This window comes from Hibiscus syriacus, unplaced genomic scaffold (assembly GCF_006381635.1).
Source record: "Hibiscus syriacus cultivar Baekdansim isolate YM2019G1 unplaced genomic scaffold, ASM638163v2 tig00110929_pilon, whole genome shotgun sequence".
NCBI classification, from domain to species: Eukaryota; Viridiplantae; Streptophyta; class Magnoliopsida; order Malvales; family Malvaceae; genus Hibiscus; species Hibiscus syriacus.
Window position 1 is genome coordinate 163,948 of NW_024062916.1, and position 288,358 is coordinate 452,305.

The window sequence follows — 288,358 nt, forward strand, 5'->3', positions numbered from 1 at the left end:
CAAATCCAGTATTTCATGAACGGACTAAGCACATTGACATAGATTGCCATTTTGTTAGAGAAAAGATACAAGAAGGTCTGATCAAAGCTGAGTACGTATCATCTGCAGAACAGCTTGCTGATATTTTAACTAAAGCACTTGGGATACAACAACACAACTATTTGGTGGGCAAGTTGGGGATGAAAAATGTTTTAATCCCTCAACTTGAGGGGGAGTGTAGAATACAGTTGTAGCTGATTATTTCTGTTTGTACAGTTAGAGAAATTAGTTAATTTGTTTTGGTTAGTTACAAGTTAGTTAGATGCCTAGTTATTGTATAAATACACTCGCTATATTATTTTATACTACACAGAAATAAAAGAGAACTTTCCAGTATCCTTGAATTAGTGTTTTAACAGAAACTCACTGTTCCCACACTCTCCCTGGGAAAAGACGAGGTATAATAGTTTCCTTCGTTTTCTTGAGATGAGTTTTAGTGATGGTTCGAGTTTTAAATATGGGGTTCTTTTTTAAATTTAGAAAAATGGAGCTTTTGCGAGTTCACCAAGGTCGACTCTGACTAGTCTCGGGAGCTGGTCATCTTCAAGCAACAACAGCCATAAAATCAAAGGTATGAAGCACTTGGTACCTTCAGAAACTTGTGTGCTTGTTGGTGCTGGCAACAAAGTGATAAGTTTTGGGAAAGAAAATAACACAGGTGAAATTCATCTGAGCCAGAAATGCAATGGAAAAGGCAAGGCTGAAGGCATGGTTGCAGGTAGAAAAGGGCCAAACCAGAGTGTATCTGCAAAGGGTGGCAAAACTTAACCGAGTACTCGGGTAACCGGGTATCCGGAAAAATCAGTTTTTGTGACCCGGACCGGACCTAGAAAGTGTTGGGTCGGGCCGACCGGGTATTTTTTTTTTAGAAAATTATTCGGGGGTTTTTTATCCGGATCGATGGGTCGACGGGTCGGATAATTTTACACACCCCTAATAGATAATTCACATGTTTTACTCTAGCATTAAAGATATATTTTAATGGACAATAAGATTAATTTTAGTAATATTAATTTTTTTTTTTTGAATTGTAAGAAGGTCTAAACCATTGAATTAAGAAATCATAGATCTATGTCTTAAATCTCTAACAACTAAGTCCTAAATCTCTTATAAAGGAGCATTATAGATGGCTGTATGAAAGTGTTGAGAGTATGTCGGTTTGCTCATTTCATCAGCTACCATATTACTTTCACGCCGAATTTATTGTATTTTCGTTATTCAATATCTTTATCTTAATCAAAGTATTGTCCGGATAAGAAAAAGAGAACTACTACCGATTTTTGGATCTTCTATCAGTTGTGTAACTTAGACATTATCGATTTAAACCTATAAATATTCAAAATTAAGCTCATGTAATTTGTTAATAAAATTGACTATCACGTAAATACAATAATAATTAAAGTTGATAAAAAATCTTACAAACTTAAATATCTAATTAAAAAATAAAATAAAGGCATAATCTATTTTCTTAGAACGAAGAAAGTATTTAAAATCCTTAAACCGAAAGAATATCAATGATTAACCAATGTATATGATATAAAATTCAAATCTTAATGATACTTACTTAATACACTTCACAATTATTAGGTTACATTTAACAACGAACACAAAACAAATACATGAAAGGTCAAAAACTTATCTTCTTCTATTCTTAATTAATTAATTAGTGATATCTAATTTATTGATTGTCTAATTCAAATTAACTTTTACAGAAATTTATTATGGGAGCAACACTTCAAATCCAATTTATTTTATTTACAATTATTAAAATTCGAACATCTGACCTCAATTATAAAATTTAATATCTCGGCTCACTAAATGAACTTATTATTTCTTCCTACCTCTTTGATTACAGTGTCTGTATCTGAAAACGGACACCATTTTCTTTTAGACGTCCACCATGATACAAAACCTTGCCCCACCAGGCCACTACCACCACTGCCAAGAATCCTATATCTCTTTAATTTTGTTAGAGTGTCAAATCTAAATACGCATGCAATGAAAGGATATCTCATTGTTAAAAGAAAATTGACTACCCCCACCCCCAAAAAAAAACCCACTGTTTTGAAACCTACGTACGAAACAAATTTCAAGAACATCATTACGTCTTGTTTGATTACTTGAGGTAAGCTTTCAAACCACGAATGTTGTGGCTTGCAGCGGGGAATCCAGAAATATGGTTAGGAGTGAGTGTCAAATAATTGTGGTAATCAACATCATATAGATATCAATGGGTACGCATCTTTCAATCTTTAATTGATTTCAAATAATTGAAGTCTTGTTTTCATTAAATTTCTAATGTGTTTTCATTGTTGCATGTATTTCAGTCTGTTTTAATTCATATTTAATATTTTTTTCCTCTTCTGCCGCTTAAATTTTTAATTGTTTTTCAAATTGAATTAATTGACAAAAAGTAAGGCATTTTTAATATTTTTTTTACAATTTTTCATATTTTTATATATTTTTATATCTTTCATAACTTTTGATAATTTAACATATTATATTTTATACTTTTCAATTATTATGATTTTAAAATATATTTATATATTATTATTTTTTACACAATATAAAAAAATAGTTGATGTCAAAATTGATAAAAATATAAAATAGTTGATGCCAATTTAATGAGTATATTATTTTAAAAAAATTGATTTAATTTGACAAAAAAGTGTGGATTAAAAAGAGATAAAAATAATAAGTTCAAGATTTTTTTAAAATAAAATTTGAGAGTAAAAATGTTATTAATGTTGTGAGATTATTGAATCTAATAGTAAGAATAAGAGAGACCAAAAAAAAACTATTTGAGAGTATTTGGTGTTAGGAATTTAACTAATATCATATCAACATAAAATAACACACGTGTAAGAGATAAAATTTAAAGTGGTTCTGTCTTATTTTTATAGATGAGAAAAATAATAATTCATTATAAACGCAAAGATCGTGAATGATACAAATATATAACATCACATGTATATTGAAAGCTGATATCTATATCAAAACTCAGAGTATTCTAAATCATTCTTCTATTATCCCTACAAAATGTTTATAATGTAAACTTAAAAAATTACATACACTACAAAAAGATTATATATCTCTAAAACAATTCTCTCTAATTATTCTAAAAAGCTAAGACATACTCTTATTTATAAAACCAAATACTTTGTTACAAAGAATTTTTATTATTTTTTTTAACTATTTAGTATTATTCTAATAAAATAATTATTTAACAGTGTAATATTATTTTAGTAACACAATTTATTAATGTAAATTTTAAATATATTTATAATTTATTATTGAAATATCTCAATATTAATATTTTAATAATAACTATGGCTTGTAATTTATAAATGTGAATAGTAAATGTTTTATAATATAATTTCTAAATATTCTCTATAGTATATTTTAAATGTTTTATAACGTGAATCTCATTCTAAATTAGTTCTTAATTTTTTTAAAAAATTCTAATTTCTTCCTTAAACTATGACATTCTTTCTAAATTGATCCTCAAACTTTTGAATCTTCCAATTTCATCCCCAAATTCATCTAAATATGTAATTAGTTTAAATCATAGTTTAACCTAAATTTTATTTATTTCAAACATATAATAATATAACTTAGCCTAACAATTTTATTAACAATGTATGTGATTAGTGTATATGTATAGTTTAGGATGAAATTGGAATGTTCAAAAAGTTTGGGGACCAATTTATAATGAAAGTCATAGTTTGGGGTTGAAATTAAAATATTCAAATGTTTGAGGACTAATTTAAAATGATATTCATAATTTAGGGATGAAATTAAAATATTTTTATGAATCAATTTAAAATGATCGAGGACATGTGATGGAAAAAGGTTTTTGAGTTTGTTTTTTGCGAAATAAACGACTGAGCTAAATGGACCTGTTTGGATGGGCTAAAATTCTTTGAGGCTAATCCCATCAGGCATTCAACATGTCGTGTCTTCAACGTTCACTTTTCTATGTTGTATCATTCAAGCCCAGCCAAGGCAATAATATGCATTATTTTTCATTTATGTGATTTAGTTTGACCCAATATTTTTCATTTTTGCGGTAAACCATTAGTCATTAAAATTTAAGAAGTTCTAATTTTGCTTTTAAACTTTTTAAATCGGGTTTTTTTTATCACTATGACGTTCAATTGTTAGCGACTGGATGACATGGTCGTTATCTTTCTTATATTTCTAGAAAATCGTCAACTCTTTCGACCATCATCGTCGATTAATCGATGTCAGTAGTCACACATAAAAAGATTGGTACGGACATGTTCACATCTCACTCATATTTTTCTCCTAGAATTGATTTCTCAGGGAACACATTCAAAATTGGTTAACATTCTTCTAAAGGTTCAACCTTTTAATGTTTTGATCTCCTCCAAATGTCATATGATGAGATTAGTTTCGAGATGTATTGTTTGTCTTCTCAAAAGAATGCTTCTCGTTGTCTTCTTAAACCTTTCTTAGATCTAAGAAAGTCCCTAAAAGAGTAGATTTTTGTGTTTTAATTTTATGATTTTCAAAAAAAATTAAAAAAAATCTAAACTGATAAAGTAATAGTATATTATAAATCGAGTTCGTCGGTGTCTAATATAACCATAAAAGATACAAAGAATAACAGTTTTATCATGTTTAAATTTCCATTCACTATTCAACTTAAGTATACTTAGCATGTATACATATCTTATAATTAAGAAACACATGAGTACATGACAAATTATCATAATAAGCATACACATCATATCAATTCAATACCATCTCATAGCAACCTTATATCATAATTAAGTTCACCATAAGCTTATCATACAAGTATAATTTCCATCCCAACTTTTTCTCTAATTGAGCTATACATGATTTAACCTTAGACATCAACATGTCATTAAAATTAAATAAAATTAATAAATCTGACACTAGATCGACAACGTATACACTCGCCGAAGTCTGAGACTATGGAACATCCCAAATCACCCCATCAACCTCGACAATTTGGACTTTCCTTTTTGATTGAATTTACTTCAATTAAATCCTTATCTAGAAATTTCATATCATACCATTATCAATACATACCAATTTCAAACATATAAATAAAACTTTGAATTTGACATGAAACCCTAAACTAATAGGGTTTAGGGATTTACCATGAGCATATCTAAAAATCATGATAAATTCACTAATAGTTATCTAAACATATGGAATTTATATATAAACTTGAAAATGGTATAAGAGACTCTAACTTAAACCCTTTTTTATATAAAAAAAAGGGTTTTGAAAGCAAATTGCACTAACTTGAAGTACGATTAATTTACCTATCAAATTGAAGCTTTGAGTGAGCTCTTTATAACTTCAAGCTTGGATTTTCAATTGGGTGATTAAAGCTCAATCGGTTTTGGCTAATAAATCTCCTAGAAAGCTTGCAAAAGGGACGGCACTGGAGATTGGAGAAGCGCCATGAAAGAAGAAAAGTAATTCTATTCTCTCTCACGAAACCCTTCAAATTAGCAATGCAAAGACTACACTTTCATTTCCTTTACAATTTGGCCCCTTCTTCATAATTTCTCAATGATAACAATTTATTCCTTTATCACACTTAATCTTGATTCTTTAATTTTAAGACATTCAAACTTAATACAAATCTAATATAAAAATTTCAAAATAATATCAGAAAAATATATTTTAATTGTCGAAAGTCGATAAATTCTAAACCAATTTTAGGAATATTACAAAAATTTATTTATTTGACAGTCATGTAAGATGAAGATGCGTTTTATTTAAAAAAAAATTAAATACACTTTTAACATAGAACATCTATTATACATGTAACATAAAAATAATACCCAAAAATTAATAAAAATGAATATTAAAATAATATTTTTGGAGGATGATATTTGAATAAAATGTCTCAAGAAGTTTATGATCACATCACTTTATGTCTCGTAACTCTAATGCCAAGTCTTAAAGTTGGTCAAATCAAATCTCTATAAATATAATCCCTTATCACCTTGGAGAAACAACACTAATGCATCAATTTTCTGTCAAATTGTCTTACAGAAACCTATATTATTTTTAGTGACAAAAAAAATGTAGGCGAAAAGTTTAGACTCCCAAAATAAAATAAAATTGTAACGTTAGGTATGAATTTAAAATAAAAATAATTGAATGGGCAAAATAAAAACTAAATAAAAGTAGGCGACCAAATAAATAATTTACCCTAAAACCTTGACCTTTTTTTTAACGTCGTTATATTCAGTTGTCGGCCTAATATTATATTTTTCTTGAATTTTCAGGTGATATGATTTATTTTAATAAATCATATTAGAATTTTGAGTAAAAATTTTTAGTACTTAAACTATTATTTTTATTCTGTTTTAATATCTAAATTTATTTTTTTTTAAAATCATACTTAATATTTAGTTTAAATTTAATTTTTGGTGCTCATCGTTAAAAAATTAATGGTGATGTTGAAGTGTCACCCTAAGGTGATGCCACATCAACATTAAAAAAATAAAGATATCACATTAGTAGTTATGTATATTTTTAATGGCATGGTATTAAATTGAAATCTAAAATAAATAATAGTCATGATTTAAAAAAAGTAAAATTTATGTATCAAAACGAAATAAAAATAATAATTTAAATATTAAATATGTAGTTTATCCTAAAATTTTTAGACTATATCCTAACCAAACTGAGTCTAGCCCACCTTCAATTTTTTGACTGAGTTGTGAATGACCAAGTATAGTTAACCGTTTCAATAGGGTCAAGTCTAGGTAGCCAATGAGAACAAAGCTGAAGTAAGAGTGTGAGACAGACAGGGTTGACCCGAGCATGCTGTTCCCTGCCGTGTGAAATTTTCATCGTTCATTAATTCTTGGGATTGAACCCAATTTTGTTTGTCATTACAATGTTTTCAAAACTTTGATTATGAACAAGTAACAAGAATAAAAATATATTTTTATAATGAGTATGCGTCTGTATGGTTACAAGTTTATAGTTGATACATTCTTTCTTTTTAGATTGCAAATTTAATATTTATTAGAAATAAAAAATCTCTTTTCAATATATAAGATGAAATCACATAAATTTACGTAATTTTGTTTTTGAAAAAAATGATTATTGATCATAGAATACTTTTCTCCCTAAATAATATTTTAAGCCTTTTACTTATTTTTTAACCCAATATATACCCTTCATTTAGGTTAAAAATAAATAAATGGTTAAATCCATCACAATAATTGCTTAATTAACATTAATACGTAAAGTTCTATATGGTATTTAGGATGAGATGAAGTAGGTCTAAATAAATTTTTTAGTAATCCAAGGCAAGTACCAAACATTATTTGTTCAAAAATAATTCTCAGTCATATGATATTAAACGTTTACACATCTAGTATTTATAGTGCTCGAACCTAAGAACTTAAAAAACATTAACAATTCATTTATCACCGAAATTTAATTCCTGCATGTCTAAATAAACTAAATCATCATAACCAGTATGATTTGATTAAGCCGAACATGAGTTTCCATTCTAATAACATGTGTATATAAAGAAAACAACATTCTCTTATTATTTGAATGAAGATCTCATTCATTCTTTTATGTTAGTCGATTGTTAAATATTAGGCTAAAGTAACTATGTAATTATTTGCAGGTTAGCACCTACACTTTTTGTGTTCACAGTATTTTCGAAATTTGATATCTTCGATACAAATGAATGAGACATACAACTTTGTGATATGTAAATCGTATAACATACGACTAAGCATACAATAGATTCAAAATTTTATTGAAAAAATAACTTTAGTGACCGAAAATGTTTTATAATATACGATTTTAATTAATTTTTTTTTGGATTTACAAAAATAACCAACAAAATCGCTACGCGAACTCCAATTTCACAACTCGAACATGGAAATTTTCGCAACGCGAATTTCGTTTTCACAACGCTAATTACCGACATAGGTAAACACAACTATTCACAACTAAATTACCGATACAGGTAAATACGGTAGAAAAAATCCGGTCAAAAATCCGAATTCGACAATTTGAAAACTGAGTTGCGAATTTGGCAAATTCATGTTACGAAATGTAAAATCACGCCTCTTAAAGAAAAAATCATTTCGATAGTTCGTTTGTTTGGTTAAAGTTAAACGAACGAACGAACATGAATATACCCTCGTTCGTGTTTGTTTTGTTCAATTCTATTGAAAACATTTTTGTGTTTCGATATAACAAATTAGTTTAAATGAATTTTAAGATTTTACAAATGATTTTCTAAGTATATTCGATTCAATTAATCGAATATCAAATTATTACTCCAAGTCTTTTAAGATCAATTTCAAACCTTACTAAATGTGTAAAATTGTGTTTTATACTTAATATATTTTTGAAACAATTTTCACAAAGTATTTTGAACCCAAATCAAGCCTACAATCAATTTTTAAGAGTGATGCACCGATGCACCAATCCATGTATCAATGCACCATGAATTAAATTGAACATCGAATACATTTCATGCATCGATGCACATACCATGCACCGATGCACTGAGGATTTTATGAAAACATCGAATGCATTTGATGCATCGATGCACCAGCCATCCATCGATGCACTCTGGCTATTTTAAAACATCGAATGCACTTGATGCATCGATGCACTCTTAGTGCACCGATGCACTGAGAGTCCAACGGTCAAAATATTTGAATTTTACACTGATGCACCGATGCACCTAGGGTATGCATCGATGCGCTGACGCTCCCAACTGCTTTAATTAATTATTTTCACACTTAAACGACTCTATTGACTCCACTAATCATCCCCAACGTTCAGAATCATTTGAAGGTGTATTTAAACAAGCTTAGAAGCCATTGATCAACAACAAGAAACAACAAGCAACTAGAATCAAGAGAGAATCAAAGAGAAAGCATCAAACTCGTTGTTTGAGCAATTCAAGCCTATTTTTCATTCAATATTCATTTTGCTTTCAAGAACACTTCTTGTACTCAATCGTATTCATTTTTTAGTGTTCTTTTCTTTGTTCTAGAATTGTGCAAACAATCTACCTTGTGAGGATTTCCTTGTAAGTTTGAAAATTTGTAATCTTCTCTTTGAGAAAGAGTGTTATCAAGAATTGGGGTATATTCTTGAGGGAGTTGTAAGGTTATCTCTTTGGCCTCAAAAGAAAGAACAAATTAGTGAATTTGTTGGAAAATCCTTAGTGTGGATAGCTAAGGTAGTGGACGTAGACTTTGGTTGAGAAAATCGAAATACTCTAAATCGCTGTGCAATTACTTTCAATTTTCTGCAAAAGCTTCCACCAAAATTTTAATTGCCAATTCACCCCCTCTTGGCCGATTCTGTCGATCGATTAACTCAATAATTGATATCAGAGCCTCACTCATTTGAAGGTTTAATCGCCTCTTGAGTCGATTCGGGAAGAGTTACATCGATAATCAAGTCATCAATGGCCTCCACTTCAAACGTCGACTCCGGTCTCGATTCGATGCCTGTCAACAAGCCTCATTTCTTCAATGGAGCTAACCATGCCTATTGGAAGAATATGATGATATATTTCATTCAAGCAAGTGACATGGGAGCATGGAATGTTGTAGAAGATGGATATATCAAACCTCTCACTCATCCAAGATTGTGGAGTGAAGGAGAGACAAGAATGTTCCAGCTCAACTCCAAAGCCATCCATATCATATTTTTTTCTCTTAGACCAGATGAATATGGAAGAGTTTCATCTTGTACAACCGCCAAAGAAATATGGGATAAACTACAAGTCACTTATGAAGGCACTGACGAGGTAAAAGAATCTAAAATAAATCTTCTAACACATAGCTATGAAAATTTCAGGATGAAACCAAATGAAGATATCAAAGCTATGACGAATAGATTCTCAACGATTGTCAATGGTCTCAAATCATATGGAGAGATCATTCCAAACGAGAAGCTTGTGAGGAAGTTAGTTTACTTACTTCCAAAATCATGGCAATCCAAGAAGACGACAATCATCAAGGCTAAGAACCTAAAATCCTTAACTCTTGAAGAGCTAATCAGTTCCCTCCTCACTCATGAAATGATGCTTGAAGGTGAGGTGGACCTCGATAAGATTAAAGAGACACCAAAGGAGAAGGAGAAGAAGAAAAACATTGGAGTTGCTCTCAAATCCATAAAAGATGAGAGTGATTTGGATGAAGATGACGATGACGATGACGATGAGATGGCATTGTTTGTCAAACGGTTCAGAAAAATGATGAGACCTTACCGAGGAAGAAAATCTAAACGAAATGAAGGCATCAAAAATAAACCAAAAGAGAAGGACCCAATCATTTGCTATGAATGCAAAAAGCCCGGGCATGTCAAATATGATTGCCCACAATTGAAGAAGAAGGGTCAATCAAAGAATAAACACAAGGCTCATGTTGCTACATGGAGCGATGAAGAAGGTTCCGATGAAGAGGAACAAGAAGTAGCAAACTTGTGTTTGATGGTATTCGGGGAAGATTCTAAGGTAACCTCTAACTCATCTGAATTAGATGATTTGTCGTATGATGAGTTATTAGAGGAATATAATGGGTTGGCTTCAGATTATGATAAATTGTTTTTAAAGTAAAATCAAAGATCAACAATGATCTTCAAAGTAAAATCAAAGATTTGCAAATCAAACTAGAAGAGTTTGAAAAGGAAAATTCGGATTAGAAAAATTTACTTTCAAAGGTTAATGATGATCATCAAAAGAAAATTGATGATATTAAAGCTTATTTTGATAAAGTTGGAACAAAACGTTTTGAAAAATGAGAAAATTCAAAAACCAACTTTGTTAGAAAAAGTTTTAAAAACTACAATTATAGAGGTCCCCGAATAACCTCTAATGGAAAAATCGTTAGAAGTATATGGGTTCCTAAAGAACTCATTACTACTAAAGTTAAATATATCCTACACAAATGGATACCTAAGGGGACTAGGATTTTGGAAACTAATAAATATGGACCCAAAAGAATTTGGGTACCAAAAATCAAAAATTAATCTATGTTTGTAGGAAAAGGAGCATTGCTATAAGGCACGATAAACAAATTCAAATTCATGGTACTTTGATAGTGGATGCTCGAGACATATGACCGGTGACAAGATGAGTCAAAAGGTCACATTGAAGGTATATGTACTATAGGCAATACCTCTTCCATACAAATTAAGAATGTTTTATATGTGAATGGATTAAAGCATAATCATTTGAGTATTAGTCAATTTTGTGATAAAGGATTCAATGTCATATTTGAAACTAATGGTTGTAAAGTTATTGACATTGCATCTAATCGGATTATGCTTGTTGGTCATAGAATATGAAACATTTACATGGTGCATTTAGATTCTATTAATGTGACTAATTTATGCCTAGTTGCAAAAGATGAGCATTATAGTTGGTTATGACATAGGAGACTAGGACATGCTAGCATGAGTGTTTTGCAACGGTTAATTCAATGAGACTTAGTAAGAGGGCTGCCTAAACTGAAATTTGAAAATGATAAAATCTGTGATGCTTGTGCTAAAGGAAAATAAAAGCGAGTTTCTTTTAAATCCATTAATGACGTATCACCTAGTAGAGTATTACAATTGATCCATTTAGATCTTTTTAGGCCATCTAGAACTACTAGCTTCGGTGGAAAACAATATGCATTTATCTTGGTAGATGACTATTCTAGATATACTTGGGTTCTATTTTAAGTACTAAAGATTAGGAGTGATCATGGAACTGAATTTGAATATCTTGGATTTACTGATTTTTGTAATTCTAATGGTATTAGCCATAATTTTTCAGCACCTAAAACCCCTCAACAAACTGGAGTTGTTGAGAGGAAAATCAAACTTTAGAAGAAATGGCTAGAACCATGCTTTGTGAAAACAATTTGCCAAAATATTTTTGGGCGGAAGCCACAAATTCCGCTTGTTATGTTATAAATCGAGTAATGATTAGGCCTATTTTAAAGAAAACTCCATATGAACTTTTCAAAAATAAAAAACCTAACATTAGCTATTTTCATCCTTTTGGATGCAAGTGTTTTGTTTTAAACAACGGTAAAGACAATCTTGGCAAATTTGATGCTAAAAGTGATGAAGGAATTTTTCTGGGTTATTCCTTAAATTCTAAAGCTTATCGAGTATTTAATTAAAGAACTTTGGTGGTAGAAGAGTCTATACATGTTGTTTTCGATGATAATCTCCTTTCGATGAAGGATTCTTGTGTGAATGATGATGTAGGTGTTATAAATACAAATAAGTTAGACATGACGTTGGAGAACCCATCATCAAAGGAAGAAGAACGAAAAATGAGGAAACAAAAAATGAGGAACTCATTATCCTCTCGAGAATCCAACCATTGAGAAAGGGAAGTCTCTTACCCAAGGGAATGCAACTATGTCAAGGATATAACGTTAGACATGACGTTGGAGAACCATCATCAAAGGAAGAAACGAAAAATGAGGAAACAAAAAATGAGGAAACTCATTATCCTCTCGAGAATCCAACCATTGAAGAAAGGGAAGTCTCTTACCCAAGGGAATGCAACTATGTCAAGGATTGTGAGATTATAGGTGATCCATCCAAAGGGGTAACAACTCGATCCTCTCTTAGAAATATTTGTAATTATGTGGCATTTATGTCATGCATAGAGCCTAAGAATATTAAAGAAGCATTAAAAGATGAACATTGTATTATGGCTATGCAAGAAGAGTTAAATCAATTTGAGAGGAGTAAAGTACGAACATTAGTTGAAAGGCCTAGTAAATGCTATACTCAAGAAGAAGGCATATATTATGATGTAACATACGCTCCCGTAGCAGGATGGAAGCAATTAGAATGTTATTAGCATTTGCAGTTTTTATGAATTTAAATTATCAAAGGATGTTAAAAGTGCATTTTTAAATAGTTTTATAAAAGAAGAAGTGTATGTGGAACAACCTCTAGGTTTTGAAGATTCAAAATTTCCAGACCATGTTCTTAAATTGACAAAAGCGCTTTATGATTTAAAACAAGCTCCTAGAGCTTGATATGAAAGATTGTCAAATTTTTTAATTGAAAAAGGTTTTTCAAAAGGGAAGGTTGACACTACATTGTTTTTAAAGCATAAAGGTAAAGATTTATTAGTAGTTCAAATTTATGTTGATGATATAATATTTGGTTCTACTAATGATGTTCTTTGCCAAGAATTTTCTAAGCTAATGCAAAGTGAATTTGAGATGAGCATGATGGGGGAGCTCTCATTTTTCTTGGGACTCCAAATCAAGCAAAGAAAAGATGGCATCTTCATCAATCAAGCTAAATATGTCAAAGATATGCTCAAGAAGTTTGGACTGGAAAATGGGAAACCTCATGACACTCCAGTGAGCTCATCAACAAAGCTTGACTTAGATGAAGGAGGTAAATGTGTGAGGTAAATGTGTGGATGTTAAATTTTATAGGTCAATGATTGGTTATTTTCTTTATCTAACTGCAAGTAGACCGGACATTATGTTTAGTGTTTGCCTATGTGCTAGATTTCAATCATGCCCTAAGGAATCACATTTACTAGATGTTAAGAGGATCTTTAGATACCTTAAGGACACTCCTAGTTTAGGACTTTGGTATCCTAGAGACTTTAGCTTTAGCTTGCATGCCTTCTCCGATGCGGATTATGGAGGATGCAAATTAGATAGGAAAAGCACCTCCGACACTTGCCAATTCCTTGGAAATATGTTGATTTCTTGGTTTTCAAAGAAACAAAATTGTGTTGCATTATCTACCACTGAAGCGGAATACATTTCAGCTGGTAGTTGTTGTGCACAAGTTTTATGGATGAAACAACAACTTTTTGATTATGGAATTAAAGTAAGTACCATTCCTATCAATTGTGACAATACTAGTGCTATTTGTCTCACTAAAAATCTCATCCAACACTCTAGAACTAAGCATATTGAAATAAGACATCACTTCATTAGAGACAATGTCACTAAGGAAAATGTAGTTCTAGAATTTGTTGATAATTTGCATCAATTAGCGGATATCTTTACAAAACCTTTAGACAAGGAAAGATTTTGGACACTTAGGAGAGAATTAGGTTTAACTGACCTATCTTCACTTAGTGTTTAAAATAATTTTAGCACTTTTAAGAATAAATGAAAAATGCTTATAATAGTTGCATTTATTGCTATTAGTTAGGGGGAGTTTATGTTATTTGGTGAAAATTAATTTTATGTTCAAATGTTGTTTAAAGAGTAATTTGATTGATTGAACATGATTAATTTTCAATATATGAGTTGCCAATACCACTAGAGCTAATTAATTTAGCATTTTAAGTATTTAAAATGGATATTTGATATTTTTGTGCTTCATGCATCGATACACTTAACAGTGCATCGATACATCCCTTTGAATGTGCATTGATTCATCATGTTGATGCACCAATGCACGCCTTGAATGTGCATCGATGCATTCGTTGGGTTTTAGGTATTAAAACCCTATTTTCTCATTCTTTCAAATGTCTAAACCTCAAAACACCCTGTCGTTCGTCCCTCTTTCACTCAAAAATCTCCTTTTGCTTAAAATCAATGAAATATTATTGGAATCTTCAAGTTTTTCAACTCCTAATCCTGCATTTATCATCAAATCGTGCAAAACAACATCACATTCCTCTCAAATCCAAAATTTTCAAGGTAATATTTCAAAAACCCTATTTTATTGATTTTTGATCTTAAGACTAGTTTTAATTAGTTATAGGATGAACATTATATCGGGCATTGATAGTGTGATGATTACAAACTAGTTTTTACAACTAATTTCATCAAAAACTCACAAAATTTCAATGAATTTGTGAATTTTCGAAATAAAAAAAAATCGAAAAATCTAAATTTAATTTCTAAATTTGATGTTTTTGATTTAATTATGTTAATTTCATGAAAAACTATACATATTATAATTTTCAAACGTTGTTTTCTAATTAGTTTTTCAAAAACTATGCCCATTAGAATTTGGTTTAGAGAACCTTGAATTATTGCGGACTCAATTGAGTTTTGGGATTGATTAAATTGCATACATGTGTTTCAATTTGTAGGTTATATTTCTTATTCTGATTCCTAAACCATGTCTAATCCCAAACGCCCTACAACTTCGTCGAGTCATTCTCGTTCAAACCAACCTCCTAATCATGTTCCTCAACCTCCTAATAGCCTATTAGGATCTTGCTTTAACATGCCTGAGCGTCGTAGAGATGAATTGTACTCTAGGTACAGAAATTCTTTCCAAACTTATAGAATCCGTGAAGAGCGTATTCCTTCGCTTCAAGCCATGGTTGGTATTGACTTCGAATACCTTCCGATTCTTAAAGCTTGGAAGTTTGATAAATTGTTTTAGCTTAAACCTATCGTCTATTAACAATTGGTCCGCATTTTCTATTCCAATGCGGTGTGTATTCAAAATGAAACTCAATATGGAACTATAGCCATTAGATCCTATCTTTTAGGCCAATATATTAATATTGACCCCGAGACTATAGCTTTCTGATTTGGGTTAGATGGTAGTGGTATATATAATGAGAGTGAAAATGTGAAATATCCCTATATTCCAAACTCCAGTGTTAGTACTCTATGATCTCATCATGATCGTTTTCTCTATTTGATGATCTCTTGGTGGTTTAGACCATCCGGAGGTAGGTACTCCACACTTCGTGCTAGGGATTTATGGTGGTGTATTGTATTAAAAATAAAATCAAAATAAATCTGCCCACATTATATTCAGTCAACTAGTGGACATCATAAACATTGTTCCTTCAAATATGTTGAAACATTGATTTATGGATGTCTTCTTAGTAACCTCTTTATCAAACTTGGTCTAGACGTCTCTCTCGACAATCCTATCCCTCCAAAATCAAATCAATCTTACTTCCTTGAAGAAAGCGGATTGGAAGCAAGATGAGGAAACCGGTCTTTGGGTATTTCGACCCAGTAAGCAAACTCCGGGAGCTAGCTCTTCACGAGCTTCTCCTAACTCTTCTCGTGCTCCTCCTCCTCTACGACACCGGCTGCTGACGATGATCTTGAGTTTCATCAACTTATGCAAGATATCGACGATCATGTTCCAGACGATGAGCCTGCAACCGGAACCGACACGACAAGAAGATCAAATGTCACTATATTTTCGATCCTTCTTGGAGTCGTTTGCCTCCATGGAGTCTCAGATTACTGAGTTTCAACGGGAGATGCGTGAACGTATGGACGCTCACTCTTGAAGTTCGAGCTCATTATCCTCCTCTCCCGACCCTCTTATGGATTAGACTTTTTTCATGGAGTTGTTTGTTTTGGATTGTTTAATGTTTGAATTTGTTATGATTTGAATGATTGGATTTTGAACTTAATTATATATATTTGGTTTTGGTTGAATTTTCTTATTTTTTGCATCATTAGATATATATGACCAATTATGTCATTTCACATTACTTATGAATATTGTTTATGGAAACTAATGGCTAATCTCTCTTTTGATTGTGATCTTAGCAGCTTAAGCTATATATATCAATTGGCTATGATTTTCAATAACTTGTTTAAAACGTTTTTGAGTCTTTTTTATTTAATAAAAAGAGGGAGAAATGTTAAGGTGTGGTTGAAATGTTTTTAAAGGGGAGAAGTGTTTTAGTAAGAGGGAGTAGTAATTTCAAACTTGATTTCTCAAAGAAAATCTTAAATAATACAAATGTTTTGTTATATCAAAAAGGGGGTGATTGTTGAAAACATTTTTGTGTTTCGATATAACAAATTAGTTTAAATGAATTTTAAGATTTTACAAATGATTTTCTAAGTATATTCGATTCAATTAATCGAATATCAATTATTACTCCAAGTCTTTTAAGATCAATTTCAAACCTTACTAAATGTGTAAAATTATGTTTATACTTAATATATTTTTGAAACAATTTTCACAAGTATTTTGAACCAAAATCAAGCCTAAAATCAATTTTTCAGAGTGATGCACCGATGCACCAATCCATGCATCGACGCACCATGAATTAAATTGAACATCGAATGCATTTCATGCATCGATGCACATACCATGCACTGATGCACTGAGGATTTTATGAAAACATCGATTGCATTTGATGCATCGATGCACCAGCCATGCATCGATGCACTCTGGCTATTTTGAAACATCGAATGCACTTGATGCATCGATGCACTCTTAGTGAACCGATGCACTGAGAGTTCAACGGTCAAAATATTTGAATTTTACACTGATGCACCGATGCACCTATGGTATGCATCGATGCACTGACGCTCCCAACTGCTTTAATTAATTGTTTTCACACTTAAACGACTCTATTGACTCCACTAATCATCCCCAACATTCAGAATCATTTGAAGGTGTATTTAAACAAGCTTAAAAGCCATTGATCAACAACAAGAAACAACAAGCAACTAGAATCAAGAGAGAATCAAAGAGAAAGCATCAAACTCATTGTTTGAGCAATTCAAGCCTATTTTTTATTCAATATTCATTTTGCTTTCAAGAACATTTCTTGTACTCAATCGTATTCATTTCTTAGTGTTCTTTTCTTTGTTCTAGAATTGTGCAAACAATCTACATTGTGAGGATTTCCTTGTAAGTTTGCAAATTTGTAATCTTCTCTTTGAGAAAGAGTGTTCTCAAGAATTGAGGTATATTCTTGAGGGAGTTGTAAGGTTATCTCTTTGGCCTCAAAAGAAAGAACAAATTAGTGAATTTGTTGGAAAATCCTTAGTGTAGATAGCTAAGGTAGTGGACGTAGACTTTGGTTGAGAATGTCGAACCACTCTAAATCGCTGTGCAATTACTTTTAATTTTCTGCAAAAGCTTCTACCAAAATTTTAATTACAAATTCACCCCCTCTTGGCCGATTCCGTCGATCGATTAACTCAACAAATTCATTTACAGGCATATGTTTAGCTGAGTGATTCATATGTGGACTTAGCAACTGGGATGTCCCAGGTTGAAAACCACTCCAGTGCATTTTATATCCTTTAAATTTTTTCTTTAAGAGGCGAGATTTTACATTTCGCAACACAAATTTTTCAAATTCGTAATTCAGTTTTCAAATTGTCGAATTCAGATTTTTTACCAGATTTTTTCTACCGTTTTTACCTATATCGGTAATTGAGTTGCGAAATTGGTGAATTCGATTTGCGAAATTCGCGTTGTGAATAGTTGTGTTTACCTATATCGGTAATTAGTGTTGCGAAAATTTCCATGTTCGAGTTGTGAAATTCAAATTCGCGTTGCGAATTTAGAAACTGTGTTGCGAAATAGGAGTTCGCGTTGCGAATTTGTTGGTTATTTTTGCAAATCCAAAAAAAAGTTTGTTAAAATCGTATATTATAGAGAAAATAACTTCAGTGACCGAAAATGCTTTATAATATACGATTTTAACCAATTTTTTTTGGATTTGCAAAAATAACCAACAAAATCGCAACACGAACTCCAATTTCGCAACACAGTTTCCAAATTCGCAACGCGAATTTCGCAGCTAAATTACCGATGTAGGTAAACACGGTAGAAAAAATCTGGTCAAAAATCCGAATTCGCCAATTTGAAAACTGAGTTGCGAATTTGACAAATTCGTGTTGCGAAATGTAAAATCTCGCCTCATAAAGAAAAAATCATTTCGACAGTTTGTTTGTTTGGTTAAAGTTAAACGAAAGAACGAACATGAACATACCCTCGTTCGTATTTGTTCAATTCATTTACAGGCGTAGGTTTAGCAGAGTGATTCATACATGGACTTAGCAACTGGGATGTCCCCGGTTGAAAACCACTCCAGTGCATTTTATGTCCTTTAATTTTTTCTTTAAGAGGCGAGATTTTACATTTCGCAACACGAATTTGCCAAATTCGCAACTCAGTTCTCAAATTGTCGAATTCGGTTTTTTTACTGGATTTTTTCTACCGTTTTTACATATATCGGTAATTGAGTTGCGAATTTGGCGAATTCGATTTACGAAATTTGCGTTGCGAAAATTTCCATGTTCGCGTTGCGAATTTGTTGGTTATTTTTGCAAATCCAAATTTTTTTTGTTAAAATCGTATATTATAAGAAATTTTCGGTCACTGAAGTTGTTTTCTCTTTATCTCATAACAAAGTGATATGTAAATCGTAAAACATCCTGTAATATTAAAAACGTGCAATCTATAATATGGTGTGACACTTTTTGTATTAATTGATTTGATTTCATGTTTAGTGAATTATATTATATCTTTAGAGATATTTTTTGAAAATAATATTTTTATTTATGATTTATATAGAGTCTCATATCTCCTTAATGGTTACAATCTCACGATTTATGATTTATATAGAGTCTCATATCTCCTTAATGGTTACAATCTCACGATTAGATCTCTAATAGTTATATGTGATTTATCAAAATCAAACATGTTCCAATATCTGTAAATAATCATCTTGTTTTAATTATTCTACAAATAATCATCAATATTATAAATCTGACACCAATTGTCATATAATCAGAGCGTTTATACATCGAGGAAAGGTTGAAAGAGTGGACTTTCTTTCTTTAATTCAGTTCTCTTACCTACATTGTTTATCTTCTTTTATTTTCATTCTCTCTCCTCACACGGATCACCCTCAACTTACTATCGAATCTCCATTAATTATAATTCTCCGTTCAAATTAAAAGTGATAAACAATCAACAATAAACGAAATAAACTTACTCCCCGTCAACAATTTCTTTCTCATCTTAGATTTAATGAAGTCCATGATACCAATATCATTGAATACATCTAGAGTACAAAATATCATTTTTTTTAATTTTAAATAATGATGTGATATAATTTTAAAATCTTATATTATTATCTAAAAGTTTAATTTAATTTTCATGATCAAATTAAAAAAATTATCAAATTTAAAATTACCACAATCGACTAAAAACAGATAAATAGTAAAACTTCTAGAAATATAATAAATATACATACTATTTTGATAGATAATTAATAGAAATGAAATTATTAAGTGAATTTTACTCTAAAAAATTACCATTGCACTGGATAATTTGGACAAATTAGGAATCCTATGGAACAATAGCTTTTCTTTCTTTCTTTCTTTTTATTTTATTTTCTCATTTCATTAATCACAGGTTAAATTACACGCTTACTTACTAAATTTTACTTTATTTTCTATTTCACTCATCGTATTTTTAATTTTTTTAATTTGCCCACTAAATTTTATACGTTTAATTTTTTTGTCACTCGACCGTTTTCTCAATAATATCTGTATGATGTGGAATTATTTAATATTAAAAGGCCACATCAGAATGATTATATTAGATTTTCAATAAATAATAAAATAATTTCGTTTGACTCAATATAAATATTTGAGGATCAAAATCCCTAACCCTAAAATTATACCGTGAAAAGGATAAAAGGCTGAAGAAGGAGACGGAATTATAGCTTCACCCTCTCACTGGCTGACGGTGACTCATCGATGACCTCACTTGTGGGATGAGTAATGCGAACCGTGGCTCCCGCTCCTCCTCTTTTTCTTCTTTCCTTTCTCCATTACTACATTGTCTCGTAATTTGGTGCTTTTGAATTCAACATGCATTTCTAATGCAAACAATGAATGCCCTTATAAATTGCTGCGGTGATTGTTGCATTGTTTCTAATGCAAATAATTTAGGAGCCATGAAGAGCCACCGGCCGGCGGTGAAAGGTGAGAGTAGGGTGGGGGCCACGTAGATTTTCCAGCGTGGAACCGGGGTTTGGCCGATTCTTCCACATGTATAATAAACAACGTCAAAAGAATAATTTAAAATAAAAAAGTCTTAATTAGTTAATGTATGAAGAAACTTAATTTATTTTATTTAAAGATAAATATACGGTGGCCGTTGTTTATAAACGAGGTTATTGCAATCATTTCCTTCCATTTTTTAAGCTTCTTTGTCACTCTCCCATCACTCTCTCTCTACCGTTCTGTTCTTATCTCCTTTTTTTTCTTCATTAAATTGGTCCGTTCAATATATCGCTGGAACTTCATCTCCGTTAGACGAGCTGCCAACATTCCGGAGATCTTCCTTTTACGACGGCTCTTTTCGAATTTTCGATTGATTATTGGTTATAAAAAGCCAATCATTTCCCGAAAATTGAAAAAAAAAAGAAAAAAAGAAGAATCTTATGGGAATCACCATTCTCCCTTCTATAATCTGAAATTATACACATCTTTCCTTATCCAATTTTGAATTTAGATTCTTAGGGGCAATTATGCCATGCATTCCGATCTATTGAAACCTCAAAATCACCGTTGTCGACTTCCTGATCCCTGGCTCCGTTAGTCAACCTAATCCTTGTTATGTTTTTTATTTTTTGGGGGGGAAGATGTTGAAGAAAATTATCAAAAGGAGCAAGAAGCATTCCAAATCGGATTCAACGTTAACGGAAGCTGGGTCCCGTCCACCAGGTTCCGGTACTATCGTGTCGGATCCAAACCCGAATGTGGTCGTCAACCACGCTTCCCGTCCCGGGCAGGGCGCACCGAGCACTAATTCCAGCAGCCCTGTGGTCCCACTCCCACCCCCGATGACCACCGTCGAACCCTTGCCGTTATTACGAGACGCCCCTGTTTCGGAGAGACAAAACCTATTCTTGCGAAAATTACAGATTTGCTGTTTCCAATTCGATTTCGTAGATGTCTTAAAATCGGCCCGTGAAAAAGAAATCAAACGGCAAACGTTGCTGGAACTTGTCGATTTTATTCAATCAGGATCTAGCAAAATCACTGAGATATGCCAGGAAGAGATGATTAAAATGGTTGGAATCAACATTTTCCGGCCCCTCCCTCCAGCGTCTCATGAAAGTACGGGGCAAGTAGCCTCGGATCCTGAAGAAGAGGATCACTATTTGGATCCCTCGTGGCCACATTTACAGATTGTATATGAGCTTCTTTTGAGATATGTTGTGTCTTCTGCTACGGATACTAAGGTTGCAAAGAAATACATTGATCATTCGTTCGTTTTGAAGTTGCTTGATTTGTTTGATTCGGAGGATATCAGGGAAAGAGAGTTTTTGAAGACAATTCTTCATAGGATTTATGGTAAATTCATGGTCCATCGACCCTTCATTAGGAAGGCCATAAATAATATTTTCTATAGGTTTATATATGAAACAGAGAGGCACTATGGGATCGGGGAGCTTTTGGAGATTCTAGGGAGTATTATTAATGGTTTCGCAGTGCCTATGAAGGAGGAGCATAAGTTGTTCCTTGTGAGAGCGTTGATTCCTTTGCATAAGCTGAAACATGTTGCCGTGTACCATCAGCAGTTGTCTTATTGTATTACACAATTTGTCGAGAAGGACTATAAGCTGGCTGATATAGTTATAAGAGGGTTGTTGAAGTATTGGCCTTTGACTAATTGTCAGAAGGAAGTTCTCTTCCTCGGGGAACTTGAGGAAGTACTTGAAGCAACACAGTCTGCAGAGTTCCAACGATGTATGGTTCCTCTTTTCAGACAGATTGCACGTTGCCTCAATAGCTTACATTTCCAGGTAACTTTTAAGGGCTTTTATTTTATCATTTGAATACTTCACTGAGTTTGGAAATTTCAATAGCTTGAGTTGTCAATCACCGTTAGGAACCAATGTCATTTTGAATCGTCGAATCTTGAATTGTTACTAGGACGTGATTATAAATCTTATGAACTTTAATGCCTTTTTATTTTGAATATGTCACTCTGACTATGCTAATTCCAATAGCTCTAGTAGTCGATCACCTTTAGGAATCAGTAGTATTCTTAATTGTGGAAAGTTGAATTGTTGCTAGGATGTGAAGATAAATCATATGAACATTTAAGGGCTTTTGTCTTTTGGATATGTCACTTTGAGTATGCTAATTCGAATGGCTTGAGCAGTCGATCACCTTCAGGAACCACTGGTATTCTGAATTGTGGAATGTGTGCTAGATGTGAAGTTAAATCATATGATAGTAATTAATTTTGATGCCAAGTTGTGAGCTTATGATATTTCTCCTTTATAAATTTATGGTCCTCCGATGTAATTTCTTGTAATTCTGAATGTTGAATGGATAATGATTCATGAAGCATAACCTTTGGCTTTTGATGCTGCTGCAATGTGATGGATATACCTTTTTTCTCATTTCTGATTTGTTTTTGGAAAGTTGTGATAAGTGTTGCATAGTTTTGAGCATTATATTTGCTTCCGGCTGGCTTCATTCTTTCCGTATCCAGAAGAAATAACTGTAGAGTTGGTCAATTCCCAATTCACTAAGCTATTCTCTACTTTATCCCACAGTGTAGTTTATCTGTGTTTGTTTGAGTGTGCTGCTGTTTCCTGGTTATATGTTGGTTGGGACTATCAAACGTCGATTATTTCTTCTGTGTAATGTCTTGCATTGTTGATTTTCTATAATTGTCCTCTTTGTTTGTAGATAATGTTTTATTTCTATGCGAACAGTTATTGTTAGAGCTTATGAATAGATATACGATATCTAAATGTCAACTTGTAATTGTTTAGAAGTTCTTTCTGTTGTTTCATTTTAGGTGCGTTCTTTCATTTTCTTGTATAGCTGCTCCTCGTGTCATATTTTCCCCAAACTGGAATACACTTCCTTCTCAAAAGATGTTCAATTTAAGCGTTCATTTTAAGCACATATGTCGGTTTAGAGATATACCACTTATTGCTTGTTTCCATAGATTGCTTTACAATCCTTGCCCATAAATTCTAGATATTGTGTCCTCATCACGACTCTATTATAAATCTTCAGTCTGGTGTTCCTTTATTGATTTATTGCGCTACATCTTTTTGCTTATTCATTTTTCCTTCATATTATATTTGATAAGGGGAAAAGAAAGGAAAAACTACTTTCTTTCCATCTTTTCCTTTGGTAGGAGGGAGTAGAAAGGGAAGGAAAATGGTAGATATGTACCTTAATCTTCAAATCCGATCCTTCAATTTAAATGAACAATTTTATTTAAACTTTGCTCCTTACCTCTTCCTTTCCTTATATTTTCCACCCTTGATTTCAAACTCAGTGATAGAAAGATAATTTTCCTTCATCTCCATTTTTTTTTCTTTCATCACCCATTTGCCTTCACTTTATCTTCCTTCCTATCATACACAGTGTTAAGTCTTGTAGATCACATTTTGCCTCGAATACCATATGGTTGGATAGTTCTTAACTGATCTTGTTTAGCTAAGTTTCACCTGTGATGGATCTCCTTTTGTCAATGAGGATTGGGTTAAAATATGCCATATGGTTGGATAGTTCAAAATTGGTCTTGCTATAATTTTGGACTTGTTTTTGTTCGCTTTATTAATAAGCTTTCTATTGTGCTGCTTACAATTTAGAATTGTTGGAGGGAACCGTTTATAAGTATTTTCTTTAGAACTTGCTTTGGATAGTTGTAGTAAGATAGAACTTTCTTCAGAATTCTTACTAAGACCCTGTTGTGTTGCAGGTTGCAGAGAGAGCTCTTTTCTTATGGAATAATGAACACATTGTGAGCTTAATTTCCCTGAACTGTCAGGTGATATTACCAGTCATATTTGAGGCATTGGAGAGGAATACCCAAACTCATTGGAATCAGGCAGTTCATGGGTTGACTGTGAATGTGCAGAAGGTGCTCATGGAAATGGATGTTGAGTTGTTCAATGAGTGTCAGAGAGAGTTTGCAGAGAAAGAAGCCAGAGCGCAAGAGGTTTAAGAGCAAAGAGAAATGACATGGAAAAAACTGGCTGATGTGGCAGCGAAGAGAGGATGACGCGACATGAGAACAGTCTAACTATTACTGTTAGTTTGTTCGACATAGAAGTGATTCGTTTTCCTTTCTCCATTTTGGTGGTGTTCTTTTTCTTTTGCACCCTAAAGTTTCTTCTTTTCAATTTTTTTTTTTGTAGTTGTCAATCTGATCAATGAAGATACATTTAAAATGCATGGAATTTGTTAGTATCATGCTGAAGATTATGAATGATCTGTGAGGAACGACTTGTATTACATGGAATTTTCATTCTTTAAGATAAAGTTAGGACCAAATTATTGGAATTCAGGTATTTGGGATTGTTACTGAAAACTGACAGACAGATACTCGACTTAGATGTAACTGTTGTGTATGTTGTATATGTTTGAATTTGGTATGTTTAAATTTTCAAAAGACTTTTATATAACTAGAAAATCTTTGGAGGATTATATCTTATATACATGTTCAAAAATTTGTTGCAAACAAGTACTTAAAGAAAGAAAAAAATGAGAGTTGGTGTAATATTATGTAGGAACTGTTAATGTTATCGTTTAGGAGATCGGTTGGATGGAAGCTGAGATGTTGTTCTTGATTATTTTTTTTATGTATTATGGTATATTCATTTTACATAATGTTAGAAAGATGTCATCAAGTCGACAGAAGCATGCAATCAAAATTCAATTATGGAACTCAAAATTTCACACGACTTTTGGATTTGTAAAGCAAAACATGTTCCGCATTCTGTTATTTCATCTTTAGTATTGTCTTCTTGTTTTTATGGCTTTTTTAGATTGTTTTTATGTTTTCTTCGCCCCTTAAAAGTGATACGAATTTCAAGTTGGCTATTGCTATTGTTATTATTCTTTTTTAAGGTAAGTTGGCTATTTTATCGTTAAAAAAGAAAAGTGGATGTAATTTTTTTAATTTCCTTTTATTAAAACTAGAATACCTTTAAATTTGAGAATTGGTATACATGTATGGCGTTTTGTAAGATAAAATATCCCTTTAATTTATATATCAATTTCGCTACTTAACTTTACTAAAATTTTGACATTAATTTTATTACTAGACCATTAAATAATTAATGAGTTAGTCGTTATTCATTACAAAAACCAATCATTGTCTGTCACCGATCGTTGTTTATTGACATTTTATCTTTTTCTTTTCTTTTCAAATTAATTTTTTTTATAAAATCCACTCAAAATTGATGAAAAATCTGTCTAAAACCTGTTTTTTTATTCATAAATAGGACATTGATCAAAGGCATAGCTAGCTTGAGCCAGAAAAACAAATTAAAACCAGTAGGTGGAGTGGGCAACAATAAAATCGTTTTCGTTGGGGAAGAAAGAGATGAGTTAGTATTGGTTTACTTATCTTTACTTTACTGGAGTGGAATGTGTTTGTAGATGCAGTTTCTAAAGTGGTTTACTCGAAAAGCAACACACTACAACCACTACTACCCAACCTCCCCCATTACCACTACTACATCAACTCAATAAACCAACCATTGAGTTACAACCAGTCTTTTAAGATTGGATTTCTCTCCCTGCTTCATTATATACTTGCACTAAGAAGAATATAGTATTTTAGTTGGAAGTCGGAAAATGTAGTATTTTATTAGTTCAAGAATAGAATATTCGTACTCTGTTATATTGAGATTTTTTAATTTATGATAATTACAAGGTAATATATATTCAGATTTTTTTTTTATTGGTAATGTACACACACCCTGTAAACACAACTGCTTAAACCTTAATTTTCTAAGAAGAAAGAGTCTCTTTTACTACTGAAGCCACTTAATAAATTCTCGTAAAATTATTTATACTAAATAATATTTAAAAAATTTAGAATTAAAATTCTAATATTTGTAATCTCTTTATCTCGTCATTATCGAGCAGCAACCACTTTTATATCAAAGAGATATAATTGAAAAGGAATTGGTTTCTTATGCTTCATGTGACTCACTAATTGTACACCGGAGACATCCAACTCAACCATAAAATGATGTATTAGATAAGTAGGCAGAGAGAGGACAAGAAGAACGGTCCAAAACTTAACAAAATCAACATTATGTTAAAAATAAAATACGAATTAAAAAAATTTAGAAATTAAAGTATGTCTTATGGAGCTTTGGAGTGTCTTAGATTCACATTCCATGAAATTCCCCTTGACGAAGGAGCCCTTATTAGTGCTGCACCACTATCAATAATTCTCTTCAAAATTATTGTCTTAAAGATAACATTATTATTAAAAATAATCACGAATATTAAATATAAATCATAAAAAAACAGAAAAATTACTAAAAACAGAAAATTACTCATTAAAACCTAATAAAATAAAACAAAAATGATCTTTTAAAGAAAAAAAAAATGAACATTTCATATTTTTAAATATATATTTGTTGATATGATATTTGGATTCTAAAAATTGGAAGTGGTTTATGTAACATCATGAAAATTGGTTTAGAATTTTTTTGACGTTCGTTGATCAAATTCTTTTTAAGGATTAAATTATTAAATTGAATCTTTGAAATATGAATATGGTAAATGTAAATTAGTTTGAATTGAATATGATTTGATTTGAAATTTGAATAAGGGTTAAAATGTACTAAAAAGAGAGTTTGATAGATAAAGTATAAAGATTAAAGTTGGTGTGGTAGAGTGCAAACAAGGGGGGGGGGATGAAAGGACACTTCCCATGAGTATTCCATTTATCTTAGTTGATGAATAAGCATGCTAGGTGCCATACCTTATAATTTAATCATAAAATTATTTTTCCTTTAAGTACTAATTAAAAAATAAAAATAGAAGGATTTTTTCATCAAAATATCACAGCAAGAGAGAGAGAATGAGAGGTCATTTTCAACCTTGAAAAACAAACTCTACCGATGAAGTTCCATAAAACCCTAAACCTTTCATTTAGGGATTAAATCAATATAATAATCCAAACCTCAAATTAAATATATATTTGAAAAGTTTTCATCCTAGATTTTCATTTGATATCTTTTGTTCTTTGATCTGAAAAAGATGATCTGAAATCTTAGAATTGAAATTAATAATTCAAGTGGTTTAGGGGTTTATAATACTAATTTGAAACATATCACTGGAAAGCTCAAGTCATTCCCTATCATTTACTATTGTTTATTTTCGTCATCTAAGTTGTGCAAGTGACACCTCAAACTTGACTCCATTTAGGGGTTCATGATGATTTTAGACTTTATGTTAAATATAACATTGGATGATGATCATATCTTTGAACATGTGTTGATCTTTTGTTAGATAAGGATAGTTTGATGAAAACCCTGAATTAAGAAGAAAAAACTAAACTCTTAGGGAATTTGGTGATACAAGATTCTTTGCAATCTTGGATTAGGTTCCCCTGTCAGGTGTCCACAAGAATTTATGACTGATATCAGTTGGTTCAGTTCTATGGAGCTTATGGATGGCGAGAAATCAAGTTGTTTTCAATGAAAAAACTAATAGCTTAAAGGATCTTATTTTCTTCTCTAAGCTTCGTGCTCTCTTTTGGGTCAAAGCAACAAAAGATGAATGGTTATCTAATCTTGATGAGTGGTGGGATAACCCGAGATGTGGTATGGACACTAGAACGAATCAATGCCTTATTTCATCAGATTGGTCACCTCCGGAGGCTGATTTTTTGAAATTCAATGTGGATTGAGCTGCAAAAGAAGGAGAAACGAGCTATGGTGGTGTTCTACGAACGAAGGGAAGAAGTTATAAGAGCAGTGCTCTCTGGTCTAGTGGAGGGACTAGGGGTGGATTATGATGAGGTTGTAGCTTAGATTAGGTAAGCATAATCAAATGTTGAGCAAAAAAAAAAAATCTTAGATTAGGAAAGCATAATCACAATCAAGTTTATTTGTGCATCGCATATGTTTATGATTTGATTGTATAGACACATTTGAACGTGTACTTATCCCAGATATTCAAATGTATGGATTTGAGGGGTTATACTTTTAAAAATGAATAAAAAACGAAGTCCAAAAAGATAAAGGGCCGGGGGGAACAGAGAAAGCAAAGAACAAATTTATAGAGAAGAAATTCCATTTGGTTTTAAATAAATAAATAAAGGGTGTGATCTGAGATACTTTACTTTAGGTCATTAGCTATGTATATACACACAGTGGTGATGGTGGCGTTTGCTCTAACGTGAGTCTCACAATCCCACAATAATTCCTCACGTCAAGAATCTCCCTTCAGCTCCATCCCCGTCCTTGGGTTTTCCTCCACAACTATTATTTCTTACATAAAATGTTGCTGTTTGGTCGGTTCATGCTCCCAGGTTGCTTGCTTGACTCTAACAAATGCCAACTGCTCTTCTGCATTAATTTATTTGTTCCTTATCTGTTCTACAATTATATTTATGTATATTTCATTTTGAATTCAATATGCGCAATAATCATATACAAATATAATCCAGCTTAACAGTTAACACTATATAGATTTAGTATTAACAAATAAATGAATGCATAATGCATGATGGTTTTTTTTTTACAAAATACTTGGTTCATATATGTTGCTAAAGTCAACTGGTTTGTTTTAGACAAATGAGACGTGCAATTCACACTGTATTATTGTATTATCAAAATAAATCTCATTCTCTACACTAAACTCCACAGCTATTTTTTTAAAAATAATAATATAAATTATATATAAATAAAATTTATAATAATATATTCACATATAACAAGATGTTATTAGTTTGAGTCTCTCCAAAGTGAATTTCAATTTCTTAATAATATATATGTATAAACCATGATCGACTAAATAATTATGAAGAAACTCGAACATGTGTCTACATGTTATTTTGGTGCAGCATGTGTCTAGATGGCAAGGCTTTACCCGCCCTAAATGACTGGGGTATAAAAAAAAGACTAGGAAATTCATCAAATTATTGGCTCAAATATAACCGACATGATTTGGGGTTGTCCATCCAGAAAAGCAAACCCTAATTTATTAATTCACAATTGTACATGAAGCTGCTTGATTAAGTGGCTTAAAATACCCTAACTAGTGCAAACCCTATATAATTAACAAAACTTTTATTATTTCACAAATAATAATCAGCTGAACTATAATTAAGTTCGACAGTAAAAACGTTTTTAATGTTTTTTAATTTCAATAATAGATTATTTTAACCATAAATTTGCTTTTTTTTAGAAACAATTATGATATTTATCCTAAATATTATTCGTCATCGTGCTAATACAAGGAGAGCCTTATTTCCATAGAGTTACTTGCTAATGTTGGTAAAATTTATTAACCTATTTGTTACCTAATGAATAATTTGAAGAGGGATTAGTATGTTTGTATTTGCTTACTAATATGGACGGATGCGAGATTTTATGTTAATGCTACGAATTTAAAGGGTGTAAAAATATAAAATTCTATAGACATAAAATTAGATCATCAATAAAAAATACAAAGAAAATAATTAAACTACAATGAAATTTAAAAATTTGTAGGAGGTGCGACGCAACACTAACATTCCCTCGATCCATACGAAGATAGTATCATTACATAATTAACTAACAAATTGATTAGTATTAGTTAAATTTAGTTAAAGGAGGGGTTTATTATTCCCAAAAGTGACAGGAAATCAACCATTAAAAAATGGCTAGTTTGGGCAGATGTTAGCAACCTCTAAAAAAAGTGTGTATGCAGTGTTAAAAAAACCAGATTACTAAAAGTATGAAGAGATGAAAAGAGCTAACAGAAATCTAAGTTTGATCCAAGGAAGAAAAAAGGTGGAGAGGCGCAAATTGTGTGGTTCGAGTCTTGCAAACCAATTCTCCATGTAGGAATCGTTGGGAAAAAGTAATGGGTTTGCTTCAAAACCAACCGAATCTCACTCGCCTTCTCATACTCCCCATTGCATCTTCTCTTTCCTCCCTCTCTCTATATATGTGATTTGTAGCTTTTAGGGTTTGGAACATAATATACTTTCAAACCAAATTCCTGGGAGTGCTTTCAATCTCTCATCATTTCTGAATTCTGATACAAACCCTTTAACTGAAACCACCGTATCTAATTGCTTTCATCACCCTATATTGGATTAGAGATGATGATGATGGAGGGTCAGGAGGAAGCTGTTGTTTGCAACGATCAGTTGCAGATTATCAAAGGGAAACGTAGTAAGCGCCCAAGGCAGCTCTCTCCTCTGAGTTTGGCGATGGATTCGAGCCCCACGATGACAGCGACGTCTTCTAGTGGAGGAGAGAGTGGAAGAAACGGTGATGATTGGAGGGGGTTTGTTTCTCCAGCTACATCTGTTGAGTTAGCAGAAAGCACCGAGGAAGACGAAGACATGGCTAATTGTTTGATACTTTTGGCTCGTGGTCAAACGATAAAATCGACACCCCAACCAGTTTCTATGGTGACAACGAGCAAGACGGTGATCGGGATAGATGTTCACCGCTGCAAGACGTGTAATCGGTGTTTCAGTTCATTCCAGGCACTCGGCGGACACAGAGCAAGCCACAAGAAACCCAGGGTTGTTAACAATGAAGAGAACAATAAAGGGATGATGTTTGTGAGTGAGGATGTTCATCAGCCGTTCAATAACATGAACACAACGCTTTCACTTCTGATAACGAATAAGCCTGTTTTAGGCCATAACAGTAAACCCAAAGTTCACGAGTGTTCAATGTGTGGCGCCGAGTTTTCATCCGGACAAGCTCTGGGGGGCCATATGAGGAGGCATAGGACAATAAATAATGTTCCGATAACGACTCCGACGGCAACGAAAACAAGTATCGGAACAAGGATTCTGAGGCCTGAATCAGAAGATAAGTCCAACAAATCAACAACTGTTCTGCAATTGGATCTTAACCTTCCAGCACCAGAAGATGATCTCCAAAGGGAAACCAAACTCCCATTAGCTTCCAAGCAGGAAAAGCTACTGCTCTTTTCGGCTTCTTCTTTGGTTGATTGCCATTACTAGAAATGCAAACTCCATCTTTTTAATCAAAGTTGTATTATTAACATGCATTATTTTCTCATTGAAATACCATCCATAATTGTTCATTAATTCTTTGAATTTAACTTGTTCCATGTCAGTCAAAATAAAAAAAATTCTTAATTTGTTAAAAGTATGTTGACTTTTTGTTTTCCTTTTCATGGTAACATCTGATCCGTATAAAGATATCTAATTTTCACTTATTTCTTTTAGCCATGAGTTTGCCACCACCAATTCCACAACCGAAAGTGGTGGATTAGGTTATCTTGTTTGGTTTGCAGGAAAGCTAAACTTCCATATGTGTCTTTTATCTTTTATCATTAACATGGCACAAGTTACACTACACTACTTACTCTCACACTTGTCTTTAGAATCATAGTTAATCTAATGACCCATGTGAAAACAGGTTGGCCACTTAATTTAGCTTATTCATTAGGCAATGCTTAATTCAGCATCTAACTTTTAATTAAGAACCTCTTCATGCTGTGTTGTCAGCACTGCTTTAATAATTAGAAGGTTGAGAAAGCCAACCATGATTGCATTAATGACAATAGTTTGAGATTGGACAAAAGGATTTTCACTGCAAAAAAAGTGCCTTTATCTCTCAGTCTTATCAAATGAATAAATAAATAAATAAACAAGCATATAAGAAGTCCATGAATAAGAACAAAAGGGACAAGAAACTCTTACAAATATACCAAGTTTTTCCTTTTTGTCTTGGTCCAACTTCCATGCAAATAGCAACCCTCTATTGAAATGGGGCTAAAGGACATATTTGGTGGGCGTTGAGAAGCCACGCCATGTCACCCACTTTGCTTCGAGTCATTCAAATCCACGAGAAAAAGAAAAGGTATCATTTCATTTGACATTGCCATATGTATGGTGGTATCACTGACATTAAAGCAAACAAAAAGGCCAATCCCAATCCTAAACTATTTCATATTCACTGCTTTACAAATTAGATTGACTTAATGTGTTTGATGGTTGTTGAAGGCCAAAAAGGCAGTCCAGGCCAGTGGCCACTCAATTAATAAGAGGAGCATATACAAAGTGTAGGCTTTGAAGTGATGTGACAGGCATGCAAAGATCAGTCATCCAGGTATATTATGCCTGCTGCTTGAATAAAGCAGAAAAGGCTTGAATCAGTGAATCTTCACCCACACAATGTTCCAGTCCACTCCCACCAAGTTGGCCCATGGCAGGGATTTAAACAGTGGTATGTTATCGGAACAGTAGCGTTATACAACGGTTTTAGTACCATTTGAAATCATCGTTGCATGATCATAATACCCACAATGATTACAATATCATTCACTATGTCTATAAATGTAATAAACACAACGCAACAAAAAAATGCGATCGCAACCGTAATTTAAATCCCTGCCTACGGAGCAAGCACCAGCAGTGTCAATGCCAATATAGTTGGGAAATTTTTAGGAATCATTTTCTATGGTTTGCTGCTCAAACATGCCCGCCATGGCTCCATAGAAATGAGCAGTGTGGGGCGGAGAGTTATTTTATGCTTTGTTCCTACAAACTAAAAGAAAGACGACGAAATCTAATGCATTATGCAGATATATAAACTCCTTTGTGATAATATTCTTTGATGTTCTCTTTGTGGTTTGTAACTCAAGTTTTCATGCATAATTTGTATTTCTTTTTCAAAGTTTAATTCCTTTCGTTTTCTAATTCAATTGTTATGATTACAAAGGTAAATAATTGTTATCTTCATAAAATAGTATAAATCATTTAAATCTAAACATAAACTCGATTAATTCGATGGATTAAACATCAGTCCAATAATATCAATATGAAAACTAAGATCTAAAATAGCCCACTTATATTGTTGGCCCAATAATACCAGTCACAGCCTGGAACGTCAAATCGCCATTTTTAGATCAATAGTTCAGTGTGCAACCCCCCCGATTTAAAACCCTAACGAAGAAGAGAAAGGCAAAGGAAGAATACCTAGAACCATGGATAGAGAATGGGGCTCCAAACCCGGTTCTGGAGGTGCCGCCTCCGCCCAAACGGAAGCCATGGACCGCCGTGAGCGGCTCCGTCGACTCGCTCTTGAAACCATCGATCTCGCCAAAGATCCCTATTTCATGCGCAATCACCTAGGAAGGTAATAAATTAAATATCAAAATTTCCCTCTTTTCTCCTTACAAGTTCGATTCTTTTTGGGAGTAAAAGGGCTTTATTCTTTTGGGTAGTTACGAGTGTAAGCTTTGTTTGACGCTACACAACAATGAAGGGAACTACTTGGCACATACGCAAGGAAAACGGCACCAGACCAATTTAGCTAAGAGAGCGGCGCGTGAGGCTAAGGACGCTCCGGCTCAGCCTCAACCTCACAAGCGTAAAGTTTCTGTTCGTAAAACAGGCACGTATCTTTCTATATCCCCTTGTTCCTTTATGCAGTTTCTTTTTGTTAGTTTTAGTAAATTTTTAATAGAAACTTAGTGTCATGGACAACTTAATTTTTTGCATTAAGATTCTAATGATGTGTAGTGTGTACTAGTAGCAGTTGAAGGGTTGCTTTTTTAGGCTAATATGAAATGATTATGCAGAAAAGGATTAAATCGCTTATTTAAGGCCCTGAAAATGTTTTTTTATAATGAAATTGAAGTTTAAACCATGTTTTGATTCACCTAACAATTACATTTTGTTTTATTTAATGTTTGGAACCGTGTCTAGTTGTATTGGATGTATGGTTTGATTTCTGAGGGAACATACGACAATTTTTTTTTATAGAAGTTGGAGGTCTCATTAAAAACTCCCTTCGTATTCGTTCACATACTAAATGTATGTTAACGAACATTGGAAGGAATAAAAGAGTACCTCAAATTTTATTGATAAAATACCCGATACAAAAGACACCACGGAATATCCTCTCATGGTGTTGTACACCATTACAACAAACACCTTAACCTCATATAACCTCATCCAAAGCCACAGTCTAAACACCTTACTTCTAATTACACCACCAACAGTAGGAATAAAACAGCGCAACAGAACATAATACAAATTAAAAGCAACACCTACAACCATATAGACTAAAACAACCACAATTGAAGAGACAAGATCTAATGAGACTCGTCTTCTTTAGGAGCCCAAGAGTTTGGTTTGAATGAAGGCTCTATCTCATGCACTATGACCTTGAAGAAGTTGTCACCAACCTTCAATTCCACCATCGCATCAATTCTCGCATCAGCCTTTGTAAGGACTTGAATTTTTGCCCGATCAAAGGATGATGGAGACTGACAACTTTCGTTGATAGCTAGTAATAAACCCCAATTATCATCAATGTTCTTGAAAGTATCCTAATTCCATGTGTGAAAAGGAACACCCTCACAAACTAACCATACTCGACGACACTCCATTACCAAACTCTCTGACCAAGCTTCGTCTATGGAGAACCACTCTGCGAGAATCTTTGATTTATCGTTCTTCACACTTCTCAAGGAAGCATTGTATTCGAAAATCATTAAAATCGCATTACCTGCAGCTCTCATTAAGGTGAAGCCAGTGAGGCCCTTCGTTTGCATTTGTCTGGCGAGATGACCAATTTTGACAAAGTCCTTGCACCACCCCACTAGACAATTGCTCAACACCTAAAGTTTTTCTTCATCTATAACACCTTCAACTTTAAAATGATTCTTCTTCGAAACATCCTCCGTCCCGAACTTGCGAAGAACACCTGTCGAGGACTTTCTCCAATAGGAATGTCGAGGTTTGAATTTAGCGAAAGAAACACCAATTTTTCTGCCGTCGATATGAGAGCCATTCATTTTTGAGATCGCTCTCCTAGCTTCTTCGATTGACGCGAAGCGAATAAAACCAAAGCGAACTCCTTTTGAGTTTCTTTTATTTGGGATAAAAGCATCAAGTACATGACCGTGGGAGCAAAATAAAGCTCCAAGCCTCTTCCAATGAATCTTCTCGGGTAAATTTTCAACAAATATCGTGTAGCAGCCATACTTGTCATTATTGTACCCTTTTGTGGTGGACTCCTTGGTTCCCTCGTGGACACCATCTGCTGCAGATTTTTCATCGCAACACCCATTTTTACCAGTCACATGAAGACTAGGAGATGCTACATAAGCTGAATTTGGCATTGGCAGAACAGGAGGAACATGATCACATCCATACTTGTCTAAAGCATCAGAAGCTGTAACTATTATTCTTTTAACAACAAGATTCTTCCTTGCCATCTCAACGTGCAAAAGGGTCTTCAACTTATCATCAAAAACCATTTTATGAAGTGCATCCTTGGCAGCAACTACAAAATCTGCACTTGAGAAGAGAGCGAAACCCTTAGGCTTTTATCCCTTGAAGCTCACTTGCAAAGCTTCAAAACCTGGAAGCCATCTCAGTAGATTTTGCAGCTCTCTCTCTTTGACATCTTCAGGCAGACCCATAATGAATATCGTACGAACCTCGTCATGATGAGAAGGGTGAGATTGCAGAGAAGGCGCGGCTGCAGAGGGTAGGGGAACTTGGACCGGAGGTCCCTGCTGATGACAAGGTTGGATTCCAGCAACCGACATTAGAGGAAAACTCAGTGACCTGACGTAAAATCCCTGTCGCGCGCCCAATGATGGTAAATGCTGTAACTCGTCGGCGAAGAAGAGGAGGGTGGAAGGGATGAAGCGAGTCGAATAGAAAGGTCTTGAACTTTAGAGAAGGTGGAATAGCGTATTCTTCCTTCAACGAATCTCTCAGACTTAATCTGGATCGTGAAAACAGTGACTACCGGTGAGGAATAGAAGGGCAGAAGTGATGGAAAGAGTCCGACAGGCAGATCTTGGTCCTGAGTGAAGGAGGAACTACGAGTTGACCTTCAACAAAACCCTCAGAGATGAAAAATATCGGGAGAACAGCTTGGCAGAACCATGACTTGTTCTGCTTTGTCGAACCGGTCAAAGGCAGACTCACGGGGAATGGCAACAAGTCTGAACGCTAGGATAGAAAGGATTAGATCGCGAGTGTACGACGAGCCCCGAGGTATGACGGTGAACTGACGACGGCCGGCGGCTAAAATCAGAGAAGAACGGCTATTAGATCTGCGCCGAATGAATGACTTACTCGAAAATCTAATCTAAAAAATGAAATCAGAGTGAGGAGACGTTCTTCCTGAAGAAAAGTGGCGGAGAACGGACGACAGAGTGTGGCGGCGGCCGGCGGCCGGCGAACTGCAGACGGCGGATGTCGGACGGCAGACGGCGGTGGGCGGCGATGGTAAAGATGAGCTGAGATGAAGAATGAAAATAAAAGTCACTAGGTTTGAAATTCAAAAAATTTTAAAATGCAAACCTTGATAGTTTGGACATACGACAATTAACGTATCTGTTCGTTGAATCTCTTTATTTGTTTCTCAATTTATGATGAAAGTTTGCTCATTTGTTATTGTGTAGTCAAAATTGGTAGGCCGGGGTATCGTGTGACAAAGCAATATGATCCGGAGACAAAGCAGAGATCTCTTCTCTTCCAGGTGCAACAACAGCAATTAAATTGCATTATGAAATTATTTGTTTTGTTCCTTATATTTATTTATGGAAAATTATTGTTTGGTGTTTCATGTAGATTGAATATCCTGAAATAGAAGACAATGCAAAGCCAAGGCACCGTGTTATGTCGTCCTATGAGCAGGTTTGGCACTATATTTTCATTTCGCTTTTGACTTCATAGGCTTATATTGATTGCTTACCCCAATTCCTCCTCTAATTTACAATTGCACTTAAAATCGTTCAGATTTTCATGCTGCTCCACTTTTATATATGCAATTTATGTCCATTACAAGAAATAAAACCTGAACTTCACAATGTCCCAAAGCTAGAATTTAGAACTCTATTCAATCACGGGCTCTTCTCATAAGCAAACTTTAATATGCCCGTGTATGTTCATTTTTCATGGATGCAGAGAGTGCAACCATTTGATAGGAGATATCAGTATCTCCTGTTTGCTGCAGAACCGTATGAGATCATAGCTTTCAAGGTAATTCAATGATAGCATTTTCCGTTCTGTTGATTCATTTGAATTATTATAGCACTTACCATTCTGTTAACATTTGTGCTTATATATTTGATATACCTTTACAGGTCCCTAGCACTGAGATCGATAAATCCACTCCTAAGTTCTTCTCACATTGGGATCCCGACTCAAAGATGTTCACGGTTTGTTTGTTTGTTTAACATAAGCTTTCCTGCTTCATATGTTTCTCTCTCTATCCTCTACTTGCCTCTGTTGACATTAAATGAGGACTATCCATGAAGCTCAATTAACCGACTAAAAGCTCCCTTGGGCAGGGTTAATAGTTTCTATTTTTGCATGCATATATCAATTTGTTTTCAAAATTTTTGTAGACAGTCTCTTAACTGTGTTTTTTGGCTATTATAAAAATGCAGTTGCAAGTATACTTTAAAACCAAGCCATTAGAGGTGAATAAACCTCCACCTCCTCCTGCAGCCAACGATACTACAGCTCCAGGTGCTCCACAGAGGCCTTTGCCGCCACCACCTCATGCTTCAGCACCACCACCTCCTCCACCTCAAGGGCTGCCGAACCCTCCTAGAGGCCCTCCACCTCCTGGCTCATTACCGCCACCACCTCCTTCCATGGGAAATGGTCCTAGGCCTATGCCTCCTGGTGGCAATCCTATGGCCCCACCACCACCTCCAGGGGGTAGCGGGACTATGGGAAATTTCACTCCTAGACCTCTACCCAACCCTGCACAAGGTTTTCCTGGTCATCAGATGCAGGGACAGGGTATGCACCCTCCACCTAATATGGGACAGTAGTTCACCTGGCGTCCAGTGTCCTCATATGTCATATTTGAATCATTTTTGGTCAGATCAAACCTTGGAATTTTATTACCCGAGCAAAAAAAGTCTTAAAATGTATGTATGGTATGTTTTGTGCTACTTGGATTTTGCATGTTACCATCATTTGACCAATAATTCACCGATTACATTAAGCCAAAGCCAATATAAAGTTTGTTCATGGCTAGGTTTAAACCTTTCAATTCAAAAATAGTATTAAGCATTTGATCGAACAGTAAATGAGCTAAGGAGAAGTATGAGTAGGAAGAAAATTGATTATACCATACATATCAATACTTTTTTAGGAAGGTAAGATTTTATTTAGTTAAAACAATATTTCTTTTCCCTAATAAAGTCTCTTGATGAGTGTTGATAATTTTTTTTTATTAATCTTAAGTAGAATGTAGTATTTGTTCAAAGATACTTAATTTTTAACCTTTTGATATTGAATATAAATATTCAGTATTCTTCAAATCTGAAACTTTAAAGAATAGTGACAATTCTTTTATCTTGATAACAAATCCTCTACCATCAAGCTAGTGAAGCAATCCTTACTCGTAGAACTTAAGACATTATTAAATTAACCTAAGCTCCCATTTAACGTCGGGTTCGTGCATATGGTTCAACAGTCCTAGAGCACTCATCGATTTGATTAGCCTTCGATGATTTATTTATTCTTCGTTTTCCTCGATGATGATTTCAGACAATCATCGACTTTACAAACATAATCAAGCAAAATCATATAATAACTAAAACTACCAATATGATCAAATTCTGTTATTGGCCTCGAATTCTGAATTCTCATTTTTTTTTTTGTGGAAAACCTCGATGAAAAAAAAAGCGCTGATTCTTTTGAATTTAAGATAAGAAGATCTAAAACATTATTACGATTTAATTAATCAAATGAAAAGAATTAGAATCCTTAAAAGTTTGTAGGGTTAGAAAACCTAATTCAAGATTTGTTTGCGAAAGATTAAAAGTAGTGAATGTTTTAAATTCTAATTTATGAAATTTAAAACAAATTTTAAAACTTTAAATCGGTCTAAAAATCATTAAAAGCCAATAAATTACATGGACCCCAAATCAAGATTCATTATTAAAATAGGGGGAAAATAAAAGAACAATCAAGGGTTTGTTTTTATAGAAGAAATCATGTACTTTAACTAGAAATAGATAAAATAAAATCAAAATATATTTCTCCAAAAAAGAGAACTTATTTATTATTCTTGATGTATATCTTGAAGATTTCAGCTGCTATTATATTTTCTTGATGAATATAAACGAATTTTGTATTTAGATTTCTTGGGGTGGTTAGGATTTGAAAGAAATGGAGAAGCAAAAGAAAATTTAATGAAGTTTGGGAGGAGGCTGCCTGTTGAGTTTCCTTGCCCAGGTAAACCATGCATTTCAATATATATATATTTTAAAACTACCTTTTAATGATTGTGATTTTCTCCTTTTTATAATTTGATCCTTTTCAACAATTTAAGGCCTTTTTGTAATCATTTTATGAAATTCATAATCCAAGGACTGGCCAATTATTACCTTCTAGATTTTAAGCTCGCACTTTTCAAATTTTATGAAAAACTTCTAATTCTAACTCGATTCGACTATCCAAGACTATTAACTCGGTTTTGAGATGTGACAACTTTTAAAGTAATTAGCAAATCGAGGTTACAATTGGTTACCAAAAAAACCCTAAATATTCTAGCCCTGCAAATCGCATCCACCCAGATCAAACATTTTTTATATTTTCCAATATTTTTTGCCCCAAAAAAATAAAAAATAAGAACTCTTGTAAAACTCATTGTTAGAGTATTGACAACCCCCAAACTCAAAAGGCAAATTCTAGGATTGTTAATGTTACATAAAATTTTACAGAACTCAGAACATTAAAACAATGACTGAACCCAACTTAAATTACATTTCACAGGAAACCCCACCACACATCAGCAAATCAGAACACCTCTTTGGAACACTTAAACATTGACCTAGCCGTATATAACCGAACTTGCTTAGTTTATTTCGATCTAAGATGGGCATGGCTCAAAGTACATACGGACACAATGATCTGACTCAATCCTGGTAAGTGCATAGACTAAGAATTATGATCGATCAAGTCGAGCTGCTCTCCAGGAAATTGAATTAGTTGATTTAAGTAATAAGCCGAAAGCTGAAGAGCTTCTAGCTCTAACAACCGCATCTGCTGACCGACTCATCTTGCCAACCAGCATTCCGAACACCTAAATCATGGTAAACATTTTTCAATTATGTGTTTCCTAGAACTGTAATGATAGTAACAATTTTTTGGCAGGAATATTTCAGAATTGTAACCTGTGCATAATAAAGAGCCAAAATGTTCTGATCATCCGAAAGCGAGAGTATGCTACTGGAAACATAAATAGCATTTGCTTGGATTATTGGCCATGGTGCATCAAAAGCCTGCATTATCAAGAACTAAGTATATTCCAGTTTCGACGATTATGCCATTTGGCTAAAAGCAAGCACGTAAGCTAGCAACTGAAGTATACAATATAGTTGAGAAAAATTCACACGCTCAAATTTAGATTGTAAGACTTTTAAAGAACAATTTAATTGCACTGTACCAGTCAAGGAATTATCCAGTGACTAATATTTTATATAATAAGTACGTAGTTCTATCAAGTGAAGCGCAAACCTGTATGGTTGATACCATGTAAGTATCAACTCTGGAGGGAAGATACTGCACAAACTGCCTCGTAAAATCTCTTACAAAGTCCTCGTAATCACTTCTGAAAGGAGGCAAGATATCTCTCAAAATAATGAAATAAGAAAGACAGTTGTATGTTACGTTGTTTCATGAGTCATTATTGAATACCGATGGTCGGAGTTAATACTATGTGAGTTGAATAAAGCCAGCAACCCTTCTATCTCCATTAAAAGTGCAAACCGCTTGAGTGTGTTCTATTTAAATAATAAATAAAAAGAAAAATATTATTTAAAAGAAGCATTATTAATAAACTAAATGCACAAAGGGGCATTGAAGATAATCACTTACACGGCAGGCATGTCTAACAGCAAGGTCATCATCATGTAGGTGCAGGATCAAGCGTGGGAGTGTAGCATGAATCTGCAAATGGTGATTAACATTTGATTAGACTGAGATGTTAAATTATGCAAAAACTCTTTCATTTTCTACTCGTGTTCAATGTACCAAACGAAGTAGTCAAGTAGGTAAATTGAAATAAAAGTATAACATGAAAATGTAATAGAAAGATTTAGAGAAAAAGAAGTGTGTTTTACTATCTCTGAATTCTCATTCGTAAAAAACTTACAGAAAATAGCCCGATTAAAAAGAAGAGTGTTTACTTAGGAGTTCTACTTATTAAACTACTTAATGGATGTCTAACTTATCTCCCAAGTAAATAAACATAAAATACACGTCAGAACTAATCTAGTACTCGGTTACATTCTACAATAATATGGCTGGAGCCTTTTGACATGTACTAATAAGCATAACAAGCATTTATTGAGTCAGATGGTTGGGCAGATGAGACTAGGTTACTTGACATGGTCTTACACTGACATTGGAACAGTTATATGATCTCTGATGAATGTGAGACACAGAGTAGATCAAGAAAGATTCAAGACATTCTTCTAAAAAAGTGATTTTATGACCTTTTCAATAAGTTTGAAAATACATTTCGCAGAGGAAGATCAATAAATAGGACATTTATTTAGTTGAAATGAAACAGAGTCAACTACCTGCTCAAGAAAAGCATCTTTATGTGCCCCAATTCCATAGTTGCTAAGTGCTCCAAATGCTGCAAATGCATCAGCCCGCATCTTTGCATTCATAGACATCTGTATAAAAGATGAAAAGCATTGGCCATCCATAACCAGATGCAGCTTAATACCAAGAGGAAATTAACAACTGGAATAGCTATGCATGCACGAGCGTTGATTGCAACTTTTAACAATAGTGGAGATTAACTAAGATTGATGCAAGAACGAGTATCCCAAGAATAACCAATAATCAGCTAAACAAAAATTCCAGGACAAGGGTATCATATCTTACGATAGTAAGAACCTTAGCAGTCAAATTACAACAATTCTTATTATATGGACCTAAACCCGAGAGAATTGTCTCAGTGGGTATACTTGTAGGATATAGTCGTGTGCTTTGTATTTAGTATTTTACTTTGTATTAAACTTGTATTTTAGACTTATCTAAGTAGAAGATACGATGGTTATTTTTAGATAAAAAAGTAAACACCTAACAGGACTCTTAGGTTGTAAATCCTAGTAGGACTACTGCTGTAACTCATCCAAGTAGTTTTTCTCTGCTATTCCTCTTTATTTTTTTTTTTTGATAGGAAAAGAGGAGAGAGTTTGCTAGAAGAGAGTTTGCTAGAAGAAATAATCTAATATATTTCTGGACCAGGACAGACTGGGCTTAGCTACAAATTCAACATCTGTGAGCCAGCTCTACTGCTATGAGGCCTAATAAGTTGCCTACAACAGCAAAAGGGCCAAGATTATGGGGACTAGAATGGTGTTGGTTAGGTCTAGTTTGGAGCGAGTTTACTTATATTCAAGAGTAACTAGATTTGTATGTTGTAATAACAGGAATATGAACTCCTAATAACCTTTAAGCACTCTCGAGTATTGATCTAAAAGAAGAATTAACGCCATCCCGTTTACATTTTCCATCAATGTCAAATCTTTGAAATCATGAATTAATCATTATGCTAATGAACTTTCCCATCAGATTGAACCCTAGAAATTTAAGGGTCCATGAAAGATTTTACATAAAATATTAACATCAACATCTTTGCCATCCAACATGCAAGGTTCCCAGCTTGGAACAGATGAGAAGGGAAAAGATACAACAAACACCAAATATGGAAGGGTTGTTGCATTAGTTTGGTTCAAGGTTAAATCATAACAGTAACATACAATTGTATTTGTAATGAATAATACAGAACAGCAAATTTATTTAAAAAGGGAGTTATTGGCAGTTCATTTTAATATCTATTACCCTAATCTCTCACTAACATGTAACCAAGCAAGGTAAATTCAGTCGCCTATTGTAAAGTGATTCAAAAATCTAATGTCTAATTAACTCGGCCATAAAAAATATTGTAAATAGCAAGGGAATGCACCTGTAGATTGCGAAGCCGTACGGACAAATTAAGTAAAATGGGTTCAACGGCATCTTTGGGTGATGTCTCAAGAATCTACAAAATTTATATTTTTTTGATAAGATCTACAAAATATATATATATATATAGAAATTCAAATAAATTTATAGTGGAGTATAAAAGGCAAATTGAAAGATTAAAAAATTATCAGGTGTGAAACTGCAGTTAATTACCATCAGTAGACATGAAACTGCAGTTAATTGCACTGATTCATCCAAATCATCAAGCAGTGCTAATATTACACCCAGTACTTGAGTTGTATACTGATAGATATGAACAGATGGTATCTGCCATGGAGCCAAAAAAAGAAACCCACACTTTCAAATGCATTAAATGAAGTGAAATAATGCAACCATACAAGCATTAAACTTGCAGCAGAAATTATGAAAGAAGCCAATGTGTGCAACTGCAATTGGTTATAGCCAGGGACAGACCGAGGGGGATGCGGTCACACCCCCAGGAATTTTCAAATTCCTACATAGTTTAGGTATTTTCTTTATATTTTCTATTCATGATTTAATTTCGCACCCCCTGGAATTTTGTAATTTTGCACCCCCTAAATTTCTAATATAACTTCCTAAGTTCGCACCCCCTGAAATAAAATCCTGCGTACGTCCCGGGTTATAGCAAACTTCAAATCTAAATGAGCGTTCCTATCAATACCTTCACCAATCCTCTTAGGCAAAGGCATCTAACTGTTGGAGATTCATCTGAGACATGTCTGCACAACACTTCCACCATCTCCTCCAATATAGAGCTAAACCCGTTACTGCATAATTGGAATTAGCACAAACAATTCTTATCAAGAAAAAGTAATGACAATAACGATGCCAAACACCATTCTGATAGCAATAACAATAAGAAGTAAAATGGTACAAGTAGAAAATAGCAAGAACTTTCATAGGTAGACCAAACGTTTATACCTGTAGTGAACAAACTCTGATAATGCAGCAGCTGCAGCTTCCCGTTGAAAATTTTCTCGAAGGTTCAATGATTTTGTGAAAATCTTACATATATTCTGAACCTGTAGAGTTGGTTACAAAGTTGGAAAATCTTTTACCTTTCAGCATTCTACCAGCATCTGTCAATTAGGTGTCATAAAGAGAAAATATCAACTGGCCCGTATTACCTCTTTTGGTCTCTTCATAGAAATGCATCCAGCTAAATCTCCAATAAGATTAATCCACTTTTCCTTTTCATTTTGCTCACTATCTCTAGCCAAAATCTGAAGACAATATTTAGTTTTGCTTTAACTTTATACTAATATGGGATATCTTTTCCATTGTTAAAGCACTACCAGTTATTATTATTCAATAGTTATTACCTTTCCCATTTCAAGGTCTCCAACACATTCACAAAAGGCCTGAAATGCATTTAAAAGTGCACTGCAGTAGAGAATGTAAATGATTTATTTTTTAATAGAACAATAGATAACAGATATATTTTTCGAAAATAATATGCATATAAATATATAGGACTCTCACCGTAGTGGTTCATGCTGACCAGAGCTAGCTAGACCGTGACAATTTCCAAATTGCAGTATAAGTGCAGCAAGAACTGAAGAGTATCTCTGTTCAACAGCCCTCTTTCCAACTTTACCACCACCTCTGCAATCAAGACAAATCAACATCAAACTCAGGAGACCATAAAAGTAAGAAAAAATCCAATGAATACAATTGATCAATATACCTGAAGAAGGCAGTGAGAGCAAAAATAGCAGCTTGCAGAATTTCATCTACTAACTGAGTTTCAGAAACAAGACTAGGGTTTTCTCCTTTTCCTGGATCACTTTTAGAGACAATAGTCTGATTAAGGACAGAGATCAGATGCTCCAAGAACGGGACTGACAGCACCATATGTTGCGAAAATGCCTGTTCAAATTAATAAGTCAAAAACTGAAGCAATCAAATGATAGTAAGGTAAAAAAAGTAACAAAATAGAGTACGGAACATACGATAGTGAAATACATATTTGCACAGATGATAACTCACCTCATGGATTGAAAAGTGTTACAGATTTGTAGGGTAAATCCTAGGAACTAAAAGATTGAATTATTGTAATTATTAATTAATATAGGATATATAATACTCTTTCATCAATAATATTTGAGGCACTCTTTTCCTCCTTCCGCTGATTAAGGAATTCCACTAGGCGTTCCGCTAATCATGAAGGGAGTTTTTAACGAGGCCTCCTCTTCTTATCAAAAAAACAAAAAAATTAATATAGGATATTCTGTTACCTATTATAGGATTTCTACACTTGTATATATACCCATATAGTTGATGAATAATACACACAAAAAAGCATTCTCTCTTTCTGGAATTCTACATGGTATTAGATGCTCTAACTTCTAAGGGTCTGTTTGTTTGGGGGGAAATAATTTACGGAAATTGTTTTCCCCGTTTTCCCGTGTTTGGTTTAAGGAAAAATGGTTGATCAAAGGAAAATGACCTTTTTTTTCTTCTGTAAATCAACAATTTCCGGAACATGGTGTTTTACGTCGAAATTTTTAGTGAACAGTCTCAGTCGACTTGCCTCTGTTTTCCACTGCGCATACCTGTTTTGGGTTGAAATTAGGGATGGGCATGGGACCCGAACCCGACCCGACCCAATTGGCAGGCTGCTCATCAGAGAGTGGCAGTTAGAGAGGAATTGATAAAGCGAGGAGTTTCAGGGATTGAAGACTCGTTATGTCCTTTGTGTGGTAAGTGTGTGGAGTCAGTTTCTCACCTATTTGTTCATTGTGAGGTTGTTAGAAGCCTGTGGTATAGATTCTTGTCATCTTGGAATGTATCTTTTGTGCCACCTCAAACTTTGTTGGATTTCATAATCGTTTGGAATGATTTAATCCCGAAATCCACCATTTGGAAGTTCATCCCTAGGACGGTGCTTTGGACGGTTTGGAAGTGTAGAAATGATATTATTTTTGGGAAAGGAAAGGTGGACGGCCCGTTATTGTTCTTCCTTGTTCGTTTTAGAATTGCATCATGGTTTGTCGCGAGATTCAATGATGTGCAGATTAATTTTGATTCTCTAGTGGGTGATATTAAAATAGCTGATTTGGGGGTAAGAAGGAAGAAGGTTTCTATTTCTTCCTCGTGTTGGACTGCTCTTCCCTTAGGTTACGTTAAATTAAATGTTGATGGTGCGATGTTTAAGGAGTGGGATAAAGGAGGCATTGGTGGATTGTTAAGGGATGCTCAAGGGTTGCAGCAGGGTTCGTTTTCCAAAAGGATTGGGGGGGGTCCTCCTATTCTTTCAGAGCTATTGGCTATAAAAAGAGGGCTGATGTATATTGAGGAGAAATCTTTGGTTTCATTTCCAAGGGTCATCTTGGAATCAGATTCCCTTAATGCACTGAAATGGATTAAAAATCCGGGTGTATGTACTCCTATGTTCCAGCCTTTGGTGAAAGACATTGCTGCATTAGTGGAGAGTAGAGGGGTAATTGTTAGGCATATTTTGAGAGTTGCTAATTGTGAAGCGGATAAACTAGCTAAAGAAGGAATAGGATGAATATTAGATTATTGACTAGGTTGCACAATTATTGAGTTGGTTATTTATGTTGTGTTTGGTTTTTAAGTTTTATGTTGTAACATAACTTCTTAGGATGGATATGTATTATTCTGGTATTAATGAATTTTTAGGCACTCTTTTCCTCCTTTCTATGCCCTTCATGTTATTGTTGTAACATGGAGGTTAAGAAGGGGGTTTTTAACGAGGCCTATCCAATTTCTATCAAAAAAAAAATGTCACTAAATTTAATTCCAATCTTTGTGAATTTCTGGCATTGGACTCCAGGATGGTGATTGGCAGTGCTGAGCTCTGTGGTGGACTCTACCTATTTGAAGGGAAACCTCCTCCTAAAAAACATGTACACTCAACTTGTGCTTCTCTGTTTGTTTCTATATCCCCTATTACTTCAAAGTTTCTTTCCAATGATATTATGTAATAGCATTTTAGGCTAAGACGTCCCAATTTCTCTCATCTTGCAAAATTGTTTTCCAGTTTATCCATTAATAAAAGGCATAATGGCTTTTAAACTTAGAGAGAGAATCTCCTCATTCTCTCTAAAAATCAGGTGTTTTAGATAAGTTTTTCTATTTTCATTCCTTATCATTTCTCTTAATGGCGAGTAAGGTGAGAGTTCCGGTTGGGAAAAAACTGTCACTGTGATCATTTTCAACATTCCAGAGAGTTTTCATTACAAAGGTCTTTGGTTATTTTTCGATAAATATGGCGAGGTGGTGGATTCTTTCATCCCCGATAAAAGAAGCAAGGGAGGAAGTAGGTTTGGTTTTGTTCGTTTCACCAGACTAGAGGACGCGAGGAAGGCTATCAACTGTGTTGATAGATCTTGGATTCAAGGCAACAAAACTACAGTATTCATGGCGAGATATCTTCCTCGTGATGTTTTCTGGAGGAAGAAGTTCTCTGGTCCTTATTCAGTCGAGGGAAACAATGTAAGGAAGGATGTTAGTCACACGGTGGCTCCCATTGTTGGTTCTGTTGACGACAGTAAATTCTCAACTCTCAAAGACAGCTTGTTAGGATGGTGCATAATTTTTATTAAGTGGGTAGAGTCGTCTTCTTTTGAAGAGGCAGTCGTATCCCCGTTATCCAAGGTGAGGGAGCTCGTTGGTGCCTTTCCAGTTAAGTTTCCTGAGCTGGAAGAGGGTTCTGAAGAAGCTGGAAGATCCATTCACTCTTCGGAGGTGCAGTCGGCCGTAAGGTTTTCTGAGAATGAAGACAATTTTTTCTGCTGTTTGGGGACTAGTGCTAGAGGCAGCCTCCTGTCGGGTGAGGGTGTGGAGGACAGGAACATAGGAGAGGCTTTGATGATGGGTCCGAGGAGCGACGTTGGGGGTCAGAGGATGGTTCTTTCCCAAATGGAGGGAGTGGGGGAACACAAGACATTGCTGGTGCATGCGGAGAGAGAAGCAGTGGATGTCTTGAAGGACACTTGTTTGCCTACACGTGGTTTAGTGGAGAGTAAGGATTTTTTAATTAATTCTCCCATCCAGGATGGTCTCTTAGTGTCAAAGGAATTGGAAGATGTGAGCCTAAAGGATAAAGTGGATCTGTTGGTTCACGTGGAGAGGGATAATGAAGTTGCCTTTAGGAAAAATAGTGAGTTTGCATGTGCTTTTGTAGGCTCAAAGGATTATTTTAATGATTTCCCCATGTTGGATGGTCGGGTTGAGATTAGGGAGGTGGAGGAAGGGATTCACGAGGGTTGTTCTTACAACTACGCATTCGTAAATCCAAAGGGTATCGCAAGGCAGTACATGAGACCTAAGGTGGGTTCTGGCAACAAATTTAGATCTAAACAACTTTTTCAAGGGAATTTTACAGCTCCTAAAAGAAAGTATAGGGGTTCCCGAAGCAAGAGCCATCAGAGTAAGGTGCATTGGGAGGAAGAGGTGTCTGTTTTTTATGGCAGATTCACTTATGAATCTGATTTTCCAGCATTGGGGCAATCTCAACAGAAGGATACGTTCAATTCCTTGCCTTTTGGGAAAGATTTGGGTTGAGAGTCTAATGGCGCAATAGTGTATCTATTGTCGGAAAACGATGGCGGGGGAAGGAGTAGAAGGTTCAGGTGATCTATACCATGCTTTTTGTCTGGAGCTGGAAGTTCGGACGGTCTTTAGCCAACAAGACGTGGTGATGTGGTGGAAAGGCGGCTATATGCGTGTTTTTTTTTTGTTTTCTTATCATGTGAAAGCTCCGTGGCCTTTGAGTTAGAAGTTGGCTTTTATGGTTTTAGTCAGCTGTCACCCTTGGCTTTTTTCTGGTTGTTTTGTTTGATTGAGTGTCTATCGGGCCTCGTTTAGGTTTTTTGTTTGGCTAGTCTTTTTTAGGCTGTTGTTGTTGCTTTGTTGGATTAGGCTGGTTCTGGTAGGATTGTTGGTGGTTGTTTTTGGTGTTGTTCATATTGGGGGTGGCTCCTTGGTTGTATCGTGTTCTTTGTATGGTTAATAAAATCTTAAGGCACTCTTTTCCTCCTTCCGCTGATTAAGGAGCTTCTCTATAAGCTCCTTTAATCATGAAGGAGGTTTTTAACGAGGCCTGCAATTCCTATCAAAAAATAAATAAAAGGCATAATGCCAAAAAATGCCTTCAACGTTCGACTGAATAGATCACTTTGGCTCCTATTATTTTTTTTAGGGAGCACTTTGACTGCCAACGTTTTATTTTGGGACAAAAAAAACCCTTTCATGGAGGAAAACTATTACTCAACAAAAGGTCAATGCCCGGAGATTACTAAGGGTTAGGGGTGAACTTGACATTAGGGATGAATTTTGACATTATGCCTTAAATTGATTCCTAGTAGGACACTAAGTAAGAATTGTATTCCTATTGTATCTTCCTTGTAAATCTGCCTATATAAAGCCTAACCTATGTAATAGTTTTCTAAGAGAGAAAATACAGAGAATTCAATTTCTTCTCTATTCCAAAACCCCTCTTCTTTATTCTACACCTTTATATATATATATCAAGTTACGCTACTAGCTCATCACAACACTGGAACAAGACCTAGAACATATGTTGTCCATTTCTAGGAGAAACCCAGATAATAAAGGGATAATTTATCAATCAATATGAACAGGGACTCACATGGAATGCATCTTGCATTGGCCAGCCACCACGTAGCCTAGATATATCTTTTGTGACAATATCCCTAGCAGCGGCAGTCAATACTTCATTGAAAACAACTTTTGTATTTGTGTTCTCAGATAAAGAGGATATCTAATGGTACTTAAGGATACACAGTGTCGCCAAAAAAATTTGAAAAGAAACTCAGTTTATTCTGCAGGCAACAACAATCATCAAACGGGAGAAGTTAACATCAGTGAGGTTTGTAAAGTAAACCAAAAAAGAAAGTACAAAAAGATACAGCTCCGAGGACTTCTAAACGTAATTGCTTCTCGGTAACATGCCCAGCAGCTGACAGCAAAGATTGAGCAGTCCTGCAGAGAGATTTGATCAACCAAACTTCAAAAGACAAGTACCCTCTTCATCATAAGAGCAAACAATTAATGAGCTAATTAAAGGTGCATTTCCTTGTTTAATGAAAGGAAATAAAACCTTGAAATATTAGTTCCACTCAGCTCAGCCCCTCTTTTCGTCACAAACTCAATAACAGCTAGGATAGCCCCTTCAGCTGACTGCTTGATCCTGTCACAAATTGCTGGTGTGCAACCATGCAGGGTGTCTACAAGCTGAAAGCAATAATCAAGAATAACTGCTACTGTTTAGTTTGAAAGCATTTAAATTTGAGACAAGCAAACAGAAGGATAAATCTCACCTCATCCTTTGTCAAAAGAATACAGACAGAAGCAACAATTCTGTTAAAAACCTCTGAGGGGTCAATTGAAGAATCCTGAAAACACACACAAAATTAAGAATATAGTGTCAAAGATTCAACTTTCTGTATGTTCAAGGGGATATGTTGGAAGAAATAAAGAATTAACTTTATTTAGGACAGTTCCTCGAAATAAACATACACTTCTTAAAATGGCTATTACGTCCTCAAGGGAAGATAAAGCACCATAGCATGACTCAATATCACCATCAACACTAGTACCAAGAGGCTTTGGAAGAGAAAGAGAGATGCTGAACAGTTGATCAAGGATCTAGTCAGAGAAAAACAAAGTATTAAAATCCTTTTCAATTTTGTTTTCTTTTAGTATAAATTAAATGCCAACAAGCCGTGTACAGGTTTGATACAAATTAAATAATTTTACCAGGACTAGAAATTTCATCTTTAAATGAAACCAAGTCTTTCCCTATACAAGTATAATACCTGAGCAGAAATTTTTCTAACTTCAGAATCAGTGTCTGCACATCGTGGAAGATACATTATAACTCTATCTCCCAAAGACAGAGCTTCACGACTTGGCGACACAAATGCCGCTGGAAGATAAAGTAAAAAATTCAATGTTAGAAAAAGCCATGAAATATTTGAAAACTACCATACATGACTGACTTACATGGTAAGTTGGAAAAGTTTCCATGTAGAGTACGGTCAATTTGCTTGCTGTGCGTGCAACTCCCACGACAGCCTAACGCACAAATAGCCACTAACGCAGAGCATCCGAAACTTGACAAGCATCTCATATACTGCAAGACAACCTCTTCTTCTTTGATAATCCACATATGAAGAAACATATTGATCAATTTGTCTTAACATGTGCAATAGCTGCTCTGCTCGGCTTCTTCCGTCCTCTCCACTAATTGTTTCACATGTTGCCAGTTAGAATATCCGTGAATAATAAATCAATTCATACAAGGATATAGAAATTTATAAACTAGGAGATAAATTAAAATTTTAGCAGATGGCCTCTGTTCCTAACAACATCAACAATCAAATTGCTTTTTGACATTGCAGAGTAGATTATGTAAATCTGTTAGGATCTTTGTAAAGATATTTTGTTAGGATCCCAAACTCTAAGGGATTATAATTAGTCATGGGATCAATCTCTTACCTAATTTAGAAGCTTCCTAAGATAAGACAATATTTTGTATATTTAAATGTACGAGTCTCCTACACAAAATAAGAAGATTTTGCTCTGATTTTGACATGGTATCAGAGCTAGTTATGCTCATTCTATGACGTGTTAATCCCTGTCTCGTAAATATTTTTCTTCCTTGAAACCCTTCCCTTGAGTGTGTTCTGTTAACCCAACAAACAAATGGGTGAAGTAGCCGATACCAGCAGCACTGAAGCCCTGCAAGAAGCTACAACAAATGAAGGGAGTCATGAAGAACAATCTGTTGAATTCAACAGGGAAGAAGTAGAAAAGTTGAAAAATCTACTGGAATCCTTAGAAAAACTTTCCTCTACAGGTACATGCAATTTGGTCTTCTTAGGTATATCATCTTCCTTTTCTCAGGATTCTAATGTCTTGGAGTCTTCCACCCACATACCTACTCAAGGTTCTTGGGTGATTGACTCAGGAGCAACAAATCATATGACTAATTCCTCCCTCAGATTTCTTACCTACACACCCTGTCCTAGTAACAAAAAAAATCACAATTGCAGATGGTACAATGATAATTGTTGCTGACCAAGGAGATATTGCAATTAGTAAAACACTAGTACTTAAAAATGTCCTACATGTACCAAAGTTATTTACTAATCTCATATCTATCCAAAAACTCATCAAAGATACTAATTGCAGTGTTTTGTTTCATCCTACACAATGCGTTTTTTAGGAGCAAGAAACAAAGAGGATGATTGGGCGTGCTAGAGAAGTCAACGACCTATACTACCTTGAAGACCATAGTGAACCAGTTAGAATCTTGAATACCCAACCATTGTCTCTTTTATCTGAATCTACAACCCATAAAGACCAAATCTAGTTACACCATTTTCTCCTTGGTCACCCACCTTTTAAAGTTTTGAAGATTATGTTTCCCTTTTTATTTAAATACTTAAATATTGAAGAGTTCCATTGTGAAGTGTGTGAACTTGCAAAACAAAAACGTTCTATATTTCCAGCAAGAAATAAAAAGACCACCAATCCTTTTTGTCCTTTTAATCTCATTCATAGTGATGTTTGGGGGCCTTAAACTATTCCTAATATAACTGGGGCTAGATGGTTTGTGTCATTTATAGATGATTGTACTCGGGTTACATGGATTTTCCTACTAAAACAAAAATCAAATGTTACCACTACTTTTAAAACCTTTTACACCATGATCAAAACTCAGTTTGGGGCTGAAATAAAGAGTCAGATCAGACAATGCCAAGGACTACTTTTTTTTTTTGATAAAAGTTAGAGGTCTCATTAAAAACTCCCTTCATATTCGTTCCCATACTAAAAGTATGTTAACGAACATTGGAAGAAAGAAAAGAGTACCTCATATTTTATTAATAATAATACCCGATACAAAAGACACCACGGAATATCCTCTCATGGTGATATACCCAATTACAACAAACACCTAAACCTCAAATACCCTCATCAAAAGCCACAATCAAATCGCCATACTTCTAATTACACCACCAGCAGTAGGACTAAAACAACGCCACAAAACATAATACAAATAAAAGCAACACCTACAATCATATAGACTAAAACAAAACCACGAATGAAGAGACAAGATCTAAAGAGACTCGTCTTCTTTAGGAGCCCAAGAATTCGGTTTGAATGAAGGCTCTATCTCATGCACCATGACCTTGAAGAAGTTGTCACCAACCTTCAATTCAACCATCGCATCAATTCTCGCATCAGCCTTTGTGAGGACTTGAATTTTTGCCCGATCACAGGATGATGGAGACTGACAACTTTCGTCGATAGCTAGTAAAAGACCCCACTTATCATTAATGTTCTTGAAAGTATCCCAATTCCATGTGTGAAAAGGAACACCCTCGCAAACTAACCATACTCGACGACACTCCATTACCAAACTCTCTGACCAAACTTCGACAATGGAGAACCACTCTGCGAGAATCTTTGATTTGTCGTTTTTCACACTTCTCAATGAAGCATTATCTTCGAAAATCATTAAAATTGCATTTCCAGCAGCTCTCATTAAGGTGAAGCCAGTGAGGCCATTCGCTTGCATTTGTCTAGCGAGATGACCAATTTTGACAAAATCCTTACACCACCCCACTAGACAATTGCTCAACACCTGAAGTTTTTCTTCATCTATAACACCTTCAACTTTATAATGATTCTTCCTGGAATCATCTTCCATCCCGGACTTGTGAAGAACATTTGTCGAAGACTTTCTCCAATAGGAATTTCGAGGTTTGAATTTAGCGAAAGAAACACCAATTTTGCTACCGTCGATACTAGATCCATTCATTTTTGAGATCGTTCTCCTTGCTTCTTCGAACGATGCGAAGCGAATAAAACCAAAACGATATCCTTTTAAATTCCTTTTATTAGGAATAAAAGCATCAAGTACCCGACCATGAGAGCAAAATAAAGATCCAAACCTCTTCCAATAGATCTTCTCTGGTAAATGTTCAACAAACAACGTGAAACATCCAGACTTGTCAACACTGCCCCCCTTTGTGATTGACTCCCTGGATCCTTCTTGTACACCATTAACAACAGATTTACCATCACAACACACCGCTTTAACAGGCACTTGAACACTAGGAGATGCTACAAAAGCTGGAATTGGCAATGGCAGAACTGCAAAATTTACAGTTGAGAAGAGAGCGAAGCCCTTGGGGCTTATCTCCCTTGAAGCTCAAATGCGAATCTTTAAAACCCGGAAGCCATCTCAGAAAATTCTGCATCTCTCTCTCTCTTTGATATCTTCAGGCAGACCCATAATGAAGATAGTTCGAACCTCATCATGATGAGAAGGGTTAGATGACAGAGAATGCGCTGCTGCAGTGGTTGGAGGAACTTGAACCGAAGGACTCTGCTGGAGAGAAAGGAGGACTCCAGCACCCAGCATGTGATAAAGATTGTTGAAATGAAAAACCCAGATATTTGACGAACTAATCTGGACGCACGCCCTGCGAAGGAGAAGCGACGGATGGCTACGAAAACCAGTGAAAACAGAGAAAAGATCTATAAACAAGATAGAAGCAGGAGCTTCTGTCTTTTAATACATCCGGCTAGAAGTAAACTGAGTCTACGTATTACCCCTGGAAAAAAAGTTCTAGAACAAGAGCTCAAATCTTCAACAGCAGTGACGGAAGAAATCCACCAAAAGAGTCGAACAGAAAGATAGAAGTAGCGAGCGCCTGATCTTGCCGAAACTGCTCAGTGCAAAATAATGGAGAGATGCAACTAATCTCGACACTAAGTAAATGGGTATTGATCGCAAAAAGGCTCTGAACACGGTGGAGATGCGAAGTCCAGTGAACGTGCAACGGATGGAGGCGAAAACGGCCGTGAGCGGCTTGTAGATCAGCGTCAAATAAGAGTCTTACTCGGAAAAACAAGCCCAGAAAAAGAAACACCTTGAGCCGACGAATTACCCAGTAAAAAACGGCTTCAAAACGGAGGTCGGAGTGTGGCGGATCTCCCTACTTTCTAGGGAAAGGTATCATACATGAATCCTCCTGTGTAAATACCCTCCAACAGAATGGTGTAGTAGAAAGGAAGAATGGCCATCTCCTTGCCACAACAAGAGCCCTTCTATTTCAAAACAAAGTCCTTAACAGTATTGGGGAGAGGCTGTGTTAACTGCCACTTACATGATAAACAAACTACCCACTAAAATCCTTGAATCCCAATGTCCCCTTCAGGTCCTCACAAAATTCTTTCCAAATTTCAGTCCATCTCTTAACCTAAAAACTAGAATATTTGGGTGTGTTGCTTTTGTTCATATACATTCTCAAGGTAGGGGTAAGCTTGATCCAAGAGCATTAAAATGCATATTTATTGGTTACTAAAATGCTACAGATGCTATCATCCACCTACAAGGAAATACTACACCTCTACTGATGTTACTTTTGTTGGGAAAAAAAGTTATTTTATTGTTCCTTATCTTCAGGGGGAGATATCATTTAGGGAAGATAAGGATGCAATTTTTTTTGCTTCAACCTCTCATTGATTTTCCTACATCCATACATTCTGAAAAAATCCAGCAAACACAACCCATTCCTACTCCAACTTCTCCACAACTAGAACCTAATATACCACATCCAAACATTATGGATGCTACTCCCCTACAGACCTATTCAAGGAGGAAAAAACCTATGCAGATTCAATCATCCCCTTCTCCTGCTCCTATACAATCTGAGGTACATTCTAAAACTCATTCTGATAAAAATTATACTGAAAATTTTATGTCTACCTCTGATTTTGAATTTCCTATTGCTATTAGAAAAGGAAAAAGAACCTATACTACAAAACATCCTTCCTACTTGTTTGTGACCTATAAAAACTTATTCCCAAATCACAAAGCCTTTTTCACCAGCCTAAACACCATCACCATTCCTAAGACTGTATCCGAGGCATTAGAGAATGAGAACTCGAAAAAGGCTATGAAAGATGAAATGGAAGCATTAGAAAAGAATAAAACATGGGACTTAGTGAAGCTGCCAGAAGGGAAGAAAATAGTGGGATGCAGATGGGTGTTCACAGTCAAGTATAACTCGGATGGCTCTTTAGAAAGGTACAAAGCAAGGTTGGCGGCAAAATGGGTACTCTCAAACCTATGGGATAGACTACCTTGAGACATTTGCCCTTGTTGCAAAGATGAACACAGTAAGAGTTCTACTGTCCCTAGCAACTATTCAAGGATGGACTTTGCAACAGTTTGACATTAAAAATGCCTTCTTACATGGAGATCTTGAAGGGAAGTATACATGGATATACCACCTGGATTTGGGCTGAATACTGGACAAGCAATTTGCAGACTGAAGAAGGCTCTATATAGACTGAAACAGTCTCCAAGAGCTTGGTTTGGGAGGTTCACCAACGTGATGTTGAGAGAAGGTTTTAAACATTCTCCTTCAGGGGGAATGATTGCACTTTTGGTATATGTAGATGATGTAATTGTTACAGGAAACGATTCTGAAGGAATTGGAAACCTAAAGAAGTGTCTTATAAAAAAGTTCAAAGCGAAGGAACTTGGAAGATTAAAATACTTCCTTGGTATTGAAGTGGCACACTCATAGCAGGGGATTTTTATATCTCAACAGAAGTACACTCTGGACTTGTTGAAGGAGATTGGAAAATTTGGATGTAGACCATCAGAAACTCCAATAGAAGTCAATCACAAGCTTGGAGACTCGAGAGATGATGATGTTGTTGTTGATAGAAGTTTGTTTCAGAGACTTGTGGGACGACTTATTTATTTGTCGCACACCAGACCTGACATAGCATATGTTGTTGGAGTTGCGAGTCAGTTTATGCACCATCCTAAGGAATCACACCTAAGGGCTGTGACTCAAATTTTGCAATACTTAAAGGGCACACCAGGCTAAGGAATTCTATTTAAAAGAGGGAGAAATTCGACTCTATAAGCATACACTGATGCGGATTATGTAGGGTCCATAGCTGACAGGAGGTCAACCTTAGGGTATTGCACTTTCTTTGAAGGAAACTTAGTTACTTGGAGGAGCAAAAAACAAAATGTTGTGGCTAGATCTAATGCAGATGCTGAATTTCAAACTATGGCATTGGGAATTTGTGAGTTATTATGGTTGAGATTATTTTAGAGGATTTGAAGGTCAAATGGGATGGACCAATGAAGCTATATTGTGATAACAAGTCAGCAATTAATATTGCGCATAATCCAATTCAACATGACAGAACAAAACATGTTGAAGTGGATAGACACTTCATAAAGGAAAAACTTGATAGTGGCCTGATCTATACTCCCTATGTGACCACTGGAGATCAAGTTGCAGATATACTTATCAAGGGATTACCTGGTAAGTATTTTCAGAAGTTAATAGGCAAGCTGGAATGGAAGACATCCATGCCCCAGCTTGAGGGGGAGTGTCAGAGATTAGATTCCAAAACTAAGTAGATTATATAAATCTGTTAGGATCTTTGTAAAGATATTTTGTTAGGATCCAACTCTAAGGGATTATAATTAGTCCTAGGATCAATCTTTTACCTAGTTTAGAAGCTGGGAATGGTTGAGGTTGCTTAAGTGTCTCGAAGGAAGCTTGAGCTTTGGTCTGTTACCAGTTTTTGAAGGAGTTTTAATTGATTGGATTGTGTTGCTTCTCCAAATATGTAGGTTGTTCGCCTCTTGGAGTCGGTTGAGTTTTTTTTTCTCACTTTAATGGATTTGAGTGTTGCTTTCGGTTATTTTGGTTTTTAGTGATGCAAGGCTCGGGATAGGAGTGAGTTGGTATTGGAAAGGGTTTTCCTTGTTTTATTTGGCTGTTTGAGGGGGGTTTCTTAGAGGTTTTTTTTGTTTTTCTTGATTTCGTATCTGTATCTGTTTGGTGTGTTCTTTCCTCTATGGTGTACTGGTTTGATTATCTAATAAATCACGAGGTACTCTTTTCCTCCTTCCAATTTTCGTTGACATACGGTTTAGTATGTCAATGATTATGAAGGGGGTTTTTAACAGGCCTCCAATTCTTATCAAAAAAATATATATGTCAATATTTTGTATATTTAAATGTATGAGTCTCCTACACAAAATAAGAAGATTTTACTCTAATTTTGACACAGTCAACCATAGGTGCTAACCAGCAGGAAGCTCTACAATAGTGGAACAAGTTAGCAAAGTAGCTAAGTTAATATAGAAGCTAATAAGGCTTTTCTTTCATGTCTCAACTATAAGTGGTCAGTTCTCCTTCTACCCTTGGAACCCCCCTACGTACATTATTGAGGCAGGAGTAAAACAAATTCCATTAAAATGATTCTCTGTTACTGGAGACAAACTTATGTTCTAAGCACATGATCATAGGATTGCAGTCGAATTGATTTTTTCATCACTGAAATCCCTTTGATGATTAAAGAAAACTTTAATCTTTCAAAAGGAAAATTTGATATCCTTTCTTCAGTAAAGGAAACTTGGATACACATGTAACAACATGCAACAACAATTATACCAGAGGTTTCTAGTGTGAATAAAAAAGTAGGTCGAGTTTCCAGATATAAACAATTAAATCTCTGTGGAAACGTAAAACCACAATGACTTTACCCTTCAGGTCATCATCAAACCAAATGGAAACACAAAGGATTCACATAAAACACAAGTTAAAATATGCCTTGTATGCTTATCAGTCATGGTATTTATTTTCTGTGTTCGATATATATGTGTGTGTGTGTGTGTTATTTAAGTAGTCTAGGAGCACCAATATCATCTACACTACCAACATGACTTGATTAACTTCCAGAAATCAAGTAGGATATCATAGATCGAAGAAAAATTCTACAAATACATGATAAATCTTACACAACTATTACAAGAAAATAGCTTAAACCATATCTTGGTAATACCTTGTGAGAAGAATGGCACATAGGAGAGTGATAAGGTTATCAATAAGGGGATTGATAACATCAATCGGATCATTTGGTAAAGAAAAGAAACCCAAGGTGGCCTGTGCAAATATTTCCAAACATATTCATGATCCGAGTAAGCAAACTACGGAACACAATTTACATTGTTACTGAGATTAACAAAAAGATAAACTCAAAGCATGTACCTTCATAACATGATTTCTTGTTTCAATTGTCAACTTTGGCTCCACTGAAACCAAGGTGGTACAGGCATTCAAAGCAAGCGCCTACAGAAGAATTCGTAGCAGAAAAAAGGTCAGATATCCACAATACCAGCGTACTTAATAGAAAATAAATGACTCATCACAATGTCAATTGAGGCAATAAACAATAATTATGACTCATAACAATATCAGTCGAGGTAATAGACAACAAGCACCACTACATTATACTACAATCATTGAAAGCAATAAAAATACCTGGGTGCGCAGAAGTTCAAGACTGGAATCAGCAAAATCATCAGTTTCATCTCGACCCATTAAAGTTAAGATATAGTCAAGCAACTGGTCTCTTCTTTTCAGTGGAAATGGTGCACCGTTTTCAGCAGCATTAATGACAGCACGACCTGTATGAACAGTGAGTTATATCACCATTACAAATTTAAATGTCAGAACTATTCCAACATATGAACTTTTTTTTTTGATAGAAGTAGGAGGTCTCATTAAAAACCCCTTCATAGTTATCCCTTACCAAGAGGAAAGGGACAATTAGCGGAAGGAGGAAAAGAGTACATCATTTTATTGAAATTTCATAATTACATAGGAAAACCTTTACATAACATCTGGAATGTTGTCCTCAAAAGATTCAGGAACAACCTATAAAACAGCTAACAATTAGCCGATCCCTTCTTTAGCTAACTTATCAGCCTCCCAATTACAACCCCTAGGAATTAACTTTACTATCAATGCCCTAGACAATACGTAAGACTCAATCTCCTTAATTAAATTACTAAAGAACACAGGGGCAAGACATGATGACTGGTTCCATTTCACGGCTGATTTGCAGTCACTTTCCAGAATCAACCTGCCTTTATAAGACCAGATTGAGGAATAGAAAATTTCAGTAGCTTTTCTAATAGCCTTCAACTCTGCTAATGGGGGAGGACCAGGTCCAACATTCTCTGAAAACGTCGCTAGAACGAAGCCATCTGAATTTCTAAGAATGCCCCCCTATGCCACCAGCCATACTCCAACATATGAACTACAACAGGTGAATACGTTTCCTAGCAGTTTTATTTGTCCATTTCATCCAAAGCTATAATCATTACATAATATCTTCTCCAACCTTTTCTTCTTTCTTGAATCATCAAGCAAAAGTATAGAAAACAAGCTCGTAGGACCTTCCTTCTACCATTAATAAAAGTACATTTCTATTATACAGTCCAAGCGCTGCTCAACCTAAGATCTTAATTCTTATGGACACTAATTTACTCCAGGTTCTAAACTTTCTAGTAAAATAGTATTTCAACAAACCTAGTAAATCAATAGCAGTAATAACAGCCTGCTTTGCTGTAGGGTGACGTACGTGAAGAAGCTTTGAAAGCATGTTAGTACCCTGCAAGGATGAGAACTATTAATCACCTTATATAGCATATAAAATGATAGCACAACTGGAAACACAAAGAAAACTGTTGTAATTTGTAATGACATAATACAACTTCAACAAGCAATAATGCAGATAGTTATAACACAATGAAAATCACAATTCAGTGAAAATTGTAGAATTGTATCAGGGAGAGACACTTATGGGATAAATTCAGTAGCCACAATAAATTAAGGGTTTTCAAATATGCAGCTTGAAAGCTAACAAATATGAAAGAGTTAATGCATTATTAATAAAGGAGGCTAAACATCTAAAAATGATTGACATATTCATATATAGAATTCAGACAATTCTAAGGAGGCCAAAAGAAAAGTTTCCTTACAACAAGGGCATCTATTCTAGCCTCAATAACCATCGATGGAGCATATCTTGCAGCATATCCATACATCAGAGCTAAAGCAGCATGTACATCATCAGATTCTTCTGTTCTGTAACTTTCAGAGAATAAAGCTAAAAACCTGCAGTTGATAAACCTCAGAGTTAAGATCAAAGTATTTTAAAATGTGCAAAACCTTAAAAATAAAAAGAACAAGAAAATTAATGGAAGTTGAGAATCTGCTTATAAAGATTGAAAAAAAAATCAATTTACAAAATGATACAACTGAAAATAAAAGTAGTGAAAAAGAAGTGTTGCTTTGAGTTTTCAGTTTCTGAACATGAAAAGGATCATATATATAAGGTAAACAAATAAAATAACCAAAGCATATTTTAAAGATAAAGTGCATGAACTGTTCTGTTAGGTCCTACATATAAGCCAAACATCACAAAAACAGTTTAGCAAATGGAAGGTGGACGTAAGCACCAAACCTTTGGAATATGCTTTGACCAACATTATCTAGAATGTTTTTCAGCTTATCCAACACTGTGTCCAAATGGGATGCTGCAACCTGAAAGCATCAAAATTATAACAACAGAATTGTGAAAAGAAAATTTATTAAAAGAAAAAGCTGCACGTCTACCAATCCCATGGCTTTGGCTAAACCAAGCCGGTTGGTCGGAATAGTAATATTAGCTTGCTTGTACATCCAGTCAATCTTTCCGCGAACATAAGCCCTATCATTAACTTTCTGAAGAAGAATACCAAGGCATCTGTGAAGTAGATAGATTGCAAAAAAAAAAAAAAAAAAGAGTGGATTCAAATTTTGCCCAAGCTTTGATTCAACAAAAAAGAAAGGGGGTGAACTTTGAGGAGTCCATACAAAATTAATAATGTCAGAAAAGATCAGATAATGGCAAATTTTAAGTGGAAGGTGATTGTCAGTTGCTAGTTATTGAAATATCTAGAACTTTAGTCAGAGAGAGAGAAAAATCTACAGCTCATGATCAATACTGAAATAATTTAACATTTTGTGTTTTTACTTAAAGTGCCATACTTGTAAAAATATAACAAATTATTTCCCTCCTCTAACCAAACAAGGTAATACACCCTTCCTTTTCATTCTTTCTTCTCGTCAAGAAACCCCCGATAATATAGAATAATACCCTCTCTTCTACTTTTCCACTGTAACCTCTCTTCTCCTCTCCCTCAATTTTTGTGAATTCAGAAAAGCAAAATTCAAATTAATACCGATGAAGGAGTGCTGAATGTTCATCATCAGGCGTATAAAGTGTGTATTGCTTGGTAAAAGCATTTCCCAAAGAAATCACCCAATCAGTGTCTTGAATCACGTCCAAAGATTCTGCAAGAAACTGCAACCCAAGAATAATGAGATATTTCTAATGGCAAGCAGTACAGGAGGAACTATTAGTTTTCAACGGTCTGGTGGTGTTATATTGCAATCAGGAGTAAATTTCATTTCTCATGCTTTCTCTTGATCCATTATAAAACATGCATTTGGCATCAATAAGTACATAAGGATAGAACTATACTAATGAACTTGAAGCAACAATGTTCATTTCCTGCTTCTCTTTTACATATGAAAAAGTGTGTGACCAAATATAGAGTAAATTTAATTTTCCAATGTCAAAAATAAAGTTCTCTATAGGACATGTCCAATATGACCAAGCTATAGAAATTTATGTAAGGAGTATTTAAATGAATGATTTATTAGTTAGAAGCCTTACATTGATTATCATGTCATCCCAGGTCTCCTGATAGGAAGGATCCAGCTTTAGATCTTCTGGGTCACTAACATAGGCCTTCATTTTAGGAATCTAAAACTTCCCAAAGACAAAAATCAATTAGATACTTGGGCATGCTTGCAATTGTTTAACTAGGAAACATGCATTTGGCATTTCCGGATAATATGATAGTATTATAATATTAGATTTTTTTTTATAAAAGTTGGAGGTCTCGTTAAAAACTCCCTTTGTATTCTTCCACATACTAAGAAGTATGTTGAAGAACAATGGAAGGAAGAAAAGAGTACCTCATATTTTATTAAATATAATACCCATTACATGTGAAAACACCGAATACCCACATACGGGGATATACACCATTACAAAAACCATATCACCTAAAAATCTACCATCCTCAACCACAAAGCCCCAAAGACAATAATCCTATTTCTAAAATACACAAGACATTGCTGGTGCATGCGGAGAGAGAAGCAGTGGATGTCTTTAAGGACACTTGTTTGCCTGCACGTGGTTTTGTGGAGAGTAAGGATTTTTTAATTAATTCTCCCATACAGGATGGTCTCTTAGTGTCAAAGGAATTGGAAGATGTGAGCCTAAAGGATAAAGTGGATCTGTTGGTTCACGTGGAGAGGGATAATGAAGTTGCCTTTAGGAAAAATAGTGAGTATGCATGTGCTTTTGTAGGCTCAATGGATTATTTTAATGATTTCCCCATGTTGGATGGTCGGGTTGAGATACGGGAGGTGGAGGAAGGGATTCACGAGGGCTGTTCTTACAACTACGCTTTCGTAAATCCAAAGGGTATCGCAAGGCAGTACATGAGACCTAAGGTGGGTTCTGGCAACAAATTTAGATCTAAACAATTTTTTCAAGGGAATTTTACAGCTCCTAAAAGAAAGTATAGGGGTTACCGAAGCAAGAGCCATCAGAGTAAGGTGCATTGGGAGGAAGAGGTGTCTGTTTTTTATGGCAGATTCACTTATGAATCTGATTTTCCAGCATTGGGGCAGTCTCAACAGAAGGATACGTTCAATTCCTTGTCTTTTGGGAAAGATTTGGGTTGTGAGTCTAATGGCGCAGTAGTGTATCTATTGTCGGAAGACGATGGCGGGGGAAGGAGTAGAAGGTTCAGGTGATCTACACCATGCTTTTTGTCTGGAGATGGAAGTTCAGATGGTCTTTAGCCAACAAGACGTGGTGATGTGGTGGAAAGGCGGCCATATGCGTGTTTTTTTTGTTTTCTTTTCATGTGAAAGCTCCGTGGCCTTTGAGTTAAAAGTTGGCTTTTATGGTTTTAGTCAGATGTCACCCTTGGCTTTTTTCTGGTTGTTTTGTTTGATTGAGTGTCTATCGGGCCTCGTTTAGGTTTTTTGTTTGGCCAGTCTTTTTTAGGCTGTTGTTGTTGCTTTGTTGGATTAGGCTGGTTCTGGTAGGATTGTTGGTGGTTGTTTTTGGTGTTTTGTTCATATTGGGGGTGGCTCCCTGGTTGTATCGTGTTCTTTCTATGGTTAATAAAATCTTAAGGCACTCTTTTCCTCCTTCCGCTGATTAAGAAGCTTCTCTATAAGCTCCTTTAATCATGAAGGAGGTTTTTAACGAGGCCTGCAATTCCTATAAAAAAAATACACCTCAAACAAAATGAAGAAACCAATGCAAAAGATCATAGCATAACAGAAAACCAACACTGTCAACAATGAAAACTGAACGAAACGCCTCTGCATAGAGCTCTAGAACAATTACGATCCAATTGAAGGAACCAGTTCTAACGAATCATCGCGAACTTCAGGGACCCAAGAATTTGGTTTGAAGGAAGGATCAATTTCATGCACCCTGATTCTGAAGGAATTAGGACTGACCTTCAACTCCAACGATTCATCAATTCTCACCTGAGACTTTGTGAGTAATTGAATTTTAGCCCGATTAATATTAGATAAATGTTTATTGGATTTTTTAAAACTGTTGTAGATAGGTGTTTTGTTGTTAGTGGACAGTTTACTACATAAATCTTTGCATATCAGATAGGTTATTTAAATTTTAGAATACTATATAAACTTATAAAGATAAGATAAGATTTAGATTGTGGATATATGACCTGTAAAATACTGTATTCAAATTAGATAAATGTTTTCTGAACTACTGAAGATAAGTGTTTTGTTGTTAATGGACTGCTTATTATATAAATATTTGTATATCAGTTAGGTTATTTAAATTTTAGAATACTAGATAAAGATAAGATTATTTAGTGTGATAAAATTTAGATTTGTTTATATAGGATCTGAAAAATACTGTATTCAGATTATCATTCTTTGAATAATAATTCCAGAAAATCAGTTTTTCACAGGAATCAATAAGTACACAAGGGATAGAAGGATACAGGATGAACTTGAAGCAACAAAGCATCGATCTAACTAATGAATGAGCATTTTACAGAATAATATACTCTTTTAATCTGTATATATTTAATATGCTGAACAATACGTTGATACATTTTAGAGCTTTTATAAGCTTTCAAGATAAATAAAATCAATTTAACTAGCAACAAATAAATGGAATTGTCACCCTATTTAAGTGATTAAGTTTTAGTTGCTGTCAAATATTTAACAGTTTAATTACTCACATATGAGTCATTTTCAGAGATCTATCCCTTTCTCCGAATTAATTTCTGAAAAACATTTCATGCACTGTTATAGTTTTAGTTCTTCTAGAAAGAAATAAAATTTCAACTCAAACATAAACTATACTCTAACCCACTTCTGATAAATAGGGGTCTACCTCATCTTGCCAAAACAAGTTGATGTTCCTTGGAAACAGAGGTGCCAAATAACAGAGAACCTGTAAACAGTTAAAAAGTTAAACCGAATACAGAACTACTATTGGCCTAAGAATGCTAGTCCGTCCAATTGGAACAAGCATAGTATACCTCTAAAACAAAATCAAAATGAACACCAGTTGCACAGTTTTAATTTCAGCCACACAAACACGCCAAAAATAAATAAAATAAGAACCATTTAAATTTCCATGCATTGAGCTTTACATTGCTCAAACCCAATCCCATCCATGTATACTTGTCTAGAAAGACAGTTCCAAAGACAGCCCACACAAGTAATATAAAAAACTTGAGGTACGAGAAAATAGTTCCATATTTTTCAAATTTCTTTAACCTGTCATGTCCTATAAGTAATATAAGCTACTTAAAGTATCATATATGCTTACCGTCAGAATCTGAGTTGCCTGGTTCTCCCTCGCTAAAGGATTGTGCAAAAGAACCATCAAGCGAGCAAACAGCTCCTGAATTTTAATTAGGATGGTAGAGCTTTAGTTTCATATTGTTAATGGTGTTTGCCTAATATATATAGTAGATAACAACGCAATCTTATAAGACATTATATGGATAAGCGTAATTACCTCAGGATTAGGAACCTCGGTACGATCTTTAAAGTCATCAAACATGTTATTGTTATAAGAAGATCTATGTCTGCATAATTCTGCAATGCATCTGCACACCTGAGTGGCAGCATAAACAAAAACAGATTAAAAATCAATAAATTCAATGCATTATAACATAGGAGGTGATTGTAACATGCACAGAACAAGCATAAAATGAGGAAACAAGAAAATAAAGTGTTACTGTAAGCAAAACAAAACATGGGGATGTACTGTAAGAAAAAGAAAAAAAATTGAGGACTTGAAATTATATAAGATGTATCTCACCAAGGCAACTGCACCAGTATAAGCCCGAGGAATAATCATCTTCAATAGGAAAGGCCAAAGAACATGCTGCATAAAAACTAGATATCAATTAAAGATAGTTTGTTGCAGTTAACTACTGCACTTTGTCCATAAGAATTGTCATTAGATGTTTAATGATTGAAGAAGAGGGAACTGTATACCTCCATTTCAGGAATTGTGATAGTTAGAAGAAGAAGACCTTTTTCACATATTGCTCGTAATTCAATTGGACAAACTGATCCAACCTTCACATGAGAAAACAACAACACGATAAATAACATTATGACAAGTACATTATCACACTTACATAATCCTGGTAATGTCTAAAAGTAAAATATGGCAACTGATGGTCAAATTCATCGTTTGAGTAACACCCAAGCACTGTAGCTGGTTCAACAAATATCATTTATGATTATATGAACTTGCTGCACTTCACAAGATGTTCATGTAATTTATTATCATTATTGTATTATCTTTCCTTCAATTTCATAATATCATTTAAATTGTTCCATTTTTATCAAATAAAATAAAATAAAATAAAATTAGAACAACATTAGACACACTGAATTTTCAGCTTTGTAAAGTAAAACTTCAAATTTGTTTTACTATAGTGAATAGAGCAGGACCCACAACTTACCTGGGAGCTTTCGAGATCAATTCTATCGTGTTCCAATAAAGCACAATGGCGTACAAGATATTCGACAAACAACTCTGCGGTTTGCCCAACCAAGTAACAATGTGAAGTCATCACCACGATTAACTACCATGAAAGCAACAGGATGGGGAAAAAAAGTAAGATTAGGACCATATATCTTGTTTAATAGCATGAAGAACTATAAGCTATAAAACTACTAACAACACACCTCGGAGAGAGCCTTTCGGATGACTAAACTTTGCTCCTCTAGCAAGGACTTCACAGCATCCACTAGTAAAGGCCTCTTATTGTGCCAAGCTTCAGATGACCTTAATGGAATTGCAAACAAGTCATGAAACGTAAGAAAAATAGACAAAATTGCGAGACAAAAGAAAGAAATAAACCTTGGCAAAAGATGCTTCAAAACACAGAGTGCGCCAAAAGTTAAAGGCTCTTCCTTCAATCTACATTTCTGGCAGTAAGAGGGGATAATGTTATAGCTATCCCCGCAATTTGGAAAAACAAAACTAGATCCTTTAACTTAGCTAACAATGAAATACAAACAGCAAAATCATTGATACCATATCAACACGAAATGCCACTTTCCAGACCAAAAATTAAGCACTTTCCCAGATATATATTTACTCACATTCAGAAGAAAGGAAAATAAATCCTCAGGGTATATAGAGCCAACAGTCAAAAAGCAGCGTTGTACTTCATTGTATGTCTGCAACACAGTATAAACTTTAGATATGGAAAAAGAAATGGAAATTAATATCAAGTAGAAGAAATGAAACTCATTGTGTTCAAGAAATAAGCATCAATAGCAGCAAAAGGTAGCCTTGTAGTGATTAATAACCTTCAGTCCGACAGAAAAATCTGAATGCTCTTTGCTGTCATTCTTCATGCAGATGACAGGGAGGAGTGTTGATAATATAACTGTGAGTTCCTGCAATGGACAACACAAAAAATATCCCCGCAATAGAGCGTTACTTGGGAAGTGGGTTTGGAAGTTTGCGAATGAGAAAGATTCACAGTGGAAGAAAATGATATGTTGCAAGTACAATATTAGTAACTTATCTCTATCAATTAATAAGGCTACAAATCCTCAAGATTCATGGATATGGAGAGGAATTCGGAATAATTATGAGAAGGATGATATAGGGAATTGTTTGAGGTCAAATTCAAAGATTCAAGTGGGGAATGGTAGATCAATTGAATTCTGGAATGATGTTTGGGTTAATAATTTTACTTTAAAAGAACAATTCCCTAGGATTTATGCTTTATCGATTAAAAAAAGGGGATTAGTTGTGGACTTTGGCTGTCATGAAAACAATTGTTGGGTTTGGAATATCCGATTAAGGAGGAATTTATGCGACTGGGAATTGGAGCAATGGATTTCTCTAATGACTTTGATTGATAATATTGTTTTGATTGATTCAGTTGAAGATTTTTTATCTTGGTCAGGGAATGGAGATGGTTTGTTCTCAGTGACGGCATGCAGATCAACACTTACACGTAGTAGGTCTGGTGGGAATTTTCAGTGGAATAAATGGGTTTGGACGGGATTGGCTCCTCCGAAAGTTGAAACGTTTTTATAGCAACTATCTCATAAAAAATTAGCTGTTAGAGTGGAGTTGCAGAAAAGAGGAGTTACCATGGAAGATTTATTATGTCTGCTATGCAAAAAGGAGGAAGAAACAATTCAACATCTTTTCATTCTATGTCCTGTTGCCTGGGAGTTATGGAATAGGTTCATCGTGTTATGGGATATGTCTACTGTTCTGCCCAAAGATCCTATGTCTTTACTTTGTTCCTGGTCTGTTTTAATGGTTTCTTCTTCTATTTGGAAATTTATCTCGGGTGTTGTTTAGTGGTCTCTATGGAAGGCTAGGAATTTAGTGGTTTTCGAAAACTGAAGTTTTGAGAGCTCTATATTGTTCTTCATATGCATATTCAGGCTGGCAAAATGGTTTTTAGCCAAATTTCCTAAGGCTAATATCCAGGTTGATTTATTAGTAGGTGATCCTCGGCTTGCAGACAGACCAACAGTTATTTCTCACAAGAGGAAGATCGATCAGTGCTAGTTTCCACCTCCTGATTTTTATAAATCCAATGTGCATGGGGTGGTTAGAGGCGATGGCTTACAGGGTGGTATTGGAGGTGTACTGAAAGATTCGAAAGGCTCTATCTTGATTTCTTTTTCTAAGGCTGTGGGACCAGGCCCTCCTTTGCTTGCCGAGTTGAAAGCTATTCAGGAAGGCATGGATTTGTTTCTTAATTCGGGTTAGGTGTTGATGGGTAGACTTATTCTAGAGAGTGATTGTAAAACAGCAGTGGATTGGATTTTGAGGCCTTTTTTTTTTTTGATAGGAATTGCAGGCCTCGTTAAAAACCTCCTTCATGATTAAAAGAGCTTATAGAGAAGTTCCTTAATCAGCGGAAGGAGGAAAAGAGTGCCTTAAGATTTTATTAACCATAGAAAGAACACGATACAACCAGGGAGCCACCCCCAATATGAACAAAACACCAAAAACAACCACCAACAATCCTACCAGAACCAGCCTAATCCAACAAAGCAACAACAACAGCCTAAAAAAGACTGGCCAAACAAAAAACCTAAACGAGGCCCGATAGACACTCAATCAAACAAAACAACCAGAAAAAAGCCAAGGGTGACAGCTGACTAAAACCATAAAAGCCAACTTCTAACTCAAAGGCCACGGAGCTTTCACATGAAAAGAAAACAAAAAAAAACACGCATATGGCCGCCTTTCCACCACATCACCACGTCTTGTTGGCTAAAGACCAACCGAACTTCCAGCTCCAGACAAAAAGCATGGTGTAGATCACCTGAACCTTCTACTCCTTCCCCCGCCATCGTCTTTCGACAATAGATACACTACTGCACCATTAGACTCACAACCCAAATCTTTCCCAAAAGGCAAGGAATTGAACGTATCCTTCTGTTGAGACTGCCCCAATGCTGGAAAATCAGATTCATAAGTGAATCTGCCATCAAAAACAGACACCTCTTCCTCCCAATGCACCTTACTCTGATGGCTCTTGCTTCGGGAACCCCTATACTTTCTTTTAGGAGCTGTAAAATTCCCTTGAAAAAATTGTTTAGATCTAAATTTGTTGCCAGAACCCACCTTAGGTCTCATGTACTGCCTTGCGATACCCTTTGGATTTACGAAAGCGTAGTTGTAAAAACAGCCCTCGTGAATCCCTTCCTCCACCTCCCTTATCTCAACCCGACCATCCAACATGGGGAAATCATTAAAATAATCCTTTGAGCCTACAAAAGCACATGCAGACTCACTATTTTTCCTAAAGGCAACTTCATTATCCCTCTCCACGTGAACCAACAGATCCACTTTATCCTTTAGGCTCACATCTTCCAATTCCTTTGACACTAAGAGACCATCATGTATGGGAGAATTAATTAAAAAATCCTTACTCTCCACAAAACCACGTGCAGGCAAACAAGTGTCCTTAAAGACATCCACTGCTTCTCTCTCCGCATGCACCAGCAATGTCTTGTGTTCCCCCACTCCCTCCATTTGGGAAAGAACCATCCTCTGACCCCCAACGTCGCTCCTCGGACCCATCATCAAAGCCTCTCCTATGTTCCTGTCCTCCACACCCTCACCCGACAGGATGCTGCCTCTAGCACTAGTCCCCAAACAGCAGAAAAAAATTTCTTCATTCTCAGAACACCTCACGGCCGACTGCACCTCCGAAGAGTGAATGGAACTTCCAGCTTCTTCAGAACCCTCTTCCAGCTCAGGAAACTTAACTGGAAAAGCACCAACGAGCTCCCTCACCTTGGATAACGGGGATACGACTACCTCTTCAAAAGAAGACGACTCTACCCACTTAATAAAAATTCTGCACCATCCTAACAAGCTGTCATTGAGAGTTGAGAATTTACTGTCGTCAACAGAACCAGCAATGGGAGCCACCATGTGACTAACATCCTTCCTTACATTGTTTCCCTCGACTGAATAAGGACCAGAGAACTTCTTCCTCCAGAAAACATCACAAGGAAGATATCTCGCCATGAATACTCTAATTTTGTTGCCTTGAATCCAAGATCTATCAACACAGTTGATAGCCTTCCTCGCATCCTCCAGTCTGGTGAAACGAACAAAACCAAACCTACTTCCTCCCTTGCTTCTTTTATTGGGGATGAAAGAATCCACCACCTCGCCATATTTATCGAAAAATAACCAAAGACCTTTGTAATGAAAACTCTCTGGAATGTTGAAAATGATCACAGTGACACAGTTTTTCCCAACCGGAACTCTCACCTTACTCGCCATTAAGAGAAATGATAAGGAATGAAAATAGAAAAACTTATCTAAAACACCTGATTTTGAGGCCTTTTGATGCCCCATCGTTTTGTTGTTCCTTGGTTGGGGAAATAGGGGATTTAATTTCGGCTAAGGACATTTTGGTTAGGCTGATCCCTAGGGCTTGTAATTGGGAGGCTGATAAGTTAGCAAAGGAGGGGATTGGTTGAACGTTCTTTTAGTGTTTTTATGGTTATATTTAGTCTCTTATTTCGGGTGATGTTGTATTTAAAGTCTTATGTAATTTTGGGTTATTAATATATTGAGGTACTCTTTTCCTTCTTCTGCTAATTGTCTCTTCTTAAGAGGCAATTATGAGGGAGGTTTTTAATGAGACCTCCTATTCCTATCAAAAATAAATAAAAACACCTTGGAGGTTGACGATTTAAATCTGTAATTTTTTAAACTGTCGGAAGCACACTGTGTCGCACTTGAGAGGCCATTTTCAGAGGAAGTATGGGAAGTAATTGCTCGTTCGGATAATAATAAAGCTATCGGTCCAGATGGTCTAAACTTAGGGTTCTTTAAGAAATTCTGGACTGTTTTGAAAGATGATGTGATGTTGTTTTTTAAGGATTTTCATGTAGGGAAGGAGTGGGACTCGGAGGTTAATTTTTCTTTCATTTCCCTTATTCCCAAGAAGACTAATCCGGAAGGGTTGGAAGATTTCAAACCAATCAGCTTGGTTGGAGGGTTATATAAAATTCTGTCAAAAGTCTTAGCTAGGAGGTTGAGTTTGTGCATTAATGAGATTATGAGCCTGTCACAATTTGCGTTTATTCCGGGGAGGAACATTTTGGATTGCTCGTTTATTGCAAATGAAGGAATTGACTTCTGGAGGAAGAAAGGGTTGAAGGGAGTAGTCTTTAAGGTGGATTTCAAGAGAGCCTATGATTCGATTGATTGGTTAATTCTGATAAGTGGTGTTCTTGGATGTATCAGTGTAAGTCAACAGTCTCCATTTCGGTTTTAGTCAATGGGTCACCTACAGAGAAATTTCACACAGCGAGAGGTTTAAGACAGGAAATTTACGGGCTTAAATCTTTCATGTTTCACCTACTTGGGCTAATGAAATTGGCTGCTCAGTGGGATATCTCCCATCAGAGTATTTAGGCTTACCTTTGGGAAACGAGAAATTCGGTTGCTATGTGGGAGCCAATAGTGAAGAGATTTCATAATAAGTTGAGTAGTTGGATGTCAAACTCCTTGTCGCTAGCAGGAAGGGTGGTGTTGGTCAAATCGATATTGTGCTCTCTCCCCATTTATTTTCTTTTCTTCTTTCGAATTCCAGGTTCTGTGTTACAGAAATTAAATTCGATCATGGCTTCATTTCTATGGGGGGTTTTATAGATAAAAAAAGTATCCATTGGGTGAATTGGAATACGGTCAATAAGCCAAAAAGGTTGGGGGTCTAGGGGTCCCGAATTTATTACTTTTGAACAGAGTTCTTTTAGGGAAATGGGTATGGAAGTTTGCTTCAGAAAAGGGGTCTTGGTGGAAGAGGGTGGTGTGTTGTGTGAATAATTTGGATCCGAATTCCATAATGTTCGAGAATTCTTGGTCAGCTTGTGCTTCTTGGATTTGGAGAGGAGTGGTGAAAAACTTCTTTTCTATTGATGGGTTTGGGGATTGTCTTAGAAATAATTTGCGGTTGAAAGCTGGGAATGGTCAATATGTGGAGTTCTGGAATGATGTATGGTTAGGAGATGTCCCTTTTAAAGACCAATTCCCTAGACTCTATGCTCTATCGAAGAATAAATTGGGTAAAGTGATAGAGTTTAGGGTGAACAATGAGTTCGGCTGGGTGTGGGATGTTCAAATGAGAAGAAATCTGGTGGATTGGGAGGTTGAACAATGGCTACAGTTGATTTCTCTGTTGAACAATATCTCCCTGTCTGTTTGTAAGGAAGACTGTTGGTTATGGTTAGGGAATGGAGAGGGTTGTTTTTCAACCAAATCTTGTATCAAGATTTTCTTTGATCAAGAAGGTATTGAGGAGACACATGATACTTGGGAAAGACACATGGTTAGGAAAGTTGGATGTGGTGAGGCTGTTCTTTATTGTTCGTTTTAGAATAGCTTCTTGGTTTGTTGCTAGTTTCCACGATGTGCATATCCCATTAGACTCCCTTGTGGGTGACTTAAAACTTGTTGATTCCGTGGTTAGACAGGAAAAGGGTTGCTCTCAACCAATTCGTTGGGTTCCTCCTCCGGACGGGTTCATAAAGCTTAATGTTGATAGAGCGATGGTGAAAGGCTGGGATAAAGGAGGTATAGATGGTCTGATTAGGGACAGTTGTGGTGTATTGCTTTAGTGGTTCTCAAAAAGAATAGGGGGTGGTCCTCCTATCCTGGCTGAATTACTGGCGATAAAGAGGGGGTTGTGTCTTCTGGTTGAATCTGGTTCTGCTCTTAATCAGAGAATTATTCTTGAATCGGATTCAAGCAATGCTCTGAAGTGGATCAATAATCCGGGGTTATGTACCCCTTTGTTCCAACCCTTGGTGAAGGATATTATTTCTATTATGGCAGGGATGGATATTTATTTAAGGCAGATCATGAGGGCTGCAAACTGGGAAGCTGACAAATTAGCTAAAGATGGGATAGGCTAATTATTTGCCTGGTGTTGACTGTTTTGAGGTGTAGGGATTGTTTCCACTTATGTTGGGAATTGTGTTTTCAGTCCTATTGTGTTTTCTGTCTTATATTACTTCAGCTAGGGTGTTTAGGCAGGAGGTTAGGGTTTTGGTTTTACTGTTGCAGTTTGTTTTTTGTGTTTAAATCTTATGTAAAACAGTATAATATTTGGAGTTGGTTTACGTTATGATTCAGAGTAATAAAATTCAGAGGTGTTGTAACATCCTCAATACCGGGTTAGTGACTAAATTATAAAGTCTCATAATTTGGTGATTTAAAATAGAATGATTGAATAGTATAAAGATTTATTTGTAAATTATTGTATGAAATTGAATTGAAAGGAAGGAATAGAAGGGCAAAGAGGTCATTTACAAGGAAATAAGAAAAGAAGGGTTATATATGTATCCACGTGGGTTGAAGAGGGGAGAACACAAAGGCTTCCAGAGTTCTTTTCTTCTTCTTTCTTCCTTGTACGTGTAAAGCAAAACAAAGGTGAGTTTTCTGATTATTGAGTTTCTTGTTAAATTTAAGATTGAGTTTTGATTATTAGATGATAACTAAGCTTAAGGAAAGCTTAGGTTATCTTAAAATCAAAGGATGATGGAGTTTGAAGAGATTAAAGATTAGAGGTTCTTGAATGAAATCTTGGAATAGAGTTCATATCTAGAATTGGAAGTTAAATTTGACTTGTCATCAATCTAGTTAAGACATATTAAGGGTTAGAAGTGGAATTAAATTATGTTGCAAAGTTGGTATAATTCTTGGATTTCACAAGGAGGATAGGATTCTGAGGTTTAAGATGAAATAAATGAGTATAGATTGGTTTAAGTATGTATACTGGAGTTAAGAATATAAAAGAGGATGAAATATGAAAGATTTAAGCTGAAATGGATAAGTTTTCGGGTTCAAGAAATGAATTCTGGGCAGAGTGCATCGGTGCACATTCAACGTGGATCGATGCATCAAGAGAAAATCCTAGAATTTGTTAAAGGTGCATCGATGCACATGGAGTGTATCGATGCACTCATTTAAAATAAATGGACATCGAATGTCATTAGTGCATCGATGCATAAGGAGTGCATCGATGAACTTGCTTAAAATACAAACATCGAATAGGATTTATGCACCGATACATGGGTAGTGCATCGATGCACCCGTCAAGGGATGCATCGATACATGACGTAGTGCATCGATGCATACCTTCAGTAAGAGATGGAAATAGCTTTCTTTTAGTTTAAGGATTAATAGTTTGGAATAGATCAATTCGTATGCTGATAAGTATCAATGTATTACTATGTAGATTTAGAGCGTAATCTTATTCCAGAACAATCAAAGGATTAGAATCGAATCAAAGCAAGGCTAAGGTGAGTGCATTTTATAGTTAAAGTGTATAGAGACAAGACTTGTGATAAGTCTATCTCTGATAGTTGAATTAATGATTCTATACCCATGTATATGCATACATATACTATTGTAATAGTGATTGCATGCATAATTCATTATATGTTCATATGACATTGAATGAACGAATATCATTGCTAGAGAATATAATCCAGGTATGTGAAATAATGGAAAAGATTATGGGTTTATATGAAAAGTGATGAAAGAGATATGAAATGAGAAATGTATTCATATTAAAGCCCATGTTATATGATACGAGAGCTACAGGTATAGTTGGCATGCCAAGAGTCGAGGGTATATAAATCCTTCGGGACGTATCCAGTGATCTTTCGGGACGTATCCAGTGGTCCTTCGGGATATAGTGGTCCTTCGGGACAAATACTGAACAAATGTTCAGTGCCTCATGAGGGAATTTATTGAGTTGTGGTGACAGCATTAGTGCACAACCTCAATGTACTCAAATACCTCTGTTCTCAATAATGTACATGGGCAATTGAAAGATAAATTAAGGTGAAAGTGATACAAAAAGATAATTTCATATGTACATGATATGATTATATCGGTTATAGTGAAATATATACATGCATATTGAAATGTCATGATCAAATGCTAAGAATACATATTCATGAGTCTATAGCTACATGTTTATTTATTGCCTCACTAAGTCTATGATTTAGCGTGTAAGTGATTTACACGTAGGTACCAGGAAACAAGAAGAGTAGTACTAGAAGTGGCAAGAATAGCATCACTACTAAAAGATCAGATCAGAAGTAATTGGCAAAGTAGGTATTTTGGGTTGTGTATAGAGTGTTGGCATGTACTAAGTTGTTAATTACGAATGCTCTGATCGATTCTGTATTTCGTGATTTATTTTATGTAAATTAACGTATTTTGTTTTAATGAAAGTTTAAAATTTCCCTGTTTTTCTTTAAGTGACAAAGTTTGAAAAGTCAATGTGACACCTCGGACTTATATTCGGGTCGGATACGGGTTAGGGGTGTTACAAGTGCTCTTTTCCTCCTTCCTATGTCCTTCATGTTACTGTTATAACATGTAGGATATGAAGGGGGTTTTAATGAGACCTATTTCCTATCAAAAAAAATTGCAAAACAATCAAATTACTTAACTAAAGAGCAAAACAACGTTTAATTTTTAATTATTCAAACTTTGCAAATTCAAACTTGACTTGAACTCGAAATCCGAACCAAAATTCGAGTTGACTCGAATAACTAGAATTTTTAAAAAAAAAAAGTTAGTTTTTTTAGTTTAATCGAATTTTGCTCACCCCTATCTCCAATAACAGCTGAATCGCAGAAGTGCGAGTAACATCCAAGAAAGGTCAAAGAATGGAAGAAAAAGACTAACTAGTCCTCATTATAACAGACAAATTTTATTCTCCTTAATATTCCTTTTGGGCATTGACAAATCTCTGTTTGGCTAGTATCTATATTCATCACAGAGATTGAAAAAAAGGAATCTTAAAGAATGGTTTAAAATTTTCACCCCAAAGACATTGATTGTGCCAAACAAAATAATGGCTTGTGGAATAAAAAAGGAAGACGGGCATAATGAAATCTTGAAATCCTTATACCATATGTTCTAGAAAGCATTGAAGTTTTTTGCATGAGAAAACAGTAATTAAATACCAACTGCAATGAGAAAATATTAATCTAAGCGAATAGACGCAAAAAATAACAGAAGGTTAATAAGGGCTTTACCTCAAATTCAAGCAAAGGAGGGCCTGTTTCTGAAAGTAAGGAAACACTTAGGAGATTATATAGACTGTAGGTTGCAGTAAGTGCAATATCTTGATCCTTTTTATATCTGATTAAAAAAAATGGAAAAGACATATAGTCAATGTTGATGTCCAAGCTTAAAAATATATTAAGTTAGCTGTACAAATTGTAAAAGTCTACTAGCAACTTCAAAGACTAAATCTGAATCTTACAACTCCAATATCGTAGGGATAAGTCTAGGTAAAGCTGTCTTTAATTGTGTGCGGGTGATCAGACCAACCATTTGCCCTAATGCTTCCACAGAAGATACTCGGACCTAATGCAAATAAGAATACAGTCAACAGCAACAAACTCACTTTAGATCCAAGAAACAGGATGCAACATAACAGTACATTTAGATCATTAACAAACAAAAGTAATATAAGTGATTGACTGGATATGCTTTTCGTGAGTAAGTGATTTTCTTAAAGAAATTAGTACTCTTTGCATAATTTATAAGTGTTTCCTTTTTCCTCTTGGATGAACACAGCGAATTAAGAAAAACAAAAGGGAGTCTTGTCCTATATGTGGAGTTCCCCCCCCCCCCCAAAAAAAATCAAGCAACAATAAGGCCATAATAAAACAATGTAACATATTCATATCTATACTTCTCGGTTTTTAATACATAAATGTATAAACAAATACTTAGACTTGGCAAACCTTAAGATCTCGGGAAGCAGCCCAGACTCTTAACAAAAGTTCAAAAGCAGAATTCAGAAATGACCTGTGTAAAAATAACATTTAATTTTAGACCTTAAATAATCAGAAATTTATATAAGGTACAGAAAAGGAACCAATAAAATTTGTATTACTGTAACTCACATGACATCACCATCGATCAGGGAATTTGAAGGGAAATCAATGTTACATTGCCAGACAGCTTGACACCAACACTTAAAAGCTAAGATTGTGAGAAGAACATGTCATCATGGGTTAGTCAGCTATCAATATAAGACATGCGAACATGTATCTAAAATGTATCATCAAAGTTGAGATAAATGGTTGAACATTTTTTTTTTTTTGATAATAAGGAAGGCCTTGATAAATGGTTGAACATCAAACCAGGAAAACAAGAAACAGGTAAACTAACATAAAGAGAGAAACATAATTATTTAACTTTGACAAAAAACAGTGTCAAAAGAACCAACTTCTTTCACCAGCTATCTTATATCAGAGAAGAGAACCTCATATAGGTAAACCATTAATTATATTTCAGGCATACATAAAGGTCATGAAGTTCAAGCTCCAAAGAAGAAAACTTCAATCAAAATTGAAAGGCATGATAAACTATATTAAAATGAAATCCTGATGCTAGCAAAGACTGAAACATAAAAATATTAGAAGATTTCAAGAGAAATCAACAAGGCCACTCCATGATGTCAACAGTACTATATAACTAAGTTTTTGAAAAATAAAGAGGGCACTTCTATTACCATTTGCAAATATTGGTCGGTGGAAATCTCTAACATTTCCAAGAATAGGTAGAACTCGGGAAAGCACGCCTTTCAAACGTGGAGTGAACTGCAAAGCTTGATTGAGTTGAATAAAAAAAACAATAAAAACGTTAAACAAAGAAATTGTAACAATCCACAGATAATTCAAGATTTTTTTAAAAAGACAGAACCACAAAGGTAAGTTATTAACCATCAGCAGAAGCGAAGTCTGCAAGTATTTGAATCATAGATGGCAAGGCTGAGCTTGGCCCTGACAAATGAAGAAATATTTCTTCCATCATCTGCCAAACCAAGATAGACCATGATTATGACTAACTTGAGATGGTTAAGCAAAGAACTTGAAAAGTAAAAGAAAAAACAAAACAGAAGAGATGAGAGAAGAAAGAGAGCAATCAATTTTTCCCCCTTAAATAAACAACACCCCTTTGCCAATATGCAAGAATTGAGATCCCCCCTCTCTCTCTCTCTAAATAAACGTCATAAAACAGGAAAGGATTTCAGAAAATAATAGTAGCAACTGTAAAGAGTAGAAAATAATATTAGCAAATGTAAAGAATAGCGACAGACTTACCAGGTCAGGCAGGTGTAAGCCTATTGCAACAAGCAGACTTGTTGCTGCCCTCTGCCAATCTGCATTGAGTTCCTATATAACAGTAAGCAAAACATGAAAACTACGAATCATCATCCATGAAAAATTAATTGCCTCAAGAAAGCATGTGAGAATTGGATTACTAGGCGACCAAAGAGGGTTATAGTGTCAGCTAATACTAACGACAATTATATTTTCCTAGTGCCCAAAGAGACACCGGATGGTGGATTTGATGCCAGTAATAGTAAAAAATTAAGAAGGGCCGACAAATTTTGATAAAACAAAAAGAAGCTACAGAATCCCTCGCACCAATTCAAACATTAACTCAGCAAAAAGAAAAAAAAACATGAATTTTTGCTCTCATTATACCAAACAAATTTAAAAGCCTAAGAGTCGGTCCAAAATTGAACGGTTACTAAGAGAGGGTGCAAAAAGTTGGTATGGCAACCTAATTCATGCCAAATTCATGAGCATATATAGGTGAGAACATTTTTTCTAGATTTAAATGTATGCTATCAACTCTACTGCAACAAAAGGAACAAGAAATATATATACCTTGGAGGAGATAATCTCAGCGGTAGCAATTTTGGCAAGCTTGCAAATATAAGAAGCATCAATGTTGTCTCTATCTAAAGCTCGAACTCCAAATGCCATTACTTGAAAAACTCCAGCCATATTACCAAATCTCTACAATTAAGTACCCAAAAATAAATAAATTTTAGTTCCAACTCAAAATTTCCTAAATCTAAGAAAAATGAAAACAAGAAGAAGATAATTATTACCCGACGGCCGCCTCGAGAGACAGCGGAGCAACAGTCCAGAACTAGAAGAGGATTCCTAATTCAGTAATCAAAGTTGAGATTACAATATAAAGGAAATTGAATTACATAAACTTGGAGAGAGAAAAAAAAGAAAAAGAAGTACAATGGAGAAATTTCTTTAAGAGAAGCCATGGAGGCTTCCCGCACCATGGTAGATTCATCAGCGAGCGAAGATACGAGAACTTGGACGGCCTCTGTTTTTTGTCAAAAAGAGAGAGAGTTTATAGGAAAATTAATAGCAGTAGTTATTAAACTGGGGAATAGTGAAATTGAAGTATACCTGGGGCCGGAATTGAGCTCCCAAGGGAGCTCGAAGAAGTCATTGAATTGTGCTTCACAGCAAAAAGAAAATATTGAATCGAAAAGGAAATCCCACTAGAGTAATCAGAAAGGGAAAATGAGATTAAATTGTTAGTTTTTGTTGTTGATGTAAATCAGAAACTGGGCTGATTTCCTGGCATGTTCCATTTCTGTCCTGTCTTGAATCTTTGAATTTTGTTGATTTCTTTCTTCAGCTCTTTTTCAATTTGTTTCCTTCCTCCGACGCGATTTAGTTTTGATCTTTTGTCAAAAAAATAAAAATAAAATAAACTTGCTTAAATATGTGATGTTTTTCTCTTTTCTTTTTGGGTAAACTATATATAATTTATAACCTATATGATATATTTTTTCATCCTTCGAGTATAAAAATTATAAAATAATTATATAAATTAATATAAAGGCTTAATCATGTATGACGTCCTCAAACTTTTAAAACAATTAATGTGACCCTTGAACTTTTTTAATACTCAATATGGCTCTTAAATTAAGAAAAAAATCGATTTGATCCTTTAATTAATAAAATTAAATTTTAACTATTATGATGCTGATGTGATAATTTATAATAGATAGTTTAAAATTATTGATGACATGATAGTCACGACGTTTGATTTTGATAAAGTTATTCTCATTGCAAAGAGGCTACTAACCTTATTGATTATGCTAATGCCATAGCTGGTGGTTGCTCATTGGTCCGAGTTATTGGTAACTTACGTAGCAGAAGATGGGATACAAAAGTTTTTTGGGTTCTTCGCAAGTCAATATGGTATCGGACGCTCTTACTAAACTTGATCTCTACCATGATTCTAGCATTATATTTCTAGAGATTATCCTTTATTTGTTCGGGATCTCATTTTAATAAATATCCAAAAGTCTTCGTATTCCAGAATATGATGTAATTAATTAATATCATTTCTATTAAAAAAAATAAAAACACTATTGAAAATTAAATATATATATATATATATATATGATTGGGCGTGGAGGTCATGTCAATCCCAGATCTTTTGCCACTCGAGTATGAACAAAGTTATGGGTGCTACCCTCATCAATCAATATCGTCACCTTATTCCTACAAAACAAGTCATTTCACTCGTAAAGTATTTGGGGGCGTAGTATCCAACAAGAGCATTGAATGACACTAGTGATTGGTCGCGCAAGGATTGTTCTGATGTCTCTACCGAAATGATTTCATCTTTCAGTCTTGATTCCTCGCAGCTATCTTCCTCCTCTCCTCATCGTCCAACAAGAACAACTGGAGATTTCTACATTTGGTCTCTGCCACAAGCTTTTAATCACAGTAGTAGAAGAATCATTTCCCACGCCTGAACTAGGCCTCGGCTGTTGAAAGTCCTCTGGGTTGAATAACACTAGGACTAGACACAACATTCTCAGAATGAGGGGTTCGTCTAGGTAATCCTTTCAGCCCATTCTGTAAAACCACTGGGGTTGGAAGCGCAATGGTAGTTTGGACACTTCTATCTGACCCAACTCTCATTTAGACTATAATATGATTACATGAAAACGAGGTAAAATTAAAACCTCGTGCATGGAGTTGGGTCATTGGACTAAGACATCGTTTTTTATATCAGTCCTTAGCCCATAAATGAAACATTGAGTCAGCAAGTGCTCTGTTAAATTATTCGTCCTTAACACCATTTCCTCAAACTGTGTCCGGCAGTCCTCAACTGTTATTGTTTGCACGATTTCGTTGAGCTAGCCCTCAGGTGATTCAATCTCGATGATAGCGAATCGCTTATGGATTGCTTCCACCAAATGAACTCACCCTGCCAACTAACATGGTCTTTGCATCCATCGGAATCACTTCTTGGTGGTTCTCTCCATTCTAAATGAAGTCATAGCTACCCGATAATGTTTAATTCCTTGATCCTTGATTTTCCTCGAGGAGCCACTACATCTCCTATTCCAACATTCCTCGTGTGGCCCTTCGATGACTGTCCCAATTGTGTTGAAATAGTCGTTAACTGTCAAATTATATCACTACATCTCGTTTTCATGTTTTTGTTCTTCCGCATGAGTTTTAAAAGCGTCAGTAGCTGCTCGTGATGTACGGCGATTTTCTGTAACCCTTTGATAGCATTGGTATGGTTCACCATAGCTCCACTTCTCTCAACTAAAGCACCAAATGTTGTGTACCTGTATTTCAAGATTTAGAACAGCAGAAGAAGTTTAGAAGAAAGAGGAAAGAAGATTTCATCAAGTTTTCAGATAGATTCTCATCCTTGCTTGCCACCGCTGCTCCCCAGTTAGCTGATGGTCCACATTCTCAACATTTTTCAAGTATACGAAAACCGCAAAACTTCACTCAAATACAGAGATTGAAGTTATATTTTGACTCTTTACTTTTAATCGGTACATGAAGTTGTTAATGTTTCTCAAATTAGTAATTTGATTTTTTTTTTCTCAATTGAATATTCGAATTTAGAAAAAAAATCTCAAATTGTACTCACTTCAACAATTAATTAAGTTGTTAATATAGCATTAATCGATCTAAATATTTATTCATAAAATATCATATGTTACAGTTTAATTATTAAATTGTCATATTAGAATCTAATGCCTATATATGAAAATTGAAAAAAATCATATTCTAATTTGAAAAAAAAATAAAAACTTTCGATATCAATTTGTATAATAAATCTTTAAACCTAAAATGGGTTTGAACTTAATCAGAAAGAAAAATATGTAGTTCACCACGACATAGATTACACCAAAGGATATCACCAATCAATCACGCAATTTTGTAATATTATGGAAACTTAAAACCTTAGAATTCACAAATATCATATCATTCACTAATATAAACAAAAAGAAAAATCGTTTATTCGCTAAACATCCACTCTCACTAAAAACCATTTATTTTGAGAGAGAAAAAAACCTAAAACAAGAAGAGATCAAGAGATTAGTTTCTTCAGTTTGGTGGAGGGAAGAAGATGACATCATTGGTTCTCTTGGACTGAAAAGCTTCTTTGTCTCAGCCGGAACATTGAAAGCTACTTGTAGAACTTCAGGGGATATAGCTTTCCGTGCCCCAATGCTCCCAGCCAAGCCAAGTGAGTAAATACAGGGCTGCATATCAAATCACATATTAAAACAACTTCAAATTAACGAATTTTAACAACAAATGACTTACTTGGGAGTTGTGATGATTGAGAACCATGACAAACCATCTGGATCTGCAATTTTTGAAACGACGAAGAACCTCGGCACTATCAACAGGTTACCTTCCTTCACAATGGTTTCCAGTACCCTCTAGCCATCAACACCCACAACTTGGAGACGACCACTTCCCTTCACAATATATATGTTACCTGCAAGGCCGAATCACAGGCAAAGCCAGGAGAACACATAGCATTTCCTCCCAACCTAACAAGATCGGCACCTAACCTGACCTGGCCAACCAATGGTAGGTTTTTAGGGTTCAACAGCACCACATTACCGGCATTCTTGATATCTGTAGCCAATGGAGCTTCCTCGCAGTTCAAAGCCATTCCTTTATGGTGATCCGACTTTGGTACATGCATCTTAACATTGGCATCAAGCTTGACGATACCTTTGCCTTGTTGGTTGCCAATAAGGGCTTTAGCGGTGTCCAATGTTTCAAATCACAGTCTGAAAATATGATAACGAACGCGAAATAGCGGTTTCGCCGCAGTCCAAATTACCCGCTACACTCGCAATAGCGTCCAATAGCGCTCACGAACGACTTTGAAACCCTAGCGGTGTCATCATCCACATCCCATGCTCACAAAATAGGTTGTGAAACCGATGAAGATACCATTAGCACCAGTCAAAAAGAAATCAGTAAATTGACCGGCTTTGTGGCCTTAGAGATATCTCCCATGAAGAGAACCACCAACTCAGTATCATCCTTGTTGTACCACCAGGTGATAAGACCAAAGTAATAGCAATAGCATCACCCTTCTTGATTGCAATCACTTTCTCCTCATATTCAAGGAGAACAATACCAGCAATACCAACTCCTACATCAAGAGATCAAACATAAAGAAAAATGAAAGATTGAAAGAAAAGCAATAAAAAATGCCACCATAATGCATGAACAAAACCCAAAAAGAAAGTTAAAAAGAGAAAAATCTGCAAAAATAATACCTTGAAGGACATAAGCAACCTTCGAAGCATCAGAGTACCGTGGAAGGGCGAAGCCATTTTTTTGAAGGGCCAACTTGGCTGCACCAATGTTGCCTTGACGCAACATGGGGAGTTCATTGAAGGCACCAAGCATAGTAGCTTCCACCATCATCACCGTACACTTTCTTAGCCAACTTTGGGGAAAGATCTAGTTCCATCTTCTCTTTTCACAAATTAAATTAACCCAAAAACCCTTAAAGCAAAAAGAAAAAAAAATCAGATAGAGAAAGGATCACTGAAGTGGTGAATATTGAGGGGAGATAGAAGGATATTTATTGTCTAGAAAATTGTTGAAGTATTTGTATTTACCTTATTCGTTTAGATATTTCATATAGTTTAAACTTTTAGAACAAATCATTCTTTTGTTATTCTTAACAAACACAACTCTTCATAATTTTAAAAACAATTAATTATCTTAATGATGATTTTAATAACAAATATACATCTTAACTGATTTAATATTTTAATAAAATAAAAACTTAAGAGATTATTTAAGGATTAAATGTAGAAAGATAATCAACAAACTTTATCACTTTTCTATTTTTTTCTCATCCATCCATATAATATTTTCATCATCTTCTACATTTAATATAATATTTTCATCATTTTCCACATTTAATATAATTTTTAATTAATAGAGTAACTTTTGTCACATTATTAAATATTTATATTTTTCAATTTACTCGTGTAGTTTTTTTTTATGGGTAAACTATATGAATGGTCTTTTATATTTTTGGTTTGACTGGTTTTGATTATCGATTAAAAAATAGTAATTTTGATCACTTACGTTATCAGTTCGTTCGATCTTAGTCCTTCAGTCGTTAACTCATTAAGAGAAATATTACAGGACAATTAAAAATTAAAAGAAAAATCCATGTCTTTTCTTCCTCCTCCTTCACTCTTAACCAGCGGCAAATTCTAATAATCGAAAATGGTAAATTGGATTTTATTGATTAACTTATTTCTCTGTAATATTTTATTTAAACCTTCATTGAAGATTATTTGTTAGGGTTTTGATTTCTCGTTGATGAATCTGAAATGTTCTTTAGTCAGAGACTAACAATTAGTATTTTCTTTTTCCTGCTGAATCATGTAGTTTGTTTGGCTGCTAAGAATTAATATAAGTATTAGATTATGTGAATCAACCGGTTTCGAGTCGTCGGATCATATGCTTCTTTTATTTGGCTTGTTAATGGAGTTAGATATGTCGTAATCTACTACGAAATGTAGAAGTTCCCCCTAATGATCTGCTTGGCTGCTCGGAAAGTAAATTCGAGTGTTAGATTCAAGAGTTTAACTATTTGAAACTGATTAGCTTTAGAAGTATCTCTCATAAAGATGATAACCAACTCAGTATCGTCCTTCTTGTACCACATGGAATAAGACCAAAAGGAAGGGCAATAACATCAGCCTTTTGATTGCAATCACTTTCTCCTCAGATTTAGGGAAAATAATCCCAGCAAGACCAACTCCTATATCAAGAGATCAAACACAGAAAAAATTATCACAATTCATCTTATTAAAATTTGATATTTAAATCAAAACCTATCAAAGCTAAGCTATGTAAAGAATACAATCCAGGGAAAGAAACCACATGTTGTGATTGATCAACAACAATTCATCTTTGGCACATTAAAAGAAAAGGGTTGATTTGCATGCAGAGCCAATGCTCTTTTTTACACTACAAGAGAATAATTGGAGAAAACAGAAGATGGGTCTTTTCTCTGACAGATAAAACAACACAGAAAAGAACAACACGCATGAAGATTAAAGAAAACTACAGAAAACTAGATACATATTTTGGTAAATAGAAAAAACGAAAACCAGAATTTTTGTTTTCTTGAATAAAATCAAGTCCGTCTCCTTCACGAACACACACAGAAATTGAAATTTGCAACAAAGTTCCAACATCATAAAAAACTTATGATAGCACAATAAATTAATCAATGTGAAATTTAATAATATTTAAAGGCATGATCCAACGAGTTTATTGTTATATTTGACTGACAGCTGTTGTTTAAAATTATCTTCTGTAACTACTGTACTTAATTTCAACTGCAGGATTACTATAGCATGGATTTATATTGTTTTCGAAGCATAAATCTGGACTGTTTTTGGACTAGGTGCAGAATTTCAACCTATAATTGCCAAACCTTTTCAGCATTTCAAAGCTGAAAATCAGTTTCTTCCAATTTTTTTGCACTCTATATTTCTTTTTGAGTTTGTTCAAGAGAAGAGAAGTATCACTTTTGCCCATTTCCAAGCTTCAAATGTACAAGTATCAAAAAGATTATATTAACTTAAGGAGCATCATTCATTGTAACGATTACACTGATAGGAATAAATTTGCTAATAATACACCACAGCATAGATTATACATTACACGCAATCTAATTCTCTAAAACTTAAAACCTTATAATATTATGAAAACTTATCAATCACGCAATCTTGTAATAATATGAAAACTTGAAACCTTATAATTCACAAATATCCATATCATCCACTAACATAAACAGAAAGGAAAATCGTTTATTCTCTAAAAAAATCCATTTCTCTATCACTAAAAATCATTTATTTGGAGAGAACAAAATCCTAAAACAAGAAGAGAGGTTAAGAGATTAGTTTCTTCAATTTGGTGGAGGGAAGAAGATGGCATCATTGGTTCTCTTGGACCTGAAAAGCTTTTCTGTCTCAGCCGGAACCTTAAAAGCAGCTTGTAGAATTTCAGGGGATATAGCTTTCCATGCCCCAATGCTCCCAGCCAAGTGAGTAAATACAGGACTGCATATCAAAATCATGATTCACAATTAAAACAACTTAAAAGGTATCGAATTTGAACTCCGGGTTTGAGAACAAATGACTTACTTGGGAGTTGTGATGATCGAGAACCATGACAAACCTTCTGGATCTGCAATCTTTGAAACAACAAAGAACCTCGGCACAATCAACAGGTTACCTTCCTTCACATGTGGTTTCCAGTACCCTTTTTCCATCAACACCCACAACTTGGAGACGACCACTTCCCTTCACAATATATGTTACCTGCAAGGCCGAATCACAGGAAAAGCCAGGAGAACACATTGCATTTCCTTCCAACCTAACTAGATCAGCACCTAACCCGACCTGGCCAACCAATGGTAGGTTTTTAGTGTTCAACAGCACCACATTGCCGGCATTCTTAATATATGTATCCAATGGAGCTTTCTCGCAATTCAAAGCCATTCCTTCCCGATGATCCGGCTTTGGTTCATGCATCTTAACACTGGCATCAAGCTTGACAATGTCTTGACCTTTTTGGTTGCCAATAAGGGCCTTAGCGGTGTCATCATCCACATCCCATGCTCTCTTCACAAAATCGGTCGTGAAACCAGTGAAGATACCATTGTTGAAAGTCAAAATATCATGGGCGACTATACAAATTCAAATGGGGCTGCTAAATTGATTATGTTAGGCAGCTTGAAAATGTTGAATTTTGAAGTGGTAAAATCACAAAATTTAGCTATTGGACTTTAGGGTATTTACAAGATTAGTCCTTAAGTTTCAACTATAAATACCTTAGCTCATTTAGCTCCAAAATCATCCCAAAGCATTCTAGCTTTCTTCTAATACTAGAGAGAATTTAGAGAGTTTCTTTAGAGTTGTTTTCTCCTTTTTATCAAGAGAGAATTATTATTGTTTTCTCCTTGGTCGATCGAGAGAAGTTGTAATTCCTATTTTCCCATAGTGAAATTCTTCTACCGTTGCCCGTGGTTTTTACCCTATATTATTCAGGGGTTTTCCACGTAAATTTTGTGTCTCTTTTATCTTCATTTTTATTTTCTCAAATTATCAGTTGCGATTTTGCTCTATCCGATAGCCGTCTTTCGCAACAATTGGTATCCGAGCCAGATTTGAGTGTGTAATATCTGCTTATTATCTTTGTGGTTGACACCAAAAGGTGGATCCTCCAACATAAGAAAGTAAGAATGTATTACCCATTCTTTGACGGTTCTAGATAACTATTCACGATAGTGAAATAGTGGGAGCTATCCGAAATAGAAGCTATGGCAACGAAATTTGATATTGAAAAGTTCAATGGGAGAAATTTCTCATTGTGGAAATTGAAGATGAAGGTCATCCTGAGGAAAGACGGTTGTTTAGCAGCTATCAATGAAAGCCGGTGGATTTCACAGATGACAACAAATGGATCGAAATGGACGGGAATGCTATGGCAAGCTTTCATCTAGCATTAGCAGATGAAGTATTGTCAAGCATCGATGAGAAGAAGACAGCTAAGGAGATATGGGATCATCTCACCAAATTGTACGAGGCCACATCGTTGCACAATAAAATTTTCCTTAAGAGGAAATTGTACACTCTCCGGATGTCAGAATCTACTTCAGTGACGGAGCACTTAAATACACTGAACACTTTATTTTCTCATCTTACATCCTTAAGCCATAAAATAGGAGAACAAGAACGTGCTGAACTTCTACTTCAAAGTCTACAGGATTCGTATGATCAACTCATCATCAACTTGACAAACAGTAATGTCACCAGTCTAGTCTTCGATGACGTTGCATCTACTGTTATACAAGAAGAAAATCGGCGCAAGAACAAGGAAGACAGACAAGTAAATCTGCAACTAGCAGAAGCGTTGACAACGATGAGAGGGAGATCAACGGAACGTGGCCAAAGCAGCAGTCACAAACATGGTAGATCGAAGTCGAGGAGAAAGAAGAATTTAAAGTGTTACAACTGTGGAAAGAATGGTCACTTGAAGAAGGATTGTTGGAGTCTAAATAAAAACTCCAATCCACAAGGCAATACTACAAACACTTCAGATGATGGAGATGCTCTATGCTGTGAAGCGTCAACCACCGTGGAAGGTAGAAAGAGATATGCAGACATATGGCTCATTGATTCGGGAGCAACATATCACATGACCTCAAGAAGAGAATAGTTCCATCATTATGAACCTGTCTTAGGAGGATCTGTGTATAGTTGCAATGATCATGCCTTAGAGATCATTGGCGTGGAAACCATCAAATTGAAGATGTATGATGGAACAATTAAAGTTGTTCGAGATGTAAGGCACGTGAAAGGCCTGAAGAAAAATTTATTATCCTACGGATTGTTGGATAATAATGCAAGCAAGATCGAAACATGGAAAGGAATCATGAAGGTATTCCGTGGAGCGCTTGTGGTGTTGAAAGGCGAAAAAGATAGTAGCAAACTTGTACATGTTGAAGGGAGAAACTTTGCTAGAAGCAGAAGCCTCTGTTGCTTCATGTAGTTCAGATTATACAATACTATGGCATCAGAAACTTGGACACATGTCAGAACAAGGAATGAAAGTCCTTTTGGAGCAAAAGCTACTTCCAGGCTTAACAAATGTATCACTTCCTTTGTGTAAGCATTGCATAACAAGTAAGCAGCACCGGTTGAAATTCAACACATCAAATTCTAGAGGCAAAAGTGTTCTAGAATTGGTTCACTCTGATGTATGGCAAGCACCGGTTACATCCCTTGGCGGAGCAAAATACTTTGTCTCATTTATTGATGACTACTCTAGGAGATGATGGGTGTACCCTATTAAGAAGAAGTCAGATGTGTTTTCAACTTTCAAAAACTTCAAAGCGCGGGTGGAACTTGATTCTGGAAATAAGATCAAGTGTTTCAGAACAGATAATGGAGGAGAATACACAAGCGAAGAATTTGATGACTTTTGCAGGAAAGAAGGCATCAAAAGACAGTTCACAGTGGCGAATACTCCTCAACAAAATGGAGTGGCAGAGCGGATGAATAGAACCTTGTTAGAAAGAATAAGATCAATGTTGAGGGATGCAGGCCTAGAAAAATCATTTTGGGCAGAAGCAGTCAATACCGCCTGTTATTTGGTGAATCGAGCTCCATCAACTGTAATAGAGTTGAAGACACCAATGGAGATGTGGACTGGAAAACCAGCTGATTATTCAAACCTCCATGTATTTGGAAGTATAGTGTACGTGATGCACAACTCCCAAGAAATTTCAAAGCTGGATCCAAAATCCAAGAAATGCAAATTCTTGGGGTATGCTGATGGAGTAAAGGGGTATCACTTGTGGGATCCCACTGCCCGCAAAGTGATCATCAGCAGGGATGTTATCTTTGTAGAAGATAAGCTACAAAGAAAAGAAGATGATGATAGCGCTGAAAAGTCAGAGACTGCACAGATACATGTGGAAAATGAGGTTGAACAAGGAGATTCTTCTTAAGCATAATCATCACAAGATGAACAAGAACCAGAGAATTCTGAAGCTCCAACAACTCGTCAATCAGATCGTGTGAGAAGACGTCCCAATTGGCACCCAGATTATGTTATAGAAGGTAATATTGCATACTGTCTTTTAACAGAGGACGGTGAGCCATCAACATACCAGGAGGCAATAAACAGCTCAGATGCTTCACTGTGGATGATGGCAATGCAAGAAGAAATTGAAGCCCTTCATAAAAATAATACATGGGACCTTGTGCCACTACCACAAGGAAGGAAGCCAATTGGTAACAAATGGGTTTTCAAAATCAAGCGAAATGGTGACGATCAAGTTGAGAGGTATCGTGCAAGACTGGTGGTCAAAGGATATGCTCAAAAAGAATGTATTGATTTCAATGAAATATTTTCTCACGTGGTTCGACTAACAACAGTTCGAGTAGTTTTGGCAATGTGTACTACATTGGACTTATATCTAGAGTAGCTAGATGTTAAAACAGCTTTTCTTCATAGAAATCTTGAAGAAGAAATTTATATGCTCCAGCCTGAAGGTTTTGAAGAAAAAGAAAAGAAGAACTTGGTTTGCAGGTTGAACAAATCTCTGTACGGTCTAAAGCAGGCGCCAAGGTGTTGGTATAAGAGATTTGATTCATTCATTATGTGCCTTGGATACAACAGACTTAATGCTGACCCTTGTGCTTATTTCAAGAGGTCTGGTGATAACGATTTTGTTATATTGTTGTTGTATGTGGATGACATGTTGGTTGCAGGACCCAACAAAGATCATATTGAAGAATTGAAGGCACAACTGGCTAGGGAATTTGAAATGAAGAACTTGGGATCGGCAAACAAGATTCTAGGGATGCAAATTCACCGAGACAGAAGTAATAGGAAGATTTGGCTTTCACAAAAGAATTATTTGAAGAAGATCTTGTCACGATTCAGCATGCAAGATTGTAAGCCAATTTCTATCCCTCTTTCTATTAACTTCAAATTATCCTCCAGCATGAGTCCTAGCAGTGAAAAAAGAGAGGATGGAGATGTCTCGAGTGTCGTATGCATCAGTAGTGGGAAGTTTAATGTTCGCTATGATATGCACAAGACCAAACATTGCACAAGCAGTGGGAGTGGTTAGTCGGTACATGGCAATCCAGGCAAAGAGCATTGGAATACAGTAAAGAGGATCCTGAGATACATCAAAGGGACCTCAAATGTTGCATTATGTTACGGAGGATCAAACTTACTAATCAATGGGTATGTAGATTCTGACTATGCAAGCGATTTGGATAAAAGCAAATCTACTACAGGATATGTGTTTAAAGTTGTTGTTGGAGCTGTAAGCTAAGTTTCAAAATTGCAGTCAGTTGTGGCTACATCCACAACAGAAGCAGAATATGTAGCAGCTACACAAGCCAGCAAGAGTATGTATCTCTGTTTTGTGACAGTCAAAGCGCCTTGCATCTAGCAAGGAATCCAGCATTTCATTCAAGGACAAAGCACATACGAGTTCAGTACCATTTCATTCGTGAAAAGGTGGAAGAAGGGATGGTAGATATGCAGAAGATCCATACCAAAGACAACATAGCAGATTTCATGACCAATGCGATCAGTACTGATAAATTTACTTGGTGTCGATCCTCTTATGGCATGTCAGAGACGTAAGCAACATGAAGGTACAAGGTAGAAAGAATAGTGTGAAGATATGATTGTTCCAATCAAATCTTCAAGTGGAAGATTGTTGAAAGTCAAAATATCATGGGTGGCTATACAAATTCAAATGGGGCTGCTAAATTGATTATGTTAGGCAGCTTGAAAATGTTGAATTTTGAAGTGGTAAAATCAAAAAATTTAGCCATTGTAATTTAGGGTATTTACAAGATTAGTCCTTAAGTTTCAACTATAAATACCTTAGCTCATTTAGCTTCAAAATCATCCCAAAGCATTCTAGCTTTCTTCCAATGCTAGAGAGAATTTAGAGAGTTTCTTGAGAGTTGTTTTCTCTTTTTTATCAAGAGAGAATTATCATTGTTTTCTCCTTGGTCGATCGAGAGAAGTTGTAATTCCTATTTTCTCATAGTGAAAATCTTCTACCGTTGCCCGTGGTTTTTACCCTATATTATTCAGGGGTTTTCCACGTAAATTTTGTGTCTCTTTTATCTTCATTTTTATTTTCTCAAATTATCAGTTGCGATTTTGCTCTATCCGATAGCCGTCTTTCGCAACAGCCATTAGCACCAATCAAAAAGAAATCAGTAAATTGACCAGCTTTGTGGCCTTTAGAGGTATCTCCCAAAAATAAAACCACCAACTCAGTGTCATCCTTGTTGTACCACCAGGTGATAACACCAAAAGGAAGAGCAATAGCATCACCCTTCTTGATTGCAATCACTTTCTCCTCAGATTCAAGGACAATGATACCAGCAACACCATCTCCTACGTCAAGAAATCAAACATAAAGAAAAATGAAAGATTAAAAGAAACGCAATAAAAAATGCCACCATAATGCATGAACAAAACCCAAAAAGAGGGTAAAAATAGAAGAATCTATAAAAAAAAAATACCTTGAAGGACATATGCAACCTTCGAAGCATCAGAGTACCGTGGAAGGGCGAAGCCATTCTTTTGAAGGGCCAACTTGGCTGCACCAATGTTGCCTTGACGCAACATGGGGAGTTCATTTGGGCACCAAGCATAGTAGCTTCCGCCATCATCACCGTACACTTTCTTAGCCAACTTTGGAGAAAGATTTAGTTCCATCTTCTCTTTTCACAAATGAAATAAACCGAAAATACCTTAAAGCAAAAGGAAAAATAAAAATCAAGTAGAGAAAGAATCACTGAAATGGTGAATTTTATAGGGATGATAGTCGATAGAAGGATATTTATAACCTGGAGAAAATTAAAGTATTTGTGTTTATCTTAACTGTTTATATTTTTCATAAATTTTAAACTTTTAAAACAAACCATTCTTTTGTAATTCTTAACAAATATGGCTCTTAAGAATTTAAAATCAAATATGAATTCGAAAATCTATTATCTTAATTATTCAAGATTTTGCTTATAGCAATTATCTTAGGTTTTATTAATAATTATGTAGATTTCAGTCTAAGTAAACAATTAATTATTTTAATGAAGATTTTGTCAACATAATATATCTTAACCGATTTAATATCATCATAAAATAATAACAGATGAGATAATCAATTAACTTTATAACTTTTTGAATTCTTATTCTCTAATGATACAAAATATTTGTTGGAGAGAAAGAAAAAAAGTTTGTTATCGATCAAATTAAATATTCTTGAAATATATTTTTAGAAAGAATACTGAATATTATTTTTATATTTTTTATCCATCCATGTATTATTTTTCACATTTAATGTATATTTTTATTAAATATTTATCTTTAGCATATTTGAAATATTTTTATCAAATGGATAAAGGGATAAATTTATTTTATTTGATTTTGAATTGATAATTACAGTTACATAATTTATTTTTTTCTATAATTCCAGATTCTTATGAGATTTTGTTAAAGATAAAATTATGATTTCATTAGTTAAATTCTTTTAAAATTTAAAATCAACAATATTATCTCATAATTATCTTAAATCAACAATGTTATCTTTTTTAATTGCATTACTTTAGATTTTCATCAGTAAACTCATTGCAAACAGTTTCTAACTCCATCATCCTGAAATGTTATCTCTTCTTTTAAATTGTAATTATTAGACTCTTTTGGGAACTTAATTTCATTTTCAGTTCCTTCTGTAAAAAGGTTACTCTATCGTCCTGAAAAGTTGTTTGTGTCGCCATTGATTTCTCCAACAAAGTTTTCAGATGCTTAACTTCTTTTCATAGTCCGTCGCATTTCACATTCTCAACTAAAACAGAAACCATCAGAACACACCTTTGATGTAAATTCCAGCATATGATTTTCAATGCAACTGTTGGCCATAATTTGCAAGCTATAACATGTTAAAATATAATGAATGAATTACTGGGGCTAAACCCAATCCAATTCAATGAATGTCATTTAACCAGGTTTATGCATTGGTCACCTGCAAAACTGTCCCATGGTTGCATTTATTCAATGGTAATAAAACCATATAGCCTGTCATATTCACTGTCGCCTCTCCAAGAATGCTGGATCTCGCTGATCTCTACAATTCAGCATTCATCTAATTTCTCACCTTAATTGAATCGAACATGTTGCGATCAAGTTTCCAAGAACAATATACAGAACAAGGATTGTTCTTCATATATATATATATATATATGTACACTTCAACACATGCAACTCTAAACTACATTTCATAAACAAAGTTGCCGCTGCAACAAGAAGTTTGAAGAGACAATCTTCCATCTCTGTTTTTGAAACCCGAATAGATTCTGACAAAGTCTTTGTCCATTGACAACTCCCATTTCGAACTACCGCTTTGCTTGTCTTTGTCATGGTTTTCCAATTCTCCATTGAGATCATCGACATAAACAACATGTCTCATCCTTTTGGTACCTATGAAAACACAGACACACCCAATATTTGTAAAACTGAAACATAAACGAAGAACAAGAAGATGACGACGACGACGACACCTGAACAAGTTTAAAGTCCGAGAACATAAAATCCATCTTTTCCCCCGATATAATCTGGGAAATTTTCAGAGATAACGTGGCAAAAACATTACAAATTATTGAATTACCAAACTAAAGGAAATTGGTAACAGCTTGCCGGCTATTGTTGTGAAGCATTCTTGTTAATTTTATTGTCTTTATTCCCTTGCATAGGAACACTCTGGTGTACTGAATTTCATACTTTCGCCCTTTAAACATCTGACACGTGTTGATAAAAATCAACTTTGAAGTAAGACTTTTCAGGTTGCTCAAAATATTAAAATTACATCTTAATTTAGTATTTAGAACAGTGTATAAATTTTAAAATGTTTATAGTGTTGTGGAATTCGGGTTAATTTCCACCAATAACAATTCACCTTGAAAACTATTATCTAGATGACTAGTGTGAAAACGATTGTACTAAAAATCATCCCAAGGTAGATTCCCAGGAAAGAGGAGGGGTCACAATGGTCCCTCTTAAAACCCACTTTCCTTAGACAGAACTACCAAGACAAGTAATTTTAATAGGACAATAATTGACAACAACTATACCCGACAATAGCTATTAAATAGACATAAAAGAGAACACCAAAATATTTCACTAATAGAGGAAATATTACAAAGAGAGAAATAATACAAATAGCCTTTAAAATAGAAGAAGGCTTATATTTGTGGGATGATTAACTACGGAGGAGGATGGCTTTATTTATAACAAAAGAATTTCCCCTCCTCCTTATACACAACCAATGTGGGACTTTGCCAAAAACCAACAAATCTCCACCTTGGCAAATTCCACACACATCTAAAAACAATCTTTTAATTTGTAACAATATTGACCAAGTCTAAACAATGTTTAAACTTGACCACAGTTACCACTTTTGTCAACATATCAACAGGATTCTCAGTGGTCCGAATCTTCTGGATTATGACTCCACCTTCTTCTAGAATCTCTCGTACAAAGTGATATCGAACATCGATGTGCTTCGTCCTTGCATGGTAAACCTGGTTCTTTGCTAAATGAATAGCACTCTAACTGTCACAGTGCACTTTGATGTGCTTTTGTTCCATTCCCAATTCACCAAGCAACCCTTGAAGCCAAATTGCCTCCTTCACAGCCTCTGTAACTGCCATATACTCTGCCTCTGTAGTAGACAAAGCCAATGTTGAATGTAAGGTGGACTTCCAACTGACTGGTGCCTTTGCAAATGTAAACACATAACCAGTAGTTGATCGACGCTTGTCCAAATCACCTGTATAGTCTGAATCACAATACCCAAATACACACTGACCATCTTGTTGTCCTGCTGAAAGACCAAACCAACATCTACGGTGTTCAGAATATACCGCATAATCCATTTCACAGCTTGCCAATGCTCCTTTCCAGGATCATGCATATACCTGCTCACAACCCCAATTGCCTGTGAAATATCGGGTCTCGTACACACCATTGCATACATCAAGCTACCAACATCACTTGCATACGGAACCTTTGACATGTATTCCCGTTCTGCATCATCCTTAGGTGACATAGATGCACCGAGCTTGAAATGAGGAGCAAGAGGTGTACTAACTGGTTTTGACATCTCATTTATGCCAAAACGTTTTAGTACCTTCCTCAGATATTCTTTCTGAGACAAACAAAGCCTCCCCAATTTCTTATCCCTTGATATCTCCATGCCTAGAATCTTCTTCGCTTCACCAAGATCCTTCATCTCAAACTCCCTGTTCAATTGAGTCTTTAGTTTCGCAATTTCTGTCTGACTCCTGGAAGCTATCAACATATCATCAACATAAAGAAGAAGATATATATAGGATCCGTCTTCTAGCTCGCGTAAATACACACAATGATCATATTTGCTTCTTGTGTACTTCTGCCCTATCATAAACTTGTCAAATCGCTTGTACCACTGCCTTGGAGATTGCTTCAATCCGTACAGCGATTTTTCTAATTTGCACACCATCTCTTCTTTTTCAGCAACTTTGAATCCATCTGGCTGAGTCATGTAGATTTCCTCATCCAAGTCTCCATGTAAAAATGCAGTTTTTACATCCATCTGAACTAGTTCCAAATCCAACTGCGCTACCAAAGCCAACAAAATTCTGATGGAGGAATGTTTTACAACTGGAGAAAATACTTCATTATAATCAACTCCCTCCGTTGAGCGTAGCCTTAGCCACCAATCTTGCTTTGTAGCGGATGTTATTCTTGTCAGGAAATCCATCTTTCTTTGCATATACCCACTTGCACCCAATTGCCTTCTTTCCCTTCGGAAGACTAGCTAGTTTCCACGTCTGATTTTTTGAAGGGATTGCATTTCTTCATTCATGTCGATCCTCTACTTTTTATGTTCTGAACTTTGAACTGCTTCATTAAAAGTGGCAGGAGCGTCATCAATTGCAATTGGTGATGCAAAAGAGACCATATCAGCATAACGAGCAGGTTGACTAATGGTCCTCTTTCCTTTTCTGAGTGCAATTGATTCATGTTGCTGTGGAGGTTCTTGGGTCTGAACCTCTTCTTCATCTGAATCTTCTTCTACCATAGGAGATTCAACATCAGTTTCTTTACTGGTTGGGACAAATTTTCTTCCTTCAAACTCCACCTGTTTGGGAGTTCCATCTGTCTGCTCCAATTTTTATGAAGTCACCTTCTCAACATGGTAGATTCATCAAAGGTAACATCCCTGCTGAAGATTATTTTCTTTGTTTCTGGACACCAAAGACGATAGCCTTTCACACCAGAGGTGATCCCCATAAAGATCGCCTTCTTTGCTCTTGGATCCAACTTTGACTCCTTAACATGGTAGTATGCAGTGGAACCAAACACATGTAAGGAATCATAATCTGTAGCAGGTACTCCAAACCATTTCTCTAATGGTGTTTTACCACCAATAGCAGTCGATGGTAAGCGGTTGACAAGGTGACAAGCATAGACCAAAGCCTCAGCCCAAAATTCTTTGCCTAACCCAGCATTAGACAACATACACCGAACCTTCTCCACTAATGTCCGGTTCATACGCTCTGCCACCCATTCTGTTGTGGTGTACCTCTGACAGTGAAGTGCCTAACAATACCTTCCTCTTCACATACTTTCAGAAATGGATCATTTTTGTACTCTCCACCATTGTCTGTACGGAGACGTTTGATTTTTCTGCCTGTTTGAGTCTCCATCATCTTTTTCCATTTAAGGAAAAATCCTAGCACCTCATCCTTTGTCTTCATTGGATACACCCAAACTCCGGGAAAAATCATCAACAAAGGTGACATAATAGTGTGTTCCTCCCAATGAAGTTGTCTTGGAAGGCCCCATACATCTGAATGAACATAATCCAAAATACCTTTAGTATCATGGATTGATGTTCCAAATTTCACCCTCGTCTTCTTCCCTTTGATACAATGCTCACAAAAAGCTAATTTGCAAGCCCGAGCACCCTTCAATAATCCTTGATCTATCAGTAATTTCAAGGATTTTTCACCAACATGCCCCAAACGCATATGCCATAACCTGGTTGCTTCTGACTCCTGTTCATCAGTAGAAGCTGCCACTGCTGCTGTCCCAATAATTGTACTACCCATAAAGTAATACACATTGTTTCTTTGTCGGATTCCCTTCATTATCACCAGTGCACCAGAGATAATCCTCATAATCCATCTTTTGCCCTCACTTCTAAACCTTTTGACTCTAAGGTTCCCACAGAGATGAGATTTCTCATTAAATCTAGTACATAATGGACACCTGTTAAGGTTCTGATTGATCCATCCTGATTCCTCAAGCGAATTGAACCAATCCCAAGTGTGTCAAGAGGGGAATTATTTGCTGTGTAGACAATTCCACCTTTTAGTTCTTTAAAATCAAAGAACCATTCTCTATTGGGGGTCATATGGTGGCTACAAGCTGAATCTAACAACCATGAACTGGAACAGCTGGTTGATGGCGTAGCAGCGAATGCGAAATCTGAATCTCCATCATCATACTTGACCACATTTGATTCTGAGACAGCCTTCCCCCTTTCAGGTTTGCCTTTATTCTTTAGCCTGGGACATTCTTTCTTCCAGTGCCCTTTTTCTCGACAAAAGGCACATTCATCTTTGCTCAATCTGGACTTTGACTTCGATCTCCCTCTGCTTCCTTTATTCTGACTCTTCGAACAACCTCTAATAACAAGAGCTTCTGCTTCGACACTTGTGTTTTCTTGTTTGTCTTTCTTTCTCAATTCATAACTATACAAGGCAGCAGTTACTTCACTGAGAGACACATCAACCTTCCCATGAAGTAGAGTAGTTTCAAGATACTCAAACTCATCAGGAAGTGATCCCATCAACATCAGATCCAGATCTTCGTCTTCAAAAGTCACGTCCATATTCATCAGATCAGTCACCAGCTGATTAAAGCTAGTAATGTGATCATTCATAGTGGTACCTGGTACATAGTTGAAGCGGAACAATCTCTTTTTCATGTAGAGTTTGTTCTGACCGCTTTTCTTTAAAAATTTCTCCTCCAGTGCCTTCCACAATTTACTTGCAGAAGTTTCCTTAGAAAATGCATACTTCTGCTCTCTAGAAAGACACGATCGAATAGTACCACATGCCATTCTATTGATCCTCTTCTATTCTTTCTCCTCAACATCATCTGGTTTCTCTCCTTCAATAGCAATGTCTAGACCCTGCTGAAATAGGGCATCTAGAACCTCGCTTTGCCACATGCCGAAATGACCGGTGCCATCAAAAATCTCCACTGCAAATCTAACATTTGTCACAGCATTTCTTGCCAAAATTGAAGATGAAGAAATGCCTGTCATTTCTGCTACAAATTCTATTTAATAGCTGTCAATGCGGAATGTCAATTATCCCAAGGATATTTTTCTGATGTGGAAGACCAGTTTAAGCCGCAACCACAGAGCATACTAAAATAAACCAAGAGCGTTGATACCAATTGTTGTGGAATTCGGGTTAATTTCCACCAATAACAATTCACCTTGAAAACTATTATCTAGGTGACTAGTGTGAAAACGATTGTACTAAAAATCACCCCAAGGTAGATTCCCAGGAAAGAGGAGGGGTCATAATGGTCCCTCTTAAAATCCACTTTCCTTAGACAGAACTACCAAGACAAGTAATTTTAATAGGACAATAATTGACAACAACTATACCCGACAATATCTATTAAATAGACATAAAAGAGAACATCAAAATATTTCACTAATAGAGGAAATATTACAAAGAGAGAAATAATACAAATAGCCTTTAAAATAGAAGAAGGCTTATATTTGTGGGATGATTAACTAAGGAGGAGGATGGCTTTATTTATAACAAAAGAATTTCTCCTCCTTATACACAACCAATGTGGGACTTTGCCAAAAACCAACATATAGGAGATTTTGATTTATTTAATTTTCATAAGTTGTTAATAATATTATTGATATAATATTATTTTATGTTTACATATTGTAAGTATAAACAATTATATTTATCTAATATGAGATTAATATATATATATATAATTGAATGATATCGAAAATTAAATGTGAAATGAACTAAAATCAAATTTTCGTATCTATAATTACACTAAATTAATAAACCACATTGTACATTTAATTAAAATAGCATTCATTTAAAATATATAGTTAAACATATATCAAGTGACTTCAGTGATAAATGAATTGTTGTTATATTTTGAAGCCCCGAGTTCGAGTACCATTAATCATAATGAATACTATAAACATATATTGTTATGTACTTACTCGAGATTAATAAAAAATTATAATTAATAATTACTTGTATTTATTGTATAAATTTTATAGTTTATCCCCTTAGACGTCACTTACTTTGGATTTTTTTTATCTTTGTCTGACATGCGGTGATACTATTTTTTGTGTTGGTCGTTGACCTCTTGTATTCTTAACTTTTCTTTTATTTTTTATATTGCATTGTTACACTTTTTAGTTTCTAATAATTTTGTTTTTATGACATATTTTTCTTTAATTTTATAGTATGTTTTCATCTGGCTTTTGACACTTTTTCGGTCTTCTATATCGGTTGTTTGGTTGTTTATTTGTAAATTTTCTCATGGTTGGATTTGACGTCACATCGACTGATCAAGAGACACTTATTTGATATCATATTAATCTTCTCTGTTTTGGACTATGGAAATAGATTCAGATTCGATTAGATACATAGTTCGCGTTCAAATATAGTTTTCTTGTGACACTCGACTGTGATTTGCGATTATCAGTGGTCCTTTAGTAGTTTGATAATCTATTGTGGTTCGTTTACCGATTAGTTATATATGTTCAATCAGAAATGTTTGTATGTATCATTTGTTCAAGTTTTGAACGGGTATTTATCCTTTCTTTTGTATGGTCTTTTATGATGTCAAATGACTAGATTTTTTATTAATGATTATATGAATATGTCTAATTATATTAATATATAATTATGATCGAAAACTTTTATTATAATTTTGAATATTTTTAATTTTTTTAATAAAACTAGCTGTGTGTATTTATATTAAAAAATTCAATCAGTTCATAAAATAATACTTGAAATACACCCCTTCCTTTATCCAATACTACAACCTCTTTTATATAAACCAAACCCAGTCCAGATTTTATTCAAAGAATAGCTAGACACTAGAGATTCCAGCTTGGCAATTCCTTACAGCTGCATAATAATGAGCTCTAGAGTTTGTTCAAATATGCAGAAGGAATGAAGTCAAAAAAAAAATACTGCAAATGTAAATTAGTTTTGAACTTAGTTTTTATTATTATTATTAATTTGGGTAAGTACAAGGTTGTATCAGTTCAAAAATAATTCTCAATCATTTAACATTAAATGCTTACAATCTTGACATTTCGATACTCGAACCTTGAACCTCAAGAAATAACAATAATTTCTTAACTCTGAACTCGCTTGGTTCGTGCAGTTTTGAGCTTAAGTTGCGGGTGCCAAGTGGGGTTCAAAGGGAAAAGGTTTGTTTTGTTTTCTTCTCAAACTTGCCAAAACCCAATAGACTAGACCTGCAGAGAAGAAGCTGAAAAACCAAGCATTGTTGTAAATCACAACAAAAGCATCTGAAACCGATGATAGAATCCCCACCTTTTGCAACAACCCTGGGATTACCGGTGCTATCCCGATCACCAGAGCTACCAGTGCTGCCAAATTGAAGCCTCCACAATAGTAATATGCCCCACCGGGACTTATAGAATACAAGTCCTCCAGAATTAATTTGGTTCTTCGAATAAGATAATAATCTGCTAATACTATACCGCCGATGGGACCCAGCAAAGCCGAGTACCCGACTAGCCATGTGTATATAAAGCTCTCACTAGATTTCAGCAGTCTCCAAGGCTGAAAAGCAATGCAAAGCAATGCGGTGAAAACAGCACCCCTCCTGAATGTGAAGTTGGAAGGGCTTAGATTGACCAATGCATTGCTGGTGCAACAACATTGGCTGAAATGTTGGTCGTCATGGTGGCTAGGCTTATTCCAACGATGGCTAGTACCATTGTCGTGAACCCCCCGATTCGACCAAGAAGCTGAATTGGATTAGAGATAACATGGCCGAAGATTACTTGAGTAGAAGATGTTACTGCTAGACCGACAAATGTAAATGCCCCCATGAAGATCGGAAGGCCGGCTTGACCGATGATTTGATCCCTCTGAGTCTTGGCAAACCGAGTGAAATCAGGGATGTTAAGTGCTATAGTAGACCAAAAGCTTATATTTGCTGTGAGTGAAGGGAAAAATAGTGACCAAAACTCAGTGGTGGATAGCCTAGAGGATATGGTTAGCATGTGGCCTAAACCAGCAGCCTTGACATAAGCCCAAACAAGAAGAAATGATGTGAGTATCATCAGAATTGGTGCAGCGTACTTTTGGAAGACTTTAATTCCTTCCATCCCCTTCCAAACTACGACCAACTGGGCCAACGAGAAGGCCACAAAACAAGCGAATTCAAGAGGGGAAGTGCCGAGCCATGGTAAGACGTGGGAGAAGCAAGATTGTTTAATGGAGTTTGGGAGAAAAAGGTGGATTGCCTCACCTCCTATCCAACTCTCAATCCCGTACCAGCCACAACCGACCAAAGCAGTAAGCGAAGTAGGAACATGGGCACCACGGATGCCGAAAGACGATCTCGCCAAGACAGGGAAAGAGATTCCGTATTTGGTGCCAGGGTGACCCGTGAGGACTAATGGGACTAACAGGATCACGTTGGCAGCAACAACAGTGGCAATCCCTTGCCACCAAGCCATCCCGAGATCGACAAGACTACCGGCCATGTAGTACGCTGGAACACCAACGACAATACCAATCCAATGACTTGCCAGTCTCCACCAGTGGTAATTCCTTTGACTCGGTATTGTTGGCAAGAGATCATCATTGGTGAGTTTTGGATGAGGATCAAACTCGTGGAGCCTTTTTCCAACACTGAACCGACCAGAAGATGATGATGCCCTGGGAGTTAAATTTGAATGATGAATTTGATTGTGGGTGGTATTAAATTTGCATAGAGAAGTGGTAGAAAGGCGCGGGAGTTTTGGATATTGAGGAGTTGCAGAGTGAAGAGAGAGGTGGGGATGGAAGATGATGCATTTGGAAGCCATGACTCCTAACGCTCCAAATTGGTTCCAATGAGATTTTGAGGCAGAAGATAAATCAGATGAGTGGTTAATACAAAAATTCCAAGGTTAAGTGATTTAATATTATATAAGATCTTAAACCAATTGCAACCTTTAGATGGAATATATTAATCTGGACCACTAGAACGAAAATGAATATAATTAACCGGTAAATAAGAAATGGAATAAAAAAAAAAAGTAAAAAGTGGGGAGGAATAGTATATATATTCATCCATAGAAAAGTAATGGTTTCTTTTATTTCAGTTGTAACCATATGGTATCATTCGGTCCAGAGTTTAACTTTTGAAATGGAAACGGAGAATATATTAGCATATAAAGTTTTTTATATTCACTTTGAACCAATTAAATAGTTTCATAGTTAAAAAAAATATTATTTATGTAAAGATTTTAAATTTATATAATTATATCTATAGAATACATATATTATCAATGATTAAATAAAATAACCTGAGGATTTGATCCACGTCGTAACCTTGTACGTCCATTCTAATTTTTGTTGGCTTTTGAAGCAGGAGATACACGTGCAGAGCTGGACAAGAGTTCATAAGCCAAGACCCTTTAGCTTTAGTATGCGTGTCAGGCCGTCATTGGTAGCTTCAAATATCGTTGAGAAAATGCTCGACAAGCCCATGGACGAGAAGAAGTTATTGCTTGGTCGAAACACACTTTTAATTACGAGAATATGTGGAACATGTTAAATACGTTATCAATAAATTATTAATGTGGAGGACGTTAACTACATTATCAATATTATTAATAAAGTATTAAAAGTAAATATAATTGTCATATACTTTTATAGACTACATGAAATATTCTACTTGAATATTTCATAAATTCAAGAAACTTACTCGCAAGGAAAGCAATCTTATAGAACCTTTTGATGAATATTGGTAATAACCGGTATGTTTAAGAAAATATAAACCTTCAAAATATTTCGCAGTGATTTTCAATTCTATCATTGCTTGAATTTTTTATGAATCTACTCGAATATCATTCTAAATTATTATATTGCCTAAAAATACAACCTCTAATAATCAAACTTATACTTACTGAACTTGCTAAACAATTGTCCTCTCGAAGCATCCGAATCACGATACAAAGATAATAATCATGATTGTCCTCCAAATATTAAGACTTCGTATATAAAATCTACTACAAATGGATCTAAATAAGATTGAAATATTTAATTTATCAAATCTATAAATGATGTGAGTGCATTTGTGAGCCCAAACTATATTACAAAAAATCATAATGGTTATATAATTTAGAATGTTGTCTTTAAAATATATCTTCTTTAAGTTTAAAATTATAGTATATAGATCTCAAGTTGATCTTAGAGTACCCCTCAATTGATCAAACAAATCATCGATCCTCAAAGCGAGTATGTGTTCTTTATAGTTCCTTCGTTAAGTTGTCGTAGTTCATCATCTCATTGACCCACTTTTCTTTTTAAAGAACAATAATTACACTCCCAAAGGCGATATATTAGGACAGGTGAAGCCCTAATCAAGTAACTCATGCAACCGAGTATTTAATTCCTCCAACTCCACTGATGCCATATGATAAGGAATAGTAGCTGCTAGAATAGAACCTGAGCGTAAATCCCCATGCAATAGGGGCAACTTTCGTGTAGTTTGTGATTGGATGTAACTGTTACGATTTTTTCTCGTAACAATCTTTTTCTTAATGTATCTCCTCTTGTTCCTCAATCTTCGGAGAATGAGGCCTTGTATTATTGTAAGTTCTATGTTCCGAACATTTCTTGAAAGTCGACGACAAGTTTTAAATCTTAATGCGGGCATTTTATATCTCGGTTTTTCAGTCTTTTTCACCACAAAAAGGGCTATGGGATTCGAACCTAATTCTGCCAAAACCCCCTTAGGGTGCGTTTGGTTCACAGAATGTAAGATTACCAGTGAGAATAAAAGATTACCAGAGAATAGGATTACTGGGAATGTTACATTACTGTGTTTTGTTAATTTGGCAGGAATGTAAGATTACAGTGTTTGGTTGAAGGAATAACAGATTACTGGAATGTATATTTTATCAAATTGTCTTTGTTCTATATTTATTTTTTTAAGAAGTGAAATTCTAAATATTTATATAAAAAATCTATTTTTTTGATAATATATTACTTGAGTATTTAAATATATCATGTATTATTTTAATTTTAATTAATATTAAATTTTACATAATTTATGTAAAAATATATTAAAATGAGTTTTTGTTATGTAACAAATGAGATAATACTTGAGTAAGAATACAAATGTAAATTAAAATTCAAACTCTGTATCTTTATTTTGAGGAATTATGATTATCAGTTTTTATTTTATTATAACGAGAACCACATTACAAAATATAGCTAGCTAATTCATTAAAATCTTCTTGGATGGTATTCACATGAATTTATTCGGTTGAACAAGATGACAAATACAGTGTAATGGAAGTTCATAATCCTAATCCCACATGAAGATATGAGTTTTTGTTCACTTGATTCTTGGTTTGTTAAAATAAATTTATTTAACTTCCTAAAAGAAGGGAATTACTTTTGTTTTGTTTTGTTTTTGAATAAAGAATCAGCTATCAAATAAGTTAAATAATTTCACGCTCACTTCAAACTTATCGATTAATTCAACAATTAGAAATACAAAGAAGCAGTTGCAGTTCATGTTTACTTTTTCTCAGACCAATAAACATTTTTCAATGAAAACATGTGTGACCACGTTTATGGCATACAATTGAATGTATTCAAAAGGAGATAGACTAGTGCTTCTGGTCGGAACAGCAGTTAATCAACTTAAGCTACAAACTTTTTGATTCAATTTTGCTGTCGTTTCTGAACTGTAAAGTTAATTCAACAATCATGAACATAATTTTAAAGAAACATCTGCACATCATGTTTATTTACTAAGACCAAAAAATGGAGCAACCAGAATATCATTAAGAGTTAAATTTCAATCCAATTCAAAAACGAGGCCTCCACTTCTTATCAAAAAAAATCCAATCCAATTCACGTGGGTAGGTGTTACCCAGAGTTTGACATGCCTTTTTATTTTAAACCATAAAACCTACTAATAAGCATGATAAGAAGGGTTATACTTTTTCCTTGAAAATTTTAAAGCACATACTGACAATTACAATTCTCATGAGTTGCCTCACTTGTCACCTCTAATGTTGTCCAAACACATGAAAACACTAAATGAGCATGCTTAATGAACAAAGCATTAGTAATAAGCTAAGAAAAAGCTTACACTATAAGCATTCCAGCCTGGAACAAATACCATCCCTTGGGGTAAAATCAAGGGTGCATAACTTGATGGACCTTGCCAACAGGGGCTAGGAATGAAAGATGCTATTGACCAATTTGTAATTCCTCCTGGATATGACTGTTGACCAGGAGTGGCTGGAGAAGGGATAGTTTGATAAATAAGAGAGCCACTCAATGAAACCATCATATTAGTTGGTTGAGGATGGTGCAATTTACAAGTGCTCCCAAACTTGCATTGTCCAGTTCTTAGATAATAAGCACACTCAGTCTCGTCCTGTATGAAGGAGAAGGAAAAGGAAAAGGAAAGCAAGTTACACTAAGACTATGAATCACCAATTACCACACAAAAAACTATATGTATCATTGAAGAAATACAGCTTGCCAACAAGGTCCAAACTTACATAACAACCAAACAATTTTTTTAGGCTAAAATGGTCCAAACTTACATAACAATCCATATTTAAAGTTGAAACCAATTTCGTAACTCAAAACTGAAAAGAGGAAAGCCTCTCTTTGAGTAATAGCAAGTGATAAAGATTTTAATTTATCCTCCTTGTCTATATATGTGCATTTTTCATATTGGTTCTAATCTAGATGCCATTAATTTCCGGGTTTTTTTTCAATTAATCCAATTAGAAAATTGTATTTTTTTCGTTTAAAATGAAAAAGAGACAAAATTGAAACCAGAATGACATGGATATTGACATAATCTTGCATCATTGTAAAATTGTATTTTAAGGAGTAAAAGGAAAAAATAAAATCCAAACCGGGCGAAGAGGGTAGCCCAAAATATTTAAGGAAACTCTCCCAGCTATCGATGCTTTGTCTCTAGGATGGTGAAACTTGCATGTAGCTCTAAATTTGCAAGTTCATGTTTTCAGGTAGTACTGCAGAGCAGTTAAGAGGAAAACGTCAGTTGTTGGATCCGAGCATATACGAAAAATGAGAACCAGAGAGTCCTATAATTGGACACGATGCAGTAAAACCAAAAGATTAGCTTCTATCGAGATCGCAGTTTAGCTTCCATTGCAGTAAAAGCAGGAGTCAGAGTTATCCAGCCTTTGCAGAATGGAAAAGAAGAAAGCAAATACTAGAAGAAGTCAGTCTCCTAGTCAAGTTGACAGTTCAGACTAAAGTTTGACTGCTAAGTCAAACCACTAGAAGAGAAGTAAACCTTTTCTCAACCCAATTTATTAGCATATTTCTATCTTCTTAGTTTCTTTATTTGTTTATTTCCTTATACTAAGATCAAGTCAATATTCCATCTGTCTTTATGAATCGCTTTTGACAACAAGAACCTTTGAGGCAAAAGCAGAGACAAAGGAGGAAGAAACCACATACAATCTTTATCATCAACAATCTATGTTGGTTATACTATTATTTTCAATAAATTTTCCTTTAACCTAAAATTAGTCTCACTCTATTCAACATTCAGCAGGATTTGTCCCTAAATCTGAAGTAATCCTTGTTTTATTATGAACAAAATTAAAAGTAGCAGGATTACTCATTTAATTCTAGTGAATTATCTATGTAGATGTGAACAAATTATGCACTGCAAAACTAATGGATCCAAAAGTGAAATCCACAAAAATTGTGTACTTTGTGGACAGGAAAATGAATAAAGCAATGTAACATTATGAAGCAAAGTCAGAGAAAGTAAGAGTTTCATGTGATTTCTGGATCCTCACGACAGAACTAGTACTCACAGTAAGCTTAAATCAAAAGTATGGAGGTTGAATTCAGGAGAAGTTGTTGAAACTAGACAACCAGGAAAAAATCAAAAGCAAAGGAAAAATTAAAAGCAAAGGAAAAGAATCAAAATCAAAATCAAAAGCAAAGTAACATTACTGGGAAATTAAAAGAAAATGAGTGGAGGAGAAATCTTACTAGGAAAAATTCTCAACAAAGGAAATTGGACAGAAGCGAGGTCACGGGGAGAAGATGAGAAGAAAGGGTATTTTAGCTCAAATGCCCGGGAATAAATAAAAACCTATGTAATGTGTGGGAATGAGTAAAAAGGTAAAAAAAATACTATTGGCAATGAGATAATACCCTCAAGTGGGAATCTTTCCCATCCAAACGTGGGTATAACAGCCCGGGAAAAGAAAATTCCTACCAGTAAACAAGATTTCCACAATCCAAATGCCCCCTTAGGGTGTGTTTGGTTGGGGGAATGTGAGATTCCCATGGGAATGAAATCCACATTCCCCCGTTTAGTTGGCCGAGAATGTCATTCCCGGTAATCTTACATTACCAATAGTAGATTTTTGGGGTATATTACTGGGAATGTCATTACCTCCCTTTCCTTAGGTATTGTTGGATTACCGACGTTTTGGACTAAAATGCCCTTAATTTTGTTTCTTTCAAAAATATCATTATTCTGTCATTGAATAATAAAAATTCTACGAAGGTTAAATTACAAATTTATCCTTTAATATTTTAGATTTACAAAAAAAATCTATAATTAAAATTTTATATGAAGTTCATGGGTAAAATAAAATTTTACCCTTTCATTAAACCTTTTTATAATTTCAATTTTGTAAAAAAATATAAATTTTATGAATTTAAATTTTTTAAAGAAAATATATAAATATTTTCCATCTTGTTAAAAAAACAAATATATAATAAGGATAATTTGGTCAAATATACATTCCAATAATCTTTTATTCCTTTAACCAAACATGGTAATCTTACATTCTTGCTAAACCAACCAAACACAAAATACAACATTCTCAGTAATCATATTCCCTGATAATCTTTTATTCCCACTGGTAACCTTACATTTCGTGAACCAAATGCACCCTTATAAGCAAAAGCATGAATGAAACTGGCATACCTTTCATCTACCTCTCTTGCTTCTCTTATGAAATTGATAGTTATACTTTGATCCCAAACTCTTAACTCTCTACCCAAATGTAAACCTAGAAACTCCTCAAGAAATATATTTAAAAATTCATTATTCGTCTGAAGATCATCTAATATAAAACTAAGAACTTCCATAATATACATAAAAAAATTATTCACAATCCTAATCGATTATCATTCAAGATACCATTGTAGAAACTATTAATCTCACTTATTACTAATACTTTTGTATTATCTACCCACAAAATTTTCATTACCTCATCCTATATCTATGACCAGCATCGTGGTTTGACAATCAATTTATGCTCAAATCACATTAAACTCTCATAAGGGAAATTTCGTATTGGATCCCAATCGAGCATCTATGATAGACTTTGTATACTAAAACATCAAGTTCCAATGGGTTGGACACTCAAACTCCCACATCTTGGTCTTCTACTAAGCTACCACTCTCTCAAATGATTTTACTACGTATATAAGAATATGTAGACCTTAGTCCACTAAAGCATTGGTAGGAACTGAAAATAATATAAAGATATTTTAATCATGTTGATATGACTTATGCTCACGTGATCCACTAGAATTAAATTTATTGTCACCTAACCATGTTCATCTAGCCTGCTAGCCTACGAATAGTCATCATATCTCTATATCTAACATTGCCATTAAGAGTGACTATAAAAACTCTTAAACAAGATTGAGAGAATGGATGCGACCTAAATAAAACCACCTCACTTTCACTTATTTCTCTACCTCCTCATGGAGACAAAGAATATCAACACCGATCAACGATTGATTCCTTACTGACTGTGATTCTCCCTCCAAACTAAAAAGAGTGAACCGACTATAATCATCCTAACTCATTTGATATCATCAACAAAACTCAAAGTTTATTTGAATATATAACAAACCATATGACGACCTTTCAAGGGTGCATAGTATCGTGACCGTCCCTTTTATGGGGCCACAACCGGGTAGGTACGCCAAGGCCAACCATGTATAGGGCCTAGTGGCAGGGTAGAATAAGCTTGTCCTCTTTTCAAGCATTTTAATGTTTTAGGTAGGGAGTGGGGGTATGACTTACTGTCCCCTGTTCGAGCATTTCAACGTCTATAGGGGAGAGGGGTATGACTTACTGTCCCCTGTTCGAGCATTTCAACATCTATAGGTAGCATTTCTGTTATTTTGTTTTTGCATATATGTAGGGGGTGGACAGCCGGCAGAGTTTGGGTTGATCCACAGGTAAAGGTACGTGTCTTGTGAACACCATCGAGGGCCGCCCCTACGGCCTAATCGGTGGTGTGGGTGAGTCTTCTGTAACCCGATGTTTCTTTTATTAATAAAAAATTTTTCTCTCGGAGAAGTTCGGGGGTTGAGGTGTGCATCCGCTATGCCCCACGAGCTCGGATTATTGGTCGAAGGACCATGTGGCTATAAAGATCTAACGCGATGTTTGTTTATGCCTGATCAGATCTACGAGATTAAGGCTGAATTGGTTGGGAAGCGTCCCTTTCGAGTGCCACACGGATTAGCAACCGAACCAACTAGGCTAAGTCCGTGACACTTGGTATCAGAGCACAGAGGTGCGTGTTCATTTACTAAAAGCACGGAGGTGCTCATTTTGTTGAGTAAAAGCACTGAGGTGCTTGATTTTAGATTGTAGCACAGAGGTGCTCAATCATTCCAATGCACAGAGGTGCTAGAATTTAGATTGAAGCACAGAGGTGCTCAGTCATAGTTGGCTGCACAGAGGTGTCAGTCCTCGATTGAAGCACAGAGGTGCTCAATCATCTTAGCTACATAGAGGTGTCAGCTCCCGGCTAAAGCACAGAGGTGCTCAGTCATTTTTTTTAACTGCACAGAGGTGTCAGTTCTCGATTGAAGCACAGAGGTGCTCAATCACTTTTGGCTACACAGAGGTGTCAGCTCTCGATTGAAGCACAGAGGTGCTCAATCGTTAATTCTAGCACAGAGGTGCTATGGATTCAGCACAGCGGTGCTCTTTTCCTTCCTAATTTAGGCACGATTGTGCTTATTTGTGTTGCAGGCATAGAGGTGCCAGCGAGTTACAAAGAATGGTTCGCACACGAAATGGCGGAGCAAAAAGCTCTCACAGAGGTGTAGAGCAGGAAGTTACTGAGTCGGATGCACCGAGAATGGTTCGCACACGAAATGACGGATCGACAAGCTCTCACAGAGGTGTAGAGCAGAAAGCTACCGAGCCAGTTGTGCAAGAGACTGGTTCGGTTGATCGACGGAAGCTAGAAGAGATCGAAGCCGCACTAGCTGCCCTTAGAGCTCATATGATATCTGGTGATCGTATGAGGAGAGTAGAGGAGACCCAAGAAGATTTGCTCGAGACAGTGACTGATTTGGGCAATGAGGCAAGAGATGCCATAGGCGTGATACAACTTGGGTATGGTGAGCTAAAGGCTCAAGTCAGTGTGCTTCAGGGAGTGGTAGCTAGTTTGATCGCAAACCCTGTTGAAAGAGTGGGCGTACGAGCCAAGATCCCTGATCCTCAACGCTTTGATGGAGCGAGGGATGCTAAAGAGCTTGAGAATTTCTTATTTGACATAGAACAGTATTTTCGAGCTATGCGCACGGAGTCTGAGGAAGATAAGGTGGCAATGGCTTCGATGTATCTAGGTGGTGACGCCAAGTTATAATGGCGGTCCAAGTTCAAAGATGGAGTGTGCTCCATTACGACTTGGGATGCGTTAAAGAATGAGTTGAAGACCTCCTTCCTCCCCGAGAATGTTGATTACAACGCTCATAAGAAGCTAAGGGAATTATCCCACACTGGGACTATACGGGAGTATGTGAGAGAGTTCTCAACCTTGATGTTGGATATAAAGGATATGTCAGAAAGAGATAAGTTGTTTCATTTTCTTGAAGGGCTCAAGCCATGGGCTAGACTCGAGTTGCAGAGACAGAAGGTTCAAGATTTGACAGTAGCGATAGCTGCTGTCGAGTGCCTTAATGATTATAACGATCATCCTGGAAAGCGCAAGACGCCTTCTGTGAGTGGAGCTAACACCCAACAGGTTAGTGGGAACAAGTTGGCTCGAGGGGAGAAGACATCGAGTTGGGGAGCAAATAGAAGAGTCCCTGGAAGGGACCCAGCTCAAAATAAAGTCCCTACTGGTCCTGGATCGAGCAATGGAGGGAATAGACCCTCGTTAAGGTGTTTTCTTTGCAATGGACCTCATCGGGTTGCAGAGTGTCCAAAACGAAGTGCTTTTAATGCCATGGTTGCAACAACAAAGGACGGAGAAAGAGTGAACGCTCCGATGGGAGATACTGAGCCTGAGACGGCTAGAATGGGCTCCATCCGATTCATAACTGCATTACAGTCTCAGTTGAGTAACTTGAGGAAAGAACCAGAGAGGGGATTGATGTATGTGTACATCTCAGTAAATGGGAAAACCTCTAAAGCTCTAGTCGACACAGGGGCCACAGATGCGTTTATCTCTCCTAAGGAAGCGGAGAGATGTAAGTTGATTGTCACCAAGGAGGTGGGACAAATGAAAGCAGTTAACTCTGACGCTTCAATGATATGTGGAGGTGTGAAGAGGGTCAGTTCAAGCTTGGGTCTTGGGAAGGAAGTGTAGATTTCACTGTTTCCCATATGGATGATTTTGACGTGGTATTAGGGCTCGATTTTATGATGGCATCCCAGATGATTCTTGTTCCGGCATCAAGTTGTTTAATGTTCATGGGGGAGCAGCCATGTGTGGTACCAGCTACGATTCTCCCTCGTCCTGGGAAGAAGATATTGTCCGCTATCCAATTTAAGAGAGGGGTGAAAAAGGGGGAGCCCTCCTTCTTAGTCTTTCCAATTTCCAAAGAGGATGACAATCTTGGCATGGTGCCCAGGAATGTTCAAGAAGTGCTGAGAGACTTTGAGGATGTAATGCCGGGTGAATTGCCGAAAGAGTTGCCCCCTAGACGGTTGGTGGACCATGAGATTGAATTAATTCCGGGAGTAAAACCTCCTGCGAAATGCCCATATCGGATGAGTCATCCGGAGTTTGCAGAGTTGAGGAAACAATTGGATGAGTTGCTCCAAGCAGGATTTATTCGACCCTCGAAGTCACCTTTCGGGGCACCTGTGTTATTCCAGAGAAAACATTATGGGAGTTTGAGATTATGTGTTGATTATAGAGCATTAAACAAAGTGACTGTCAGGAATAAATATCTCATTCCGTTGATTGCCGATTTGTTCGACCAGCTGAGTAATGCTAAGTATTTCACGAAGTTGGATCTCAGGTCGGGATACCATCAAGTGAGAGTGGCCGAAGTGGATGAGCCAAAGACGACATGTGTAACTCGGTATGGAGCATTTGAATTCTTGTTATGCCTTTTGGACTAACCAATTCTCCCGCTACTTTCTGCACTTTGATGAACCAGGTGTTCCATGACTATCTTGATAAATTCGTAGTCATCTACTTGGACGATATAATGATTTTTAGCAATTCTATAGAAGAGCACTTGGAGCATCTTCGGTTGGTGCTGACGAGATTACGGGAAAATCGGTTGTTTGTGAAGAAGGAGAAATGTGCTTTCGTCCAAACGCAAGTCCAATTTTTGGGCCACATCATTGAACGAGGGTGCATTCGTATGGATAAAGAGAATGTGAAGGCTATCCAGGAGTGGCCGACCCCACAAAATGTTAGTGAGCTTAGATCTTTCCTTGGTTTGGCCAATTATTATAGACGATTCGTAGAAGGTTATTCTCGTAGAGTAAAGTTACTCACCGATTTGCTAAAGAAAGGCTGCGAGTGGGTTTGGTCCAAGGACTGTCAAGAGGCCTTTGACGATTTAAAGAAGGTTGTAATCAGTGAACCAGTGCTTACCTTGCCAGACCTGGAAAAACCTCTAGAAGTAGAGACAGACGCATCCGACTATGCAATTGGAGGCGTACTCTTACAGGACAAACATCTCGTGGCGTTTGAGAGTAGGAAGCTAAATGAAACTGAAGCGAGATATACGGCTCCAGAGAAAGAACTTCTCGCAGTAATTCATTGCTTGAGAATTTGGAGGCATTATTTTTTGGGTTCCAAATTTGTGGTAAAGACCGATAATACAGCAGTTAGCCACTTCCTTACACAACCGAAACTAACAGCAAAGCAAGCTAGATGGCAAGAGTTTCTGGCCGAGTTTGACTTCAACTTTGAGCATAAGGCGGGGAAAAAGAATCAGGTTGCTGACGCTTTGAGTCGCAGGGCAGATTTGGCAGCACTCCGATGTGTGGCCCCTATATCCGCTAGTAGAGTGTCCAATGAAATTCGTCAGCTCCTTGTGAACTTTTCCAAGTAAGATCCGCAAGTGGAGGCCCTTATGTAGATGGTTAAAAAGGGTGTTTCGATAATGTTTTTGGATAGAAAATGGCTTATTGATGACAAAGGGGCTACGAATGTTTGTTCCTCGAGCTGGAAATCTACGACAGAAGTTGTTGAAGGAATGTCATGATACCCCATGGGTCGGGCATCCTGGTTGGAGGCGTACTGTTGCTTTGTTGGGACAAGGGTATTATTAGCCTCAAATGCGCCAAGATGTGATGGATTACACCAAGACATGTCTTATCTGTCAACAAGATAAGGTAGATCGACAGAGGACTGCTGGGTTACTCGAGCCACTACCCGTACCCGCCCGACCTTGGGAGAGTATCTCCTTGGATTTTATATCACGCTTGCCTCGAGTAGGAGATCTTGGATCAATTTTGGTGGTAGTGGACAGGTTCTCGAAGTATGCCACTTTTATACCAGCATCAAAGTATTGTTCGACGGAAGAGACTGCTAAGTTGGTGTTCAAACATGTGGTGAGATATTGGGGCATTCCTCAGAGCATAGTCATTGACCGAGATGGAAGATTTATTAGGAAATTTTGGAAAGGATTGTTCCAGTTATTGGGGACACAACTCAACTTTTCGTCGAGTTACCACCCTCAAACAGATGGTCAGACTGAGCGATTTAATGAACTCTTGGAGGAGTACCTGAGGCACTTTATTCAGGCCAATCAGAAGAACTGGCCTCCCTTATTGGATCTGGCGCAATTATGTTTTAATTCACAAAAGAGTTCGTCTACTAATAAAAGCCCTTTTGAACTGGTGACAAGTCAGCAGCCAAGACTTCCTCACACTGTGGATGAGACCTCTCAAGGTAGATGCCCTCGTGCCTCAAATTTTGTAGGGGAGTGGAAGCAGAATATGGAGATTGCCAAGGCTTACTTAGAGAAAGCAACGAAGCGTATGAAGAAATGCGCAGATCGTAACAGGCGAGACCTACACTTTCAGGTTGGAGATTTGGTGCTAGTCAAGTTGATGCCAGAACAACTTAGATTTTTGCGCCAGAGGGATCGTCGCTTGGTGCGTAAGTACGAGGGTCCATTCTCAATAGTAGCAAAGGTGGGGAATGCTTCGTACAAAGTTAACCCTCCTACTTGGATGAGAGTTCACCCTGTCTTCCATGTGAGCAATTTGAAGCCGTTTCACACCGATCCCAATATCGATAATTAGAGTATGTCTGCCAGGGAGTCAATCGGCACACAACCACCCTCACAGCGTCATGTTGACGAGATTCTAGCAGGGAGAATTGTTAAGGTGGGTGGAAAGCAAAGACGGGAGTATCTAGTCAAGTGGGGAGGCTTTGATCAGGAAGAGAACACTTGGGAAAGAGAGTATGATCTCAGGGCATTCAAGCAAAAGATTGAAGAGTTTCAGGCCAAGCAGTCGACGAGGACGTCGACAAATTAGGTGGGGGAGATTATCGTGACCGTCCCTTTTATGGGGTCACAACCGGGTAGGTACGCCAAGGCCAACCATGTATAGGGCCTAGTGGCAGGGTAGAATAAGCTTGTCCTCTTTTCAAGCATTTTAATGTTTTAGGTAGGGAGTGGGGGTATGACTTACTGTCCCCTGTTCGAGCATTTCAACGTCTATAGGTAGCATTTCTGTTATTTTGTTTTTGCATATATGTAAGGGGTGGACAGCCGGCAGAGTTTGGGCTGATCCACAGGTAAAGGTACGTGTCTTGTGAACACCATCGAGGGCCGCCCCTACGGCCTAATCGGTGGTGTGGGTGAGTCTTCTGTAACCCGATGTTTCTTTTATTAATAAAACATTTTTCTCTCGGAGAAGTCCGGGGTTGAGGTGTGCATCCGCTATGCCCCACGGGCTCGGATTATTGGTCGAAGGATCATGTGGCTATAAAGATCAAACGCGATGTTTGTTTATGCCTGATCAGATCTACGAGATTAAGGCTGACTTGGTTGGGAAGCGTCCCTTTCGAGTGCCACACGGATTAGCAACCGAACCAACTAGGCTAAGTCCGTGACACATAGCAGCATAAAGCAAGAGATAAAAGAACCTATGCAATTTCATTGTCATTTCGTGGTTGATAGGGATGGCACGGCTCCTCCTTGAGGAAGAGCTAAGTGCGGATATAGTGGCCCTAACCTAGCACCTCGGGCCAGGCATGCATCCGTTGATGTCACTTTCTTATCAGTACTAGTTTTCCTTTTTAATCGATAATTCTCTTAAGATGTATTAAAACAATGAGAAAAGAAGCAAGGCTAGTGTTGTCTATTTCAACACGGTGATTTGATTCATGACGATTTCAAAAAATTGAAATATCTATCCTTTGTATATGTAAAGTAGTTCACCATTATCATAAACCGGTGACGTGTGTTGAAACACAATGAATTATCACATATTGTACTACACATTTTGACTCCAATAGGATGCATTTGTGTTAAAATAATCATTTATATTAAGTACAATTACTACTTAGAGAAGGGAAAGAATAATTTTACTCTAGATGACTATTGAACTCATAATCTAGGAGAGATGGGAGTCCGAAACCTTATAATCATATGCTCTAGAGATCGTTAACTCATTTAGTTTTATATTTATATGAAAGTATAATTATCTAAAGTATTAATTCAATTAACATATTTATTATTATAACATCTTAAAGTTATAGGTTTCAATATACTTGAAAATAATTACATTTGATCTGAACTATATCTAATTTTAATATTTGATAAAAAAAAGTCAGGAGGATGGATAAGCCTAAGCCATCCCTGAATTTTATCCGAATGGCAACTTTAGGCCGGTGCCCAGTTTTATTGGGCCTGAAATTCTTGATCCAAACGTTAGAAAGCAGTGGATTAATTTCTTCTTTTTCGTACTCGTGTATAACTATTTTTTTAATTATTCTGCTGTGATTAGAACATAGTTTTTGTTCGAAAGATTCTCAATCATTCGATAGTGAACGTTCATACATTTTTGTAGACGTCGTACTTGAACTCGGGATCTCAAAAGATAACAACTATTCTTTTAACCACCGAGGTCGTTTAGTTCGTGCATGTGTATAATTTTGGATCAATTAAAAGAGGCTTTATCCCAGAATGAACATTTCTCGAGAACTTTAGGCAGGGATTTAGTTCATACTGCAATTCAGAGAAGGTGACGTTCAACAGGTTTAGGGTTAGTATTCCAACTTTATCCTTTCTCTTGTCCAATATTGCAACCTTTCTTACCAAAAAATGCAAGCAACTAATGACTTGGCCACTTGGTAATGACAGTAATGCAAATTTTATTCAATGAAATAGCTTGACACAACATATTACAGTTTGAGTACACTTTACAACTGCATAAATAGTGGAGTATTTGTAGTATGTAGAGAGTGTATATTAAATGGTTGAATGTTTAGATTCACCACAAATTATGTGCACTCTTAATACGTTTTTGCAAAGTGAAAATATACAAAGAAATCAAGAGGAAACTGAAGACTTAGGAAGTTGTTGGCAGAAGGGGATCAAACGGTAAGTGTTTGTTCTGTTTTCTTATCAAACTTGCCAAAATCCAATAGACTAGGCCTGCAGAGAAGAAGCTGAAAAACCAAGCATTGCTGTAAATCACAATAAAAGCATCCGAAACCGACGATAGAATCCCCACCTTTAGCAACAACCCCGGGATTACCGGCAATATTCCGATTACTAGAGCTACCATTGCTGCCGAATTGATGCCTCCCGAATAGTAATATGCCCCACCGGGACTTATAGAATACAAGTCTTGGATGCTTAAATTTGTTCGCTGAATAAGGTAATAATCTGCCAAGATGATGCCGCCGATCGGTCCCAACAACGCGGAGTAGCCTACTAGCCATGTATATACGAAGCTCTCACTCGACTTTAGCAGTCTCCATGGCTGAAAAGCAATGCCAAGCAATGCAGTCAGCAGAGCCCCTCTTCTGAATGTGAACATGGAAGGGCTTAGATTGACCAATGCATTTGCTGGTGCAACAACATTGGCTGCAATGTTGGTTGTGATGGTGGCTAGGCTTATTCCAAGAATGGCTAATATCGTTGTTGTGAACCCTCCAATTTGGCCAAGAAGTTGAATTGGATTAGAGATTACTTGGCCAAAAATCACTTGAGTTGAAGATGTAACGGCTAGGCCAACAAATGTGAATGCCCCCATGAAGAATGGAAGGCCGGCCTGACCAATGATTTGATCCCTCTGAGTCTTAGCGAACCGAGTAAAATCAGGTATGTTAAGTGCTACAGTGGCCCAGAAGCTTATATTTGCAGTGAGTGAAGGGAAAAATAGAGACCAAAACTCAGAGGAAGATAGCCTAGAAGACAAGGATAACATGTGGCCTAAACCAGCAGCCTTGACATAAGCCCAAATGAGAAGCATTGATGTCAGTATGATTAGAATTGGTGCTGAATATTTTTCAAGGTGTCTAATTCCTTCCATTCCCCTCCAAACTATGGCCAACTGAGCCAACCAAAAGACAATAAAACAAGCAAATTCAAGAGGGGAAGTGCCAAGCCATGGTAAGAATTGGGAAAATGAAGATTGCTTAATGGAATCTGGGAGGAGAAGGAAAATTGCCTCACCTCCAATCCAACTCTCAATCCCATACCAGCCACAACCGACCAAAGCTCTAAGCAAAGTAGGAACATGGGCACCACGGATACCGAAAGACGATCTCGCCAAGACAGGGAAAGAGATTCCATATTTGGTGCCAGGGTGACCCGTGAGGACTAATGGGACTAACAAGATCATGTTGGCAGTAACAACAGTGGCAATCCCTTGCCACCAAGCCATCCCAAGATCAACAAGACTACCAGCCATGTAATAGGATGGGACACCAACGACAAGACCAATCCAAAGACTGGCCATTTCCCACCATTGGAAGTTCCTTTGACTAGGGGCTGTTGGCAAGAGATCGTCATTGGTGAGAGTTGGATCGGGTTCAAACTCATCAAACTTTGTTCCACCACTGAATTTACCTGAAGATGCCATGGGTGTTAAAGTAGCACATCTTTTGGGAAAGGACGGATATATTTGATTGTGGGTGGTCTTGATTTTGGCAGTTTTGACAGCTGAGAACAGAGAAGTGGGAGCAAGCCGTGAGAATCTCGGATTTTGGGGTATTGGAGAGTGAAGAGAAAGGTGGGGATGGAAGGTGATGCATTTGGACGCCATGAAAGCCCCAACACTCTAAGAACAGATTGAAAGGAGTTTGAGGCTGAGAATCTGTGGCCTATCAATTGCTTGGGATAGGTGAGATGAGTGGCTAAAATTTGTCAACCGTCACACTCAGTTTCGTGGCTAGTAGTTGGTATGACAGATGGAAGTAAGTCAATGGTTTGTTTTTCAATAATGCATTCCTCATTTGAAGAGAAATAACATGGTTGAAACTTCAGCATGTCATTTGAATAACATACTTTTGAAACTTCACGCTACTTAACTTGCAAACAAAAATGGCCCAGTCAATCAACCGAATCGGATATCAACCGACTTACAGAATCTTCAAACCGGAGTTTAGTGAGATTTGAATCTTGAAACTACTGTTTCTTGCATATAAAAAAAACTGACGGGCACCGAGTATAAGCACATGCGTTAGAAGATAGGGCATGGACTTGGTCAGTGACAGAAAATAAATATAAAAAAGAATTACCTGGTTAGCTTTCAGAGGTCACAACATTATAGCAAGTAGCAAATAATTCAAGGTTTTTTACTTGTATTTTATTTACACTGTTTTTAAATTAGGTGGAGAAATAGAAAGGGATCTGAATTCTGATTTTATCTTCAACCTTACTCGTCCTTAACAATAACCATATGAAAGGGATCAGACACTTGCCCAATTAAACGGCATAGAGGTTTCAGTCACTTTTGTGTCAGACTCCAAACACCTGGAATGCCACGTGTAAATAAAACTCCACTTCAATTTGTCATGTCTACGGTCTCTAAACTCAAAGGAAAAGAAAAATCGAATCCAGCTTTGTTGGAGTCTTGGGAAGACCAAAGTGTTTTTCAGCTGTTTGCAAACCACCATCTGTATTTAGTTTTACAATTTCATAAACTGAAGAGTCAACAGGAGTTGAACTGATCCTTGTCTCTGTGCTTCATTAACTTAGCACAAGAAACTGGAAAAACATCATCTTCTTCAACATCAAATAGGGTACTTTTGACAAAGAGTAATGGCTATGAATCAATGAATACCCAAAACTTTCCCGGTACCTTGAAAGAATAGCTAAGAATCATAATTAATAATAATTTAGTTAAATAGTGTTTCACTAAGTTTAGACAGTGAAATCCTCTGATTTGTTGTAGCAAAAGTTTGCATTCACCAAGAAACCCTTAGTTTCAGTTTTTCCCTTGTTTTATATTCCACCCCTTCCCAAGGTCCACTCTTTAAGAGAAAATCGAAGCATGCGCAGCTTAAAAATTCTCGATTTCCATGCTCCCTTAATCATCTATTGTGATAAAAAAATCTATTTCGGATTTTCTTCCACAAGAATAAATGGTGGAAGAGGATAATAACCATTCCACAACCAAATTGAAATGAAATGAGAAAATGTAAAGTCTTGGTAACAATTTATCACAAGAAAAAGAAAATGTTTGATTGATTAGTCCTCTGCATTACGTGAACAAATAAAAAACAGGAGTTTTGTTCCTTTATGTAAACTGCCCATGTGATTGATGGACCCATGAAAACTATAAAACAAAAACTCCACCCAAAGACTTTGCTTTTCTTTTTTATATAATTCCTTTGTTACGATGTACAACTATGCAATAATTAACATTTCTTAATTCCTGCATCATTGACCTTTCTTCCCCAACATATACAGAGGGATCTGTTGCAAAAGAGGGACCCAATTCCAAAACCCAAAATCTACTTTACTTGCTCCCATTTCATTTTGCTTTTAGACTAAATTATGTATTTAGTCACCCAATTATTCTTACAGTTTCGTTTTGATCACCTAATGATTTTTCTTAAAAATCATAACTAAAGTTATATTTTTGCTATGTCTTAGTCACCTGCCGTTAAAAAATAAAAATAAAAACTGCTGAAGTGGTAATTATTTTTATTTTTGTCAATACGCGACATTACATTGTGATAACACGCCAGTATCACTGTTAATTTTTTAACAAGTGACCAAAACGTAACCTCAAGTATGCTTTTAAAAAAAAAATTGTTGATGACCAAAACGAAACCGCAAGAATAGTTGGGTGACTAAATATGTAGTTTACCCTTGATTTTATTTTTTTACTCCCCTTAACCAAATAATGATACCCTACATCCCCTTTAGTTAGGACAATTTAACAAATTTAAAGACCCCCAAACAATTTCACTTTTTTTTTATGTGGGTAATAAATAAAGAAATGGGTGAAATTTTGAATATAATAGTGTACTTGGTTCCTTTTAGGATCCGAAAGGTGCACGATGAGGGGTTCCTTTTCTTCTCCTTGCATTTGAAGGAGGTGGGGGAGGCGTGGGCAGATAAATGTCTTGTTGTGAGCCTTCACGCAATTCTTCTTCTTCTTCTTCTTCTTCTTCCTTTGACATCCCTTCTTTTCTAGTTCTATCCATTAACACCTCATTCTTTGCCTCTAAGCTAAAACTTGCATTCCCATTCCTCCTTACTCCTACAAGCTAAGTTCATATTAAAAATGGGTTTTAGATTTTTTTTAATTAGTTAAAACCAAAGCAAAATCCATGCATATATTGGAAATATCAAACAATGTGGAGCATGCATGTTGCTGGCCAATTAATGTATCTTATGCATATGATATAATAATGATTGATGATGTAACTGATAATGATGATCAATGTGGTGGTAGTTGTGATGGTGATGCATGTATGAATTGTAATGGTGATGATGAAAAAATGTGAAGTAAATATAGAAAAAAAAGTAATAACTTACCTTACATCCCAAAGAACAAAAACGAAATGGATCCAAGAGGCTTCTTCCACAGATTTCACAGATATGAGCAACACCTTTTCCAGATTTTGGTTGAGGCCTCTCATTCAAGAATAGAACCCTGGCACTGTTTATCACATAAGTTTGAACCCCACTTATATCCAATACCTTTTGAATCTCGGAAACCCTCACTACATCATGATATGAAGATCTCCTTATCTGGATCAAAAACCCAAACCAAATACACAAAGTTTTAAATTATATATTTACCAGAAGAAGAAGAAGAAGAATGTAAATTTTCTTACATTGGATTTTACCTGAATGACTTGATGATCTTTGTGTTTAGAGGAGCGGCAATAGAAGCAAAACGCGTCTCCTTTACAATCTAAACAATACATGTTACATTCTCCCCTAGCTGCATCTCCATGTGTTCTGCAAACCGTGAAAAAGGCTGTACTTAGCAATGACTCTAGCCATGGCGGCACTGGCATTGTTGTCTATATTGAGAAAACCAAGGGGAAAATGAATAATGAGACCGAGAAAGCAAACCAGGGAAGAACAATGAACAAAGAACAAGAAAGAAAGAAGAAATATTTGGCATTTACAGCGATGGCATTACCATTGTTAATCGAAGCAAAGCAATGGGGTTTTTCCTATGAAGATCAAAAGCCAAAGAAAGAGGAAGAAAGGAGAGAGAGAGAGAAGGCTAAAATGAATTTGCAACTTAGAATCCAACCAACAAAGCAAACGCCTGAACTAAGGGACAAGGCTCATAAACAAATGCAGGGCGTTTGGACGGCGGAGATCAATGGTGGTGGCTGAAGTTTATGCAGAGCCGTTGGATGGATGGACAAGGATGACTTTGGTGCTTACGCTACTTTTGGTTCTTTCTTTTGCGTCTCTACGTAGGCTCGGCAATCAGACCCCTTTGGCTACGCAAATTGAGCCATTGAATATAGCTGTTCACACATGTTGATCACCACCCACCTTTGTGCCACATGTGCAGCCTTCCACGTGGCTTAATCACCACGCTTGTTTTAAATAAGGGGATCCCATTGGTTTTTACATTCTTTTATTTTTTATGATATATATATATCTTTTGACAGAATTGAAGAGATGATGATGATTGCCTTTTCATAAATTGTAAAAATATCAGAAATTAAATATGGATTTTATGTATCATTATTTCTTCTTAACTTTTTATTCAACTATTATTTTATTTATTTCAGTTAAAAATATATTCATAAATTAATAAAATTATCAGGTAAAATGGTATTGAGGCTGTATACTTTTTAAAAAAATTAATGTGACTATAACTATTTTTTGCATTTAATGTGATTCTCAAACTCAGAAAAAATTCAACGTGTTAACGGTTTATGTCGTTGATCGCTAGATGCTGACATGACAATATACGGTGCTGACGTAGCAATTCATGATGATTAGTGATTTGATTGATGACGTGGTAGATAAGCTAAATTAATTTTTTTTATTGAGTTTGAATGTCAAATTGATTTTTTTTCCAAAGAACATGGGTTTATTTGTTTTTTAAAAATTATTTTAAATTTAAAAATTAAAATATACAAAAAAAATAAATATAAAATAATAAAAATTAAATTACTAAAAAATTAAAATGTTTATATGCACATTAACCTGAAGGATTGAAAATGTTATTGTCAAATGATTCACTGAATTTAGAGGCGAATTCTAATTTAAGTTTTATTTTATTTAGTAATATAATTATATTGTTACGTTCGTACGTATAAATTCTGATTTGAGTTTTATTTTATTTTTATTTTGTTGAGTCTAATTTGATATTTCTTGAAAAAAATTAAAAATAAATAAATATTGGGGTGACAAAAAATCTCAAACACATGAAGTAAATATCCACCTTGACTTTATAAAGTTATATATAACAGAAATTAACGGGTAGGTAAATTTTCTGTAACACCCCCAACCCGTATCCAAGTCCGAGATGTCACACTGACTTTTCAAAACTCTGTTCTTTACAAATCCACTAAAATCTTAATTTCATCATTTAAGAAAATGAGTATTTTACATTAATAATTACAATCAAATTATTTCTTTAAAACTATCAGAGCATATTCAATTTAAAATCTTGTAATTACATGCCAACTAACTCTATAAACAAAATACATATGTTCAATATGTTTCTGATCTGATCATCGTAAGGAAAATATTGATCTGTCTTGCTTCTCGCTATTCTACTCTCGTTTCTCATACCTACGTGTGAAACAATCACACGCTAAGTCGTTGACTTAGTGATGCATAAAACATATAATAAAACTCTAACTCGTAATCATGCTTGAACAATTTCTATTAACATATCACATACAAGCATCACACCCACATATATATATACTAATTCCTACTATGCACATTTCATATATTCATCTATAAAATAATTATTCATATGCGCACATATCATCCCTTACTTTATAACTTTATCATCTTATTATCATACTTTCACATACGTACACATCATTTTACCAAACAAACATATAGTATCACATATCATTTTTCTCATATTATATCCTTTATTTTAGCCCATGCATACATTTGAGAACTGTAGATATGTGAGTCTATTGAGGTTGTGCACTATGCTGTCACCATAGCTCGTATGGGGTCCTACTAGGGGATATGAGATTTGTCCCGAAGGACCACTATGAAATATCTCGAAGGATCACTGTATGTCCCGAAAGACCGCGTAGACCCTCGATTCTTGGCATGCCAACTATACCTCTAGCTCTCTTTACACATAACATGGGCATTAGCAATCTATCATGTCATATATTCACATGTACATATCACTGTTCATATGATATCATATTCATATATCACTTATCTTATAACACTTCCCATGTGTTCATATAACATGTATATCATTTTCATTTCTTGTTCACATATGTTCATGTATATCATATATATCACATATGCACATAGATCATTTTCACATTCACATAGATCTTATCACTTAACTTATCATTTATACTCATTTAATTTCTTAACTTATTTTATATTCTCTTGTCATCACTTAATAGTGTCTTTAAAGAAATCACATAGCACATACAAGAACAAATCAATTCATATAAACAAGCATACACACACTCATATTAAACACAAGTTACTATTCATAAATTCATACGCAACACTATAGGAAATAGACTTGTCGCAAGTCTTATTTCCATCAACCATCATATACTATCGAATATGCACTCACCTCGGCCTCACTAACTTTCAATCCCCTTTTATGATTTCATTTCTTTCGATCGAATCTTAACTTGATGATCATACCGGAACTTGTTCGTGTTCGATATCTACATAATCATACATTGATACATATTAGTATCCAATTAATATACTCTAATCTATCATTTCTTTGACCAAAAGAAAGGTTTATTTCTATTTCCCCTTGAAGTGCATCGATGTATTCTACAGTGTATCGATTCATCCCTTAACATGTGCATCGATGCACTCCTTATGCATCGATGCACTAATTGCATTCGATGTTTCCATTTTTAAGGGGTGCATCGATGCACTTCCTGTGCATCGATACACACTGAACAAATTCTGGAAATTTATCCTTGATGCATCGATACATGATGAATGTGTACCGATGCACACTAGCCCATAATTCCAATTTATGCCCGAAAATCCACTCTTTTCAGCTTAATTACTTCATATATCATCCATTTTCTTATTCTTAACTTACATACTCATATCAAACTCATTTCTATTCATTAATCACCTCTTTAACATCAAAATACTATTCTCCATATGTAATTCAAGAATTACACTAAATTTTCAACATGTTCTAAATTTAATTTTATTGCTTCTAACTTCTTAATTAGACCATTGACAAGTCAAATTCATCCTTAGACCTTCAAAAACCTTTTTATGATAAAAGTTCATTTATAAACTCTTAATAGAAATTCTTTTCTAATTCTCTCTTATTGGTGTTTTAAACTTATATAAGCTTTCCTTAAGCTTATATAACCCCCAAATACTCAAATCCAACTTAAAAATTCAATAAATCAACATCTAAATCAAACTTACCTTTGCTCTTGGCTTCCACGTGAAGAAGAAGAAAGGAGAAGAATAGAACTCTGGAGAAATCTCTCCCTTTCCACGTGGTTCCCTTTTCTTATAAAGGAAGAATAAAAATCTTACTTATCAATTAACCATTTTACCCTTTAATTCATTCCATAATTACTAAATAACTTTCATCATATATTTCCAAAAAATAATTGAACTATTCAATTATCCTACTTTAATCACCAATTTCTAAAAATTTTCAATCTAGTCACTAACCCGATATTGAGGATGTTACATTTTCTTCTTCTTTTTTTGAACAAATGTACATGAGACCATTATTATATTCACTAAAATGTTTCTCTTAATTGTATAAGTATTTTTTATATATTTTTAAATTCTATAAATTCATGATAATTCATAATTAAATTTTATTTTTATAATATTTATTTAATTCAATTTTATAAAAATTTAGTGAAATGGAATTAGAAAGACATTTAGAGTTTAAAACAATTAGAAGTAAATTTATAAAATAAAATTTATGCATGATGAACGAGTTTAGATTTATATAAATAAAATAAAGTTAAATTCAAGATTAAAATAATAATATATTTTTAATTTTTAGCAATTTAATTTTTATTTTTGGTACTTATTATATTTTTATTTTTTAAATTTAAAATATTTTTAATTTTTAAAAAAATTAAATAAGTACGTGAACTTAAAAAAACTCAATTTAGCCTTTAACTCAATAAAAACAATTAATTTAACTCATTTATCACATCATCAGTCACGTCACCAATCATGTCAACACTGTAGATTGCAATGTCAACATTTTGAAGTGTTACGTCAGTATTGTAACGATTAACGACGAAAATTATTGATCAAGTGGTCATATTGGGGTTTTTTTCTAAGTTTAAGGGCTACATTAAGTATGCAAATAGTTCGAGAATCACATTAATTTTTTTTTAAAAATATACAAAAACCTCATGTACCCTTTTACCAAATTATTATGAATCTTAGGTCATATTTATTTCATTACAAAATTTTAATCTATTAAAGCGTTACAAGTAAAATTAAATTAAATTCAAATCGAGTTTACATACTTGGTCACTTTAACTTAATTAAGAACGTCAAAAGAAAATTTTATTTTTATTTTACTGCTTCATTTTGATTTTCTGTTTTCTTATTTAAAAATCAGTTTATAACGTGGCATTAATAAATATCAAATTAAACCTTGAAACAATAAATATTAGGGTAAACGATACGTGTAATTATTTATATTTTGATTTTGCTTATTTTGGTCTTTAATTTTAAAAAATATTTTTTATATTTGTTTTTAAATATCTTATTTTGATCACTTAACAATTAACTCTTATCAGTTTGATGATATGAAATATTAGTAAAAAATAATTAATTTTAATTTGATCCTAGAAATTTGGATGAAATATCTCAATTCAGCCAAAAATCCCCTCCCATTGGCTGCCGCTCACCATTGGTCGTTTTCGTATATGATCGTTGGATTTTAAAATTTCTAATTCATACCTTTTTTCTCTGAAAAATATCATGAACTCTACGAATCTAGTCTAAAATCCTTCAAAAATTTATAATTAAACTATAATAATAAATATGTCATTAATATTCTTTTAAAAATAAACTATATATTAAATTTATCATTGATATTTTTTAAAATAAGGACACCAAAAATATAAAAAAAATATATAATAAAGTCTTCGTTCCATATTATGGAATTAAAGTCGTATGTTTCATACAATGAAGAAATCTTAATATTATGAATGAAACAATCTAATATTTAAAGAAAATGCCCTTTTTCATCTGACTAACATTTGTTTATTTATTGCATTAAAATATTATTTTAAAGAAAATACATTTAAATAGTGTTAGAGTTGTATAAACTGATTCCGTTTTGATTTAGCCTGAAAAGTTTGTGATGCAAGCTGTTATATAAATAAATAAATAAAAATAAAGGATACGTGGGAGAAAATGACCAAGGTAGAAGTAAGTTAAATTGGTAAAAAAATTAATTTAAGTAAATTTATTTTTTTGCAAATTTCTTTTGTAATTATATTTTTATCTTTTCAAATAGATACTAAGGATTAGATTTTAGAAGCAAGTTGGTTAAACTCTGAATTATATTTAGCCACAAATCTTCTTATAATCTCTTTTTTGACATAGTGAAACTTCTCATCCTTTGCCCATGATTTTTCTGTTTTGAGTTTTCTATGTAAATGTTGGGGATTTTTTTTTTTACTTTAGTTATGTTCATTCGTCTTTATCAAATTCTTTTATTATAAATTGGTATCGAAGCGTTTGAATTATTTGTCTTGATCACAATAATAGTAACATTGAATTATAATATTTTTATTGTTGGATCGTAACACCAAGTTTGTATTGTGACAAGTAAAGATGAGAGTAGTTCTTGCGTAGATGGATTTGGACGATGCCCTGTTGAGGTTAGATGAGATGCCTTCAACATCGATGTATGAAACAAATAGTGAACTTAAAAGTTTTGGAGCCAACAATCATTGTTGAAGGCAGTCAGTGTTGAGCGATGACTAATGATAATGTATTATGGTTGGATTCAAGAGTCAAATTACTGATTTATTTATAGTTTAGAAGTCAGGTTAGTATTTTATATGAAGTTTAGTGATTAAATTATTATTTCATCTAAATTTCAAGAGTTAAATTAAAAATTAAATATTTTTACTAATATGTCATCAAATAATGTGACTTAATGACCAAAATAAGATGTACTGAAATTAAAAATGATCATAATGTAACTTTTTTTTAAATTAATGACCAAAATAAAATAAATCAAAAAGATAAATGATCATCGGTATAACTTACTCTAAATATTAATATTTATATTCTTTCTAATATTTATCGTATTTACTAGAATATCCCATTGTTTTAAAATATATGTATGGAAATAGTTGTAGGATTGGCGGCATCGTAGTGCTAGTTTTTGGTTAGTTCCAGCACTGAACACATATTACAAGGAAAATGTCCGAGGATTTATAATTATATGATCCTTATATTACGCGGTTAATTAAAGTCTGGTCAATTAGAAAACGACATGGTTTAAGATTAAAAAGAGATTCATAATCTTCATAATTAAAATGTGATGTGATGCCGATCACGATAGGTATCGAAATCCTAATTTTCAGCATCATAATAATTAATTTTCCTTTATTATTTATATGAAATTTTAAGAGAGCGTTTTGAAAATTAATGTATAATTATATTTAAGTGTAATTGGATGACCAACCGACTTGGGATGAATCTTTAATCCGCGGTATCTTTTCGATGACACAACCATAGTCGAAGCATATGCTATTATTATAGGTATTTGTTTTTCGATTGATCAAAGACTATTATTAGAAGTGATGTGTCTAATTTAATTCTCCCATTGATGAGTTGTCGAAATGATTTATCTGTAGTTAGTTATCACCTAGTTGAAGGTCGACAACTATTAGATGCACATCCTCGTATTAAGGCTCGTTCTACACAAAGATAAGCCAATACCTATGTGCATGCTCTTGCACAATGGGCAATCATCCTCAAACTTATTTATGTCTTTCATATATGATTTATCGGATTCTATTTCTACTTATGTACTACGTGATGTTATTTTCGGTTATTGAAATTATATATTCCTTAAAAAAGGAGTGTAATCGGATGTAATCTTATAATTATGATATATTTCAATAATTATTATAAATTATAGGTTCAATCGAATTAGACGTAATTGTAATATTAGACGTGGAACAAGAATTGATGTAATTACGTAAGTAATTATACTATTCAATTCTATAATTAAAATTGTTTTAGATTTAATCTTATATAATCATACAATTACAATATATACTCTCAAATATAATTAAAAATTAAGATGTAAGTACTCTTCTTATTCGAAAACATATGTAATTACACTTCAAACATATATAAAAAAATTATTTTTTAATAATTATAGTCTTATTTGATTATTAAAGTTTTAATTATATTGTCATATAATTATACAATAATGTACACACATGCACTAAAAATATCTTTAATTTTGACATTCTCTTTACTCTTTAAAAGAAAAGAAAAAGTAAAATTTTTCATGTGACCAAAGGTCCAAAAGGCATATGGGGATTCTAATAAAGAAAGGTTTTATTTTTAACAAATTTTGTGAGAACAAAAACATGTTGAAACCTGTTGAGAAAAAGGTTAAGAAAATTTGATAAAAAAATGGCTTTAATTTTGCTAATTAATTATATGATTATAAAAATAATTTGAAAACTATTTTGAATTCTGTGACCTAGTTTCAGGTTACGGTTTAGATAACACTAATTTAATTTTAATTTTTTAAAAGAAAAAATCACACGTAAAATAGTTAGAATATATATTTATTAATTCACTAAAGAAAATAATATGCGGACAAGTATATTTAAAATATTTTTTTATAGAAAACATGGGACGTATACAAACTTTTAATGAAAAAATATAATTAATATATAAAAATGGATTGCATATTATAAAATAACAAATTTTATGATGTGAAAGAAAGCAAAGTACTTGAGAAAGGTAGGTATGGATTATGATGGGAAATTAAACGGATGCGAATTATGTGCTAAAATGTGATCCAAAACTTTATTCCTAAACAAACAACTTGCTATGAAGAAAAATAAATAAAAGGAAATGTTTCCAACAGATTAACAGCATATCTTAAGGACTTATCAACAAATACTTTTCTTTATAGCCATTGTGAATGCCACTTAACTTGTTTATTCTAAATCAGAGATGGACACACGATTTTATGTTAGAATATGAAATTACAAAATTTTAGTAAGGGAAAACTTATAAAAATTTTAAGATTGACAAAAGATTATCAATAAAAAATACAAAAATATATCTAAAATATATGAGAATTTAAATTTTTTGAAAGGTCGATTGCCCCCTCCCGCATCTCTTTCGGTCCATTCCGGCTCAAAATTAATGCAATAACAATATATACAATTAATCTACTTTTACTTTTGGTAAAAAAAAGTAATCCGCCAAAGCAAGCATATTTTTCTTAAAAATATATATAAATAGTAAATAATCTATAGAACAAGTGGTTAAAATCTTTCGATTGACACCTCCCATTAAGAGCAAAAATTCTCTTTCTCCCTCTCCCTGACTAGAAAAAATTTCAACTACCTATTTTGACTCATACAACGTTTAAAAATTGTGTATATATATACACACACAAAAGAGAGGGATGCCTTTGTGTAGGCTGGCAATATGGGAATGTGAATCATGGCAAGCTATTTTTAGTTGTAAAAGCATAATTAATTAATATAAACCGTAATTTTAATCTGCATGTTATCATTGAAGATCATCCAATCATAAAATAATAATTATCATTATACCATGAGTTGCCCAACATATCATATGAACCCACATGCCACTACTTTTTTAATGTTTGTTTAAAGGATTTGATTGAATTTAAGTTTAACTGAAAAATCTAAAGGCAAATAGCGAAAATTTATTGTAAAAAATGCATATAAGCTGATGACCTTCGAACTACCAAGAGAGTGACGTTGATTTTGACACTTAATTCTATGAGCAAGTATATATTGACATTTTTCAAAATTATTAAATACAACTGTTATAAATTTTAAATATAAATCGTAAAAAATATTCAAAAATTATTTGTTCCTTCCTTGCAAGTATTGAAATATTGTACTTTCCAAATCGAAAAGTTAATTAAGTATGTACCAATTTGTCTATTTCTCAATGAGATGATAACCCAATTGTGGTCCTCGTGAAAATAGTATTGTCCCATCGGCAAATTGAAGTGATTTGTAACCGATAAACTACATGTTTAGTATCATAACTATTACTTTTATTTTGTTTTGTTTTCAAAATTATTTATAATGTTTATTTTTTATTTCATTTTGTTTACTCATCGTTAAAAAATAATAGTAATGTTGATGTGTTATCATAAAGTCATACTATGTCATCGTTGCAAAAAAATATCATGTCAATAGTTTTGTTAATTTTGTAATGATGAGTGATTAAAATGAAACTAAAACATAACGTTAAATATGATATTGAAAAAAAATTAAGTGACCAAAATGGAATAAAAGTGATCATTAGAGTACAAAATGTGTAATTCACCCTTATAACAAAACAAAACACGAGTTTGTAAAGGTGATTCCGGTATGTTTAATAAAATCTTGGATTCATTCATAAAAAATAAATAAAAATACAGTACAAATTATTACATTTTTGTGTTGTGTGCAAATCAATGAGTAATAAAATGGAGTAAAAACTAGAATTTAATTTGACGGACCACCGACATGTTTGTAAAGTACAACATTTGGCACATGGTAAAAGAAGGGACTTGCATGTATTTTGATTTGAGTTCCAAAAGGTACTAATAACTGTGTTATATATCTGACAAGATTTAGAGATTGTCCCATGGCAGGCTATGTTCTGTTTACTTTTAGATTTCAATGCTCTGGCTCCTTTCCATTGGATGAAGGTCACCATTGGAATCAAAGTACATCAGCTTTTTTAAGTTTAACCGATTCCCGTACTGTTAGTTGTTAAGGTTTTACTTTAGAATTTTTTTAAATCCAATTTTAGGCAAAACTCTGTAAACTAAAAAGGAATTTACGAAAGCTATAAAAGAAAAGGAACGTTTTTGTTTAAATGATAGTATTAAATTTAAATGTCAATAATAACATTAAGAATTACAATGTTTTTTTATACAATTTGGTTCATAATAAGTAAATAAAAAAGATTAGTTCTTGATAAAGTCCATTGTGCGAGTGTGTGTCCAATCCGGTTTACCGTCCTATTAACGTAGTGAACTTTGAGAGTTGGGGATCTCACAAGTATTGTGCGTGCCTCGTTGAGCATCAATCTAATCATCAAAATGTCTTGTTGCGGATTACTTAATCGATTGACGATGGAGATGACATCGCCATCAATGATCACATTATGTCATTCATTCTCAATCGTCATTTGTGATCCCTCCGTAAAGCCATTAGTTTCTTCCGTCTTCGTTGTATGTGTTCCATCCAATCTCTGCTCCACTCCGCCCACAATCAAACCATTGTGATCCAGGACAGCAACCCCAATGGTGGTTTCTCCCGTGTTGGGATTGAACGCTCCATCAATATTAATTTTCAACGTTCCCTCCAACGGATTGTTCCAAGACTACTTGTGTCTTTGTGGCGCTCCTGTATGGTTATAAGAAGGAACCCCAACAACTCCTTAAAATCAATTCCATGTAACCAAGCAGTATTAACAACATCGCTCGCTTTTTAAAATTTATGTTCGTGCAGCCATTTATTCCTTCGATTACACAAGTTCCAGAGTAGAATGATTAACTTTGTAAGGCCCTCTTGGTCGAGCAAAGTTGCAGCGCCTTCGAGCCACTGTTTGCAACTTGTAACCTGAACATCAATGAATTTTCGATCAAATCCTGAGAGCTTAAGAACTTCTCTGGCAAAAACACATTCTTTGAGTACATGAATGGCAGTTTCGCACCCTTGGTTGCACATTAGGCATGTCCTCGTTCCCATTCCAGCAGTTGCCAACTTCGCTCTGGTGGGTAGAGCTTCGTGGCTGGTCCTCCACCTGAATAGTTTGGTTTTCGGTAGCGTAAGTAATTTCATGATGGATTTTCATATAGATGGTTAATCCCTCTCTGTTCCAGCCACCATCATCAACCAATTGTATCCAGATTTAGATGAATAACATTAGGTGTTATGATGTTCCGAAAGAAGTTGATCACTGTGTCGAGGAGAAATGACAACATCTAAAATTTGTTTTGCGTCTGGTTTTGGAAAATCCCTTCGTACATTGTCTGCATCCCATTTTGGAGCTCCTTAGAATGAAAAAACTTTTAAGATTATATAAATTGGGTATGGATCTAAAAATATACTCACATAAACAAGTGTAAATTTAAAAGTTATACTCTAGGTAGATATAAATATATAAATTTTAGATGAATATAAATATAAGAAAGGAGTATTGTACCTGTCCGCCCCGTTTGTCATCCTAATAACCTACTAATCAATTTTTTCCCTGTCAACGGCTGAGAGTAGAGTTTTGTCCTAATCAAGTTTGTTAACCTGTCGCATATGGAATCAGTATGACTTGACAAGAGTACACGTGAGATACATTCAATTCAAGACCCTATTATCTAAAATAGATTGACCTTAATTATTGAAAGTAAATTGACAACCTTAAGCTCCTATTAAGCTATTTTATTTATTAACTAATTCACTTTCCATCTTTATTTTATTTTTATAAAGAATGAGCACTTTATTCTTTAAGTAAGGTTAGAAGTTTGAATGTTGTCATTTATATATTGAATAAATTGGATTGGGAGAGTTGTCCTCATAATAAATCTATGTAAAATTCGATCTAAATTAGTCAATCAATAAATCAAATATTAATGATTAATTATTTTTAAGTACTTAAGCCATTTTCAAATTTCTTTCGAGTTTTGATGAATGACCTATTACCTGATCAACCTATGCTATGATTGGAAAATGTTATATTTATTATCAACACCTCAAAATAATATAAGGTTCAATAAATAACACTGGCTTTTAAACTATATATATATATATATATATATTTGGTTATGATTCCTTCATTTTCAATTGATAATTTCATCATAATATCAAACCATTATGTATTAGTTTATCTGTTTGTAACATTAATAATTAATTAAGCCTTGAACCCATCAATTAGTATGAGTGTAAGGGAAGTGTTATTTTTCATTATAGGTCCTGAATTCGGGGAGTTACGTTTGTAAGGTAAGTGTGAGTATCAATGGTTAAAGAAGATTTTTAAATATATTACCTTATAATCATCTCAATTTGTATAATTTCTTTAGTGTTGGAAGTTAGATTCATTATTTGAACCACTTTTTTTTATAATAACAATTTTAACTCTCACTATTTATATATTATATCATTTTTATATTCTTCTTCTTCAAGTGAAATAACCTAAATAATATAGCATTCTAAAGTAAGGGCTTTCGGTTTTTAATTTAATCATATAAGGTGAAATATGCAGGAATCCCTAATCCGCCTTTGAATTTTAAAAATTGCATAGTGATACAAAAGAATTACTCAAATTTTAAAAGAAAACTGCTCACACCTAATTTATTCATTTCTTTAGATAAACATTCGTGGGTATACACTGTGTATACAAGAACATGAGTATATTGTCAAAATGTTAATAATTTTTTAACCGATATTATCTTGTATTCACTCAATATTTATATAAAAATACATTCGTGAGTGTGCACATTTTTAATATTTATATATAAGAAGTTGTGTCTCAATCTTATTTAAAAAAATAGTATAATAAATAATAATAACAATAATTCATTATTATCAGTATTATTATTTCCACCAACTAACACGTTTGAGTGGTTCAAATGTTTACATCAATAGCTAATAGGTGGGGATGTCCAAAATTGACACATTACTTGAACATATTATAGATTTATTTTAATAAAAATGAATTAAACAAAAAATATATGATAAGTTTAGAAAATTAATTACACAATATATGATAAGCTGAAAATATGGCAATGGATTTCCTTCATTCATCAAATTTTGTCCGACACCAATACCTTTTTTTTTTTGTTAAACCTAATTTTACTCAATTGGATATGAGGCCCATCTTTTTATCAATGGACTTTTGAAAGAGAAAGCTCCCTCTTTTTCTTATATATATATATATATAATTTGAATTAAACAATTTTTAAATATACCAATCATTTATTATTAAAATATACGATTTTTTAATATTTTATAAAAATATTAGACTTAATATAAAAATAAGTGGTCAAACTATACTATTTATTTTTCGATCAATCTAGATGTCTAAGGTTATTAAATTAAGTGTCTTGACAATAATGAAGTTAAAAGATTTTGTTAAATGACATGTGTCACGTTCTCAACCGACACTAACGATACAACTACTTCACGACAAAACCACTGTCACTAGCCTTTGAAATAATTTCGATCGTTGTCAGCAAACGCTAATATTGAATAAAGGGGGACGGAGGATAGTTGGGGGACAGGGAATTTTTTTAATTTTTAAAAATATAATATATATTATTTTTATTTTTTAAAATATATTTTTTAAATTATTAGAATACAACACATGTCACTTAATGAGATTCTTTAACGGCCGTTACGGTCGAGGTATGTAACATTTATAACGTTAAACACTTGGATTAACAGAAAAATATTTTAGACACCTAAATATGAAAAATAACATAATTTATACAATTATTTTTATATTAAGCCTAAAATTAAGCATGTGAATATTAGTCAACATTTCATTTCAGATAAGGTCAATAATGTAATAAATCAACAGAGTTATATTAGAAAATTATTAATGGAAATAAGCAATACGAGATCAACAAAGACCTAATCATTTTTATGTGTATATATCAACAAATGAAAGATGTAATGTTGTTTCTTAATCATTTTTATGTGTATATATGAGATATCAACATTTCATTTAACGAAAGATGTAATGTTGTTTGGTATTGTTTACTCCACAAATGAGATAAAAAATAATCCACTAGAAATGTAGAGATTAAGAAGAGTATGTGTATATATATGATATCTCATATATTTCAAAAAATTTGATATACATACCAAAATCCGATATATCTCAAAACACTATTTGAATATATTTACATACCTTATCTATGCAACGTAAGCCCTAAAAATTTAAAAACTACAAAAAGATCACATATCTCTAAAATAATTATCTCTCATAATTTTAGAAATTAAGATTTACTTTATATTTATAGAGTTAAATACTTGATCACGAAGAAACCCAATTTCATAAAATTTCTTGTCTGAAATAAGTATTTATTTATTATTTTTTGAACAATTCTGCTTAAGGAAGGGAAGTAGAATTTTGTGAAGCAAATGAGTATTAAACCCACAACCTAAGAGAGATAGGAGTGCTAACTTAGGGCTTTTTAAACACTTACTCTAAAGATTATGGACTAAAATAAGTATTTATTTGTTAAATAAACTTAATTACCAATAATATTTAACCATTAGGTCATGAGTTATAGATCTACTAGGAGCACTCTCATTCATTCTCCGGCGATTTTCCCCAAAAATTACACTGAACAACTTTATTTACCTGGCAAACACCTTTTCATCTTTATTTACCGATTTAACACACTTTGCAGGAAGACGCGACCTATCCACCACGCCTTACGTTGATCTGGCGCCACGTGGAGTAAGGCGCGGCTCATGCACCGCGCCTTGTGAAACATGTAAAAACCAGATGCTATTTTTGTAAATATTTTTAAAATGATATCTAATATGTAATTAATTTATATTAGGGTGTTATTTATGTAAACATGTCAACTTTATTTATTTATTTTTTGTGTGTGAAAAAAAAATTCTACATTAAAATCTTTAAATATTCTTTTACAAATTATTTTATAACTCGATAAATTTTGATTTTTGCATGAAATTACACAATACATATAATCTAATATAGGAAAACTTTGAGGGTAAGTATTTTAAAATATGAATAATTTTATAACTAGTATTTCTTTTACAAAATGATGATGATGATAATAATAAATATTTTATAATTTAACAAATTATAAATTTCATATATATTTTTTTAAAAAAATATTGATTTTTAAAATTAATTGTTTAAAAATATAAAAATATTAAAATAAACTTTTAATTACAATTGAGGGATCAAATGAATTATTATTCATTAATTATTATTTTTAACAATAGCCAATAATGTTTATTCATTTTTAATAAAATTATTTTGATTTTGCAAGAAATTACACAATACGTATAATCTAATATAGGAAAACTTTGAGGATAAGTATTTTAAAATATGAATAATTTTATAAAAGTTTTATAACTAGTATTTCTTTTACAAAATGATGATAATGATGATGATAATAAATATTTTATAATTTAAAAAAATTATAAATGTAACATCCCAAATTATGGGTTAGTGACTAAATTGTAAAATTTCAGAATTTGGTGATTAAAGTGGAAAAGTTGAAAAGTTCAATGATTTATGTGGAGATAATCCATGGAAGTTTTTAGTAATTATCCAAAGTAGTAAAGGGCAAATGGTCATTTGATAATAAAAGATATTTTTATCCCCTTTAATAGGAGATTAAAACGTGAAAGATGAAAACATTTCATCTATTCTTCCTTTCTTCTTTCTCCTCCCATAAGAGCTCAAGGGCAAAGGTAAGTTTCTTCATTAGTTGATTATTTGTTCAATTAAAGGTTGGGTTTTGATCATTGGATGGTAATTAAGCTTAAGGAAAGCTTAATTGGTTCTAAAACAACAAGATGAAAGGTATAGGAGAAATAGAATAAAGATTTTGAGTTTTTGAATGAAATCTTGAAATAAAGTTGATAAGTTGAATTTTAAGTTGAATTTGACTTGTCAATAGTTGAATTAAGAGATTTGGAGTGATATAAAGGAATTTAGAACATGTTGAAATTTGAGTATAATTCTTGAATTTCATTAAGAGGAGAGGATTTTGAGAATTAAGATGGATTAAATGAGTACAAATGGGCTTAAGTATGTGTGTTTGAGTTTAGTATATAGAAGAGGTAGAAATATGAAGTGTTTAAGATGAAATGAAGTAAATTTCGTGTTGAAAATATGATTTCTGGGCAAGGGGAATTGGTACCCATTCAAGGGGAATCGGTACCCATTCAATGGGGAATCGATACCCCTCAAGCGAACCAGAAATTCCAGAATCTCATAGGGGAACCGATTCCCCCACAGGAGGGAATTGATTCCCCCTAAAGGAAAAATATGAATATTGGTTTAATAAGTTCGTTTAAGTTGCTAGTATCAAATTACAAGATATATGTATTTAATGATTACCTTAAATGTACATTTATGTAGATTCTGAGCGTAAAGCAATTCCAGAACATTTGGCAAGTAAGATCGATCAAGGGAATGATAAGAGATTGGAATTGATTAGTGAGGCCAAGGTGAGTGCATACTAGTGACATGTAGTGTTTAATGGAAATAAGACTTGTGATGAGTCTATTTCCTAGAGTAATATGCATGAAGTCATGAACATGATTATGTGTTGGTTATAATTATATGTGATTATCTGTATTACATTGATTGTATATATGCATGACTAAAGATAATGATATGCTTTGTATATGCTATATGATTTATGTAAAACTTTATTATGTAATAATGGAAAAACATGGAATAAGTTATATGATAGAGTCATAAGAAATGAAATGAACATGAGAGAATAAGATAATCAAGTATAAGTCATATGATATGGTATAAATGATTATACGAGAAATGTTAGGAGACTCTACGTGGATAGTATAAATTCGAGGGCATAAACATAAATAAGGATACATAAGTTATATAGGGAAGATTGATAAATTAAAGGAAACTATGGTTTATGTATTAAAGTGAAGAGCTACAAAGTTTTATTAAAGAGTATTGTGGAAGTCATGAGAAATTGAACTAAATAAATAGATGGTTTATGTGAGTGGAAAGGGAAAATGATATAAAATAAGTGGAAATTATTTATAAGATAGAATGAGACTAATTGAACCTGTAATATAAACTTTATAAAGGAGTACTTGGGTAAAATCATTATATGATACAATTATAGAGTATTACTATACAAATTATATTAAATAGGATATATGAGAATATGAGTAAATTTATAGGTTATTGATAGGACAGATAAGAATATATAAATGTATGATAATATGAAAAAATGAACTAAGTTTAATGATGTTGAACCCTATGAGTAGAAGTTATGTGATTATAAGTAACATGATTATATGATCACAAGTTATGATACATGATATAAGATATATGAAAGAGAAAATATATGTTATATGAAATATTATATGACTATGTGATTATATGAATATGTTCTACGCGTAAGTGAACCATGTGTTTATATGTATATGGGATATGTGATTTATATAACAATGAGCTATGTGAAAGGACTACATGACTATGTGTATATGTGAATGTATGTTAACAGAAATATTAATGCCCATGTTATGTGTCATGAGAGCTAGGGGTATAGTTGGCATGCCAAGAGTCGAGGGTCTACGCGGTCCTTCGGGACATATATGTATTCTTTGGAACATGTGTGAAGTCTTGTGAGACACATACTTGATCCCTAGTATATGTATATGATTCTTAAGGAATGATATGTGGTCCTTATGGATATTATTATATAGTATTACGGTGCAATTCTACGCGGCACTCCGGTGTAATTCTACGTGGCACTTTGGTGCAATTATACGAGCTGTGGTGACAGCATAGTGCACAACCTCTATAGACTCACATATCTATAGTTCTCACATGTGTACATGGGCTTTGAAAAGAGAACATAATTTGATATAATGATATGTGTATTTCTAATGACATGATACAAGTGCATATATGTCATGGTGATATGAGATGCTATGTGTTTATGTATTATATGACTATAGAAATTAGTAATGTATTGTGGTATATTAAAATATATATTATATGTTTATGTTCATTATATGCTCATATGACGGAATTGAAGTCATGACAAGGGAATTAGTAAGGATAAACATGTTGGTGATATGAGAACAATGTATGTGATATATGTATATGATGTGTGATATGAATTGCATGATATGATATATGTGTGATAGGGGTTATGATATTTGTTACATAATATACATGAATATATGTTGATGTATATATAAATGAGTTGTATGATTTAATAGCATAAAACGGTCATGCATGATTAGTGGGTATGAATTCCATTAGATGTGTTTTCTTTATGCCTCACTAAGTCATCGACTTAGCGTGTGAGTTTTTCACACGCAAGTTACAGAAAGTGAATATAGAAGCTGTGAGGAGCAAGACAGGTCAGCATCTCCCTTACAAGATTTCAGATCATAAAATAGATGAGTTAAATGATTTTTTTGTTATTTTGAATATAGTTAGCATGTATTAATTGATTGAGTTAAATATGCTATGATCGATTTTGGTTATTGTGGTCAAATTATGTAACTAAATCGCTTTTACTTTAATGGAAGTTTTAAATTTTCTTTGAATTTTGTCACGAGTCAAAGTTTGAAAAGTCAATGTGACACCTCAGACTCGTATCCAGGTCGGGTACGGGTTGGGGGTGTTACAATAAATTTCATATATTTTTGAAAAATTTACTGACTTTTAAAATTAATTGTTTAAAAATGTAAAATAAATAAATAAACTTTTAATTACAATTGAGGGATCAAATGAATTATTATTCATTAATTATTATTTTTAACAACAGTTAATAATGTTTATTCATTTTTAATAAAATTATTTTAATCTTTGCATGAAATTACACAATAAGTATAATCTAGTATAGGAAAACTTTGAGGGTAAGTATTTTAAAGTATGAAAAATTTTATAAAAGTTTTATAACCATTATTTCTTTTACAAATGATGATGATGATAATAAATATTTTATAATTTAAAAAAAATGTAAATTTCATATATTTTTGAAAATTTTATTGACTTTTAAAATTAATTGTTTAAAAATATAAAAATATAAAATAAACTTTTAATTATAATTGAGGGATCAAATGAATTATTATTCATTAATTATTAATTTTTAACAACAATTAATAATGTTTATTCATTTTTTAATAAAATTAGAATTTAATATTTTTTAAAATTAATATTAGAAAAATAATCCCTCAATAAAGAGGTGATATTTTTTAGCTTTACATTCTTTTTTTTGTTGAATTTTATTCACTTTTAATTTTTTTATTGCATTTTTATTGATTTTTAAAAAAAATGAATAATAATTCATTTGATCTCTCAATTATAATTAAAAGTTTATTTTGATATTTTTAAAATTTTAAACAATTAATTTTAAAAGTCAAAAAATTATTAAATGTTGTTAAAAAATAATATCACACAAAAAATAAATAAATAAAGTTGATGTTTTATACAAATAGCACCCTAACATAAATTAATTACATATTTGACATCATTTTAAAAATATTTATAAAACTAGCACCTGATTTTTTCATGTTTCTCAATGCGCGGTGTATGAGCCGCGCCTTCCTGCAAAGGGTGTTAGATCGGTAAATAAAGATAAAAGTGTGTCTGACAGGTAAATAAAGTTTGTCAGGGTGATTTTTGGGGGAAATCGCCTCCTTCTCCTAGAATTATCATTCCCCTCCTCTCTAAGTATGATTAAGATTGATTTAGAATTTATCAAATAAAAATAATATTTAACCATTATAATTATAATAAAATTCAATTAATTAAAGTTTTGAGCCAATATCTAATAACTAACATTCTCATTCAATTATAACTCGGTGACATCACACCAAAACTCTTCCAAGAACCAGCTTCAATGAGTTCAACTCCAAGTTAAGCTATATATGTTCAACTTCAAACTGGGTGTGTATAAAATATACACCCGAGCTAGATTTATTAATAGATAAGAGTCGAATTAGAGTGAAAAGTTCTTTTTCTTCACGAGTTCTCACAAGTAGGATGTTCAACATGTTCTTTCTTAATAAGTTACGAGTTTATGTTTTATCCTATTCATTTTTGTCTTCATTCTCCCTTCTCCGTTTAAATGTTTTTATGTTTTAATCAAAAGTAAAGTAGCAAAAACCTAATCAGGTTATTTTCGTTAGTAAAGATGTTGGATTGACAGGAACAAAACTTGGCTGCGGTGAAGGTGGTTGTGGGGGTTTGCACTGTGATGATTTCTCATTACGATAGAAAGATGAAGAAATGAATGTGAGTCTTTTATCTGCTTTCTTTCTGCTGATGATATAACTTAAAGCTTTCCATCATTTCTCAGAATCTGATTAACATAAATTCTTTGAAAACTTGTTTCAGGTATTATGCTGTCAATGCATGCTTGACTCCTGCTAATTTCGTTGAAGGAATGCATGCTGTTACAGTGGAGAGAGTTGGGAACCGCAAACGTGGATTGCACCCCATACAAGTAATAAACGTTTCTTCTTCTGTTGGTCTGCTCTTAGTAGTGCCTTAATTCTATATATAACATTATACCAACAAGAGTTCTTAAAGGAAAGAATGTTCCATTATTCGTTATTATTTTCTTAGATTTCTGCAGGAATCATTGGCAAGTTCTCATGGCTCCCAGTGTGGATTTTGCACTCCTGGATTCATCGTGTCATTGTATGCGTTGTTGCGGTCAAGTGAAACACCTCCTGAGCTGTTACGAAGGAAATTAACTCCTTTAAATTTGAGTGGACTGGGAGAGCTTAAATGGTATCGTCCCTTAATAATTAAAGATGTGCTTGAGTTGAAGGAGAAATATCCAACTGCAAAATTGTTAGTAGGTAATACTGAAGTCGGTGTCTAGATGAGGCTGAAGAGAATTCCATATCAAGTTTTGATCTCCGTTGCACATGTTCCTGAACTCAATATTTTAAATGTTAAGGATTATGGAATAGAGATAGGTGTTGCAGTACGATTGACCGAGCTTTTGAAGTTATTTCGAGCGGTTGTGACTAGACGCCCGACTCATGAAAAATCAGCATGCAAAGCCTTCATTGAGTAGTTAAAGTGGTTTTCTGGGGCACAAATAAGAAATGTGTGTACGGCTAGTCCAATTTCAGACATGAACCCACTCTGGATGGCTGCTAGAGCAAAATTTTGAATCATTAACTGCAATGGGAATCTTAGAACTACTTTTGCAGAAAATTTCTTCATTGGCTACCGTAAAGTGGATCTAAATGGTAATGAAATATTATTGTCAATATTCTTACCTTGGACTAGGCCCTTTGAATAAGTCAAAGAATTTAACCATGCACATAGAAGGGATGATGATATTGCCATTGTGAATGCTGGAATGTGTGCCTGTTTGGAGGAGAAAGGTGAAGAGTGTCTGTTTCAGATGCATCGGTTGCTTATGGCGGGGTGGCCAATGAAGAAAATTTATTCTCTTGCATCGGTTGCAATGGGAATGTTAGAACTACTCTTGCAGAAAATTTCTTAATTGGCGGGGTAGCCAATATTCTTACCTTGGACTAGGCCCTTTGAATAAGTTAAAGAATTTAACCATGCACATAGAAGGGATGATGATATTTCCATTGTGAATGCTGGAATGTGTGTCTGTCTGGAGGAGAAAGGTGAAGAGTGGCTGTTTTAGATAGGTGTTTCAGATCCACCGATATTATGCTCAAGGAAGATGCTCCTGGTGGGATGGTGGAGTTTCGAAGATCTTTGATCCTTAGCTTCTTCTTTAAATTCTTCCTTTGGGTTTCTGATCAAATTGAGGGAAAGAAATCCATGAAGGAAAATGTACCATTATCTCATTTGCCAGCCATCAAGTAATTTCACCGCTCACTATTGGTTGCAAGTCAGGACTATGAAATCAGGTATGCAAATTCACAAGCTACTCCTTACTACTAGGTTTGTAATTTCCAAGGTTATTTAAACCAGTTTTAAGTGGAGAGTACAAATTGAAGGGTTCTGGTTACATTTGCTTTTAAAAGTATGCTAGTTTCTGATGCTTTGTAACTGTTCACATGTTTGTACCTTGTTGATGCTTGCTTGCATAAACATATGCGTATGATTTTTTTCTTGTAGTGGATAATGGCTGAGAAATTAAGTAGTACTCTTCCAGGTTCTGTTCGGTTCTTTTTCTCTCTTTGTTTTTTTTTTATTAGGCTAAATGCTTTTGATTCTTACACTTTCACTGAGTTTTATCTCCAAGATTATCTTCATGACAGTGTTCATGGTACCATGTACTTCAGGTTACTGGAGAGGCAGAATATACCATGTCCTCCAAGATTATCTCGAATATTATCCATCGATGATTTAGGGGCCAAGTCTTCACATGGATTTACCGGTATCTTCTTTGCCAAGGATGTTCCTGGCAGTAATAAAATCGGACCAGTTGTCTTGGATGAGGAGCTATTTGCTTCAGAATTTGTCACTTGTGTGGGGCAGGTAAATAAGCTTATTGAATACAATTTAGATAGTTAAACAATTTTTAGTGAGAATCCTTGGCAAACCTTGAGAGGACAGATAGAGGTTCCTTTAGGTGCTTGAGAAAGCAACTAAAACCAACCTTCAACCTTTCATTACAAAAGGTACATCAGATGTGGCATCCGGTGGAAACTTGAGATAACTTTTTACGCTGAACTTTAGTAATCTACTCATACTAATCAGGGGAGAGCCGAATGAATTCCCCGATATGTTTCCGTAAGCACATTGCACTGGAAAATTTATACATGTTATAGGAATTGTGGTGGCTGATACTCATGAGAACACTAAACTAGCCGCTGGAAAAGTTCATGTGGAGTATGAAGAGCTCCCAGCAATCTTGTCAATAGAGGATTCAATCAGTGCAAAAGTTTTCATCCCAACTCACAGAAGTTTATGAGTAAAGGAGATGTAGATCTATGTTTCCAAACAGATGAATGTGAAAATATCATAGAGGGGAAAGTTCGAGTGGGAGGTCAAGAACACTTCTACATGGAGACAAAGACCAACTTAGTTTGGACAATGGACTGTGGTAATGAAGTTCATATGATTTCGGCCACTCAAGTAAGATTGCCAAAACTTATAACTTCATTACTTGTGTTTCTTCTATTCACCTCATATACTAGAATTGTTAACTCATACTTGAAAATGATATTAACTGAGAAAGGATTTTTTTCTGGAAAAAATATCAATAGATGTTAACGGCATAAATCTGTTAATGATGAGTTAATAGACTAATCTACGTATCGGAAAAATAATTAGTGGGGGCACCAAAAGAGGCACCAAGAGTCTCTGTTGACTAAATGCTTTATCTTATGTCTTCTCTTTACATCATTCTTGGTTTTCCTATGTCAAAAATAGTTTGTAAAACTAAAAGGGTTGGTGGTGAATTCGGTGGGAAGGAGACTAGATCAGCTTTCATTGCTGCCGCTGCTGCTGTGCCATCTTATCTGATGAATAGGCCACTGAACTTGAAACTGGATAGAGACATAGACATGATTACAACAGGGCAGCGCTACAGCTTTCTCAGAAACTACAAGGTACTGCCTATTAAGTTCCATAACATGATGAATCAATCTACGGAAACATTTCAATATTGTATAACAGTAGAATAAAATTACTTCATATAGGTTTGATTTACAAGGGAAAAGCATTGGCTTTGGATCTTGAAATATACAATAATGCTGGAAATTCACTGGATCATTCCCCTGGGGTACTTGAGCGTGCTATGTTTCACTCGGACAATGTCTATGAGATACCAAATGTCAGAGATTTTGGAAATGTTTGCTTCACTAATTTTTCAAGAAACACTGTATTCCGAGGAGATTAACTTTCAAGGCGAAGGATCAATAATGCATTACGGTCAACAATTAGAACACTGTACTCTGGCTCAGGTCTGGAAAGAGCAGAAAGCATCTTGCGACTTTCTGAAGGTTCGAGAAGAAGTTGATGAATTTAATCTTCATAACCGGTGGAAGAAGCATGGTGTTTCCATGATTCCAACAAAATATGCGTATCATTTACAACTAAGTTCTTTAATCGGGTCGTATCATTTACAACTAAGTTATTTAATCGAGTAACATGCATGTATTTCTGTTGCTTGTCAAGATGACTACAGCTTTCCTGCTTAAAATTATAACAATACAAATAAAGTTAATACTTGTACATAGTATATGAAAGAAGCAACATGTGTATGCTATGAAAAATATGGGGGATTTCTCTTTCGCTGTATTTCATTCATAATCGTGTTTATCTCAATGACCAGATTTTTTTTAAAGTATCTTTTCAATCACTGTAGGCTGGAGCTCTTGTTAATGTCTACACCGATGGAACTGTTTTATTACACACGGTGGTGTTGAGATGGGGCAAGGTTTACATACTAAAGTTCCTCAAGTTGCTGCATCTGCCTTCAATATATTGCAATTCAGTAATTTTTCTTTTTTATGGTGTATCTGATTTTTGCAATAAACTATTTGTCTAATTTCATGTTGCATCGTTCTTCTGCTGGTCAGGTTCCTTAATGCTGCTCCAACAGCAGATTCTGTTAGTTCTCTAAACGATATCCCGTTCAAGTTTAATGTTTCTCCATTGAAGGTACTAATAATGATGTTGTAATGAGGGGTGACTAAATATAAGAAGTAGATTAGTGGAATGATGAAGTTGTAAGTTTTCATAATATAAGGACTAATATGTAAATATACTATTAGTTATTTGACCGCCGGCGTAATATATCCGATAAAATAAAAGAAATAAGTTATTTTTATCTTTTTAGCTGTAGTAATAGGGCTGCTTCATTCAAACCACGCATCAATTATTAAATATTTATTGGCAGCTTTGTACAGTGCAAAATTGCTCAACAACAAAAAAGGAGGAAAAAAACCCTCGTATATATAAGGTCCCTCCATGGCCGACTGACTTAGAGAACGCATTTTCGCTTTTACCTTTTGTTTTTTCATCTTAATTTTTCAGAAAAATTGAAAGACAATGGAGGCTCTCCGCCTCACGCCGCCTCAGCCACTCCTACTCCGCCACAAACAGAGTGTCCCACAAACATCCTTTCTTGGCCCCTATATTTCAAAGAAAGGTAATCCCAACCTGCCTTGGATCAGAGCCGCCGTGTCAAAACCGACGGCTGAGATCTCTTATCCGACCGTTACTTCTGGCGAGAACGCTGTCCTTTCGTCGTCCACGTCGAGCATTGCAGCCGCTCCTTCCGCGCCGAGAAAGAAGGTGCCTAGTAATTCCCTGCAGTATCCGTCAGGGTACTTAGGTGCTTCACCTGAACGTTCGATGGATGAAGGAAATGGGGACGTAATAAATGCGATGGAGTATTTAACAAATATATTGTCGTCCAAGGTTTACGATGTGGCGATCGAGTCACCGTTACAGTTGGCGACTAAGCTGTCCGAACGATTGGGCAATCAAGTTTGGCTCAAGAGAGAAGACTTGCAGCCTGTAAGAAAAAAGATTATTTTTTGGTTTTTAGTTTATATTTCTTTGGATGTGATGACTTTTGTTGGCTGTTGTTTTCATTTCTAATGATAATTGTTTCTATGATTAGTGGGATTTTGGCAGATTAGGACTGTTTATAATCTATGCTTTTGCTTTACTTTTATTGAGCTTGATAGAGTTTTTTGTCTTTTCCTTTTCCAGCTTGAATTTAGCTCTTCTTGATTTTGATTTATGTACTTGAGATACATTTTTGTTGCGAGTAAATATTCGCATGATTTTTAGTTGAATTGTCTTTTTTCAGTGGAATATGTTAATGAATAGCCAGAACGGAAACGTTTTACTTTTGTAGTTGCGTATAAACTTGAAAGAGGAACTTTGACATGTTTTGGAGGTGTATGCTTTTTCATATTCATTCAGATGAAGTGCTTACAGATTCGATGTTTCAAATTTTCAGGTTTTCTCTTTTAAGCTTCGTGGAGCTTATAATATGATGGCAAAGCTTCCCAAGGAACAATTAGAAAGAGGGGTTATTTGTTCATCAGCAGGAAATCATGCCCAAGGGGTTGCATTTTCTGCCAAGAGACTCGGATGTCATGCTGTTATTGCTATGCCTGTTACTACTCCAGAAATTAAGGTACCCTTTTTTTGTGATTTTCATGTATTATTGATTACATCGCTTATAAGATTTCTAAAGTTGAGCGGGGATTTCTTATTTTGCAGTGGCAATCTGTTGAGAGGTTGGGTGCAACCGTTGTTCTTATTGGAGATTCTTATGATGAGGCACAAGCATATGCTAAGAAAAGGGCTAAAGAGGAAGGTCTCACGTTTGTACCGCCATTTGATCATCCAGACGTTATTATTGGACAAGGCACTGTTGGGATGGAGATTGTGCGCCAAACACTAGGCCCATTGCATGCAATCTTTGTACCTGTTGGTGGTGGTGGGCTTATAGCAGGTATTTCTGCTTATGTAAAGAGGGTTTCCCCAGAGGTATGTTGTTTCTTCTTGTAAGCATCTGCTATTTCATTATGCTGGAGCTTGGCATAGTTCTTAGTAGATGACAAGTGCATGCCACGTCATGATCCTTGATTTCTTTCCTTTTTCATACCTCTCGAGTGTTGAACCATCATATGTAATTCCAAGACACAATTTAATTGCTTTTTTGGTTAAAGCTGATCTTTGAGATGGTTGCTGCTATATGGACTTGCTTTAATCTTCTTATTTCCAATTCTGTGGCAGCTTATTTCATTTCTGGGCTCCCCTGTCGACATAGCATGACAGACATTCTGTTCAGATGAAACTGTCTTAGGAAAGTTTCCTATTGGTGTTATGTGTTGATGCAGTATTGCCTTACGGAAAAATATGAATTAGAACAGTTGGAGAGATAGAAGCATGCATCATTTTCCTGTGTTTGGCTATTAATAGGCCATCAAGCTTCTTTTAAATACTTTTTACTTTCTAGTAATGTCTGGTGTTACAAGAGACCTTACCTCCAGCACACTTGTCAAGTGCATAACTGAAACCTTATGTTATACTATTGCAAGAACTTAAGTATCAATTCACTTTCATATTCCCCTCCCCCCAAACCAAAAATGAAATTGTTTTTTATATCAGTAGTTCAGGCTTTTAGCTTATTTAAACTTCTTTTCTTTTGTTTACTTTTGTCTGAAATTACACTGTGCAAGCATGTTGCATGCGACATGACTTAATTCATCATTTCATCCACAGCACTAAGTGTCGTATTATTTTACAGGTGAAAATTATCGGAGTGGAGCCTTTTGATGCAAATGCAATGGCATTGTCACTGCATCATGGTGAAAGAGTGATGCTGGACAAGGTTGGAGGCTTTGCAGATGGAGTAGCTGTTAAGGAGGTTGGTGAAGAAACCTTCCGCATATGTAGGGAATTGGTGGATGGTGTTGTTCTTGTAAGCCGTGATGCTATTTGTGCCTCTATTAAGGTATGGTCGTTGATGTTTCAAATTTTGCATTGATTCACTTTGGCTTTTCCTTTTTCTCCTATCAATTGTTAAAAGACTGGACATCACAATCAGACCTTACTTCGGTTGTACTTTTAGTGTTTCTGTCCTTGTATGATACAGTTTTGTCTTTTGAACTACGCAAACCTTACGTGTAGTATTTTCAGAATTAGGATGTGCCTTTGGCTCAAACGAAGGTAAACAGGTTCTGATTTGTCTCTCAAATTTTGGGTTTTGACTTGAATTTTAGATGCATTTTTGCTGATGTGCTATTATTAATCTTGTGGGAAAAGTGAGTGGCCCGTGTACTTTATAATTTGTTCTCTAATTATTTGTTCTCAACCATAAAGATGTTAGAAGCTCTTATTATGTTTTTTTCTCCCTCATTTTCTCCCTTCTGTATGACTGGTGCATTTCGTGTCCACTGGACACCTGATGACGTTCATCTAATTAGTCCATGGCTCTTGGGATGCTTAGGGATTTACAACTTGCACTGTTTGTGTTGCAGGATATGTTTGAAGAGAAGAGGAGCATTCTTGAACCGGCAGGTGCCCTAGCTCTTGCAGGAGCCGAAGCATATTGCAAATACTACGGCATTAAGGGGAAGAGTGTTGTAGCAATAACTAGTGGTGCAAACATGAATTTTGATAAGCTTAGAGTGGTTACTGAACTGGCTAATGTGGGTAGACAACAGGAGGCAGTGCTTGCAACTGTTTTGCCGGAGGAGCCTGGAAGCTTCAAACAATTTTGTGAACTGGTATTTCTCTGCAATTTATATAATTTGGACCTTTCTACAAATTATCAATTTTGTTCATTTGTACTTGTAAATAATTAGTAAAAATAATCATTAAATCATGGGATTGACAGGTGGGGCCTATGAATATCACTGAGTTCAAGTATAGATGTAGTTCTGATAAAGGAGCCGTAGTTTTGTACAGGTTAGTTATCGGTCTGTTTTTGTTTCTAACAAAATACAAAAAGATCATACATGTTTAGGATTGTTAATATCCATGGCTATCTTTCATGTTAGTTTGTTGTTCAAGGGATGATTTGTTATTCAGAAATATGTGAATTGAGAGCGCTCCGTTATCCATCAATGCTGTTTGCAGTGTTGGTGTTCACACGGTTTCTGAACTTGAAGCAATGAAGCAGAGGATGGAATCTTCTCAGCTTAGAACTTTCAATCTTACAGCAAGTGATTTGGTTAAAGACCACTTGCGGTATTTGGTAACTATCATTAACTTTTTGTCAGTTTACCTGATTTTTGCCTTTATTAATTCTCTGTATTCATCTCTTTCAGATGGGAGGCAGATCAAATGTTGAAAATGAGGTTCTATGCCAGTTTGTTTTCCCGGAGAGGCCTGGTGCTTTGATGAAGTTCTTAGACACTTTTAGTCCACGCTGGAATATTAGTTTGTTCCATTATCGTGGTCAGGTTAGCATCTAAAGAATCTTTTTCTAATTTCCTTTTTTTATTGAAGCAAATATCAATCCTGAGTTATTCCATCCAACAGGGTGAAACAGGAGCAAATGTTCTAGTCGGGATTCAAGTCTCAAAGAGTGAGGAGGAGGAGTTTGTCCGCCGTGCTGATAGCCTCGGATATGACTACGTAGTGGTAAACAATGACGAGAATTTTCAACTTTTGATGCATTGATCAGATTTGGTTCCAACAGTAGTCACGTTCCTAATGCACATGTTAAAGCATCATTCGCGGAGGGGCTTCCAATCCTCTTAAACTGCTACTGGAATAGCAGGTGATGGCCACATTCCTGAAATCATTTTTGTAATTTATGGGAGTTTTTGCAATAAGAGTGGTTAGGGTTTTGGTTACAGTTGGCCATATTAGATGACTAGTTTCTCTTGCCATGTACGCTTTACTTTTATGTCTGAAATTCACATATATATATATATATATATATATATATATGTGTGTATGTGTGCGTGTGCGTGTGTGTGTGTGTGAGCTTCATGCTTTAAAGGACTTGTACTACTATGTTGATGGTGATTTCTCAAAATCAGTTGAAAAAGCTGTCATCTTGTAAGCTTGTTGCTCTCATAATCTGTTTGTATGGTGCCATATTTACAACTCCATTCTTGTACATGAAGGTTTTAGACTTGGAAATTAAGGTTTCCTCTTGTAGAGAGGAAAGAAAATGAGGACGATGAAAAGTTAGAGGAAACATTGGAAGAGAAGAAAAATATAGGTATGAAAAATATTTATATTATATATTTGATTTTATGATTATATTATACATTACATAATTTAGTTTGAAACCTAGAACTGTATTGATATATGTATTAGAATAAGATTTTTTGTTTAAATTAAGTTTAAGGAATTTAATTATAGAAAACCAAATTATAATATAACCATCTTTTTTTATGAATTTAAAATTGGAAAATAAATATAGAAATATAATATAAATAAAATGAATTTTTAAAATATGATATGATAAAAAAAATAAGTCAATTATATAAAAGTAAAATATATAAAAATTCATCCCCTAAATTCAAGTTTGTGCATATAAAATAGATTTAAAATAAAATAATATATATTTTTAAAATAAAACTCCTAAAATTTCAAGAGCAAATTTGATCGATCATCAATTTTAACAACAGTCTTTAATTTCATGTCCTTTTTTTAACAATATGTCATCCATCTCTTCCATCCATTTGAACTTTATCTTTTTAACTTGAGTAGTACTCTCATTATTTTTAAATTTTCTTTAAACATTTTTAAAGTTGTAAATAACTAACAAACAGGGTATGGAAAAAAATAACTGCTCTGTGTTTAGTAAGAAAAGAAGTGTGAGAAGAAAAATACGAAAAAGTTACTTTTTTATTCTTAGTGTAAAAGAAATCATTTCAATGTGAAAAAAATATAAAAAGATAATATGAAAGAGAGTTATTTTTTTAGTATGAAAAAGAGTTAAATTAATTTAAAATGTATTTTTTACAGTTTAGATTTATTTACTTTTACTTATAACTTTATCAAACAATAAATAAAAACTATATATAATTTTCTTTCAATTTTTCCTTCTTCCTTGTCAAACATATCAATATATAATTAGTAATATAATGGATGAAAAGGTGCAAGGAAAAATGAGACGGGAATGACAGCTCGTGACGGAATACTGCGTGACTCTAATGAAGCTTGGATTTCAAGCTCTACGAAAGTCGTTGTTTGATATTGGAAGCCGAACTACAGGGAGTGCTTACTAGTCTTGAATGGCGAAGGACCTCGGAATATAAAATATTGTGGTTGAAATAGATAGTAAAGAATTTTTAAAACTGCTTCTACGAGAAGAAGAAATAGATAGAGTTTCGTCGCTAGTACCTTGTATTGTAACTTGATCCGACTAGATTAGAACCCGAACTTTGTATCGAGGGAACGTAATCAGATCGTTGAGGGTTTGGTAAAGATAGTATGGGCGTTACCTTTTGGTGTTCAGACCTCCCTACACCGTGGGAGGAGGTGCGATGTTTGTTCACTGCTGATTGCCCTTTGGAGCACTAGGAATCCGGAATTCTGGTACTAGCTTACTTCTTTTTTACTGTTCGTAATCAAAATATATATAATGGATGAAAAAGTTCATCTCCTTTAGACTTATAAAAACAAATATGATTTTTATTCATATAATTTATACTTAGCTTAAATTTATTCTTATGTACATTTATTAAATGAAACCACAATTAGTAACAGACGCAGGCAGAGGATCATCCGAAAACAGAGCAGGATACGCGCGTTCAGAAAGGAGCGTGAAGGGAGAATTAAATAGAGAATCGGTGACGGGAGAGGGGTGGCATTGGAAGATGGAAAATTTGCATGGAATAAAGGGGACGCTTGGCATGAGCTCTGAAAGCATATTTCACTCCTTTCATCTCCACCTATTTCTTCACTTACCACTACAGATTTTACAATTCAGATACAAATCCGTTAAGATAATGTAAAATTCCTCTCAAGATGGGTCAAAGTTGGTCAGCATGTTGTTTTTTTAACAACACCAACACCATCATCTTCTTCTTCATCATCAAAAATCAAGTTTTTGTTCTTTATAATTCCACTGATTCTGGCATCATTCGTTGTTTTTGTTCTGGTCCCGAGAAACTCAACTTGGGATTTGATATCAAGCCTCTCTTCTTCCACCTCTGCTGCTGCCGCAAATGGAATCGATAAGCTTGATTCAGCTGCGCCTGCTGAAAGGACTGAAGAAGCAATGGAACTGCTTTCCGCGGCGGTGAAGACGATGGATGTTGGGAGCAGCCTAGGAGAAGCGGCGGTTAACCGCTCAGCTTCACTGCTACATGCTGTTGAAGCAGTGACGAAAATTCAACAAGTAGTGGTATCTGTCCTTTCTTCGTTACTGTTAGATTCCTTCAAATATAATGCTTATCATCGTCAGCATCTATAATTGCCTGCTGCTGTGCATATTTGGGATTAATCATAAAATAATTATTGTTAAAAACTCTTTAATCATCAAGTTCTTCCCTTTTGTTATCATTATCCCCTTATCAACTGCTTGAAATTTGGTATGTCATATGAGAAGTATAGTGTTCTATTTCCCATTTTGAAGTCTTGGAAGTTGTGTTGGTTGGTCAGACCTATAATCTGAAGCTTACCCCATTGTTTGTTTGTTTTAAGTAATTGCACTCATATTTCAACATTTGCAATTATTCTCAGAAATTAGTAGAAATGATCCATATTGGCTTAATGGTGCAGAATGAAAGAAAGGAAGATGGCTTAAACATTACCCTGAACCCGGCAGGAAATGCTTCGACAATATCGCAAAATGAATCAATAGGTCTCCCCTTGAAACAAAGCAAACAAGTTCAAACCGAATTGGATAAGGTCGAAGCAGGGCTACAAAGAGCTCGATCCGCCATAAAAGAAGCTAAAGGCGGGAGCCAATTACAGGATCCTGACTATATCCCTACAGAAGCTATGTATTGGGATTCCATGGCCTTCCACAGGTATCTCTATCTATTTACATCTCTTCTTTTCGCCCTTAACTTGCTTGAAATTATAACCAAAAGCGGATATAAGATTATAATCAAGAAAGACATAAGATTTTATGTTGAGATAAACTCTTAAAATTTGAATGGAGGACAAATTTTGAAATACATCTCTAAAAGTGAAGAGGAAAATAATGAAATGAAGAATATTGATGTTTTTTATTCAGAAAATAACAAAATAGAGAGGGACATAACATGAAAGAAATTGATGTTAGATGTAGATAATGTTTCGTTTTGGTTAATTATGAAGAGTAGGGTTATCCAATAAGAGTGATTAAGTACATTGACAAATGACAAGACGCTTTTTAGATCCCATCTAATAACACAAAGCTGAGTGTATATAAAATGCCCACTTGGAAATGAAATCATACAAAAATTGACAAGAATCCTTGCAGTTTCATTTTAGTTATACTTTGCCCCATTTTTTATGGTTAGTTATATTTTACTCCCTTTGATTGGAATCTTGGCTCTGTCTTTGTGTACCCTTCGATTCGATTACGAACATTCGCGACTTCTAAGTAGTTTTAATCTATAATATACAGGAGCACCAGGAAATGGAGAAACAATTCAAGGTCTTTCTTTACAAAGAAGGGGAGCCTCCAGTGTTTCATGATGGTCCTTGCAAGAGCATATATTCCATGGAAGGAAATTTCATTTATCAGATGGATGTTGATTCCAAATTTCAAACTAATGATCCCCACAAAGCTCATGTCTTTTACCTCCCATTCAGTGTAGCAAAGATGGTCCGATTCGTTTTCCCGCGCGACACCTGTGATTTTAGTCCCGTTCGAAGGACCGTCGTTGCATACATCAATCTCGTTGCGCAGAAATACCCTTTCTGGAATCGAAACCACGGTGCCAATTATTTCATAGTCGCCTGTCACGATTGGGTTAGCTTTGTATCATTTCAGCATCATGATCGTAGTTGATTCAAATTCGAGCTTGAGGTTTGGTTGGTTTTATATGCAGGGGCCTCTGGCTAGCTTTTCACTTCCTTACCTTGTATGGAACTCCATTCAAGCTCTATGCAATGCAAACACTTCCGAAAGACTCAAGCCAGTTAAGGATGTCTCGATTCCAGAAATCAATCTCTTAAATGACAAATTAACCGGTTTGATCGGGGGACCATCGGCTTCTCAGCGTAGTATCTTGGCATTCTTTGCTGGAGGGGTTCAAGGTCCAATAAGACCCGTCCTACTCGAGCATTGGGAAGGAAAGGATGAAGACATTAAGGTACATAAATACCTTCTGAAAGGTGTTAATTACCATGATATGATGAGAAATAGTAAGTACTGCATTTGTTCGAGTGGTTACGAAGTTGCAAGTCCGAGGATTGTGGAGACATTGTACAATGGATTTGTTCCGGTGCTTATTTCGAAGAGTTACGTGCCGCCGCCATTTTCTGTGGTGGTTTCGGTGGAGGAGAATCCCCGGCAGGAGCCATTGATGCTACCTTGAAAACTTTCAATGATGTTGATGAGGAAGGGGTTGTACGTGATCGGTCCAGCAAAACCAAAATGTGATATAAGACGAACTCTGCAAATACCCTTTTAGAATGGGGTGGGAATACATATATATATATGTTGCTTTTCATTGTTTTGAATTCTGTTTGTTTATCTTTGTTGTAATGGAAGTACTTTGTTGACTCAGTTCTAAATCTAAGAATCCAATTCATGTTCAACTTTTTTTCCTTGATCAGAATGAATGGCTTTGGAAGCCGGAATATCAAGTGGTTTGGTTGATTCAAGAAATTCAAATCATTGACTTTTTACTGCACTTTCAACAGCTGTACAAGAAAACGAAGAACTCTAATTCCCTTTCCTAAAGCACGTATAGCTACTTCAGCAAATGCCTTCGATTATAAACGTATAGATACGTGCTTTGGGAAATATGAAACCGACCTTTAAAACAAATTGCTATACGTGCATGAGAAGATCTTCATGAAAAAGATGAAACTTGACCTTTAAAATAGAGGAAGGTAAAATCATGTAGGTTTCCATCCTGATTAGAAGGAATACTGAAATTAAACTCCTCTCACGATACATCCCGATTCAACAGTAGATCTTTTATTTCAAATTACATCGCTTCAATCCTCTCCTATCTCACACAGCCTTGATGCTCTTCTTTGAAGTCATCAGTAACACCATAAGATTTGTCACCATCACTCTAAATTTTATATACATGACGAAATAACAAGTCTCTAACGATGAAAACAAATTGTTAAATCTCAGATTAAGTAACTTAATAATATTCTATTAATAAGAAGAACAATGTGATACTTCGTTAAAGCTTAAATCCCAGACGATGTTATAAAGAAAAAACAGTAACACTATACGATTTGTTACTATCCCTCTAAATATGACGAAATGGTAAGCCTCTAACGGTGAAAACAAATTGTTAGATTTCAGCTTAAGTAACTTAATAATATTCTGTTAATTAAGAGGAACAATGCGATACTTCATTAGAGTTTAAATCCCAGACGACGTTATAAAAGAAAAACAGTAACACCATACGATTTGTCACTATCGCTCTAAAGCCTTATATATATGACATGATGAAATGGTAAGTCTCTAACGCTGAAAACAAATTGTTAGATCTCAGATTAAGTAACTTTATAATATTCTATCAATTAAGAGGAATAATGTGATACTCCGTGAAGATATTAATTTTTTATCCATATTATTATTATTATTATTATTATTATTATTATAAATAATAATTACAGACCAATTACAACTGGACCGGCCCAGTTACAAACAAACCAGAACCGGTCCAAATCAAACCAGAAACCCTAAACATTTGGGTTTCTAGTTAGGGTTTCCTAACCCTAATCTAAACCAGCCGCCTCATCACAACCGTTGGATCTGGCACGATCCAACGGTCCAGATTGCCCCAGATGGAAACCCTAGGGTCTGATACCCTAGGGACATGCGGCCGCCGTTGCTATCTCACCGCCTCCGCCGCTGCCACGTCCCCAACCGAACGCTCCAGAAGCTCCAACGCCAGCCGTCCACGCCACGGCTACGGGGTGAGTCACCACTGGTAGTCCGATGACTCACCGAGACCCCCTCTTCGGACCGGTCCGACGGCTACAACGGTGGTGGCTATAAAAGCCACCACCCCAACTTGAAAAAAGAAAAGGGGGACAACAAACAACCAGAAAGAAAAAAGAGAGCAACCAAGACACAGAGCAAAGAAAGAAAAAAAAACGGAGAGGAGAACAAGGAAGCCAGAAAGCCAAACAGCCACCAAAATCCATCAAATATCAAAATAAAAAATAGAGAGATACTTACCGAGGAAGCCACGCCATCACCGGCTTTCCCACGCACCCATACGAGCCACCGTTAAAATCGAAATACCAAAGGTATTTCTTTAGATTTGCGAAAATACATAGCTTTTTAGGATAAACGAGGGTCAGATTTGGGTTGAGATCACTCGGATCTATATTTTGGGGAAATTTTGTGTTTTCCGGCCAAAGGCGACGGTGGCCGGCGGCGGTGGTCGACGGTACCGGAGCACGGCTGCCGGCCGATGGTCTCCCTCTCTGTTTTAGAGAGAAGAGCTTCTCTCTCCTAGAGAGAAGCTGAAATGGAAAATGAAAGAAATGGCTCAAGGGAGCCGATTTTTAGGGTATTTATACCCTCATCAAAACGGCGTCGTTTTGATGAGGGGTCTGGGTGTAATTTCAAAATAGTTAAAATAAACGCACAGTCATCTGAAGTTTATAAACTTTCATTTTTGCCACTGAAATCAAGTTATGAACATATTAATATTATCTTCGAATTTTATTTTATTCTATTTTAATCATTATCTGTATATTTACATGCTTAAGGTAAAATACCATGATTAATCCTTTTAATTTTAAACAAATTTAATTTTAGTCCCATATAATTATATAGGTTAAATTATACTGATAATATTTAGGCTTTATGGTATTTCGAATAATGTCCCTTAATTTTGATATTTTATAAATTAATCACTAATTTTTATAAATTCTCAACGTTGACTATGAATTTTATATGAATATGATTTAATTGTTTTAATTTAAATTATCTTTGTTTTTAATACTTTCCCAAATTTGTTGTCAATTAACTATTCATAACAGATTAATTCACCTTTAATGTTTCATTTTCCTTAATTACTTGTAATCTTGATGTTGGTATCTTTGACTTTATTTTTCTTTGCATTTATTTATAATTGGTATCTTAAATTTACTTTCCATTTCATCCATTTTAATCATAATATACATTAATACTATTTGACTTTATTATATAACTATTTATTAAAACATAAATTTCTTTTAGTATTTATTCTATTCATTTACAAAGATTGCTTTTCTTATATTTATAGATGGTATTTTATTATTAATATAACGTTAAGTGTTTTATATTATAGTTTTAATTTTATTTATTTTATTCATTATTAGATTGCAATTTATTTTATTATTATCCTTTTAATTTTAATATGTTTAAATTATTACTTTAATTATTATCTTAGTCATGTAAATATATATATATATATATATATAATATATATATATATATATATATATATATTTGCTTAAATTAAAAATTATAATTTAGTTTTATTTAATCACTTTTATGAAAAATTATTACATTTTTAATATTTATTTATTTTTAATATTAAAAAGAGCTGTCTTAAGGCACCTAGAAGTCCTTTTCTGATATTTTAAATAAATAAATAAATTTTAAAATAATATGATTATAAATTAAATATATTTTGAATTTTTTAAATTTTAATAATAGAGACAATTTATAATTAAAAAGTACCAATTTTGGGCGTTGTAGGGGTGCTAATCCTTCCCTAAACGTAACCGACCACGAATCCTTTTTTATTATTAAAAAGAACGAATTTTTGGTTAAAACGCATATCAGTTTATCTTTTAATTGATGTTTTCTTAAAAACTCTTTTAAAAGATATTTTTTAGGTATTCGACCTACCTGACCCAAAAGGCCGATGGCGACTCCCAAATTATTTTCAAAACTATTTATTCACATCACTTTTCCTGTCAAGTAAATATTTCGTGCCCGGACGAAAACTGGTTACGACAGCTTGGCGACTCTGCTGGGGACTTAGTCAAACTTTAAAATCAATTGTAAATTGTCTCTATCAGTTAGAAATTAAAAATTCATATATTTAATTTTTAATTCTTTTCTTTCAAATTTTTTATTACTTATTATTATTTTATATATTATTATTTTTTATTTTATTTATTTATTATATTCAAGAATTATTTTATTTGTTTGTTAGAGGTTTTAACATTTCTCCTCACACACAACACTTGCATAACATAAAGCTCTATATTGAGTTTGTCCCTTTTAAGTGGGAGTGAAAGCGACGTATTCGTGAGAATTATTCTCCGTGTCAGACCTAGCAAGTAACTTTTGGGGTTCATATGCTCTATGTCTTCGTGAGAATTTATTCTCCGTGTTAGTCATAGAGAAATGTATCCCCTCGATTGAACTCGATCCGTTTAAGTCTGTAATGGACTATCGAGGGTTTGATAGCCAAGGGGGCATCAACAAGGACAGTTCGAGTACCTATACTCCTAGAACTGAAAACCTGCATATAATAAACCCTAGAAACTCCCCCGATCTGAAACTATGCCGAAATTTTGTCAGTAGGTATACACAAAGGAGAAATAAGCTCTAGCTTTTAATTTATTTTATTTCCTTTTCTTTTTCCTGAATAAATGCATGTGAACTAGAAATCGTGCGGTTAAGTTAAATTTTCCAAACAAAGCATGGAACTAGAAAGCATGAGGTTAATATTTATACATTGATATATAGTTTTTTTTTAGTTGGTACTAACTATTCTATTTTTTTATTTTTTTTCATGTATATTACATTGTTCTAATCTGTTCATATTGATTTCTTTTGTTTGCATTACATGATCATGGCATAACCAAAAGGTGTTGACTTGAAAGACTGTTCATCATATTGGAAAGAAATCGTAAATGGATAAAAAGTTTTATGATCAAACAAAATATGATGCGGCCAAGGAAAGACATCCTGAAGAAACTACGAGGATCGAGGGAAGTTCTGCACACAGAGAACCAGTTATATTAATACCAAAAGTACTCCACAAAGATTCTGCCAGATTGATACCAAAAGCAGTCTATGGTAAGAGTATCAGTCGGGACATTCAGAGTAGTGGAGATTTTTATGAAGCTCAAGCATGTTATTTGAAGGACTTGAACGACCAAAACAAGAAATGGAGCACAAAAATGAAAACCATGCATGAAGATTTTCAGAAGATCAGTCAAACCTTTCAAAATGTTGGCCTAGGAAGTACCCCAGAAGAGTGGATAACATGGGTCACCAAGCTGAAAAAGAGCTGCAACATATATGAGGATCTTATTCAAGAACTTCTTGGACAGAAAGGTTCTTTTACAAGGGAAAATGAGCAACTCCGAGAAATGACACAGAAGATGAAAGAGAATGTCATGGAAGAAGTTGCAGTCCAGACAAGCAATATGGTCTTTAAATGATAGATTTAGCTGACTTTACAAGGAGATGAAGCAGATTGAAGACTCAATGGAAGCTAACTGGGCTTTGGAGAAGTTAGAAGTGAAAGATATCCCTATATGTAAGTTTTGTTTGATGTACCGAAACTTTTGTGTTCAGTGAAATCTGTTCTAAGATGATCACTCTTGAGTAAACACCTTTTCATACATGCATTGTATTTTGCATTGTACATTTTTACGTTTGTATTTACATTTACATTTTTACATTTGCATTTGGCATCTTTGCATTTGTATTTTCATGTTGCTTTGTATTGCACATTTGTATTCTTATTATTACATTCACGTATTTACATTTGCCTTTGGCATCTTTGCATTTTTTTTGTCATAATACATTAAAACATTCATTCATTAAAATAAGGATTTCAAACGAAATGATCTTGGTTTTTCTTTAAAGCAAGAACGCTCAGCACGACACCAAGAAAAATGTCTAAGAAACTGAGGATAGGCTAGCCAAATTTGAGATAGAGCAGAAAGAAATACAAGAGGAATTAAGGAGCAAGTTGGCACAAATTGAAGCTAATATCACAAATTCTCATATCGATCTACTGAACATATGAAAGAAATGATGAGAAGCACCAGACCGCTGGAAGAGTCTTGTTGAAAACCCCAGAATTCTTTGGATGTTACACCTGTTCATATTCCTGAGTTCACCTCTATACCCAGGAAATTCAATCACCGATTTACTTCGCTGTTAAGAACTCACCATATCAGCTGGAGCATCGTTCCCACTGATTGTCCTACTACTTATGAGTTGAAGCCTGATGAATTTGTATTAGTAATGAGGTCATTGACCTAAACAAATCAGTGAGAAGGAAAAATTCACTCAACTACTAGAAAATATAGAAGAGGTGATAAAATCTATAGAGACATTGAGTCATTTTATGGGTTTGATGCCAAGAACTAAGTTTGGTCCCTGGCCTGGTTATTCCACCAAGTTCAAGGTTCCAGATTTTGAGAAGTATAATGGGACCACATGCCCTTCATATCATATCACTGTATTGTCGTCGTATGACTGACTATGTAGAATGAAAAAGTTGATCCACTGTTTCCAAGACAGTTTATCTGGGTCGCATCCAGATGGTATAATCAGCTAAAACGTACTCAAATACGTTCTTGGAGGGATTTAGCTCAAGCTTTTTTGGGTCAATACAAGCTCATGAATGATATGGCCCCTGATCGAACAATGTTGCAACGATGGAAAGACTTGCTTCTCAGTACATCCCATGACTGAAAAAGAGTTCACTACTTTGTTCATCAGCATATTAAAATTTCCTTATGTTAATCACATGATAGGGGTTGTCCCTAATAATTTATCTGATATCATCATAAGTGGAGAAATCAATCGAAATGGCTATCAAGAATGGCAAGATAAGAGGCTCTGACAAACTAAAGTCAAGAAAGAAGCTGGGTTAATACAATGAGGTCTTATTCAGTTAAACATGGTGCCAACTTATAGAGTGATTAAGAGAAAAATAATGTGCAGGGATTTCAATTTCCTCCTTTCCACTGTTGGAGTGAAAATTGCATCCAAAATGCTCTCAGCCAGATCAATTACTCCACAACTTGATCAATCACAGTGGCCTCCAAATGAGAATTGGACCTATAAGGAAGTTCCTTGGATAATCATACTGGAATTCCAATTGTTCAGCTAAGGTTCCTGGTAACCTTAAGGGAAATTTCCAAGACCCTTTAGAGCAAGCAATTCCAAAATGCAAGATAAAAAAAGGGGGTTAAGGTTCAATGTTCAGAAACTGTTGTTGCCACAGAAACTAATCCTATGAAGAATATCGGGCACAAGAAAATAGGAAAAGAAATCAAAAGGCTCCCATGGATGTAATTCGAGATTGGCCTATAGGTCTAAGAAAGAATGAGGCAGATATAACCCAGAAGACACCTCAGATACATATATCAGATTTTTCGAAAACCAGTAAGGCAAAGGACAACTTAAGAAATTTGGTTAATATTACCCCAGCTATAGCTGAAATGAGTATTCAGAACCCCCTCGATAACATGAGAGCATTCATTCGTTCAGAACGATCAAAGAAAGTGATAGCCTCGCGAGCGAGAAAAACTCTGAAGGTGTTTCAAGAATCTATCTCAGACTTGTACCCTCATTTGGTTAAAGGTCAATACATTACACCAAGATTGGTGAAGGTGTCACCAAAGCCTTATGCTCATGCTATGATCAAAAATAGCTTCTGTAATTGGTTAAAGGTCAATACATTACACCAAGATTGGTGAAGGTGTCACCAAAGCCTTATGCTCATTGCTATGATCAAAAATAGCTTCTGTAATTTTCACTTGGGAATATCTGGACATTCAACAGGGAATTGTTGGTCACTGTTAAAGGAAATAGAGACGCTCGTCGACAAGGGAGTCTTGACACAAGAAATGATCAAGAAATGGGGAGCAAATAAGGATAAAAATCCTGGGCCAAGTACATACCCAACAATAGAGGAGTAATGATGCATAAACAAATGGGAGTGTTATCTACCACTATAGTACTTTCTATTTTCAGCATCTTGTTTGAATATGTTTTTTGTTCCTTTCTCCGCCTTTTATGCAATAAATAAATATGTGTTTCTTTTATGGTTATGAGCAAGGAGACAAATTTTAATCTTGAGATTATTGAGTATCAAGTAGATTAAATATTCTTTTAATTTTTCAAAAGTTATAGATCTATTGGCAAGTAGTAAAATTATATATCCCATCCAATGCCAATTACTCGACCCTTACCAAAACCAAATCCTGACACTACATTTATCTGAGATTCTTAAGAAATGTCTCTACTTGTTTTTGAGACATCAATTCTAGATGTTTACCTTCTCGGATAGAGTTGGTTGGTTTATGATATTATACCTTCCACCATATACGTGACTTTAAAAGTCACACATTTGTCCTTCCAAACACAAAACCATCATAAACCAAAAGACCTCAAAAGAACCAAACTTTCAATTATTCATGAATTTTACTGCAAGAAGAGACGAGATGAGACATCATGGACCAACTCATTGATGATAATTTCGAGTGATTAGGGCATACTCAAAGAAGAAGGGGAAAGTGATTAATTGAAATAAATATATCATGCATTGATTACATTTTTCATGTAAGTAAAATTAATCTTGAATATTCATCCCCCTGCAGATACCTCTTTTTACAAAGGTTTCTGTGTATGAGATGACGAACGACATTGTTTCATTTATCCTTTAATATATATATATATATCCTTTGTTGTCCCCACTTGAGCCTGAATGATTTTTCTTCTGATTCAACCCTAACCAAGGATCACCCTCCACATTAGGGGGCAAGGTGAAGGATATTTTCTCACAAGAATAAAGATTGTCAATACAGAGTGCTTGAAGATCAATCCAATCAAGAATAATGGAAAACCTCCAAAATGCAAAAGGAAAAGGAGGTGCTCAAAGCAATTGAAGTATTAGACTCATCCAGCAAAGAAAGAACCAAAAAAAAAAAGGAAAATTGAATCAAGATGGGTGACTTATTGAGCCTCAAGTTACAAGGTTGATCAAGTACAAACAAGAAGAGTAAGAAATGCTGGAGATATGAGAAAATGGAAATGAATCCAAAATTTGGCAGTCTAGAGGGATCCAGTTGATGGAAAATTCCCCAGCAAGGCAGATCCAAGTCAAACAAAACAAGATTGATGGCATCAGAATGAATTGATCCTTGGTTTGATTACCCTTAAACACTTATTTGGGCCTTTTTATCCCTTTCTTTCGTAACCATAAGCCATGGCCTACGTTACGTATCTGAAAAGTCCATTTTAATCATACATGGATTTCTAAGTAAAAGAGAATATCTTCAGAATTCATTCCGCCTCTCAAGATTGATTTTTATTTGCAAAAATTGGTTTTTAAAATCTTTAATGCATGATATGAAAAATGATAAAAGGAGGGTTCAAGATATAAATTTTTAAATAACATCTTAGAACCAAAGGAGGATTCGAGTTGAAAACCTGAAAAGGCGGCTCGAATATTGAATGGTGCAACAAACGACATAAGAGATGATCTTAAGCTCTTAAATGAAGCACCACACATCCCAAAGACGTTCCTGAGATTCTGGAATCAAGAAGTATCTCTACAAGATGCATAACAACCATTTCTTCAAGTTAATGGAAGCCAAAGAGACATATATGCTGGACTAACCTGAAACCTGAGAGACCTTACTATACCAGAATCAACCTACACCTCAAATCAGTCAATAATTTTGACACTTGCCATAGGACTATGATTTTTGAATGATTTAAAAGTGTAGTTAATTTATTTGATATTTATTAAACTCATTGTTTATGATTTGATTTTATGTGAACCTATGATATGCAACATTCTACAAATTCTTTCATTCTTCAATAAAGAAAGGAGAAAAAAACATTTTCAAACAGGACAGTCTCAAATGAGGAAGGTCTTTGAAGCAAGTTGATGCCCATTCTACTTCAATTGTAAAAAAAAAACGAGGCCAGAATGATGAAACACTTCACATTTTTGAAGACAAGTGGTACAAGAAGTCAGAAAATCTGGAGAATGGAACTTGTAACGCTCTCCTGTGACATTATTAGCAATCTATCAAGAAAGATTATCACTTATCTCATGCTGAGGGCAATAAGCATCACCAGATAGATTATTTTTCTCAGCCATCAATCCATGTTCTCTAGAAGATTACATCACAGAGATATAAGTCCCAGTAAGATGTATTATGGGAATGAACAAGTCATTACCTGCACTCTGGTTATACTGTGATGCTGGCTCAAGTCTTGATACATCATTGCTGCTTTTTCCATGCTGATCATTTGCCAGGATTATATCCATTAGGTCCTTAAGAAAATTGCTGAACTTGAAATTGAGAACTTATGGCACATAATAAGACATTGGAAAATTCTACACTTATAGACCTTTCCATGGTTCGGGAAGAGTGAGATATTGCATTGCATATTTTGGAGCAGCAGAAGAGACATTCGTTGTAGCAATCATTGCAAGAAAATGCACCAACAAAAATCTTCAGTTCATCTTGATGATGTTTATTTCTTCCAGTAAGGTTGTTACACTGGATGCCACTGACAACAAGGTTGAATCCTCCAAATCTACTCATCAATTGCTCCAACCGATCATTATTCAGTTCTTGCACATCTGTTTTCAAATATATACTAAGACAGTAGAAGACGATCTTTACAGCACTGATCCCAGAGAAAAGAGACGGGACATTGATACCACTATGGAACATGTCTCTATACAGATCCTTGTGTATGGTTTTTAGGGAAACCTAGAAGCATTTCCACCTCATCAGATTCAAGTGGAACAATTTTATTCTTTTCAACCCATACCAGATTCCATTTTCAGCACTCATCAAGAACATACTTCTGGACACTCGAAGGTGGCTCATTGTCATAAGCTTCAAGAGCCTTACAGATCCTTTCTGTCAATTTGGCACTTCCTGTACATGTTTATAAACAGTTCAACTTTGTTCTTGGATCCCATGAAGGCCATCATTTCTTTGTCAATGGAAAAGCATCAGCACATGGAGGAAGCAGAATAAGAGAAAATATGTTCTCAATTGGCAGAATTATGAATATAGCCTTTTCAGTGTAGTAGCATGAAAATGCTTCGAATCTACAAATTCTGGCTCTACATCGAATAAGTACTGTGATATTCCAGTCCAAACATTAACTGGAGCAAGTGCCATGTGCTCATAGTAGAAATAAGATGACTCAATAGCATCTTCTGGAAGTGTTCTTTGAGTTATCTGATCTGGTTTGGTATGAACCCCAAAACCAATCATTGGATTTAAAGATGAATTTGCTCATAGAAATAAGGAGACCCAATAGCATCTTCTGGAAGTGTTCTTTGAGTTATCTGATCTGATTCGGTAGGAACCCCATAACCGATCATTGGAATTGAAAGATGAACTGCATGATCATCTTCATTAAGAAGCTTCTTTTCAAGCTTCCTCTGCTTCTTCCTTTTCCACAAATCATAGCCCAAGTTTCGCCTTTGCTTGTAATTGGGATCATTGCATAATGGCTTCCTACCTTTTACCAGAAGAAGTGCATCAGCAGCCTTAGTCATTTGAGCAGCGCATATAAATCTGTCAACTTTGCAATTGATGAATCTGGACCACATCTCTCCATGGCTATTGAAGCTCAGCCTCTGAGAATCCCATTTTTGTCAAGTATAACAGTTTATTCTCCTCATCAGAATCAGAATTCAGGATTTCCTCGATATCAGAAGAATTGTCAATATTTGTGAAATCATCCTGAAAGATCGCTTCATAATCATGAGTTATTATCAGAATCAACATATTGCATGAATGTGGATTTTTCAAGAGCCTGTACCACTGTATATGTAGTCTTGCTATTGTATCATATTACTGTTTGCATAAATTGGTTTCTCTCCCACAGAAAGTATATTTCAGAGATGGCCTTAATTGAAAGATGATAGGCCACTGTGTTAGCTTGGAACGGATTACAAGCTATTTATACTGATCTGTCTGAATAAATCCCTCCAGATACAGAAAATGGACACCTCATTCAGAAGACACATATCTCAGACGTTTCTGTCAGAATGATTGAGTACTTCTTAAGTTTGTGACAACGTGAAGAGGATTCCTCCAGTTACTTGACAACACTGCTGTTTAGTGACACCATAATGAGAGCATTCAAGATAAATATTTGGGGCACGAATAAATCCACAAGTACCTACAACAGTGTATTGTCAAAATTAGACCTCGTGAGGATCATGATATTCAAGTCAAACAGACATTGAGAGTAACCAGAAGCAGAATATTGGGGCATTTCGAAAGCCCATTTCAGACAGAAATGTTTCATGTGGGACATTTTGAGGGCTCATTTCCACCAGAAATAAAATATTGGGGCATTTTGAAGGCTCACAACAATATGAATATTTGGGTATTTTGAAGACTCAGATTAACAAGAAGCAAATGTTGGGCATGCTGAAAGCCCATTTCAATCAGAATCAAGAATGTCGATGCATTCTGCACGCTTGTATTAGCCCATGTTGGGGCATGCTGAAGGCCCATATCATCCTGTGTCAAGATCATTGACTTGAAAAAATATTTCCAATGAGACAGAAGATATGAAGAATGAAAATGGTGAAACAATGACAGTCGAGCTGACTATACATAATTGCTTCGTTCATCAGGCAGTTACATTATCATATTGTTGAACAAAAATTTTTACTCAGCAAGTATGTTTTCAAATACCCAATCTTCTTAACCATGTGTCACATGAAGTGTTCTTTGATAACTACTTACGGTTGCATGAATAAAGATGATCCCCAGGCAGACCACTCGATCCAGGGTTCAGTTCCTTAAGATCTCAGCATTGAATTTGGCCTTCTGTATGTCGGTGATAATTTCATATTTCTTTGAGATTCCTAGCAAATAGTTACAACCATACTATTGAGATTATGAAGATGTTTTCACATCAGTTTTGCTTGCTTGATGACATTGAAAAGGGAGACTCGACTCTCACTTATATTACTGTTATTCCCGTTGTTATTTGGGATCATCATTGCTAGCCAAGATAACTGAGTTTTCATCTATTTTGGTTTTATCATGATTGTTTCATCCCCAGCAGCAATAATTCCACGAATATCTTCTGTACATTGATCCTATAGTTGAAGTGTTTTTACTTCCTACAAATCATTATAGAAGAAACATGATCAGTATCATTGTCTTTGTCCAAGATGATATCAAGATCAATTAGTGTCTCCTATTCAATTCGACACTAGCATATTTTGTGAATTTGACCAAGTTTTGGTCATGAAGCACACCAACATCTCACTTATATTCCCATTGAGTTTTTTCTCAAGTGGTCTTGTGACATCATACAAAAGCTTTGAACACTATGCAAGAGCTTCAATGATTGAGAAATCTTTTCAGAAATCCAAGAAAAATGATGAATATGTTGTCAACTGTTTTACATCCAAGCAGAAGCCACAGGGAATGATGATATGTTGTCAAATGTTTACATCCAAACAGAAGCCAGGAAATGATGAATGTGTTATCAAACGTTTTACGAACCAGTGATTATGGTGCTGAACCAATGTTGTAATCATATGGTTTCCATTTATAATCCAGATGAAGTCTGTCTTCTTCAACCCCAAGATTAGAAGTGAGATATGATGAAGATTTCTTTCCACAGAAGGAGAGCTGAAATTTTGACAACAAGAAACTAGTGGAGCAAACTAAGGTTGAACGACAAGTTGTTGTTAAGCATCTCGACATGATATGTCCAAGTTGCCTTATTCGAGATCTGATTATATGTGAAGACATGAAAGGAATTGGAAATCTTCCTTGTGATGTATTTTAAGAGTCAAATCAGAACAGACTCTACTCCCCTAATTAATCCCTGATGAGTCAGCATATCTACATCTATACTCTTCAAAGATGATAGATTCCCTTTTTAAAGATGACAGATTCTCTTTTCAAAGATAAAAGCTTTATCGGATTTCTGCACAACTCCAAGCAAAGAAAGTTGGTTTTATCCAAGACAAAATGGGGCATCAAGGTCATAGTTCTGACTACGACAAGAGTTCCACAAATGAAACAATTCTTCTGAGACTTTCATGAAGCCAAGAATACATAAAGATACAAGTTGATCATATGGTTCTTCAGAAATGCAAGCTTGATAGCATAAGTTGCTACACTGATATCCAAGGGTAACCTTGGAAATAAATGATGAAGTGGAGGAAAACCAAGTTCACCACTTTGAAGTCAAATGAAGATTGCATCAACATTCATGCATCATATTTAGACATTTGCAAAATAGGAACATTTTCATTCATTTATCCATATTGAATATTTGACAGGAATTTCAAGATTTTAGCAAAGATTCAAATCCATCATTCAATAGATCAACATTTCCGGAAGAGTTCATAATGAGAAGAACTCATCTGAAGAATGAAGAAGAAGTTCATAATGAGAATAACTTGTTCAACTTTTTGCTCGAATTCATCATTCGATGGATCAACTTTTCCAGAGAAAGTTCATAATGAGAAGAACTCATCTGAAGAAGGAAGAAGAAGTTCATAATGAGAAGAACTTATTCAACCTTTTGCTCGAATTCATCATTCGATGGATCAACTTTTCCAGAGAAAGTTCATAATGAGAAGAACTCATCTGAAGAAGGAAGAAGAAGTTCATAATGAGAAGAACTTGTTCAACTTTTCGCTTGAATTCATTATTCGATGGATCAACATTACCAGGAAGAGTTCATAATGAGAAGAACTCATCTGAAGAAGGAAGAAGTCATAATGAGAAGAACTTGTTCAACTTTTCGCTTGAATTCATTATTCGATGGATCAACATTACCAGGAGAGTTCATAATGAGAAGAACTCATCTGAAGAAGGAAGAAGAAGTTCATAATAAGAAGAATTGTTCAACCTTTTACCTGATCATCATTTGATGGATCAGCTTTTCCAGAGAAAGTTCATAATAAGAAGAACTCATCTGAAAAGGAAGAAGAAGTTCATAATGAAGATTGTCAACCTTTACCTGAATCCATCATTTGATGGATCAGCTTTCCAGAGAAAGTTCATAATGAGAAGAACTCATCTGAAGAAGGAAGAAGAAGTTCATAATGAGAAGAATTTGTTCAACCTTTTACCTGAATCCATCATTTGATGGATCAGCTTTTCCAGAGAAAGTTCATAATGAGAAGAACTCATCTGAAGAAGGAAGAAGAAGTTCATAATGAGAAGAATTGTTCAACCTTTGCTTGATTCCTAGAAAAAGTTCATAATGAGAAGAACTCATCAAGAGCTTATTCAACCTTTGAATGACTCTATCACAGAAAGGAGGTCATCATCATCCCCAGCAGAAAGTTCATAATAAGAAGAACTTATCTGGAGAGAGAGAAGAATTTATTCAATATCTCCATCATGATCAAAGTAAAGTCAAAATGGATAAAAAATTTATTATCTTTTCATCTTTGCCCTATTCTTGTTAACACAAGAATGAGCAAAGAGGGGCAGCTGAAGATATTAATTTTTTATCCATATTATTATTATTAATATTATTATTATTATTATTATATTATTATAAATATAATACAGACCAATTACAACTGGACCGGCCCAGTTACAAACAAACCAGAACCGGTCCAAATCAACCAGAAACCCTAAACATTGGGTTTCCAGTTAGGGTTCCTAACCCTAATCTAAACCAGCCGCCTCACAACCGTTGGATCTGGCACGATCCAACGGTCCAGATTGCCCCAGATGGAAACCCTAGGGTCTGATACCCTAGGGACACGCGGCCGCCGTTGCTATCTCGCCGCCTCCGCCGCTGCCACGTCCCACCGAACGCTCCAGAAGCTCCAACGCCAGCCGTCCACGCCACGCTACGGGGGAGTCACCACTGTTAGTCCGATGACTCACCGAGACCCCCTCTTCGGACCGGTCCGACGGCTACAACGGTGGTGCTATAAAGCCACCACCCCAACCTGAAAAAAGAAAAGGGGGACAACAAACAACCAGAAAGAAAAAAGAGAGCAACCAAGACACAGAGCAAAGAAAGAAAAAAAATGGAGAGGAGAACAAGGAAGCCAGAAAGCCAAACAACCACCAAAATCCATCAAATATCAAAATAAAAAATAGAGAGATACTTACGAGAAGGACAACCGGCTTTCCCACGCACCCATACGAGCCACCGTTAAAATCGAAATACCAAAGGTATTCTTTAGATTTGCGAAAATACATAGCTTTTTAGGATAAACGAGGTCAGATTTGGGTTGAGATCACTCGGATCTATATTTTGGGGAAATTTTGTGTTTTCCGGCCAAAGGCGGCGGTGGCCGGCGGGTGGTCGACGGTACGGGCACGGCTGTCGGCCGATGGTCTCCCTCTCTGTTTTAGAGAGAAGGCAGAGCTTCTCTCTCCTAGAGAGAGATTTAGAGAGAAGGCAGAGCTTCTCTCTCCTAGAGAGAGAAGCTGAAATGGAAAAATGAAAGAAATGGCTCAAGGGAGCCGATTTTAGGGTATTTATACCCTCATCAAAACGGCGTCGTTTGATGAGGGGTCTGGTGTAATTCAAAATAGTTAAAATAAACGCACAGTCATCTGAAGTTTATAAATTTCATTTTTGCCACTGAAATCAAGTTATGAACATATTAATATTATCTCGAATTTTATTTTATTCTATTTAATCATTATCTGTATATTTACATGCTTAAGGTAAAATACCATGATTAATCCTTTAATTTTAAACAAATTTAATTTTAGTCCCATATAATTATATAGGTTAAATTATATGATAATATTTAGGCTTTATGGTATTTCGAATAATGTCCTTAATTTTGATATTTTATAAATTAATCACTAATTTTTATAAATTCTCAACGTTGACTATGAATTTTATATGAATATGATTTAATTGTTTTAATTTAAATTATCTTTGTTTTTAATACTTTCCCAAATTTGTTGTCAATTAAACTATTCATAACAGATTAATTCACCTTTAATGTTTCATTTTCCTTAATTACTTGTAATCTTGATGTTGGTATCTTGACTTTATTTTTTTTTCTTACTTTATTTTTCTTTGCATTTATTTATAATTGGTATCTTAAATTTACTTTCCATTTCATCCATTTTAATCATAATATACATTTACTATTTGACTTTATTATATAACTATTTATTAAACATAAATTCTTTTAGTATTATTCTATTCATTTACAAAGATTGCTTTTTTATATTTATAGATGGTATTTATTATTAATATACGTTAAGTGTTTTATATTAGTTTTAATTTTATTTATTTATTCATTATTAGATTGCAATTTATTTTATTATTATCCTTTTAATTTCAATATGTTTAAATTATTACTTTAATTATTATTAGTCATGTAATATATATATATATATCTATATATAATATATATATATATATATTGCTTAAATTAAAAATTATAATTTAGTTTTATTTAAATCACTTTTATGAAAATTATTATTACTTTTTAATATTTATTTATTTTTTAATATTAAGAAAAGAGCTGTCTTAAGGCACCTAGAAGTCCTTTTCTGATATTTAAATAAATAAATAAATTTTAAAATAATATGATATAAATTAAATATATTTTGAATTTTTAAATTTTAATAATAGGACAATTTAAATTAAAAAGTACCAATTTTGGGCGTTGTAGGGGTGCTAATCCTTCCCTAAAAGTAACCGACCACGAATCCCTTTTATATTAAAAAGAACGAATTTTTGGTTAAACGCAGATCAGTTTATCTTTTAATTGATGTTTTCTTAAAAACTCTTTTAAAAGATATTTTTTAGGTATTCGACCTACCTGACCCAAAAGGCCGATGGCGACTCCCAAATTATTTTCAAAACTATTTATTCACATCACTTTTCCTGTCAAGTAAATATTTCGTGCCCGGACGAAAACTGGTTACAACACTCCGTTAAAAGTCTCCCACAACTATCATTTCCGCGTCTCATAGTTATTGGAGAACCCCAGAGTATCTTATCCTCTTTAATATTAAGGAAATTTCGGAACATATAGAGAATATCTTTGAAGAGAAAAACTCAAATACATAATATCTCTTGAAAAGTTACAACTAGTTGACATGATCTTTAACAAACTCACGTAACCTATCAGAATCACGTTCATATTTATCTATTGTATCCACTTAGTCTGCTAGTCTACGTGTAGTCATTTTGACCCTATGACTCATATATACACGAAAGATTATTTTAAAACTTCTAAAGCGAGAGCGAGAGCGAGAGATAGGATGCGACCTGAATGAAACATCCTCAATCTTATTTTTCTTTGATCACATCTTATGGAGATAAACAATTCAACACCGGATAACAATAAGTTACTATCAATTATAACTTTATGCACAAATTAAAGGATATGACGTCTGTAATTGACACAATCCATTTGATCCCAAAAGAGCACTTTAATAGGATATTTTGAACAATAATCAATTAGGACCTAATAAATTGTACAAGATGACATTAAATGTTGCACATTGAAACAAATTAATAAAAATATAATGTTTATATTTTATAAATCTAGAATAAAAAGTTAACTAATGTTTATTTTTAATTAGAAAAGGGAAAGAAAAAACAATGATTTTAGTAGATTTAGGGTTGGCTATGTTCACTTGGCCCATTTTAGTAAAGGCTAAACTCACAGGCTTGGCAAACTCTTAGCTGGTAATTTTGTGATTTTAATGCAAGATAGGGTCGTTTTCACGAACCCTTGATATACATTGCCTACGCCGCTAGGGTTTCTAGGGATTCCACAGTTGAAATCACATCGTCAGCAGCCGCAGCCATGGTTTCAAGTACTTCTCTTCATCTTTCTTTCGTTAAAGCACGAGTCGTCGATCTGATCTGAAATAAAATTCCTTTTTCAAATATGATTGTCCTTGTCATCCAATTTTAGTTATACACATTTAATGACGTGCAGTTCAATCAGTTCATTTCCTAGTGTTGGGCAAATTGCATAAAAAGTTATGTGATGTTAATGATAGTTGTTTGAATTCGTTAATTTGCGATGGTTGAGTGAAGATTCGTCGGTTTGAATTTCCTTGGGGAAAATGCTATTTTCTATTAGATTTCACGCTGTGCCATAGTTGGCAGATTTTGTAGAGCTTGCACTTGACTGTTCTGTTGGTGGTGTGTTAGGACGGAGCTTTGCCGGTTCAGTGGTGCCAAGATATACCCAGGGAAAGGCACCAGATTCGTTCGTTCTGATTCTCAGGTGAACTTCAACCCAGTTCTGATTTATGCGATTGATATGTTGTTCTACTGGCAATAAAACTGTGATCTTCTTCAATTTCAGGTCTTCCTCTTTTCCAATTCGAAATGCAAGAGGTACTTCCACAACCGTCTGAAGCCATCCAAACTTACATGGACAGCAATGTATAGGAAGCAACACAAGAAGGTGAGTGTTAGCATTGTTGACACAATTTTATATTTTAATTTCGAAATCTGACATAAGAACGTTACTGTCATCAAAATCATGTTATTATTAATGTTTGGCATCTAATTTCATCACTAGTGTCTATCTTCTAAAAGTTTTTCCAAATCAGATGATTAGCATTAAGGGACGAAAGCTACTAATTTCTATATATTTTTTATTGTTCTGCTGCCTATTCTCATATTAGTTTGATACTGAATGCATATAAATTTAGGACATTGCCCAAGAGGCTGTGAAGAAGAGGAGACGCACACAAAGAAGCCTTACTCCAGATCCATTGTGGGTGCCACCTTAGAAGTTATCCAGAAGAAGAGGAGTGAGAAACCCGAAGTTCGTGATGCTGCCAGGGAAGCTGCTCTCCGGTGTGTGGCCTTTTTTCATTTCACATATTTGTCATTGATGATTTTGACAAGTAATTGGTTTGTGTGTTTATGGAGATGTTAATTCTTTTCAGAGAAATCAAGGAAAGGATCAAGAAAACCAAGGATGAAAAGAAGGCGAAGAAAGCAGAAGTAGCAGCAAAGCAACAGAAAACACAGGGCAAGAGTAACATTCCAAAGGGTGGCGCACCAAAAGGTCCCAAGCTTGGAGGTGGTGGTGGAAAGCGATGAGCTTGTTCTCATCTAGCCATCTAAATAGGTAGTACCTTCATTTTGAAGGCATTCGTACGGACTGAATGGCCATATCATATTTTTGCTTTTATACTTTTATCTTGTACCTTTAACTTTGTATTGGATTTGGTGACCATTCTTATTTTAATAATGTCTCGACTATTAAAAGTTATAAAATGGATTAACTATAGGACGTTGTTTTGTTGAGTTTACCGGCTATTAAAAGTTATAAATGGTCATTCAACTATTCATATGTTTCAAACTCATCATTTCTCGTTAAAAAAATAATGGCCGTCTGAGCTAAGACATTAATCTGCTAATTGAGATATGATAAAACTATATTTAATAATGTCTATTGGTATCACCATTGCTTTCAAACAATGGCTCGACGGTATAATATTTCAAATACTAATGTAAACACAAAAATAATCCATAAATACAACTCAAACGGTTCTCAAATCAGATTTTATCATAAGATCCTTTCAATAGGTTAGTGTTCAGCTCAGACGGTTGTCAATTTTTTTAAAAAAAATAGACGAGTTTAGAACATATGAATAATCAAGTTTTGTTGTAACTTTAATAGTTGGAGGAATCAACAAAGCAGCGCCTATAGTCAAGATCATTTTATAACTTTTAATAGTTAATGGATTCAACAAAGATCACTCTATATCGAAACACCATTTATATAATTCATACTATAATTTAATCAATCAACCGTTAAATCCCGTAACGTATGTTAACATAGCCTTTGATCCATCATAATAAAACTCACTTTTGTCCATTTCAAGTTTTCATTAGCCTCCTTCGCCATCAACCTCTTAAGTGGTTACTACGACTTTGGTCCAACTACTACATTACTGATGATTAACATCTGTGAGAACTATCTAATAATTTATTAACAATTTCATAACTATTGATGATTTTTACCATAAGGTTTAGGGTTTAATAATGATTCAATAATTTAATAATTATTCAAAATTAAAATGATGAACAAACTGATTGAATTTTTAAATATTGAATATTTATTATTAAATTAAAAATTAATTTTGAGAACTAAAATTATTATTATATCATATTACATCAGTATTTTCGATGAATTAATTATCAAGCCTAATGAAATGTGATCAAAATAAAAATAAATTTAAACAACAGTTTACAAACAAATTTAAAGAAATCTAACACTATCAAAAAAGAAAAACAATGTATATATTTAATGTTAAAATACAGTGAAAATTCCACTTATTCTACACAGCCCAAACAAGTCCTTAACAGATTCTGGATTGGGTCATTGGGCACCCTCATCATACCCAGAAGAATTGTAAGGTGGGAGAACCACATGAAACAACATTCCTCTATCTATATGTATATGCTAAAATCAAATCCTTTAATCTTAAAACCCTCACTCTCCATACATTAATCTTAGTTTGGACCAGCTCTAAATTATAATCTCTTTTTTTTCAACTTGAAATACGATTTAGCCTAACAACCTATTAGCCAAGCGGGTGTGGTGTCAGTCTCGTGTTACCCAAAATTGCAACACCACTTCCACTTGTCCATATTTAATCAAACCATATGGGAACAACACCCTTAAAGGCTCCCTGCCCCATTAAACCATAACGTAGGATTCTGCACAGATGTCTAAATCCCACATGACAAACCAACCACAACGCCTCTCTCAAATATTAAATGATCTTTATGGATGCATACTACTATCAAAGGACAATTTCAACCATAAGTGACACATCAAAACCTGGTGGCTCAACTTCTATGGCATTCAAACTACAAACAAACAGCCTAACACCTGAAACGTGTTTCCGGGTGGTCCGTCCGGCAAGAACTCCTTTCCTGTTGCTCACAGCTGTAATACGACTCCAGGGACTGACCTTTCGGTAAAAGAGGACAATCGGACTAAGTTCATGGTTTCCACTGGCAATGCAACTTCACAGTTATAACAACTTTAGAACCAACCAATTATGACACAACATATTCAAATATCAAAGCTGGACGAGAGTGTCCAAGTTTCGCAATTTCATTTTCTTCTGTCAATTTCTAATACCATATGCAAATCTATGCATTTTAATATGCAAATGGTTGGCCAAATCGTCAAGGAAAAAGCAGGGATATGCAAATGAAGTCAACATATAGAAACCAATGTTTAACCGACCATAGCAACCTCATTAGACTTTATTTTCCTACGAGAATGGGCACGGTAGACTTACAGGTACAGGTACAGTTGAAGACAATTTCCAGAATCACTATTTTAACTAAACTAGATGAAAACAGTGAATCCGTACATGATCCAACACCCAAACAACCACAACCCACAAATTTCATAATTTATACCAACATTCATTATGGTATAACTGCTGAAAATAAATTAACAAATATTGCAACAGAAAAAGTTCATAGAGATCAGAATAGAGAAAACAACGTTTCTCCTACCACCAATAAGCTTTTAAGCATAAAGAAACGATGAAGGCGACAACATTGTGTTGATAAGGATATAAGAAAGAAACTAGATTATCTCATTTGCATGCAAAGGTGTAAAAAAGGAAACAAAACTGGGTCACATACTACTACCCGAAAACCAATTATGCCGAAATCCTCTAAAACAACAAATGCCTTTAGAACTATAAGCTGTACGTGAAACCCCACATGAGATTTTCAGGGATGGTGATGACGACAATCTCCTATATGTTTCTGGCTATTTCAAAGTCCCTCTTCTTTTGCGCTCATTTAGGTCAGTGGGAATAATAAATACAGAATCTACACAAAGCCCTCCTTTAGAATGTGTGCAATCTATCTGTTTCACAGAAAATCTGACTTCCGTTGTTGGTTCTGATCCACTGACCATAAATTCCCTTACCTTGTAGTCTATTCAGTATCCACGCTAATGGTTCCCATTTTCATAATCTTGTTCAGTATCGTCTAAATAGTGTTCACATGATGCTAGCTGACCATCAGAAGTACACAACTCAAATTTCACGGGCTTTATGTCCCAACCATGGGTGTGCTCGAAACTAGACACCTGTCTCCCCAACCTTTATGAAAATCTTCAAAGGTGAAGCCTGAATGAGAGAGTATAGATATCAACTGGACGAGGGAACTTTACTACTCCATCTCTTTATTTAACTAGTTTTCTGTGTTTAGGAAAATATCATTATTATGTGTTTAGTTTATAATTTTGGTTGTTAACCTTTATAGTAATTTGAATATTTTCTATTTTTAAAAAAAGTTTAATTTCATATTTTCAGTTTTATTTATTAAACATGATTTTTAATTTCCAAAAAATAGGAAAAAATATTTTCAGAAATTTCAACTACTATAGGTTTTGCAATTTTTAATTCCATACACTTTCTAATAATTAATTAATTTTATTTAACAATGTATTAATCTTTTTTTAATTTTTTAACAGATATTAATAATAATAAAATAAAATTTAGGGTTTAAGATTAAATTATAATCTAGAACTTAGAATTAGAGTTTTAATATTTATGATTTTTAGTATAGGATGATTTAGGGTTTGGTAAGATTTGGTTCTTAACCGCTTATTGATGTATGACGTCCTTCTTGAGACTAAAAAAATACTAAAGCCATGTATTATAAGTAGATAGTTAAAAATGTATTTTTATGATTATCCTAATTTAGTTTAAATTCTTAAAAATAATTTAGATTTTTAAAAAAAAATATTTTTTAAATAAAATTAATTGACAGCACACACCAGACACTAGTTATACATTAATTATTCACATTATTTAGATATTGTTTATTATATTTATTAAAAAAAAATAAATATAAATGAAAAATATATTTTATTGGTATAATATATAATATTGTAGAGTGTATGAGTATAGAAGTCATTTTGGCACCTATTTTTGAACATTCCTGTGGGTTTGAAAAGGCATGTATTTTTAGTAATAATATAAAATGCCGCCTACAAGCCGAAACCATGGGCTACCATACCACAGCACCATGAAAATTTAACACTTTCCCAACCTTAACAAAACCGGCTACTCGGCTCTCTGAATGCTTTGCTTTGCTACCTCTCTCAATCTTTTGCCATATAAATCTCTCCACCTTTCTTTTCTTTTGCTTTTCTCTGTTGCCTTATTCAAAATTCTTATAACCATCCGCAGCCTTTTCTTTCTTTGTAATTTTCGTTGGTGTTGAAGAAGAAGCTCTCAGCTTTATGTGCCTTCTGATTGTTACAACTCAGTTGCAGCCAGTTATTTACTGGGTATGTCTCTCTTTCTATTTTTAACGCTTTTATCAATAGCTTGTTAAGAATTTAAGGGGGGAGGAGGTGTTAAATAGTGTTCAATGACATGTTTGAGATCTCCAATAATTGTTGTAAAAGCTGTGGGGTTTTTTTTTGGTTATTCTGAATGGAAACTAGTGGTTTGTGTGGTGGGGTGTTTTCTGGGATTGGTTCAGGAATGTTAGGCCTTGAAATGCCATTACACCCCCAACATCATCATCACCATCATCAACAACAACAACCTAGAAAGCCCCAAACTACCCAAAACTTGTCCCACTTGCATAACACCCCACAAATGGTTAGTTTTTCCCATCATGAAACTGACCACTCACTGCACCAGCAATCGGTTAAACGAGGCTACCCTTGTGGTTCCAAATCCAAACAACAATCCCCTATGAGTGATGAAGATGAACATGGTTTTAATCCTGATGATGCCAAGAGAAAGATTTCTCCTTGGCAAAGGATGAAATGGGCTGATAGCATGGTTAGGTTGCTTATAATGGCGGTTTATTATATTGGTGATGAAGGTGGATCAGAAGGGAATGGATCGGACCCCAGCGGGAAGAAAAAAATTGGTGGTTTTTTTGCAAAAGAAAGGGAAATAGAAGTCGGTTTCCAGGGCTATGATGGAGAAAGGGTTTTATGTTTCACCACAACAATGTGAAGACAAGTTCAATGATTTGAATAAGAGGTATAAGAGGGTTAATGATATACTTGGTAGAGAAACTGCTTGTAAAGTGGTGGAGAATCAAAGCTTGCTTGATACCATGGATTTGTCTCCCAAAATGAAGGAAGAAGTTCGGAAGTTGTTGAATTCTAAGCACTTGTTTTTCAGGGAAATGTGTGCTTATCATAATAGTTGTGGCCATGGTGCAACAGCTGGTGCTAATCAGTCGGCAGAGGTGGCTACTGAGATATCCCAGATTCAGCACCAGCAAGCTCAACAACAACAACAATGCTCCATTCGTCGGAAGCTGCTCAAATATTGATATCGGGAAATTCAGGTAGAATCGAGACAGAGGCATCGAAGTTGGCTAAAGTAGGCAGTGAAGATGAGGATGACGATGATGACGACGAGGCAGTGGATGGTCACTCAAGGGGATACAATGGACATGGGAAGGAAGATGATGAAGATAACCACGAAAAGCCTTCACATAAAAGGGCAAGAAAGGGAACATATGTGGTGTCACCAACGCCATTGATGCAACAATTGAGCTGTGAAGTTGTGAACGTGATACAAGATGGGTCGATGAGTGTTTGGGAAAAGAAGCATTGGATAAAAATGAGGCTAATGCAATTGGAAGAGCAACAGGTCAGCTACTAATACCAAGCATTCCAGCTGGAGAAGCAAAGGCTCAAGTGGGTGAAATTCAGTAGCAAAAAGGAAAGGGAGATGGAAAGAACAAAGCTCGAGAAGGAACGAAGGCGGCTCGAAAACGAAAAAATGATGCTGCTTGTCAGGTAGAAGAAGCTGGAATTGGTTGATCTTTATCAGCCTCAGTCTCTGCCTCATCCTCAGGAGAGATCCATCTAACATATCTGGATGAAAAAGGGGTCATATTAGATAGAGATTTTAGAGGTTTAGATCAGATATAGATACTAATCAAATATTGTTCTGCATTTCTTATGAAAATCTATGTTTTCAAACATGAATACTTTGTTTGAATTATTGTTTCCATTTCTGCTTTGTGTCCATCGTTAATGAGGTTTTTGGCTCACATTTCAGTTGTATTTATACCCGAGCCAATCAGCTAGACTCAATCAGAACCTTGAGAGCCAATCGATTAAATTAATTGAAGTTATTTTGGTTAATATACGTAATAAATTCTAATTCGACGAGTGATTAATGTTTCTAAAATTTTGATTAATAAAAACTCAGTTAAGCTAATTATCCGTAATAAAGGCAGTGAGAATCTAAATTAGATTTCTGTTTATTTGATTGGAACTTGAGATTACAATGTTCGATTGTGTGAATACAAAATTAAAAACGAGCAACTTTTATCAAATTATCCTTATTATATTTTCTTTTTAATCAATTAAAATTTTAATATTAAATAAGAATATTTACATTAAAGTTATTAAACCATTGCCGTTACACTCTCGAGTTTATAAAATTTATATATTTAATATATAATTAATATACCAAATAATACTAAAAAATAATTAGAGGAAAAGAACCATGTAACCATCGAGTATACAATATATATATAATTAAACAACCCCCAAGATTTGGACGGACTCTTATTCCTCTTAAAGGGAAAGAACCTACTCCATCCCTAAGCTTCAAACCATAGCTTGCCATTGACTCACATCCCAAACCAAAAAGAAGAAACCACTAATCATCAATTAACCATTTTCCCATCGGCTAAACCATTTCACCTATTGTACATCAACAAAGAGAACCCAAACTGGTCTTAAAACAATATCAAGCCGACAATGTTCTACCTTCCATTTGCATCTTCAAATATATGCATATATAAATGAAATCAAGTCCTTCAAATCATTTGGAACTAATATGGGATCATGTTCATGCCATTTCAGGTGGGCTATTGTAAAGGTCCGCTTATATAATATTCTTAATACAATTTCAATACCAACAACCTGGAGAATAATAACTTGTAGGTGCTGACCATTCGCCACTTTCAAAATTCAGCACCGGAAAGAATCCCACAAAAAGAAAAGAGTGGACAGAAACTGATTTCGTTTAATCTTCGAGCTCGATGATCTTCACAACAGAAGCATCTCCGACCTTCTGGCAGACAACAACTCGATCATGTGACTTTATAATTCCTGAAGCCTTCCCATAGTCGAGAGCAACCTTCAAAACTGACTCATTAGTTGCGCTTGTAGACTCCGCCTGCAAAACAAAGTAGAATCAACACAAGTTCCCAAAGTCAATCCAAGTCTAGAAATGCAGAAGTTTCTTTCAGGGTTGTAGACAGTAGACTGCAGTTACTAACATATAAAAGCAGGGATGCTTACCGCATGTCGTGGATCAGCCAGCATAGGGAACAGACCTCGGACTATGAGGGATTGCCTTGCCTGTAAGGATTTGCCAAAAAAAATAATATAATCTAGGATTGACACATGCTTAAGATATGAAAAGCATTCCATCAACATACACTTCCAGAAATTAACTATCAATATAAATTAAAAGTTAAGAAATATTCCGACTTCTAAGACTTCAGTGACAGGGTTATACCACAAAGTCTTCTTTCAGATGACTACTGCAAGGCATTATTAACTGCATCTGAAAAACTGGCAGCTGTTACCAATGGTTTCATAGTAATTTAAATTGCTTTTAGAACGAGAGGGGTTTTTCATTTTAGTGTAAGAATAAATCATCAACACATAAATTTTAGTGAAAGAACGAACTTTTAAGATGACATTCCAACAACAACAGGTAAAGTTAAACCAACCAGTCAAAGAGCTCATAATTAGGACTAGAACAAGGGAATATATTAGCTAACACTAGCACAATCAAGGATTGTGTTCACTTTTGGGGCATGTTAAGAGACTACAAGGCAAGAAATTGAATTTTAAGCAGTTCCTTGAACATTCAGGGTTCAGGGTAGATGACATTAACATACCTCAAAGGCCCCGGTGAAGGTCCACTTCAGTTGGTTAGTCTTGAGGCGAGGGATGACAACCGAGAGAACTGGCATTACTGGCCTGTACTTAGCAATCAATCTGGTACAACATGCAAAGGGAATACATTCAGAAACCGCATAAATAAATCAAGGACTGTGAATGTTGGAAGGTGAGAAAAGAAAATAAAAGAACCACTCAAATTCAGTTAAAATGATCGTATAGAAATGCTATACCTTGCAGCTCTCCCCGAGGATGTGAAACATATAATAACAGACGCCTTCACCTTAATTGCTGCTCGTACCTAAACAGGAAATTCAAGGGATCAGAAACACTTTTACAGATGCATACTTGAATTACCAATAATTTGAGTGGTAAAGTCCACTACATTACAAAGATAAAAACATGCAATCATAACAGCATAAATAGGATGAATAACTACCGCGGAGGAAGCAATGGATTCCAAGTGGGTCATTGGCTCTCCAACATATTTGACTGTTTTCTTGAAATACAAGTCTTGGTTGAATACCTTCTCTGCCTGTTAAATTTATAATAAAATCTCAGATAAAAATGCTTAGAAAATGGAACAGTAATAAATATTCATATTTTTACTTTTTAATTAAACAGTGCATGAACAATAAGTGATCCATCTCATTGACATGCATGGCAAGTTAATGGATACTTGATGTAATAACCAACAATAAAAATAAAGCCTCCGAATCCAAAAGAAAAGTTGACACGTAAATTCTGCATTTTTTGCATAAAAAGTGCATCCAGCGCACAGGATTTTGATTGCAATGATAAAAAGTTAAATTGTAGAATGTTTTGGAAGTCATTTCATGTTGGGTTTTCTTAGTTGAAAAGGCAAGAAAAAACATACAAGTTCAGAACAGATAATGAATACTCTCATACAAATGTATAAGCCCCAACGAGGCAGCAGTAGGTTAAAAATGCAGTCCCGTTAGTGGCTCTCGTGTGTCAAAACCATATTAAGTCTATATAGAGTCTCTCGAAGGGTATCAAGGACATCGATCTCCTAACTGGGAGCTACTTGTGTCAAAAGATTCAACCATGCACATATACAAGATATAAAGGGAATCTACCTCTGCACAAATCCTGCCAACAGTAGAAATGGTTTCGACAGGGTACAATCCACGCAGGGTCTCAGCACCAAGAAGAATAGCATCACTTCCTGCAGCAATGAAACTGGGTCACTTAAAAACTAGGTAGCAAGTCTTGTACAGCGCTGGTGGGTTATCATTTTTTTTGAAGGGTGTGGAGAAAACATTAAATAAGAGAAACAGATTTATGCCTCGACGGAAATAATATCGGTTAGAAATTCAACAAAAAAGAGAGAATTTTTATGCATAAAAGATCATCACATATATCATGCAATCATAAATAATTTGAAGGATATATCAACCAAAAAAGAGTCCAAAGAGCAAATGTCCACAACAAAGCATAGTAATATACCATCAAGAACAGCATTGGCAACATCAGTTGCCTCAGCACGAGTTGGCCTTAAGTTGTCAGTCATACTGTCCACAACACGAGTGACCACTGCAGGCTTTCCGGCCATGTTACACTTATAAAGGGCAGCCTTTTGAAATAAGAACACCTGCAAGGAAAAAAGAAGTCGATTAGCCGGAAGCTCTAACGGATAGCCATAAAGGCACATATCCACACATCAAATCAAATTACACAGTTAAAGCCAGGACAAAGAATCCAAGGCTAGCTGCTAATAAGCATTTACGGCGAACTGAAGTTATACATGATAGAACAGACTATACATTCTATTCAATGACGAACATTTTGCAGAAAAACTAACACATCATATCCCCTTTGCAGATTGGATCTCTGCTATTTATATAGATGAATTGCATACTTTATATATGAGTGGAAAATCATTGCTAGTTCAATTTAAGAAACATACCTTCTCAGGTGGGAGATCAATGCCCAAATTTCCACGAGAAAGGATAATACCATCTGCTTCTTGCAGGATCTCATCAAAATGATTTAAGCCCTAAAATTTTAAAATAATATCACATTCTTATTCACAAATTCTGTAACCAAAACCTATATATTCATCGTTCTCAGTAAACACATGAAATGCACCTCTATGTTCTCAATCTTAGCAAGAATTTGTGTCTGAGAGAGGTCACCCAGCTTTGAAAGGAACTCGCGAGCCTACAAAGAGCATACAAGAGCAATCAGAGAACTGCAAAACTTTCAAAATACCAAAGGGATATGCAAAAGTGATACTTACGTGACGAACATCTTCTGCATGTCGTGTGTATGATAGAGAGAGGAAGTCGATTTTGTTTTGAACTCCCCAAGAGCTTATAACCTGAAGTGGGTATAACCAGGTCAGAAAAGGAATTCATGCAACAACCTACAACTTACTATGAGACTAATTTCCTTCTCCATTACTTGTTAAATGGGAATAATATCAAGGGCGTCTTACCTCCTTGTCTTTATCAGAGAGGGTAGGCAACTCAATACGAATTTGAGAGGCATGCAAAGTGAACAATGCGCCAGTTAATGTAGCAGTATTCTTTATCACACAAACCACATCATTTCCTTGTACCTCACTAACCTGCGCAATTTGATTCACAGTTCATGCAATTGACGATGTAAAGGAATTCTAATTGTAAATTTCAAATTCCCTAATTGCCACCAATCAACTAATAGGTAGTACAATAACAGCAAAAGAGACTAAAATAAATGCAAACAGAAAGATGAACTCGCATAGTCATATTTTTAGTCCCTCTTTCCTTACCTCTAGCCATACAGATGTGGTTTCACTCCCAGTAAACAGGTACTGACCAATAAAAATAGTGTCTCCCTTCTTCACTGCCTGCAAAAACCAGATTGACAGGGCTAAATAAATGAAACTAGATTATCAATATCAAGAATCTATAGGCATTACACTAGCCAAAATAAGCCGCCCAACTTCTTATCAAGAATCTATGAACACATTGTGCTTTTAGACTTCAGAACCAAAGGGCAAGAAAACAGGGCTCGTAAATACTTCTCAAAGCCAACAACCAAATTGGATACACAAAATGCAAGGTGTGGCAGGGGATTAACATTAAACCTTTGACAGTCCATCAAAATTGATTGGCAGTATGTTTGAAGATGCTTCTTGTCCTTCATCTGGTGTCAAAATAACAGTAGCATCAGCCTCAAGTGAAATCCCTTTCTCGCTTTTATTAACAACCTGCAACTCAGGGCCCACTGTATCCAACATAACCTGAAAGGCAAAAACCAAATACAAATCACTTTATGGTCTTAAATGTCACCATCCCCATCAGAGCAATCTAAGAACAATCTGTTCAACGGTAACAAACAAACAACTAGCCATTGTTTGACACACTCAAAATTCAAGAAAAAAGGCAACTTCTTCTCAAGTAAGAATTTACCGTAAAAATAAGACAAAAAAATGTTCTAATATCACATCAAAAACCACCTTTTAAAAAGAAAAACACGACAGTATTTTCTGTTTTTCTGATCACATAGGATACATCAAGACAGACCATTTTTCCTAGGAAACAAAAATCAATCAAAATATAAATAACGTACGGCACAAAGCTTTTTAGTTAGCTTAACGGCTGCCTTTAAATTTTCTAAAGTTTCCTGATGATACTCCGGATCATGCCACGAGAAATCGAACCTAGCCACTGCAGAAAAACAAAAAAAAAAAAAAAATATCGCTTCCAATAACACAGCAGTAACTAAAAGAAGTGAGGCCGCTAATACAGTACCAGACATTCCAGCTTTAAGGCAACCAGAAATAACCTCAACGGATCCAGACCTTGGACCTAAAGTCCCCACTATCTTCGTCATTGCCGGGAAAAAACTCTGAAAAGACAAGAAACGATTCAGTTTCCAAATCTACCAGGATCCGATCAGATTCCCCGGAAAAACCAATACCCTAAACAGATCGACTTGAGAAACGAGAGTGAAACTTACAGCCTTAGATGGCTCCAGGATTGAAACCATCCTGATTGGCTCTTCCAGAAGCAAATGACTCGACTGCATTCTTTCTTTTGGTGCCGACGAAAACAAAAATAACAGATTTCCCTTCTTGAGTTTTGGCGTGAAGAGAATCAAGGGTTTATATATTTATTCAGTAATGGATTCGCAAAACCTTGAACCGAAGAATAAGCTCTTGCCTCGAGTAAAAATACCTCCTTTTTATGGAAGGAACCGGGAGCAGCGCACTGGTTAATAATTTCAATTATTCTTTTTTTATTTTGGTAATACTTACTAGGATAAACTACATATTTAGTCATTAAATTATTTTTTAGTTCTATTTTGGCTACTCAACTATTTTTTCTCAAAATCATATCTAAAGTTATATTTTGAAAATTTGTCTTTAAACAATTAATGATGATATTGATGTATTGTCATAATATAATATAACATCATCATTAAAATACATAAAAAATTATTCAATAATTTTATTTATTTTTAAACAACGGATGATTAAAATAGAATCAAAACACATAATTATATATGATTTTAAAACAAAATTAGACGATTCAAATGGAATCATGAAAATAAATAAGTGACTAAATATGTAATTTACTCTATTTACTAAATCACGCGGCGTGAAGTTTCTTGGCGTAGGTTGAAAGTGGAGCCCATAGCGCGTGGATTAAACGAAAGGGTTGAATAGGGTGGATGGGAAGAATAGATGCAGGCACGTGGTTTAGGGAGCAGACAATGGTAGAAAGGTAGATCCGCACAAGGGAACTACAATGGTCAAATCCTATGGGCTTGTCTTTTCTTTTCAATTTTCATTTGCACGAATATTGAAATGCTTATGAACGGTCAAAAGATGGGCTGTTTAGGCCCCAACTTTTTTTTATTATATAAAATATAAACTCCCATTCCAACTAGAATCAAACCACCTGACCAAATAAAGAATGTTCTTTTGTCCGCCCAAATTAATTTTTATGGTAAATTATGTATTTAGTCATTCATCTATTTTTACAGTTTTATTTTAATCATTTAACTATTTTCTTTTTTAAAATCACACTTAATGTTTATGTTTTAATTTGTTTTAATCACATACTGTTAAAAAATAAACAAAATTATTGATATATATTTTTTTATTTTTTCAATGATGATATGATATTATATTATGGTGACACATCAGTATCACCATTAATTTTTCGACAATGTGTGACCAAAACATAACATTGATGTGATTTTTTTAAAAAAATAGGTAGATGACCAAAATGAATTTGTAAAAATAAGTGAGTAACTAAATACATGGTTTACCCTTTATAATAGATTAAATTTTATATTATAAAGGTAAACTACGTTTTTAGTATCTAAACTATCAATTCTGATATATTTTAGTACTTAAACTTTAATTTTTTAAAAAACTGTACATAAAATTTAATTTTTGCTTAATTTTAATATCCGTTGTTAATTTTTGAAAAAATGAAAATTAAGGTACCAAAACACGTTTAGTACCTAAATCATACTTAAGTTTTGAAAAAAATTGAAAATTTAGGTATTAAAATGGATCAAAACTTATAGTTTAGGTATTAAAATAATTAATTTTTTAATGATGGGTTATTAAAATGAAACAAAAAGTAAACTTTAAGTATGATTTTAAAAAAATTAAAAGTTTAAGTTTTAAAACAAATCAAAATTAATAATTGAAGTACTAAATATGTATTTTACGCTATACTTAAATAAGTTGAAATGTGTTAAAATAATCAAGTTTTAAAAAGTCAAACTCAAGGAGTTGTTTCCTAGAGTCCAATTTGAATGGTGTGGTTGAAATTGAAACTTGAAATATGGTGAGCCGCCCCCCTCCAGTCCTAATTAACTACTGAATTTATTGTTTTCTAATAGCCTTGTTCAGTATAGCGATGGCTTTCAACTTTGCAACTATTTTTCTATTCTGTTTCTTTTTATAACATTTTTTTATTTATTTAAAACATGTAAGAAAGATAAAAAAAAAATGTGAATTATAAACTTATTAAATTTTAATTGATTATTTTTATATCATTTAATTTTTATTTATTTTAATTTTATTATTAAATTTTAATTTTTGTTTCTATTATATTATTGTTAATCTAATAACAACGAGATGGTGTAAATGACAGCTGTACATATGAAAATTACATCAAAACGATATCTTTTTTATGCAACTCTTTTACTGTAAACTCGAACTAAGATCTTTGAAATGAAAAATTAGTTATCCAACTTACCAAACCAACTTAAGACCTTGTTAATAAAATTAATATATATATATATATATATATATATCTTAAATTATAATTGAGATTAATATTAATTGCTTATTGATATAATTTAGAAATATAATAATTTTATAAATATTATTTATATAAAATTATATTATATATTTATAAAATTAATATATAAAATATTATACAATTACCTGTTTGAGTATTCCATGACACCAAAGAGTAAATAAATTGACGACCAAGATTAGATACATGCCATAAAGAACATTAAAAAAAATAATAAGTAGAGACACGAACCAAGCCACTTTGATGGTAAAAAGATTAATGTTATTTTTTATGTTCCTAGTTTTGAGCATAAAAAATGATAAGGGTGTGAGCGCAATGTCAAAGTATAATTGGTTTAGATATTATTTTTATTTGAGTTTAAAATTAATTGAGTTTTAAAATATCAATAGGTTTAAAATTAACATTTAGTAGGTCTTAATATTTTAAACGAGTTTGGAGATTGGGTTGAATATAAACGAATAAACATAAACGAACATGTTACCGAACATCACGAACGCAAATGAATGAACGAGCTCTTTGTTCATTTTAGTTTATTTAATCAAATGATATAAAATTTTCTTCATGTTCATTCATTTAATAAATAAATGAACTTTACGTCGAACGGTTTGCGAATAGTTCGTTAAGCATTCATTTTGTTTACATACATAACTTTAGGCCTTCTTTAGCACTAGAATAACCACATCATCACATTGTTATCGAATTAAAATCTAATGATATAATTTAAATAAAAGTGAAAGTTTAATATTATAATAAAAATAATTTAAAAAACTTGATAATAGAAACGACACACACCGCCTAAAGTTTAATAATATCTTAGATGGTTTACCTAAAAATTTAGCCTGCGTTATTCTTTAATGGGCCATTTTAAACCCAATTTTATCTCGTGGCCCGAGACGAAAACCGAACCAACCCAACGGCCTTTGAACCCAAAACAAAAACCAAGACGCCGGATGCCGACTCGACTCTCACCCAGTCGAGTCCCACTCTCTTGCCAAATTCATTTCCCAAGTTTCATTCACTACTTAACGGAACCGTCTCTATTCGTCACGGTCATCGTGTTCCGTCACACCACCCTCCCACACTCTGCTCAACGCCTCTCCTTCCTTCCCTAACGTGTTCCGTTCCAACCGTTCCACTTTCCTCCAAAAACTAACCCCAACCCTAACGTTCCTTATGGCCTCTTCCATCGACGACGATTTATCTCTCCTCGACGACCATCAAACTAACCCTAACCACCATCACGTCCTTCATCACCACCACCCTTCGTACGTGCAGATCCACGCGCCTCAACCTGACAACCATGACGCCGATAATGATTCCAGTTCTGCCTTCCGCGGCGCCAGATTCGGCGATAACGCTGTATCGTCGGATTTACGGATCGAGAAGAGAAGAGATCAGGATGAGATAAATGATGGCGCGTTGAAGAGACAGAGGCAATCGACGACGGAGTACCGGAAAGACAGAGAAGAATGGAGCGACGCCGCGATTGGATGTTTGCTGGAGGCGTATATGGAGAAGTTGACGCAACTTAACAGAGGGAATCTGAGAGGGAGGGATTGGGAGGAAGTGGCGGCGGCGGTTAGCGAGCGATGCGAGAAGCAGAGCAAGAGTGTGGAGCAGTGCAAGAACAAGGTTGATAATTTAAAGAAAATGTATAAGCTTGAGAGGCATAGGATGAGTGACGGCGGCATCACTGTGAGTCATTGGCCTTTGTTTAAGAAAATGGAGGAGATTGTTGGGAATTCGTTGCCAGTAAAGGCGGTGTCTGATGAAGATAAGGCTGTAGTTTCTCTAGGAACTGTCGTTAAACAACCCAAAAGGTATATTTAGTTTTATTTTTTGCATTTGTTGTTATTACTTGCTAAAGCTGCTCTTAAATTCTTTAAGGTTTCTTCAGCATCAAATTAGCTGGGGATAATGTGAGCAAAACGTTCTTAGTTTCATTCTTTTGTTCTCGAGTTTGCTAATTTTTATTATGTTAAGTTTAAAGGATGGTAGAAGTACTCAAGAATAACAACTATTTGCCAGTGGTTTCAGTCTTTGTTGATTCTATACGTCTTCATTTACCAATATTGCAATTGAATAGTCCTATCTGCATTTACCAATATTGCATGATAGAAATGCCTATCTGGTTGTCTGATATGTGAGATCATAATTTATGTTTTTTTCAGCAGATATGTTTCAGCTACACCAAGTCCTGCAGGTCAGATAATTATTATGAAATCTAAAACTCCCAAATGGCGCAGAGTGGTATTCAAAATTAGTGGCGCTGCTCTTGCTTGCTCTGGTCCTCACAATATTGACCCAAAGGTTCACCATTTTTATCTTATATACAGTTAAGTTAGGATACCATCATTATAACTGAATTCCTCAATCAGCTGTTTCTGTCTGATTATCAGGTGGTGATGCTGATTGCAAGGGAAGTTGCAATTGTGTGCCGCCTTGGTGTGGAGGTGATCATTACTGCTTTCATATCTTATGATTGCAGATGTTTGCATACCTTTTAACATGCAATTGTTTTCAATTTCTCTGTGTGTGTGTGTGGGGGGGGGGTGATGTTCCAGGTAGCAATTGTTGTTGGAGGTCGCAATTTCTTTTGTGGAGACACATGGGTTACGGCAACTGGTTTAGATAGAAGTACTGCATTTCAAATTGGGTAATGTGATTACTACTGAAATACACTTTTTTATCTGCATGTCAGCTTCGGGCTAATTGATATATATATATATGAGTGTGTGTGTGTGATTAAAATCCCATTAAGGCTTTTAAGATGAAGTATGCTGATGTAGAGCTGTCATGTATTGTACATTGACACAACACCCTGTGCTAATTTGACAAGTCTTTAGGTATGATTAGACACTGGCACTTTTTGGTTGTTTCTGTAAATGACTTCAATTGGGTGGTATATATATGCCTTGATGCTTGGTAAGCTGTTGCTTGTTGTATCGAACTAAACAGAATAAAATCATGGAATGGGTCACATGAAAGGATCTTAACTAAAAAATCGGTTTATTATTTCTGAACTGATATTCAAGCATTATGGTCCGACTATGGAAACTTTATATTATTCTTGTCCTTGATGTTAAATATGTAGAAGATAAGATTGGATTTCCAGCAAAAGTTATTCGCTAACCTTATTACAGCAGCTATCTTAAGGAGTACAAAGTCCTCGTTGATGCTCTAAACAAACATAGGTTTGGTGTTGGAGAAGGAGAGGATGGATGCAACAAGTACAAGGAGGATGCAACAATTGGAAAAATGATATAAAAAAAGTTGTTTTTCTATTTTGAGAAAATTATACCGTGAATATTTTCTAGACGAATCTTTGATGGAATCAGTTCGTTCGAGTTTTTTATGTTGACTATGATGCTGCCAGAATAAATATGTTTATGCACTTATATGCGCACGTCACTTTATGGTACTAATCAAAACTGTGACCCTGCAATTTACTGCAGCATGATGGCATCTGTGATGAATTCTATACTATTGCAATCATCATTAGAGAAAATGGGTGTTAAGACCCGTGTGCAAACTGCATTTTCGGTGCAAGAGGTTGCCGAACCATACAATCGGCAGCGGGCCATTCATCATCTTGAAAAAGGTAGAGTTGTAATATTTGGTGGCATTGGCACTGGAAATCCACTCTTCTCTACTGACACAGCTGCAGCACTTCGAGCTTCAGAAAGTATGGCTCTCTTTCTTCCTTCTTTGAGAATTCAATATCTTGAACTACATGTAATTCTCTTAGACACAAGCACACGCAGACACTATTTTTGTTCTCTACATTTGACATGTCTGCTCGTTGTTCAGTTCATGCAGAGGCAGTTCTTAAAGGTATGAATGCTGATGGGATTTATGACTGCCCCTCCCAGGACAACAATGCTACATTGAGCATATCTCCTTTAGAGAATTAGTCTCTAGAGGTGCCACAGCCATGGACATGATGGCACTGACCTTCTGTGAAGAGAACAGCATTCCTGGTTGGTATATTTGTTGCATTCAATTATGTTTTACGAAGATTAAAGCTGGTCCAATTGTTTTAATTCTTTGGTTTGTAAAAAGTTTTAGATCTGAGGCTAATGTTTCATCTCAAGTCCGGAAGGTCTCTCTGATGCAAATTCAATCAATTTTATTTGATGCAGTTGTGGTCTTTAATCTTCTTCAGCCTGGAAATATCTCAAAAGCATTATGTGGAGACGAAGTTGGTTCATTGGTCGATCAAACCGGAAGGATCTAGTTGTTGTGACCGTTGATGTTAAGTCAGATTCTGTTAATATATTTTAGTAACAAGAAGAGTTGCTGTAAATTTGGCCGCTGCGTTTCTTCAACTGAGGATTGGGCTGATTCAAAGACTTGATGATGATGTAACATTTGGATGCCAGGTCTGCCACACCAATAACTCCATAGCTAATAACTTCATTTCACGATCTGTATTATCTTATAGTGCAATTATCTATATTTAATTTGATGTGTTAGAAATAGATTCAACTTATTGAACCATCAGCTTTGGTAGATGGTTGTTGCAGTGTATCCTTAGTGATTTACGAGAACATTGGTGATAATTGTGAGTAGAGTTTGTAGTTGACTGATAATACTCTTGGATCAGAATTAGAATTGGATTTTAGTAATAGGAGGTTGTCACAAGCTGAAAATTATTAATGACACCATGTATTGGAAAACATTATTATTTAAAATTAAGGATGCATCTCTCAAACTGCGTACAATTAGTATCATTTTTATTGCTTGGAATTCAAGAAACAGAAGGGTGAAAACATCTCTCTTCACTGTATCTCTTGAATCATTTATGTATATCCCTCGGATGGTGATTCTTCTGCATGCACTTCCAGTTTCTATATATATACACATTCAATAACCCTTGTTAGAAAACATTATGGTTACCCCTTACCCAACAATTAAATTACTACATGTAGAAAACATTTAAATATTTTTTACTATTTTCTTAAAAAATGTTTAAGATATCTAAAACAAGTTGGATTTTCTTGAACCAATTCTGGTTTGTTCACTAAATTACTAAATTTGAATTCAATTTTATTTGAGTAAATAAATCTTCAATCTAAAGCTTAATCCGAGTATTGTTTCAAATAGCTGGTGATCAGTAGCTGTTATGAACAATATTTTTTTTTACCATTTTTAAGAAGAAAGGGAAGGAATTATGCTGGATCTAAACCATGGACTTGGTACCAACAAAAACCTTTTATTACTAAATTAATAATTTATAGACTATTATGAACATTTAATTCAATGAAAAAGATGAGATAAATTATAGACTCGATGCACCTCCCTAAAGGTTATATATCCATATCGATTTGCACATAAATTTATAGCATTCGACATGTCCATCATCCCATGAAATTTGTTTAACAATTTTTCTTGGATCTAATACAAAGAAAATGACTGCAAAAAAACTGTGTACACAGCTAATAAGTTAGAAGTGAGTGGACCGTGCATTTCATAACTTTTTCCAATGATAAATTTGATAATGGTGGCAGGTGGGACGACCAAAAACATGTAAGATTCGCCAAATCTCTTAATTTCCACAAACAGTTATTCGATACAAAATACGTTTATAAATTAATCAAATTCCATTGATATATACAATTTGATCAAAGGTGTAGCAGGAAAAACAGAGCTTTCCCGGAATTCAAACTCTCAGGGAATGGAAATCACAAGTACTTTGCTTCTATGTTTGATTCTCTTCTCGTTTGTAGCTTTAAGTAAGCTCTTATGGCGAAGACAGTCTCGGAAAGTTCAAAATCAGCAACCACCAGGACCCCCAGGATGGCCAATATTAGGCAACTTTTTCGACCTGGGAACTTTGCCTCACCAGACCCTATCAAGCCCAAGTATGGACCAGTTCTTGGTTTGAAGCTTGGGTCAGTAAACACCGTGGTGATACAGTCGGCCGTGGCAGCCTCCGAGTTGTTCAAGAACCATGACCATGATTTCTGTGATCGTAAATGTCCCATTGTGCTGACTGCTCATAATTACTGTCAAGGAACGCTTGCATTTGGCAGATACGATAAGTCCTGGAGCAAGTTTCGCCGCATTTGCTCCATGGGACTCTCGGCGAACCGACAAACCAACGAGATGGCTCGTCTCCGACAAAAGTGCATCGACGACATGGTTCGGTACATCCAGGAAGATGCAGCAGCAGCAGCACGTGAACGGGGAGAAGAAGGTAAGGTAAACTTGGCTCACTTTCTTTTCCTTATGTCGTTTAACCTTGTTGGCAACCTGGTGTTATCAAGGGATCTTTTAAGTTCTCGATCAGAGGAAGGGAAACAATTCTTCGACGCCATGAACGAGGTGATGGTATGGGCCGGGAAGCCAAACTTGGCCGATTTCCTACCAGTGTTGAAGTGGTTGGATCCCCAGGGGATCAAGAGGAACATGGTGCGGTACATGGGTCGAGCCATGAAAATTGTGAGCAGCTTTGTTAATGAGAGGATTGATGACCTGAAGCTCGCCAAGGAAAAGACAACCAAGGACTTTTTAGATACATTGCTGGAGCATACAGGTGAAGGAAAACAAGGGCCTGCCACAATATCGAATCACAATGTTATCATAATCATACTGGTATAACTGCATCTGCAACAAGAAGATTATTGGACATTATTGAATATGTATGTATCATTCTTTGTACAATGGGCATTGTTGTTGTGTAGGAAATGTTTTTCGCCGGCTCGGAAACAACAAGCAGCACCATCGAATGGGCAATGGCAGAGCTCCTCCGTAATCCCGAGTCAATGGCAAAGGCGAAACAAGAGCTCAACCGAGTTATTGGGGCAGAAAGGAAAGTTGACGAGAGTGATACGGATAATCTGCCATACTTGCAAGCTGTGATAAAAGAAACGCTGAGATTACACTCTGCGCTTCCTTTACTCCTTCCTAGGAATGCCATGCAAGAGACCAAGTATATGGGGTATTTCATCCCGAAAGGGACACAGATTTTTGTGAACGCATGGGCAATCGGAAGAGACCCGGAATCATGGGAGGATCCCTTGGCATTCAAACCCGAACGATTTTTAGGGTCAAATATAGAGTACAAGGAACAGAATTTCGAGTTGATCCCTTTTGGTTCAGGTAGAAGAATTTGTGTAGGCATGCCAGTAGCTCACAAAGTAGTTCATCTTGCTCTGGCTAGCTTGCTTCATTCCTTTGACTGGGAGCTTGGGAACAACTTATGTCCCGAAACGATCGATATGAATGAAAGGGTGGGGATTACAGCTAGAAAGCTCATACCAGTGGAAGCGATACCAAAGAAACGATTGTGTATTCATGATCATGCATGATTTGTCGTTAAAAATGAATTTTAGAAGATGTTTTTCACCTGTTTTTGTATTTGGGTTTGAGTTCGAGTGGACTAGAACCCGACCCATCATCATTCCTAAATCCAACCTATAGATAAGTTAACATAAAAAAAAATTACCCTATTATTCATGGAATGCTTAATGATGCTGATTATCTTATGAGACTAGGGCGAGCTAATGTTACTACAGGAAATATTTGCTACCAATGGCACGCAACTCAAATTCAGAAACTATACATGGCAAGATACTCCATTCTGATACTCGAACGTTAGTTCGAAACATGAACCGGTTTCTTCATTGAAAAAAAGCCTAATGGAAGTATTCAACATCGTTTGAGGAAGTTGATTGTTTTCCTAAGTGATATCTTTTGTTTAAAAATTACGTATTGCTAGCTCAACCAGAATTGACATAGAATTTGAAGAGTGCGAAATTAGATCACTGATAGAAAATATAAAGAAAATACTTGAATTACATAAGAATTTAAGATTGTCGCACCCTTCGATCCATCCCTAAATTCGACAGACTCAAAAAGTTATACTATTGTGCGCTCCCTCGATCCTACAGACATAATTAAGACCCACGAGAATGTCGATAATAGCTGCTTCTGTTTTTGCTCGATTAGCAAAGTGGAGTGTTTGTACCAAGAGCACATTAGACCGGGAAACCATATGCTGTTCCTCGAAACTGCGCTCAAGCTGCCACCTAATCATGTTGTGAGCAAGAGGAGCCAACCATCCCAATATCCGGACTATTACCAGTCTCCATTCTGCAGCAAAGGAAGAAGAGATTACGAATGAAGCCAGAGTCTTTGCATCAGACTTCAGTTTAGCACGCACAGCATTTCTCATACTCCAAGGTAACATATTGTACAGCTTTTCTCTCGAATCGAGGCCGATCATGTGAGGTGCCGAAGCTAGTTTCTCGATCATGATAATAATATGTGCATATCGGAGACATAACGCAACATCACCGAGTGTTGATGTAGGAGCATCCAACAAGTGCTTGGTATTGAAAACGCATAGTTTAGAATAAATTTTATCGTTGCCGAATAATGACTCCATCTTTGTGGTGTAAGCACCAATAAACCTGAAAGATCCACTCCCGATTGTCTCGCAACTGTCGAAAATCAGAGAATTACTTCCGGCTGACACACATCGTCTAAAAGGTCCAACTCTGACGTGATTGGACCGTTTGGTTTTCGAATATGACCGCGATGAACATGGTATTAGAGCCGAAAATGAATCGCTCGGCAAGAGACAGGGACTATTCTTTCCATCTAAAGACACCATTTGGTTGGTTCGGAAGACATATTTGATCCTCTCGAGTATTGTCAAAAGTGTTCTCAACAGAATCCGGACAACAAAATCATATGTTCGAGCCCATGGAGACGTCTCCCGTAGTTTTTTAACTTCCCGCCGCTGCAACATTACTTTCTTTCGACACTCGAGTAATTTATCCTGGTCACACTTGGCATTTCTACGCATCCTCCTAAGAGTTCGCTAGAGTTCTGCCAGCACTTCCGACTCTCGACTCAACTGCATCATGACAGCAACGAACCTCTCCATCTTCTTTACTTTCCTCTCCATCTTCTTCAAGCGATAATCCCAGCCGAGCCAGTCTAAATTGTTCGAAATCGGGTCTATTACGAAATGTTCGAAACAGTGATACACGGGGTCAGTGCATTTCTTCCCGAGCCTGGCCACGGATGTTGCCAGAGTTCCGAAATTCTCTATTATCTCATTCAGTGCAAGATCCATAAGGTAATTTTGATTGTCGGATACAAGTCTTCGGATTCCGACTGAGTTTGTGATCTGTTTCCTCAACTTCAAGATCTCCCCATCATCCAGAAAATGCCACAAACTCACCGCCTTAGACATCAAACTGGCAACTTCGAATGCCAAGATTCCAAGCACCTTACCATTACTCTCTGAACTACTCTTCCTTGGATTCAACCATGAACCACCAAACCACGACTCCATCACTAATAAATCCGTACTTAATATAAAATCCTGCGTCCCTACTCTTGTATATAGACAATCCAAAATTACCAAAACCCAGAAATTATAAGAGCAAAAAGAAAACAACAATGCAATAAGTAAACCAGTAAAAAGGTTGCACTCAAATTACAAGGCATATAACCATACAGGTGTAAAAAGCAAAAAAAGACAGGTTACATCCCCGCAAGCAACAATGAAGTCAAGAAGAACGATTTGGTTAGGTTTCCCACAGCAATAATGTTGACGAAAACGGGTAAAGAAAACAAAAGAACACAAGAATTTTACGAGGTTCGGCAATATGCTTACGCCCTCGGTGCGCGCTAGAAGTTTTTATTCAATGATTGAATTTTTTAGGTCTAGGTTACATCTCTATTTATAATAGAAAACCCTGGTACATAATTACAAAATTAATCTTGTATCGTACCGCGGGGTTGCGCCCCCGCACCCTCAACCCATATAATTCGTAACCCCACAACGAGACTTTCTTTGTAAGGACAGTTAACGTTCGCTTCGCTCACTCCGCTCCATCTCCTGTCCTCTTTACTGGTATATTTATGAGCCATACCTAACAAATAAGCTGAGACCAATGAAGTTTAGCAGAAAGGAGAAGAAGGCATGGTAATAAACGTGATAAAAGACGAAGGAAGAGACAAAAAGAGACAGAAAAACTCGAAATCGGTCGAACCGAAGCTAAAAATAGAAAGGTAGAGTGCGGATTTTTGGGTTTATGCTGGTGGATATCAAGGAAGATGTTTGATGGATAAATTAAAGAACCATTGAAGGATCGCTTCATTCTGTTGTTATGTGCTTTGTTTCACGTTAATCTCAAGTGAGCATTTTGAAGAACATATGCTTTTTCTTAAGCATTGGAAATTGATCTGTCCAGTTTCAATGTACTCCAAGGCTATACATTTCTACGAAAAAGGAAATAATTTCAAGCAATTGTGACACACACACACATATATATATTATAGGAGTTTACGGTCTTGGAGTTGAAAGAGAATCAAATTTATCAGTTCAAAATAGGGAGAAAAACATAGAGTTATTTAGCAACCACATTTAAATGTGATTGGTCAAGTTATTTACACTTTCCTAGAATTACTGGTTTTCATTCTCTTCTAAATAAAATTAGGACTAGATTTAAAAATTGTCAAAATTATAGAGTTCTTAAAGATATAAGTTTGACCTAATTCGACACGAACTCGAATGTTTAAAATTAAAAAATTTAACCCAACCGTTAAATCAAATCAAATCGGAATCCGTCAAGTAGCGTGAAATAATCATCCTATTCTACTGTAATAATATGTGTACTCAAGAATAGACTAAGAGACAAACGACTGTCCACCATAAAAATTTAAAATTATTATATATTTAAAATTATATATTTTTATTGAAAATATTTTTTATCACCTAAAATTTTATAAATTTATCTATTTCTAATTTTTTTGAAATTTGTCTCCTAACGTAAAATTTTACACTACTTAACTTAGTTTATCACATTTGCTAATTGTTTTTTATACACAACAATGGGTGTAGCTACGGGCTTTGTATCAGTTATCTGTGTCTTGTGCAACAACTCAGTGGTTGACCGGTGGTGGAGAATGTGAAGCGGTGGCATCTAGAATCACAAAGCGATCGAGTAGAAGAAATATTTAGGTGGGTATGAGAAAACCCAAGTGTAAGCTAAAGACATGAATGAATATGATATTGATTAGTGATTAAATTATATATTATATTGTGATTAATTATTCCTTAATTAGTTATTTTAAATTGGTAACTTAAACTTTTCATTTATTTTTAATGTGGGACAGTATATTTCAAAAACGTTGCTAAAACTGATGAAATTGTGTAATTTTTTATTTTCTATAATTATGACTGGATTAGTGGGTATAACTTAGGGCATGACTTCGCTGACTTGACATCCAGTCAACAACTTCTAGAAGATTCAATCAACAGTGGCGTGAAGACCAAAAAGTCAACCGAATTTTTGAATTCAAATTAAGATTTATTTTATTTTAAGAATTATCTTTTTAATTTTAAATATATCTTTTAAGGTTTTAAGCTTCAATGGATCATTGAGATCATTAACTCTTGAACCGTCTTGTTTCTTTCTCTCTTTAGATTAATAAAAGTTTTTCTTTCGCTTATTTTACTTTCAAGTTTAATTTATTTTCTTTTAAAATGTTAAGTATGTTTTCTACCATGCTTAGCTAAGTTTTCCATAGTTAAAGGTTAAAACGATGAATCAATTCTATTTGTGAGAATTGAAAAAACACCTCATACCCTCTCGAGTTAAATTCTAAATTTTCTTGAAACTAGATTGGGGATTGGTTTTTCCTAAAATCAAAATGCTTTCACTTCAAAAATATATTTTGGTTTGGATGTTGTTATGGTTTAACGTTGGGATTGCAGAATCAGTTGATTTGAATTCCCTTGAATACACTTAGCGATGGCACGCTAAGAGAAATTGAGATCGAGTTTGACTTTCATAGATAAAGCATAATTCGAGTCGGGTTTTTCCAAGCGCTTTTAAATTATTTTGAATTAACAACGATAATCGAAATTAATTTGAACAAGGATTGCGATTCCTAAAATAAATTTGGAAAAATCAATCACCAAAGAAAAAAAAATGAATTACAATAATTGAACCTTGCAAACTCAAACCGACATTTAACTAGAGGAAAAATCCTATTCAATGATCGATTGGAATTTGAAGAGGCTAATTTTATCATATTGATTTTTAATTTTACTTTCTTCAATTCTTTATCTTCCTTTAAAACATTATTTGCTTATTTAATTTTTCAACAAACCCCTTTTTACTTTATTTGTATTTTTTTACCTAAATCAAAAATCAAGAACAATCATTTCATCATCGAAATTTATTCTCAATATACTATTATATTTATTTTTATTGAGATTAAGTTTAAACTTTGACATCAAAACGATATGTTATCAGATATATTCATTATTTGGGAATTGAATAATTTGTATCAAAGTCTATAATACAGAATTTACTCATTTTTAACAATTAGATCCAACTGTGATGCAAAGTTTTCTACAACTATGCTTTAAAAGATATGCAATTATTTCTTAAAAAATTCCATCTAAGTCCGTTAAGTCAAAAACTTCAAAGGTATGAGAGGCAAAAGTTCAAACTTTGCAACGACAGGTGGCGAAAACCCAGAATAACAACGTGGCAGACAAGAACCTTCCAGCACCACGTCTCGATGCTTCTTTCAAGTACTTTCTAGTATCTGATTCTAATGTCTGTATTCGAACAATATCCACTTTCTAGTTCTTTCGCTTTCTTTCTATAAATCATCAACTCTAATCCAATATCTTTGTATAGCTGGAAAACATCATAAGATCCAAGATATTTCAGAGATGCAACCAGTCGACAACAAAAAGGAAGACAAGAAAGCCACCGTCGTGCAACGTGCAGTTAGCTCTGACGAAGAGGGTCGAAAGAAAGCTGAAAGGGAAGAAATGCCAACGCGGAACATAGACACCATTAAGTACTTGGAGAGAAAGTTGGAGGACAAAGGGATACAAAGGAGGGAAAGACACCCGGCTGACGGGATAGGGATCGGTCGGCCACCTCCGAAGTCGGGTCATGGAGGGAAGTACACGTGGGAAGGACCAGATGGGGTGGCGGAGAACGAGCTGACGGCGGTGCCACCAGCTATCGACGAGAAAGATCCTAACTACGTGAACGAGGAGGAAGAAGAGAAGGTTGTGAACGACGTGGGTGAGCTGGTGGTCGGAGAAGTGGATGTTGCAAAGGCTGCCGAGGATCGAAAAGGGGTGGCTAGAGTTGAGGTGGATCCTCACCTGGAGGTTTAACTAATTTGATTTGATATGTGTGATTTACTTTTATTTTTATTTGAGCTTGCTTGTTGTTTGGTTGCCTTTACTGGGCAACTTTCGTGTGTTGTAACAACTAAGGAATAATGTAATAAGAAAATTGGATTAACCCTCTGTGTTTGTAGCTGCAGTCCTTTTTTTTTTTCCTATTAGATTTTATAAACTAATTCTTTGTTTTATTCATAGCTTATTGCAAGAGTTTAGGTTTTACTTGTTTGTATCCAACTTCCATCTCTAATTCAAATTACCAGTTTTATTGAGTCAAATGAACACTAAATGTGCGTTTAAGAGATGGAAAACAATGAGTCCAAAATTTTGAGACCCAAATATTATGATCGACGATGATCATCAACAATTTGCATGATTAGTAATGACGATGATGAGTGATGATGAATTTCTCGTCGAATTTAAGGTTAAAAAAATGTTTTATTTAAAATAAAAAAGTTAATTTAATTATTTTTATTATTTTTGGATAAATTTCAATTGTATTATTTATGAAGCATAAAACCGCTATAAAGTTATAAAGTAAATGAGATTACTAACAAAAAATTTAGGGAAATCTCATGTTATCCAAAGTTTATTATTTATAACGTCTGAGCAATTAAACTAATTGCTGTTAATTTTGACTCTAACAATCTGTTTTATAGCTTTCACAGTCCGAGATCTACCTATAAATAGGTGAACATTTTTCTCTTCCCAAACATAATAGATATGAACACACCAAACAAGTTTTAAACAAGGACTTTCCCTTTTAGACAAGAAGCAGTTCAAAGAGAACTAACAAGGATTTTCCCTGTCAGACAAGAAGCTCAATCTGTAACATCTTTTCTCAAATTATAAAGTCTCAAAATCTTCCTCCAAACACAACACAAAAATGGATAGTTGGAAAAATAAATGATCTTTAGTTTCTAAAATAGCACTCCAAATCGCACAATTCCGAAATATTCATTTTCAAAAACTTCTCTTGACCAATCAGGTAATGATCGAATAACTAGGAATGTGTAGGGGAAACCAAATTACCTTTTATCAGGGGACATAAGGTTCTCTTCTCTTTATCTCATACGCCAGTCAAACAGCTTTAACCTACAAACGACGACTTTTTCTCTCATTTTGAATATCTTCTTTAGGCTTCAACAAACAATGCTGTTACAATTTATCTGCCAAAAATATGTACCTTTGACCATATAAGGATGTATCCAAACCACTTAAAGAGACTCAACGAGAACCCTCTTGGACAAGTAGACTTCGATAAGCTGCATCAAAAATTACATATTCTTCAAGAACGTTTTAGCATTTTCAATCCTAAGTTTTGTTTTTTTATCTTTTGTCATCATCTCATAGTTCGAAACTAATATATATACTAAAAATTAAAAATTTCTTAAACAAGTTAATGCATCTTGTCATGGAGTTAAATCATAAGAGAAAAGATAAACTACATATTTAATTATTTATTTATGTAATTTTATTTTGTCATTTATTTTTTTTAAATTATATGTAACATTATGTTTTGGAACAAGTCATTAAAGAATTGATGGTAATATTAACATGATAATTTATTTTTTCAATAATAACATAATATTATTTTAATATAATATATCAACATCATCATAACATTATCTTAAGTTGATATCAATATATCGTTAATTTTTTTAATAGTATGTACTTAAAACATAATACTAAGTGTAATTTAAAAGAAAAGGATAAATGATAAAAACGAAACCATGCGAGTAAATGAATCGCTATTCGCTAACTACATAGTCTATCCTATAAAAAATTGCAATACAGGGTGGAAAACTCGAAATATATGAGCCGAAGTGGACGGTAAATGACATCATTCAGCAGTGGAATTCCTTCAGGAAACCAAATGAATGCAATCCCTCCATCTTCTCCTTAGCTATTGACTTCTTCTAGAACCGCACATTTTGTGGTGAAACTAAACCTCATGAGATTAGGAATAAAAAATAACAAGAACAAGAGCTTATAAAAGGCATTGCTATCTCTTCAATCATCCCTCACTTGTTTCAAGTACTCTGCTTCTGTTCTTCTCCGAGATAACAGAAGCAGGACAAAGAAACATTCATTGGCTTTTCTACAAGCAATGCCCTATAGTACATAAGCAGGTCTAGCGTTTTTGTTCCTTCATCCCACAATGCACTATTGCTCTTGACTTCACATTTGGTCTATAACTAGGAAATGGATCGGTTTTCTGCAACGACAATTCTTCCTGATGGATTAATCCAGGGAACGGCAGATGATATCTCCATGCAAATGGTAAGGATTTGGGGTCAAATCAAAACGCCACTGATCGTACCGTTGCTGAGAATCGCTATTGTCATTTGCTTGATCATGTCTTTGATGCTTTTCATGGAGAGGGTTTACATGGGAATCGTGATAATGTTCATCAAGCTCCTTGGTCGAAAACCAGAGGTGAGGTACAAATGGGAGCCATTGAAAGACGATACCGAGTTAGGACACTCAGCTTATCCCATGATTCTGGTTCAAATCCAATGTACAATGAAAGAGAGGTACTTTTCATTCCCAAAATCCTATAACATTTTCTTGTTCCAGTGATCAATTTTGCCTATAACAATGCAGGTTTATAAACTCTCCATTCGAGCTGTATGTGGCCTCTCATGGCCTGCTGATCGGTTCTTTATTCAAGTCCTTGATGATTCAACGGACTATACAATTAAGGTGAATTGATTTGAGTTTTCTGGTTTTGGGTTATCTTGTTTTCTTGCATGGAAATTGACATTTACTGAAAAAACAAAATGAAGCAAATGGTGGAGTTTGAGTGCCAAAGATGGGCACGCAAAGGTATCAACATCAAGTACGAGATACGAGCGAATAGAACTGGGTACAAAGCAGGGGCTCTAAAAGAAGGCCTGAAACACGAGTACGCTAAACGTTGCGATTACGTGGTCATTTTCGACGCTGATTTTCAACCGGAATCCGATTTCCTCAGGCGCACCATTCCTTTTCTTATGCATAATCCTGAACTTGCATTGGTTCAAGCTCGTTGGATATTCGGTAATCCTCTACTAATATTAGCATTGACAAAAGATTACCGAGTCAAACGTTCGAAAACGAGTTTATATGCTGTTGTAGGGTCCCCAACCCAATCGTTGGTCCAAAAAATGTTTGAAAAAACTGCCCTGGAGAAGGGCATGTTTGGGCTTAAACAATATCTAGAGGGTATCTCTCTCTATTCTCACCGGTTAGCATGTGCAATCTCTTGAAAGTGGGACTTGGTCATTATCCATGTGAACATTGATTTTATCATTATGATAAATAAGAGATTTTCATTAATGAATTACAGTGAATGCTGATGAGTGCCTGCTGACAAGAATGCAAGAATGTCACTGGACTATCATTTCACTGTCGAACAAGAAGTGGGCTCTTGCAGCCATGCTTTCTTCGGCTTCAATGGTAAGGAAAAAATGAATAAAATTCAAAAAAAAAAAGACTCTATGGAAATTAATTGATTAAACATGTATAGGAACTGCTGGAGTGTGGAGAATTGCTGCTATAAATGAAGCAGGAGGATGGAAAGATAGAACTACAGTGGAAGACATGGATTTATCAGTTCGAGCTAGTCTGAGAGGATGGAAATTCCTTTACCTCGGAAGCGCTCAGGTATTTTAAAATCAAGTAAAGATCGATATCGAATTGACACTTTTACAGCTAAATATCCAATTTATTTTGCTTACAAATAAAATACAACATTCAGAGTTCTACTGCTGTGACTATAGGTGAAAATGAATTGCCAAGTACCTTGAACGCCTTTCGCCACCAACAGCACCGATGGTCTTGTGGTCCTGCTAACCTTTTCAGGAAAATGTTTATGGAGATTATTACAAACAAGGTTAGATTGGTAGATTTGAGTTAAAAAAGTGTTCAGATATTTTTGGCTTACTGGAATTTAACCCTTTTTCTGATTAAATTTACTACAGAAAGTTACCATATGGAAGAAAATATGTGATCTACAGCTTCTTTGTGGTCAGAAAGATTGTTGGGCACATCGTTACTTTCATATTTTACTGCGTTGTTTTACCTCTAAGTGTTCTTGTACCTGAGGTTGAGGTTCCAAAGTGGGGAGCGGTTTATGTTCCTTGCATTATTACCATGCTCAACGCAGTTGGAACTCCAAGGTCCTTTTTTTTCCTTCAGTTCTTCCCAAATCAATGTTAGAAGAAGACATTCCAGCACTAACCTTGACTATGTTTCTCTTTTCAGGTCAGTTCACTTATTGTTCTACTGGATCCTCTTTGAAAACGTGATGTCATTGCATCGGACCAAGGCTACCTTAATCGGCCTATTCGAAGCCGGTACATCAGTAAACGAATGGATCGTCACCGAGAAACTCGGAGATGCTCTCAAGGCTAAAGCAACCACTAAAGCACCAAGGAAACCTCGATTCAGGTTTGGGGAAAGGTAAAAAAAACAACCTTAAACTCTCGTTAAAATCACCAAACTTATATAGTAATTTTGATACAACTCTCATTTCCTGTTGGCAGACTCCATTTGTTGGAGCTTTATATTGGAGCATTCCTCTTCTTCTGTGGCTGCTACGATTATGCGTTCGGGAGAAACTACTACTTCGTATATCTTAATTCAATCGATTACTTTCTTCGTCGTCGGAATCGGATACATCGGCACCATCGTCCCCAACACTTAAAAGCAACTTCCGGGGCTGTCGGCGGTGTGAATAGCCAAGAAATTAAGGGAAACCCAATAAAATTTTATGTTGTCACAGGGATGATAAGGAGCAAATGGAGGCAGTTTCATGGTTTAGACCCCAAATAGTATAGGGATGGTTTTGAAACGAATTGCTTGCAATTTTCATTTTTCTTAATAATCAAAAGTATTATCTTCAGCGTTTAATGCAACAAGCAATGGATGACCATTTTCAAATATAAAAATTCAAACTAATGATCAGGTTTACTATACTAGCCACAAATAAAACCTGGAAGTTCCCGAACTAAAACATGTCATTGCCAAGGCTTGCAACATGTTCAAAAACTTACAGCTTTTCTCCGACATGGCAAAACCGGCGCTGCTCGTGAACTGACAAAATCGAACATATTTTAAATAAATTAATTTAAACATCCGGACTTTAAAAAATCAAACGATATTACAAAATTGATTAAAAATTATCTCGTCTTTGGATAATGTTTTAAATTTTCAAACCTTAAAATCTTCAAATAACTAGTTAACCTTAAAACCTTAATTTAGTGTGTTCCTCATCTAGTTCTACACTTTCTTGTTTTAATGATTAAATATATGATATGATCGACATATAATTGTACTGTATCACTTAAGTGTGTGATTACAATTTGCATGAAATGTTGGAAGATGTATGTCATGTGATTGTTTGTTGTATACATGCCTTAAGTCCTTATCAGTTTTTATATGTATGAAAGTATGGAATTCCGAAACTTCTAAACTGCTAGAACTCTTAGATGTTACTATAATTATATTATGTTATGATTATGACTCTTTTTTTTAAAAAGAAAATCACTAATTTTATTCAAAATAGGAAATATACTAAATTACATTAAAGATTTACAATTATAATCTTTAATTAAGCACATAATAGATAATTTTCTATAATTATTAAAACAAAAACTAGCAACTTAATATCACATAAAGACCATACAAAGGTCAACATAAGCTTTGTATCATGGTGATGCTTGCCTTCTTTAAGGTTGTTTCCAGTGGTGACAAGTTTACTTGGTTATTGGATGACCTGAGGCATTAGAAGGAACTTTACATACATAACATAACGAAGCCAACAACACTTGTAGCCTTACAGATATTAGTAGTGGTTGTAAAAAGAACCCAACCGAAAGAAATCATGTAATCCAGAGAACAGTGGCATATAGTTGTAAATAGCCCTCTAAGAATAGTGATCAATGCTCCTTGGTTGACACTGTCATTATTCGTGGCATGATCAAAATGAGTGTTCCTAGCAATTTATAAGTTCTTTTTTTCTGCCGTCCTAGTAGATTATCCCGACGAAAAATGGCTCTCTCAACTACCAAAAAAAAATGTGCAACAATGATCCAGTTCACCTGAAGAATTTGGCTGCTGAGTGTTAGTGCACACAACTCTAAAGATTGATCCAGAGATGTATGACCAAATCCTAGTACATACTGGAATGGAACTTTGTTTATTTTATTATCATTGTTCATCATCCTAATTGGTTCTTGTTTCAGGTCTTGCTGCAATGAGCAGGTTAGCTCAACATAACAGGCTTCAACAATTAGAGCTGGGGTTTGAAGACAGATCCATGGTTTGGGACGAGGTTGAAACATAATAAAGCTGATCACTGCAGACAGGAGTTGGCATTGCATCCTCATCACTGATATTAAATTGCTGATTTCATATCTGTACTCCCACTTGTATAACTAATCAACAACTTAAATTGTATTCCAAATGTGAAGTACTTCAAAATCCTGTTAAAGAAAAGTCTTTCAAGAATTGGAAATGGATTTACAGTAAAAATATGCTTTGGGTTTGGTCACTTGAGCTCAATAAAAATAATATTTTCTAAAGATCTTTTAGGTATATCCTCAGTCACCACTGTAGCCCAATTCAATTGTATTAATAAGTGAAGAGAAACGAAACTTCAAGCCAGTAGTCAATGAAGATTACGGTCGAAAATGGAAATCCAATCCCATGGACTACATTTATCAAATCTTAGGGTCATTGGAAATCTAGGCGTCAGGGTTTGAAACAAGCGTTGAAGAAAACAGAATTGAGAGTGACTGAATTTAGTGTTTTTTTCTTTTAAGAAAGTAGGGAGAAAGGGGAGAGCCTAAATAATGACAGCCTAACTTTCGGTTGATGTTATTATTGTATTAAATTTGGATATTTTAGATATTTGTAACATTTTCGATTGTAAATCGAAATGTTATAACAAAATATAACTTTTTCGGTTACCAGCTTACATTTTAAGTTACAACCTAAAATGTAATTCAAAATCATAATAAATTATATAAATAGATAACATTTTCGATTACAATCTAAATCTTGTTCTTACTATTAAATTTAATCAATTTTAAAACTCAAATAATATTTTAAGTTGCTACCGAAAACATTATGAAAATGCTTAACATCTTAGGTTAGCTGGATAATATTTTAAATTATATTTTATTGAAACTTTCTTTTGATTGGTAATCGATGAAACCGATCATAATACTTTTTAACATGACCCAACTTTTTTTCTCAGTAGGTTGGTTCTTTTGAACAAGGGTAAATTACATGAATATCATTAGATTTTTTTATCTTATTTCGTCATTAAATTAAAAAATACTCACTTAATTTTAAACTGCATTTATTTTGATCACTTTATTATTAACAATTTAATGATATTATGACATGTCCCAAACATCAAAATAACATTATTTTGAAAAACCAAATCTACGGTAAAATATTGTTGTTTTGAATCTCCATAAAATTCTTATTTTCTTCTTTCGTTCTCTCCCTTTTCATTCCCTCATTTTCTCTATTTTTTTCATAATTTTTCTTCTTGTCACCGTTGGACGCCACATCATTTTTCATGTCAGTCATCACCTACCATCGATGATGGTGACCCTTAAATTTTTCTTGCAGACTCTTTTCATCTTATGAGCATGAATTTAACGTGTTTTCACCCAAAAAATGTCTCAAGCTTGACGGATCTATGTTGAAACTCTTCAACTTGTTTCTGATAATCTTCATCCACCGTTAAATCAACTTCAAATCAAGATATAATGGTCTTTTTCCCATAGTCTATCTTTTCGCTAAGGATGGCAACGGGTCAGGTTCGGGCCGGATATTGGTCCCTCCGTTCCCGTTTAAAAAATTCGTATTGTTCCCGTTTAAAAAATTGCAGAGATTTAAACGGGGATCTCCATCGGGTAATTGGGGAAAACCGTGGGGAACGAGTATCCCGTTTAGCATAAACGGTTATTTAAACGGGTATCGAGCCGAGTATATATATTTAAATTAAATATATAAATATTATATATATATATTTTAATTTAATTTAAATTTATTATATTATATATATATAATAATTATTTTTAATATTTATCGGGCCGAGTATCGGGCCGGGTAATCGGGTTTTCCCCGTCCCCGTTTAACATAAACGATTTTTCCCTATCCCCGTTTAATTCGGTTTTCGATTTTCCCCGTCGGGTTCGAGTTTTTTTGCCATCCCTACTTTTCACTGCTTGAATTACAGACAATTTGCCCGTCTAGCTCAGTTGGTAGAGCGTAAGACTCTTAATTTTGTGGTCGTGGAATCGAGTCCTATAGTGGACAATTCATAATTCTGACTGTTGGAGGTCCTTCATGGAAGCTGCTCTCAACCTGGCGTTGTGGGTAGTCTACTATCTTACCTCCCCTCACCCCATTATATATGAGAATAAGATCAGCTAATTTTTTTTGTCGGAGCTCTAGAAACCTGAAAGTGACGTATAACATTTTTTTCCATACTTGATTATGAGATTTCTTTTTCTTTATCGTAAGTTCTTCCTTGGTTAACCGATGAATCAAAAAGTTTTCTCTTTTTCTGTTTTTTAGTATTGACGGCTATAATATTGTATTTGGTTCAAGATTTAGGTTGGATTTTAATGTTGACAATAAATATTTGTTGCATGGGTATTGAGTTTTATGATGGTTAATAGTGACGGGGGATTGTGCTTGGTTTGATAATGAGGGATTGTTGAGGAACTAAAATGATTCCTGGGTGAGTGAGAAATTTGATGGTAATGAATTGAAGGTAACCGAGAGGGCGAGAATAGTGAAATGATAGGTGATGGTGGTGAGGTTAAATTGAGTTGTTCTTGATTTAAGGATGTTGGCTGTGGGTTGAGGGATTTACTTTGACGTTGCTTTGGGTTTAGATAAAAATGATTGCTTTGGATTGACAGACTGCGAAACAGAGATGGAGACGACAAATAGTAATGGATAACCGATGGAATGTCTAATTCAATAATAAAGTATTAATAATTATATTAATAAGAGTATACGTGGTAACTCAAAAATTAATAAAAAAAATGACATACAAGTCTAAAATGTGATTTGTGGAAATTGGCCTCATTTCATTGGCCGAACGAAGAACGCACTCATTTCATTGGCCTCGTGGATTTAGCTTCGTCCCCCCGTATTTTGACCCACATATCAAAAATATCTTCCCCACCACAGAGATCCTGATTTCTCATTGCCTGGAAACAACCCAAAACTTTGGTCGGCACTTGTCTTCTTCTTCTTTTCTTTTTATGGAAGCGGTTCCATAACAAGCTAACTTTATCATGGCATATGAATGTAACATATCATCACTTTTTTATATATAACACGTATTATTATAATTTTTGACGTGTGATGTGTATTACGTCATCACCTTCAACGTGTCACGTCAATTAATAGTTTGATACGTGATATATGTCAAATATAACTTTTGATATGTTGTGTGTATTATGTTATCACTTTAGACATGTGACAAACCCACATCAATAACATGCGTTGAGCGTTAGTCAACTGATAATTTTCATCCAATCATGAAATATTTTATCTCAGAGTAAAACGTTGAAGGCTAAAGTGTTTTAAAAAAAATGGGTCAAAATGACTATTTTGTGAAACATTAGTGTCTTATTCATTTTTTTTTTGACTCAATTAACGGTTGAATTGATTCAACATTCCAAGTCAAATTGGATACGAATCACTATCGGATCAACATTCATGCTTGATATACACTTGGAGTGGCATGCCATGGGAAAGACTGAATGAAAAGTGTTGGATAGAGCATTGAGGGGATGGTATGCAGGGTCAGATAATTGGATTGCTGGGAAGGCTGACCAATTGGTATTTAGATTTGTTGGTTCTGTGGACCAGTTGGAAAAGACATCAGAAGAGGCTGAGCTTATGGTTCCTGCTGATGAAAATCTGCATGCATACATGTTATGTGGTGAGGTATTTGAAGATTATTTTAGGCGGGGCCGGGAGAATGGATGTTTAATGGAGCAGTGTAGCTGAATATCCAATCAAAGGATGGTGAGGTAGGAAATGGAGACGAGAGTTCTTGTGCATGCAAATTGATTGTCAGCTCATGACTCGGGACTGGTCGGTGGTATTAAAAAGGTAAGCTCCTTTATCTTCGAAGATGCTTGTTATCATACTTTGGATTAGTTAAGATTAAAGGGAGCAGCCATCCAGCTTCAAAATTGGCACTTTGTGTAGGTCTCTCTTCATTATTGAAGAATAAACAGAATATTTTAGTTTCTTATTTTGTTGTTTCAGTTTGTTTCTCCTCTCTTTGAGAGACGAATGGTATTAGACCTTGTTAGCCCCAAAATTTTGTTTATTTCAAGTTGTTACTATACTAATATTTTTTGATGTGCAAATAATATAATATAAGTTTACATCAATGAGTATGTGAGGCACATTCCATTCAATTCAATGTTATTCCTAATTTAATATTTCTCCCAGGAATTAGTTTATTTATATCAGTAAAGAGGGGCCTAGCTAGCTATTTGTGCTCTTAAAGAATTTTGCATTATAACATCTTAAAGTCAAAGCATTTGGATAATAGATTGGTATTGGATTCTAATAAACTATAAATACAGTCATGTTGATCATTTTAGCTAATGTGATAAATAATATTGGAGTCGGCATATCAAATAGCCGCGAATCTAAAAATATTGGACTCAATAGGAGAGGAGTTAAAAATATTTTTAAAACGTCAAATTTAGATAATTTATTTTGAACTGTTAAAAGTAAAATTATATAAATAAATTTTTTTAATGAATGAAAATGAGTAATAAGCGTTAATTTATGTTTAAAGATACTAATATTTTTCAAACAAAATATTTTATTTTATTTTAAAATATTTTTATATTAAATTTATAAGAAATTTTTTTAAAAAAATAGGATGTCATTTGACACCCCCTCGTAATAGGCTGGCTCCGCCCATGGACGTCAAAATCCTTTCCAGTTACATCTACTAATAGAATCCAAATTAATTTGATGATATTGTAATTTTAAATCAACTCTACTCTTGATTAATTTTTCCTATCTCTAATAGTACGGATTGACGCATGATTTCATTATGAGGTGAATATATACAATTTTAAAAGATTATAAAATTTAATGAACATAAATATTTATCGATAGAAAATATTTAAAATATATGAGAATTTGAAATTTTCAAAGAGGACGACTGTTCCATCTACCATTCATTCCTCGGTCCATTCATGTCTAAGAGCTATCTAGTACCGACTCACAAATGTCTTCCAGATACTTGTACGGTTGACAAATCCATTGAAATAAGCATCCATACCTTCTCTCTTTTTTTTCAGTAGATCTCATTCCACCCAATGAGTTGTATAACAAAACATGAACCTAAGCCTATACATTTCTGGTTCTGGAAACAAATAATGCGAGTGTTCTCTTGTCACTTTATACCTGACAATTGACATATTCCGTTGCTTTCTTATATTGCATTTACTCTAGCATGAATGGATAAAGAGAAATAATTATTTTCCCAACTACCTTCACCATTTGTCAAATCCTTCACTTAAATTGTCCGCATTGTGAACTGGCAAACTCAATCCAGTTCACATTTCTATGTTTTCCCGCTCAAAAGTAACTCTACGGTATTTTTTGATTGGAAATGGCACAAGTCAAGTGGCCAAGGCTTTCCCTTTTTAATGTAGTTCAAATCTTAACAAAAAGCAAGTTGATTTCATGTTTTAGTAACTAGCATTAAGCACCGATGATAACACAACAATTGGGAGAAAAGAAAGTGTAGTATTAATGGAAGAAAATGATGGGTGGTTGAGAAGGAAATAGAGCTTGATTCTTTTCCCCTTGACTGCTGAATTTTCAACCCCATTGCTTGATTCACGTGTAATATTATTGCCATTAACATCTTATAATTGTATATTTTTACATTATATTTTATATTTATTAGGGTTAATGTGATGTGCATGTTAAGGTCAGTAGTAGACTTACATTCTCCTTCTCCTGAGTTTGAATCATACATGTAATCAAAATAAACCAGCCAAATAGGAGAAGGTTGTTAAACAGAAACATGAATTTAGGTATTATCTTTCTTTTTTACAATACCTCTCTCTATAAACTGCATTACCCTTCCATTCAATTCCAACTTTAAGCCACCTAGAAATGAATCCAGTCCTCACTATATATACCTAATTCTTTAATTATTACATATTATTAAATATTTCTTTCTCATCTACTCTTTTCGATAGAAACTAAAATAATAATAAAAACATTCAAAATATCAACATCTTTTACTTTTAAAAAGAAATTATTATTTGGGTTTTTTTTCTTGGAAGTCATCTAAAATTATATAATAAAATATAATATTATTTTTAGAGAAGATATTTTAAAGATAATGTATTAATGAGAGTATTAAAGGAGTCAACGGATTTATGAAATAAAAATTTACAAAGAGTTAGACATTTGAATGATTAAACTATATATATATATAATTAAGAGATTAAGTTATAGAAAATCAAAAATAAATTAAAGTTACAAAGATATATTATTCAAATTTGATCAATTAACTTAAAAAGAAAAAATTAAAAATCTGAAAAAAGTCAATCACAAATTATTTTATATCATAATGCCTATTGAGACTGTAGTAACTATAAATGCCTTCCATGTATGCTTTCCTCCCAAATTTCGCACTCTCTCTCTCTCTCTTTTCCTATTTCGTCCAAAATGGAAACATCATTCACTTGGTGACTCGTCCACGTTCGACACAGCTCTTTTTCGTACTCATCATTCAGTTTCTCTGCACGTTGAAATTGCCATATACCGCCGCCGCCCAAGAGCTTCTCAAAGGCTTTCAAGCCACCCCAAATCCTTCAATCTCCTCCTTCCAACCTCTCCTCAACGATCCTCGGGTCAGTTCTCCTTCGGTTTCCTCCAACCCAACTTGGTCTGGCTGTCCTCCACGTACCTTCCCTTGAACCCCTGTGGCTCGCCAACTCTACCACCTTATCTCGGTGGTCAGACCGCACAAAAGTCTTCTTCAATGGCAGTCTTGTGATTTCAGATCCGTGGACAATGACGTTTTGGTCAACTCAACTCATGGTGACAAGCTTCCTCCTCAATAACTCCAACCTCCAGATACAAAAAAGCACAAAGTCAACGTCCCAACTGTTTTATGGCAAAGTTTCGATCATCCCACAATACCCTTGTCGGAACTCAAAATTTCACTTCTGCCATGACCCTCGTTTCTTCAAACGGTCTGTATTCAATGCGTCTGGGTAATGATTTCATCGGATTGTACGCTAAATTTGATTCCGAGTCCGACCAAATTTACTGGAAGCACAGAGCTTTACAAGCCAAAGCTCAGATTATTGAAGGCGGGGGACCGATTCACGTCCGAGTTGACTCAGATGGGTGGTTGGGAATGTACAAAAACGGAACAGTCCCAGTGGATGTTGAATCTTTTAACAGCTTTCAACGAACCCTTGACGGACTCCTTATGGTCCGGTTAGAATTGGACGGGAACCTCAAAGCTTATTGGTCCCGTTCAGTTGAGTTTTGGATCTTGCGACTTGCCTCGCCCTGCAGTTCGTACGGCTAGTGCACTCCAGGGACGGGTTGCTCTTGTTTGGATAACAGCACGATGTTCTCACCGGGTAAGTGCTCCGGTTCGGGCTCCTATTCGAAAAACGACATGTGCACCGACCCGAAAACTCGAAACGACGTTAAAGTTTTAAGGAGAGGGGGAGTGGACGTGCCGTTTAAGGATCAAACGAGGTACGAAACGACGCCGTCTCTAGAAAAATGTGAAAACACGTGTGAAAAGAATTGTAGTTGTTACGGGGCAGTTTATAATAATGCATCCGGGTTTTGCTACATATTGAATTACCCGGTCCAAACCCTGTTGGGAACGGTGATGATACTAAAACGGTTACTTCAAAATCATGGAAGAAGCGAAGAAGAAGAGAAGAGAATGGATCCGGGTTTAGGGGTCGGGATTGGTCTATTGGGAGCGGTCTTATTATGTTTGATAGGGGAAATCGTTTTGGAAGCTACAATATTGGGATGAATAAGAAAATGTGAACCGGATATTGGAGGAAGAATCGGTTGGGGTAATATCCGGCCCCTAAGGATCTCGGCTCGGCTAGCTTTAGGTCGATTGAATGTGTAGTGCCACTCATCGATAATACCGGGAGATTTGATCTAACGCCTTGCTTTTCTTTACATTTAAAAACATAAAAATTGTAGGAATCATATAATTCCATCATTTCATGTGCATTTTTTAAATAACTTTTATGAAAGTATATAAAAAATGAGGATGATGTAAGTACATACGTTGGAGTGGGCTTGACTTAAAAAATTTAAGAGACATCACTAATTTTAGTTGCCTGGTGGTATGAATATGGTCCACCTTTCGTTTCTTCAAACGGTCTGTATTCAATGCGTCTGGGTAATGATTTCATCGGATTGTACGCTAAATTTGATTCCGATTCCGACCAAATTTACTGGAAGCACAGAGCTTTACAAGCCAAAGCTCAGATTATTGAAGGCGGTGGACCGATTCACGTCCGAGTTGACTCAGATGGGTGGTTGGAATGTACAAAAACTTGACGGACTCCTTATGGTCCGGTTAGAATCGGACGGGAACCTCAAAGCTTATTATTGGTCCCGTTCAAGTTGAGTTTTGGATTATCAAGCTATTACTGAAACTTGCGACTTGCCTCGCCCATGCAGTTCGTACGGCTTGTGCACTCCAGGGACGGGTTGCTCTTGTTTGGATAACAGCACGATGTTCTCACCGGGTAAGTGCTCCGGTTCGGGCTCCTATTCGAAAAACGACATGTGCACCGACCCGAAAACTCGAAACGACGTTAAAGTTTTAAGGAGAGGGGGAGTGGACGTGCCGTTTAAGGATCAAACGACGTACGAAACGACGCCGTCTCTAGAAGAATGTGAAAACACGTGTGAAAAGAATTGTAGTTGTTACGGGGCAGTTTATAATAATGCATCCGGGTTTTGCTACATATTGAATTACCCGGTCCAAACCCTGTTGGGAACGGGTGATGATACTAAAACGGGTTACTTCAAAATCATGGAAGAAGCGAAGTAGAAGAAGAAGAGAATGGATCCGGGTTTAGGGGTCGGGATTGGTCTATTGGGAGCGGTCTTATTATGTTTGATAGGGGAAATCGGTTTTGGAAGCTACAATATTGGGATGAATAAGAGAAATGTGAACCGGATATTGGAGGAAGAATCGGGTTGGGGTAATATCCGGCCCCTATAAGGATCTCGGCTCGGCTAGCTTTAGGTCGATTGAGATGTGTAGTGCCACTCATCGATAATACCGGGAGATTTGATCTAACTCCTTGCTTTTCTTTACATTTAAAAAACATAAAAATTGTAGGAATCATATAATTCCATCATTTCATGTGCATTTTTTAAATAACTTTTATTGAAAAGTATATAAAAAAATGATCACTAAAATATTCATATGTTCTAAACTCGTCATTTTCTGTTAAAATATTAATAGTTGTCTGACCTGGACATTAACTTATTGATTGAGATAATATATAAAATCATATTTTAATGATGTATATCGACAGGGGCGGACTCAGGACAAAAATTCAGGGGTTGCACAAAAAATTCTTATAATTTTTTTAGGGGTTGCACAATATTAAAGGTGACACTTGTATTAATTAAAAAAAATAGAAAAAATTAACACTAAGTAGAAAATTTTGTTGTATAATTTTTTTTTTCTATGAGAATTTATCTGAAATATAGGGATTCTACCTAAAAATCACAAAATATATATATATAAATACTAAAATAATATCATTTGATCAATGTTCCTCACAATTTGAGGGGTTGCCCGGGCTACCCCTGGCAACCCCCTGGGTCCGCCCCTGTATATCGATATTGTTGTTGCTTTCAAGCACTGGCTCGACATAATATAAATGGAGTGTCAATCCATAAAAAAAAACTCAAACGGTTCCGGATCAGATTTTATCATATCTCAGTTAACAAGTTAACATCTAACTCAAATTTGACACTAATTTTTTAACAAAAAAGAAAAATTTTGAAATATATATGAATAGTCGAATGATGATTTTATAACTTTTAATAGTTGATGGACTCAATAAAATTGCATCATATAATCGATGGATCATTTGTGTAATTTACCTGCATTATATCAATAACTTTCAATATCAAGAATTATTTTCGACATTTGATCAAATGATTATTTTAATTTTTTAAAGCAATTTAACCTTTAATATTTTATTTTGGATCAAAATGATTCTATAGACGTAAACAGTTAGTAAACTCATATTTCAAACTAACTAAAATCATGAAAATAAAAATTATGATACGACATGTTTACATAAATGAGAGTTATGATATGATATATTGTTACGTTAATAGTATTCTTTTTAAATATTACAAATAAGAAATTTATTATAGGGTAAATTATGTATTTAGTACTTAAACTATCAGTTTTTTTATATTTTAGTATCTAAACTTTCATTTTTTTAATCATACCTAAAGTTTAATTTTTTTTTCATTTTAATATTCTGTTATTAAAAACTTAACGCGTTTAATACCTAAACTATCAGTTTTGATCCGTTTTAGTACCTAAATTTTCATTTTTTTTAAAAAAAAAATTAAGTGTAATTTAGGTACTAAACATGTTTCGACACCTAAACTTTCCCTTTTTTCAAAACTAAACGGCGGGGTATTAAAATGAAACAAAAACTAAATTTTATGTATGATTTAAGAAAATGAAAGTTTAAGTACTAAAACGAATCAAAATTAATAATTTAGGTATTAAACACGTAGTTTATCCTTTATTATATTAATTACAACTCATCAAATGATGACACGTAATTTTAAATTCATACATATGAATTAGAGTGATGGTCGAAAAATAAATAAATTAATTAAGTTGATTCGTACTACAAGTTTGATACATGATTATGTATTAAATGAGAGTGATATGCCCAGAGGTTGGCCCATAAATAATTTGGCAATAATACTAAAAATATTTCTCAACATTTATCAAAATAATCATTTTATCTCTATTTTTATAGGAACATTTTGTCGTCTAACATTCACTTTAGGTCAGAAAACTTCTCCTATAGATTGAAATTCATTAGTTAACACACAAGTCCATCTCTGGGCAGGGGCACTCGCCCAAGGCCTCACTTACTCAAGGATTAAACTATAATATTTAAAAATAATAAATCATTTATTTAATCACTTATTTATTATTTTATTTCCATTTTGATAATTTCATTATTATTTTTCTTTAAAATCATACTTAACATTACATTTTGTTTCTTTTTGTTATTCATCATTAAAAATTAACAGTAATGTTAAAATGACATTTAAATTTATTTTTTTATTTTTCACTTAATTATTCTTTAATTCATTCTTTTGTAATATTTTTATTAGGGGCTTAATTTTTATATTTGCCCCAGACCACTAAATCGCAGAAACTGGCCTGCCTATGATTAACGCTCCAAAAACTTGTATTTTAATCTAAATGAAACGTTGAGGGCTAAAATGCCTCAGAGGAAAAAAATAAGGGACAATGATTATTCTGTCAAATGTTTAGGGGGTTTTTGCCCTAAAATGAAACGTTGGTGGACAGAATACTTTAAAAAATAGAATAACAAGTAAAATGATCATTTTGATAAACGTTGAGAGCTAATTTTGACATTATGACAATTAATTTTACTTTGAAACCCATGAAGTATCAAAATTTTATTAAGAGTTTTGAAACTTTTAATAGTTTTGAAACTTCATACTTAATTTTGATCTCTTCATATTCATGCATGTACTCGATCGAGTCCATTTTAGCTTTGAGTAGTTTAGAATATTTGTTCTTTAGTTGCAATTTAGTTACCTGTCTTGATATGTCCTTTCGAATCATAATGATATCAATCTGATTTTAGTTTATAAAAAATCATGATTGAATTGGTAGAGTTGTTCATTTGCTTGGAAATTTCATTTTAGATGTGGGATTACGAAACTTATCGATTTACCCTTAGACTATTTTTTTTTATCCATAGTTGGATCTCTGTTTCTTAATCCTTTACTGGTTAATTGGTGGCTTATTATTTTTTAATCATAAAAATCTTGCAGATGAGCTAGCTAAAAACGCTGCCTACATTGGCACCCCTGCAAAGGGTATCCTGGCTGCTGATGAATCCACTGGAACAATTGGCAAACGTTTCAAGCATTAACGTAGAGAACGTTGAAGAGAACAGACGTGCTCTATGTGAGCTCCCTTCACTACTCCGGTGCTCTCCAGTACCTCAGTGGTGTTATTCTCTTTGAGGAAACCCTCTATCAAAAAAATGATGCTGGTATTGTTTCGAAACCCTGCACTTGATGCTTTCTTTAAAAGAATGAATGCTTGTTGATTTCTGATATCAATGTTTGATATGCAGGCAAGCCCTATGTTGATGTCTTGAAGGAAGGTGGTGTCCTCCCTGGCATCAAGGTTGACAAGGGTACCGTTGAACTTAATGGAACAAATGGTGAGACTTTCACCCAGGGTCTTGATGGCCTTTCCCAGCGATGCCAGAAGTATTATGAAGCTGGTGCTCGCTTTGCTAAATGGCGTGCTGTTCTTAAGAATTGGCACTAATGAGCCAACTGAGCTTGCTATCCAAGAATGCTAATGGACTAGCCTGTATGCTGCCATCTGCCAACAGTGCGGTCTTGTCCCATTGTTGAACCAGAAATCCTTGTTGACGGATCACATGACATTAAAAAGTGTGCTGAAGTGACGGAGAGAGTCCTTGCTGCTTGCTACAAGGCTCTAAATGACCACCATGTCATGCTTGAGGGTACCTGTTGTAGCCTAACATGGGACCCTGGTTCCGAGGCCCCAAAGGTTTCCCTGAGGTTATTGCCGAGTACACTGTCCGTGCATTACAGCGAACTGTACTGGCTGCAGTTCCTGCTATTGTATTCTTGCCCGGTTAACAAAGTGAGGAGGAGGCTACCCTCAACCTTAATGCCATGAACAAGCTTCAGACGAAGAAGCTCTGGTCACTTTCATTCTCATTCGGACGTGCCCTTCAGCACAGCACTCTCAAGGCCTGGTCTGGAAAGGAATAGAATCTGCAGAAAGCCCAAGATGCTTCCCTCGTTAGCTGCAAGGCCAACTCCGAGGCCACTCTCGGTACTACAAGGGTGATGCAAAGCTGGAGTAGGGTGCTGCAGAGAGCCTCAACGTCTCAAACTACAATAAATACTAAGGTGGTGTTTGTTTTTGCAGAGGTAAAAGACCTGCAGTCTGCGAACCACATCTGCATGCATCTGCAGCAGAAGAGGTGGACCAAAAGTCTGCAGTCTACAAGAAGAAGACTGTTTGTTTTTTAACTTCTGCATACTGCTAAAATGAACTGAAATATAAATAAACTGATTTTTTAAACTTAAAGGAGTTTTGCAATACTGAGATTTAAATAATTTTAGTTTTACAATACTGAAATTTAAATAATCTATACAACTAAAATAATAAATTATTTAAAATAAATCAATCCATATTTTAAAATAAATCAATCCTTACTAATAAATTATTTAAAATAAATCAATCTATACAACTACAATAATAAATCAATCAATATTTAAAATAAATCAATCCATACAAATAAATTATTTAAAATAAATCAATCTATACTAATAAATTATTTAAAATAAATCAATCCATATTTTAAAATAAATCAATCCATACAAATAAATTATTTAAAATAAATCAATCTATACTAATAAATTATTTAAAATAAATCAATCCATATTTTAAAATAAATCAATGCATACTAATAAATTATTTAAAATAAATCAATCCATATTTTAAAATAAATCAATTCATACTAATAAATTATTTAAAATAAATAAATCTATACAACTACAATAATAAATCAATCAATATTTTAAAATAAATCAATCCATACAAATAAATTATTTAAAATAAATCAATCCATACTAATAAATTATTTAAAATAAATCAATCAATATTTTAAAATAAATCAATACATACTAATAAATTATTTAAAATAAATCAATCCATATTTTAAAGTAAATCAATCCATACTAATAAATTATTTAAAATAAATCAATCCATACAACTACAATAATAAATCAATCCATATTTTAAAATAAATCAATCCATACTAATAAATTATTTAAAATAAATTATTTTAAAATAAATCAATCCATACTAATAAATTATTTAAAATAAATTATTTTAAAATAAATCAATCCATATTTTATAATAATTTATTTTAAAATAAATTATTTTATAATAAATTATGTTAAAATAAATTATTTTAAAATAAATAACCTTATTAAATTATTTAAAATTATTTTAATAATAACTTTATTTTATAATTGTTCTTAAAGAGGTTGAAGACCTTTGAAGACATAAAACTAAGTCTGCACTAAGAAGAGCTCGCGCAGACGTTTGAAGAGCTTCTGTCTTCTAAAAACAAACAGTCTGTGAAGCCTAATGTCTGCGCGACGCAGACATAAGTAGCTTGAAGAGGTTGCACAGCAAAAATAAACACCTTAGGCTTTGTGATCTAATGCGTCATGTTTTGCGGATTAAAAATGCGGTATTGATATCAATCTTTTAGGTATTTTCTTGGTGGATTCTGTCGTTTCTGATCGAGTTTAGGACAAAATATGCCTTTGGTGTCGTTTGTGATCGTTTAGTGTTTTGACGTTTTTTCGTTCATTCATGTTCAAATTAGTATTCACTATTCTCAATACGATGAGTTTTAAAACAGAGATTTGGCACGATGAGCTTGCATTTGATTCCTCTACTGAATTTCCCAGGTTTACCGTACAAACTTACCTGTGGCATACGCTTTTGAATGATAAATCTCATTCAACACTGTCGGTTTATTAATTACGATGATTAAAGTGTTATTGCCGATGGCCCGATGACAGAAAATTTGAAAACATAGTCCCTTTAATCGACAAATCTTCATTTACTGGTACGAATTTGATGCAAAACAGCATAATCTGAATATTTATTTCGGGTTCTACAATCTGATCTCAGTCACTGTTTCTTTAACCTTGCAAACCGTGCTGCAGACACACGAAGGGTAAAAGCTCATGCATATTTTGCACATAGGACAGAAAAGAAGTCACCGGATAATAGCACTACACAGTAAATGATTAGCAAACATGAAATAAATTGATAATAGAGGGAAAACTAACATAATCAAATTTCCATGAAGATTGAATGGCTGGAAGATTTTTCAGAAACATATTGAGGAATATTCCAATGTTTGAAAGCAGCACTTAAGCATTTTTCTTCAATCTCCCAGGCAAAGCTACTAAAACCTATTAATTCAGTTTTTTTTGGTTAAGGAAGTCATGCATGCATATCTCATATGGGATTAGTAAATTGTGAAATCTGCCAGGTTTTCCCCCTTCCATCTCACTGGTTTTCAGATTTGGTGAGCTTCAAACCATGGGTCTCCCACAAGTTCTCTCCATCAGCCATGAAGAAGAGAAAGCAATTATCATTTACAGCATTGACAGCGTTAGAGTTTGAAGGGGAAGTGCCCCCATTTGGTTGGAGTATCACTGTCTCAGCCTCAGCCCTCATTATGTTACCCTCCTTGGTTTTCATGAGGCAAGCACCAATGCTTTTCCATTTGTGTTGCACATCAAAGCACTCCTCTCAAAACCTAAGGAGGCCATCTTAGCAGCTATTTCCCCACAGAATCTCTTCGGAACACCCTTCTTTTCTTCTTCGAACCTTGATTCCATGCAGGTTCTCAGCTGTAAGCCATGAACCTCAGATTCTTGCCAGCCATCTGCCTTAACAATTACGTTTATTTTTCCACTTCCACTTCTATTCTGGTTTTCCATTTCAGTTGCTATCAGATCGTCAAATGAACTAATACCCTTTAATTCTTTCCTGTCAGGTTTTGTAAAGCTTCCATTAAAGCCGCGTCACGAGCTTCAATCCATGCTCTCTCTTTAGCCCAAAATCTGTGCTCTCTATCTAGCCTGGCTGCGTTTCTTTCCTCCATTCTTCCTCCTTTGATGCCCTCTCTTTCTCCTTTTGTTCAAGAGTCTTTGTCAACTTCTCTATCCAAGCCTCTTGCCTCTCCATTAACTTCTTCATCTGGGAGTCGATAAACTTCTATCTTCACCTTCCATCTCATACTACAACTCTTTTTCCTTTTCCTCTTCAATGCCTCTGCAGTGATTAAATCATTGTCATCTGAGGTGTAAGTGTCGAATCCAGAGGAATTACTATCACAGTGCTTTCGATCAGAGAGAGAGAGCACATGATTTACTTCAGAATTGCTATTGAGATTGTCATGAAACGGGAAACGGTTGTCAAGCGGGTGAGTTTCTTGGAGTGAAACTGAACTGGTGTCTCCATATAGAGCTTCAAGGAGTCGAAAGAATCTATGGTGCTTGCCATCATGTCTTCCGGCCTTCCCTTCCCTAGTCTTTTTGTAATACTTGAACAAGTTTTCAAATTTTTCCTTGCATGTTTCCCCACTCCTTCGGTATCCATGTTCTTCAGACATGATCCTACAACAAAAAGGAAAAATTAAGGAAATGATAATGAATTAAAGTCTAAATATTAACGAAAATTAGTATGAATAGATATGAACCCTAATTAAAATGTGAACTTTGCCAATGTTATGGGAAAAACTGTGTTTCCCTTGCCGAGCATTGTGCAGTTTGACCCTAGTAAAACAAGCATATAGCATGTTATTTGACCATCCAAAATTGCAGACAACGATGTGTCTTTGCCAAGGGACTGATAAAACGTCTTTTCACTGATAAAATTAGCAGGTGTAAAAACATTCAAAAGGTTCGTCATTTTTTGGTAGTAAAAAAAAACCAGTAACAACAACCTGCATAATAATGGAGACAACACATTTTCAAAGGCAAAATAAGTCGGTGCAAGACTATTGAAATGATCAACCTTCCTGAACTTATTCATAGTGTAGTTCTTTTTCTTAAAAATAATATTAACATCAAGAAACAAAATGGTGTCTTGTTTCTTTAACATGAATTAAGGCTTACATTTCTCTGTTGAAAATCATGTAATGGATGGACATGGAACGCAAAGCTTACTCCATGTTACTGGTTTTCTTTAGCTAGAAACCATGTAATAAGAAGAACGAATAACCCCATTTCGTATCAGTATAGTAGAAAAAACGAATTGTTGAATTAGGGTATATGGTAGTATATGAGTGTATACGTACCTGGAAACTTCCTCCCACAAAGGACCCTTTTGATTAGCTTCTTTAAACATGGGATCAAGACGAGATCTGATCTCAAGAAGTGTTAAAGCCTCTTGCCTAGGCCACTTCTCAGTAGCTTCACCAACAAACCCACAAGTGGCACTTGGGGTTGAAGCAGCAGTAACAGTAGCAATGACGTTATTAGCAGTAGAATCTGAAGGGAACTCTTGATGAAGCCCACAAGACATCAACTGATCAGCACCAATTTGTGTACCCACTATTTGCATCGCATCAATGTGATAGTGATGGGATTGCTGTGGTGGTTGCAGATCCCGGTGGCAGGAGGAGAATAACTGTGGAGGAATGTGTGGAAGTGGAATTGCTTGGAAATTGATTGGCCTTCCACTGAGCAGTTCATCAGGCATGCCATATTGACGGCGATGGTGATGATCCTCCATTTCCACTGAGCTAGGACCGTTTTGTTGCTGCTACAGATATTTTTCCTTTTAATTGCTCTCAAGTAACCTAAGTTAAGCAAGAGAGAACCTTTTGTTACCTATGTTTATGCTTCATTGCAGTTCTTTCTAGAGTGATACTATGGGACGTGCGCGAGAGAGAGAGAGAAGGTAATTAATGAGGGACACATCACACATGGTTGAAGGCAAGGCGACAAAACAATATTGCAGGAGAGAAGAGAGTAGCTCAGTTGCTGATGGTGAGTGAACCAGTGAACTCATGGCATGTTCATTTGTCCATTAGGCTAGGCCTTGGCCCAAACTATTCATCTGTATTAAATCATTCTTAGGCTGACTTGAATTATTGCACCAGACAGGATCAACGTCACTGGAGAAGATCACCAACAGGGAGTGATGTCCATGGAAAGAGTAAAAGTGTAGCCTTGTTTGGGTTTGAACGTAAACGATGAAGGTGGCAGTACTGCCCGCCCCATGTGATTACAAAAGATTGATGGTGATGTATGCAGAGCAGGCAAAGAACTGTAGCCATTTTCTACTGCATAGTACTTCATCCCTGATCCCCTCCCCTTTCAATTTAATGCTACATTGCTGCTTCAGTGTAGCTCAGATTTTTGGGGAACTGCAAACCAGCCAAAGACAACACTTTCAGTATCTAAACGTTAAACGTATTAAAATTTGTATTCCAAGTTGGCATAGTACTAAGTTACTAACAGATACGATTCATTGTTTCTTTTCTCTTTAGTGTGTTCAAACCATTGTCTAAATTTCCTTAATATTAACTATTTAAGTCTGATTAAAATTAATAAATGGACAATTGGATTTGGAGACAAGAACCGAACAGTAGAATCTCACTGATTTATCTGGGAGAGTGTGCCTTAAGATCTGATAGCTTGCTTTTCAAGTGGCAGATTGATCCATCCATGCACATGCATGCGTGCGCCTATCCTATATATAATGATATATACAAAGTAATTCAAGAAACAATAGATAAAAGGATAGGCATGAATGGCAACGGCTCATAATTTTTTATTATCTACTCATTATATTGTAAAATTATATTTTTATCATAATTTGAGAAGTTCTGTATTTTTATATTTTATAGTTTGAGTAATTGTATAGTATTAATTTTTAGTTCAATAATATCAATAGTTAATAATTAATAATTAACATTATAAAAAAAAGTAGAATATGCGAAGGTATAAAAACATTCTTTCAACCTCTCTTCAAAATTCACCTCTCAAATTAAATCTCAAAAGTCAAAAGTTATAGAGGCCACAAAAATATTACATCAATCTTAAATAATTATCTCTCGTAATTCTAAAGGCTAAAACATATTTTCTATTTATATAATCAAATACTTGGTAAAAAAGAATCATTATTCGATAAGAATTTTTAACTAGATAAACTTAATAACCAAGTAATCTACAACCAATAGAATCATAACAAAAATGTAACTTAATTTCTAATTAGAATATGAGTCGATATCTAACGGTATCTCCCTTGACATTTATTACATTAGAGAATTGATCTTAAAATCCTCAACAACTTTAATTTTTATGTAAGTCAAATATTCCTTGAAGCTTTGTCATCAAGTTTCAACAACTTCAATTCTTACTATCAGAGCAGACACATTATTTTGATCATGATAATGGTGTTCTTGGAGTATGGAATTTATAAAATTTGAGTTGGTGTATATTTAAGAAGAAATCTAATTTAGCGTGATAATTTAGATTTAAAAGAGTACATATATTCTAATGAAGATGAAGCTATGAAAATTTGTAAGGACTCTTTCATTGTGATGAATTGTTAAAGAGAGGTTGTCACATTTTATATTTTACAAAGTTTAATAATTTCGAAGATGAAGTTATTTTCTCCTTCTTGCCAGATGATGACGTTATCGATAAACATGTATTGGCTGAATCAAGAAAATGAGGATTTTATGTTAAACAAGACAATTGTGGGCAAAACAATTATAAGAAGTATAAAATAATTTAATTTGTGAGCATAAAGGATTTGAGAAGCAAAAGATAGTTCAAATTCGTAAGTGTAACGATTTGAGAAGCATAAAAGAATTCAATTTGCCATATGAATTAATAACACCAAGAATAATTCAAAGTGTTCTACTGTTGGGAACAGGCATAGAAAAAAATCAAATCTCCATAGAGAATCGTGCTATGCATAATGTTACTTGCTCTTGGGCTTTAAGGGATTTCATGGAAGGAGTGGATAATATTTTCTCAGAGTGAACTTATTCGTGCATATAATGAATTAAATTTTTTAAGGATTTTTATATAATTGTATGAGTTAATTATAATGTAGTATTGTTCAGAATTTTCTTAATCAATTTACAACGCATACAAAATCCTACAAACAAAATTGTTCAAACTAGGGATGGCAAACGGACGGGCGGATCGGGTGCGGATACCCCTCCCCCATCCCCATACCCACCTACTATTTTTCAATCCACCACCCGCCCACCACCTATGATGGGTACAAATTTTCAAATCCACACCCGCTCACACGGGTACATTTTCAAATTCATCCCCACACCCACTACCCACTAGCGACATACACATCTAGACCTGCCTGACAACAAACTAATGAGATGTTGGAGTTGGTTCTCAGACAGTTCGTGATGGGGTAACAGCGCATGCTTCAATTTGTCAGAGGAGTGGCTCTACGAATGTTATGGAGACAGATTATAGGGAACATGTAGTCGCGGAGCTGGATTGTTGTGTTGCTTTCGATGTTAATACTCATAGTGCGCCTAATATGGGTTTTGAGGGGCTAAAGAACATGGAAACTGCTGCTTTTGATGTTAATGTTTATAGTACGGCTAATTTGTGTTTGGATGGACAGCATGAGCTAAAGAACATGGAAAGTGATGTGGTTAGTGGGATTATGGGTTTAATTAAATAGCCGAATATTTCCCTAATTAAATATCAGATTAAAGACTAAATATCCTTAATATTTAGTTAAATTATATGTTATATATTATATAATATTAAAATTTATAAATTAGTCTCTAAAATTACACCTAAATTCATAATAGTCCAAAATTTAATAGATATTAGCTGGGCGGGCGGATGTGGGGCGGGCGGATGCGGGGCGGGTAATGTCTCAAACCCATTACCCGCCCACTACCCACGACGGGTACCACTTTATAAATCCACACCCCCACTACCCGCTAAAATTATACCTATCCCCGCTTCAATTGGAGCGGATGCGGTGCGGAATCCACGAAACTGTACCCGCTTGCCATCCCTAGTTCAAACTTAGGACCTCTAGGGATCTTATACATTTTTTTGAACCATTCTTACCTAGGGGATGGGGAAGGAAAAATTTTGCTCTTAATAAGTATTGAACTCACAACCTAGAGAAAAAAAAAGTGTTATCCGATAACTTTTAACTACATGCTCTAAAGATTATTAACAATCTTATACATGTAAACTGTGATGATCAGTGTATTGGATATTAATGGATGAAAAAGTAATGTACTAGATCTTAAGGCGAAATACATTTATCACCCTCCAACTTGAGGGAGTGTAGAAATGATAGTCAAATTAAGCTTTTCAATTACTATCCCTGATTTAAACGATAGTCAAAGTAAGAAGACTGGAGAGGGGTAAAACTAAAAAATGAGACGGCTAAAATCTGGTCTACAATGTTGTGTTTTAGATAGATTGATGTAGAAAATTATGTTACTATTATTATATGAAGAGCTAGAAATTGTACATATATCTCATTAATGCCACCATCCAGAGACCATTAAACCCTCTCTACATTCATAATACCCTGCTTTCAGCGTTACATCTTTCTAAGTAGTGCTATTACTCAAAGAGCAATTCAGACTGTGCTCAAATGAAAGCACATCATCTTAACAACTTCAAAGTTTGTTCCCGATCAAGCTCCGGTTAACGAAACTAGTTCTTCCGATAGTTCTTTCATCAGTAATCTGAAGATGGTGTGTTCAACTTCTAATGCCGTCTCTCTTATTTGCACTTGATGTCTTTTCCAGCAATCAGGCTCTTTTCTCAAATCTTGTTCCACCATCATGTCGATGGTGTTTGATTCCACCTCCTTCCATGACTCCAGCCTCTTGCAAACCCTTTTAATTACCGCTTCTCTATCGATGTAGCCGCTTTGTTCTGTCTCTTCCTCGGCAATGAGGTCGGTTACTAGCCTTTTCATTCCTCTAGGGACATGTCTCAGACTGTGGAAGCTTGAATTAAGAACTTGGAGAAAGCCATCAACATTCATTTCAGCATCGGATGAAACAGACTCCTTCCCGGATTCCGCTTCTTCTACGTTGCAAATTCCATCGTAACCATTATCGTCATCTTTATCTTGTTCTAACATTCTCTTCTCTAGCTCAACCGGATCCAATCCAGCCAGTTTCTCGAAGCTGCAAAGTTTCTGCAGTAGCTGCTGCTTTGCTCCTGGTGATAAAACAATGATAACCAAAGACGATATCAATATATATATTGTAAATTAGCCCTCTGGCATAAAATCTTGTATCATCGAATGTTAGACAACATTAATCAATGTCTTGAATCGATCAAAAGCATCAAATTTTCAAAATAAACTGTGAAAAATCCAACAAACCCAAGAGTAAAAAAGTACAAACACAATTAAGGAACATCTCCTAACTTTGAAAATGTGGGTCACACACATGATGTTATGACAAACAGACATTGATGTCTGCTTCATCAACTGCTCATTTAGCTTAAACACACACGCATACATCATCACCTTGTTTCAGATGCTTATCTTTATCAACTAAATGAAACCATGCATTGAATATGGAATGTAGAGAAGCTGACAGATAAAGACCACACAAAAGCAAAAGGAAAGGGTACAAGTGATTCAGAAAACATACTTTGTACGACTGCATAGCTGCATTCAAGATCAAAACCATCGTTCTCATCACAGTCATTCACATGTTTATTATCGTCTTCGTCCTCGAACGAAGGGTCCAGCACAGATACTGGACTGCATTGTTCTTTCTCTTCATCATCATCCTCTTCTACTTGTAGTTTTTTCAAGCTCTCTACTTCATAATTTGCCTCGTCCTGTCTCAATCCATTCCAACAAGACATATTTTTTCAGACAATGTTCTTCAATGGGGTAGTTATTAAAAATTCCATAGGTTTAATGGTGAAGAATTCGAATTAGAGCTATTAATACATACAACTGATGATTGGTTGTTGACTTTTCTTATAAAAAATTTGAGCAAAAAGAAAAGGTTTGCTGAATTTAGTAATTTAGAGACAGTTGTCTGATTTTGGTGATGGGATCCAACAGAAAAAAACAAAACAAAATTGTCCCTTGCGGTAAATTACTTACTGGACAGAACCTTATGTTAAAAGAAATGCATTGCAGAAATGCGATAAAAAATGTATGACATTTATAACCATTAAAACCAGTCAAACCTTCCAACAAAAAGACTCCAAGAGTAATTGTCAATTCAGATCCAATTCCGGCAAAATATTTTGCAGGAAAATTGATTACATTTGCCGACAGTTCAAGCATGTCAGAGAACTCAGTCACCTGAGTCACGAGTTTACTCAAATAATTTATCTTATAAATGATATGGAAAAAAGAATCGATATGTATCCTTTTACTTGGTTGGAATACATGCTAGAAAGAGTCTATGAAATAAATTTTCCTGAAGAGGCTTTAAAACAGACGATATTTACAGGTTTAATTAATCAAATTATTACTAATGTTTCTTTAAATGTTCTAACCTGTTTTTGGTGGCGAGCCGGGGATGTCTCCGGGGAAGAAACGAGGGGTGTCCTGAGACCAAAAGAAGGGCTTCTTTGAAGCACGAAATGAAAAGGACTCTCACAAGAAGAAAAGGCTGAATTATTTCCTAAAACATCACCGGACATTAAAATTTCTTCGGAATCCTCGGATTGACTACAGCTACATGAAGTATCCAAGGATTTTTCTTCATTGCTTTCCGACCAAACAGCGCTGCTTGGCCTACCATTGTAAGAACACGAAAACCCCAATTCGTAACCACTTTTATCTTCCGATATCGAGGCCGGCGAAGACATTTTCCTTGACTTGGATTATTGTTTTTGGCCACGGTTGGATCCCACCTTAATATGTCCTTGACTGAAACTTTTGCTCCGTCGACGTTAGCTATTTCGCGCTTTCGGTTTCTATTCCGGTGGGTTAGCCTCTTCAGGATGGAACCGAAGAAGTCAAAACTAGTACCGCGGTTGTGTTTAGTTTTTGAAGAAGATTGTTTTTGAATCCTGAGAGCGGCTTCGAGAAGAAGAGCAGCCGTTTTAGCCGGGATGTGAAGGAAAATGGCGTTGGGACTTGTGCAAGGGCTTTTAGAAGGGGAAGCCAACTCGAAAAACGGAGACTTGCTGGAGAAAAAGCAAGCGTTTTTACAGAAATTTGAAGGGAAGTTCAAGTTTTGAGAGATGGGTTTTGGTTTCTTGATCCGGAGATGAGCCTGAGGCGATGGTTTGTTCAGTTGACAACGCCTATCAGCAATAAACTTGTTCAGAAGAAATGGCTCTTGATCCTCCTCAAGTAACTCGTGCAAATGCTTGTGAGACATCATCATCATCGATAATCCCTTATGAAAAAACTCAGCAACTTATGGATTTCAACGGTAGCATGAAAGAGTTGAAGAGGATTCAACTTTAAAGAAATGGAATGCAAAAAATGGAGATTTTGAAGGAAGAGCAAGCTGGCTTACAATTTACAAACGGAAATATAGAGAGATAAGGGAAGGAATGTGGAGAGTTCCTGATTCAAATCTGGAGAGTTTACAATATCGAGGCAAGTAATAAAATTATTATAAAATAATAACAGTCTTAAGATTTACACAGTGAAAAAAGAAATGGCTGCAAATTGCAGGTGTTTTTAAGTCCGTACTGAATATAGGAGAGGATCAGGTGCATCTTTCTCCGTTGTCTACTATTTTAAAACACAGATCAAATATTATTTTAAAACAATAAATTGAGTTGCTTTCAGCCAAAATTCTAAAAGATGTTACGCTATATATATTTAGTATTTATTAAAAAAAGTATCAATCTTTTAATAATAAACATTTATATTTTTACAAATATAATATTTAAATTTAGAATCTAAAGAAGTAATATTGGTACCTGTGTAAGGTAAAAAAAAATTAACTGATCGTTAAATTATATTAAAAATATTATTTATATTAATTTTTTAAAGTTAAATAATTGGCATTAAATTTTAATTTTTTTATAAAATAATTATGACATTTTAGCCTCCATTAAAGAGGTGAATTGATATATTAAATTAATAAAAATATTATTTGGCCACTTAATTGCAACCGAAATTTCATTTTTCATATTTTTTCAATATTTCTAAGTAATAATTCTAAAAAAATAAATTTTAATACAAATAATTCATAATTTATTTTTTAAATTACCAAAATATTTTTTTAAAATTATAACTCTATGAATGTGTTAATTCGTTAAATTATTTTATAAATGTTTTTTATTTGTTATAATTAAATTTATAAAATTTATAATTTTCAAGATCCAACAATTTTAATTATCAGAAATCGAAATCAATTTTTTATTAAACAATGTGATTCAATTATTTTACCTTTTGTTTAATAAGTTTAAATATATCGTAAGAATATATTTATATTTTCAAAAATAAATTGTGAAATCCAATATATTTAAAAACAATATTACTTAAAAATATTAAAATATATATAAAAATAAAATTTTAATCACGATTGTAGGACCAAATTATATTTTTTTATTAATTTATAATGTCACATTACCTCTTTACAATAGTTAACGATAGATGCTTATATTTTTAACAAAATCTAAAATTTATTGTTTATTTTATAACTTTTGAAAGTTCAATGACTAAAATGATCATTCTACTATAGTTTAATGATTATTTACAAATTTTACCTTACTTATACTGATACACATCAATATGTGACATACATTATAGACACGTATAGTAAGGTTATTTTTAAAATTGGATATAATACAATCTAAAAATAATAAAACTTTTAGGATGCAATAATATTTGATAAATTTTATAAGAATGCATCATCATTTTAGGGAATAAATGGTATTGTTAATATTATATTACATTTTAAAAAAAAATATCTTTTATAAGTTAAATGTAAAAAAAATAGTTTTTTGAAGAAAAAAAACATAATCATTCTCAATAATAATATTCCCCTAATCAAATATAATCTAAAGATTTACAAAAAAAAATAAAGAGATAGTGTTTAATTGTTTCACCATAAAATATTTATTTTTGTTGGGATGGTAATACACAATGGTTACTATGTTAATGTCCAAATATAATACTTTAATAAAATATCTTAAATGTTGGTTAAAAAATAATATATTATATTATAATTTAAACTTTAAACGAGACGAGACAGATTATTAGTTTTTTGAAAAAGAAAAAATAACCTCAGTGATCAAAAATACCTTATAATATACGATTTTAACCAATTTTTTTTGGATTTGCCAAAATGACCAACTAAATCGTAATGCGATCGATAATTCGCAACGCGATCTCTGGTATCGCAAATCAGTTTCCAGATTCGGAACACGAATTTCAACTATCGCAATGCGAATTTGAACTATCGCAAATTATTTAAAAAAGATAGATTGTAAATTATTTAAAATCAACTCGATCAAAGTTCAGTTAACTCTCAAATCGAATAAATATTTTCAAGATTTATTGTATGAGTCGCAATAGATCACACCAACACAAAAAGACTTTCCATGGACAAAGGGAAAAGTAGGCTAAAAATTGTGTGATTATCAGATCATACGATAATACGTTCACTTCCATGTTGCTACACGATTCGTAGGCCTTCACTTTAAAAATACATAATTTTAACTAACTCATCTCTTTCATATTTTCTTTTTAAATTAAAATGATTTATTTTTATACACGAGGATGGAAAACGATAATGTCTCACACTTATTCCTCAAACTTTTCCCTTCTACGAAATATGCTTAAATTTTATTTTATTTTTCTCACCCTTTTTTCCCATCTTTCAACCTTTTACCTATTTATATTTCATCAAAAGATAGTGGGGGAACACAAACCAAGTGATTTTAGTGTCTAAAGAGATGATTATTATTTTTAGAAGGTTTCGGGTTTGGGTACGTCGTCTTCAGGGGTGTTTAAGTATTCATTATCAAATAGATGTGAATCTTTCAAACATATACTACCTTGTAGCCATCTCAGTCTAATATAATAATAATAATAATAATAATAATAATAATAATAATAATAATAATAATAATAATAGAATTGTAGATAAATGATGAATGATAAAATTATGTCTGTAAAATACAAAATTTGATTTGAATGTCTGAGTCTAATTTGAGTGGAATTTGAATTTGAAATTTTTAAAAATAAAAAATCAAAACAATATCGTTTTCGTCGTTAGTTAAGTAATTATATCTTTTTATTTGGTTCATAATTATTGTTTCTTAAATTCTTCATTTGTTTTTGAACACATTTTTTACCAAATTTGAACTACATATTTTTCAATCACAAACAAAAAAAACCTTGTAACTTCAATTCATAATTTTGACAATAAATTTTCTGTTCTTACAATTTAACCATCAATTTTGAATCTTATTCAATTTAGTCTCTTTATTACTTTTTTTTTAAATTCTTCATTCTCACCAATTCATTGACTCTTTTATAATCTCATCAATACTTTTTCATATAAAAATTTATGAAAAAATATATATTATATATAGCTAGAAATAGTTGTTTAAATTGAAACCAAACAATAATATAACATTATAGATAATTATATTTAAAATTGAACAAAAAATTTAATGACTATATTTGATTCGATTATACTCAAATTAATCATTCTTAAATTTTGTCTCTGTGTAACCTAATCAAAGATATTGAACTTTACAGCTACACAAAAAAAAATCACATGAGTGCTACAACTTTGGGCATTCTTTTTCCTTTCCAACTAATCCACTAAAAAGGCAAAAGAAAATGCTACCAGTCATGTTGAAATGACTTAAACTACCTTACTACCTTAAGTGGAGTTTGGATTGGGGAATGTAGTATTCTCATGAGAATGAAAATTACATTATTTCGTTTGGTTAGTTCGAGAATCTCATTTTCGATAATGTAAGATTATCAATAGTAGATTTTTTGGGGTATATTACCGGGAATATCATTACCTCTCTTTCCTTAAATATTGTTGGATTACCGACGTTTTAGACAAAAATGTCGTTAATTTTTTTTTCTTTCAAAAATATCATTCTTTGTCATTGAATAATAAAAAGTCTAAGAAATTAATTACAAATTTATCCTTAAACTATTTTAGATTTACAAAAAAAATCTATAATTAAAATTTTATATGAAGTTTAGGGATTAAAATAAAATTTTACCCTTTTATTAATATTTTATATTTTAATTTATAAAAAATTATATAAATTTTATGAATTTAAAATTTTTAAAGAAAATATATAAATATTTTTCAACTTATTAAAAAAATATATATAATAAGGACAATTTGATCAAATATAAATTCTAATAATCTTTTATTCCTTTAACCAAACACGATAATCTTACATTCCTGCTAAGCTAACCAAACACAAAATATAACATTATCAGTAATTCATCCCGATAATCTTACATTCTTATTAATAATTTTATATTCCGTAAACTAAAAGCACTCTAATAATCAATCTTAAACAACTGTTTCTTAATTAATAAAGGCCATCGAAACAATAACGAAGTCGTTAAAGAAAAATAAAATAAGCGTTTGAGTATAAGCCACGTGTAGACAAGGTCATTTATGTGGACAGATGTTCGGCTTAGAAAGTGCGAGTTGTTGCTTTGTTCCTTACCTTGGGAGGTTATTAATTAAAGCTGGAAGCGTTGACCGTCTCAAAAATATCGTCACCCAGTCCTTAATCTCACGATAAAAAAGAGGAGATATTCTCGACAGCCGAGACGGATACAAAACGACAAAAAAAAAAACCCAGAAGAGCGCGCATGCTAAGTTACAGATTTCGGATCTTTGACGCTCCTCCTGTCCACTGCCTTTCATCCTAATTCCCCTTTTTACCTTTTATTTTTGTTTTTTTACTGCTCAATATATACATATTGGGTGAAGTACAAAAATGTTATCACAACCACCACAGGGTACTGTCTTATTGAGTACTATGATAATTTAAAATTATAGAGTTGTTACGTTAAATTTATAGATTATTAAAAGTTATAAAATGATCGATTGATTATTTACTATACATAAAATTTGTCATTTTTTATTAAAAATTAATGATAATTTGAGTTAAATGTTAACATACTAATTTAAATATGGTAAAATTTGATATCATACTATCAATTTATTATTATCTCAGTCTGTATGTTAACGTTCAACTTATATGACTTTAATTTTTTAACGAAAAAATGAGTTTAGAACATAATAAATAGTTATATAATCATTTATAACTTTTAATAGTAAAAAAATTTAACAAAACAACTATTATAATTAGAGAACCATATTATAAATTTTAATAATCAAAATAAATAAAATAAATCTTATAATCGAATACCTATTTATATATTTTATCTTAAATGTTTTCGTTTTAATATAAATTACATGTTGTAATTAAAATATACCAGTTTAAGAAAAGGTTATTTTGAAATCCGTGACGCGTGACCCACCAAATTTTAAAAGAAGGTATTTGCGGTAGCATTTTAATAAGTTAAAATATAAATTTACTCATTTAACTTTATTTTTTTTATTTTTTAATAATAATTTTAATATTTTTCAGTTTAATCGCTTAATTTTACTCGTTTTGACTTAAATATACAACAATTTCCTAACGTATGTTTTTTTTTCAATTCAGTGTCTAATATTTTTTATTTCAATTTAGTGTTAACGTTTCATTCCGTAATTCAAATAGATTACGCCTAGACGGACCATTAATTTTAACCATTAACCCATTAAAAATATAAAGTGACATATTTTTTAATATTAGAAATATTTTGCAAATAAAAATAAATTAAAATGAAAAAATGGTTTAATGGGGGAAACCCAATTATTCAGGCTTCCCCTATTTCCAGTGTGTATATCCTCCGATTAGGTATCTCCGACCGTTGTGGAGGTGTCCCGTCGCCGCTAACGGCCTCAGCAACGACTGATGACTTAATCCTGACACTTCAATCGTTTGATTTGACCGTTGTCGCTTTTTAATCGCAAAGAGAACTTCTTCTTTTTAAATGGTTTCGCTTAATTTTATGTTGCTGAAATTGCACTCCTCCTGGGCAAGGACCATCTGAGTTATATGTCGTTGAAGGATTCAACTTAGCAAAAAGAAAACTGGCATGTCAACACAACATACTTAACAACTATGCAAGAGGAGAAGAAGCAGCAGCAGCTAAGATTAGGCAGAATGTTGTTCACTCTCTTTTTTCCTCCATTCTTTTTTGCACTATGATTCAACATGCATATTGAATAATCCATCCACCCATCATCTTCTGTTTCTTTAGCATATATACTAACAATTATAGTCACAAAAAATAATTGCAGGTGTGCAAGGAATTTAAAATGCAAATGAGGGGAGCAGTTATTTTGTTTAAAAGTTAAAACCCTTTCATCTCCTTTCAAAAACCCAGAAAAAGGTGACATTTTTACTTGATTTCTCTTTTCTTTTCTTTTTTTTTTCATTTTCATTTTTAATGTGTTTTGAATGCGGGTGTGGATTGCTATAGATTAAGATTAAAAGAGGAATATGCAGGAGTTGCCAATCGTTGCTAAGGCCGTTAGCGGCGACGAGACACCTCCACGACGGTCGGAGATGCTTGATCGGAGGGCGAAGAGCTTCGCCCTTTTGGAGACACACAGAAAATTAGGGGGAGCCTAAGTAATTGGTTTTCCCCATCAAAATGTTTATTTTTTCATTTTAATTTATTTTTTATTTGCAAAAGTATTTTTTTAATATTAAAAAATATGTTATGTGACATTATTAATTGGTTAACGATAAAATTTAAAGGCTCATCACGTCATGAACTAATTTGAGTAACGGCATAAAACATTTGACATCGAACTATAACAAAAAAATGTAAAAATGTTAGGCACTAATTAAAAAGACGTGTATACGTTGGACACCTTTTATATATTTAATTTTTTACTCTATCGTTAACTCTCTTATACCGTTATGAAGTGGATAAAATAAATTATTTTTTAATAATTAAATTTTAGATTTGGAAAAATGATTAAAAAATAAAATGAAACTTTTCCTTAAAACCCTAATAGCTGATAAGGGAGAATATGAGTGGTCCGGTGAAGAGGACGAGGATTCCAACATCAAGGAGTGAGGAGGAGAACGATTACAACATCAATGGAGTGAGGACAACAACAATTGCAGCATCAATGGAATGAAGAGGAGGACGACTGCAACATTAATGGAGTGTGGACGACGACGATTGGGTCTTGGATATGGACTTGTATGGTCGGTGAAACGAAGGATGGTCGGTGAAGGATTAGTTATCTCAAAAATCCTTCACAGTTAATTTTTCATCAATGGCAACAGAAGAGAAAGTCCATCTCCAAGACTTAAATCCTTACACAACTCTCTTTCTTCCTCCAAAACGCTCATCTATTTCCCTCATATGTCATATTATCTCTTCTCTTTCAAACCCTTCTTTTCATTCTGGTGGAGAGTTTGATGAGTTTGTTGAGGAGGAATGAGTTCAACGAGTCTACTCAAGGCATTTTTTAATGGACTGGGTCACACGAGGTTGAGGTTTAAGGGGTTGGCGAAGGTGGTCGATGTGATGGAGGAGTTGGCAAATGGAGGATGTTGGAGATGTTAAAACGAGGGAGTGGAGAGGAACAATAGGAAGTGCACTAGGAGGCATTGCTTGACTCCGGATTGACAACTCAGTGATGGAAAAGACGGGTCCATACATGAACTCATCCGAGTGTTGAACTTTTTTTTTTATCATTTTTGTGTGTTTTTATTTATTAATATATAAATAATATGAATATAATATTAATTAGTTAAAAAATAAAATTGACATATCATCCCAGAATTAGGGGGAAAATAGTGGTGACCAAAAAATGTAATATATAAAATTTAGTGATTATATTAAAAAATTAAAAATATAACGAGTGAAACAATAAAAAGAGTAAATTTCGGTGAATAAATTTTTAGTTTACTCTTTTAATAATTCGAGGTTTGTAATGTAAAATTAATGAGATTGAGGTTTTGAAAAGAGAATGAATGTTTGACAGGCAAGCCGGTGACTACTGCACCACAGCCAGATTTACGTACCATCAATACTCATGCAATGAAATTATGTAGCCATTTTATCCATCACCTTCTTTTAACTCGGTGCTTTCCTTCACTTTTTCTATGATTTTTTTATTTCCATAGTAAAAAATATTTAAAAAAATAGATTCAATTAATTATTAAAATAATTATGTATGTACATTATTAATAATTAAAAATATTTTACATAGATATTATCTTATAATTATTTATATTATTAAAAATATGTGCAATTTGTTTTTACTATACTATTATTTAGTCGTGTAGAAAGTTATTTGAGACGCGACAAGGATTGACAGCGGTCTTTGGTCTCAACCCCAAAATGAGAAAATTAATAATTAGTCCTTCTAATTTATATAATTACATATTAATATCATTAGTAAAATTATACTATTCACCTGAAAATTATAATTTACGTCGGTCCCCTCTTAAAAGAGATTGTTATATAAAACTTTAAGCACTAGATTGAAAGTTACCCTTTCCCAGTGTTTGTGTAACACCTCCCACACAATTTAGATGAAAAATCGGATTAGAAATGTTAACAAAATTTAAACCAAAAAACATTCACTAACCACATATAACAATCAACTTATAATCATCATAATAGGACTGACTCACTACAAATTCAAAACTATATTAAGTTCATGTGTATTTATATATGTTTTATGTGAAAATGATACTTATGTTATGATTTCTATATATGCATGTTATGCTTGAAATTTAGCGCATGTGTTTCCATGCACGAGATCGGTTAACATTTGTATGAGTAAAGGAAATGAAAACAAGCTGTATGAATTAATGCTTTACTCATTATATCATACTTATGTACAGCTAACCAGTGTATTTATACACATTTAATTAACAACTAAATTGCCATTAACAACCTAGCTAACTTCCTAACTAACTTGCTAGCTTCTTAACACTCCCCCTCAAGTTGGAGAATGATTCATGTCTTTCATTCCCAACTTGACCTTCAAACGTTCATGCTGATTTGTTCCCAGACTCTTTGTGAAAATATCAGTATGTTGTTCCTTGGTCGAAACATGCTTGGTACAAACAACTCCCTTTTGTATTTGCTCACGAACAAAATGACAATCAATCTCTCTATGCTTCGTCCTTTCATGATACACCGGATTTGCTGCAATGTGAAGTATAGCCTGGTTATCAAAATACAAAGTTGTTGGCTCATGGTGCTCAATTCTCAGTTCCTTAGTCAATCCTCTCAACCAAACCAATTATGCCACTGTAGATGCCATGCACCTATATTCAGCCTCAACTGATGATCGTGAAATTGTGCTTTGCTTCTTAGATTTCCAACAGATGAGAGAATCTCCCAACTTAACACAATAGCATGAAACAGAACATCTTGACATAGGACTAGCAGCCCAATCAGAATCACAGAATGCAACTAAGTTGGGCTTACTCTTAACTGAAAACAAAATGCCTTCTCCTGGATTTTTTCAAATATATCGCACAATACGCATAGCTGCTTCATAATGAACTTTCTTTGGAGCTTGCATGAACTGGCTTAACAACTGAACATCATACATTATATCTGGACGAGTATGTGTTAGATATAGAATCCTTCCAATCAATCTGTGATACATTTCAGTGTCTTCTAAAAGTTCATCAGAACGGTGTTCAACATGCTTATCATACTCAAATGATGTAAGCCTTTGATTCTGCTCAAGAGGAGTAGAGACATTACGTGCATTCTCCAAACCAGAATCTCTAAGGCATATTTTCGTTGATTTAGAACAATTCCTTATGCACTTCGTACAACTTTAATGCCTAAAAAATACTTGAGCTGCCCCAAGTCCTTCATATTAAAATTCTTGTGAAGATTGTATTTCAACTCTTCTATCATTCTACCATCATTGCCTGTGATTAGAAGGTCATCCACATAAATCAACATTATGACTATTTTTTCACCTTCTCGTTTTGTGAACAACGAGTAATCATGTAGGCTTTGCACATAACCACCAGCAGTAAGAGCTTCAGTTAATTTTAAATTCCATTGACGAGATGCATTCTTCAAACCATATAATGATTTGAGCAATCTGTAACTCTAAACTCCCCCTGGTTGCGAAAACCATCTGGCAACATCATATAGACTTCTTCATGAATGTCTTCTTGTAAGAAAGCGTTGAAGACATCCATCTGATATAGCTCCCATCCAAACATAGCAGCCACTGCAATAACAGTACGAACAATAACTTGTTTTGCCATGGGTGAAAAAGTATCATGGACAATTCCTTCACATTGACTGTAACCCTTGGCAACTAATCGGGCTTTAAATCTTTCAACCGAGCCATTAGAGTTGTACTTGATCTGGTATACCTATTTGCAACCAATGGGTTGTTTATTTGGAGGTAAATCAACCACTTTCCAAGTATCATTCTCCTCTAGAGCATGAATCTCATGTTGCATAGCTTCTACCCAGCTTTCATCACGAGTTGCCTCATGATAGGTTTTAGGTTCAACTAAGGAGGAAATGACAAAAGTTGTTTGCAAATGTAAATGGAAAGAAGAATGATTATTGGAAGAAGAAAACATACATGCTTGCAGTGAAGTAGAAGAAGATGATTGAGAATGACAAACTAAATCAGATAACCATGAAGGTGGTTTGGTAACCCGAATAGAACGCCGCAAAAGAGAAGAACTAGAAACAAATTGTTGACTCGATAAATGAGAGGATGAAGGACATGAATTATCGGGTACTTGACATGTTGAACCAAAAGCTATATTTTGCGCATTTGTAGTTTCGAGGTTGTATGGAAACTCATGAACGGGTAAAGTTTCATTACACGAATCATGCGATGGCACAACTGGAATATGCAAAAAGTCTCGATCAAGGTCACTGGGCAGATTTGAAATCGGAAACAAATGAGAGTTTTTAACTGTAAATTGAAAGGGAAAAATGGACTCATGAAATACCACATCTCGATTGACAAAAAAATATTTTGAGCTCAAGCTAAAAAGAACATAACCTTTTTGAACCAATGAATATCCCATAAAAACCGAAAGGATAGACCGAAATGAAAACTTGTCATGATTGTTGGGGATAGTAGCATAACAAAGACACCCAAATACTCTAAGATGTGAAAGATTAGGCACCTTCCCATACAACATTTGAAAAGGTGTTTTCCATTAAAGAACCCTGGTTGGCAGCCTATTAATTATGTAGCAGGCAGTTTGGATACACTCACCCTAGAATTTAATAGGAATAGAAGACTGAAACTTAATAGCACGAGCAACATTGAGCAGATGTTGATGTTTTCGCTCAGCGACCCCGTTTTGTTGGGGCGTATGGACACAAGAACTTTGATGGACAATCCCTCGAGAAGAAAAGAAACCACTGCCTTCATTGCTAAAGAATTCCCAACCATTATCACTTCTCACAGTTTTAATTTTTCCAGAAAAATGATTGTTAACATAGAAAAAACTGTTTAAGAGTGACAAATGCATCGCTTTTGAGCTTAAGTAAAAACACCCATGTCATACGCGTATGATCATCAACAATTGTTAAGAAATACCTATGTCCACTATACGTTAAAATACGATACGCTCCCCATAGATCAATATGAATAAGAGAAAATGCAGTTGACTCACGAGAATCACTCACAAAAAATGGTAAACGAGTTTGTTTAGCAAGAGGACAAACACCATAACTTTTTACATGATCAATATCATAAAAAGTACTATGTAATTGAGACATTTTATTCAAAGTACTCAAGGAGGTATGGCCAAGACGTGCATGCCATAATACACCATTATCTGACTTTAATATGGTAGAAGACAAATAAGATTTTTTACTGGAAACAACACGACAACCTGATGAGTTAGGTGATGACTTCAAAATGTAAAAACCATCACAAGATCTACCAATCCCCTTCATCTCTCCACTGCAAAGTCTTGTATAAGGCAAAATTATGGATAAAAGGTTAAGGAACATTTGAGCTCTTTGGTTAACTGTGATACAAACAATAAGTTGTAATGAAAATCGGGTACATGTAAAACGTTGGTCAACACGTGATCATGAGAAAATGAACAAGTTCCTTTGTGTACTATGTGTGTAGTTTTATCATTTGGAAGCTGAACAAACGAAGAGGAGTCACAAGCAACATAAGAATTCAACTTCTCAACATCAAAGGTCATATGATTCGTAACTCCAGTATCTAGAATCCAGTCATGATGCAAGGGAACTAGGAGAGTACCTACCATGTACGCTGCAGCTTGCATGGGCAGATCTGTTTCCCAACAACTCAAGAATCTATTGATAATGTTCTTGCGTAAAGGTAGGAGCCTTAGTAGAAACATAATTTTTAGCCAGGGAAGAGGCTAATTCTCCCTTACTATTCAAGACAACATTGTTGGCAGCCGATCCCTTACGCTTATTGAATTTGTAATCATCTGGGTAACCAATTAGCTTGTAGCACGTTTCCTTCTTATGACCTTTGATATGACAATAATCGCACACTCCATTGAAACATTTCTTAATCTGAGTGTTGAAGTAGAATTTAGTAGGTTCAAAAGCATTGGCTAATCTTCCTGTGTTTTGACGCTGACCTTCCTCTTGAACAAGCATAGAATATGCTTGATTTACAGAAGGTAATGGTTTTAACAACAATATTTGGTTGCGTGCCATAGAGTTGGAGTCGTTCAATCCCATAAGAAAATGAAAAAGTCGTTGTTGATGAACATGTTCCTTATTCTGCCGAGAAACTTCACAGTTGCATCCAGCGAATGGAGCAACGGCACCATATTCATCCCAGAGCAATTGCAAGCGTGTGTAATAAACCGAAATGGAAGACGTACCTTGAGAATGAGAAACAATCTCTCGATGTAGAAAATACACACGTGAACCATCAATCTTATCAAAACGTTCTTTAAGATCTTCCCATACACGTGATGCATTTGAAGCAAAAACTATTCCTGCAAAGAGTTCTTGACTAATTGTATTCAAGATCCAAGAAAGAACAATGGCATTGCAACGCTCCCATTGTGCCAAAAGTTCTGGAGAAAGACCTTTACGAGAACAAGTCCCATCTATAAATCCAATCTTATTCTTGGCTAATAGAGCAATGTGCATGGATCTGCTCCATAGATTGTAGTCTTCTACCCCAGTTAGCTGATGAGAGACGAGCAAGGTTCCTGGACTGTCTGAAGGATGAAGATAAAGAGGATGATTGTAGTCGATTTGAGTTGTCTCCGGTTGGACCATGATTGTGCAGAAACAAAGAAAGAAAGGTAGCAATTGAACCAACTCACCTGCAACGAACTAGTCGGAAACAACTGTTGGTGATGGCCTCTGATACCATGTCAACATTTGTATGAGTAAAGGAAATGAAAACAAATTGTATGAATTAATGCTTTACTCATTATATCAAACTTATGTACAGCTAACCAGTGTATTTATACACATTTAATTAACAACTAAACTGCCACTAACAACCTAGCTAACTTCCTAACTAACTTGTTAGCTAGCTTCTTAACAAGATCTAAATGTAAATAAAGTTATGTCGGATTCACGTAAGGTAAGAGTCATAAATACAGCCTTTGGAAGTATATTTCCGAACCTTCAATTTAGAATGATATATGCATAATATGTTGCATAAATGGAGACTAGAGGTTAAGTATTAGTCATTTCGACTTCAACATGTGTTTGAAACTTGCTGAAGGTGTTTGAGATGCTTTTTGATAAGCTTTAGAGCTCCTAGAAGCCTTATGTCCTTGTTGGAAGGGAAACTAGTCACACAGATATGCATAATTGTCAAATTAGAACTTAAGTGGCTGGATCCTTAGATAGTTGTTAGTTTGATGACAAATTTAGTTCAATTTGTATATTTATAGTATTCCTTAGAAAAGATGTTTCTTGCCCACTAAATGTCCTTTGCTTAAGTTGATCATACAGCTCCATGTTGCACATTTGAAATGAAGCTTGTTCATTTTGTAATAATAATTGAAAAATCAAAACTTATTTAGATATATACAAAATTGTCAAATTGAACAATAACTAATTTATTGTGGGAGCCTGGTACAAATCAGAAGGTCAAGTTTTTATTTTTATTATTATTATTGTTTTTTTCAGTTTATGGATGAAAATACAGCATTGGATATCAGCTGCATGGGGGTTTGGGGGAAATCATATTTATATTTATTCATTGTTTTCTCTTTCAGCGTAAGAATATGCAAATCTCGTACCCAATTTTAAGTGTTAATTATCAATTAAAATATTTATCAATATTTTACATTTCTTTTTTTTTCTCCATAAACATCAAAATCAATGAATTAAATTAAGCTTAGTGTTTAGTAATTTAATTTTTTATTTTAATTTTCGAAAAAGTTACATAAATATTACAGCATTGAGAAAAAGCAATAGCCTTGAAACAAAATATTTTAGCAGGCTCAAGAATCCTTTACCAGACAAACCCTGTAAGAAAACAATGACATTGCCCTTCCACATAACTTCACGTCCTTTGTCTTTTTTATGTTATAATAATCACAGTCACTTCGACCTGTCGAGGAACAAGCCAAGTTAAATAATTCATGCACAAATGCATAATTAACGACAACTTTAGCATAATTAATTCCACCTAATTTGCCTTTTAGCTTCTCATCTTGTTTTGTTACAGATCTTTGGTTACATGGATTTGCACCATTGGCTTCTATATTGTTATCATTCGTTGACAAGAATGGTGTTTTCAATTAAAACATAATTAATAAATTAGTTGAATTAATTGATGATAATATCAAACTCAACTACCGAAAGTTACTTATTCCCTCACCAATTCAGGTTTCCACTTGCACTAGAGTATTTAATTTATGGAATATAAGATTACATTTATTAATAATATTTTCATAATATAATATTATTTGATATACCATTGTAAATGTTATATTATATTATTTGATTTATTTGATTATATTTGATAAAAATATAAAATTATTTGAAAATAAATTTTACCAATGATCTTTGTGATATATATATATATTTTTACAAGTTAAACTTCTAATATTAAATCAAAAGAAAAAATTATGCAAGTTAAATAGTCAATTACTGATGCAAATAAACTCTAGGGTAGACACGTGCCCCCTACAAATATTTGTGGATCCTATCTAATTTTATAAAAAAGTATATATTTAACGTATTAGTAATATAATTAATGTATTAAATTTTTAATAAAAAAATAAAATTTATATTTGTATGTCTTTATTACTCTCTAAAATATTTTTGGATTATCAAATGTTAAACGCTTAGTAAATAAAAAATTTCTACTACTCATGAAACATATTTTATTTGAAAAATGAGAAACATTTTATAAATCAAAAAAAAATATTACTAATATCAACTCTTAATTTATTCACTCAAAAGTAATATGCAATTCCACCATACAATCGTACAAACATCGTAAACATAATATTGATAAAAAATATTAAAGTACTATTTAAATATGTGTAACATTATTTAACTATTCTAACATGAACTAGAAATATGTAACAAATATACACCCTAAATAATTAGCTATCTAATTAAAAATATAATAAAAATTTATATAATTTTGTTTTGTTTTGTTTTGAAAGCAATATGATTAAAAGGGAAGTTTTACCGTGCGTCTAAATATACGACTAAGGAAAAACGATACTGATTTTGTTATTATTTTTTTAACAAAACCGGTAAAAAGTTACCTTAAACATTATTATTTATACCTAAAACATTAATATTTTTTAACATTTATAGTAAAGTGCCTAATAATAACAAAATCGATAGAAAAAAATAATATTTTATATAACACTTTACCATATATGTTAATAAAACCGATAAAACGTTCAATAATAACAAAATAATTACGTCTCATTTCCCAAAAAAAACTCGAGTAGCTACATTGAAACATGTCCTTTGCTTTGTCTTATAAAAACTCAAGAAAACTTCCATTATTGAAGTTAGGTAAAGAAAGAATAGGAATCACTAGTGCTCGGTTTTCTATAAATCCATTTTTCTACAGCAGATCACCAGTTTCTGTGACCAAAATTAATAGTTTAGGGTTACAAAATAATTATATTTGAATATAGTTGGCGGGGGTAATATTTTGGTAAATATTGTATTTGGATGAAGCTATTGTGCACTAAATTGGTTGAAGCAATCATGCATTATCATTAGCATTCGATAGTGCTTCTAACTGGCGTTTTATTAGATTATTGCAAAACCCATGCTTTTCTTAATCTTTACATGTTTCGTTTGTCTTGTGTTTCTTGTTTTTTTGTCATGTCATAAACTAATCGGGTAATGAAAGGAGCAAAATATTTGTATTTTGAATGGAAGTCATTGATGAGTGATAAAAGGAGCCAGGGCATGATAATTGGGTCAACGAAAAAGAAAACGTGCATTTGTTTGTTATGGTGGCTCAGATCACATAGGGATCGGTCCAATCATTTTGCAGACATGTCTACCTGCTCTTAAATTTTACTATTTACCATCAACAAGTTACAAAAAAAATGTTAATTTAGTACATAAAAAAAAGTCAATGCATATGAAGATGAAAAGTAAAAATAACTGTGTAAAGGTAAAACTACTCCATGCAAACCCAGAAAAGCATACATGACCATTTGGGCTAAACTGACGAGATAATGTTGTGGGAAAAATAAATTCACGAGATAATACGTTTTAACAATTAATTGTCGAGATGAGGTGTTTACTACAGTTCGAACGTAGGTCGTCAGGTGATCCGGGCGACCAAAGAGGTCGCCATGCCGTCCCCGCATCCCACAATGGAAGGTCGTCATGCACGCTGCCTAATTCAAACTTTTTTTCTTTAATGTCTTCCTGGGGATTGAACGCTGTTATAAGAAGAAAAAATAAAGGAAGGAGATGATTGAATATAAGACAGTTTGCCCCCATTTATGCGAGCACATGAAGTGTTGAGTTAATAATTCACTCTCATGGTAAATTCATCATTTCTACACACCTTTCCTCTATACCTTTTCCATTATTTGTAGGGTGAAACTTCTTTATCCTTTCTCGGCTAAATTGCTGAGTTGGGTTTTCAAACCTTTGATAGTTTGAATTAGGCAGCGTGCATGGCGACCTTCCATTGTGGGACATACGGACAGCATGGCGACCTCCTTGGTCGCTCGGATTACCTGACGACCTACGTTCGAACTGTAGTAAACACCCCATCACAGCAATTAATTGTTGGAACGTATTATCTAGTGAATTTATTTTTCCCACAACATTATCTCGTAAGTTTAGCCTGACCATTTGTGTGGCTGACATCTGATGTGTGGGAACAGTATGTAATTCAACCTATATGTAACATCATCTCATTAATAGTGTTGTATTTCCCTTACAAATTTATCCTTATAATTAAATTTTGTCTATTAAAGTTTTAAAATTAAGTAACTTTTTAATTTTTGGTTAATTATAATATTTTTGACTAATTATTAATAGGTTAACGTGATCTATCACTTAAGTGTATTATATAAAAATTAATTTTATTTAACTTATCAATATATAAATAGTCATTATGATTATAGAATTAATACGAGCACCAAAGATCGTTATGTGAATCATCATGTAAAGCTAAAAAAAAATATTCTTTGGATCTCTCTTGTGATTCATCTTCCTCTTGAGCTCATTTACTCTTTTTCTCCTCTATAAAACTTCTATCTGTGATTGTAAACTACAATGTACAAAATTACATAATGTTAACAAGATAAAATTTGTATGTAAATGGATATGCATAAAATCTCATGTAAATACAATCAATAAAATAAATAATTAATTGAAATAGATTTAACTTCTAAGATAAGCATTTACCTACCATATGATCACCATATAAGTCCTATATGAATTATATTAAGTGAATCATTAAACACTATCACACTCCTACTCTTTCTATCAATGAATACTCCACTTAATTATCATTTGATATTTATCTAATTATTCTTATTGAGTTTTTTAAGAACACATTATTAGTTAAAAAATCAAAATCTCATATTATATTATAATCATTTGTTGCCAGGATAAATTAATTTCTTAACGATGGTGGAGAAAAGACAAGAAAGGCAACAGTGCCTTCTAAATGCAACGTCATTTGGTGCATCCAATCCTTTCCATGCATGAGAACTCAGCTTGTTGGCTTCACACGTGGCCATAGAACTGATGCATCCACGTGTCATAGAAAAGGTCGGTTGATTCTTGTCCGTACCTTGTTTTGGACCCATAGGCCCATACCAAGCCAGACAAATCGACGGTGACATTGAATGTTGTTGTATTATAAGTATAAAAAATTAAAATCAATTGTAGCATAAAGTCTGTCCGTATAATCTTATTTTTTTAATCTTATTCTTATATACCTATTTATTCATGACTTAATTACCTCCTTTTCCCTTCAAATTCAAACATTAATTGTTTATTTATTTATTCAAAAATAACTTTTTTTTAATAGAAAAACAACTTTTTTCCATGATAAGTGCAGTTTAGTGTTCATAAAAGAATAAAACTCATATTTACAAAAGAGATGAATTAAATTTCAACAAGATAAAATATTTGAGAACTTTTTTTCTATTAAGCAAAGATGTATTATATTTCAAAGGTAAATATAGAATTTAAACTCGCATAAGGTGAAACGACATAAATACTCGTGACCACTCGACCAATTAATGAATTTCAAATTTCGAATAACTTATTATAGGTTATTTCATTGTTTTCAAACAATTTCAAAGAAAAATATTTGTAGATCTCACTATATAGAAAATAAGATAAGGATCTTTACGTGCCGTATATACTAACTCATATGCGTGTCCTATTATTCCATCCATACCCAAATCTTCATATTTGAAGAATCAATTCACATTTTGTCCCGAAAGGGTTCTCTTCATTTAGTCACCGGCTTCTCCCATGGATAATTGCACTACATGAATCAAACCTACATGTGGTAATGGGTGCATAGACTCTCTCCTCTCTCTTTTTTCGTTTTCAACTGAAATAAGTTTAAAAAATGTTATATTTTTGGTCTAATAAAAGCGTGATTGATTATTTGGATTAAGAAGCGATAATTATAAAATATATCCATCATATATTTTTATTTTGGATTACACTGATAATAACCCATAACGTTATTTATCATTGGATTTTGATAATATTTATTTATTTATTTTATAACTTGAATGTTTTAATTTCCAGTTATTTGGTTAACCGAAGAGAGATACACTGAATAAGATGCATGGAGTTGAGATGATGATTTTAGGCTGATTCATATCCGGTAGAGGAAATGTAAAGGAAGTTTCTTTTACACTAAAATAGATTTAAAATGTGATAAACAAGTAGCAGACAGCGATCTCAATTTTGGATTTGGAGAATATAATTGCAGAGTAGTGGGTGGGAACTATTTTGTACGCCACTCATTAATTAAGCTTCTTATCCTAAATCAATTAGCTCTTTCCTTTTTGGTGTCGGGATATAATTATTATTTTTATGTAAATAAAAGTTGTTCGTTTTATTTAAAAAATGAGAAACAAATTTAAAATTATAACAACGATTTATATTATAAGTGTAAACTAAACATATAACTGAGACATTTCTTATAATTACTGACGTACACAATTAATCACTTAAGATCATATAATGAATATACAAGAAAAAAAAGGGTTAAAAACTCATCCAAAAAACTCAAACAAAATAGAGACGTGAATAGATCTGACTGTATCGACAAACGAATCATAACAGGAGATTAAAGATACAAAAGATCAACCGATAATCTCGAATCAGAGTCGAACGTTGTAAAAAAATAATCTTCGAATGCAAATTGCATATTCAATTCCAATACAAGGGTTTAAAGCAGGATAAATCAGCATGATAATAAATAAGCATCATCTTGATTAGTCGATGCGACATCAAATTTAACTTGAGAAAAGTAAACAATGAGATCGACCAACCGATAAAAAAGATAAAAAACATGTCAAAAGACAGATGAAAATATATAATAAAAACATAGAAAAACGTATCATGAAGATAAACTTATCAAAAACTAAAAAAAAATCAAATATTGTATGTGATATAAAAAATTTAAAAAAATAAATGAATAAAGAAAATGTCTTGAAATGCAATCAGGCCATTGAGAAAGCTAGTATGATACTTTTAAACACATCAAAATGGGTCTCATAGACCTTAGGAGCATTACTTATATTTTTTCCCAAAAAAATAGAAATATTAAAAATATCACAATCCGTAAAATAATAATTATTAATTATTCAAAATAAAAATTTAAGAATATTTCAAAAAGTAAATACTTTCATGGAAAATGTCTTAAACTCTCTCATCAGCCTAAACCTACTCTTATTTATTCAGCAGATTTTTAATTGAAAATATATAATAATAATTTTATAATTTTAATTTTATTAAATATACCTTGAATATAAGGCCATTAAAATACAAATTTGAAAACTCAAAAGTAATGTGAGTGTGTTTTATATGCTAGTTTATTATATGATGCGTTAGGTCTTGTGACTGATATTTTGAATTATTAGAAGGATAAATATGTGTATGATAGATTCAAATGACTTACAATATTTTTTTAACTATGTTAGATGTAAAATTTTTAAGTCTTCGACTAATCCAATAAGAATGCTTTGCACAAGAATTGATGATATGAATGTATGATAATAAAAACATGTTTAGTATGAATACATATATGAGATAAAAGTGTATAACATGTAAAATGATGGTTGATATGTATATGAAATTAAAGCATGTTATTTTTGTTAATTCGACTATATGAATATATAGATTTTTATCTTTGTGCCTATATGTTATATGTATATATTATATATAGAGATAATAAATTGATCGTGTTAACATGTGATATTTAAGCTAAATGATATGTTTCGAACACTCTCAACATAAAATCATATTTGTATGTGTATGTGATCTGACTGAAATATAATTATATACTAAACTGACTATATATATATATATATATATATGTTAAATCATAAATATGAAAAAACTTCAAAAACGATAGAATTTTTTTTGCCTTGTCTTATGACATAAGGCATAATGAAAATATTAATACTCTGCACAAATAGTTATTTTATCTATTATTCTATTTTTTAGTATTTTAATCATCAATATTTTAATTTTTAATTAAAATAACCCATATATATATATATATATAAACGATTAATTAACAAACTGTCAACATATTATTGATAGGAAATTTTCACATATGTTTATTAACTCGGGCAATTAACTGGGGCCCACACCTCTAGTAAGAAGGAAAAAATAAAACCATGTCATCCACCTACCCTCAACTTTCACCCACACTGACCTACTACCTTCACAACCGGCCTACTATGAGTCAACCCTAAACCACTCGCCAATCAATCTCAAATCATGTATAAATTACTTATTCATAATTCTGCAAATTTGATGATATTCGAATACCATATTGTCATTTTTCAAATTTGAAAGGTCAAGAAGAATGAGAGCAATAAAAGAAGTGACATACTCCAAAATCAAGGACATTCGACGATGGAAGGCTGGTGAACGGAGAAGGCTGCTTTGCGTTTTTTTTACTATTACAAAATAGTACCGTTACAGAATTTTTTAACTATTAACAATACACACGCTGTAAACAATTAAGACACAATTACTCAAACTCAAGACTTATAAAGATAACAATGTCCCCCTTAACTATAAAATTCCATACCAAGCTAGAATTCATACGGAATTCGAGTTGATTTGGGTTTAATTCTTGTATTTATCTTTTCTTTCTGCAAATACAAGTACTTTAGCTTTTTTCTGCTTCACAAATTGGCAAAATACAAGAATTGAACCCAAATGAACTCTAACAGGCACACGACTCTCATGAACTTTGGACCTTAAAAACCAACCTCAAACCCAATTGCTAGCTCATTACAAGATTGAACAAAAAAGCCTGGTCTCGTGCCCCCATTCATTCCAACAATCGACTCTGCATTAATTAATAATTACTGCCTGTCTTGTTCCAACAGCAAAATTGCAAAAACTAGAAAGTAGTTGGATGTAAATGAATTTTACAGATGATTTTGCCACCTTTCATGTTAAATGCAATATCTGATTGCCAAATATGATCCACAATGTTCCAATGCTTGGTGAAAATCATAATTTCAAATGAAAAAAGAATGGTTTAAAACATGGATACAACAACCAACTGACTAAAATAAACTGTTTATAGGGTAATTCCATTTCTACATCAGCTAGGGTTCATCAAATGCTAAAGAAAAAAAAAACAAAGAAAGACACACCATACAATACGACCAAGCCAAGAAGTAAAACAAACCTTAGATACATCACACAAACCTAACCAGTTAAACCAAAACTTGAGGATTTAGATTACTGTATTGAATCTATGTTCTTACTGAGCTCTTCCAGCTTATTCATCCTCAACCTTTCACTTTCACTCACCAGCTGTTCAATCAGTTAAAAACATATAACAAGACGGTGAGATCATTCATCAGCAATCAGAAAACAAAGATATTTAACTCGATTTGCATCTTTTGAGTTTGTTTTCCACATTACGATATAGAAACTAACCTCCATTAATTTCGTGATTAGCTGCACTTTTTCCTTGTTCTTGTCGTTAAACGCCTCGAGGGCTTCTTTGTATTCCCTTTCCTGTAACATTTTTCAATACCACAGCTCTTACATATTTGATACTATATTATACACACAATCAAAATGGATAGAGAAGTTCAATAGCCTCAAAGTGTGGTGAATTAGTACCTTTTTCTGGCAAGTATGTCCCAATGGCTTCAATTCTTTGTTAACTGCATCGATCTTCTTCCTGACCAGAGCAACTTCCTTTCTCATAGGATCTGCCAGTGCTTCAAGCTCCTGAAAGATATACTTGGTTTTATTTACAATGAGAAATAGTAGCAATATAGCTATATGGAATCAAGACCAGTTCCTGGACCAATCTTGCATGTTCTAAAATAGCAAATTCTTCATAAGGCTCTAAGCCCCCAAAATTAACTGAAAATTTCTATTTTTTAGTTATTCCAAAACCTTTAACTGCAAATCTGACGGCTAAAATGCTGCTAATTTCTTAAGGAATTGCCTTATAAGTAACAAATTTATGGAGGAACAAACTAATCTTCTTTTTTCAGAAGGAAAACGCATAAAAAGGCTAAACTTGAAATACCCTTTTTCATAAATTTCAAATCTGTTCCAGGATCATTAATATTTTATCACCATGTGAGCCTCTAAACTCTGAATTTTGCAGAAATTGACTCTAAAAAAACAACCCAAACTGCACTTGTTAAACATAAAAAGTTTAAGTTTTTCCGGGGGAGAAAGGTAAAGTCTTGTTAGAAGATACCTCACGAATCATGGCCAAACGTTTAGTTTCCTCTTCAACACGGCCTAACTGAAGCTGAACTTTCTCTCTGACCTCCATCTTCTTCCTCTCAATCTCTTCTTCTTTGGCTCTGAAAGTGGAAAGAGCGGACTTGGAGACCTCCTCATCTTCCTTAGACAAATGACTGCTAAAGCTCAGAGAGTTTTGAACCGTTAACTGGTTGTTCTGCTGAGGCTGATTCTCAGTCTGCAACATCTTGCCCAGCTCCTGTTTCTTCACCCTGACTAAAAAATGCCCAAAAAGAGAGAGAGAAAAAACCCTCGTTCAACCTTGAATTCCTCTCTTTAATAACGTCTCTTTTTGCTTTTGCTTTGAAATAATAGCTTGTGTTTCCCTTTCTTCTCTCTCTTCTTTTTTTTTCTTCTATTGAGAAGTACTTATAACCAATGATGGCTTGTTCCAAAACTTTTCTTTTGTGGACCAAGAATATTAGTAAAAAAGACAAGTAGAGTTACTATTATTATAGAAAATTTTGGGAAAATATTCCAAAGAAAATTAAAGGAGAAAAAAAAAGGTGAAGCAAATGATCCAACTGCCAACCACTGAGAGAAGATAGGGAAGATTTCAACTTTTTACTGAATGAATGACAGAGTTTGTACCTTGAGAATTTAAAGCCCAAATTATCAAAATGAACCCCCACGTTAATAATTGTACATATTTTCAATTTTTCTATCATTTACTTTTTTATATATATATATTTACATATAAATATGAAACTACTCAAAATTTTAAGATATAATAATAATTTTTTTAAATTTTACTACTATTTAATTTAAATACTTATAATTCTACCAAAAATCAGTCATTTTTCTTTCACCATGTATATTGGTTAGTATATTTTCCTAGCATTTTAACTTCTGATAAACTATACATTTAGTACTTAAATTTATTAGTTTTATTTTATTTTAATACTTAACTTTTTATTTTTTTTCAAAATCATACATACTATTTGTTTTTGTTTTGGCACTTCGCCATTAAAAACTTAGTGGAACTGTTACAACATAACATTTTTATGACTAAATTACATCATTCATCACTCAACTATTTTCTAACTTCTTCGATCACTTAATTTAATTTTTTTAATTTAATAATTTGACTTTCAAATTACTTCTAATTTAATCACTCCAACTTTCAAATTTATTTTTTTTAATTATATATTAACAAAATAATAATACAAATTTCATCTCACCAAAACTATTAATAAAATAAATTATAATGATTAAAACATAAACAATTTGAAAGTTGAGTAGTTAAATTAAAAAATTTTAAACTTTAGTGACCAAAATAGGAGTGAAAAGATAGTTATGTGGTGAAAAATATAATTTACCCATAAAAAGTCACATGCAATAATTACGCTAAACTTTTAACAATGAAGTACTAAATGAAATAAAAAATAAATGTCACATATGATTTTAAAACAAACAAAAGTTTAAGTACTAAAATAAAATAAAATAAAATAATTTATATGCTAAATGAGTAGTTTATCCTTTAACTTTCCTTTCTTCTTGGGTAAAAAACCAAAGTTGTTTTATTCGGTTTGCATCTATTTATTCCATCGGTCAATTTGCAGGATCATAAATCAAAAAGAATAAATAGTTATTTATATTTCCAAAAATATCAACAACTAAACGGTACATAGTCTTTTTGAACTTGTTGGAGGTTGCTAGACTAGTTCAATGTAGGGTAGGATTGTGACCTACCCCTTGCATAACTTTGACTCCATGAATTCCTACTAATTTCACCGTTTAAAAGACTGGCTTAATTATTAAAATATTTGGCTAAACTGCATTTCTTTTATCGTTTAAATATTTAAATTTATTTTATCAAAATAGTCTACTATAGTATTTAACGTTATTATTTTAAATGTTTAGTGCATCACGATCTTTATAACAAAAATATATTATATTATTTTAAAAAAGGTATAATAACAAAAATACATCTAATATTTATACAAATAGTCACGTTGCTTTTTTTGTTGTTGTTGGAACATTATGCTTTTTAACATTTGAATTTTTTTATCAAAATAGATTTTATTAGATGAAAATCGCTAATTGACTAATAATCAATTCATGTTATTGACATAGTATTTTTATGTGTTCAATTGATGATGTGAAATATGTCACGTAATCAAAAGTGATGACATATCATGTGTAATATCACCAAAAAAAAATAATGATGTGTCATGTAGCACATCACTAAAATTATGATATGACATATATCACATCATCAACAACGTATGATAATATCATATCAACAACATTAGTCAACTAATGATTTTCATCTAACGTTTGAAAAAAATTAAAATGCAACGGAGAAAAAAGCTTTCAAAAAGGTCTAAAATAATCATTTGTACAAACGTTCTTATTATGTCTTTTAAAAAATTAATTTAATATTTTATTAATAAACTACATAAACATATTTAAACTTTATCAAACATATTATTTTCATTGATTCATAAAAAAATGTTTTAAATACAACTAAATAATAAAGGACAATCATTGATTTATAATATTTTCAAATATGTTATTTTATTATTTTATGGATATGGAAGATGAGGCCTTGATTGAGAGCTCGTGATGCTCATTTGTAGAATAAAATCCTCAAATATTTTATGTTGAAGTGAAAAGTAAAAAACCATGTTCAAATAAGAATTGGTTTCGATTTTCTTTCCTCATTTGTTTTCTCTTCAAATGTTGAAGAACACTTATAAGTTTCACCTTCTTTATTTAAATATACGAATTTGAGAATTCTATGTTAGTTTTGAGGTGTGATGTCTACTTGTAATTACACAATGTTAGTTTTGTCGAGTACTTTAACTATTAAAAAATTATAAAATAATCCCTTAATTATAAGGTGTTAATTTGTTGAGTCATATGACTATTAAAATTTATAAAATGGTCACCCGAGTGTTCATATATTCCAAACTCATATTTTTTTTTTGTTAAAAAGTTGACAGCCATCTGAGTTGGATGTTAACTTGACTGGATATGATAAAATCTTATCACTGAACCGTTTCAAGTGTATTTTGTGGATTGAGTCTTCGTTTACATTATGTCGTCGAGTCAGTGTTTGAAACATTATGTTGTCGAGCTAGTGCTTGAAATCAACGACGATACCAATAGACAATTAAAATATGATTTCATTATATCTTAATCAATAGTTTAACGTTCGGCTTAAACGATCATCAATTTTTTTTTACAGGAAATAACGAGTTTGAAACATATGAATAGTCAGATGACAATTTTATAACTTTTAATAGTTAGGGGACTCAACAAAATAACTCCCTATAATCGTGGGACTATTTTATAACTTTTAATAGTTGGAAGAACTCAATAAAACAACATCCCCTAATCAAAGATAATTTGTATACATTACCCATTATTTATTGCGGTAGATACTGATTATTAAGAGTCTATATTTTCTAGTTTAACCTACACGTTTAGGGCATACTAGTATAAGCTCAACAGAAATGTTGTGGATATTCCCTAGTTGAAAATTAGGTAAATCATTAAATCTGGTCGTTTGTAGATGAATTTATGTTTATAGTTTTACATAGTATTCGTGTTTTTCTATCATATTCATTCTGTGAACATTATAATTGGGTTTACGAATTATAAATTAAATAAATGATTTTGGTAAGGGGTGGATGAGGGAAGGGTTACCTACAAAAGTAAGGACAGCAAATAAAATAGAGCCTTAAGAGCAACGTTTAAGAGTGCATTGGCGGGCACTTAAGCTCAACTTTTGACAAATATGGATTACCAAAGCAAGAATCTCCTCTTTTCAACTTTTCTGTGTTTATTATTATTATTTTAATTCTGGACGGTTTATAAAATATATATAATTAATAAATAAATCATCAAGAAAATGTGTATTACTTTCATAATATTTTCAATTATTATTTTCGATTTATCTAAAATGACCTCAAATTAATCTTAAATTAGACCGATGTATATTAGAATTATCCGAGTCATTGTTTAAGTTACATTTCAAACCACTTATTTCAACAGCTATCACTCTAGAAGAAAATAGCAGCAGCAGCAGGAGAAGAAGAAGAAATGCCGACCTTGAATTTGTACACAAACTTACCTGTGGACGCAGTCACCACCTCTGACATCCTCAAGGACGCCTCCAAAGCCGTTGCTAAATCATCGGCAAACCTGAATCCGTTTGTTCTTATCTACTCTTTTCCTTTTTTGGTCTATTATAATTTTAATGCCTTTATTTTCATTTACTTATTTTCTTTTGGGGATAAAATGGGTTAACAGTACGTCATGATTTTGGTCAATGGCGGAGTTCCCATGGCATTTGCTGGGACGGAAGCCCCCGCTGCGTATGGAGAATTGATTTCTATTGGTGGACTTGGACCTTCTGTTAATTCCAAACTCAGTTCAACCATCGCTGATGTTCTTCACACCAAGCTCTCAATTGATAGCTCTCGCTTCTACATCAAATTCTATGATGTTCAGGTCCTTTCTTCCCTCTGCTTTTACTCTATTCATTCCATACTATTCCTGGATTATTTGCTCCTTTTCTCAGTTTATCTTTTGGGAGGAAAATGGGCTTTTTGTGTGTGGAAATTTTAGTAGAGAATTCTCGAATTTTGCTGTGTTTCTGTTGAATGCTTGAAACATTTTTTATGGAGATACACATAAGAAGTATCCCAATTCTTCTGAACTTAATTTGAACTCAACCTTAGCCAAAATATTATTGTTGCCAACATTTATTCATAGGAACAAGGAGAAATGAACTGTCTGTACAAGCAAAAGGGTAACCCTTGGTTTTGGGTTCAAAGAGACGAAGCAATAACGTAATAGTTTGAATTTGTTTTTCATGTACAAACTAAATGTAATCATTTTGGCAGTTCTTAATTGTATTGTCAAATTCTTGTTTGCAACTGAGTGAAGTATCTAACTTGCTTTTCTATAACTTTTGTGTGGATAATTTACTATGATTTTACATTACCACTTGAAGTCACTGTTATAAAACTTGGATTGACCTTGTAGTTGAACCATTCTATCGAGCTCTTCCTTTTCACTGATCTCATTCTAGAGGAAACCCCATTTCATTTTAATGTGAGAAAGGATGATTTTTTTTCTTCAAAATATAAATGATTTTAATGTGCACAAGTCTATTGAGACTTTATTCTTGTTTGCTCAAAGTTGATTCCTTGGTGTAGTTTCATCTGTAGATGACTGCGGTGGTAGAAGCTTTGTATGAAATATCCAGATATATATATATATGACTTCTGTTGACGTTGAATCATTTTCGAATCTTCAACACAATCTTATTTTATATATACCAATAGGAAGACATATCATTCGCCTACTTCCGTGTTTTTTTCGTTTTCTAACATATGTTTTTATGTGCTGCATCTAAAGAACCATATTGTATCTTCAGGTCATTGAAACATAGCAATGCAATTGGACTTGCATTTATATCATGACTATCAGTAACTTGCATGAAACGAGCTTGGCTTTTGTTGGATGTAGTTAGCAGTGCTCCGAAATACAATTGTCATTCAATTGATCCTTCACTTCTAGTAACTCAGCTTGATGTTTGTTTTGTGTTTTTTTATTGATGCAGCGGTCGTTCTTTGGATTTAACGGTTCGACTTTCTGATGAGTTGTTGAAACGAACAGAATGAATATCGAAGTTCAAGCCAGAATCATATGTGGAGGATTTTTTTTTTTTAAATATCGATTGAAGACTTCTTGAGTAACTCAATTGTATTACCATGGAAAACATTTGCAAGTTGAATCAGTTGTGTTCCGCTTAGATTTGTTTGTTGGCTGGGCCGGGGCATGACATGATGTTTTTACTCTAATAACATTTTAGAGTAATAATTTGTTATAAATCAGCATCGTGCCATATTGACATTTTATTACTCTAATAACGACTACTAATGGTAGAATGGCTAATTTGCTATAAATCAATAATACTAGTTACCAAATCTTTATTTTTAAAAGATTGATAGGGAAAAAATTACTTAAACATCAATAACCAAGGTTAAACACATATACCAAATAATTAGAAAATAATGAGCAAAGATAATACGAAGAAAAAATTGGCCACAAATCTTGAGTTCAAATTTAAGATAATTTTAACCGAATCAAACTCAATTAACTCGGAATCTCATTTACATCCACAACGAGACAACTCGATGAAATGATGACCAAGGTCAAACACATGATTGATGATATTAAATTCTATTATTCGTATTATATGTAATTGCTTTCAGACTCTTCACAAAGGTTAGTAGAGAACCTGCTCTGCGAGAAGACTTGATTCTATATTAGTTTGAATGACACTGTATTTAATATTATAGGAGATACAAATTGCTATAGAAATAAGCAAAACTTCAATGAAGTTCAAAATTTCCCTTAGGGAAACAACCCCGCAAAAGTTTTTTAAAGCTTAATCCCCCATTGACTAAGTTTAATCCACCTCCGGCCGACCTGCTCAAAGAAACATTCATGTAGTTAGTAACTCATCAAAATTTGAAGCCCTTCATCTAAGTCTTAAGAACCGCAAGAGAATTGACCACCAGACTTGGAGTCTTTGCTCAATTTTTCCCAGCCTGCTTTGCTGATGCGGTATCGCTGTATGACCACCCTTCCTACCATCTGGTACAATTACAAGCAACTTTAATCAAGAAATCATAAAACATGAATAGGTCAATCCTGGAACAAGAGTATGCAGCCGATATAAAGTGTGGAATAAATGACACATGATACTGCAGATTTTCAAGTGTACAACAAGAATGACCTGTCTTCTGGGGTGTAACTGCAGATTTAGCCTTTTTTGAAGAAGCAGGGGTTGCAGTTTCCACAGGTCTCTTCTTGCTTGACTCAACCTTGAAAAGAAGAAACATGAATTACAACAATTGAATCAGGTCAGATTTAACAATCCAAAAGATCATCTGCTATCTTCTATCAAAGATACCTTCTTAGGTGTCTCTTCATCCTCATCATCTGAACTTCTATCCATGGACATCTGTTCATATAAATAAATAAATAAATCAAGACCAATGATAATACGAAGAAAGAAACGGCCACAAAAAAGTTAAAAACTCAAAAACCAAGGAGACCAGATATTAGAATCAGGACCAAAGAACATTGAAGATAAATAAAAATGATGCATTATCAGCAAAATGAATAAATTGAAAATTTTGGCCGAGTTATGAAAAAACCTCATCAGACTCATCTTCATCCTCAGAATCATCTTCTTCATCAGAACTACTTTCATCCTAAGAATCATCTTCATCGGAACTACTTTCATCCTAGAATCATCTTCTTCATCATAACTACTTTCATCCTAGAATCATCTTCTTCATCATAACTACTTTCATCCTCAGAATCATAGTCATCGTCCTCAGTTTTCTTGCTAGGTTCTGCTATCTTGACAGCTTTATTAACAACCTCTGGTTTCCCAGCATTAGCCTTGGAGGTTTTTGCATCTGTCTTGGCATTCCCTGGAGCCTGTGAAAAATCGTTAAACAGATGAAATATGAAATAATCAAATCTTCAACCATTAATATAATCTCAGTAGAAAGAGAAATTACCATTTTCTGCAGCAACCAGAGGATTCTCCTCCTCCTCCTCAATACTTTCTTAATCACTATATATACCTGTAAATAAGAATAACAAACATGAGAAATAATTTACCAAAATAGAAAAAAAGTAGGACAAATTTTATTCGTGGCCTCACCAAAATCATCAGTGGTGACAGAAGAGATCATGAGAAGTCAAGGAAGTACAAGATTGAACAAGAACATTTCATATCTATTTAAAAAAACATGGTAATTAAGAAAATAGGTAAACTAATTCCAATTAATAAAAGGATATCCTTCCTCTGGAACATAAGTTTTGTGACCGAGGAAATAGACACTCCCATTTTTCCAGTTGTGTGAAAGCTCAAACTTTTGGTCAAATACTAGATGAAAAGATAATTGGGGCAATTCTGATGGGAAAGTGTTCCGAGAACAGGCTTCTTCCCATTAGCATTCACATAGAGTGGAACAGATTCTGCCTTGTTCTTTGACTCACCAAGTGATGCCTAAAACAAAAGAGACATTAAAAACAAGAAAAATCAAGCATAAGTATGATTATCTACTTCATTAACTTCAAACCTGGGAAAGATGGATGACATAACCAGCACCAGGGTCTGCTTTGATCGGCTGTCCAGCCTTAACTTCAATACCTAATAGTAACACAAAAGGTGATCAAATTCATTTGTTCAAAATTAAAAAAAAAAAACAAAAAACAAAATATCAGCAAATGTAGAGGTCTTCAAACATTCTATAAAAATACAGAAGTACATTGACATTCTAAACAAGCTTCCATTCAATGACAATGAGATGAAGTGAACCTGAAACACTTTAACATGCATGTGTGAAATCATACTAATAAGCAAAACTAGTGATACGAGAAAATACTAAAACTCTTTTCAAAAATAATATTACTATCATGTATTGACGGTAAAAATGAGAAAAAAATCCAATTAAAAACAAGATCAAAGCTTCCAAAAAAATAACTATTAGCTTCTAAAAGCAGAAGAAATGTAAACAAGCAAAATTAATAAGAAATAACAATGTACAAATAAAAACAAATGAAAGAGAGAGGAGCTTATCCCAGAACTCCATAGAGAAGAGGCTTAGGGTTTTGGTAGGAGGAGATACGCTACAATAGAAACAGAGTAAAACTCTTTCCGAAGAGGCGGACAAGAGGTGGTCGCTGAGATGAATTTATAAGCAAATTGCCGCCCGATTGTGATTATTCAATTTCTAGGATTTCGCATATGTTTGGGGGTGAGTTTAATGATAAATAAATTATTATTATTTATTAAGATTTTGGATTCGAATATTAAAAATGTAAGGATATAAATATTTAATATCAAATGATTTAAAATTATCTTTGGACATATAATATCTTCTATTTACTTCATATTATAAAAAAAATAATTAAACGATCAAAACAGAATAAAAATAATAATTGAGATATTGAACGTGTAGTTTATCCTTTCATTAATGTAATGCATTGTAAAACTAAAATTGCTCATGAGAAAACTAGACTTTTCTTTTCGAACAATTCTTACGCGATAGAAGAATTTTTTTTATACTCTTAATGAGTATTGAATTCATAATTTAAAAAAGATAATATATCAATTAAAAACTTTTAATTACCATCTTTAAAGATTATTGACCAAATTAATACCTTTTAAATTTCGATCACAAATTATTACCTTTTAAATTTCGATCACAAATTATTACCAACTAATCAAGCAAATATATATTAATCATTTACATATTTATCTAATTGATAAAATTAATGTATGATGACCTTGGCCTTGAATACCTATTTGACATCGGTAAAAAACGAAGTTATTTGTTAGGTAAGAGAAGTTGTAGCCTCTAGGGATGAACCCATGTTATAAATGAGAGTAAGGGTGATTAATGAGTTTAGACGTTCGTGAGTTATTTAAATTTGATTTGATTAAATATGATTAATATTTGATTTAGATTGATTCAATTTGAATTCAAGTTTGATTTGAGACAAATTTTTCGATGATTGGCCAAGAATGTTACGTTGGAAAAAAAATAAATTTTATTGATAAATTTAATATTTAAATTAAATTCATGTTCCTTTTGAATTACAACTTAATATATATTTTAATTTGAATACTAGTAGGATAATTATTCTTTGAATATGTCAAATTAAAAATGTATTTGTTACCTACATAACTTTGAATATTAAAGATAATTATATTTTTTTTGAATATTTCAAATTAAAATAATATCTATTTAAGTTTGAATAGTAAAAGATAACTTTATCTTTTGAATATTTTAAATTAAAATATATTATTATCTGTTTAAATTTGAATATTAAAATATATGTAGATAGAGTAAATCTCTCTTAAAAATCTCCTATAAATACTAAGTTAACCTGCTAAGTTATTCACGAGTTTATTAAGTTTTATATCTCAAAAGTAGAGAAGTTTTTTGCTGTTGTAGTTGATCATCCAGTTGTTGTATCCTGAGACTTTGTTTGAGTTGACTCAACGAGTTGACTCAATGAGTTGACTCAATGAGTTGACTCAATGAGTTGACTCAGTTGGACCGGTACAGTCTGACTGAACCCGTTCCAGAAGGCTACTGGATCGGCAGAGGAGCCCCACGTGCACTATCGACGTGTGGCGACCCGTGCAGCGGCGACAATGGTGGTTTTAGTCGGTCGATTATTCCATGACACCTCATTTGCTGATTTCAACTCAAATCAGATCAAAAAGCAACTAATAGAACAAGAAGTAATGGAGAAAAACGAATGAAGACTCACCCTTAACAGCGGTTGACGGAAGATCAATGACGGGGCGACAAAGTCGACTGGGTTTTGCTCGAGAAGGCTCAGGGAACTTAATGGGAGGGGCGGTGTGGCCAACGGATGCTTATTTCGGCTTGAAATTGACGAAACTCGAGGATGAAATTGGGTTTTCCTACGAATCTTCAACAGGATCTCCACGACATACGTCGACGAGTCTCAACGGAAGGTGACTAGGGTTTCAATCGCAAGATATCGGTGAGCATGCTGGTACAGGCGATGCACGACACCGTTGAACGATGACTAAGATTAGAGACGGGCTCTCGAATGATCTTTTCATATTTTACGAACAACGACTATGAGTTTGAGTTATTGGTTGATGGGGTTGGTGTCGCGAGATGGTGACGGTTCTGATAGGGGGAAGGTGTATGCCACCGCTGGTCGGAGGGTGACAATTGACACTTGTCTGTGAATGACGTGTATGACTGGGCTATTTTGTGAACATTTGAAGTTATTGGGTTAGTTTTCGGATGAAAAAGAATGGATTTGGGTGTTTAATTTCTAACAAATGTCGGTGAAATAAAATAAATATTTTTTTTTGGATAAATCGTTATTTTATTATCCAAGAACAGAACTTGTTACAAAAAACATCAGAGTTCAGAAACAAAGATCAACCTATACAAAAAGAATCAGATCATTCTATACCCCAATGCTCACATAGAGTAATATTAACACTATCATTCCTATTTATATTCATATCACTCAATTGTAGTCTAACAACATCCTTAATGGTAAGGAAAAGATCTTGTAAGTTTTTGGATCAATCTTGAAACAATCGTTTGTTGCGTTCATCCCAAAAGAGTATAGATAAGAGCAGTTAGTGCAAGTTTCATGATCAAAGTTAGAAGGGATTTTCCTTTCCAGTTAGTGCTTGCCCACATGATAAGATCTTCCCAAGAGCAAATATTGAATTGCAGGCCAGAGGAGGAGAAAACAACAGTCCATAATTGATTAACCATAGGACAATAGAAGAACAAATGTTCCCTTGTTTCACATGGATCATCACAGAGAATGCATTTACGGTAGCTAATAAGCCCCATATGGTAGAGTCTATCTCTAGTTGGAAGTCAATCAAGTAAAGTCATCCAAGTGATTAAACTAAATTTAGGAATGTGTAGAGGGAACCAAATAATTTTTTGCCATGGAACTTGAGGTCTTTATCTCGAAAAGTGTCCCATATATAAGTAATTTTCTCTGCTCTAGTAGTAAGAATGGGGTAAGTCGTAGCTCGTAGCTTGAAGATACGCTTTAGGCTCCAGCTGGAAGAAGAACATATATCAACATTCCAAAAATCATTGCCTTTGAGAACATAGTTATTTATCCAAGCCACCCATAAAGACCCTTATCTTGCCAGATTTTTTTAATAAGGAAAACCATAGAAGCTTTATTCCATGTTTTCAAGTCTTTAATTCCAAGGCCCCCTTCTGATTTTAAGTAACAAACGTGCTGCCAACTCACCCTTGCACCGGTTGCAGATTTATCAGCCCCTTTCTATAAGAAGCGCGAACATAGCTGCTCAACTTTGTTTAACACCGATTGAGGCAGAAAGATTTGCTTGCACCAGTAGTTTGTAATGCTAAATAAAACGGTTTTGATGAGCTCGAGTCTGCCAGCATAACTTAAAGTTTTGGTAGTCCAGTGATTTAGTCTTACTCTAATATTATCAATGAGAGTAGCACAATCATTTTCAGAGATTTTTCTAGAGACCAACGAGATTCCTAAATAGCGAACATGAAAACTGCCATTTTTAAAACCAATGGCCAGATGAATTTCCTCAAGAGTTGAAGGATGTAAACCAGTAGCATAAAAGTCACATTTTAAGGCATTAAGCATTAGGCCAGATATCTCATAAAAAAGATCTAAGACACTTGTGACCCCAATGACAAAATCAATCGAACCTTTGTAGAAAATTAAGAGGTCATCAGCAAAAGAGAGGTGGGTGAGGGCTATTCTTTTGTGTTTAGGATGGTACCCGAAGACACCCTTGTCAGTTGCTAAATTGAGAAGTCTAGAGAGGACATTCATTGAAAGTACAAAAAGTAAATGAGAAAGGGGATCACCTTGTCTAATTCCTTTGATCCTTTAAAAAAACCAATTAAGGTCCTATTGAAGGATATGGAATATCTTGCTGTAAAGAAGCATATTTCAATCCATTTGATGAAGATTGAAGGCAGACCAATAACTTTAAGAATGGCAGAGATGAAATCCCAATGAAGAGTATCAAAGGCTTTATGAAGATCAATCTTAAGGGAACATCTAGGAGAGATATTTTTTTCTATTGTAACCTCTAACCAATTCTTGAGCAATAAGAGTATTATCCACAATGCTTCTTTCTTTAACAAAAGTTGTTTGGTTTAGGGAGACTAAATCAAGAATGAGCTTTTGTAGTTTACTAACCAGAAATTTGGAGATGGCCTTGTAAAAGACTGAACAACATGAAATTGGTGTGAAATCCTTAACTTTGCTTGGGTTAGGAATTTTAGGTACCAATGCTATGATTGTAGCATTAAAAGCTGGGAGAAGGGAAGAATCAAGAAACAAATGCTTAACAGCAGCAGTGACATCTTCTCCTATGATATGCCAAGCTTTTTTTTAAAAAGAAAGGAGTGTAGCCATCTGGCCCAGGAGACTTGTCATTTCTTTGACAAAAGAAGGCAACCTTAATTTCCTCATTAGTGATTTCCTTAATAAGATCATGAGCATTGTCTTCGGTAATAGTGAACTGAAAAATATCTTTCATCATCTTTTGTGCTTAAGAGCAAGAGCAGAATGGAATAGTTTGGAACATTTTCATCCTCTTTAAGCCACTGTATCTTTGTTTTTTGCTTTAAAAACAGAGTTTCAGCTTTAAAAACAGAGTTTCAGCTGATTCGAGGGATTTAAGATCATTTTGCAGCTGAATTTCCTTTTCAATAGAATCCTCACCCCTAAGAGTTTTAAGTTGTTGATGCTCTAATTCAGATTTCTTATGAAGAACCCTTAAAGTGATATCACTATAATTAGAATGATTGAGTTCTCTAAGCCTGACTTTTAGTCGCTTAAGTTTAGAAAAAAGATATTGCATTGGATTTCCTTGAGTAAGAATGATCCAAGATTATTGAACTATAGTCAAAAAATTAGGGTGATGAGCCTAGAAATTGAAGAACTTGAAAGGTTTAGGTCTATTTGCTTGAGCATCCTTGGAGAGCCAGACTAAAGATAAGCAATGATAAGATATTCTAGGAGGAAGGAATTCAACATAAGAACTTTTAAAACTGCTCATCCAGATATGGTTAACTAAGACTCTGTCAAGCTTTCTAGCAAGAAAAGAATTTTGCTGCTTGTTGCTCCAAGTGAAGGTTGGACCAAAAAAGAAGTTATCTAAGAGATCGAGGTCAGAAATAATGTCCTGAAATTCTGTCACATCTGAAGAAATTATAGGACCTAGAAGTGCAGTGTCAGAACTTTCATTGGGGGTGAAGTGTGACATTAAAGTCACCTCCAAGAATCCAGGGGGATATACCAGCGATGAAACGCAGGAGTCGAAGCTGTTGCCAGAGAGATCTTCTCTTAACACCATCGTTACTCCCGTAGACAACAATACTAGTAAGAGAGGCACCAAGATGAAAGCCTTTGATAAACACACATTGATCAGTAGTTTGAATAACAGAAAAATCCAGGCCAATTTTCCAAAGAAGGCAAATTCTACCATTAACAGCAACATCATAATTTGTAGCAGCAATCCAATTTTAAAATTGTTATGCAGAATATTTCCAGCCTTATCAGCTTTAACTCTAGTTTCCAAAAGACAAAGAACTTTAACTTTATTCTGGATAGCTCTTTTGAGTACTTTTTCTTGTTTTAAAGGACAATTTAGTCCTCTAACGTTCCAAAAGGCAACAATCATTGAGAAAGGTTGGCAATGGCAACCTCATTGCCATCTTCAAGAGTGGACTTAGCCATCACTAGTTTGTCTTTCTTTTTAGATTTTAGATCGTTAACTAGAGTAGCTACACCTAGAGCAGACTTTCGAGGTTTTCGATTAGCACTGCTGCTACAGGGTTAGAATCATCAACCCAGTTAAGAACTTCGAATCTGTTAGAGGAAGCAGCTAGGGATGAATTTAGCTTGTCTTTAATTGGCCTACCCCTGCCTTTCTTAGTAGCAGCTCGAGAGCTATCACCCTTATCAATAGATTGAGGAGCATTTGGTTCAAGATTTAGTGGTACCTCTATTGGTACCTCACAGTAAGATTAGGATCCTTATCGAATTCTTTGCTAATAGGTTTCGGGGTTTCATCAATATGGTTTTGCTCCTTAGAATCCAGAATAGAGGGAAGCTGATTTTCTTGTAAGAGCTCAATTCCCCCAATAGCAGATTCAACTTTAACAATTTGAGAGTGTTCTTTTTTTCCTCCAAATTTGAGTCTTAACTGGAACTTGGACTTTAGAATTCTTACAACCTTTATCAGAATGTCCAAAAATACAACAAGATTTGCATCGAGGTGGAAGCCAAGGAATCTCGACAACAACCGAAACAATTGTCCCTTCACTAAGGATCACATCTATAAATTTAGATTTCATCTGTTACCCTTATCTCTATGCAAATTTTAGCATATTCATGGCGAGTCTTAACAGCTGTTATAGAGTCCATGGAAAAGGGGATTCCAATGGCACTCGCAATGTAGCTTAAGCCAACACGGTTAAAAAGTTCTAGGGGAACATTAAAGAGGTGTACCCAAACAGGTAACCTAGACAGATCAAAATTTAGTCTACGCATATTTGGTTCCCATTTCCTAAGAATCAAGGGCTTGTTAAATATATGCCAAGTTCGTTCTCTAATACCCAATTTCTATCATATTCAGAAGAAAATGTGAAAATGTAAAGATTGTTACCAGTATAGCTAACCTTTACGTGATTACCCGCTAAAGCTTTCTTCCAAAGATTCTCCACAATCCGCTGCATAGAAGCAAATCTGAGTGTTGCACCAAGAAATTGACCCACGAGCGAGAGATTCCATTCGGAAGTTTCAGATTGAAAGACCTCTGGAGAAGGTTGAACCACTGTGGAACCATCGCGAGCCCTAGGAGGATAGTAATCTAAGCCTTGACCCACTGTGCACCCAAAAAGATCTCTCCTCGTTCAAGAAGTAAAATGGGATCAGGAAAACAGAAGGTAAAAAACAAAGCTCCAAAAGAAGAACGGAGGCGCTGAAGACGCGACAGAGATCCTCAAATCCGTTAGGCCAGCTAACGTGCACCCATGCTCAATTTACTAAAGTTAAAATAAATATTATTTTCTTATTAGTAATAGTAACTTATTCTAATGGTACGGGGAAAGGCTCTCACGCCTTAGGTTTCAAGTTCAATCCCACATAGCCTCAATTTCTCCCTTTTCCTCTATTATTTTTTTTCTTGGTTGAAAGGAGATGGGAAAATACAAGCTCAATCCCTTGAACTTTTAGAAGTTTAAAAATTGTCCTTAAAATTGCAAATCCTCACAAAACAGTCTCCGAAATTTAGATAATTGAATTTAAATTAAAAACAACTGCAAATTTGGGTGTTACGCGGGCATCGAAGCAGGTGGGTTGAATGGGAGGGCCCCTTGCGGAGGCACTACGATCATCATCATCTAATTCATCGCCTATTAGTGTTCTGCATCAGTTGCCGAGGGGTTCTACATCAGCACTTGAATTTAGTCACTTGAAATAAAACCAAATTATAGCTTAATTCTTTCTTTAGTTTTTTTGTTCTTTTTTCAAGTGGAAATGGTAACTTAAAGTTTCAAATGACTAGCGGTTCTAGGAATGAGAAATCCACAGAACAGGTTCCAAAAACAAAGGAAGAATAACATGATAATGATAGCAACTTGATGAATTAGACAAAAACCACATGAATTTCATTGGTTAATGCACGCACACTACGTAGGCGCATCTATTCGAACTTAGGATTTTAAGAAAGAATAACACTCTTATTGATAACCGAGACCGCTTGATGGATTCAAATCTTTACCAACGATAACTATACTCGACTCACACTATGCAGGCACAGTTGCTCAAACTAGGACTTTAAGATAGAATAATACTCTCTTTGATCAGTAAGGCCCCTTGATGGGTTCGAATCTTTACCACTGATATCTATACTTGAAACGAGATAAGAAGTTGCACCTTGAATGTTGGATTGATCATTCGTCGCATGATTATTTGCACCAAAATCAATAAACCAAGTAGTAAAAGTGTTTCAATGATATTGTTCATTGATGCAGGAGGGATTCGGATTAAATGCAGCTAAGCAATCGCATCTCCACCATGTTGAATATGTTAAATACGAAGTAAAGCTAAAGAACAGAGAAGAGCTAGAAATTGCAGCAAAGCATATTCATTCATTTAATGTGAAAAAAATTGTGGCCTTTATGGAAAACCATGTTTAAAAGAATAACATAATCAGTTGAAGTTCTCACCGATTACTTACTAGTGAGTTTTCTATATTCCTAAAACATATAATATATGTTTATCTCCTTTGAAAGTTGAGGAACTTGATTCCATAGGCAAATACGAAGAAGAAAAGGAGACACCAGCCAATATGAGCCACTGCAACAACTGGAAGAAAGCTGTGTTCAAACCCCAATTCTTCCTTAAGGAAGCTCTTTATTGTAATATTTTGCCGTCCAGGGACCTCGAGAGGAGCGTCCTTATCACCCACTTGAGAAGTCACTAAGCCATAAAGTGTCCATGCCACTGGAGAAGCCCAATAATACCATCTCCACCATATAGGGATTTGCTGCCATGGATGAACAAACCAAATTTTAGCTTCTTTTTTCCTTACTTTTCTTTATATTTTTTTCTCAAGGGGAAAGGGAAATGACTTACAGTTCTGGGAATGAGAAAACCAGAGAACAAGTTCCAAAAACTAAGGAAGAATGACATGACAATGGCGGCAACTTGATGACCAGGTGTTAGAGCAACAATCATCATTCCATACAAAGTGAAGTAGACAAAGCATGTTAGTATGTAGTAATAAAACCACAAGAATTTCACTGGCGTCCATTCGAATCCGATCATTGAGTAAAGAAGTAATGTGTAAATGAGAGTTTGTATTGCAGTATAGATTGTCTCTATTGCCACCTGAAGTAAAAAAGGGTAGTTCTTATAAGTCCACCATGGACAATCACTTTCATTTGTACTGAACTGAAAATTCTTTACCTGAGCGAATGCATAAGGCAATTCGGAGTACATTCCGGCTGCTCTTTCACGGTAGAAGACGGTTCTCTCAATTGCAACAACGGACTGAACAGCTGAAGCATTGGTAGCTCCAAGGAAAAGAACGGCAGAATACAATGCTCCAAGAAGATTCATCAGGTCTTGTTGTCTTGATCTAATGATCAGAATAGTTTTTATTTAATGCCAAATTTGAATCACCCTATGGAGAACAAATTGTTTCACGATAAAAGAAAATTTGCTTACATTTTTTCTCCTTTGTTCCAGAATATAAGACCGAATAAGATACCGATAACTATGGTCATGAAAAATCGAATGGCATTGTACCGAGGGTTCCTCCAGTAAGACCAATGTTGTTTCCAAAAGCAAGCCTTGCATTGTGTGAAGAATGACTGAGAATATTTTGTTGGGAAGAAAAGGTCTTTTGATCCAGGTGCTGGTTCACAAAGATCTTTGATAAGTTCTTGATTCATCCTGAATGTTTGTAAACGATGAAATTGAGTATAATGAATCATAAGTCTTGTCCAATTTCAGAGGAAAAAGATTGTCAACTATGTTAATTGCATTTAGACATACCGATAAAGTGATGAGTTGGAGTAAATATCTGCAAAATTCACATCTAGTTGAGCCTCAACTGATGGAGCACTGACCTCAAGCATCCATGTTGCCGGATTGTATCCATTTCCGATCTTCGGAACCCCTTGGACGGCCTGCAGTCAAAGATGCAATTTTAGAACTAGTTTATGTTGCTCAACTCTGTCATCAAGAATCTAACAAGGATTTTCTAAAGGGAAATTAGAAGCTCTAACCTCAAAATATTCTATAAGCTTGCGAGAATGCCGACCGAGAGGTCCAGCATAAATGACTTGCCCTCCTCTTTTCATTAACAGCAACTGCAACAAGCATAATACTAAGCTGAATGCAGGCAGTAGGAATTACACAACTAAAAGAAGTGACATAAGTCCCTGGAGAGTTTTATACCTCATCGAATGCTTCAAATATGTCGATGCTAGGTTGGTGAATTGTGCAGACAACAGTTCTCCCTGTGTCCACAGTGTTCCTCACAGTTCGCATAACGATCGCAGCAGCTCGGGCATCAAGCCCTGAAGTTGGCTCATCCATAAAGATGATGGAAGGATTAGCAACCAGCTCTACTGCAATTGTCAACCTTTTCCTTTGTTCCGTCGAAAGACCATCGACTCCTGGAAGTCCAACTAAAGCATTCCTTATTGGTTTGAGCTCAACCAACTCCATAACTTCGTCAACAAACATCTATAGAAGAAAAAAATCAATATCTAGTTTTACGATGGGAAAATTGTTGATGAGTTCAAAACAAGAACACTGCAGATGTTTTTACAAACCTTTCTAGTCTTCATGTCGATGTTGGAAGCAAGGCGAAGCCAAGCGGAGTACAAGAGTGATTCATAAACCGTGACATTTGGGGAGTGAATGTCATTTTGTTCACAGTAACCGCTGACACGAGCAAAGGTTGCTTGGTTCTTGGTGTAGCCTGAGATGGTGATATGTCCTTCAATGCATCCGCCTGTTTTTCTCCCAGCTAAAACGTCCATCAGGGTTGTCTTCCCAGCTCCACTAACACCCACCAATGCTGTCAATATTCCTGGTCTGAAAGCACCACTAACGTCTCGTAGCAACTGAAGACGGTCTTCTTTGATACCTTGAGCCTTCATTTCCTAGTGAAGAAACCATGGTTTTCACGTCAAATGTTTGCTCATCAAACCAAAAATGTTAATATAACATGCAAGTAACTTACAGCAGGCATATCAACATAGTAGTTAACATGGTTGAATGCAAGTGAAAGAGGTTGGAAAGGCAAAACCATGCCTTTTCTAGGATTTTTTGGAGTGTTTCTTGCTTTTAGAAGAATACCTGTAAATCATTCAGAAACATTAAACACTTCTAGACAGATGGAATAAGTACTTTAACTCGAAGTTTAAACTTTGTTCGGTTACCTTCCGGTATTCTTCCGCCTGAGTATGGGTTTTTAGTATTCTTTTTCTCGTCTTCGTCTACGACTACGGCTTTGGAATCACCCAAGGCTGAAAGTTCATTAACAGATTGAATATTCAACCACAAATAATTGTAACTTGTAAGTGTAAGAACAAATTAAGAATGTCACTAACGGTTCAAGAAAGTCAATGCTCCGATAAATAAAATGTTGAAGACAAGAGAGAACCCAAAGAGTGCTCCAACACAAATCCAAAACCAATATTCTTCAGTAAAGAAGCCTCTGGTGTTGAGAAGAACTTTCCCTACTGTTGGTGCATCAATTCTGGGGTCTGTATTGTTCTGCATTGCATCAATTTTATACAAGGTATTGATTTATGAATGGCTAACCAAAGTTTATATAACTGAATGCATAAAGAGATTAAACACGGAGGCTTCGAATATCTTACCGCACTCCACCTTTTGTCGAGGAATTCATTCATGACAATGGCGTTTTGTCCATACATCATAGGAGAAACGTAATATCCCCAGATCATCCATGGATCAATGTCGTCTGCAAGTAAAAGCCGTGTTAATAATACTTGAAATGAAGTAAAAGGTTTAACAGAGAACCGTGTTTTAGCGACAAAGAGAGGTCGAACACTTACTTTTGGCGACGATGAAACCTCCAAGTACAAAAACTAACAATAAGGTGAAGGTGCCCAAGGTGTTTGCAACCACTTGTGTTCTTCCTACCGCAGCAATGAACCTAAAGAGCGACAATGCCATCTGGTGGATGCCAAAGAATGCCAAGAACTGTCGGAAAAACCTGGAGATCAGAAGGAAAATGGTGTTTAATCAAAGGTTGAAATAAAAACATGGTGAATTAATGATCAATGATTTGCTTTCATTGTAACTTACCTGCTAGCAGCTGGAGCAAAGCCAATGGTGTAGTATGTTAGAGCAATCCATATCCCTGATTCCACAAGTGATAGTGGGATTCTAAGCACCCAAATTGGTAAGCCAAAAGCCCATGCAGGATAAAACAAGAAGTCTCTCTGTTTATAGAACACTGGCAGCCTGAAAACAGTCATTGCAAGTTCTGCCATTCCATTGAACATCACATTGATTAAACTGAAAAACAAGGCCCCGAAAAACTTTTGACCGTTTTCGAATGTGCCCACTGGCATTTCAGTTCTAAAGAACACTGTCAAGGCAATCAACGACATGATTGTTATTTGGATGGTCTTGAATATGTAAACGAATGAATTTCGCTTCATTAGCATCCATTCCCTTGCAAAGCATGCCCTGAATAGTTCCCAATTGGAAATACCATATTTTTCAGTAACTAAAGCAGCGGGGTGGGTTCTAGTTCTGTCATAAGGAACGCTAAGATCTGATGAAAGCTGCTGGCCAATGCGGAAGCAACTAAAGCCATTGACGAAATCCGAAACTGAAACATATCTATAAGGTCGGTTCTTTTGGAACCAATATTGCTGTTGGTCCTTCTTGGAAGTTACCTCTTGCAGAAAGTCTGCAATTCCTTTTCTCTCAGGACACTTGAAGCCCATGAATTCAAAGAAATCGAGGACACTCTCTCGTGGACCCTGGTAAACAATTTGACCCTCTGAAAGTACGATAATGTCATCGAATAGATCGTATGTCTCTGGTGCCGGTTGTAGAAGAGAAATGACCATGGTTACATCCATGATATGAACCATTTGTCTCATAAACTTGCAAATCTGGAAAGTTGTTGAACTGTCCAACCCTGTTGATATTTCATCCATAAAAAGTGCCTTTGCTGGTCCGACCAACATTTCTCCTGCAACATGATGGTTTCAATCATTTCTCCGAACGATAGCATCACAATTAACTGTGATATACAAAGTCTGTATGCTTAAACTTTTATACCTGTAGTCACACGCTTCTTTTGGCCACCGGAAATACCCCGACGCATATCATCTCCGACCATGATATCCGCGCAGATATCCAACACAAGAATCTGTTGCAAATGCTTACAAGAGTCAATTTTTACCTTGTAATTTGATTGTCTAGATGATAAACAAAGAGATAAACCAATAACTCGAGACAAAGAGGACTAACCTTTAGAATATAATCCGTGACCAAGCTTGTTTCTTGGCCTGCAACTGCTGTGGCTTTCATGAATGCATCAATCTCAGAATCTGGCTTAATTCCAACTTCTTTCTCTCTTCTTGATAGCTCGGAAAGCATTTCGTACCTCGTACCGACTCCCAAACATCGTCCCGAGAAATCTAATGTCTCCCTCACTGTCATTTCGCCATAGTGAAGATCATGTTGACTGATATAAGCGCATGTTCTTTGAGGAACGAATTCCGACAATTCGTGACCGCAATAAGTGACTTTCCCAGACGACTATTCACAAAGCCAAGTTAATATTAGGAGACCATATGCCATTTTAGATAAACCATTTAAATAGATAGAACCTATTAGAAAAGAGTCGGAATATCACTCTTAGATCACGATCAAGCTTTCCGGTAAGTGCCATTAATAACGTTGATTTTCCAGCTCCTGGAGGACCTAAAAGTAGAGTCATCCTGAAAATATTCATCTTATATTAAATGAAAAAACGTATCCATTTCATCGAAAGAAACACTTGATCAATACTATTTGGCTTGTTCAAAATACTTTCGTGTTACAAAATGAAACAAAAAGGTGACTAAAATTTCATGGAAATACCTTGAAGGTTTTACTATGCCACTAACATCTTTAAGTATCTGGTTTTTTCTCTTCTTAGATGGTGCAAGCCGAACTAATCCAAGAATGCTCTGTTTTTCAAGGAAGTTAAAACATGGAAATTGAATAAATCCAAAGAAAATCAATTATATCAAAATTTAAAATTTAATCTTTATTTTAACTTTGTGAAGTTGATTTCTATATTATTTTATTAAAAAATTGCGGTCCCTTCATTAACTTCTCTACAATTTCCAAAAGACGAATACATTCAATTTTGAAAACATAAGGAACCAAAAGAAAAAAAAACAATATGATTTTTTGAAAAAATATTTGAATTTCTTATATAACTTTAAATATCAATGATAAAATTATAAATATAGTAAATAAAAATAATTATTTCTTTTGAAAATATGAAAGATTTTGAAAACTAATAGATCCAAAATTCTTTATATCGTGCATCTAAATTAAAAAAAATGTGATTATTATAAAATAATATTTATTTAAAATCATTTTAATTATCCATATACAACACTTTTGTTTACCTCGATGGCATTCAAGGTAACATTAAGCAACGTAGGAAGCGCTCTGCTTCCAACATACACGTCTCCTTCAACTTCCAAATGCTCAAACCGAACTTCAATCGTTGGAATCTCAATCCCCACCCTAAACCGATCCATATACCAAATATCAAAATCAAAATCCAAAAGAAAAAAAGAAGAAAATCTCAAACCCAACTTACCTATCGGTTCTGTCCCTTAATCTTCTCAAAAACTTTCCATTATCTTCTTCAATAACTTTCAACATTCTATCCATCAACTGCTGCTTATCTTGCATTCCAAGCTTAGTGACATCAACTTCGTCGTGAACCACTTTTCCATTATCCAGAACTTGTCTCAACATCCCTTTCCTCAACCGATCATACGTGGGTAACCTCTCAATGGCCGCCCATCGTAGTTCTTCCTCATCATCTTGACGTCCGCTCCTATTGAACACATCCGGCGAAGATTGCCAAACCTCTCTGATGCTCGCCGTCGATGATACCCAGCTCCTTCTGCTGCTCATCGACCTCACTAGATCGTCTCCGGCTAAAGCTGACGCCATAATTTTGATACTAAAAATGCCCCTTTTCACAATACTAATCCGAATGGTTATCTATAACATGATTTCTTGTTTGTTTCTGGCAGAAAAGAAGGGGTTTGGAATGATGAAGACGGAAAAAACGAGTGCTTAAAGGGAGTGGGAAATCAAAACTCGAAGATAAAAGAATAGGAGTCAACACTCTATTGACTCGAAGATAAAACGAGTGCATGGTTAGTGTCAATAAACCAGACGCACGTTGAGTTAAGAAATGGAAAATTGCAGCTACTGAAGGGACTGCTTTTGGTGGGTTTTTAACGGTGTAGTGATAAAAAAAATTATCCTATAATTAAACCACTCTATTGAAGATTTTAAATTTAAGTAATTGTATACATAATCTGTAATTATAAATAAATATTATTCTATAATTATTTAAACTATTAAAAATAGTAACATTTAAAAAGTCAAAGCAGGATAAACATTTATTATAAAAAGTCAACACAAAAATGACTCAATGATTTCTTCATTCTCTAAAAATTATAAAATAATAGTTTGCAGTAGTTAGAGAAATTCCAATTAAGCGAAAAGAAGTTAGGTTTGCTGCTTTTCCGACTATGTATTTCTTCTTTTGACGACGGACCAAACTAATTAAATCAATGTAATTTGTGGATATAAAGAAACTACGTCAAGTTACGTACGGTTGTAAATATCTAAATCTGAAATATTTATGTAGATATAGATTAAAAATTTGGATTTAATTTTGTATTATAACATATATAATATATTTCTTTAATGAGTTAGAATATTTAAAATATGATTTAAATTTTGATTTATTTTAATTTTAAATATATAGTATATGTCAATATTTAATCTATATCTAAACAATAATATTTGAATAATTTATAAATAAAAATAGATTTAAATATTTAAAACGAACTTAAATTTAAACAATTAAAAAATAATAGATATCCACCCATTATTATCACCCCCTACACAAATACTAACCCTCGTAAAAATTAAATAACCTAACGAGTTCCATTTTTTGTTTAATTAAATTATTCAACAAACATTTAAGTAATTATTTGCTAAGATCTTGAGGCTAATATATTATCAACAAACGTTATTCGGAAGAGACTCTTTGAGGCTAAGATCTTGAGGGATCCGATCAAGATTCAGTATGCATACATGCAAAATACATTGCGGAAGTCTGACACTTTAACGTGTTTAATAAGAAAAATTTGCTGTAAATTTTTTAAATATTATTTTCAACGCATAACTTAAAAATTAATATACAAATATAATCATTTAAGTATATTCATCGAGCACAAACTAAATGGCTGCAGTAATTAAGATTTCCATTGTTATTTTTTTAAAATTTTGGTTCGAGCATCGTATATATAGGGATATAAATGTTGATTGCTGAATAATTGGTAGTATTTAAACATATACTATTTTATTTTCATCGATAATAAAAATATATATACATGTAATCGACAAAATTTAATACATTCATATAAAAACATATTCACAAGTAATATTTATGGGAAATCAAGCAACATAGAGTAATAATACAGTAGCAATGCATAATATATAATAGTAATAAGGTACAGAAGATGCATGCATATTATTTGAGAACACACAAAACCTAATTAAAAAGGTTGGTATTATTTTGATAAATGTATTTTATATGAAAGTAAAATGCAAAGTCTTGGACGTTATTTTTCCAAAGGTTTTTTTATTTTAAAAAAGGAAAGCACTTTGAACCGCCTGCCTAACATTTCAAGAACAACTCCCTGCCGAACATTTCAAGAACAGTTTTTGTCTAGGTGTCACCACCGGTATCATTGGTCTCGCCTCATCGTGCCTTGCAGTCGGTGCTCTTGGTTTGCCCGTCACCATCGCCATCGTTGTTTTAGAGGGGAGTGTTGTTTCGGATTTTACGAAAAATCTCATCTCCATCATTCTTCTCTGCAAATCGACTTCATGCTTTAAAATACGAATGTAGAAAAAATAGTCTGAATTGTTGTTGATCAAACCAAATCCGTTGACCATTAACCGTTGACTGTTAACTTTAATCCTTGACTATTACTTATATGTTTTTTGACATCATAAGTCCATTTTTGCAGTATGTTTTGCCAAATTTTAATCCGAAAGCACTGCTTTACATTATTTGTTGCTTTTAGTGACATTTATAATAAGTAAATTCTAGAATTTATGATGTTACTTTTGATACTATGTTTTGAAAGTGATCATGTATCTTCGTATTGTTCTCCGATAAATTCAGACTACCCTCTTTCAGCTCAGTTCGATTTCACATGTTTAACTCAAAATACACATAATCTGAATCTATTTTGGGTTGTAATATTTGCCCCTGAATTCAAAAAAAGACTTGTCTTATGTTAATTTAAACTGTTATGATCTTCAAAATTCGATCGTAATATTTAGATCGAGTTTAGGGATTATATTTAGTTAATGCACTAATAATAAATAAAATAATACAAATGGTAGGTTTAAAAAAGTTTTGCATGATAAAGTTTATTTAAGCAAGCGTAGATAGTTTGGATTTTTGTATTTAATAACATTTTCTTGGTCAATGAAACTAAAAACTGGTAATTATGCACAAGGAAGATGAATGTTTGGGCGAATTCAGCCAATTATTAATAATAAAAAATAAACACTTAACTAATGTGAAACTGTATTAAAATTGTTCGAATAATCGGCCTAAAGTTAGCAATTCGTTTTCCAAAAATTTAGTGGTTTGAATTTCTTAGTCAATAAAATACTACCAATTGATGGCCTCATCCTGTTTCCCACTTCCACTCCATGTGACAACACATTTCCATTGTTTCTTTGAGTTTCGATAACAGATCCACTATTAATATAGAATTTTAAAATAATTTATGAATATCACTAACCAAATTATCTCGACTATTGTTGAATCACAAGCATTCGTGGAAGTTTTAAACAAATTTGTTGTGATGATTTTTTTAGCGATATTGGAGATATGTAAAAAGAGTTTTTTTTTTATATTGAGTTCTCAATTGTAAGGAATTAATTCTCGATCAATCTAATGATACTACAATGAATATTATGTAAGAATTGAAGTTGTTGAATGACTGATGGTGAAGCCTGGGTTTCAAATAGCGATCGAACAACGGTATCGCGACTGTTATATCACAGTCGCGGCGGTGTTCGAAACTGATATCGCGAAAAATAACGGTGTGAAGCGAGATCACACCAATAGCGGCGGATCATGGTCGCAATTTAACAGATTGCAACCAATCACGATAATAGCAGACCGCTATTCAACTATTATTCCGTTATTTTAATTTTTAAAAAAAACAGGTTTTTTTATTAAAAAAATTAGCTCATTATAAAAAATTCACGATCGCGATATCTGCAATAAACGCAATAACATCCGTTATATCCGCAACCGTGATAAACGTGACGCGACCGAAAACGTGACCACGAACGCTAACTTCAACAAATATTTTGACTTACGTAAGAATTAAAGTTATAAAAGATTTGAATATCAATTTTCTAATGAAATTTGTGTTAAAAAATAAATTATAAAGTAATTAACTTTATAAAAGATTAGATATCCTGTCAGGGTCCACATTTGATGAAGGTTTGAGGAGAGTTGGAGTAACTGTGCATCTAAGTGAAGGGTCAAAATCTGAAAGCATTATGTGGTCATCTTCTCGAACCAGAATGTTTTCTGGTTTAAAATCATGGTAAACAATTCCAAGCATGTGCAAGTACTTCAAAGCAAGCAAGACTCGAGCTACATAAAATCTGCATATAGAATAACACTCTTTATCTCATTAAACATACACCCAGACAGTAATCCATAACTAAACATGATAAGTTATCTGATGTAAATTGGGTATATAAAGTAGGGAGAAAGGGGTGATCAAGCATCCTTAGTATTTTCTTCTCTGTTTTGGGCTCTTGGCATTTTCTTCCTTCTTGCCAAAAATTCATTGTCCATGACTTTCTATAGCATACAAGCAGTTTGTACCAATAAGCTCTGCAAGATACACCGTCCCAATATCTCCACAAACAAGCTTCGTTAAGAGATTGAAATGCCGCAACCCCAATATCCCGTCCTTCATCTTAATGTGGCGGATGGCTGCCCACCTCACATCCTTGGACATGTGCGGCCTGTTGCTACAGCTAGGCCTACTTTAAATAGCTGTCATCACTGATGCTTGTGCTATTACTATCACCAAGTATGGGGGAATGTCTCAGGAAAGGCGGGTTAATATACGGCTAATATACAGCATTACCGGATACATTAAAATGTATTTAATAAATTCGGTTTAGCGGTACCTATTATGTTGACAACTAATAATGTTTTAGGTAGAAAATATGAAAAACTATTAAAAAATTTGGTAACCGGTAAACTTTGGTTATCGGTAAGTATCTATCTTTTTTATAAAAGTGTCCATACTTTTAACATATCAAGTAAATTTTACCGGTTTTGTCATAATGAATCTGGTTTTGTCATATTTTTACATGTTATATTGTAAATTATCTATCCTTTTTATAAAAGTGTCCATACTTATTTCACTGTGAAAATATTTATTATTATCTTTAGTTAATATTGTTAAATTTAAATCTAAATAATATTTTATAAAATATCAAAACAATCAAATAATTTTTTGTGTAAATGAAATTATTAAATTAATATTGTAGGTGGAAAACATGAAACACTATTAAAAAAATTGAAACATAAATTACATAACTTTCAAAAAAGTATATATCATTTTTATAAAAGTGTCCATACTTATTTCACTGTTGAAAACATATTTATTATTATATTTGGTTAATATTGTTAAATTTAAATTCTAAATAATATTTTATAAAATATCAAAACAATCAAATAAAATTTTGTGTAATTAAATTATTAAATTAATATTGTAGGTGGAAAACATAAAACACTATTAAATAAATTGAAACATAAATTACATAACTTTAAAAGCAGTTTAAAATCCTAAAAAGTGTCGATACTTTTAAGAAATATATCGATCCAAAACGATATACCAGGTAAAAATATGATAAAACCGGTAACAAAATGATAAAACCGGTAAAATTAAAAGTGTCGATACGTTATATAAGGATCGACACTTTGTGAATTTAAAAGAGAAGCAGTTATAGCGCCTATAATGTGTCGATACTTTAAAAAAAAATATCGATCCACAACGATATAACAGGTAAAAATATGATAAACCGGTATCAAAATGATAAAACGGTAAAATGATACCGGATATATTGAAAGTGTCGATACTTTCGTAAGTACGTGTAATAAATTATCGAGACTTTCAAAGAAATAGGTAATTATCCTTTCGAAAGTATCGACACCTGACATAAAAGTATCGACACTTTTGTATTTGTATCGATTAAATATAAATAACATATCCGATGAAATATAAGCTAAATATCCTCTGAAATAGATAGAACGGACGAGTTTTTGAAATCGAAGAGTAATTGTTGCTGCATTTCAGAAGGCGTTTCTAAAGCGAAGTTTGTTTGTTTGTTGCTGCAGTCGAATCGAAAAGTATGTTGTCGAAACCCTAATTTTTTATTATTACAGTAATCGCGATAGGGTTTTTTATGTGTGTTTGGGGTTTTGGAGTAAGGAAGCATTTGGGACCGATTGCAGGTAGAAATAGATATTCAAGGAAAACGATAAATGTCGATACTTTTATTAAATATTATAGGTAGAAAATGATATTATAGGTTGTATAAATGTGCCGACACATTTTGGTGTGGCCATTCAAATTCTTTGAAGAAAACCGTTTTACCACAAGAGTAGTTATCTATATTTGTATATTGAAAAGTGTATGTAACAAAATAATTTGATTTGCGTAAACTGATATATGAAGGAAAAATGGAGTCAATGGGTTGGAAAATTGTTGGTGGAGCAGATGACTTTGAAATTGAGGCCGAGACTCGAAAGCA

General features: G+C 34.3%; 15 protein-coding genes, 1 long non-coding RNA gene and 12 pseudogenes across 20 annotated transcripts; 15 read left to right on the top strand and 13 right to left on the bottom strand.

Moving 5' to 3' along the window:
• Positions 1–21,168: 21,168 nt before the first annotated feature.
• LOC120146507 (serine/threonine protein phosphatase 2A 57 kDa regulatory subunit B' beta isoform-like) lies at positions 21,169–25,002 on the top strand. The gene is made up of 2 exons (XM_039160040.1): positions 21,169–22,600; positions 24,529–25,002. The coding sequence occupies exons 1-2, from the start codon at positions 21,434–21,436 to the stop codon at positions 24,772–24,774; spliced, it is 1,413 nt and encodes a 470-aa protein (XP_039015971.1). The 5' UTR covers positions 21,169–21,433; the 3' UTR covers positions 24,775–25,002.
• Positions 25,003–30,845: 5,843 nt separating this feature from the next.
• Positions 30,846–31,876, top strand: LOC120146509 (zinc finger protein ZAT5-like). The gene has a single exon (XM_039160042.1). It carries the CDS (start codon positions 30,889–30,891, stop codon positions 31,768–31,770), a length of 882 nt encoding a protein of 293 aa, XP_039015973.1. The 5' UTR covers positions 30,846–30,888; the 3' UTR covers positions 31,771–31,876.
• A 1,815-nt stretch (positions 31,877–33,691) lies between these two features.
• Positions 33,692–38,729, top strand: LOC120146514 (splicing factor 3A subunit 2-like). The gene is made up of 7 exons (XM_039160045.1): positions 33,692–33,913; positions 34,002–34,171; positions 37,206–37,282; positions 37,375–37,440; positions 37,711–37,785; positions 37,890–37,964; positions 38,196–38,729. Exons 1-7 carry the CDS (start codon positions 33,762–33,764, stop codon positions 38,586–38,588), a joined length of 1,008 nt encoding a protein of 335 aa, XP_039015976.1. The 5' UTR covers positions 33,692–33,761; the 3' UTR covers positions 38,589–38,729.
• A 1,605-nt stretch (positions 38,730–40,334) lies between these two features.
• Positions 40,335–81,393, bottom strand: LOC120146537 (protein SHOOT GRAVITROPISM 6-like). The gene is given in 52 exon segments (XM_039160066.1): positions 40,335–40,852; positions 40,944–41,051; positions 41,287–41,380; positions 41,467–41,552; positions 41,647–41,718; positions 42,354–42,452; positions 43,754–43,828; positions 43,966–44,079; positions 44,456–44,561; positions 44,716–44,816; positions 44,922–45,017; positions 45,117–45,177; positions 45,277–45,399; positions 45,482–45,663; positions 50,414–50,545; positions 50,694–50,766; positions 50,885–51,018; positions 51,105–51,179; positions 51,304–51,432; positions 51,603–51,712; positions 51,790–51,871; positions 51,873–52,029; positions 59,686–59,786; positions 59,892–59,972; positions 60,165–60,310; positions 61,218–61,299; positions 61,670–61,805; positions 62,155–62,234; positions 62,307–62,436; positions 62,915–63,036; positions 63,412–63,501; positions 66,202–66,261; positions 66,643–66,717; positions 66,835–66,933; positions 67,141–67,206; positions 67,320–67,409; positions 67,796–67,918; positions 68,022–68,121; positions 68,197–68,264; positions 68,442–68,519; positions 68,652–68,741; positions 77,907–78,012; positions 78,137–78,240; positions 78,624–78,687; positions 78,786–78,864; positions 79,397–79,492; positions 79,608–79,698; positions 79,989–80,060; positions 80,562–80,693; positions 80,789–80,843; positions 80,931–81,021; positions 81,108–81,393. Coding segments are annotated over 52 exon segments (5,097 nt in total). The 5' UTR covers positions 81,151–81,393; the 3' UTR covers positions 40,335–40,714.
• Positions 81,394–84,077: 2,684 nt separating this feature from the next.
• Positions 84,078–85,531, bottom strand: LOC120146539 (annotated as a pseudogene).
• A 2,331-nt stretch (positions 85,532–87,862) lies between these two features.
• LOC120146540 lies at positions 87,863–94,337 on the bottom strand (annotated as a pseudogene).
• An 8,726-nt stretch (positions 94,338–103,063) lies between these two features.
• On the bottom strand, positions 103,064–104,844 carry LOC120146538 (annotated as a pseudogene).
• A 3,388-nt stretch (positions 104,845–108,232) lies between these two features.
• Positions 108,233–108,950, bottom strand: LOC120146541. The gene is made up of 2 exons (XR_005518233.1): positions 108,835–108,950; positions 108,233–108,341 (listed from the first exon to the last, which is right to left on the bottom strand). It is a non-coding gene; the product is annotated as an uncharacterized LOC120146541 (long non-coding RNA).
• A 10,562-nt stretch (positions 108,951–119,512) lies between these two features.
• On the bottom strand, positions 119,513–121,551 carry LOC120146534 (purine-uracil permease NCS1-like). The gene has a single exon (XM_039160061.1). The coding sequence runs from the start codon at positions 121,431–121,433 to the stop codon at positions 119,730–119,732; it is 1,704 nt and encodes a 567-aa protein (XP_039015992.1). The 5' UTR covers positions 121,434–121,551; the 3' UTR covers positions 119,513–119,729.
• Positions 121,552–123,454: 1,903 nt separating this feature from the next.
• LOC120146535 lies at positions 123,455–125,084 on the bottom strand. 3 transcript variants are annotated; one of them, XM_039160062.1, is made up of 4 exons: positions 124,776–125,084; positions 124,474–124,653; positions 124,160–124,375; positions 123,455–123,888 (listed from the first exon to the last, which is right to left on the bottom strand). In XM_039160062.1, the coding sequence occupies exons 1-4, from the start codon at positions 124,776–124,778 to the stop codon at positions 123,658–123,660; spliced, it is 630 nt and encodes a 209-aa protein (XP_039015993.1). In that variant the 5' UTR covers positions 124,779–125,084; the 3' UTR covers positions 123,455–123,657. The 3 variants fall into 3 exon arrangements, with proteins under 3 accessions (XP_039015993.1, XP_039015995.1, XP_039015994.1); XM_039160064.1 differs by having other exon boundaries at positions 124,893–125,083; XM_039160063.1 differs by having other exon boundaries at positions 124,474–124,673; positions 124,715–125,083.
• On the top strand, positions 124,965–149,740 carry LOC120146520 (annotated as a pseudogene).
• On the top strand, positions 149,675–154,071 carry LOC120146542 (threonine dehydratase biosynthetic, chloroplastic-like). 2 transcript variants are annotated; one of them, XM_039160068.1, is made up of 9 exons: positions 149,675–150,217; positions 150,669–150,848; positions 150,935–151,204; positions 151,968–152,174; positions 152,671–152,949; positions 153,060–153,130; positions 153,302–153,419; positions 153,493–153,627; positions 153,707–154,071. In XM_039160068.1, the coding sequence occupies exons 1-9, from the start codon at positions 149,747–149,749 to the stop codon at positions 153,845–153,847; spliced, it is 1,872 nt and encodes a 623-aa protein (XP_039015999.1). In that variant the 5' UTR covers positions 149,675–149,746; the 3' UTR covers positions 153,848–154,071. The 2 variants fall into 2 exon arrangements, with proteins under 2 accessions (XP_039015999.1, XP_039016000.1); XM_039160069.1 differs by having other exon boundaries at positions 149,679–150,217; positions 152,701–152,949; positions 153,707–154,066.
• A 2,812-nt stretch (positions 154,072–156,883) lies between these two features.
• LOC120146521 (probable glycosyltransferase At5g03795) lies at positions 156,884–158,661 on the top strand. Its single transcript, XM_039160051.1, has 3 exons — positions 156,884–157,264; positions 157,746–158,093; positions 158,173–158,661. Exons 1-3 carry the CDS (start codon positions 156,884–156,886, stop codon positions 158,659–158,661), a joined length of 1,218 nt encoding a protein of 405 aa, XP_039015982.1.
• A 17,985-nt stretch (positions 158,662–176,646) lies between these two features.
• LOC120146522 lies at positions 176,647–178,420 on the top strand (annotated as a pseudogene).
• A 3,962-nt stretch (positions 178,421–182,382) lies between these two features.
• Positions 182,383–184,167, top strand: LOC120146516. Its single transcript, XM_039160047.1, is given in 2 exon segments — positions 182,383–183,169; positions 183,171–184,167. Coding segments are annotated over 2 exon segments (861 nt in total). The 5' UTR covers positions 182,383–182,716; the 3' UTR covers positions 183,579–184,167.
• An 879-nt stretch (positions 184,168–185,046) lies between these two features.
• LOC120146515 (pyruvate kinase 1, cytosolic-like) lies at positions 185,047–190,282 on the bottom strand. The gene is made up of 16 exons (XM_039160046.1): positions 190,150–190,282; positions 189,942–190,038; positions 189,760–189,857; positions 189,275–189,430; positions 188,957–189,034; positions 188,642–188,773; positions 188,444–188,524; positions 188,293–188,364; positions 188,111–188,200; positions 187,651–187,795; positions 187,281–187,369; positions 186,620–186,715; positions 186,414–186,481; positions 186,180–186,279; positions 185,572–185,631; positions 185,047–185,446 (listed from the first exon to the last, which is right to left on the bottom strand). Exons 1-16 carry the CDS (start codon positions 190,216–190,218, stop codon positions 185,294–185,296), a joined length of 1,584 nt encoding a protein of 527 aa, XP_039015977.1. The 5' UTR covers positions 190,219–190,282; the 3' UTR covers positions 185,047–185,293.
• Positions 190,283–193,451: 3,169 nt separating this feature from the next.
• Positions 193,452–197,089, top strand: LOC120146513 (annotated as a pseudogene).
• A 1,046-nt stretch (positions 197,090–198,135) lies between these two features.
• On the top strand, positions 198,136–199,786 carry LOC120146523 (iridoid oxidase-like). The gene is made up of 2 exons (XM_039160052.1): positions 198,136–199,070; positions 199,160–199,786. The coding sequence occupies exons 1-2, from the start codon at positions 198,219–198,221 to the stop codon at positions 199,784–199,786; spliced, it is 1,479 nt and encodes a 492-aa protein (XP_039015983.1). The 5' UTR covers positions 198,136–198,218.
• A 5,323-nt stretch (positions 199,787–205,109) lies between these two features.
• LOC120146512 lies at positions 205,110–205,678 on the top strand. The gene has a single exon (XM_039160044.1). The coding sequence runs from the start codon at positions 205,186–205,188 to the stop codon at positions 205,642–205,644; it is 459 nt and encodes a 152-aa protein (XP_039015975.1). The 5' UTR covers positions 205,110–205,185; the 3' UTR covers positions 205,645–205,678.
• A 2,043-nt stretch (positions 205,679–207,721) lies between these two features.
• Positions 207,722–210,431, top strand: LOC120146533 (annotated as a pseudogene).
• Positions 210,432–218,327: 7,896 nt separating this feature from the next.
• On the top strand, positions 218,328–221,012 carry LOC120146524 (annotated as a pseudogene).
• Positions 221,013–223,635: 2,623 nt separating this feature from the next.
• LOC120146525 lies at positions 223,636–226,318 on the top strand (annotated as a pseudogene).
• A 578-nt stretch (positions 226,319–226,896) lies between these two features.
• On the bottom strand, positions 226,897–229,929 carry LOC120146526 (annotated as a pseudogene).
• Positions 229,930–233,115: 3,186 nt separating this feature from the next.
• On the bottom strand, positions 233,116–235,541 carry LOC120146508. Its single transcript, XM_039160041.1, has 3 exons — positions 235,126–235,541; positions 234,258–234,450; positions 233,116–233,817 (listed from the first exon to the last, which is right to left on the bottom strand). Exons 1-3 carry the CDS (start codon positions 235,438–235,440, stop codon positions 233,282–233,284), a joined length of 1,044 nt encoding a protein of 347 aa, XP_039015972.1. The 5' UTR covers positions 235,441–235,541; the 3' UTR covers positions 233,116–233,281.
• Positions 235,542–257,880: 22,339 nt separating this feature from the next.
• LOC120146502 (probable DNA double-strand break repair Rad50 ATPase) lies at positions 257,881–259,462 on the bottom strand. 2 transcript variants are annotated; one of them, XM_039160036.1, is made up of 4 exons: positions 259,047–259,462; positions 258,452–258,562; positions 258,263–258,343; positions 257,881–258,136 (listed from the first exon to the last, which is right to left on the bottom strand). In XM_039160036.1, exons 1-4 carry the CDS (start codon positions 259,278–259,280, stop codon positions 258,062–258,064), a joined length of 501 nt encoding a protein of 166 aa, XP_039015967.1. In that variant the 5' UTR covers positions 259,281–259,462; the 3' UTR covers positions 257,881–258,061. The 2 variants fall into 2 exon arrangements, with proteins under 2 accessions (XP_039015967.1, XP_039015966.1); XM_039160035.1 differs by having other exon boundaries at positions 257,881–258,145.
• A 3,630-nt stretch (positions 259,463–263,092) lies between these two features.
• Positions 263,093–264,858, top strand: LOC120146506 (annotated as a pseudogene).
• A 748-nt stretch (positions 264,859–265,606) lies between these two features.
• Positions 265,607–267,863, bottom strand: LOC120146505 (annotated as a pseudogene).
• An 8,064-nt stretch (positions 267,864–275,927) lies between these two features.
• LOC120146531 (pleiotropic drug resistance protein 2-like) lies at positions 275,928–282,497 on the bottom strand. Its single transcript, XM_039160059.1, has 20 exons — positions 282,057–282,497; positions 281,860–281,980; positions 281,321–281,409; positions 281,094–281,178; positions 280,706–280,996; positions 280,514–280,604; positions 279,524–280,424; positions 279,271–279,431; positions 279,073–279,176; positions 278,800–278,965; positions 278,629–278,715; positions 278,430–278,545; positions 278,017–278,349; positions 277,637–277,927; positions 277,465–277,548; positions 277,232–277,365; positions 276,902–277,129; positions 276,641–276,812; positions 276,308–276,562; positions 275,928–276,218 (listed from the first exon to the last, which is right to left on the bottom strand). The coding sequence occupies exons 1-20, from the start codon at positions 282,416–282,418 to the stop codon at positions 275,949–275,951; spliced, it is 4,341 nt and encodes a 1,446-aa protein (XP_039015990.1). The 5' UTR covers positions 282,419–282,497; the 3' UTR covers positions 275,928–275,948.
• Positions 282,498–288,358: the final 5,861 nt, after the last annotated feature.

Coding starts and splice junctions, on each gene's coding strand:
- LOC120146507 (XM_039160040.1), top strand. CDS start 21,434: ATGTTGAAGAAAATTATCAAAAGGAGCAAGAAGCATTCCAAATCGGAT. Junction 22,601..24,528: donor TCAATAGCTTACATTTCCAG/GTAACTTTTAAG, acceptor GTTGTGTTGCAG/GTTGCAGAGAGAGCTCTTTT.
- LOC120146512 (XM_039160044.1), top strand. CDS start 205,186: ATGCAACCAGTCGACAACAAAAAGGAAGACAAGAAAGCCACCGTCGTG.
- LOC120146514 (XM_039160045.1), top strand. CDS start 33,762: ATGGATAGAGAATGGGGCTCCAAACCCGGTTCTGGAGGTGCCGCCTCC. Junction 37,283..37,374: donor AGAGATCTCTTCTCTTCCAG/GTGCAACAACAG, acceptor TGTTTCATGTAG/ATTGAATATCCTGAAATAGA. Junction 37,441..37,710: donor TTATGTCGTCCTATGAGCAG/GTTTGGCACTAT, acceptor TCATGGATGCAG/AGAGTGCAACCATTTGATAG.
- LOC120146535 (XM_039160062.1), bottom strand. Junction 124,376..124,473: donor AAGATCATCAAGTCATTCAG/GTAAAATCCAAT, acceptor TTTTTGATCCAG/ATAAGGAGATCTTCATATCA. Junction 123,889..124,159: donor TTTGTTCTTTGGGATGTAAG/GTAAGTTATTAC, acceptor ATATGAACTTAG/CTTGTAGGAGTAAGGAGGAA.
- LOC120146531 (XM_039160059.1), bottom strand. CDS start 282,418: ATGGCGTCAGCTTTAGCCGGAGACGATCTAGTGAGGTCGATGAGCAGC. Junction 278,966..279,072: donor TCGACAAAAGGTGGAGTGCG/GTAAGATATTCG, acceptor GATGCAATGCAG/AACAATACAGACCCCAGAAT. Junction 276,813..276,901: donor TGGAACAAAGGAGAAAAAAT/GTAAGCAAATTT, acceptor TCTGATCATTAG/ATCAAGACAACAAGACCTGA.
- LOC120146515 (XM_039160046.1), bottom strand. CDS start 190,218: ATGCAGTCGAGTCATTTGCTTCTGGAAGAGCCAATCAGGATGGTTTCA. Junction 188,365..188,443: donor ATGCAGAAGATGTTCGTCAC/GTAAGTATCACT, acceptor TGCTCTTTGTAG/GCTCGCGAGTTCCTTTCAAA. Junction 186,482..186,619: donor AATCCATTGCTTCCTCCGCG/GTAGTTATTCAT, acceptor TTTCCTGTTTAG/GTACGAGCAGCAATTAAGGT.
- LOC120146509 (XM_039160042.1), top strand. CDS start 30,889: ATGATGATGATGGAGGGTCAGGAGGAAGCTGTTGTTTGCAACGATCAG.
- LOC120146521 (XM_039160051.1), top strand. CDS start 156,884: ATGATCCATATTGGCTTAATGGTGCAGAATGAAAGAAAGGAAGATGGC. Junction 157,265..157,745: donor AGAAAGACATAAGATTTTAT/GTTGAGATAAAC, acceptor TATAATATACAG/GAGCACCAGGAAATGGAGAA. Junction 158,094..158,172: donor TAGTCGCCTGTCACGATTGG/GTTAGCTTTGTA, acceptor TTTTATATGCAG/GGGCCTCTGGCTAGCTTTTC.
- LOC120146523 (XM_039160052.1), top strand. CDS start 198,219: ATGGCGAAGACAGTCTCGGAAAGTTCAAAATCAGCAACCACCAGGACC. Junction 199,071..199,159: donor ATGTTATCATAATCATACTG/GTATAACTGCAT, acceptor GTTGTTGTGTAG/GAAATGTTTTTCGCCGGCTC.
- LOC120146542 (XM_039160068.1), top strand. CDS start 149,747: ATGGAGGCTCTCCGCCTCACGCCGCCTCAGCCACTCCTACTCCGCCAC. Junction 152,950..153,059: donor TCAAACAATTTTGTGAACTG/GTATTTCTCTGC, acceptor TGGGATTGACAG/GTGGGGCCTATGAATATCAC. Junction 153,628..153,706: donor TGTTCCATTATCGTGGTCAG/GTTAGCATCTAA, acceptor TCCATCCAACAG/GGTGAAACAGGAGCAAATGT.
- LOC120146502 (XM_039160035.1), bottom strand. CDS start 259,280: ATGTTGCAGACTGAGAATCAGCCTCAGCAGAACAACCAGTTAACGGTT. Junction 258,563..259,046: donor GTTTGGCCATGATTCGTGAG/GTATCTTCTAAC, acceptor TATATCTTTCAG/GAGCTTGAAGCACTGGCAGA. Junction 258,344..258,451: donor GACATACTTGCCAGAAAAAG/GTACTAATTCAC, acceptor AAAATGTTACAG/GAAAGGGAATACAAAGAAGC.
- LOC120146508 (XM_039160041.1), bottom strand. CDS start 235,440: ATGTCTTCGCCGGCCTCGATATCGGAAGATAAAAGTGGTTACGAATTG. Junction 234,451..235,125: donor CGGCTCGCCACCAAAAACAG/GTTAGAACATTT, acceptor GGATTGAGACAG/GACGAGGCAAATTATGAAGT. Junction 233,818..234,257: donor CAGCTATGCAGTCGTACAAA/GTATGTTTTCTG, acceptor TTTTATCACCAG/GAGCAAAGCAGCAGCTACTG.
- LOC120146534 (XM_039160061.1), bottom strand. CDS start 121,433: ATGGCGTCCAAATGCATCACCTTCCATCCCCACCTTTCTCTTCACTCT.